Source organism: Uloborus diversus, chromosome 7 (assembly GCF_026930045.1).
Source record: "Uloborus diversus isolate 005 chromosome 7, Udiv.v.3.1, whole genome shotgun sequence".
Taxonomy (NCBI): domain Eukaryota; kingdom Metazoa; phylum Arthropoda; class Arachnida; order Araneae; family Uloboridae; genus Uloborus; species Uloborus diversus.
The window spans coordinates 135,282,776-135,571,133 of NC_072737.1; the positions used below are offsets into that span (position 1 = coordinate 135,282,776).

General features: G+C 32.3%; 1 protein-coding gene across 1 annotated transcript; it reads left to right on the top strand.

Annotated features, from left to right (window-relative positions):
- Window positions 1-2,205: 2,205 nt before the first annotated feature.
- LOC129225751 (synaptogenesis protein syg-1-like) lies at window positions 2,206-243,141 on the top strand. Its single transcript, XM_054860249.1, has 12 exons — window positions 2,206-2,333; window positions 107,811-108,119; window positions 127,577-127,915; window positions 142,812-143,069; window positions 157,918-158,020; window positions 193,783-193,967; window positions 223,506-223,696; window positions 225,492-225,627; window positions 231,170-231,283; window positions 234,964-234,994; window positions 237,516-237,651; window positions 240,622-243,141. Exons 1-12 carry the CDS (start codon window positions 2,279-2,281, stop codon window positions 240,844-240,846), a joined length of 2,082 nt encoding a protein of 693 aa, XP_054716224.1. The 5' UTR covers window positions 2,206-2,278; the 3' UTR covers window positions 240,847-243,141.
- The last annotated feature ends 45,217 nt before the right edge of the window (window positions 243,142-288,358 follow it).

Genomic DNA, 288,358 nt, shown 5'->3' on the forward strand with positions numbered 1-288,358 from the left:
ATTTTCTTTTTAATTAGCATTGCTAGGGTAAAAATAAGGAACCTCTTAGCGCATTTTGTACTTTATATTAAAGTTCGTCCCTTCAACATTTCGTTTCTATATATAATTAAAAATTTAGAAAAATTGTTAATGAAACATAAAAATATCTGAATGAAATCTGCGATATGAAATAAAGTTTTTGAAATAATTTTTGTTTAGATATATTATAATTTTTATCATATTTTTAAAAGAAAACATAAAAATTAAGAAGCATATTTTTAATAATATTGCAATGAAATTCTAAAATGCTTAATCTAAATTAAACAACTTTAATTTTTGCAACATAGTGGAAGAAAAATGTTTGACAGACAACCGTGTCTATACGTCACCATTTGCACCCTGCAGATATTGCTTAGAGAACTTGTGCTTAACCTACGTAAATACTTAGGCATTTTTATAACAGAAAAAGTTATATAAACCACTAAAATATAGTATACAAAACGAGAGATAAAACAGCCGAGTATTAATGTTCTTCAGCAATACATAAGCTTTTACAAGATTGGTATTCTTTTCATACAAGTCAAACGAAAATAAAAGTAATAAAATAACAAGGAAAAAGAAGGAAAACGAAAAGGAAAAACAATATTACTTAATGCCTCATAAAAACATATGCACGTGTTAGAATAATAGTAGTGCAAGTCAAAAGTTTCGCAATTTCAGTTAGACATGGATTTGGGTTCTTCTTTAGTTTCTCCATTATGTGTACAATATATATATATATATATATATATATATATATATATATATATATATATATATATATATATACATATATTTTCAAACACCTCATTTTTAGGCGTCATGTTTTGATTTTGGCGTTTTTTGCTTTTAATTTTAAGCATTTAAAAGATTGATATAGGCCCTTTCCGAGAAATCTGAAACATAAATAAAGTTTGATTTAAATATTCTTATTTTCTACCAACAAATTTTACTGGACAGTTCTTGGCGTACAAGAAGAATATTCTCTCTTTCATGTGGTTATTCTCAGGGTATTTCTAATCACATGAGCGGCTAACTGCTGAGACTTGAACATTTCTATCTAAAAAACAAATAATTCTGAAACATTTGTAAACATAATTTATAGTTTTTAAATACAGAAATTCTACATGTTATTTTATTTGATTATTTTTACAGGAAATTGAAAACATAGATTATTGGGAATAACATTTACTATATAACAAACACATTTTATTCGTAGAACTAACATTGACGTCGATGTGATATTGCGAACTGTGATTTATTTTTCTTCCTTGACAGAGACATCATTTGGAATTCTACTCTCTTTTATACTACCCAAAGTCAAGCTGTTGTGCCAAATGGCACTTAATATACTGATGCTTTACTTTCTAAACCATGCTTTTCGCTCAACTACACATTAAACTAGAACTTTTTTCAAATACTTTTCGCCAACCATGGCAGATTCTATTAACTATGAAAATTATGTGACAGACGCGAATTTATCTATACTATCAACAAGTGCTATGTTTATGACATCCATTTAATTATCATTAGTTTTGGATTTGTGGCCTGTGTAAAAAAAATCTAATTAATTTTTCTAAATTAATTTTTGGCCACAGGGGAACAGTATGTTGGTAATTTGTGATTATTTTTGGTTTCAAAATTAAAATTTTACATTTAAATTCGAGAAGAGTAGGATGTATACTAGAATCAAATGAAATCATTTGTCTGAAAATGTTTAAATGCATTTCATATTTATTTAAATCATAATACTTTTGTACAGTGTCTATATTCTTTATTGATTAAAGTCTCATTTAGGCATGCTAATCCTTATACATTATTTCGAGAAAAACTATACGGCCAAACCAAGAATATTAAAAAACAGAAAGAATGAAAGAATGAAGAAAATGTTCGAAGCTTGTTCTTCAGTTTAAGCATTGAATTATTTTCTTTTTCACATCAATACAAGTTATGCTATTATTGTTTTTATTTTTCTCAAATAAATTATGTATTTGGATATTCTTACTGAAATCAGAAATCGTAACACAAAAAAAAAAAAAAAAAAGAAAAACTCGAACTTCCATCAATGAATTCCTGCGCATGCTGCGAGGGCATTTTCCGGTAAATGTCCTCCTCTCTGTCTGCCACGAGAGGGCACTAGCTACTCCAGTTTTTACCTCCAGGAGTCGTTCAATTCAAATGGCGATCCGTTCCTGTACAGTGCGGATGTTCCAAAACTTTGGCTTCGACGGATTAACAGTGCGCTAGTACTCTGCCAGCCATGGACTTTTCTTTGTTCTTGATCTTTTGGATAACAAGTGCCTATTGCGCCGAAGGTGAGTCTCTCATAAAATTTTCTCTCCTCGTTTATCTGGGAAAAACTTTCTTTTAGAGTTTGTTAGATAATGTTTTAGAGAATGTTAAATGGTCATTTTGGCGTAAAAGTTTTTAACTTAGTTAAAGTGATGTTGGTGTTGAGTTTTGAAAGACAAAACCAAGTTCAATTAGGTATATTTTCGTTGTTATATGTGGTAGTTTAGGAGATATAAGAAGTAAAGAAATGATGATAAAAATAACAAATGCATATTGATAATTAAATTAAATTTTGTTTGATATGAAAAAAAAGATACAATGCGTTGAAAATACCTTATGACCACAATACATCCATATTTTTCTATTAGTCTTGTGGGTAATTGATGTATAATAGTTAATTACAACCAGAATAGTAAAATGTATATTATTTCATTAATACCTGCAGGTTTGAATTAGGTTTGGAATGCTATTTTCTTTTTTCTCAAAACACGTTCTGATAAAGACTAATAAAATTTCTTTTATTTTTTTTAAAAATTAATACTAAGGCAAAAGAATAACTTTTGTTACTGAAGGATGATAATAAATATTGAGTTTCCGATTATTTTAATTAAGCAAACAAGTAAATAATTATACTGAACGTTTTCTTCGCTGTCCTAAAAAAACGCAGTTTTATCTCATTTCACAAGCTTTTATCTTTCATTGATGTTGGTCGGTAATAACTAAAAGTTCTAATTTTGCTTTGTTACTTTTTTCTACTCCCTATCCTCTTCCTTTATACGGTATCCTTAATTATCTCTTCTAGTGTAAAAATTCTAGTAAAACATCAATATAGTTTTTATCTTTACACTTCATTGATAAAATCTCGTGATATAGCTGAGAAAAGTGCAGCTGTGCTTTTAATTTCCAAGATATTTCGTCGGATGGATATGAATATATTTTTTTATACAACTTGCTAGTAATTTCAAAAGAAAAAAAAATGTTTGCTAGGAACTTTTCAATTTTTGTTATTTTTTTATTGAAGAATTTATGAACGTAGTGGAAAATCTATGATTTCGATCACTTGGTAGATTTTAGTTCTGCTTCTAGAAAATATTTCGCTCGTTTTTATTTGCAATTCCGCTTTTTTTTTTTTAAATTATTTACGCGAACGCGTTCAGTTGTTTACTCTGATCCTTTTTATCATTATTCTTCAATTTTTTTATCAATGTTTTTGGGTTGTTTTAGCCAAATTTTTTAAGTTCATCAACAGAGCGTTGAATCGATGTCAAATCAAACCATATGGAGTTCTTGAATCACTGTCGTAAATAATATTTTCGATTTTACATCCGACTTGATTAATTTCTTATACTTCTCTCTTGTACTGATTTTCTCGGACGATTTTGATTAAGTTGTTTTAACTAATTTTTAACTTCTTTTAGTTTGAAAATTTTCTACTTCGTATTAAAAAATATAAGTTTTTTAAGCAACAAAAACTATTATTCATATTTTGGGAAAGAGATGCATTGGTTCACACACTCATTACTTATTACATTCTTCCTCGTGCGTATTCCACTTATTTGTTCTGAGTTTTTAACTACTTAAAATGCACAGTTTGAATTGTTTGTTAGGATCTCATGTATTGTAACAGACTTGAATGATCGAATTCACGTACATGAAGTATGAACAATTTCAATTACGTATTTTATTTAAGCTTGAAATTTTCGTTTTATTATTTTGCTTTTAAAAACTATTAACGTTTTAAGCCATAAAAAATATTATCTTGATTTTGGACAGGCACTCGTTCATATGCTCATAATTTTGTGAAGTTGGTCTTGGACATATTTTACTTGCTCGTTTTGAGTTTAAAATTAATCTCAATGGACAATTTTAGTTATTGTTAAGTTCTTACACATTATAATGCGCGGTTTGTTGAAATCTGCGTATAAATGTATGAAATAATTTCCTTTGAGTATAATTTATTTACTTAGTTTTCATAATGCATAGCTAAACTTTTAAATGTTTCAGCAATAAAAACGAATATTACACTTTTGATTGGATACTATTCCAAGCAGTAAATTGATCTCTCACATGTTCAGATTTTGGTATATTTTTCCGCGTGCGTATTTATTTGTAAGTTTTGGATTTGGAAGTTCAATGGCGCATTTTGATTACATTTTTAACGGAGGATTGGCATATACATATATAGCGTATAACTAATTGCGATACTGAAAGTGTCCTAGGGACTGCTTCATGTAATAACAATTAATATTGTGAAAACTCGAAGCGATTAGATGCATTTAATCAACTTATCAAATTTTTTGACATTGTGTTTTAGAAAAAAAGTCATGAAACGTCATATTTAGATCCTTTGTTTACAAAAGTAAATAATGAAACAATAAATAAAATTGTAAGATCGAACAATATTTATTACTTAACTAATGTATTATTTGAATAATGGTTTATTTATTTATTTCGGGTAAAATGTAACTTTTTTGCAAAAAAATGACTTATTATAGTTGACACTTACAGAATAAAGAATAATACAAGCACCTGAAAGTATGGCATATGTTAACATCACTTGTTCAAATATTTTCCTTTTAAACTTTTTTTGTTTGTTATTGAGAGACAGGCACGGAGATCCTGTGTTCTCCACTTCTGCCTCTGACTTTCCATTTCTCCTGTCAGTGCATTTCGTGAACAAGAAAACAGCTTTCAGTGTAAAAGAAATGCGCAGATAACTCAGTTTACAACTTAAGTTTTGGTATATGTGTGAAATACGCGCACTTTTTCTGCGTGTTAAAACTTTAAAATACCCTAAAGATATATATACGCCTTGATATATTTGATTATTTGAGAAGAAAAACGTAGTTCGACTAAAACTATTTGAAAGGTTTTCTTTTATTAAAAAAAAAAAAAAAAAAACCTTACTATGTGAAAGAGTGTAGGATTACAATATTAAAAATTTACCATTTATTACGCGATTGTTCGTAAAAATAACGTCAGTTGAACCGAATAGTATGCTTTTTATTTCTTTATTCATTATATTATTATTTGTATGATCATTATTTTATTCATTATTTACATTTTGATCAATTAAATTTTTTTTCTTCGCTACACCACAGCTGACGTTCGCTCTTTTTATTCGGTTTGTCTTGGCAGATAGCGAGTAGCATTATTAATCATTATTGCTTAAGAAATAGCTTTCAGAATTTTTAGAACCCGCATTTTACGAAAGAAGATCGTGAAAGGTAAACTATTGATGGTAAAAAAATTTACATCTCTGGTAATAAATATTATCAGCGACTGTTCTCGCATTCAAAAACATAATATTTATTTGTTTATTTTTCTTTTCTGGAGTATTTTTCTGATGGGATATTTATCATACTTTTTTGTATTTCTGTAAAACTTACGACTAATATTTAACTTTACACTTTTGTACGGCAGTTATGAGTTATTATTTTTGGAATGATATATACACTGAAAAAATGCTTACATCAAAGATATTACAATTCTGTTCATTAAGAATATGTTTCCTGTCATTTGCTTTAAAATAAAATTAGTTATTATTGCACATTGTTAAACATTAAATTTATAGTCACAATTGCGCACATTTTATCTATGTTTCCTATATAGTTAATTTATTTTATGATGAGTGCTTCTTATGTTCTGAAAACAAATTTTAAATAATTGTGGAGTTACTAGTTTTATTTTCGTAGATTATTTAGTACGAATTAAACATCTGAATCAAGATCTCTTGTTACTATTAGATCTCTTGAAAAATTGTTACTATTAGAAGGATACAGTAATCAATTCATGAGGAAAAAAAGTTTTGAAAAAATATTTCGAAACCTGAATGTATCATTTTGCTTCATTTTTTTTAAAAATCTATCTTTAAAAAAAAAAATAAAATAAATAAAAAAAAATAAATAAATAAAAAAAAAAAAACATTTTTTTTTTCATTTTGTTTGTTACTTTATTTGTGAAATAATTATTTTTGAAGATAAAAATAGTTTAAGAGATAAAGATTTTTATATATTTCATGAGAATAAGTAGAAAGAAAGAAAAATACTTCACAATATTCATAGCTTTCATGGTCTTTAGAAATTCATGTAATGAAAATGCGTCTCAAAAAAATCTTATTTTTTTTAGTTTTGATATGTTTTTTCACTTATGTTTAACTCAATTATTGCAACCACACTGTGAAAGCGATTCAGAAACATTTCTGGAAAATAATATGCTGATGTGCTCAATTTTTGTCCGTAACGCATACTGCAAAATCCAGGAACATATTTCCGTGAAAAGTCAGTAACATTTTTGAAATTTTCTGAAGAATTGAAAAATATCCCCTATCAAAGCCAGTCATGTCTCGAAAACCTTTAGAAACATTAAGTACGTTTAAAATGTAATTGATAGAAACCTTCCTGATTTACCAAGAAAGCTCCAGAAGCAATAGAGACCCCATGGCTAAAGCTATGCGAGAATTGCAAGTAGGCACCAAGCATTTCCCTTGCAAAAATGTAACCAGTCACGAATTCGCTCCCATCGGGGGATTCGTCAACCTGGACTGACCGTAATCGAACTGAAGCCGATTCACTTACTAAACACAGTTATTTAATCTTTAAACTGATAGCTAAAAATATTTTTCACAGCAGTGAAAAGATAGTAGATAGTACTAGTAGCCCTAGTAGGTGCTGCTTTGCAGTACCACTTAGAAAAAAAAAATAACAGCCAACCTAGGATTAGAGCTTTAAACGCGATTTACTCGACACATTAGTCCGCCTACATCTTTTTTAGTCTCACTGCCTCATATGATTTCCCGAATAAAGTTAACACGAAAATTCGTAAGTCAAAGGCACACAGTCTATTTCACCTTGTTAGTTATTATCCATGAGATCGTGCAGTTATTGACCATATTAACAAATATAAAGAAAAATAAACTTGAACAAAGTGACTAGAACGCTACTACAATTTTCCAGCATATCCCGACGTGCATAGGTTCCTTCGAACATACGGATAGCTAAACTATTCCTTTAGATTATACACGAGCTTTTTCGTGAAGCATGTGTAAACTTATGTATGTATTTAGCATAACTGAATAACGGTCGGCTGTAAAAGTTTAAAATTCCGAACACAAAATCATTATAGGATCCAGTTATGTGTCTCCCGTTTTATTGTACTTCGATGCCCCAAGAAAGAGGTCTTGAATTGTTTTAGTTTTTTAAATCGATGTTAATGTCAATTCAGACTTGGTATCATAGAAACTACCCCGTCCATATACTATTTTTATTATTTTTTTGGGTGAATGCTTCTACTAACCGTAGCAAATGGGTCAGTCCCTTAGACCTCTTAAATTTTGGCACAGTACAAAAAGGGATGGAAAGTCTCTAGTACTCTGCTAAAGAGGTACAGATTCAAATACTTTCGTATTCATGAGATTTACAAGGGCGTACTCCTGTAGTCCTCAGTATTTCGCGGTATCACGCTCCAAACCTGGCTCCCTCGGATTCCAAGTTCTTTTTTTAACTAGGTCTCTCACGGCGCTGTCAATGCAAACAGAAATACATTCAATCCCGCTTATTGGAATAATCTTTCGTGAAAAATTGCCTATTTCATTAAGGGGTCTCGACTGTAATGTCCGAAATTGGTGACTAACAGGGCTGTTGAGTCACAGGAAAAATGACAAGCTGCAACTCCGACTTTTGAGATTTTATAACGTTTGAGTTTCAAGAAAATGTGCTGTTTTTGTTGCTGTGCCAAGAAATTATTAATCGCAATTCAACTAAATCACGCAAAATTGGATTGATGGTTGATTTTTTTAAACACTTGCCCCTGAAAGATGCTGCCCTTGCAATTTTTTTAATCTAGCTTTTGACTGCAGAGTTCTTAGCATTTTAGCATTGAAGTCAAAATGTGTAATAACTGTATAGGAACCAATAACAAAATCGTTTCCCCGGTTTTTGTTTTGCGAAATAAAATGCGGAATTTAAATGGGATTTTTTGAACGAATATCCAAAATTGAACATTTAAAAAAAATTGTTGATAAAAGTAATGTACTTTTGTCCATTCAAAATAAATTCACTTAAATTAAAAATCCGAAAAAGGGTTTCTGATCGAAAAATGTCTTTTTTTTAAGCATGATCGATGCAAAATGTTGTTGTAACTTTTTTTGAGTCCAAAACAATTTCGTGACACGCTTCACTTAATGTGAGAAATACGAGGAAGATCACTTAAAAGTAACGATGTACGAAATTCAAAACAATATGTGTGTGTGTGTGTGTGGTTCTTTTTAGCCTCCTTTCCCAGTAAAAGTCAGAAAAAGAAGAAAAAAGCATGAAAGAAGGCTTAATGCATCTTACAAAATATCGCGAAAAACAAAAAAAAAAGTCAAAAATAAATAAAATAAATATAGAAAAATTAAAAATTGGGGGTATTGAGATAGGGGGAAATGTGAATGGTCCGATTCGAGCAAACTTTTTTTGTTCGAAAGATCTCGGCGAGGACACCTCATTCCCATATTTCACATTTTGATTTGAACTATTTTTTGTTCAATTTTGAATAGTTCAAAAAAACTTAACATTAGCGCCTACGGGGAAATTCAAGACAATTCCGAACTGTGAGGCGAATTTGCTTCAAACAAACTTTGTAGGAAAAGGCTTTTGATGAAAAACTTGTATAGAAAATATCTTATTGATTTTAACAATGTTCCGCTCAATTTTGAACAGTTCAAATCCCTTAACATTAGCGCTTACGGGGAAACTGAAAGTCAAAAGTCAATGTAGATTCCGTACTTGAAGGCGGATTTACTTCAAACAAATTTTGTTGGAAATAGCTCTTGACGCCAAACTCCAGTCTTCGACTCCGAGAATTTAGGGGCAACTGACTCTGACTCGAACTCCGACTACTGTTCCCGACAATTAATCGGACTCCGACTCCCCGATTTCGACTCAGACTTCGTAGCTTTGACAAAAATTTATACACGGAGGACAAATGACTGACTCCGATTCTTGGATATTCGACTCCGACTCCTTTATCTCAAAATGAGATTGATTCCGACTCCGACTCCACAGCTATGGTTTTAACTGTGAAATACTTATTGTTGATATGACTTGTTTTTATTCTCACGATAAAGTTATAATTTAGGTATTCAATTTTTGGTGAATAAACTCGAAGTCATATATGTTTCTACATAAAGATATGCGCAGACGATTTTTTTTTTTTTTTGACAATGAAAATTAGTTCTTTAACTTGACATTTATTGTTTTATTTATTTGGTAAGTGCATTAATTCATTTAAAAAATTATTTTCGGCAACAGGGGAAAACGAAACTTTTTTTTTTTTTTGATATGATGTATTTATTTTAATGAGCTTATTAATTTTAATTATTATTTTTTCGTTTTGAAAGCTGTTAAAGAATTTTTTTAATGGAAAAAAGTGTATTAGCTGCTTTGTTTCAAAGGTGCTGTTATTTTATTTGCTCTTTTTTTATTTAAGATGAGTGAGGAATATATTATTCCTAGAAATCAGCTTAAGATATTAAAAAAATATGTTTGAAACAATTTGCGATTTTAGCTATTTTTGAGAATATTGATCAGGTACTAGAAAGTAGAATGGGTATACGGGAAAGTAGGCTCGTTTAGTTCTGGACGGAACTTCTTGTTTCTTTTTTCTTTTTTTTTCTTTCCTACACGTTTTTGTAATACATATTCTGTATTTAGTCTTTGACTTTACGTTTAAATTTCTTGCTTATTCTAACTATAATAAATGATTGTTCATTTATAAAATAAACAGAAGTTTTAAAAGTTACAATTTTTTTACAACCTTTAACAAGTCGTTGTAATTACAAAACTGATATAGCATCAACGATTTACGTACCAATTTAAAAATAAACAACACCCATTTAATAATAAATTGCGCTGGAGACATTATTATTTTTTATATATTTGAAAAAAATATAAAAAAATAAATTCAAAAAAATACAGAATAATTAATTTAGTTATTTATCTTGTCTTAGTATTACATGTATTTTACTAGCTCTAGGTCCCCAATGCGACTCATTCATGCTTGGCATGTTTGAGCAATAACATAAGTGCGCAAGACGGTCTTTCATTTAGATTACAACCAAGAATCAATTAGCTAAACACCTTGTGAACAGGTAGTGAGAATCATCGATATTTTACCGTTATGTTAAAGTATCTTTCGCGAAAATTACTGTTGGTCACAATTACATCGAATCCGGTACAACCCTAATAGCGGAAAGGCAATTTATCTCGCTTTTAGTAAAAATCTACGGAGAGCAGCAATCATATACAACAGCAAGAAAAAAGAAGATATTCCTATTACGAGCATAATCAATGCCATCTACCATGAGATTAGTAGTTCTAACGTAGATTAAGACCAAAATCCATGGAGAGTTTTAAAAACAGTCATTTTCTTTGAACTTATTTCTACTCTGAAGAATTTCGAGGCATTTCAGACTAAACGTTAAATAGAGATATGACCACGCCCTGTAATATTCAAAATCGACACTGTTTCGCTTTTGTTTTCCGCTAATTGGCTAGTTATTGTGTGGTAAAATGTGTTGCTTTCTCAATGTTTTACAGGATACATGGTTTAGATTTTTACATCGTAGATGTACCTTTCGCAGAGAAAACTTTTACTACTTGTCAAACTCTGAAAAAGTTTTACAACTTAACAAAGTGTGTACAGCTGAACAAAGTATAAATTTTAACGTTTTTGCTTTTACGACTTGACAAAGTTTTTGGCGGTGGGTTATGCTAATTCATTTGATTTGTACAATTTAAAAAAAAAATCTCATAATATTGCTTGAGAATCCTCAGAATCTGAGAATGGGGTTGTTTCCTTCAGTCAAAATTACTACTTTTAGTCAATGAAATTGAGAAAATAAGCAAAAATAATAACATGGACCCAGAAAATACTTTCATTTTCCCAAGAGTTATTTTTTTAATTAATTTTTTTTAATGTCCGATTTTTCAAACGAGGCGTAGTCTTGATGACGTCACAAATGATGCATTTTGTCGTATCTTTCTACAGCGTTTCCACGTCATGATAATCAAGAAGTGAATTAAACATTGAGCTCTACGCTTGCTATCAACCATATCGTTGCCAATGCACGTGAGTAAAGATGCAAATTAAATATTTTGCTCTGTGAATGGCAACATTGAATGGCATTTCATCATTTGTGATGTCATCGGCAGAAATATAAACAATGAAAGCGCACCAATTTAAGTATTTTTTAAAAAATATTAAAATTAAGCAAATTATTTTAAAAAATATTCAGATCCTACGTTTTTAAACATGCTCTTTCAGAAAAAAATACTTTTAAATTTTTGGAAACTACCCCATTCTGCGTAACAAAAATAAACAAGAGTGTATCTATTAAAGTACATTGTAAATCTATGACATTGTGTTGCGAAACTTTAAGATCTCGAAACTCCTCGTAACGCGATAAAAAGAGAAACATTTGAAACAAAAGAAAAAAAAAAGTCATTTTGTCTTGCGTAGTCTTCCTAACCAATTTCGCTCAATCTCCGGTTTTCTCTATGTTGTGAAGCACGATCGCTGAGCCCTGATCGCTGATGATGTCTGTCCATTGCTTCATTGTTGAAAAACGATCAAGTTGGGCTTGATAGGTTACAGATTCCAAATAAGTGCAGCATCAAGCAATTATGCCCCACAATTAGACTCAATGTCACCACAAATGTAGGTCAAGGCTAATGAGGGTCATTAATTTAACTATTCTTTAGCTACTCTTTTGGGAGTTTTTATTCATTAGATCTTGGAAGCAGGTTTAGGCAGTAGTTTACGTAGTCAGACATTTAACATTTGAGAGAGAAATCTCACCCTCTGATTATCTGTTAAATTAGGCTTGCACCAAAAGTAAAGTTTCCCTTAAACTTGTTCATATAGAAATCAAAGTGCAGTTTAAAGGTTTCAAACATACGAGCATCTCAAGGTTTTGACCGAATCATACATTTTATCACAAAATACCAAAACAAAATATTACTCTCCCATTTTTTACAGAAATAACGTAAAAAATGCTTAATACAAAATCAAGAAAATTTTCTTATAGCAGATTTTTCTCATTTGTGACAATGTCTAAATGGTATTGATTTGACTTACCACATTGTATTATCACGAAATGAATGTATGATTCAAACGAAAACACATTCTGATGCCTCTAACGCATTGATTTTCTTCCTCAATAATGAGCAAATTAATGTCTTTAATCGATAATTATTTAATTGCGTCTCCGAATTCTTAAGCGATTACACGTTATTAGATGATAATTATTATCCAACCAGCAATTACATCCAAAGCAAATGATTTTTTCAATAAAAAGTGCGTACGTCTGGTATAGATTTTTTCACTTTTACTTCCATGCAATTCCAAAATACAAAAACACATTCTGTAGAAATATGGAACTTTTTACTGATCATTAGCCGCTACTTAAATAGCTAATTGCTGTGTGAAGCGTAATCTAATCTCTTTAAGCCTGAAATTGGAAGGGAAAAACTGCAAATTTATTTTTAAGAAAATGTACCTTTGCCATTTAAGAGCAACTAATTTAAGAAACTCGAAAGAGTAATTGTTACAGAAAATTAAAAGAATCTCCTTTCTTATCAGAAGTATGAGTTTTCGGAAAAAAATATATCTCGTGAGATAATTAAACGCAGACCTTGTTAGCTTTTAACTAGTTCTTATAAATGCTCTGTTCGGTTGCGTGAGAGCATCTTTTAAAATAAAATGAACGTAATAAATGAGAGTCATTTGTATCTTGGGAAGCGACGTTCATTGACTTAAATTTATTTTCAAGTAGAGAACACGACTTTTGTTATAAGTGAAGATAAAAGAGAAATATATTTCAAAAGTTTATAACAACTTGGATTTTTTCTTCCTTTGAGTATTAATGTTTCAAACTTATTCCCTAGATTTATTACATAAAGCGTGAACAGAATTTAACATTTAAGAAGAAAATGAGTATTTTTATTGTTATGTATACCAAAAAAATTTTTTTATTTCCGTATATTTTTTATTAAATGCCTTATTAATAATTTTTCAATCATAGTTTCATCAAAACATTAATTTCAGCTCCAAAAAAAAAAAAAAAAAAATGCAAAGACCTGATTATAAATGTTTAAGCAATATTTATACCTTTTTTATGCATTAAAGGAAATATATAAAGAATCTCTCTTAGATAGGAATGTACCATTCTTGTTAACTGTACAAAAATTAATCAAGCAGTTACGAAAATACTTTGACATTAATCGATGTATTCATCTTCATTTAACTTTTAAAAATGAGTTTAGCAAGTCACATTTTATCAAACGCTTTTGAAAGTTAATCAAATGAGGTGGAGTATTTTAGTCTTTTAAAAATGTATCTTCTGCAGAATTCAAGTAATATTTTGCGTAAAATTAGTAAAAAAATATTACACGAAAGTGTTAAATTTTTATCGGCGCATTCTTTGCTAATATAGCGCAGAGAACCAACGTAGATTTTAATACCTTTCATACGTACCGTGGAAATTTTTAAAGCAAGTTCTATTATCTGAATCTCCATGCTGCTTTGTTTATTTTCTGATAAATATTATAATGGATGAAAAAATCTATATAAAAACTTTTGTTACTTTATTTATTAATTAATTATTATTACTTCCTTTTTCATTGTAAAGGAACTATAGTATACGCGAAACAATTTCTTTCAAAATTTGCCCTTAATTTACATTTTGTTCACCTCCGAATGAATGTTGAATTTTTTTTTTTTTCGAACCGACCACATGTGCATTATACCTAAGAACGTATGGACACCCGAAATATCTATTTTGACAATCTTCGAGTTAACTATAGGGAGTGTTCTCGAGACGTTCGTATGTACGTATGTATGTATGAGCGTATGTATCTCGCTTGAGTCAAAAACTTGGCGACAAATTTGGTAGTTTTTTTTAAAATCTGTTTTAAATTCGGCCATTATTGGAGATATTAAGAGAGTTAACCAATTAATCACATTAAAATTGCCGATGATGGGGAAATAAATCTGTGTAAAACTTTTTTCTTTTGCTTCGGTTCGCAACAAACTAGGGGTGAAAATATTTACAGTGTTTGCTTGCTTATTCCAAGGCACTACTATCATTAACATGGCGTAAAAGGAAGTCATGTGATGCACACATCAGCTCGATTTGTATATATTTACATCCATAACTTTAGAATCTTTTACATTCAAACAGATATTTTTTACCCAGAAATCCGCGTTGAAACTGTGTCCGCAAAAATATATACTCTTTTATGCAGAATTGTATTCATTGTTTGATGAAGGGTTCATTTTCATCAATAGGACTATCACTTGCATATCCTATGTTTATTCGACTTCAAGAACGGGCCACTTTTTCAATAGGTATTAATACTCTTTTCTATTGATTTTTGTATATTTTTTATATTGATCCTGCTCTTCTGCAGTTTTTCAATTTATGTGCCCTCGCTTCTGTTAAACTCATGTGAAATACTGTAACTTGGTAGAATTTTTACACTCAAACTTTAGTATTTAGAAAAAAAAACAATAAAGCCTCGGAACGCAGTCACATATCTTAACCATCGCTAATTTTCAATTCATAATACTGTAAATAAACTTGAATAATTGATTTATCTCAATTAAAAGAAAATATGCGAGGCATATCACCATTCGATCATTCGATTAAAACCAACATCACCTGACCCCCCCCCCCTCCCCAGATTTGATTCAAAAGGGTAGGAAAACGTGTTGACAGGAAATAAAAACTATATTATTGTGGACATTCTAGAGGGTATATATTTCCTTTAATTATCTGCATTGGGAACAAAAGAAAATAAGCAACATCGCATACTAAACGACATCTATTTTTCGTTTTTTGAAGTCCTCATTCCCCATAGTAACCAAGGATTTCTTTATTTATGCCCTTGTGTAAAAGCAAAAGATGTATTGCTCCATCTATTCCAATACCGCAAAAGTAAAGTGGAAAAGAAATAGTGTATCATGCGTAGCGAAATTTTTAACTTCTGTAAACAACTTAAAACGGAAATGTATAGTTTTTAAATGAAATATTTATGACTTTTCTTCATAAAAAAGAAAAAGGCTGTATAAATCAAATATTTATATAACTCTACTGTTAATAATCTAAGGCAGTAGTTAGATCATTTTCCTATTTAAATGTTTACAACAAATTACATTCTATTACTTAGTTTTTAACCCCCGACATATGCGGCACTCTAGAACCTAAACGGATGGACCGATTTTGACAAAAAAAAAAAAAAAAAAAGAAAAAAAGAAATGTTGAAAGGAGAATTGTTTGAGAGTGTTCTTAGCTAGGTTGCGTCTTCGAAAGAGATTAATTAATGAGGATATTAATAAAAAAACTCTTAAATTTTTTAGCGATTTTTGCTGCGAAAACATGTTTAAAAAAAATTAAATATTTATTACCAAAATAAAGAGTTTTTTTTCTGCATCTGATAGAATGTGTTTGGAACTTCCATTTTATATGGAATTCGAATACAGTAAAGCCCCTCTAATGCGGACACTAACGGGACAAATGTTTTTGTCCACAATAGAGGACTGTCCGCAGGTAAGGGGTTTAATGATGTTATTTGCATTGGAACAGGGGAATTGAAAATTATCCGCATAAGAGGGGCGTCCGCACTTGAGGGGTGTCCGTTAGGAGGGGTTTTACTGTAATAACTTTTTTTTAAAGCTGATCATTAATACGGCTAAGTCTTTTTTCGCACGATTGGTAACCGAATTCATTGCTGGCCGATAAGGAAATTAAACGCAATGATTTAAATTTTTTATCTGTTGCCAGTTTCTATTTCTTAACATATTAAATAGTACTTGTAATTGGTTTTTAATAGTCTAAGGCTTTTGAAAGCATTTTCAATTTTCCCTTTTGGTTCTGCATTTGCTATTCAGCATCGGGTTTATTAAATTTTTAATCTTAGTTACTCCTTATGAAGAACTTAATTTTCTCGCAGATAATAATGCTTAATTTTAGCACAATGCATTTTCAAACTAAAACAGATATCATAGGTAACTGAGAGATACAATCATTAAATCAATTTTAATACATTTGTCTGTAGATTAGCTACGAAAGCGCCGAATGAAAACAAAAACTAAATCTTATCATTTAATTATACATTTAAAGCATTAGTTCAAACTTCTACAAGAAATTTCGGTCCTTGATTAATGACCATCACATGTAGAGGATTAACGCAATTTGTTCAAACTTGTTTTAAAAAAATCTAAACATTTTTATGTTAGACACAGTTCCTCTTTTGGATTTAGCGAAAAAAGAAATGTACGTTAGAGGATAAAAAGCTTAAGTTCGAGATCTAAGAGATTTTTAAAGAAAAAAATTAAATGGTTATCCAGATAAGCTTTACTATTTTTTTTACTTCGTAAGAGATGCGTTGCCTGTTTCTATATTATGTATCAACTAAAAAAAATATAAAATATTCTTTAGGAATTGATATTTGATATCAGTTGAACTAACGTGTCGTTTTCAGAAAATTATTTCTTTTCGTAGAAAGCTGAGTTTATGAAAAATTCATGTCACTATAGTATTAAGTTGATCAATTTTCTTTAACCAAAATCATTACGTTTTGGATTTTCTTTTCCATTTTTTTTCCAAAGTTAGATATTTTGTGAAGGTAATCAATGGTATTCACAAACGTTATCTTTTGCCTGAGCAGATGTGTTGCGAAACTTTTATCTCAATATGCGGGATTAATTGGAATGCGGAAAGAGAAATCTTTCCACAATGTTCATATTAATTGGTGCATAAATTATTTAAAATTGTGCCATATTCCTCTAGGCAATTTTTAGAATCAATAAGAATGTATAATTAGGAGTTTCAAAATATTTCTAAAACATTTTCCGACGTTTAGCTGAACTGTCGTTTTTAAAAAACGTTTTTCGCAACTTGCTGCAGCATTAAACCTAATGTAGGCCGAAATTAAGAACTGGATTGCTTTACATTTATTTTGAAATTTTAATATGACATTTAATTTTACTGGACTAAAACACTGCGTGTGGGAAGTAAAATTTGGGTTATCTTTGGCTAGAGCATACATCATGAATTAAACAAGTTAAAATTCTGCTTAAACGCTGATAATATTTCATTGCAAAAGATCAGGCTGCATTACGTCTAGAGTTTTTGAATATCTAATAATATGAAACTCTTGCATGACATATATATTACTGCTATCTACGGTATATGTCTTCTTTCTCTGGATGCTGTTTTTTTTCTCTTGATTCCTTCGTAAGTTGATTGAAAAAAAAAAAAAACTTTTTATCATTACTCTTAAGACATATCTTTATCAGGTAACAATATTACTTTAAATGGCAAAGACAGGGGTGCGACAAGTAGCAAACTAAGTATTTAATACTTTGATGAAGAAGACATTTTTGTGTAAAACATCATAATACACGGAGCGTAAAAAAGGTGGTAGGTATAAGTTATGTTTTCGTGTTTCCTTTTTTTCCACACTGCAAAAAAAAAGCTGTTGTTTTTACAGTAAAATACTGGCAGCTCGCATTCCAAAGAAAAACTGCAAAAATTACAATTCTAAACTGTAAAATTTGCAGTAATATACTGTTTTATAACAGACTTTTACTGTGAAATTTACAGCAAAAAACTGTAAAATTAGCAGTAATATACTGCTTTTTAATAGAACTGCCCTGTAAAACTTACAGTATCTAACTGTAAAATTAGCAGTAATATACTGTCTTTTAATGGAATTGCCCTGTTAAATTAACAATGATTAACTGCAAAATTAGCAGTAAAATACTGTTTTTTAATGGAACTGCCCTGTAAAGCTTACAGTATCTAACTGTAAAATTAGCAGTAAAATACTGTTTTAGGAATGACTTAACCTGTAAATTTAACAGAGATAATACGTAAAATTAACAGTAATATACTGTTTTTTAACGGAATTGCCCAGCAAAATTAACAGTATGAAACTGTAAAGTTAGCAGTATTATGCTGCGGAATCAGCTAAATTGCGCCATAAAAGCAGCAGTAGTATACGGTTTAAAAAATGATTTGTACAGTAAAATTAACAGCAGTAAACCATAAAATAAATAGTTATCAATTTTTATGCAAAAGGTTTTTTTCACCCTATCATTGTTTCTTTTAATAGTCGAAATCACTGCTTTTACAGCTGAAGAACAATTTAGAAAAGTAAAGCAATTGATTTTGTATGTAAGTTGTAGAAATCAGCCTACATACGAAATCGGTTCCTTTTCTAAAGTTTTTCAACAAAAAAAAAATAATGTTTTAGGCTATGAAAAGCGACAAGTAAAGAAATATAAAAGCCTTTTACATAAAAATAATTAACTGCTGTTAAATATATGTTTCATTGATATTTTCCTTGCACACAAAACAAATACCTGTTAAAGAAGAAAAAGTGGCGCATTTTCATTTATACAAAAACTTTTAGCTCTATTGCAAACTTAAAAATTTACAAATAGAAGGAAATTGCAAAATATGGTCTGAAGCTTTATTTTCAGAACAGTTATAGCGTTTTCATAAAACAAACCTTTTTGATCCATGAAGGTATTAAAAATTAGAAAGTTTTTTATACATAACTGAAAATACTACATCGTATCTTCACTAAAAGTACTTTTTTCACTTCCAGCATTAAGTTGCTGAAATGTGCAGCATAACGTGGGAAATGTTTTGCTGTATGCAATCCATTAAACTTTTAAGCTTATTTTAACTTTATACATGCAATTCAGTGCATTTATTTTTCTTTTTCTGGTAAAACAGAATATTTTTATGGTTTTCTTTTTTTAATGTTATAAGTTGCATATGGACCTACTGTATTTCAGAAATACTAGTAACAAATCAACTTCTTTTCACACCCTATGTGCAGTATTGAGACTGCACAGAATGGTTTTTATTGTAAACTGATTATTATAGATTAGATAATACTTTATCCTATTAGCCTTTTAAAATTTTCATAGATGAAAACAAATATATGACGGTTCAAAATTCCAAAGCAGAACAAAACAGAAACAATTTTTCACTTAGTATAATAAAATCTGTCAGGTTTATCACTACTAGTATTAAGTTAAAAATTGGTTTTACTACTCCAAAAATTATATAACTTTATATTCTGTTATAATGTTTTCATTAGACAAAACGAAACATTCACACCAATAAAAATTGCCAAATTATTTTATTTCGTATACATCACCTTTGAATATCGATTAGTAGTTTTTACAGTGAAATTGCAGAAATTCATTTAAAATCGAATGCTAATTTTTTCAAGGTCAGCGTTTTTACATCACAAACTTGCTTCTTCTTTGTGACACCTTAGCCGACTTCGGTGCCATCATTAGAACTTATATTATGAAAGCATCTGTCAAAATAAAAAATTGTTAGAATCTCATAAAACTTGTAGACATCAAAAAACATACATGGAAAAATCAAATTACGTAGGTATAAAAATACGCCCTAAAATGATTAAAATTATGACTCTGAATGATCTGAAATTGCCTTGGGAGTTGCTTTTATTTTGAAACCTCTCAACATATACCTAAATTGTAATTGAACCTTTTATTTCAGGAACCAGTTAAGCGCTTATGCTGTTTTAAGGAGAGAAAATTTTTTTTGGCAGCAATTTGCAAGCTAAGCATTTGTAACGGTGATTATTAATGTCTAATTAAAGTAGACTTAATCTGGATACTTTACATAAGAACTCAAAAAAGAAAGAAAATAATATCTTACATTTTTTTCTTCCATACAAAGAAACGCACTTGTACTGGTTTCTGAAGTACAATTTAAACAAAAATCCTTTTAATTTTCGGCATTTTTGAAGGATTTTTAATTACATATGAGACTGTTGATTAAGAATAATGTTTTTTTTTTTTTTTTTTGATCGGCTAACTGAAGTGATCGGGAGAGTAACTCCTTCTATAAGTGAAGAATTAAAAAAAAAAGCAGCGGAAAGTTTTCCGAAATGGGACTAACAACTTGGCCTAAAGAAAAAATTAAAATGTTTTAAGGACGATACAACTTGAAACTAGTCTCTTCTTATAAGCTCCAGATTATCAAATTGCAATATGTTTACTTCAAAACGAAAATAAGGATAAGGTAGAGAAATATTTTTTTAGAAAATGGAGCAAGGTCGAAGTTTAGGACAACCAATTGGGAAATATTGGGGTATTCATTCAAAACAATGAATACTGTATCTAGCCTCTTTTAGTCCCCCCCCCCCCCCAAGTTGCTACAGTAGCATTGAAAACCGTAGATGTTTTTACTTTCTTTCTTTTTTTTTTTTTTTTTTGTAACCCATATTCCGTTCCAACACTTGTTAACAGCTCGAGGTATGTTCAACTGATACCAGCTTCATTTTCTTTTTCTTTGACAGCTGCCCATTATTAGAAATTTAATTATATAAAAGAAATTTAATAGCATTTTAATCCATAATTGTGTTATTATATTGTTAAAATTTAATTTTTTGGAGATTTTTCCTTAAGTTCAAAGAAATCACATTGAAGAGTCATTTGAGTTGAAATAAAATAATATCGTAAGAACATTCTATCTCATATATGTCTTAATATTTAAGCATAATTTATGATGTTTCATGTATATTCTATGTCTTTCAAAATGGGGAAGCCCCCCGCCCCGACACCCGTTTTGAACAACTATCGATGTCCCCATTTAAGCCACCAGCGGCTTTTTTTTAAGTGGCACTTTTTTTGCGATGATTTAGGCAATTTATCTTTAAGTTTTTCGGAATGTACCTGAAATCTGGAAGAAACAATTCTATATTCCCAAAATCAAAATGGCTTAGTTAAAGTAAATTCAGCAAAAAATGAAAATTCGGTCAGAAAAGTTTAAAGTTTTCAACAAAATAATAAATAGTCAAACATGTCAAAATAGAGTAAATCTGGTAGGGTCAGTTCTAATGATTAAGGAATTGCAAGTCCACATTTGGCCCACCGTCCTTGTTATAAACAATGCTATCCTTCTTGAAAATGCTTTGCCGGAAGATCGCACCACTTTTAACTGTAGATTTAAACATGTTCACATTTGCAAGTTTGAATATGCGGAGAAAGTTTCATACGCTGTAATACATCGTACTTTTAACATTCTGTTTTGGTTCCTTCGATTTTAATAACATGTAAAAACAAAGAATCAGTGTTCCAAAATTTACTGGAAAATTAAAAAAAAATAATAATGAAAGAAATTTACGTCTAATTTAGCTCTAGCAACAGAAATTTCTATATTCCGGTGATTCTTGAAGTGATAATATTCAATTACCCGTAAAATATAATATTGAATTACAAATTTAAAAAATTCAGAATTAAATAAATTGTATGACCGATCACATTTTAATCAAAACAAAATAAAATTGAGTTTAACTTCTTCCAAAAGATAGTTCTTGATTGTAACATAGAACCTGACAACGGGCCACAAAAATCAGCTTCAGGTGTCCAATATGGCACGCAGACCGTCGAATAGGCTTACGTGGCTAAGAACGCTTTAAAACTCAAAAGCATTGGTAATTACAAATTACATCCGAAAACACAAAAATATAAATGAAAAGAGATACTTATAAACTTCCGTTGCCGGCATTCATGTCACTAAGTGAATTATCGCACATCGTTCAGACTAGAGGCTTATTTGAAATTCCAAGCGGAGCACAACCGCGAACTGTTATCTTGATAAAATGAGACAACCATTATTTCATTCAGTTCTGGTCACAAGTTACGTAGTTCTTTACATTTGCATACCACTAAAAATAAAGAAATGATTTTGCATTAGTGAATAAATTTAAATGAAGTAAATTCAGGCGGCGCGGCTAGAATGAAATTCATAGTTTAAATTTTTCCGAAATACCTAACCGCAACCATATCACCAGGCACAAATTCAAAATGAAATCAACTACAATTGTTTTTCCTTCGCGCGCTGGAGGGACAGTAACAAAATATTCGCTAGCAAATTTCCCCCTTCTTGGCACGCCAGCACACCGAAAAAAGGAAATACATTAAGACATGAATAAAAAATTAAAAAATATTATAGTCCATCCGTTTGTGTGCACAAATTATAGCTTAAACATAATGGAATAATTGAGACATTTCAAAAAAAAAAAAAAAAAAACTCTAGAAAAATATGTCATTGCAATTTAAGCTTTACGTAAATTTTCAATACAAAAAGGTTTTGTGAAACAATCAGCTAAATTATTTTTAGTTTCTCAACAAAATTTATTCCAAATTCATTTTTATCAATCAAATTCCGTAGGAAATGGTCCCTACATCAATCTGCTTAGTTCTGCAATTTTTTCTTGCAGAACTAGAAAAATCGATCGCAACTAGATTAATAGCACTCTATACTGTGACAATCAGTCTAAAATACTGAATTCTTTTCGTGGCATTTAAAATTCTTTTTATTCTCATAACTTCCTTAGATTGTTCACTAACTGAAATATACTCTGCTTCTATCGTTGAGAGTGCTACGTATTTTTGTTTGAATGTACACCATATTATTCGTACCCTATCCAAGAACATTACAAGTGCCCCCCCCCCATTATATTCCAGTCGTCTTGATTTGAGGCGTAATCTGTATCAGAATAAAAATGATTTATTCAGTTTACAGACAAAATTTAGATTTCAGGGACCGACAAACCCTTCAGGTTGCCTCACAAATCTCTTCTTTTAAATCCGCATATAGATACGCATTGCAGACATCTGCTCGGAAATGGACCCAATGTAACTTATACACAAAAATTGAAAAGAAAGCCTCAACCAAAGGAAAGGAAATTACTGAAGAGAACACTTGCGAAAAGTATCCCCCCCCCCCCCCCCCCCCAATAGCTGGTTGTTACCTAAAATTACCAGTCTGGCCTTGAAGCGAAATATTTCGTTCTGCTCATCTGTTCTGTTGCGTTTTGCCAATCTTCCCTTTCTGGCATTCTCAAACTTGGTTTCAAATTCGAAGGAATTACATCTTCGGAAATGTTAGTTTCTAGTTTACTTGAATTATCCCCCCTATCTTCATCAGAATCTAATACTTTTCTTGAATTATCATCAGAAATGAAATCAAAATATTTTGGGTCATATTCAATGTTATTTTCAGAACAATTAACCTCGGTTTCACGATTCGGACTTTAGAATCGTCGTGTCAATATATGCTTTGCCTTGGTATTTCTTCAACCAATTTAATTCTCATAACATGCTATTTCATGATTTTCAGGATATTCTTCTTCTACTTCAGATTTACTCAGAAGTGAAATAAAACGGTATACCTCTGTTTCCCGTTCCTATTTTTTTCCTGCCCAGAATTTATTTTCATCGAATTTAACATTCAGCATTTCTGTCACTTCACTATTTTCGGGATCCCAAATTCTATAACCTTTCATATAAAACGCATATCCTACCATGACTCCCTGTTTAGCTTTCATATCCAATTTGCTTATTTTCTGTTTTCGAAGTGCAATATACGAAATACAGCCAAAAAACACGGGAGTGTTTAATAGATGGCTTTCTTCCCTCAAATAGTTTAAAAAAGGTTTTGGTTCTTCCTTTTAAAACCGCTCTAGTCCGTAAGTAGTGGAAGCACATAGCTGATTCGGCTCAAAACTGCTGAGGCAAACCCGATTCATTTAAAAGTGTTCTAATTCCATTCAATTATGTTTAGTTATAATGTTCTATGACGCTACTTTGTTAAATGGAGGATTTGTTGGTTTTTTTGATTCTTATGCTTTGGTCGCTAATTTAAATTTCAAACCGGGTGTTCAGAAGTTTCTTTTTGAAATCGAATCTTTCCCGTAATTTTCTCTGTTCTCTTTTGAAACCTGACAAAGTATTCGAAAACCTCACTTTTTTGAAAAATCGTCTATTATTGTAAAAATAATCCGCCCCCCCCCCTAAAGAACTCAACTGCTAAGGAACCCATCGCATTTAAATGCAAAAGATCTTACCCTGCTTTGGCTTGAATCTCCGTTACAGGTTTAAACGAAATTCTGCAATTTTTCTTTTTACGGGGATAACAATCTGACATATTTTTACTTTTTATATCCATTGAAAGACAGTGAAGTACAGAATCACATTTTTCAATATTTATAATATAGTTTTTGTCTTCATCATAAACGCATTGATACCAAACTTTAAGACTCAAAGGGTTCTTAAAGTTAAAACATAAGGAAACTGACGATTTCAAGGTTAAAAGAGTTTCAAATTCTACTGTAGTTCTAGGTATCTACTTTTCTAAATGAGCATGTCCTTCAAGGCGAAGAAAATATGACAAATCTCAATTTGTCGAACGGAACTTACATATTTGCCGATTAATAAAATACTGGTGCATGCACAAATTAAGTACGCACAATTAAGTACAATATCTAATGAAATTTGGACATTCGAGAATTCAAAAATTTGAATCGTTACAATTATGTCCCCAAATTTTCCGAATCGGCAGACAAAGTGTTCCCAATATGACAGTTTTGGGGAGGTCATAGTGACTTCCCGTGACCTTCCATCGAGTGCCATTGAATATGGTTTCTAAAATTATTTTTAAGTTCACAAGTTTCAATGCTATTAGTGCATTTTTCCAGAAGTAAAACTTTAATTTCTTACTGACGCAAATATAAAACTTTTAAAACACAAGGGTTTCGTGTTTGTATCTAAAGATGCTTATTTTTATTTATTTTTTTATTTTTTTGGAGTGCTTCATTGATGATTTTTTTTAATTATAATTATTTTAGTTTTGTTAGATAAGTATGAAAGCTGGCTCCAGATTTCAGAGAATTTTGAGTCTTTCAGAGTGGCAAATTCTTCAACAAAAATATCATTAAACTTGATACTGTTTGCATGTCTCTCGGTCACATTGTTATTTTATTTATTTACATTGCTATAACGTAAAGTTTATCAATAAAATGGTTAAATGCAAACTGTTAAAGAATTTAAAACTGAACATAAGAAAGAAAAAAAAAACCAGAAGGAAGAAGTCAATCGCGATTCGCTAAAAATTTACTAGAAGACATAAGAATTTAAATTTTAAGTACTCACATGCTATGTAACACAAAATATTATCGTAAACAAAATCTAATGTTCTAATAACTTTAAAAACGATAAAGAAAGGAACTGATTTATTTTTAAATCAAATTTGAGCTTCAGAAAATGTTTAAAAACTATCATACGGGCAGTAAAATATTCAGAATCACAACAACTACTCGGATTTTTGCTATAAAGCAATCGCTACAACTTAGCAACTAAAAGAAATTGCATAGTCAACGTCAATGAATATTGGAATACGAATTATGATTTCAAAATAAATACTGTATTTTAACTTACATTATCGATGATAAAAAAAACCACATTTTGAGAAAAGGGAATGAATAATATTACTAGCACTTACCTTTAACTTGGATTACAGCTGAGCAGTCCTGTCTCAGCACACCCGAAAAATAACTAACATGGCTGTCGATACTTTGAATTCATTAGTTTCTCTTCCCGTATGAAAAGAAACACCTTTTGCGCAACGTTTTGCGCAATCTAAAACAGTTTTACAGTTTTTTTCTGTTATTTAGAAGAGCAGTATTAAACTGTAGGAAAAAGCAGTATATTACTGTAAGAACAACAATTATTTTTTGCAGTGCATTTATTGTATCTATCTGACCGTATTTTTGTTCAAACATGTTTTTTTCGCTTGAAATGAATCGCGAAAAATATAGCATGAAAAAAACATTAAGTTCCAATATTTTTTGGTGTTTGTGGGAAATCAGAAACGTGATTCTTCAAATAATTCAGGAAACTACCATTTTCCGGCATACGGCAGCATAATCTTAAATAGCTTTACATTGTAGGTAGAGCATTTAATTTCAAAGTTAGGTGCAAATGGACTTAAAGTGATTAAAAAAATATATTGCAAACTATATCCGTCAGTTGCTAACATTTGAGACTTCGAAATAATTTATAGATGTGAAGAGTTAAGGGGTTACATTACCTCAAAAATTAACAAACGGTCAAAAAAAACGTTTAATTGTTTATTTAGAAGTCAAACATAATTTCACACACACAGAAAGAAACCACATTGCGCCAGCTCAATTATTTAAACGGTGTATGTTCTAATTTAAAAGCAAAACTTTAAAGTGTCTTTTTAGCTGAGCACTTTTTTTATTTGCTTGTTTTTGTGTTTCCATGTCACTGAAATGGCAAAGGATTTTTCTTCTACTAAAGATATAGCCTTAAAAAAAATTTTTTTTCACTCAAAATATTATATTTAAGAAAACTATACATTAAATAAGCCTTTTATAAATTTCCAAAATTTTTAAATTGTATCAAATTAAATTTAAAAAGAATTTTTTTTTTACGAAACAGATCAGAGAATATTTTTAGCCATTATACAGGGTGCCCACAAATAACTGACGGTTCAAAAAAGTTTTATTACTATAATACAAGTTTTTCTATAATCTCTATATATATATATATATATAAATAAATGTTTGTCTGTATGTCATCCATGAACTCAAAAACTACCCGGCAGATTTGGCTGAAATTTTACCGGTTGGTATTTTTGGTACTGGGAATGTTTATAGACCAGTTCGAAAAAAATCCGATCGATAGTTCCTTTTTTATTCCAATTTAAGTCACAATCCATTGGATAAATACGAATAAAATTATCGGCAGCAGAAATTAATTCGCGTGAAAGATCTCATTGATAAAAAGTTAGCTGTTGCCATTTTTCTTGAGTTTGAACAAATAAATTCTTTCTTTATTGTTTTATGGCTTTTCATGCAACGGGGGGGATTTAAAACTTTTTCTATTTGATATTTTTAGCGATTAGTTGATCTTGCAAACTGCGTGAGTACAAAATTTGAGTATAGTCACGGCTTCACTTGATACCTGGGCCGATTATTATGAAAATTGCTATATATATATGTATTTTTCCACGGAGAAAGTGCATAATATGCTCATTGAAGCCACTCGCCACCAGGTGGCACTGCAGAGTATTCAAGAGAGTCACAACTGACTACAACTGTATTTATGTCGAGGTCTGCATACTAGTGCCTTGCCTCCATTATTTTATATACCGATAGATGGCAGCACCATCACCGGATCGAACAGTTAATGAGAATTTAGAACTAGTCCAAGAGCTAATAGCTACCAGGTACTAGCACCCCCAGAGGTATCGTTTCACTTGGAGGACATTGAGACCACGAGCATATTTAGCGTCGCCCAGTCCCCTTTAATGACGACGGTGGGTCTTCGACCAGCGGGGATCGAACCCGAGCCCCTCCGGCCCCGAGTCCAATGCCCTACCGATCAGGCTACCACGGCCCCCACTGCAGAGTAGCAACTTCTGCCCCGTTCAACTGATTGTCATGAAAATCAGTATAATGATGTATTTTTTTTGTTGGCGTAGCAACGCGCGTCGGGTACAGCTAGTTTTAAAAAAAAAAAATGTTAACTGAATGTTACATCATTGTTGATCAATGTTTAAGTAATGGTTTCCATTCCCACGCATGTAACTGCAACCACAGATTACAATCCTTTTGCAGCGGCATGCACTACAGTGAATGGAATTTCATTCCTTATCTTTAGCAGTAAGTTTTTTAATTTAATTGTGGACATTGGTTTTAGGTTTTTCAATTTATTCCCCATCTATCCCCCTATGTCCAGTGGATTCAGATCAGGACTGAATGCAGGCCATTTTTCTGTGGAAATAAAGGATGGACAATTCTGTTTGCACCACTGTTGAACAATTTTTGCGTTGTGGGCGGGTGTCGAATCTTGCTGAAATATGAATGAATCCTTTTTAAATAATTTTTGTACTTCTTTAGTGATGTGAGATTTCAATATTTTTTATAAATAATATTTTTTTGTCAATTTTCACCTTTTTTTCAATAATAAGGGGCAGGTTTCCTCTCTTGCTTATAGCACCCCAAACCATTACTGAAAATGATTTTTGGAACCTGTGAACAATTATTTTAGTCTAACTGATATTCTGCATTAATGCTGCATAAATCCTGTTATTTTGCCATTTATGAACTGTTTGTTGCAAAAATAATTTCTCATCCGAAAAAAATATTTCATTAGAAGCACGTCTTTTCAGCAGCTTTTTGCACTTTCTTATTCATTCAACTTTATTTTTCTCCGTAAATCCATGGACTGTAATTTTCTTGTGAGCTTTTAATTTTAAATCATGTTTTATGATGATTCCAGCCATATTTTTTGATAAATTTTGGTCCCGTGAAAATTTTCTGGCAGATTGGGCAGGATTTCTTCAAATTTTTTCAGGGACACATTTTATTATTATTATTATTATTATTATTATTTTTTGTTCGTACATTGCGTTTTCTACCACTACTATGCCCAACTCATACGTTACCTGTTTCTTTAAAGTTCTTTCAATTAATGTTTTTGACACATTTAAATATTTCAACTTTTTAAAAATTTCACAATTTCACTTACCTTTTAAATGCAGTTCCAGAATTAAATGTCGTTTAGCAACCATCTTGATAATGCAAAGAATAAAATGGATTTTAATTCAAAAAATCGTCTGCGCTATCTCTGATAAAATTAAACTAAAACTATTAAGTGTTGTCAACACTAAAGAGCATAAATAACGAATAAATACCTTTGTGCTGAAGATCCAAAAAATCAGTAATCCAACGTCTGCGCTTTATGACGTTGGATTACTCATTTTTTGGACTAAAGAGCATCTTGAATACAAATTATGCACAAATGAATTTTGCCGTCAGTTATTTGTGGGAATCCTGTAGAAGCAAATGAATACACAATTTTAGGAGGTAATTATTGAGATCGTTTATAAAAAAAAATAAATAATAATTGATTTGAATTTTTGGCAGCTTGAATTCAAATTATGTTTTTCGCAATCACGAGCGTGTGTGTGTATGCATGCGCGTGTGTGTTTATGTAGGCGTACGTGTGTGGGTACGTGCGTGTGTGTGTATGTAAGCATGTGTGTGCATGTTGTGTACGCAGTGCTGTGTGTGTACGGGTGTGTGTGTAGGCGTTCGTGTGTTTGTGTGTATGTATGCATGTGTGTGCATGTTGTGTATGCAGTGTTATGTGTAGGCGTTCGTGTGTGTATGTGTGTGTAGGTGTGTGCGCGTGTGTGTAACCGTGTGTGTGTAGGATATGGACGCAACCTGGAGATGGTTTTCGCTATAGGAGCAGCATCGTGAGGAGCCGGTCGACGGTGGTGCTGCCAGAGGGTGCTGGTGGGAAAATAAAATGATAGCACGCCAAAACAGTTAAATGAGAACAATAAGCAATCGTGATTGCTCAAAAAAAATTAAAAAGGTGCAAAACTAAGCTTTAGGGCTTTCAAAAAACTGAAATTTTCTTACATTTAAATTTAAAAACAAAAGTGAGCATTAATTTTAATCTTTGAAAATATATTATTTATTAGAAAATAAGTATCCATGCAAAGGTTTCAAAGAAATATATGTTTCATTAAAAGTTATTAAAAAAAAATGTTACAAAGGTAATGTGACACCTTAAAAAAAAAGTATGATTTCATTGCGATAATTTTTATTTTCATCGTTTTTAAAATACCGAATCATTGAACGGAATTTCAACATTCTAAGCATTTCTTAAATTCCCCACAAAATATTTATAAAAACAGCTTAATATACTACAATCGTTTTAAAAAAGCCATTGTAGCCGTTTTATTCTTGGAATATCACAAAAAATATATATAATTTTAAAATAACAACAAAAATGGGGCCCTTAGGTCACGCATATTTTTCATCGCACTGAAACGTACCATTCTTTACTAAAAGGTAGGGGTTGAAAACGATGTGGTAGAGCAGTTACGAGCCTATCTACGCGATACGAAAATTTCTCAATTGTTCCCATGACGTTTAAACTTCCCGTCATAGTTCGAACAATTGTGGAACTGTGTCGGCGGCTATTCCGGAAGCACCCTTTCCGCTTTTATTGAATCTCCTTTTTTTCGGAGGTGGAATGTGACTGACCTTTTTACAATTCGCTTTTATTTTTTTACTTTTCCTTCACATATTAGGGCCTTCGTTTTCATTTTTGCAAGGAATTTATAACGCGGAAGGAGTTTCGTTTCGTTTCGTTTCAGTTGACTATGGAATGTGACTAAATTGATGTAAAATAGATGAAAGATAATCATAGTACTTATATTGCTACTTTTCAGCTTTTATGGTTATAAGTTTTTCTTGGAATATCTTGCAATTTATTTTAGTAGGTTCATAAATATAAATTACTGGGTGTTCTCCGTTTGAACCTGCAACACCTCTATTTTCGCAACCGTTAGTCTAAGATGCATACTTCCAATGGCAAAAATGTTCAAAATCACATGCAGAGTTAAGATATTGAAAGTTTGAAAAGAAAATAAAAATGAATCAAAAAATACAAAATTTAACTTTTTATACGGGCTTTAGGTCCCCTAAATTATATTTAGAGAAATGATCTCCATTGAAAACTATTACTAACATAAAAAATTTGACATTTCTGCTACCAAAACTGAAGGAGATATTCCAGTTCAAAGTTTTAAGGGAGTATACAGATGATAAGATTGGAACTCATCACTTTTTCAGAAAAATGACAGGTGGTCGAAGTAATAAAAAAAGCAAGGTATTTATATTTTTTATTGGTATTCAAATATTCATGCAACTGTTATGCCGTGATACGCAAAAACACACTGCAAAACCTCGAAGAATTTGATGAACCACACTTTGCACAGATACAATTTTAAACACTTGTTAACTGCTATATTTTCCCCCGAAAGGTGCTATTGACGGCGAGTGTAGAGTGGCGTAAGTCACAAAACTCTGCGTTTTGTACTTGGTGAATATTGGTCGAACTAATTTCAAACTTTTTGTGTTGGAATTGCTTTTCAATGGAAATTAAGTATAAGTTAGGGGACCTGCGGCGCGTATAAAAAATTAAATTTTGTATTGTTTTATCCATTTTTAATTTTTGCATCAAATTTTTAATATTTTAACTCTGCATCTGATTTTGAATATTTTTGCAATTGGATGTATGCATCTATATTTAACAGTTGTGAAAATAGGGGTCATGCAGGTTAAAACGGAGCACCCTGTACATGCAACATGATTATACTTTATTTAAAGCTTTCATTTTTGTGCAAAACTCAGTTGATTTTAGAATGATTAAATAGAAATAAATAAATTCAAACGTAATTTCTTAAATAAGTTTATGTTTGCACTAAAAATTTAGCATTGAATGGTAAATATATATCGTTATATATATTTTTTCGATTTGTTTTAGTTGAATTTGTTGCATGAATATCAATATGATTGCATGCGCTAAGGGATTGCAATACCGGACCAAAATTACGATACCGGTATTCGATATTTTTTAAAACGTGCTACCGGAATAATTATATTGATTTCGGTATTAGAAATTTTTCAAAAAATGATCAAAATTATATTGTTTCATTCTCATATTTCATTATTTAGTGCAAAAATTGTATTACTTATTAAAACGTATAGTGAACAAATATACACTGAAGGAATAAAGAGGAAGAAACATAACGTATTTTTTTAATTATCTCTAAGCCTGGAACTTATTTTAGTACATAAATTTCCTGAAGTTGAAAATGCACTTTCTGAATTCACGCAGGTCCGTGGTACTGTTAACAATGCTCGATATACTTACTCTAATTGCTCCAAATTCCTTCATCTTCAAATAATTCAGTTTCTTGCGTCTTACTTTTTTTATCATCTTGTGTGTGTGCATGTGTGTGATTGTGTGTTGTTTGTTCTTGTAATTATTGTTATTATTATTGTTTTAATTAATAGCTAGCTAAAATTTGTCTTCGATAGACAATGTTTTTCCAATATTAACATTATCTTCATTGATTTTCTCTTAATCAGGATAGGTTCGTGTTTACTCTTTATAAGCGCTTTTTTTTTTTTTTTTTTATTAGTTATCTTTTTTTTTTTTTTTTTTCAAAATCCTTTATTATTTTTATCATACAAATGCATGAAAATATGTTCCGGTAGCTTATGCCTTACTTCTATGCAAAATTTCAAGTCAAAATTTAGTACAATTGAGACACATATAGTACAGTAAAATCTGTGAAGTTCATCCCCCTTGTAAGTTGACCACCTCTCTATGTTGACCGCTCTATTCAGGCAAGGAATTAACCCTTATCATATAAATAAACCTCTGTAAGTAGACCACCTGTTTATGTTGATCACTTAAGTAGTGCATCGCAGGTGGTCAACTTACACAGGTTTCACTGTATATGTATTTTAAAATATAAAGTATTACTGCAATTGATGGTTGGAATAAATTTTTCATGCGGCAAATACATTTTAAATTACACTTGAAATTAACATTTACAAAGGGGAAAACATCATGTGCATAAGGGCACGAGAACGCGATTCATCTCACTATGTAGTAATGAAAATATCATTTTGCAATCTTTCACTTCCTTTATTTAAGAATATTCTACTGGTTCGTGCTTTTATAGGCATATTTTTATATCTATAGATGTGGATTTTGCTACTGTTTCATGGGAAAAAATGTACATCTTTACTAATAATAAAGCTGAAAGTATCTCTGTGTGGATATCTGTCAGGATATCTGTGACGCGCATAGCGCCTAGACTGTTCGGCCGATTTTTATGAAGTTTGGCACAAATTAAGTTTGTAGCATAAGGATGTGCACCTCGAAGCGATTTTCAAAAATTCTATTTTGTTCTATTTCTATTCCAATTTTAAGAACATTTTCTCGAGCAAAATTATCATAAGATAGACGAGTAAATTACCAAGTTATCATGCCGTGCAACAGTAACATGGGCAAGCCAATTGGCGAGAAATTCACTATACATTATTTGTAAATATACAGGCGAACCAAAATAAATTTTAATTTTCTACTACGGGCAAAGCCGTGCGGGTACCACTAGTTTAAAATAAAAGTAGACATCTAATAAATTAAACTGAAAACTCTTTAATCAAAACTATTTCTTGCTTTCAACTAATACCAAAATACCGGTATATTACTTCAGCAAATACCGTTATTGCTAAATTGCAAAATAGCGCGAAATACCGGTATTCGGTATATGTGTATACCGGTTTTGCCGTCACTACTTGCGTTATTTATTTTTCTAATTGAATGAAACCAGTTTTCAAACATTATTTTAGATAAATTCGTTAATTAAAACTTGAAAATAATTCCATTTTTTTAATGTATTTTATCCCTAAGTTAACATCTTTTTGCATCGCGAAATGTGTTTCCTGTAATTCTGTGACATGTGTAACACACGTCTGCAAATTAGTACTTTATTTAGGTTTTGAAATTGTATACTGGTTTAAACTCTTCTTCCTCCAAACAAAAATATAAAACTTTAAGTTGCGTATCTGCGTATTTTTGTGTTTATCCGCGGGTGAACGGGGAGAGGGGCTTTTTGCTAAGTTGACTTTATCGAGAGTGTTCTTAGTCAATAACCAATATAACGCTGATCCATGAAGGCCGTTGTTATAATCAATGTCACTAATCGAATTGTGTTTTGGAACCATGCAGATAATATTCATTTGGGCGATTCTCGACAAAATGTCCCGTGTGAAAACAAAGTTTTTAATTTTATTTAAGCAAATATTAATTAAATATGGGATTAACTGTTATGCTTTGCTAGTATATTAAAGCACGTATTATTCCCCACCAGCATTATTTTTTAAGGCTTTGGTTTGGTGGAAATAATAAAAAACTCCCGTTACGCATGGGACATTTTGTCGAAAATCGCCTATTTGGTATTAAGAATCGTTGTAAGTTTTGGAATCAAATAATCAGAGTTGTGTTGGAAAGAAAAGATAAACACTTCATAGTTATAAAATAAGAATACTATATGATAATAATAATAATAACAGCGCTTCTTGATTTCAAATATTCGTTCAATTTCCGTCTTTTTCTATTCTAACTCGAAACGAGCTGATGTGTGCATCAAATGACTTCATTTTACTCCAATTTAATGTCATTTCCCCATTACTGGCAATTTTAATGTGATTCAATAGTTACTCTCTAAATATCACCAACAGTGGCTAAATTGAAACAGATCTAAAAAAATTTGCCAAATTTGGCGCCAAGTTGGCGACAAACTTGGCGACCAAAAGACTGGCGATATATGTGTCTGCCAAATTGTAACACCACTTGAGTTTACATCGAAAGTAACAATGATTTCCCACAAAAAGGTGCAAAACACCCCTTTAGAACACCCGAATGCAACCAAAAAGGGAGGTGCACATCTAGATCCCACTAGGAGTCTACGTACCAAATTTCAACTTTCTAGGACTTGCCAATCTTGAGTTATGCGACATACATACGCACATACATACATACGTACATACAGACATCACGAGAAAATTCGTTGTAATTAACTTGGGAATCGTCATTATGGATATTTCGCGTGTCTATATGTTCTTAGGCACTTATTCATGTTTGGTTGGGTTGAAAAAAAAAACTCATCATTCATTCAGGGGTGAGCAAAATGGAAAATAAGGCCGATTTTTGAGTGAATTTTTTTTCTCGAATACAATACTTCCTTTTATGTAAAAGGAAGTAAAAAATTACATATATTTACATTTTACGTGTGTACTTGCTCGCCACATCTTGACTAAGAGGTATGGCCTTTGCAAAAAAAAAAGAGTTATAAGTATAAATAATAAATAAAATTTAGGGACCGTTATTTTTAGTTACGAGTTGCTTGAGTCGGGTGGCTTGATATTTTAAATTTGATATTATCTCTTGTGTAAAATAATCATTATTTATTTTGCAGAAGTTCGTATTTCTACGACAATATTTGTGACTGTTACGCGCTCTAATATTGAATTTAAACAGGTATTAGCGTATATATTAGGATCGCAGTTTACGGTCAAATGTCAGAACGTAGATAGTTAAATATAGTTTACTTGTTCATAATTTGAAGTTTTACGTCTGCGAAATGCATTTTAAACGAAAATGTTCATTTACAACCCTTTTTGTTACGTAGACGGACGTTTCATGTTTGCCCGCTGTGATTTTACAGTAACGTATATAATCCTACATTGTGTAACATTAGTTTTATCGTTTTAATACCATTCATTTCTCTGAAAAATATTTCAGTTATGAATGTAAATACATTTTTTTAGTCGTGTACGTGATAGTGCAATTTTCACTTCATTTCTCTATTCGCTGTGATTAGTGCCCAAAAAGATTTTTTTTAATTTTAAATTTGTGTTGCAACGAATATAAGTCTGTTCATTGGGTCATATCTGTGACATGATTCTTCGAAAATCAATTTGAATGATCAAGACACAATATTGAAAAATGCGTATAAAGTTTATTGATAGAGTGAAGTTGAATATCCAAGTGCTTCTCTTTACACTGAAGGCTAATGGCGTAGTAATGATATACATTCGTGCTTGGTGAAAGCATTTTTTTTAATGACTTGACTTGGTATATTTATTTAGTTAATATTTTAGCATTTTTATGAAAACTTCATTGTTCTTTAAACAAGTTGGCGGATTATTTTATGTTTCAACACATTTTTAATCTTCTTTAATATCTAATTTTGTTTATTTCTTATTTTTTTCAAAAAAAAAATAAGTATATAAATAAATAAATAAACAAATAAAAGTGCAAGTGATGTCTCAAATAAATACTTTCCATGTAACTTTGACTAAGCAAGGAGTCAAATGCTGCAGTTGTCTTGCAATATCAAAATGTTATCAACTAAGAGATTGTAAGTACCAATTTCGATAAATTCCCTTAATCGCTTGTTTTTCTTTATTTTTCACTCTTGCCGGCAATTAAACTACATTTTCTCTTTCCTTTTATTCTTAATTTACTATGCTTAAAATATTTAATTAATTAATTTAGCCGGAATCAACATATCTTACGAATATTCTTCGTTATGCGTATGGCCGATCTGTTTCAGTAAAATATTTTTTAGATCTCACTGCCTTTTGCATGGTCCAATTCCGTTCTGCTAATGAAAGGACGTTTCAAAAAGAATCATCCAGTAGTGCAATACATACTCATTAAAAGCATCACGTCGTATTCGTTAAGGTGCACAAACATTTCTTCTGATACAGATACGTGATGACTCAGCCCAAAAATTGGGGATGTTTAATTACGAAACAATTTAAGGATTTGTTTTCTCGTAAGAAAGGAAAGTTCTTGAGCGAGATCCTTAGAATTAAAAGTTAAATATCTCTTTGCGCACTAGCGCTCTTTTTGTAGTCCCAAATTCTAGTTAAAATACGAAAAAAGTTCAACTGCAATTTTTATGGTTTCAAATCTACCAGATTGTTTCTTATAATTTCACAAGTAAAATTGGAAAGTTGCAAAACATCTTTGTAAAAAAGGAATCCTGATAAGGACTAGATGTGATAAAAGATAAGAACGTTGAAAATTGTTCTTGTATAGGGTAAATAGGGTCATATTTCGTACCCGTGTCTATTTTGTTCCCCTGAGTTTGACACTAGGTGTCGCGACAGGTAATATGTTTTCTGGTTGCGGATAAGAAAACTATTTATTTGTGGAAGTTTCATGAGTTTTGTCCGCTGCATTGCAGTTTGGAAGCACTAGTTTTCGCAAAATGCGCTATCGTAATACTATTTGTAAATGCTCTTTTTGATGTATTATAATGTGTTTATTTGGTTGTATTTGACATATTTATTTAGGGTAAGATACGAGGGCGAGTCAAATGAAAGTGAGCCAACCTACCCTGCGCAATAATGGCTCAGTCCATCAACCGCGACGCATGCGCGCAGCACACAGGCAACCCTCATTTACAAAAGTGATACGTAAGTGTGAGGATAATAGTTCTTTAATGTTCCCATAATCCGGGTTGAAATCGGTTCGTGACATAATGGACGCTCCAAGAGATGAACAGCGTGGTGTGGTCAGGTTTTTGACTGCTGAAGGTGTTTCCCAACACGAAATTAGTCGCCGTATGGCTGCCGTGTACGGTGAACATTGCATTTCATTGGCCACTGTGAAGCGTTGGTGCAAACGGTTCAAAGAAGGACGTGAAAGTTGCAAAGACGATCCAAGACCGGGCCAAAGCCATCGTGCAATCACCCCCAACACAATTGCACAGGTTGATGAGCTGATTAGACAACAACGGAGGATAAGCATCGATGAACTGGCAGAGCATGTGAACATCAGTCACGGTTCGGTTCACACCATAATTCATGACCATCTCGGTTATCGGCTCTTGTGTGCTGAATGGATGCCCAAGATTTTGAACGACCGCCAGAAGACAGAGAGGTTCGGCGCTGCCTTGACTCATCTGATCCGGTATCACAATGAGGGTAACGACTTCTTGACTGCAATTGTGACAGGGAACGAATCATGGTGCCACCACTACGAGCCTGAAACACGCCGGCAGAGCTTACAGTGGAAACATTTGAATTCGCCACCCCCAAAGAAAGCAAAGGCCGTCATCTCCGCAGGTAAGGTGCTGTTGACTTTTTTTTTCGATCGTCAGGGGCCATTACTGATCGAATTTGCTAAACCTAGAGAGACTATCAATAGTGCCCGATATTGCGAAACGCTGGATCGCCTGCGTGTCTCTATCAAGAGCAAACGACCCGGAAGATTGACGAATGGGGTCATCTTGCTGCATGACAATGCCCGTCCCCACGTCGCTGATGTGGTTAAGACAAAACTGGCGAAGTTCAAGTGGGAAACGCTGCATCATCCGCCCTACAGCCCCGACCTGTCGCCTTGCGACTTTCACATTTTCGGGCAATTGAAAAAACACCTAAAGGGAACCAGATTCGTGTCGGACGATGCCGTGAAGGAGTCAGTTTCAGAATTTTTGAAGCAGCAACCCAAGGAGTTTTATGAGAATGGAATCACGCGACTCGTTAGTCAATGGGACAAATGTTTAAATGCCCATGGTGATTACTTTTAAATAAAGTACTCCTTTTGTCATATATTCGCATTGGCTCACTTTCATTTGACTCGCCCTCGTATAAACTGAATCATCTGAGCATTTGGCTATGTAAGGTTTACTTTACGTAAAGCAAGAAGCCGGCGCATTGGCAAATGTTCCTATTGTCATCCCTAACGAGATTCGAGTAAAATAAGTTTATGCACAGAATTTTATGTGCCAAAAGCGCTTTTATGAAGACATAAGATAGGTATGTTGCCCTCAGTGCACTTTGTGGCCATCACAAAATGTGCTCTGTGGCTAAGAACAAAAATGATAATTTGTAACGCATGTTTTGAACGCTTAAAATTCAATTTCAAACTTTTAAGCCAAATATTTTGCATAAAAATAAACAATTTGCGTTGTTTTTCTCTTCTGCAATTCTCAATCGTATTGATTATTATTGCTTGGTTTTTAACAAAGCATTGCTTCTATTAGGAGGTGTATTGAAGGGGGAGGAGATAGAATAAAAAGTTTCAGTTTTACAAGGTAAAAGTATACTTTTTAAACTTTTTTTAAACGGAAAACAAATTGTGTTTCATGTATTTAAGCTTAAATTCCATGAAGTGGTGTTATATGTATATATTTTTCGATTAATTGATAGTAACATATGATACTCAGAGAGCAACAAGCTGAGAGAGGACGAATTATGGTGAATTTACACTATACGTTCATTGCGTTGTCTATTTTTTTTTTCATTGCTTTTGAAAAAAAAGCATTTCTTTTTTCAAGCAAAAAAAAAAAAGAAAAAAAAAACATTCTAAGACTTATGCTTAAAAAATTCTTCTTAAATTGACACTTTATTATAAAAGGATTTAATATCGGTTTTTATTAGTAGAGAAGACCGACTAGTGGTTGAACACTACCCAGTGAATGAATAAAAATATTAAAAAAAAAAAAAAAAGCTTCCAAAAGATTTTTTAAAAAACAATTGCTTTCTGTATTGATATTCTAAGCTGTCTGACACCTGATTGGTTAGTTTGCTCAGATATTTTTTTCCTTAAAAAAATATATATAGTATAGTCACGGTTGTGCATTACTCTTTTTCTCTGCCAAAATTATAAGGCTGGTTTCGTGCATGATACTGTTTTATTAACAAATAATTGTATTTATAAATTTTATTATTTAATTCTGCAAAAGATACATTAAATTGATAGGTAGATAAACAGATAATAGAGAGATACATGAATAGACGAATTGAGATATATGGATGGATAGATATATAGAAAGATAGATACATAGTAAATCGAGATATAGATAGATATGGATAGGTAGATAGATAGATTGATCTCAAAGAAACTTCGTTTATTTTTAAAGCAAAATTTATCATATTCATTCACTTTGCCAATTTGTGTTCACTTACTGGTTCGAGGGGCTCATTCACTGCGTCATTGTATCATTTTTTCTTTAAACACCTTAAAAAGATGGAAGCGGTACCGTTTAAGTTTCTGCAATTTTTTTTGATAATTACATAGATTAATTAAAATGTTTCAACTGTGACGATATGAATAGTATGGTATGAAAATTTACAAGGATTTTTTTTTTACTGAAATTGTGCTTAAGTGTTCATTCACTGGTCGGTCTACCCCAACCCACAAAAAGATACAAAAAAATAGTACGGCATGCTTTTACTATTTATAATTAAATCTAAACTTTCCAGTCCATTGATGGAAATAAAAGCATTAAAGCACTAATTAATTGCTGTAGAATAATTAAATGAGTGAGTGAAAAAGTCAAAAAAAAAATCCAAAACATTCTTTTGTATATCATTTTAATAAAAAATGTTTATGTATTGTTTCCGAATGACTTCCAGAATGCATTTAATTAGATTTTGTGAAAGAAAATTGAAGTTTTTTTCTATTTTTTTTTTAAGTTAATTATTTTATAATTTTCCTTTCATGCAAACCTTATTAAATCTAACTATATTGTTCTCCTCTAGTGAAGATACAATCGGATAAAACGTATTAAAAAAAAAAAAAGAAAACCCTTGAAAACTTTTTAAAACGTTAAAAAGGTGGAAAAAAAGAAAGAAAGGCTGAGAATTCTCTTCGTTCTGGGTGAATAATATATTAACAAAAGTGAAAATAAAGAGATTAATTACGGCTCCAATGATAAAATTACGTTTTATTGATTCGGAATTGAATTACATTCAGTAGTTTAATTAAAAAGAATAGAACTCGTGCTTGGCTTCATGAAAAATGCAAATTCAAGAAGTAAAAACTTATCATTGACGTAATTAAACTTCCATCCTCATAGTTCCTACGAATACTTGTTTTGAAGCTAGGATATATTCTATTTGTTGATTGGTTATAAATTGAGATTATTATTTTTATTGGTAAATTTCATTTTTGACGTTTCGATTATATTTGGTAAAAAATGTATATAATGATTGAGGAAGCGAGAAGCAAAGAGATGTAAGCAGATGTTATAAATATATGCCTAAAATGCATTTAGAGATGCTTTATGTTCAGATCCCTCCCCCCTCTCCTAGGTAGACTTTGTAAAAAAATATTTTCAAAAAGTTTTCTCTTTCTTAGAATATGGAAATTAGGAAACCCATTCTTTAATAAATACATTTTTGATTGCGAAAAATGGAGGCCGTATTTGGAATCAATGCACCAAATAGAATTAAAGTTCGCCATTACCGTATTAACATTTTTTTCAGTCTTTCAAAAAGTTAAATCACTTCAACTTAAATAATATCCACTCGGAACAATAAATGCATGTATTTTCAAATGACGGGTTTTAGCAATTTTTCTCTAAAGAAAATTTCCCTCCAGTATTTATTGCGATAAAAATTTTAAGAAAGCATTTATATTTATTTCAATGTTCTTCATGATTATAAATTTAACTAAGAATCGCAGTTAAAATGACAAATGCTATTGTTTATTTAAAGTTGTTGTGCATGTGTTTAACCATGTGAAAGAAGTGAAATAAATATATATGTGTTACACTAAATGGTTTTGTGAAACTAAAATTTTTGATACGCATAGGAAAAGAGTACTTTTGTGGAAATAATGTGTTCTTAAAATGACGCCCTTTTGGAATGTTGCCAAATGAGCAAAAAAAGAGAGGATAAGAATTTCGCCCTTTGAATTTGTTTGGTAAGGATCGAATATTTTAAGCGGGCAGTATCCATGGAATAATCTTCTGTTTACTTGTAACTTTATTTATTTCTGCATTTAAAAAACGTGGACATAGATTTTAAATTTGGTTAAGAAAGTTAAAATGTAAAAAATCGTTTTTTTTTTAAACCGTGATTGATATCTTGCCCAAACCCTGCGAACGGATGTGTCGTTTTTACGTACATCCTCATAGATATATAATAGTGAATTCACTGACCGAGTAAACAACATAATGACACCAACATAAAACTCGCGCCATGGCATGGTAATTTGATAATATTTTTTGGTAATGTTTGAAATCCAGGGTACTGCTTTGTTTTTGACCAGGCTGAACTGGATCCGGTAACTTAACTGTTATACTGGTAAGACTCATTTTAGGAGAATGAAGAATGGAAAAAAGTGGTTAACAATGAACGCCATCCACAAGAGTTTTGCTATTTTTGCATTGTGTTGACACTTAAAAATAATTTTGTTTTATGTTTTGCTTATTTTCTTCGCACTTTTCAACTCATTATTTTTAATTTTCTGGCATTCGTAAAAAAAAACTCAAAACCCATTTGAAATGTGATCTTTTTATCATAGTGAACCAACGCTCGAGCAAGTTTGAGGATAACGATGATCAAAAAAACCATTTGAAGTCAAATTACACGTTAAATTATTTAATGCGTTTCTTACGCTGAATACAGATAATTACACAACTCCTGACAGATTCGATGCGAACAGTTCCAGAGAAACTTACCCCCTACTGCCAGACAGCAGCAGTCGACTCTCAACTTCTCACACGATGCCCACACTCCCTCTCCCACTTCTCACCCTTTGGCTAATGTCTTCGTGACTATAGTAGCGGTAAATCGGTAAGAAATAACACTAAATTAGTAAATGTATACCGTTCTATAACTTAGTGCGTAATAAAATGCTTTAAAGAAAAGCATCAAATGGAAAACATGATAAGAAGGGGCCGACCGGCAAAGTTAAGAGAACTGTTCAGAGAGTTCAAATTAGAAAATGTATGAAAAATCCGCATTTGAGTTCTGTAAAAGTTTCTGCAGAATTTAAGGAAAAATTTTGCGTTTTAATATCACCTGAAACTGTTCTCCGAGTTCTGTAAGGAGTTGGATTAAATAAGAGCTCTCTCCCCAGAAAATGTTTTGTTTGTGCGAAAATGTTTTGTTAGTGCAAAACTATTTTGTTGGTACTGAGACTTTCCCATTAAAATTAATTACAAAGAAGCCCGAAACGTTTTGTAATGACGTATTATACGCTGATGAATGGAAGTTCAACTTTTTTGTTCCTCTGTTGCATTATCATAATTAAAAGAAAGAATCATGAATTTAATCCTAGTTGGAGCTGTCAATAATGGTGGTGAAGGTGTTCTCGTGTGAGAGTTCATATCATCATCAAAAATTTTTATTTTGTAATTCATTAATTAAATAATTAATCACGTTTTAAATGTTTTAAATGGCAATTTTGCACTATCAGCCCAAAATTTGGTTATTGGAAATAATTTTGTTCTTATTAAAATAACGATAAGAAACACATGACTCACTGAACCCTGACGTCTGGTGCCTCTAAAACTATCTACAAGTTTTGAAAGTTTCTCTATTATCACCAGATTTAAACCCAATGGGACACATTTGGAGAAAACTGAAGGTTAGATAACGAAAATACAAATACAATATTTATAATATATTACAATTTAAAGCCTAAGTTTACAATTCTAGACAAACTGCAAAAATTACGTCAAAATGCAACATCTGTGCAAATGGATAAAGCAATTCATGATCAGTAATATTTGCATTAGGTTTCATCTTGAATCAGTTCAGGAAATTGTAGCAGAAACATTTGTACTTAATAATGTTTTTAAAGGTGTCGCAATAGATCTCTAAATATATTTGTCCGTAAATGTAATCGAGAGGTAGCTTATGTATTTTACTTTGCAGATACAATAGGAGTGAATTGAAAAAAAATGTTAAAAAATAAACTCTAGGCATTTATCAAAAAAAAAAAAAAAAGTCAAACAAATTTTATCTACGTAAATTGTTTGCAAGAAATTGTTGCGAAAACGTTTTGTACGTGCAAAAAGCTGGAAGAAAAGGTTTCCAATACTTCTTTGAAACAAAGCATAAGTACGTAAGGTGACAAATTGTTTTTAATTACTAAACTTCAGCAAATTTTCAAACAATGTTGTTGTTTTTTTTATTTTATTTTTTAAACACTGTTGCGTGGTATTGAATTTTTCTTTAAAACGTTTTTTTAGATCGAGTAGCGGTTCACATATTTTTGAAATATTAAAAAAAAAACATTTTATCGTATTCATCCCTGAATGCTTTTACACTTGAGCTTAACCGAATTAAAAATAAATTTAAAAAATGCGGAATAACATTATCGCTTTTTTCGTGCACTACTAAACACCTCCGGAGATGAATGAATAAAATAAAAATAACATTATCTCTCTTTTCGTGTAATACGAAAAAAAAAAAAAAGCCTCGGAGATAAATATGATATCTCAGATACAGGACGCCGTTAGATTTTTTCGACTACTGAGGAAATTTTTATAGATGATAATCTTAAAAGTGCATTTTATGAATAAAAAATGCGCATTCACTTTACCGAAGGTTTTTCTATAAAAATGATGTAAACGGCTCTAAAATATGCTTATTTACCAATAGATTGCAGTTGAGTCGACGTTTTTTCAAAAGTCAGGGTGAAATTAATATTTAATCACATATAAGATGAATAGAATTAAAATGTTTCGCAAGTATCAAATGTGATGAAACATATTTTATTTTAGCTTGGTGGAGGATAAAAATATTACGTGAATGTAAGATTACAGTAATGGTGGCGGGGGGGAATGAGGGAAGGTTTTTTCTCATGTGAGAGAGGTTAAAGTTACATGTAGGTTTAAGGGTTGTTTCTCTTGATTGTTTAATTTAAAGTTTCCCCCATGAAGAAAAATCAGTGATGAGATTGATAATGTTAGGGAAATCACAACCAATACAGTAAACTAATGATTTTCCGTAATCGGATTACCCACAAGTCGGTTAACAATCAGGAATATGTATTTTTGTAGCAAAAAGAAAACACCAATTGCTTTTTTTTTTCTGTGTGGAAAAATTACAAATTTTAACTCTGCATTATTATTTTTATTAACTCATTTATTTATTTATTTTGCTTTCTTCATCGTACATACACTTGCACTTTATCGATGTTAAGTTCTGTAGGGTGAAAATAGAACTCAATTTTACTGCACTGTATATATTTTCACTGTTTGAAGAGAGTATTATGTTATACAGTTACGTTTTTGAGGAAGTTCAAGTGTGTTCTCCGGTATTTCCCAAAATTTAAGGACACTACTTTCTACGACAGAAATAGTGTTTTGAAACTGAAACAGCAAAACGTTTTCAATTTGCTAAACTACAAATTCATTTATTTTGATGGAACAACTTGACAACTTGAAAATTTTAATCTACGCTCAACGTACGGAACGATTCCCTCTACGTTCTTTTAGAAAAATTAAAAACAAATAGTTCGTTCTAACGTAAACGATCCCAGTCGTTGCTTAGAAGATTGAGAACATTTAGTTCTAAATACATTACGATGGACGGATATATTTAAATTAAAGCTTTCCGAAAGACGTATATCTCACGACGATGACAAACAGAAAAACTAAAACTCTTCTGTCCCTTCAATAAACGAGGCCGTCTGGAAATACTTAATTCCAGCGACATCAATTACCTTCGAAGAAAATTTTCCAGCATAATTATCGCTCCGAAAATCTTAAGCTCGCAGAAGCAGATGCAAGGAAATACAATGGCCACTTTAGCAACATTTGCGAGATGCAATTAATTCTCTGGAGATTTCTCTCGATGGGGTGCATGTCTCGTGGATGGCAATTTAATTCCAATTTGTCCATTCCTTAACACTGTGCCGATGCGAGTTGTCAAGAGAATAGAGTTATTATGGCAGTAACGTAATTGGTACATGTTAGCTTTACTTGATATCACCGGATTTTAAGACGGAGGCTGCGAGTGCTGCGTTAAGCAATTTTCGATGACAGTATTGCAGGCAATTATAAAGCATTATGCTCATATGAGGGATGAAATCTCATCAAACGCATCGCGGATTCTTAAACTTGAAATTCTATACTTCTTTGCCATGAATTTTGTAATTACTTTCAAAGTGGAGTATCTTATATATGGATGGTCTAATACCAGAGTGAACTATGGGATTTTTTAAAAGTCCGATTTTAACATGTAAATATAATGCAAATGTTGCTTTTTGTCTCAAACTTATTAAATGTAAACATTCCACGTATTACTTGGCATGTTTATGAAATACCTAATTTGTAAAATGTAAGTATATTTTATGTTCTTTCTCTATATTAATCTAACTTTACTTTGAATATTCCTATTGAAAAATAAACATTTTGATTGATGGTTCACTCTGGCCATCCATATTTATTAGTGCTTACGACCAAACGGCACGACCTTGAGGATCACGGATTTGGACAAAATTCTAGCAATAGATCCATTCCGACTAGATATGAGTGCAGGTAAAGCGGTTTGACTGAAGAGGCCCTAGTTTCTCTGCAATGAGGGTCCAAATTTGCCAATTTGGTCCCAGAAATGCAATGGCGTTTCCATTGGAATTTCAGAATTCGACACTATGTTCGATCTCCCAACACACCTTTGGCATCTTTTGTTGGTAAATTGAGGATCAGGGAGAATACGTATTTATTTATGGGCATTATCTAGTAATCGCCAGTAATGGACATTATCTAGTAACGTCTATTGATCGCCAAGTTTTGTCGCCAATTTGGCGACAAATTTGGAGTTTTTTTTTTTAAATCTGGTTTCAATTTGGCTACTGTTGGTGATATTTAGAGAGTAAACTATTGAATCACATTAAAATTACCAATAATGGGAAAATGACATTAATTTGGAGTAAAAGGAAGTCATGTGAGTTACACATCAAATCGTTTTTTTTTTAACTTCTCAGGGTAAAAAACTAATTTTCTATCCATATTCAACTATAAAACAGAAAGTCAAAGTGTTTGTAAAAAGGGTTATTTAATTTCAACACAAAGATTACACAATGTAATTAAAAATTTCATCTTCTAATCCTCCACTACTTTCCCACCATTGAGAACAGAAACGAAAAATCCAAATATTAGAAATTCAAACCTTACAGCATAAGTCCACAGCAAGGACGAGTGCTATCGTGTTATTTATTAATGAAGAACTTTCTTCAAAAGGAAATTGTGAATTCTTCTGAATCACTTTAATTTAGTTTCATGTTCACAATTAGTTTTGGTCCCGAGGCTTAATTTTTTTCCACAAATTAATGAATTCTTGTCGCGACCTGCATACTTTCGTAATTATTTTTCTAATTAGTTGAGGAAAATATTTTTCTTTCCAAAGCAGGTAAACCGCGAAGCTTAATGCGATTCTCATTAAAAATGTATATTTTTCTTTGAATAATCTGCACCTAATAATCTAGCTGTTAGCTTATATTTTTAGAATTGAAAGTTGCAGCTAGAGGTTGTAATAGATATAACTGGACTACAAAATTAATGAATAGTTTGCGAGATAAGAGATGAAAAACGTTTCATAAACTTATTGTAGGGACTCGGCAGTTTGAACTCTTCAAGTATAATATGAATCCGCTAATGTATTTAATAATAGTTTTTATTGTATCTTCAACAGAATATATTTGAAAAAAAGAAAAAGCAACAAAAGGAAAGGAAAGGAAACAGAAAAATAACAGAGGAAAAGAATCACCTGCCGTATGTACATGCACATTTGGCTGTGGATTTATTAAATGAAAACGAGCTAATGTGTGCATCACATGACTTCTTTCTACTCCAATTTTAATGTTGTTTTCTCATTATTGGCAATTTTAATTTGATTCAATCGTTTACTCTCTAAATATCAATACCTGTGGCCAAATTGAAACCAGATTTCAAAAAAAAAAAAAAAAACCCGCCAAATTTGTCGTCAAGTTGGCAACAAAACTTGGCGACCAAAAGAATGGCGATATATATCGCCAAGTGTCCACTAAATTATAACACCACTTGATACATACATCGAAATTAACAATGATTTCTCCCCAGAAAGAGGTAAAAGACCCCTTTAGAAACACTCGAATACAACCAAAAGGGGAGGTGCACATTAAACCCCACTAGGAGTCTACGTACCAAATTTCAATTGTCTAGGACATTTTCTAAGACGTAGGGTTTAGTTATGCGACATACACACGCATATTCGCACATGCGCACATCCGCACATCCGCACATACATAAATACGTACATACGGACGTCACGAGAAAAGTTGTAATTAACTCGGGGAATGTCAGAATGGATTAGGCCGAATTTTGAGGGAAATTTTTTTCGCGAATACAATACTTCCTTTTTTGTAAAAGGAAGTAAAAATAGAGAAAAATAACACGAAAGAGGAAAAAAAAAGAATATAATAGATAAAACATTTTACCTACACTGTACAAAAAAAATGTATGTTTTATGGCAACTTTTTCATTGTTTTATTTTTAAAGCCGCTGCGGTAACGTCATCTCAAAGCACTTCGTACTGTGATATCGTATTTTTTTTTAAATCACGTGAGGCATGTAACCGATAAGAAGTTCATGAACAAAATTCTTCAAAACGAAATGACTACACTTTCGTGAGTAAATACTGATGGCGTTACCTGCGATCGAGTGTCCAGCGACTGAGGTGACATCCAGTGGCAGTGATAGACACGAATGACCACGCGGTCTGAACATTTGATATGCTTGAGATTGTGAGTTCGACTCCAACCTAAGCTTGGGATTAATATGGAAACATTCCAGTCTAGCAGAGTTGATCGTGTTCGATTTGATCAAATTCCATCCATGCATAGCGCAGTCAGAAATTTCCTTTACTCTACTTGGAAAGACATTATTCGCTACATTACTGGTATTCGTTTGAATCCAACACAGTTGCACCGTATGTACCGCTAACTTGCTTTTTTTAGGGGGGTTGCAAATATTATCAATAAAGTTCATATAGTTCATATTTTATACTACAACGGAGTTAAGGGGATTGTCTTTTTTCCTCGGTTCGTGTACAGCAGTGCGCTGGACTACTCACTGTACCGTCAGAAGCAATGCCTTGTAAAGTTTACAACAAAAGTTTCTGACAAACTTTGTAAAAAAACGATTTTTTTTTATTTACTGTGTTGCTTAATAAATATATTTATCCTTTTACTTGAAATAAACTTTTATTATGTTAAGATTGTGCATTAATACCATTAATTGTAAGTCATACGATTATGTCTTAAATACGTGATGCCACATTTAAAAAGAAACCAGAAAGTTAAAAAAAGAGGCAATTTATAACTATTTGTTACTTTTGTTAACATTTTTTTTTAATTTCATTTTCAATCTGGAGCTTGTGGATGGAAAATATTCTTAGAATAAGTAATATTTTTTCAACGCCACAAAGTGTTTTGCATCATTATAAATGCACTGAAATACGAAGAAATGTTATTTAAATCGAATAAGTAAACACATTTTTATCCTCGCAAATTAGTTTTTGATTTAAATTTCTGTTTAGAATTCATTCTTTTAAATAAATAAAATTCTATTAACACTGCAATAAATACGCATTTTCGAGTCATTAACTTCTCCAAATGCATTAAAATTAAAGTTAATGCGGAAAAACCAAATTTTTATTAGGAAAGAGATAGTTTCATTTGTTATGAATCTAATTTAATTAAGCATTCTTAAGTCGTTCTTTTTATTTCATTAATAATATCCCACCATATCGTCTTTTATGATTTTCAAAGCTGTTTTTGCTACACTTTTGTACTTGTAAAATATATTTCAAATTTTATAAACAAAATCAGCAATTTTGCTGAGTTTAATTACAGTTTTAGAAATGTATTGCTTTATCTATAAAGCCGTCCTTAATTGCTTATGTTTATCTCTGCAAAAATTTTCCGAAAAACGTATTTGAGTAAAACTATATGCAAAAGAAAGACAATTATGCGTAATGTATTCGTACTTGGAGTTTTACGCTTTGTTTCTTAAATTTTATATGTTTTAACATCAGAAACCGTTGTGTCACTTCATGTAAAGTACCGAATATCAAAAGAAACAAAAAACGTATAACTTTTATGCCGCACCCGCATCACGTCAATCCAACGTTATACAGTAAAACCTGTCTACAACGACAGTTGGGAGATTAAAAAATCGTAATAGACAGGTTATCGTTATAGACAGTATCGTTATGCACAGGTTTCACTGTACTACTAAAGCAATAAAGTGGGCAGTTAACAGTACCAAGAGTTACTCTTTGCATTGTGGATACTCATTATTTTTTCTATTATTTTATACTATATAAATAAATAAATATGTATATATGTATATACACACATATAAATATATATATATATATATATATATATATATATATATATATATATATATATATATATATATATATATATATATTTCACTATCTTGTAGAACTTAAAACTGCTAACTAAATTTATTCTGAGTTATTTAATAGTCAAAATGAAAACAAGTTACACAGTGAACACTAAATTTGAAGAACAGCAATTTATGACCTCTTATTTATTTATTTATTTATTTATTTATTTTTGATAATAATCCTAAATCGAAGAAATATTTATTTTGCATCTACCCACTACTAATGGAAACCGCAGGTTTCAGTTACATTTCTAGAAATTCAAGCGATATTTAAATTCCTTCGTCCAAGTTCGTTCAATTTTGAAATGGAAATTATTAATAGAATAATAAACTTTTCCGCAAAATTTCATTTATCTCCGACTCTGAAACTGTCTAAAATGTATTTGAATTAATAACTTCTATTTGACAGTGCATAGTCTGCATTCCATAATTACATCAGATTACAATATGCTAATCCAAAGATACTAATAATGCGAAGTTCTCCTAGCTTCAGATAGCAGTGCAAATGTTCACTTAATTTTCCGTGTGGTTGTAATCAGCATTTCAAGCTATTTATAATAAAGGAATAATGATGATATTTAAGTGTTTAGCATAACAAGTTCACTACTCTAAGCAGGTGTTAATGCCAAATATCTTTGTGTAAACTATCACAAAACAATGTTTTGGAAACTGTTTATAATGTATACACACGTTCAGTTCTCATAATGTTAAGCTGGAACTTCTATGCAGTATAATCAATCGTAACACAGAGAAGCTGTTCGTGCAATTGTTTGACATGCAACAACAAATTCTTTTGAGACAATTATTTAAAATATCTAGAAAAATCTCCCGTCGAAGTATGACGGGTGAAAATTACTTTCACATTTGAACAAAGCAGTTGCCTGGTTGGTGATATTTTCACAGTTGAAGTTTTAACCCTTACTCCAGTGGCTTAACCCAGTAACGCCCATGAACGCCAGTAGACGGCGTTCATTGCAGACCACTTAGACCAAGTAGAATCCCTTTTATCTCCTATTCTAATAAAGTGAAAAAAAAGCTGTTACGCACAGTGTTGTTTTGCAATATACAGAGATAAAAAGCTAAAGTTCCGAAAAACCATGTCGATATTGATAAAGCTAAGTACCTACATATCATTCATGCAATTTGAATTCATTCTACAGCTTACAGACCTTATTACTTATTAATGTTTTAGAAAGTCAGAACCATTCTCACTATGTCTCAAATTTCATTTTATCACTTTTCCCTTTGTAAAAAGAAACATTGATATCACTTAGCTCAAATCTGTCGACACAGCTTACATAACTCTGTATCATTTTCGTCAATTCAATTTTCATCAAGGAACAGGTACTCAGGAAACTATCATTCAAGCAGGGCGTGGTCCACCCTCAACCTACAAGCAAGTGGATCCCAGCGAGCTTACACATTACTCTTTCAGCTTGAATCTGGCAACTAAATCGGGAGATGAGACATGCAGTCTCATGGGGAAAATGTGTTATTCGGGTTCGTGAAAGTGCAACATATTAATATGCGGTGTATCCTAGTTTTCAAATTTATAACACTTATTTTTCAAGTAATTTGTCATATCCTTATTTGTATTAACGTACCCTACGTCACAAAAAATGTATAGTACACCGAGAAAGAAACAAGCTACCATCACGAAACTTAACATGTGTGTGGTCTATGAGAAAAATAAGCAAATGATTACAAATTCGGAACAAAAGATCGTTTTATCAAGAAGTTATTACACGACAAAGGTTACAACACTGTAAGAAGTAGAACCTTATTTGGCAGCAGTGTAAGTGGCTTACTCAGCTTTCAGCAATCCTAATGCAGGGATACTTTAGGCAACTATTAAATTCCTTAAAGCATCTTGATGTATCTGCGATATAGTAAATGCAATCTTCAAGGTTCTATACCATGAATTCTACAAGTGGTTAGCGATATCGTAGGGGAAATTCTACTTAGTACTACGTTTGAAACAAAATGAGAGAATATTGACTTGTTTTAAATCGGTCACTTTTTTCCCCCAATTTGTATGTATATGAAAAAAAATAATAACTTTGACGCAATTGAATCGATTATTGCAGAAAGGGCATAGGTCACATTTTTTTTTTCAAAATTGAGTTAGCATTGGTTTTTCAAAGTGTGGGTGTAGGGGCATGGTATGGGTGTAGGGGCATGGTACGTAGAGACATCAACCAGTGTAGCAGGGAAGTCAATTCTTCTACAACAAAGCACTTTATTTAGGGGTCAAATTTTTCGTTCAGTGCAGAAAGGGCGTAAGTCCCGGACTTATGCCCCATAATGTCAGTAATGGTAGGTTCGTCAGTTTGGGTGGGGGGGGGGGGGGGGTAGGGGGAGATTCGAAATCACGAAATTCGAATGATATTTGCTAATTTATCAGGGGTTTCAATAACATCACTCTAGGAACTGCGAAAAAACTGTTTGCTTTCAGTGAGATGTACGCTGGTCAAAATAAGAACAACACTGCAGGAGACTTTTTCTAGAAATAACACTAAAGAAATTTAACAAGATTGCTGATGACATTCCTCTGCGAGGACATTCGTTTGTCCTTTGCGACCGGGATCTTGGGACTTTAAAGCGAATGTTCAACAGATATGACAGATTATAACCATGTGAAATCCAATCTCTTATAAGCGAAGTCCTGAAATTACATCAAGATTCAGCATCAAATCTGTTGAAAACAATGAAATCTGTAACTGATTAAACAGGTGCCCTTAATTTTTTAAGAAGACTTATCTCCTAAATTGAGATTTTGTTTAAGGATTCTACTGGGTGACAACTGTTTTCAATTATCAACATTCATGATTCTTAAACATTCGCTAGAACATTAAAGGAACGGTTTCAGGTCAGCTATTTTATAGACGGTTTTCAAGAGAATATTGCAAAGTAACGCTTGTCGGCTGAACTACCTTTGCCAGTATTGAGTATAAAGGGAAATTTTTAATTTTCTGAAAAAAAAAAAAAAAAAACAACAACTATCAAGATGATTAGTCAGTGCAATTTTGAACATAGTCATACTAATATGTACTTCGAATTTGGTACTCAACTAAACTAAAGAAAGATAGAAAAAAAGATTTTTCATGAAGGATGTATTTGATGAATATAATTTTATACACATGTAAAACTTTTGCTTTTTACCTCAGTTTTTTAGTTTTCGAATTTTTCTTTTCATTTTTTCACGCCAGACTTTATTATTTCACTAAAACAAGACGAGAGAAAGATTAAAATACACCATGTGTTTTCTTAAGATAATGAATTTATGGATACGGACTTCACTAATCATTTTTGTCACTTTGTTATTTTATTTTTCATTATCATAAATTAGTTTGAAGCAAAGCTGATTCACTTGATTTACATTTCATTATGTTCACAACTGTCTTTCAGGATATTTATTACTAAAACGGCATGAGTCCAAATTAAAAAAAAAAAAAAATCAGTGACGAAATGAAGCGTAATTTAAGGTCAGGTAGTGGTCCTATTTGTGAATAGATTAGTCATAAAATTTTTTGTAGAATTTAGTTCATTTCTGAATGAAATAATCACTTTTCATTGATTCCTAAAAGGTTTGCATTAGGTGGACTTATGCCCTTGCTGAAATAATGGATTCAATTATAAAGCTTTTAATTAATCACTTAAAACTAACGTACATTAAAGAACAGATTTAGCCGTTTTCTATGGAACACATCTACTGTTTGTTGGGTTTGTTTTCGTTGTTCGTGTACAACTTGACCTTGAAAGTTGCACTTTTTCCCATTTTCAAAATTGTTAATACTATATTTAGCTGTAAGGCCCGATAGCAAGCAAAGTTGGTACTCAGGCTACTTTTAACCATCCAAACTCACTTATGTAGTAACAACTTAGGGATTAAATTTATAAATTCAGAGAGTACGTTCCTTTTTATTTGGTATACTAGTGATACCCGCACGGCTTTGCCCGTAATAGAAAAATCAAAAGGTCTTTTGGTTCGCCTGTATATTTACAAATAATGTATGGTGAGTTTTCTCGCCAGTTGGCTTGTACCCATCTTACAGTTCCACGTTATGATGATTTCGCATCTCGCCAATTGGAGTGTGCCCATGTTACGGTTCCACGTTATGATAATTTCGTAATTTACTCATCCATCTTATGATATTTTTTTCTTAAAATTGAAATAGAAAAAGAACCACATCGAATTTTCGAAAAATCGCTTCGAGGTGCACACCCTTATGCTACATACTAACTTAGTGCCAAATTTCATGAAAATTAGCCGAACGGTTAAGGCGCTATGCGCGTCACAGACATCCTACAAACATCCAGACATCCTCCGGACAGAGAGACTTTCAGCTTTATTATTAGTAAAGATGATCCCTCATCGAAAACTCATTTACGCAGGTTAAAGAAGAGTTTAGTTCATGTCGATTTACATTTTTATTTCCTTCCTAGGGCGTGAAATAGCTAAATAGTTTAGTGTTTAGTTTCTATTTTACTTTCAAGATTGCATCGTTTAACAGAAATTAAATTTATTTTAAATTATTTATCTACATAACAATAATGATTTTTTATAGATTGCTCTTTAATTGAAGCATTTGTATTTTAAAGCATGGAAATGTAAATTGTTTAGTAAAACCTGAAAAATTGATTAACGAAAAATAAAAGAAAACTTTCCCTTTAGTGTAAAATTTTATTTTACTAACATTATCAAATGAATGTTATCTGTTTTTATTATTATCTTTTATTTCTAATTTCTTGAAAAAAAAAAGGTCTTCGTTCTAATATTCTCGATTTCTTTTAACTGAAAAATATTTTTTGCTTTGACTTTTGGCTAAAAAGATATGAAACTCGGTAGTAAGCAATAATATTACTTGCATAATGTTTTTCTTTTTAAACCTCCTTGCAGTTATGACGAGATATCTCGTCCATTTAACATGTAGTTCTGGGATTGTCCAACTGCAAGGGAGTTAATAATAAAGACAGTGCAAAAATAAAATTAAACAAAATACAATAATACAGACCCTCTTTGATTCAATGAAATACAAAATACATAATTCATTGATTATTTTCCCCTGTTTGCGTTAAAAAATCAAAACGTCTTTTGAATGCTTTGAACAGCTATCATCTTTTATTGTATCCGCTTAAAAAGATAATTATCAAGATTCAGAAATACAGAACACTGATATATTACCCAAGTCGTCTTGCGTTTGAAGGCCCTCTTTATAAAACATACTTACCATAATAAGAAATTTCAACTAGAAACAGGGTTTTTGTCATAGTGTCAGTGGCCACGCCCATTTTCTGAAGCACATTTAATATGATGAAGACATCTTTCAGAGAAATATATCTCATTAGATTTCTAGGGCATCAGGATTGACGCAGTAAAACAATGCTACTGCTATAAAAAAAAAATTATTTTAGGAATACTTTTCGCTGATTTTGCATTTTTTATGCGTCAATGTTTAACTTGAAGAAAAAAAAATCCGATCATAAACTTACGGCAATTTTAAATTACGAGGGCTGTTCAATAAGTAATAAGACTGAATTTATAAAAGATACACAATAACTTTGATCGTCATAATTTATATGGCTTTTTAAAGAGTAACTTCTGTGGGACTAAATGCATTTATCCCAACGTTCAGTCCACTTTTTAAAAAATTGTGAACGTTAGGTTTGTGAGAGCTTTTTCAAAACCGCCTCCGCAGATTTTAGAACAGCTTTGTTGCTTTCAAAATGTTTGTATCGTAATGGTTTCTTAGGTTGAGGAAATAGCCAGAAATCACTGGCGTAAAATAATCACTGCATAAAATACTTCTCATATCAAAGATCTCGAATGCTGATTTTTTCAAACGAAAACAAACTTTAATCGCATAACTTTGTTCCAACGACGCTTCCATTTTGACAACTGGCTGCATCTCGTAGGCGCCCGCCAACAGATTTCAATTCAATCACGTGATACTCAGGAACATGAATCTGTACGTGCTAACTATGGGTAGTTTTTGATAATACAGGCAACAGACATTTTTCATGCCACAGAAATTAACATTATGATGAGTGGTTTCGTGGCAATTAGTCTTATTACTTATTGAACGGCCTACGTACAATTATTTTATTCTTAAAACAATAACATATTTAGCATATAAAATTCTTCATGTTGTTACGTCATGTGTAATTCATAAAAACTAAATAAAGACTAGACTCCTTTTGTTCAAAATGTCTCGAGAAGAGAACCTTAGCCCTACATTTATTTTTTTAGGTTGAAGTAGTTTTTAGTTTGACATCAATCCCTAGCTTTATCTTTTGTGTGAGACACATAGCATTAAACCACCAAAATTAAAAACTGCGATTTAATGATTCTTCTACATGATATTTTATCACATTAAGATGAAATAAGATAAACTGAAATATAATTTCCAAAAAAAAACCTCAAATAGCTGCATAAACGGACACAATTGCTTGTCGTTAAATATCTAATTTTAAATACATGAGACTCTCCTGGAAATCATTTATCAGTAGGCTGATCTAAAATTACAGATAATAAAAAACAGTAAAAATTACGTAGTTAGTAAAATAGAAGATTACAGAGATTTAAAAATAAAACTGAGAAAAAAAAAACATTTTTTTGTGAAAATACAAATAATTTCTACGAAGTACTGCAAAGTTGAAGTAGTTTTTAGTTTAACATCAATCCCCAGGTTTATCTCTTGTGTGAGGCACATAGCGTTATACCACCAAAATTAAAAACCGTAATTTAATGATTCTGTTACATGATGTTTTATCACCTTATGATGAAATAAGATAAACTAAAATATGATTTCCAGAAAAAGAAAATTCAAATAGCTGCATAAACGGTCACAACTGCGCACCGTTAAATATCTGATTTAAAATACATGAGACTCTACTGGAAATCATTTATCAGTAGGCTGATGTAAAAATACAGATAATAAAAAACATTAAATCCTACGTAGACATTAAAAAAGGAGATTACAGAGATTTAAAAACAAAACTGAAAAAAAGCAGCATTTTTTTTTTGTGGAAACACAAATAATTTACACGAAGTGCTGCAAATTTGCAGAAATACAAGAATCAAGACTCTGTAAGTTTACCGAAAACAAAGAGGGATTCATGGCTGTGTGATATGACATGATCAATAGAGCTGACATTCTGTATATGTAAGGAATTCAAACACGCAAGGTCGTTACGTTAGAAGGATCCATCCTGTAGCCGAATCTTGTACAACATTACGAGCAGGAACCAACCAGCTCTCTTATCAGTTATTAGAGGCCCGAATTTTACCTTTGTGGTGCTCATCAGTCTAGGAAAGTTGAAAGACAGCTAAACGTGATAGACTTCTCAGATGAGCTAAGATTATCGTCACACTGGTTGCTAAATGTGTTTAGAATTTTTAAAAAATGCACAAAAACTTTTTTTTTCTTTTGTGTATGAAACAATTTTGTTTTTTAATAATCTTAAATACTTTCTCGTATAATTTAACAAAAATAGTTATTTTTTTTCCCTTTATGTTAAACAGGAATAATTTACATTATGAAAAACAAAATTTTGAAGCTGTTATCAAGAAACTCGATACTTTCTTTTAAACAATATTGTTGCTCTTTTTCTGTATTTTTACATAATGAAAAAAATAAAAGTTTTTTGTACATAGAATAGTTTTATAAAACATTTCATTAATAGCGTTTGAAGGAAAACTAGCATAATTTTACAATGTTTTACTGCATATTTACAGAAATAATTTACTGTGTGAATGATCTCCAAATAAAGAATAAACCTCGAGAAAAAGTAAAATTTTTTAAAGAAGAAATTACAATTTAAAACGATACATAAGTCACAGATTTTGCTGTCAATTTTTTATGTAGTTTTTAATCAAACCTTCTAAATTGGGATTCCTAAAAAAAAGGCTAATTTAAAAATGGATTGGGCAATTCAAACCGATACTACTCGCACTGGATAAAGGGGGAAAGATAGCTAAAGTTAAAAAAAAATGTGAACATGAATTTAAGTTAAGTCCCCTGAGTCACGATCACTAGATAAGGTGCGTGATGCGTGCAATGAAAGAAATGAGAATGCATTGTCTTTTTGTGTGTTAACGACATTCCGGTGTCGATAAAACCTCCAGTGCCTCCCAATTGGGATTTCATCCATTCAGATCGAATCAAAGTAACCAAAGGTTTCTTTCTGCTATATGGAAGCAAAAAATACAGTGCATTTACATTGCAATTATAAGTCAAGTTTCTCTCGTTTAGTCCTATGAAAAACTCGTTCAAGTAAACGTTGTCATTGAAACTTGGTACTTAAGTTGCATAGGCAGAAAGGAATATCAATTTGTGCTACGAAAATACCGCTTTTTAATGGCCAGTTGAAAGTTTCCGGACTTTTTTATTTATTCTGATTTTCAAAAAAAGTGATTTAATTGGTAAAGACATTTGTGATGTTGCTGTTGATCATACTATAACGTACTCAGAACATGTTGAGAAGCATGTATTATGAGAGTTTTTTTTTTTTTTAAAGAATTCAATGATATTCCCTAGCAATATTGACTCCAAGAATAGCTAAAGTAATGGTATTCCATAATACCCGAAGGGTCCATGACGACTTAACAGTACATCGTCGAACGTGTATTAGAATGTAATTCATGTCAATGAGAATATAAAGGAAGTTCAGTTGCTCAGTGGCAACGCTTCGCGCTTCCACGTCGCAGACCCGGGTTCGGTTCCCGGGTTGGGTGACCCCATAGTGTTGACCGTTTTCCTCTAGAAGGCACTTCGCCCCGCCTTCTCGAACGCAAAGTTCCATTTTACGCGGAGGTAATAGGTAAATATATCCCCGCGCTTGTAAATGAGACAACCAGACAACCTTAATTTTGGCGTGCATTTTAATGTGCAAAAAAAAAAAAAGTCAGTGTCCTTAACATCAATTGCTTCACTTGCCTGTTGCTACTTTTGTTATCCTTACATTTTAAAAACTGCTGCTTTAACGACAAAATGCTATGATTCAAAAATGCCTTCCGCTAAAAGCAAAATAGAATCATCGGATGTTACGTGAGAAGGCGGAGTCAAGAGCCTTCTCGTGGCAAACGGCACAATAAACCAGGACATCGGCCTCGCATCCCAGAGTCCTAGGTTAGGAAAACTGAGGTAGGCACAGTAAGACTTAGCACTATGAGCTTTTGCGCCCTAGGTTCGTTTTTTTTTTTGGGGGGGGGGGTTAGAGAGTTCAAAACTTGTTACAAATTTAACAAATATTATAGGGAACAACTTTTTGGTCACTGCGATAAAAGATGCATCATTATTCTTAATACATTTTTTAAAGTTCCTACACCCTTCATAAAACTATTTGAGTAGAAATTGGTTTTCTTTCTTTGATAAAACACTGCATTCAACATTAGCTTTAAAATGCTTAAAAGAGAGGAATTTCTTGTCCTAGTAATAGCAATTGGAGCGTATTCAATTTAACACAAAACAAAAAAAGTCACTAAATTTGATTCTTAGTGACATGATGACATTTTGAGCAAGAATTAATTCCACATAATACTGCTTTGAACCATAAACCATTATCTTTTATTGCTGTTGTTCTCTTAGACATAATATATAGTTTGACCTCTTTTATTTTAGCTGGCATTCACTCCGTTTACGAATTATCAGAAGTGAGAAAAGGTTTTGCTTTTTTGTTCGGTTTCTTAATCCATTTATTACGCCATGAGTGAAATAAAAAGAAACTGGCTGCCACCTCGAAGAAACTAATAATCGTTTTTGGCAGAAGATGTAATGCTCATGGTGGGGTCCCAAATGTCCATTTATCAGCTGGGGTGAGAGACAAAATATTTTATCTCACATGCAGCTTACGGTCACAGTATGGTGGAACTGACCTTTCATAAAAATTGTTTGTGCAATGAGATCAGGAGAGTTTTAATTCGTTTTGTGTTTTTTCTTTTTCCTTGTTTTACGTCAAAATTAACGCTATACTGAGCGTTTTACTATTTCCATCCGCACACAAAAAATTAGGAAGGAAAAGTAAAAGTATCCGAAAGAAAAAAAAAAAGCTTTAGTTGAAACATAAACGTGTATGTTTTAGTTTTGGCACTTCAAATGTAATGCATTTTAAAATAAACATGTACTACGAAAAAAATCATCAAAAATTGAAATTAAAAGTTAGAAAAAAAAACTGTTTATCTAGTGGAATCGGAATTTGTCTAACTTTCATTTCCTTATGATATTTTTTTTATGTCTTTCTTTTACGCTTTCTCTCTATCCCTCTCTACGTGTGTATGTCTCCTTTTTTCCTGATTTACTTTTTAAAGACTGAAAATCTTTTAACTTTAAAATCGTATGATGAATACATAGTCAAAAGGGATTTTAGAACTAAAAAAAATATGACTTAATTAAATAATATTCTCTGAAAAAAAGATTTTGTAGCAGAATAAATATTGAAAAACATTTTTTTTTTTAAATTTGAGTATGGAAATTCACGACGTACGTATAGCATTTTGATTTAGTTTAATGTTCAAATACATGCTTTAAAATCATAAAATATGCCACAGAAAAAAATATTCAAAAAGCAGAAGAAAATACGCTTTTTGATTTTCGTTTTTGTTGTTCTAATTTGGTATAGGAATATTGGAGAAATTCAATTTGTGTTGGGATAAATTACATTTTTTTTCAAAATGAATAAATCAGAAATTTTATTCGAAACTTACATTACATGCAAGTAGAACAATATATTGTAAAAGAAGTTTGCTTTGCCTTGTACTAAGGTGAAAAGTGACGTTTGAATGTTTTTAATGATTTTTTTTTAAAAATTTGTATTTGTTTCCTAAATATATTTTCTTTCAAAAATAAATCATAAAACGAGTTTTTAACTGACAAAATGAAACACTAAATGAAACAATTAATGAATGAATGCAACTATCCTGCTTCATATAAGCTGGGAACAAATTGTTTCGTTTTCCGCACACGCAACTTTACACATGCTAAAACTGAATTATGCACTGTTTCTTAAATAAAAAGCTGGTCTTCAGAACTGATTTAAGTTATTGATACTTTTAAGATCATTGTAGATCTTCAAAGTTAAGACAAATGTCTTTTAAAAATTTCAAAAAAAAAATGAAACGACTGGAATTTTCGTCAATATTAATGGCTTTGTCAAAGCTAAAGGCAATTCATAAAAGTAATAAAGTAATTAGCTTGCTTTTATAGAAGTAGAACACGTTTTTATTATTATTATTTTTTTTAGTCCTATTGCATCAAACAATTATCGAGGCGTTTTTTAACCAAAAAGAGCGACGGAAACAAAAGACATTATCCGATTGGGAAAAAAAAGAAAAACATTTTTTTTTTTCTAATTTAACTCCTTTACCAATTTTAACTTTTCCGTCATGTAGCATAAAGAACAGCATTGAAACAAAACATTTATAAAACCAAAAAAAACCACGAAATTCTAAATTTTTTTTTGAATTTTTAGGTTTGTTGTGCGATCGAAAGATATTCAATTTTAATTAATTAATTAATTTATTTTTTATTTTATTTTATTTTATTTATTTATTTATTTATTCATTTTTTTTTTTTTGAACTTTGTGTTTAAAGTACTTATCGAAACTTTTCTGCGCTAAAGCGACTCGAAGAAAAAAAAAAACTTTTTCATTGCAGGCAATGTTACTTATCGCCAAGTGTCTTTTCTAGCCTTTTTTCTTGCTTTGTACGTTATATATGTATCACGGCGTAAAATAATTCCAGTTTTAATAAAATTTAAGTAAGTTAATAAAAACATTCAGTATAAAAACCTGAGAATTAAATTTAGAGGCATGTTTCAGGATTACAATCATTTTATTTCCTTTTTTTAATTGCAGGATATGTGAGCTTGTGGATTTTTTTTTTTAATTTTTTGATTTATAAAGGCAAAAAAGTCATGAAACAAATATAATCTAGTTTGAAAGTTCGTGGCGCATCAATACATATTAATTTATAAGGTTTTTTATAACACATTTATTTACGCCCAAAAGTGAACTTTTATTTCTTATTTTACACTTATTGTTTTGAATTATTTCACTATTTATTTCAAGTACTTTCATACTTTTACAATATTTTTTGTGATATCGTTACTACATTATACCTTTTAACGAAGTTTATATGATTAGGATTGAGCATAAGAGTTCCTAAACATTACGTTTATCCCGATATCCTCAAACCATGAGCAATCGTACAACAAAGGATTTACCAAATGCATAAATCATATTTCGTTGGAGCTTATGCTTCATCGATATCTAAATTAAGGACAGTTTATAACAGTCTGTCGAAGTTTCGACATTCGCATACACTAAATATCTTAATCTCGCCCTAACATCGAGGTAATGTGACGAGAATGGTTCTGCATGATAGATAACTTGCAATTCTATACTATGTTATTCATTCCGATTCTGAACAAGTATTTGACAATATAGTTAGGCATCCAAAATGGGCCGTCTTTTTAGCATTCTTTGACAGCGTTAGGAGTTTTAGAAACCATTTTTGTGCAATTGTCGCTTTTGTAAGTTTTTCCTGAGATTTTGTACAGCGATTTATTAACTGTCGTCGGGTTAAACTTGAAGCAATGAGTACATATTTTATAATCAAGTCAGCGCCACATGAGTATTTCTTGACACATTTTTTTTTTTTTTTTAGTGATCGCATAGGAGCTTTGGTTCTGTCATCTATATAGATATTTTTTTCCTGTTTTGCAGTTAGTTTCATTATTTTTTACTCTATTTTTAGTTGGCATTCTTAATTGAAATGATAGAACGCTATTGTTAATATTTTGTTGATGTCTTGACCTTTTAAAATCTTTACTAGTAATAAAGCTTAAAGTCTCGCTGTCTGGATATCAGGATCTCTGTCTGGATCTCTGTGACGCGCACATCGCCTAAACCGTTCGGCCGAAGTTTCATGAAATTTGGTACAAAGTTCGTTTGTTGCATAGGGGTGTGCACCTTGAAGCAATTTCTCAAAAATTTGATTTTGTTTCTTTTATATTCTAATTTTAAGAACATTTTACAGAGCAAAATATCACAACATGGAAGATAAAATTACAAAATTATCATAACGTGGAATCGTAAAATGGGTGGTGAGCAAATGAACATTGCCAATTGGCGAGGAATTCATCGTCCAAAATTTGTAAATATACTGGCAAACGCAATTACCTTTTAATTTTCAATTACGGGCAAAGCTGTGCTGGTACCACTAGTAATAAATAAAGCTCACCATAGTATTTTATATTAGACTATTCATTTCAAATTGGGAATCCTAAGTATATATTTCCTTATCGGATACGATATTTTTTTCTTTAATAAGCTTAAGTAACAGCTAATATTATGCCACCCCTACAGTCTACAGAAGTGTATAAATCGTTGCAAAATGTTTTATAACCCTTTTTTTATTTTATTGGAAGGTAGGTTGGAAGTGGGAAACTGTTTAAAATGGTTTGCATTTAAGAAAAATTACTCCTAACGCTCATGCATCAATTGTTACACATGTTTTTTATGCTACTAAAAACATCGGTTATTTCAGTGCGTAAAAGCAAGGAGTATGGAGTTCACATTAGATTTTCTAAAGAATACTAAATACTATCATTTGACTCCGCAGTCATCACATTTTTTTAAAAACTGTTACAAAATATCAAATATTCTGCTTTATATTCTTTATCAGTATGTAGGGGAAACCCGGGCAATGTGAATACCTTAAGCTTTCCTTAATTATATTCGTTCAGTTATTAGTGGGGAAATTGAAACAAATGTTTATAATCAATCTTCATTTAATGAAGTTACATAATGAAATAACAGTTTTCTTTATTATTAATTTAACAATTTGATATAAGACCAGTTTTCAACAATGACATGAATATCCGCTTTGCCTAGCACCCTGGGTTAAGTGAATTTGGTACTAAGGCAAAGCGAACAAGTACATTATTTGTTATGGAATTAAACATCAAAACTAAAATAATCATCGAAAATTAAAGGAGCATATTCAAAAAACATTTCTTTGCTACAATACTAATTATTGTAGCAAACTACAAGTACAATACTATTTTCTATAGTTATTACAAAGAAATCGAACTTAAAAATAAGAAAAACGTTAAAAATTAAAGGAACATATTAAAAAACATTTTTGCTACAATTATAATTACTATAGTATTTCCAAACAAAGAAATTGAACTTAAAAATTAAACAAACATCGAAAGTTCAACGAACATATAAAAAACATTTTTGCTACAAGACTAATTATTGCAGTTATTATCATAACAAACAAACAAAAAAAAAAGTAAAATAATCAACATTTAAAATAATTGGAGCATATTAAGGGAAACATATTTCTGCTACAAAAGGGAAGTTTTCGATTTTTCAATTTTATTTTTATATGATAGAGTAACATGTATGAACATCATAGGTGAAACAATTTTTGCGATACGATAAGTAGTTTTTTTTAAATTAATTTTTAAAGTTCAAGCGCCTGTGACGTCAGATGGCATAGGAAGTGACGTCCGATAGGAGAGAAACGCTAGCAAACCGGTTCCCATGTCATGGGAGAAATCGAAGAACGTGCATTCGACTTCGAAGATGAAACGTAAAAGGCTTATCTCCTCGCGTTTCTGGAACATTAAACCTCTCATCCTCTCGGAAATATTCGAATATCACCATTGATATTATTTGAGGAAGATTATTTAGATTGTGCTTTAACGAATCCGGCCTCCATAGTGTGTTCAAAAGGATTATTGAATTTCTAAAAAATAAAAATATCAGCGCGCTCAAAATGTCCCTAGCGAAAACAAGGGATCTTCGGCGGAAGGCTGCCCATTCGCGCCCTGTGACGTAGGCTCGTGACGTTTCAGAAGAGCGCACTTTTGCGCGTGGATTTTTAAAAATTCATTAAAAATCAACCACGGTGTTTTAAAATTCGGCGATGGTGAATTTTTTAGTTTTGAGGGTCAATTAACAATATGCAATAGCCAAAATATGAACATTTAATAGGTTGCAACTTCCCTATACTAATCATTGTAGATATCACAAACAAAATCATCACCGTTTTTGAATGCTGAAGACTCTTCATAACACAACTGAGTACAAATACGACACTGTATCCAGTTTTCCGTTTTCTGATTATCTTTTTCAATGTACATTTCATCACAGAAAATGCACCTTACATCATCACATTTCTCGATTTCCTTCTTCTTATATTTCTCTTTTGCAGACTTATGTTTTGTAGAGAAGATTTTTGATGTAACCTTCTTTTTGCCTGTAGTCTTTGACAGTCTTCTGAGAAGCTTTAGTCGAAGCATCATCTAGTGACTTCACGACAGTCTTTCTTGTTTTTTTTTTTTCAAATTTTTGTTTCTTATCTTCCTTTATTGGAATACTTGTCAGGAGTGTAGATATTTGTATCTTCCGTTTGCGTGTTGCTATTGGTTTAGCAGGATGAGGAATAGGCCGTAGGTAAAAACTGAAGGTCTCTTGTAGTTCTTAGAATATCCAGGTTTGGGTGAAGCGGCGGGAACATCATTGCCTTGAACTTTTTTTTTTTTTGTAGTTTCAGATTCCATCGGAGTAATGGCCGGTCTTCAATGGTAATATTGTCTTGAGAACTTAAAATGGAAGGACTTCCTGGTTTGGATGAAGTGACTAGTCATCCCCGGGTAAAGTGAATACGGTATCCACTTTGCTCAATCCACTTTGCCCTTCAGGTACATTTTTAGGTTCATCCCTGATTGCTAAAAAACCAAAGCATCTAAACTCGTCATCTACGGATAATTGAAAGCTACATAGTCACGCATCAAATTCTACTCATAACAAAGAACATGTCACAAATAGTAGTCTAGTTATGAACGAAACACTTACATCTGTAAACTCATATTGTTTTCCCAAAAACACTCTGTCCTCTCACTGGAGCGGCGCGACACGAACTCGTCTAGATGTGATTGCCGCGCACGGAGCGCCAACAGGTGACCTTTGCTATGACAACGCTGCTGCCGGCCAAGTGCCTTCTCCTAGAAAACGGACAATAATCATAACTAGTTGTGATTTGGTACATTTGTCAGTCAAATATAAAGCACTAAATGAACAAACTAATTGAAAAGCTAACTGTCATTATGAAAATAAATAAAATAAAGTTATACTCATTGAACTTAAATTAAAAGTCTAAGCCAGCACATTTGTTCATAAAACATAAAGAAATAATTGAAGGGCTCGGGGCAAGAACGTGATAAGCCGCATTTTTGAAAAAAATGAGTTTTTTGTTGTAAATGATGCTTTTTGATAATTGAATAAACATGACAATGGATTATGTCATTGTCAGAAATATGTATCTGGTTTTAGTATTGCAGAATATGGAATGTATGATATCTTAAAAAATATTTGTAGAATTTTTTAAAAGTTGGAAATTGGCCTACCGGCCCCGGATTTTTCTAGCCCCGTTCTTGCCCCCAGCCCTTTAATTGATTTAATTAATAGACTAGCTAATTGCCTCATAAAAACACTTTTTTAAAGTTATACGTATCCTATTTAAATTTAAAACCTGAGTCCGTACATTTACCAACAAAGTATATAGAAAACGGGTATATCTGGTTTGGCCTACCCAATTTGTAAGAAAGCACTTTTTTTTATTTCAAAAATTAAAACATTAAATTAAAAAAGAAAACGAAAAAGCTAAATGACCATCGTAGCTGAGAGGTGGATGGTGTCAGAATAACGTAATATTTTTGTCACTTAAAAAAAAATAATAATGATAAATAAATAAGTTGGTCTTCGACTAATCATAATTTGCATACCTTTAGGTTTTTTAAAAAGAAATTCACCATTTTTTTTTTATTTCTTGCATTTTAAGTCTGGTTACGACATGCCGCTTCACCGCTGCTTCTAACTTGAAATAATTGAAACTCGGGGGTATACGAGTAAACACGACATACGCATGAATCGGCGACATGCAAATGCCAAACCGCTTTGGGCCGCCCATCCTCCTTCTTTTCGGCAGTTCAGATTACGTTTAGACATTTTTCAACACCGCGCTAGGCACTAGCGCAGCCCAAATTTACCATTTTCGTAGTTAGGGTTTGGTCATAACAGTTCTTACTTGGATAAAATCTATCATATTAGAGCTTGAAATACATGTTAAACCAAAAAGTTTTGGGAGATAATCTTAAAAACAACTTTTACGGCGCCCCTGAAAATAGTTTGTTTTATAGAAAACCTTTTAAGGTTTTTATATTAGCGCATCATGCCTGTCTATAGCTAATGTCATACCAATGAGAAAAATAGCTTTATAAGACAAAAGCTTTTGATCAAATCAAAATAAATTACAGTTGTAAACACTTTAAAATTCAAGAAACTTGTGTGTTAAATATTATCGTAAAATGGAGTGTTTACAATACAGAAAAAAAATTACAGAAAATTGTCCCGAAAAAAAAAAAAAAGATTACTGCTCAAATTGATACATCACGTGACTCAAAGTGTGAAAAACATACCACTGTATTTCCCCTCGCTCGGTGTGTCCCAACAACGGTGTATCCAAGCAGAGCCGCCTGCATATACGGAAATCTGGAGTTAAAACCGGCTGTTCGCACATTGCGTTTTTTTAATTCTCGTTTATTCTAACGTAAAATTTTACAGTAAAAGTTTCTGGCAACATGGATGTCAGTATCTATTACCGTAAAACTTCAGGATTTTTTTAAACAGTGAACTCCCGACATTCCCACTTAAACAAAATGGCAATGATTAAATGAATGAAGATAGCGGTTTCCATTTTAACTTATCATTTAGATATTCCTATTTATTTCTTCAGCCTCCCCTCCAACGACATCAAATCTTTCAAGGACTAAAACAAGAACATCAAAATCTGACTTGTAGAAACCTAATATTTAGATCAACACTACTTACGTGCGTAGACGAGTGACCAGACCGGTTTTGTTCCAAAAGATTGGCCTCTTCTATGCGTTTGAGGTGGAACCTAGTTTGATCTCTGTTTCAGTTAATCTGCTTTTCTCTACGATATGTTTAATCCACATGCAATAAAAAACGATCCTTTTTCGGCATTTACGTATTTTTACATGCATTGATATCGTTTTTAGCTGTAGTTTAAACGTAAGGGAGTGCTATTGTTTTTTTAACCTCTTGCTTACACTAGTATCGGTTTTTACTTTTGTTTTTGCGAATTATATGTGGATTTTCTTATTGGCGGTTACCATGCCACCCTATTTATTGCACGGGTAATAGAGAAGTTATTGTATGTATAAATCTTAAACATATTTTTAAAAAAATGGTTTGTGCAAGAATTTATAATGCCAAATATTCAAAATAAAAAAACAAAAACAAATTTCTTATGACTTTTCCTCTATGCCTTCAAAAGTATATACTACTTGACTTCACAAATTATTTATTCCAAGTTTTGTGCGTACAAGTTTAAAGAAAACAACAAATTAAATTGTACGTTTTGAACTAACTAAGTGAGAATATCTTATTAGTTACTTATGCTAATGATTAGTTTTGAAATAATTTCAAGCGAAATTTTAGTTCGTATTTGTTTTTGCAGATTTTTCTAGGGTTTGTTAATAATTCGTGCTGAGATATTTTTTTCATTAAAAAAAATGTTTTTACAGTGACATATTTAAAAAAATCCTTGTATTCCACAACGAATTAGCAGATTATTTTCTATTATTCTTTTTTTCCACAATGAATACAAAAATAAAAATTTCTGCATATATGATACAAAGGTTTCAACAACCGTCAAAAGAGAGCAGATAATGGGACAATAAAATCACGCACGCGATGTCGTATATTTGAGAAAGGTCGTCGACTTGAAGTATGGGCGTGATTATCATTGATACTCATAAATATATTTTATTCTCGTATAGCTAATCAGCAGTCGAATTTTTTACTTAGTGCAGGTTGTTAACGTCTTGCAGCCGTGGGCAGGTAAGGGACAATAACTGCAATTTTTTCATTTTCCGATTTTTTGCATTTCAGTCATCTATTGCATGTTAGCTTTATGACATAAACTTGATTTTTTGGTTCCATCTGGGAAAAATAATTAAATAAAAAAATAATAACGCGAAAAAAGCGTTTGAATCCAACACTTCCCTAATGTTAGTGTGTTCTGTTATATTTAAAGTTAGTTTCAGGTAATTAGTGAGTATGTGTATGTGAGTATATATAGTAATGAGTATAAACTATTTTTTACCTCCTTTTTTAAAAAGTTGAGAAATGGTGTAAATCTTGTGAAAAGTATGCCAAAAAGACAATTGCTCATCAAGAACAAGGGAATGCATACTAAATATTAGATAATTATTTCACTGTTCGTCAATGTGTCTATAGTTATGTAATCATTAAAGAATTTGCTTTTAAAACAGTTTTAGTCTAATAATTTGGCCAGCATTGTAAATTTTTAGTAAGGAGAGTGTGATTATTCCGTGTTCAGCAGTCACAAATAAATGTGTTTTTTAAATGTTTTATGAGCAATGTACGTAACTGTTACATATCTAAATAATCTTTTTCCCCTTTCTCTTTATGTATATTTTAAAATGTCCTTCATTTTGAGAATCGGTTGCTTTTATACCAATATAGTTAAAAACTTAAAAGCGATAAACTAAAGCTGAAATCATTATTGAACTAAGAGGCCATACATTAGTTTTAGAGAATTCACAGATCTAAGACCCCAGAGAAATCCACCACTTAAAAAAAACATTTAAATATCCATGACAATATAAAGTTATAAATTTAAAACTTGCCAAAAAACAGTAAAAGCTCAAAAAAAAAAAAAAAAAAAAAAAAAAACAAGGAGGTGTAAAATTAAAACAGAACTAACACAATAACCTATGCAATATTTTTCTACTTTTACCAAGTTAGAAGGTAAACAAATCATCAAACGCCATCAAACCGGTTTAGTTAATATCCCTGAGTGTGATGTCTCAAAGTTTACCACTCAAAAATGCTTCTGAAACCATTGCCTATTTTAAAGAAAAGTGACCTAGTTTACTCCCCTCCCCCATATAAATAAATAACACACTTTTTTTCTACATTATGAGCATACTTAATTAAATCTGAATCATAAATATATGGGTCATTCTTCAAAGAGTGTAACTTTTCAGTCATACGACTTTTACAGTAAAAATTTTAAGTATCAATTCATTTAACAATGCTTTTTAATTTCCTCAAAAATATATCTATTTAAACCTGTCAAAAATCTTTTAATATAATTTTTATTTTAGTATATTTTTGGTTCACAACATGTGAATTCTCACCTCCGTGGCATGTCACACACCTTGGGTGACTGTTTATGTAGCTTAATAACTTGTTTAATTAAAAGTATATACTTATTTATTCATTATTAATTTCACAAGTCTCTCAAATGCTAATTTTTTAAGCATACTTAATTTTTTAATATTGTGTTTTAGTTCCTTTTAGTAGGATAAGGAGTCATGTCATAAAATATGTTCTCACCTTCGTTACCTAAACACAAAATGCCATTCCTCATTAACACATGACAGCGTCAAATAATGGCGTCACATAATGGCGTCAAATTTTATTTTCCATGATACAAGGGAGCCTCCTTATTTATTTTAAGCCATAGGTAAAGCTGTGAGATTTTTGTTGAAAAACGCGTAGATGGATTTTGCTTTAAAAACTTAGTATGGCTGTTCTGACTTCTCACCTCTGTAAACTTGAATTTCAGGGATATAAATTAATGAAAAAAAAAGGAACATGTGTTAATATGCTTAACATGGACAGATTGTAGCAAGGAAGAAAAAAAAATCCCCTGCAAATATATGTATTAGGCCTATATTAAAGGAAAATTTCTCTCTTCCGTGACAGACCTTATCAATGTCAATATCTCTGAGCTGAAAATAAATCATAGAGGGGAAATACATCAATCTTAGGCATTCTATCAAAGTAATAAATTGCCACTACATTCTCAAATTTACTTAATACTAATTTTAAACACACATTTTAACTAAAAGGATAACTACTAATTAAACCTTACTTTAATTAAGAGAGCTTATTATTAGACTGCCACTAATCATTAAAATAGCTCATTGTTTGCACAATTAACAAAATTACTACTTTTATGTTAAATTGACCTCAATTTTTTAACATTAAAAGTTTTCTTTATTTATTTTTTAATTTCCGTGAACAAGGCTTTTTTTTATTATTTTTATTTACGAGTAAAATAATTGGAACTTACTGGGCCATTGTTTATGGTCGCTTCTAGTAGTTAACCCTTCCATGTAAGAATGAAAAATGAAGAAAACAGAAAGTTTCGAAATTGAAAAATATTTGCTTTCAAAAGATACTTTTTTCTGGAGAATGACCCATATATGTGAATCTGACTTGAATGAATAAAAAACAATACCGGAAGATTCTTTACTGATGTTCTGCAATGTAATTCGTATGCAACATTCAAAGCATTCAATATTTTTTTAAAATTTAAAGCATAAAATTGTTTTGGACATGGGGGGCCCATAGAAGTGCAGCCGATACTCTGGTTCTAATCCGCAATATAAGTAAATAAATTTAAAGAGAAAGATTGTTCTGATGCGTTTTAATTTTTGTATGAGTCTTCCTCGTTGCTACTAAATTTCCACTTTGGAACTTTTCACCTATCCAGCCTCTCAGAAGATTTTAACGGTTCATGTAATGCATCTACCGCTCCAAGTCAAAATAACGGTTATGAATGTCTCAAAAACTGAAAATAATTGGGTGGGGGGACGTCTTTCCCCCTAAAAAAGTGGGTAAAAGAAGAAATCGGTGGTCATCTTTGTATTAAGGGGATCTTTTAACACAAGAATCAGTAAAAATGTTGTCAGAAGCATTTTGAGAGCGGTTTTTTGTTTGCCGTGCTGTGACAGAAAAGTACCCAAAAAATCTATGATATGTGTTTTGAGTTTCTTAAACAAGTATTTAAAAAAAAGCCACTTTTTAGACAGAGCAAAAAATTCTCATTTGAAAGGTAAATCGCGCTCAAAAAGACAACAATTTACTACGCATAAAAAAGTAAGCAAAGTGTCTTCAATAGAAGATCTCCGGATTCTTTCAATTAGGCTATTTATTCTCAGGTACATGCAGGAAACTCCTTTAACTTAACCGTATCCAGCAGAAATAATACTTTACCCCCAGCGTTAATTAACTTTTATCATTAATCACTTTAACAACATGTTTCGATGAATAACTGAGATGCAAGTAATTATGCTAAGTATGGGCAGTTCTGGATCCGCAGTCAGTTTCAAAGCGATTTATTTGAGAGCTAATGGGCAAAATCCGGGAAAGATATGGGAGAGTTATTATCTCCGTCAGTAAATTAGAAGTTGAGAAACACTTGTTAATATTTTTAGTTGAAATTATATGCAATGACACGACGATAAGTGAGAAATGACTAGAATGTTCCAGGATAAGATATGATGTAGCTTTTTTTTTTTGTTATCCTATTAAACTCATTAAACAGCTGAGTATGATCTATAGTTGGAGTTGTAATGACTTTATTTAACTTAATATTGCAGGATAATGAATTCCTTGCTAAAAATCGAAAAATGAAGAATTTTGCTTTTTCCATTTGGATTCTGATACTTAAGTATCAGTTTACTATTACCACCCAAATTTTTAACTTATCCACCTCAAAGACTCAAACCTCAACTTTGTGTGTTTAAAGTCTTAATACCAATCCTAGTCAGTTAATATCACATCATTCTGTACATCTAGTTTGAAATAAATGTGTTTTTGTTATAACTTTGTACAACAAAAGTAGAATTCTGACAATAACATTTGTTAGAATTTAATTCGAAAAAAAAAGTTTTCAAAAAAATCTAAAACTATGAATTTGCCTCAAAAAAAAGTCAAATTCTGTCAATTTTAAAAAATAAATAATTCCCAAATCAGAAAACAACAAGAATTGAAAAACAATAAAGAAAACGTAAACAGGTGGCAATCGAAAGCGCATGCTAAAACTTGTTTTTTAAATTTTTTACGCATAATATTTTTGTCTTCGACTGTCCGTTATTAAAGTTATAAAAATGACAGAACTGTTCGGAAGATGTCTTTTTTTTTCGTAATTTGATTATGCCGAACAACTTAGCAATTATTGTTTTCCGTATCTTGTACCGTTTCCGAGAAAAGAACACTAACTTCGAGTTTGGGCGGCAGATAACGCTGCAAGTGGCTTCATTGTATGGTGCATGGCAACTTTATTCGACATAAACTCCCCTTTTATGAATGTAGCCCTTGCCGTTCAGAAATTATCAGGATAACGACGGCTCCCCTGTATGCCCCAATATTGTTCTTAAAGTGTTAAAATATGTGATTAGCTAAAATTCTAAAAACGATAATGTTAAAGAATTTTTCAGTGTACATTGGATGTAAATGAAGTAAGAAGTAATCTCTTTTTTCATGTTTTGTGGCTGCCATTACGGAGAAAAAAAATAGCAAATCTTTCTCTAAGAAAAATATTTGCTATTATTTTAAATAATTCATCCAAGCTTCTTAAGCAAATATTTAGGTTAAGTAAACAAAACCATATTTGCAAATATTCAGCGGTTTAAACTGTCTACAAGTAATTGTATATATTGTACTGTTTTATTAAACATGTTAGGGTGACAGATTTTAATAACTTTCATCACAATCTGTTATAAACACAAAGAACAAATATTGCCAGCAAAATCTACATAAAATTACGCGCCATTGCTTCTCATTCAAGTGCTATTGTCCGTGGAAAACGAAGAACACTTCTGCAAGCGCTGGCATTTTCGCTCCTAAAACCACTTTAATAGCAGGCGGCTTATTTTAATATTGACTTCCGTTCTTCTTTTGTTTTAACTCAAATATGCGCAGGTTTCTGCTAGAGCGAAATTAATTAAGTGTTGTTTGAAGTGTTCTAGTGGTGTTTTTTTTTCTTTCCAAGTCTTCTTTTCTTTCACATATTGCCCCGAGGTATTTTCTGATCCATGTTTTTCGTCGGTCGTGTTATTGGAATTTTGGCTTTTAGTATTACAGCAAGGAATTATCGATTGGAATCTTCATTCTTTCTTAGAGTGAATAAGGCAGTTAAATTAGGCTATCGAGTTTTTATCATTCCTTGTCACTCAAGTTCCTTATTTTGATTTCGTGATTCAGAAAATTTTTCATCGATAAATTTATAAATTTGAGGGAGGATGAAAGATGTTTGGTGAAATAACACTCTTCAGTTTTTTGTTTCTTTGAAGAGGTATTTCAAAAGGTAAAAGTTCTTTAAATTTAGTGGAAACGCTTTTAATCTCAAAGCATTGATCACCTGCGCTGTCGTTTTTTGAAGTTTAAGAACTATATAGCAAACCAATGCAGTTTTGCTCTAAGAAGTGGGTACGTAGACGTTTATATTTTACAACATGACTCACATTCATTTAAATATAAAATTTTATTTTTTTACGATAAAAAGGGTCAATGAAAATAGTCGGCTGTGAGCTTACATGCTTTGTTATTGTACCAAGCAATTATCGGTTGAAATCATCATTCTTTTTTAAAGTCAAAGAGGCAGTAAAATTTAGCTAATAAATGTTTATCTTGTCACTGAAGTTCGTTATCTTTATTTCCTAATACACAAAATTTTTCATCCATTATTTGATAAAATTGCGGAAAATTAACGATCTGGGGTGAAATAACGTTCTTCATTTTTTTTCTTAATGATATATAGGTAAAAATTCTTTAAATTTGGTGGAAATTAATTAAATTTTGAAGATTTGACTGTCTTTGATTTTGTGTTTTCAAGCTTTAACAAATATATAGTGTAAATAAACAAACGCATGTACCAAGTCATCTTGTGTGCACATTTTTACATTTTTATTTTATGGAAGACATAAAAATTTTCTCTTAAAGGAACAATATTTGACAACTTTAACGATATAAAAAGAGAAAAAAAAAATGTATGTCTCACAAATTAAACATTCCGCAATCAAGGATTGCAGCAAGGTTTTGAAACATGCCATTTTTATTTATGTATTTAATTAGGGCATAGGCATGGCAAAGGTGGCACTGATTAAGAATTAGCGGATTTTATGATTATATGGTCAGGTTTATTCGACTGTTGCTTTTTTTTAATATTAAATAAACTTGTTATCAAAAGCAATTATTTTCGAAAGTCAAACTTTTTTTCTAACACATTTTCTAAATTGTAACTTGTGAGCTACCTTTGGAAAAGAGATTTAAATGCGGGATACGTGGTGAAATCGCTTTTGAAACGTAACAAAATGAATGCTGTACTGCGAATACTTTTACTTCTGAAAAGCAATCAACTGTTCAATCAGGAAAAAAAAAATAATTTACAAATTATTCTTCTTGGAGAAAAAATTAAAAAAAAAAAAAACGGTTTTTCGATTTAATGCTTTACTTGATCTGGGACATTTTTCCCCAAAATTATAGCAAATTAGTGTGTTATGTTACTAAAAATCTAATAGAGTGAAGTACCAAAAGTTACTTTAGGGTAATTCCTTAACTAACCAACGGATTAAACTCCTGTGTAATTATTTTTTATTATTACACCCTCACTTTGTCCTCTTGGGCATCTTTTAGTGCAAAAAAGTGGTTAAAATAGTGGACATTAATTTTCTGCCGATTTCTACCAAAAATTACGATGTAAAGAAAAACAAAAAGAATGGCATTTTTTGGCATTTGATTTAAAAAGGTTCTTTGAGAACTCTAATATTCACAATGATCGTTCCAATATTTGCCAGATTTATTTGATTTAACAGTATCAGAATGTTGCAACAAAAAAAAAAAAAAGACTGTTAACGTTAATTGTGGTCATATTGTTTTGAACGACTCTGAGGGATCAGGCTATTAGCCTTGACAAAAAGAATAGATTCACCGCTTGAATACCGGTATTTTATAACAGTAATGACCGACAGGCTTATATGCCCCACAACTAATCAGTAATGATAAGAAATACAAGGGACGCGACATCTATCCCCGGGTGCGGCAATTTTTCCGGATTCACCCCTAGGTGATCATGGAGAGTTTTCGCACAATTCACCAGAATAGTAAAAACACTCTAGTTATCACTGTTTTGCTAAACTATTCATGTAAACAGCTGTATAATCATTTGTTTATTATGTGTTATTCTCTGCTTTTTCGTTGTTACACACTAGTGTGACGCAACAGTTGAATGAGTGATGGAAAAAAAGTTGTATTTCGAAAACAACAACGTTTTCCTACAGCCAAAAAGCGAATCTGCTTAGAGCAATATATTAAACACGCCGCGGAGAGCAACAAATGGTGTTTGTTCATTTTATTACCTACTCATTTCCTATTGCAAGGAAGCATCGAAGCAGATTTGCAAAACGCAACGTTCTTCTATACATTTTAAAAGCTTTATTTACAAAGCAAATACCAATTAGCGAATTCTCTGACCTTGTAAATGAACCAAAAACACAAATGATTCATTTTCTAGACTATATTCATGATTTATAAACTGAAAACAAGATGTTAAAAACCAACATACATCGTTTTTCCCGACATCCATTCAATTGTAACAGAACAAATACAGAGTCTTCAAAAAAATCTGCCTTAAAGGATTTTTGGGAATGCACGGTTAAAAAAGATTGCTTTAACTAATAACTAGGCAATTAAATTGTTAACAACAGCAATTACGCGTGAAACAAAATCATGTAAGGTTTTTATATACAAGCATTAATATAGCAGGGTTCAAGATTTAAATTCATTAATAATGTGGAAAATTCGAAATTTTTATAAAGGAAGCATAAACTATAATTTATGAAGAAAAAAATAACATAAAGAAAAAAATAAGGAACGTCAGAAAACTTACAGAGCTGGATTAAGTTACTTTGTAACAAGTTTAACTTAAAATTAGCCCTCTTTAGTTTTAAAGTTTCTGTTTATAACTAATCGAAGTTCTCATCTTCCATAATCGTTATTCTGCTCTTCTGCAATGCAGCAAGCCAAAATAGTGACCATTAGTGTGTATTAGTAACTACCAAAAATTTGACTAAAAACATTTTCCTTGTAATTAACCTTTGGAAGACAATAAATATTACAAATCTATTCCGAAAAATAACACACAATAGCATACACAAATACCTTACGCTATAAATATAATACTTTAAAACAGTTGTGTAATGGTTTGTTTAAAAATATATCAATAAAATTAAAGGGGAAAAAACGGTTAAAGTCTTTTCTTTTTATTTTATTTTATTTTTTTTTTACGAAAATGATTAGGGTACTTCAAAATCAGCTTTTTCCCATAATAAAACAAAAAACATTAAAAAAGACTAACATTAGCAAAGAATAAAAGAAACTCTTCTTTTATCGAATGTCCCCACCAATTTTCATTACTTTCAAGAAGTACAATCAAAATTTATTCTTATTATTACATCTCAAAATAACACGAAAGCATAAAACGCTCTCACAATACAACTAATAAACCAGCCCCCTACGTCAATTCTTTCAGATAATTATCCATTACTGAAACTGCATTCCAACCAGCACACACGCACAATTTGAATTCTCATTCGAAAAAACCGTGTAATGGCTTCACTGGTTACTTTAATATTGGCTTTCCTGTTTCAGCCTTTGTTATGGAGCAAATATGAGCATTTTCTTTCTGACCGACATTAATTAAGTGTTGTTTGAGGTACTCCCGTTGGTTTTTTCATCCTTTTAACTGTTCTTCTTACTGTTCTATCCTTGCTCGCAGCTATTTTCTGATCCTCGTACAGCTATAAGGCTATTATTGGATTTTTTTCCGTAAGATTTATCGGGTGCAATATTGATCCAAAACTTTATACATGAAGCGAATTAGGTTATTAAATTAGGCTTTCGAAGTCTTGGTTTTTCCATTTTCTGGATCAACATTACATTCTTCTGCGATTTAAAATAATTTTATCTTTTCTTTCTTTTCTTTTCCTTTTTTTTTTCAGAGAACGTAGTTAAGATAATGGGAAACGATGATTATCTTTAAGGAAAGAATAATATATGCATTGAAAACCAAATTCATCAGAGTCATTTCTTTCGAATAATTCAATTTCCCAAAGAATTTTATGTTTGGATGTCTTTTGTTTTTTGAAATTGTTGGCTGCACTGGTTCTAAGTCGAGGGATCTATTTTTTTTATTGTACATACATGTATCCGTTGTATATTAAGTCAAAGGAAAAATAAGTACAAATATAAAATAAAACGGAGAAAAAAAAAACCTCAGCAACCAGCCGTTTCTTGGCTAAAGAAAAGAGCCTCTTCACCAGTTCATAAAAAATAAGGTTCAAGATAACCTGAACTCAGGTCACGTGAATAAAATAAAACAAGACAACAAACCATAATAAAATATATGCTCCTAGGGAAATTGTGTTATTTCCTTAGTCTCTTTATCATAAAAGTAAAATAAACATGAAAGAAAACTAATCTTAAAAATATCACTAAAGCCAAAAACAAAAGCCAAAAATGAACATTACAACTAATTAATCACCAAGAAACTGAAAATTAAACAGTAGGTTTTTGAAATAGGGAAATTGTGTCTGTCTGCGCCCACCTCCTACAAACTCCCCTTTACTTGTGAAGAGTCCTGTACGGACAAACGGTGTATTTTGTTTGAAAGATCTCGGCGTGAACACCTCATTACTAGATTTTACTTTTTGACTTGAACAGTTTCGTTAAATTTTGAACATTTAAAAAACTTAAAATTAATGCCTACGAGAAAATTTAAGAATGCATCAATAAATCCCAGACATCACACAAATTTCGTTCAAACCAACTTTGTTGGATAAGCTTTCAATACAGAACATATATAAAAGAGATATTTTTGATTTGAACAATTTTGAGGTCAAGATTGAAAAGTTAATTAAAACTGAGCAATAGTAACGCCACCAACGAGGAAATTTATAGCAAATTTAAATCCCGAGCTAAAAAGGAGATTGAATGCAAACAAACTTTGTTGGGAAAAGCGTTTGAACGAGAACATGTATATAAAATATATTTTTGATTTAGATAACTCTTTAATAAGTTTTAAACAGTGCAAAAAACCTTGGCATTAGACCCTCGAACTATATTTTTTTTGTTCACTTAAAAATATGTTAGCAGGATACTTAAAAACGGGCTACTACTTCATTTGTCGGTTATTATCTTTTTTACTTATTTATTTCTTCGGATCAGAGCGACATATTATGATTTTAGAAATCAACTGTTAAAAAGGTACCTACATAAGAGAAAGCAAGTGCAACCTTTTTTACCCAGTTTTAAAACAAGTATACTACAGAACTACTGCAAATGTAAATTTATGTAATGTAAGTAAAATAATAAAGTCATGTCATTATTATATCACAATAGGGGAGACTGGGGATACTTGATCCCCACTTTGGTTTTCAATTTTTTTCTCTGATGCGAATTATCAGTTTAAAAAAATAAATAAAGTATGTGAACAACGGTAATTTTTTCCTCTATCTGACAGTATTTTTTTAGTTGAAATGAAACATATAGTGTTTTTTTGTAAAATACTTTTTTTCAAAAATTTCATAAAGAGATCATGCTTTCCCACATCAAGAGATACTTGATCCTACTAGAAAATACAGACTTTTCATTAGATCTGCAATTTATTTATGGATTTTAGTTTTCTACATAATGTTTCTAAGAAAAAACACAATTTCTATTTTTTTAAAATTAGATTCTAATAATGTCAACCAGGCTTGGAGTAATCGCCGATTACGTAATCGTAATCTGAGTAATCGATTACATTTTTGTGTAATCGTAATCATAATCGTAATCTGTTGATGGGATACTACCGTAATCGTAATCGAAATCATAATAAGGTTTTCATGCGTAATCGTAACTGTAATCTAAGTAAAATAATTCGTAATTTCCCCTTGAAATCGTGTAATCTTGACTTTCTAAAAGAGAAAACGTTTAAGCCTCCCTTTTATTAATGGATGGAAAGATAACATAGTTCAATAGTAACATTGTAAACAACTTCTTTCTTTAAACGACTATTCAGTGCTCGTCCAACCACTCGTCCCTGTTTGCAAACGAGAGTCATAAATCGAGCCCCATCTTAAGTGTTTAGTACAATTAGTACCCTGTGGGCGCTTTTGCATTTCAGGGCTTCTTGGGAACGTCTTCCCAAATCCTTACAATTGGTTATTCATCAGTTTCCCTTTCATCTGTCAATGTTAGTCAATCAAGCGAAGCACATTGCCGCCTCAAAATCGTATTTTAGCAGAAAAGTACAATGATATCAAAAGTACAACTAAGTTTTGCGCAACAAAAAGCTTTTGGTTTTTTTATACTTTCATGAGAAAGTAGTGAATGATTGAAAAAAGATTTTGTCAAAAAGATTTTGTCATCCTCGCATAGGTTTATCTTAAATGTATGTTTATATGCTTACGACTGATATTATCTCTAATTAATGAGTATGTATGAAAGTAAAAAGTTTGCATTGACAGATTTTATAAAATTGGTTTTCGTTTTATTGTAACAAGGCCATTAACACAAATTTTGAACTTTAATTATCTTTTAAGCTACATTTTTAAAGTGAGAAAAATTGCATTCACTGTTGCATTAAAACTGTGATGTATAAATATCATTATAAAATACTCATTTATGCGAAAAAAAAAACCTGTATGACAAAAATGTGGAAATCATAGCAAAACATGTTATGTCCAATCTTATTTTTTTATGAGTGTTAAGTTGAAACCTTTTAGCGCTTCTAAAAGTGCAATTTATATAGTACGTGAGTGATTTAAAAATGAAATCAAAGCATATGCATATAGCTTATAAAATGATCATAAAATTGATCCTGTAGAGTTGTAGGGGTCTAACACTCATAAATATCCTTTTGCTAAAAATAATACTAACCAAGTATTTTTTCACCTCTGCGTCATCTGCTCTAGTTCAACGATTGTTTAGCATTGCTGGAAATTGATGACTTCTCAAAGAATGAGAGAGAGAGAAAAAAAGCAGACAACTTTGGAGTAATAATTACACTTAAATGCATTTAATTCCTTTAAAAAAAATTTCAATTGTTTAGTTCCGTATTTTTTAGTTACACTTTCTGCGTATTTTATTACATTGCAGTTTTTCTGCATAAAGACCCATACGAGGTTCTTTTTTTTTAATAGCTGCACGTTAAATTTACTGATAATATACTAAATAATTGAGAATACAATGCTGAAATATACCACGCAATTTTCAGAAATAATAAGCTATAAAATGTTGAGCAGTTTAGCAGTAAGTCATTGCCCTTAAGCCAGGGCTAAGGCAGAACTACTGCAATGGCAAAATAATAACGAACAGCTGAGTCAAAAACAATATGCACTGTGTATCCATTTGAATTAGAGTGTGCCTCAGTGTTGCCAGATTGGGGGAAATTTCCCCATTTTGGGGAAATCTGGTGCTCTCTCGGCAAATTTTGGGGAAATGGGTTTTGAGTGGAATTCTTTGGGGAAAAATTTTTTTCTTGGGGAAAATCTAGGGAAAAAAATTTTGTATTTAAATTTGCGTCTTGACATCTGGTAGTTACATTGTTTGTATCAAACAGCGTTGATTTAGCTTTGCTCAACTTTATGGAATTCGCATTTCGCATTATGTGGAATAGTATGCTACGGAACTCACATCAATAGTTCTGCGTGAGTAACTGGTTGATACGTGAAACAGGAAAAATAAGTGTGATGAAGAATTTTCTTGGAAAAATATATACAAAAATCAGTTTCAATGTACATACAGAAGCAGAGTAGTAAATGCGAGTAGAAAAGAATATTTGGTAATTTCTTATCTCTCGGTCAGGTGCTTGTATTTATGACTAGTGGCACCCCCACGGCTTTGCCCGTAGTAGAAAATTAAAAAGTATTTTGGTTCCCCTGTATGTTTACAAATAATACATGATGAATTTCTCGCCAATTGCCTTGCCAATGCTACGGTTCCACATTATGAAAACTTGGTAATTTAGTCGTCCATCTTACGATAATTTTGCTCGTTAAAATGTTCTTTTAAAATTGAAATTGAAAAAGAACAAAATCGAATTTTCGAAAAATCGCTTAAAGGTTCACACTTCCATGCTACTAACTAATTCTTTGCCAAATTTCATGAAAATCGGTCGAGCGGTCTATTTGCTATGCGCTTCACAGAGATCCTGACAGAGATACTTTCAGTTATACTATTAGTAAAGATAAAGATAAAGAAGACAAAAAAAAAAAAAAAAGCAAAAATGAGAAGAAAAAAAGTTGGGGAATTTTATAAGAAAATTTGGATATTTCGGGGGAAAAAAAATTTTAAGCGACAAAATTATCAGAGGAAGTCGTTTCATTTCATGAAAATATTAGTGGAAAAATAATTTTTGAATTTGGGGAATTTTGATAGAAAACATTGCTTTTTGGGGAAAAGTTGGAAGGGAATTGGGGAAATCTGGATTTGACCATCTGGTGTGCCTATACCTGTACAGTCATTGTAGCATTGTGTAATGTACGCAATTTGAATTTTCTAGATTTTTTTTTTTATCTTTCATATATTGCTCTTTCCCTGCAACAGCGCAATAATACAAAATAAATAATCTTTAAGTTAATACTACACGGTAGTTGCAATTATCTCTTTAATATTAAATCAAAAATCATAACTTTCAACTATCACGTTGTTGATGCAAATGAGTGATATACATACATTATAATATAAGTCTGTAATCGTAATCAAAATCATAATCGGCATATTATAATCGTAATCGATTACATTTTCTACATAATCGGAAAGTTGCTGTAATCGTAATAACGTTTTGCCAGAGAATTATAATCGTAATCGTAATTGTAATCCCCCTTTTATTGTTCCCGTAATCATAATCGTAATCGATTACATTCCCTCGTAATTGACTACAAGCCTGATGTCAACACAAAATAACATAGTTTCAAATTTCACTAGACATTTGTAAAAAATGTAGTACACCACTTTCATGAACTTATTAGTTTTTGAATCAGTTATTTATTATCCAATGTAGTTGTGAACAAAAAATACTATATTTTATAAATAAAACTAACATTTTTTAAAGTAGCGTAATGAAGCTAAAATTACAACAAATAAAAAAAAATAGGATGACAAGCACGAAAATCACCTTATTTGCTTCTTGTATTGCAATAATAAAATTAAGAGTTTCATCATTTGAATTAATTTTTAAAAAAAGGAAAAAAAATGTAGGTATCAGTGTACTCATAAAAAAAGAAAGCCTAGTTTATATGTTTTCAAAACCTGAAAAGTCAAATGCAAACAATTCGTTTATTGTAGTTCTTTGAGCTCCGCTCAACCCAACTGGATAACTGCAGCTTAACACATTCTGTCAATTTTTCAGGAAGAATAAATTGTTTAAACATATTACCCTTTCGCTTAAGAAAACTTATTTCAAACTCTAGAAATCTAACTTTGCATTCTGTCAGCTAATGGGTCAACATAATGGGCAATTCACTTTTTTGTTGTAAATCTAACTACTGTAAAATCACTTATTTTTTCTTTCAAACAGAGACTTGATATCTAGTTCAACTTTTTCAAGCTCATTTGGCTGATCAGAACATGATTTATTAGTAGAGTTAGTTTATGTTTATATGTTTGAGGTGTTATGTGGGTTACAAGTGCGAACTGATATTTCAATTGTTTAGAATATTTGCAGTAGTGATTGTTTAAATCTATCACTCAAACTATGATAAATTTCACTATGTTAACATGGTTTTGAATGTTTAAAGATAATGTCGACTAAGTAAACAACATTTATATTGTTTTCATTGTGTTTATATTGCCATATGGATACTTAATCCCTGGGATCATGTATCCCTCTAAACGAAGGGATCAACTATCTCTAATATGCGATTTTTACAAACATACTTCTTCTGTTATTAACACTCAGTAGCAATTTACTAAAAATATCTCTCAACTATTAAAGACTGTCCATACTTGAACATTACACTCCGGATTTTTTTAAGTTGTATTTAACGGATAATGTAAACTTCAGAATGCTTTCCTAAAAAAAGTTTCTCTTGAAACAATCAGACGATTATTTCTTGAGCTAAAACAAAATGGCTGAAAAAATAAATGTTGACAGTTTTTATGTACAAGTATAACTTTAATATAATTGTCAGGTTTCAAATCTCTACTTAATGATTTTGGTGCATTTTTGGCTATGGGATCATGTATCCCTAGAGATCAAGTATTCCCTAGTCTCCCCTACGTAAGTTATAATTACAGTAATGTGTTACTAGTAAGATAAGTTCGATAAAAAAGACCAACTTAGATCTTAGGGCTTCATATCTCGCTCATTTATTGGCTTCAATTTTTCAACATTCATTATGTGACATAAAAAAAAATAATTCGTTATAAATAAATTTTTAAGTTTAAATATTGTTTGTGAGCAGTTTTACAAAAAATGGCAGATTTGCTTTAATAAGAACAGGAGCCCTTTAAAGTCAAATCTTGAAAGAATGCCAAAAAAAAAAAAAAATAATAATAATAAACGAAAAAAAAGAAAAATTCTTTATTGTCAATACAAAAATGTAGTAAACAGCATTTGATAAACGTAAAAACATTGTCAAAAACCCATTTTTACTTGCATCGAATAGAGAAAAATTAATCATCAAGTACGTTACTTTCTGTTTTTTGGTCACTCCTGCGCAGAGTTCATGAATAAACGAAATTTACTGTAAAATAAGGTTAGGTAACTTTGACACGACTCTTTTGTAGTAACGGTTATTACATTTTTCCCAATTGATAAAAAAAAGATGCCTGTTGATGACTCTTTATATTTAAGCTTTCTAATGACGATAAAATCGCGATCGAAACAAATGTGGCTTTCCGACATAGAAAAAGGTTTATGATCTAAAAGGTTATTAGTCTACACGGCCTTATTGAACGCAATTACCTTACCTCAATCTGTAGGTAGGTTCTTAAGGATATGAAAAATTAATATTTACCAGGTGCCCAAGAATATAGGTAAGGCTGATTAAAAGCCGAAATGGACCACATACTGCCGTATCACCACTAGAAAATCACACCCCTTTGTCACATAAGTCAAAAACGTTGTTTGTGCTAAGCTGAAGAAACATTAGCTACAACTCCGATGTAAAGTGAGAAAGATACGTGCCTGAGTGCGTACATCATCATTCACATATGGAGCAATGTGCGTAAATTACATTTTTTTCACAATCTGTATTTAAATTACATGTGACCAATCTGAATTTTTCCCAATTTTATTTTTATTTAATGTTCTGAATTAACCGCGCAGCGACTCACTTCAACCTTAGGGCAGGAATTAGCAAATGAAGGGAGCAAGTTCAATCATTTGCTTAGCAAAAGCTTGGGCAAAGACCTCAAGTCACGTGACTCACCAACGACAAATAATTGAAACGTTTTGCGTAAAACTAGCAAAGAAAACCTGATTTCTTAAAATGCTATGCTTTGAAATATATCACGTGACTTGGGGGTCTTTCCCTCACGAATGAAAGTCTTCAATCCACTCTTCTCAATGGTATCAACATTGCTCTGACTTTGATGAAGCTTTTATCCATTTCGATTAGTCTTTATAAAATACTATGGCAGTGCGTGCTCGAAGAAAATATGATAATTGCATTTGTATTTTGTATGTAATTGAAATAATTATAAAAAGTTGTGTATTATCTTGTAGTAAAATAAAAACAATACGCATTCTAAGAAAGACCAAAATACTTATGCTTTAGCCTTTCGAACTACTTAATTCTAACTCTAGATACACAACATTCGAGTTTTATTGGATCTCTTTATTAACTATAATGCAATAAATATTCTACTTATATCACATCATATAAAATGTTAGAACAAACATTTGACCATATTTACCAAGTAAATTATTTATGTTGCGTAATTCATGATGCAATTAATGTACAAAAATGAATAAATGCATAGAATCTTTCTAGCTCTGTAAGAGCAATTACGACAAAATAAACCGCCTTAGTATATATTTATATTAAAATTTCATGCATCTGTTATAAATAGTTTTACGAAAGTTCCATTAAGCCGAACTATATTATATCTTGCTCCAAAAGAAATGTATATCACTTAATTAAAATACTATTTATCATATCAGCTTAATTTATTTGTAAAATAAAATTTATTTGTAAAATAAATGCGCTTTCCTTGTCGCTAAAATGTACCACCATATTTATTGTATTGTAAAAGGTCAGGTAATTTCCATAACTTCTTAGAAAACATATATTAAGGAAATTGTTTGAATAAAATATTTCCTGATCACGAGTCCTTTTAATTCCTCCTACTTAAGTATCCTTCTAAAAATTCCTTCCAAATTATGTTGGGCATATTTTACATGGATGAAAACGCAATACAACAACGAATTTACATTGTGCTTTCAAGAAAGTTAATTTTTCCAACGTACAGCCTCAGCTGCTTCTTGCTTCTATCGAGTATATATATATGTATTTATATTCCTCCCGCGTGTCTACTTAAACATACAAATTGTTATCCGCATTAATTTTAATAGGCTCGTGTAATACACATTTATCCATGTTCTCTTCCCGAAAACTACTTGCAGAAGGGGAAAAGAATAAAATGTTTCGTGCTTACTTTAATTCTGTTATACCACACTTCAACATGTGGCCAGGATGTAAGAAGACAAAACACTTAACACGTTTCATGTGGAGCTCTGAACAATTAAGATTTCAAGTATTTTTGGCGCAACGAAACCCTAATTAATTTAATGAATATTTAGCATTCCCTGTTGGGTTGAAGATATTACTTCAATATTTCCCTTTGTGGAATTTAATATCTTTTTGGACGCGCTCGCTTTAATTACAAATTATTCAACAGAGATTTTGATGTAACAGTAAGGGATCGTGGTTTCAAGGTATGTTACACATTGTTGCACGTTTCAGCAGTTTTATTTTTGAATATTTTAGTGGTGCACGAATTGCTTGAGGCTACAGATGCGGAGCTGAAGCATGCAGTACTTTTCCGTAACTATCTTTAAATTATTTATATTTTTAATTGCACATTTTAAGTATACGTACTATACTGCCGTGGGCAGGTAAATAGCAAAAAATACAATTTTTTTAATTTTTAAATTTTCATGTTTTGCATTTTTTGTCATCTATTCAAAGTTGGCTTTGTTGCACAAGCTTACTTGTTAGGTTTCAACTGAAAAATAGTGCGAAAAAAAATCTAACTCTACATTTCCGTATTGTTAGTATTGAATCCAAAACGCATTTTTTCATTTATCTCAAAAATTCATTTCTGCAGATTTTGACCACGACAGTATATGCATTTTAAAGTAAAACATCAAATTGTAAATCAAGTTGTAAATAAATTGATTTGTATTACACTTCTTATTGTATCCGAAGTAACACAAATTTGATGTAAATTACTTTCAAACCTCCTTATAAAATTTTTCTGCTTTTAAATTAAAACCGGCTAAGTGATTTAAACTGTGCTTTTTCACCCAACAAAAATAACGTTTAAAGGGTGATTCCCTGAAATAACTCTTCCAATTTTAATATTGCTTTTATCTATTAAAAAAAGTTCAATTTTGTTGTTACCGTTTTAAATATACATATATTGCAATTTATAATGCTTTGAGCAAAAATTGTGCCATCATAAGAATTTTCCTAAGTATGTTATAACGAACTATAGTGTTAAGTGGAGTGAGCATTTCACTCAATATATATATACTATTTTAAACATAGCTCCCAATATAAATTTTAAAAACTAAATTTCCCATAAGGGAAATAAATGCAAATATGTTTCTGGAACACTTTAAGTAGCACATTATTAATCTCTCTTTAACTGAATTTAACTGAGTTAATAACTTCCGTGCAGTATATTAAAGTTTGAATTCTTTGTTTTTTTTTATATGAAACAAATAGTGTTATTTTTTCTTTAGAGTCAGCCAAAACCAAAAAGTAATAAATACAAAATGAATATTAAAAATCAAGCACGTCAGAATAGCAAATTTCACGTAACACAAATGATGCGGTGCGAAAATGTGGCGAAATGTTAAGTTTTAATAATCAGACAGTAAATCAGTATCTCTAATTAAGGTTCCCACTATAAAAAAGTGTCCAGTAAGTTGATTCTTAAATATTATATGAAACTCCATAAAGAAAATTTAAAGCAAAATTTAACAGTAAAAAAATCAGAAAGAAAAAAATAGCTACATGATCCAAAATACAATCAACTCTCGATAACTCGAGGTCCGAAGGGACCGACTAAACGTCCGGTTATTGGCAGTTTGAGTTATAGGAAGATTCTACAACAGTCTCAAAAACTTGGAACCCGAAGAAATCTTCTAGACAAAGTAATATTCGAGTATTTAACTTTGACTGTAACTAAATTAAGAAAAAGAAGCAATTTAAAAAATGAACAAAGGGAGAAAAACATCACAACAAAGCTTAAAGGAGAAAAAAAAAGTTTTCACATTTTATTTTTTGCATATTTATTTCTTTTTCATTTTGCAACGAAACATAAAAATTTGCGAGGCAAAGTAAAAAATAATTATAATAACTGTATCTTAAAACTTACCACTGCAACAAGTACTGGTTCTATCAGGGTCCATCTGTATACCAATTTTTGGTGCACTTCTTACGTTCTCAATTAAGAAAATGCAATCAAGCGTAACGCAAAGGCTATTCGATAGCTCCAACATCCTTTAAGCAATTAGCATGAAAACAAAATCAGTACCAGTTCTTTTAGGGGTTCAGTCGTATAAGTTTCAGTAGGAACCCTATCGTTAAAATAATACACCAGTCACGTTACTTTATTTATTAGAAAAAACTTTAAATAATTATGTAAAAACTACTGATTTTATAGCCGATTCTATTTAATGATGGAGCGTGGTCAAACGATGATACGGGACCTTAGTTAAGGTATTTTTACTCCATTAAAAATTATTAAATCCAGAAAAAAGGATATAGATGGAAAGAAAAAAGCAAAGCACGTTTTGAATTGAAAACAATACCATATTTCGAGGCAATTAAACCTTACAAACAATTAATCCGAATTTAAATTATGAGACAGATTTAAAATCATGTTCCTTTGACGCAAAAAAAATAGTTCTTTCTTATTAGTACAAGCTACTACATTTAAATTATTTTAAAACTTTTAAAGCTCATACAGAACACGAAAGAATTAAAGGATGCTTAGTGTACATCAATCAAAATAAAAATAAAAATGAGCATTTGGCCCTGTAGCCTTAAAATCATCCCACATTAAATCCTTTAAGCCTGGCTGCGTCTAAGTGCTCGGCGTAAGGAAAGATTAGGAATTCAAGTGACGAGTTAGAGAGAAAAATCCTGGATTTAAAAGGATTAAATCTCATTCCCCTTCGCCCTATAGGAAGAACGGGAATAAAACCCATTTGCGGAGCGTTGGGAGAAATTTTGATCAGAAGCTGTCCAAATGACGTCACCTTGTACGGTCATTCAACTTTGAGAAGTCAGAAGGAAACCAATACAGTGACAACATTTAAAAATGCAATTGCGTGAAAAACATCACAGAAGGAGTTTTTTTTCTTTAAATTCTCCTGAACAAGAAAAATATCCGCATGCTGACGGTAAACACTGATGTATCAGAATTCTTCTATTATTTCCTATGACGGAAAGTTATGAATGGTGTAACAAAGTAAAATTAATTCCAAAAATACAAACTTTAATCTGAAAAATTTAATTAAAATTCCAGACATTTTATAAAATATAGTAATTTTTATAACTCACTGGTGAAATCACTTAATTTGCGAAACACAGAAATAGTAAAAAGCAAATGTATAATTTACCAGTTAATTTATTTAAATATATTTCTAGGATATTTAAAGTCATAAGAAGTCATAATTTGCATAAAAACACAAATCTTTCAAAGTAAAAAAAAATCGCCGTTCGTTTGAAAATGAATCAAATTGTATTTGTGAGAAAAAAAATTAAGTTGAAAAATACATAGAAAATTCTGTTATAGAAATATAGAGAATAATGATATTTTAATCTCAATTGACAAATTATAGGGCTAGGGTACAATAGTGGGGAATTGAGGATATAATGGATTTATATCTAGAGGTAACTAGATACTCATTATGCAACTGCATGGTAACAATAGTATTTACCTACATGTTCGATCACTGTTTTATTAAAATTTTATTTTGAAATTTGACACTTAATTTTTTCTTTTAAAATTAATGTAAAATAAAACAATCCATTCAGCATAGGATATATCTTATTTGCAAGTAAAATAATGCACTTAATAAACATGCCATTAGTTAAACCATTAAAACGTTCAACCGTCGGTAAAAAGGAATAAAAGAAGAAGTTAATCTACATTAAATTGCAAAATAATTCATCAAATAAATTAAACAATGCATAAAACATAAAACATCGTGTAATTAGAAGATTATAAATGTTTCATTAGAATTTAAAACGAAAGTAAATCTAGCAAAAATTCAAGCGTAAAGTTCAAAAGAAAACGAGCTCCAATCGTCAGTAATCCTCCATTCCATTCCTTTAACAATAATACGAATACTATACACCGTTGATGACTCCCAGACGACAACACATGCCTATAGACATATATAATAATATAAATTTGATATATTAAATTTAAAGTAATTTAATTCAATTTCCTTTTAACATAAAAAAAACCTCTTCCAGTGCAAAATTACATATAGAGCCGGAATTGGAGATCACGTTATTTTGATAAGCAACATTAAATTTCAGAAATATATTATCAATAACATTTTGTGTTGCTTCATATCTTATCGATAACTACTGGAGTGCAAGTAAATTTAAACCCTGGAGCATTTCCTTTTATTATTCCTAAAAATATATCGCGTTCCAACCCAGTACATTCTTTTATTATCATATGAGAGTGTTCAACTAAAATTTTGTTTGATTCGAAAGTGTCTAAAATAACAGTTATAGTTAAACAATCCGCGTTCATATGTAGTAATATTTATTCTAACTTATGGTTAATAGGTATATTGAATTTATGAGTTTATTTTAATAAGTACTAGACAAGGTATGTTTTACTTGCATCGTGGGTGTAATATTTAATTAATTTCGTAATTTTGATTTGTTTATTATTTTCTTTTTTGGAACTCTATTGAAGACACTTAAAATAAAATTTCATAAATTTGTTGATTTTTTTGTAGTATTTGCATTAAAGGAATTACGCACCGTGTTTACGCTTTGGTTTAGCTGTAAAAGTTGCTAATTGTTTTCTATTTTGTTAAGAATTGTGTTGACTGGTGTTTCTTCTGATCTAATGACATTTTATTATTATTTATTTATTTATTTATTTATTTTCGTTGTTTAAAAATTGAAAAAAAAAATAGTTTGCTGTTATTTACCCCAAAACGAAGAAACAAACTCAAACATTTCTTTCAACTTTTGGCGTTCAAAAGCTGTTCTAAGGCAAGGTATTCTCCCTTCTTGATACGCTAAGAAACAATTAACCGATTCCAGGTGAATTGTACTAGGTACAAATTTACCTGTCCTCTTAAAGACAACTCTTCTTCACAAAGCAATAATAATGATTGTATAGATATTTTCTTTTTTTTATTAAATTTTGCAATAACTATTCATAATTTTCCATTTTCAACCAAATGCATATTTATTTATTCATAAAGATTGCAATATTTGATTAACATTTAAATACTATTTTAAGTAAGTTATGATAAAACATTTAACGTATGCAGCAATCCTTTAACGTGAGTTTTATCCCCTCACCAAAACACAAAACCCTCACAAATTCACTTTTTTTTTCTTGCATTTTAACTCATCCGTGGGCCAAAAGATGTTGAGAAATGCCAATCTAGGCGACTAAATAGAACTTAACAAGGATTTGCCATGCAATGGGATAATCGTCAAAAAAAAAAGCACTTGAATGAACATAATAAAATAGGCTACAATAAAATAAAACAATAAAACTGATAGTTATTAAGTATGAACAATAAAATCACCCATGCCTATTCAAACAACAACGTTGTATAGGTATTAATAGATCACAATTTTTATCACAAGTAATCACAATTTTTCAATTAATCACAATTTAATAGTAATATCAATTATTCAATATTGATTTAGTAATCACAATTTGAGGTCGTGCTTCCTAATTGAAAACAGAATTGATCAAGACGCAAGGTGATGCGATCTCTCAATGCGGAGGTCCAATCTTAATGCTTGATTGGAAAGGCTCAGTCAGTGCTTCGCTCCGCTATTTTATTTGCGAACTACTTTTGAATTACAAGTGGCAAATTCAAATTTGGATGTGTGCCCTTTTGATATAAAAGTGAATGAGTGAATACCGGTATATAAGAGATAAGTTCCACTTTGTTGTAAAAGACTTGGCGAGAAACAATGGGATGGATATACACAGTTGCGGTGGTAAAACCAATGTTTACGCCTTTTCTAACAGTAGATATAAACCACATCGAGAAGAAAAAAATTCATGGGTCGATAAAGCTTATACTAGAGACTCTGAAAATGAAAAAAAAAAAGTTTTTTTCCAAAAGGATATAATCCGTTCAGAAAGTAAACTCCTCAATTTTTGTTCCGCCTCTTTGATATGTGACTTAATTGCCTTATTGTTAGACTTACATTTCAATAAAGGTTACGGGGAGTAAATTTATCTTAAAGCATGAAATATTGCCCTGACACGTTCTGTATATCCCTTGAACGAGTTCAAGCAACGGATTTCAGTCCGATAAGAGCGTATTTTAAACTTAAATGTTTAGTTTGAGTGCACGCCTCTTGGAAACTTTTTTACGCAAAAATATCTTTTGCATTTTTGAATTATTTAATCTTTTAAAAACTTATCATTTATTTACTTGTGCTCTTTTAACTGTGATACTGCTTTCGGCTCTCCCGGAATCTTTGCATTTTAAAATTTTACTCTAAAGCAAGCTTAGTTGTTCGAACTAATGTTGATAAATTATTTTCTTACGCATTTATTATTATCACATTTACTTACATATTGCGTTTTTTAGTGTGCCTAAATTCGAAGAAAGTGTAGGTTTTAAAATCTGCAGCGGGGAGATCATTTTAAATGTATTACTCTTGCCTCGGGAGAACTGCCCAGTTTTAACAAACATTATGCCTTTAAACATGTAGTCATTTTCCGGTAATAATACCATTAGTATGATGGAGACGTTACTTCTAGCCCCCCTCCCCCCAAAAAAAGATAGTGAACCATTTATTCTGCCAAAGTCACACTGGATTTTTCTTTCTATATACACATACAGTGAAAATATATCCGAAAATTTACCATTCAAATAGGATAAAATACTAAAATGTACGCAATATTTCTCTTTAAAAAAAAGAAATATTATTTTGAGCTTCCGATTAAAAGTAGTAAGAAAATTCAATTCCGTCATATAAAAGACTAACTAATCAAAAAAAAAAAAAAAAAGCGCCGTTGTCGCTAAGTGGAATACGCTTCTTGTACTTTTCAGACAAAAAGCAATTTCGAACAAAATTTCTTCGACGTAAATTTATGATTTATACCATTTTCTTTTTTAGTCTATTTTTCCGTACAAGTAAGGGGGGAAAAGCACGCATGAAGGCTTAATGCATCTTATAAATGCCGATAAATACAAAAAAAGAAAATAAATGAATGAAGTAATAAAAAACATCTTGAAATTTGAAAACTGGAAAGTAAGGTTTCGAGAGAAAAGGAAAATGTGTATCTTTCAACTTAATAATTTTTGTGAAAAAACAGCAATTCATTTTTTTTAATTTGAACAGTTATTCGTTTAATTTTGAACAGTTCAAAAAGCTTATTACCAGCATTTATGAGGATTTATTTTAATTTGAAAATTGTTAAAGTTTTTTTTGTCGGAAAACTAATGCATTCCTCTTTTTTGCACTGCTTAAAAGGTGCTGCTACTTCTTAGCTACTTTACTTTATTTTTTACTCATTTTTTTTCATCAGTAAGATAAATATATTATACATTTGGAATTTAGCTTTAAACGTTAGAAAGGTATGTTTGACATAATTTGCTATCTTTGTTAAATGAAGATACAATTAGGCAAATCCTAGAAAACTGATATTCGTATCCAGGAAAATAGGTTTGTTTAGTTTCGGACGAAAATTATTGATTTAGTTTATAGTTGAGGCGGCGATAAGCAAAGGACGTAAAAAAATTCGTTAATATTTCGAATATAACACGTGCTGCGTTCCAATTTATATACAGGATTCATTAAAATTCTTTTTCGAAACAAGCTGTGTAGCAACATCTTCTAGAACTATTGTCATCTTTTCTCCTCTTGCAGATTTCTTTTATTTGTATTCTATTTTTGTTTTCTCCTTTGGCATTTACTTCCGTTTGTTTCCAGTTTAGCCAAAAGAATTTAAAGAATCGTAAACAAGATGATTAAACCACATGTAATTAAACATGTTTATGTGCAAATGCGAGCATTTTTATGTTCAAGACAGAAATCCAAACAACAAAAACAGACATTTATTGAAAAATGTCGCTGCTCATTAAATCTCTTCAAGTTGCATCTGTGAAATAAATGTTCAAATGATTACGGTTTTTTTTTTATTATTTTAGTTAGCTTTTTTTTTTTTTTTTTTTTTTTGTCTATTAACAGCAATTTTTTCTATTAGTAGTTTTTATTTCATTTCGTCGATAAAACAACATTAACAACTGGTTAAACTTTTACAGACGTTAGTTAAAAGAAAATAATAAGCAGTTTAGATGAATACGCCTAAAGTAATGAGAATATTTTCAGGCACAACAAAATAGTGACCAAAAATAACTTTAGCTTTTACAGCAATGTTTGAGAAATGTTTATATTTTCGCACAATATGACACCAAAAGATACTTTCAGTAAAACTAAGGGAAGTGGAACGACTGTAAGAAATAACGAATCTCAAATTAAGCAAAAAAAAAAAATGGCGCAAGAAACCTTTTTAAAACGTGGATAATGATAATAGCACATCTTTTATTTCAACAAAACTGAAATATTATGCATTTTTTGCTCGTCCAGCTGTGTAAATGACGCAAGATAACTAAAAAAATAATAAAAGCTAAGAATTTTAGGCAGAAAAACAAAATGTTATTAAGACCCAGTTTCTCTAACGGGCCATTAGTTCATCCGTGCAAGAAATTTAATGTGCAAAGTAAAAGTTATATTTGCAGTGATACTCGAAAATGTTAGATCCAAAAGAAAAAAACTATTTTTTTTTCTTTCTGGTATTAAATGAAGTTGTTACATCAAACTTAATTATTGTCTACAGTCAAAGAAAAGTGTAAATCATTAGTAACATTTTTTTTTTCATTATTTTCTTTTAATCGTAAAAAAATTCATCCTTAGGAAATGGATCAAAATTGCTATTCCTTTATTTTAAACCATTCATTGAATAGTAATCGATAAATATACACACATAGGTTTAAAGTGGAGCAAAGCTAAAAACATCAAACTACGTCAAAAATGATAAAATTGGAATTTTCTTTTGAGAATTGCAGTATATTATAAAATAATAATGTCTTTTGCAATAACACTTGAAATAAAATGTTATGTTTTACTTTTGGTAGTAAATTTATGCCTCCTAATACACGTGAAATCTTTTCACTTTGTCTCTTGTATGAAGCAAAGTGAAAAAATATTTTCTTAACGAAATATTTTTATTTAATCATTTAAAAAAAATTTTCATCAAATGAAGGAATACTAAGCGAATGAGTGAATGAATAAAGAAACAAAAAGCGAATAAAAAAATTATATACTTAAATAAGGGATGTACAAAACAGTGAATGAAGAAGAAAACACATCATTGATAGAATAAATAAGTGAAGATATAAATAATGGAATTTATATTAATTAAATAATCATTGGATACGAAAGTGATATTTTTATTAAATGGTTTAATAAAAAATGAACTATTTCACTTCACCCCACGAACACTTGACAAATTGTATTAACACTTTAAACAAAACATGCGTCAATTTTTATTCCAAATTCTCCATTTTTGTACCAGAAATATGTTAAAAGCAGAAAAAAGAATCGAATTTCAAAAAAAAAAAAAAATCCGTTTGAGTGTTTATTTTATAAACTTAAACTACCATTACCTACAACTTTAAATGTCCTTCTCATTTAAAAATCAACAGCACTTTAAAACCTTAAAAAACTACACGCTAAGTTTGTTGATGTATGTGCATCAATTAGAACAACTGAATCAACTCAACCCAATTCGGCAATAGGTCTAAGATACAAAAACACTGACTGAAGTCATTGTCTTAGTTTCCATGTAATTATTTGCACAAAAAATTGCAAGTTTTTTTAATAAATATAAAATGTTTATTTCAGGTTACTTTTAGCTTTTTTAAGCATACTAATTCAAAAGATACGGTGTTGACTTATCAAAAAATTTGTATTTTATTGCACGTTTTTTAACGGATTTTATTTCGTATGGCGATGAAATGTGGGCTTAATAAAGCAATAATTTGCAAGAGTTGGCGGTTTTTCCAAAATTTTGGCTGGGAGGTTTAGTTAATTTGTGCGAGGGCACTTTAATTTCTTAATTACCACTCGGTTGCTGTGAAAATATTTCAAAGAACTAAACATATGGACAAATATACTGTCTAATTATAAAATAAAAAAATGCACGGATTTTTTTTTATGTAGAATAATTTTGTTGAACTCATGTTTAAGTCAGCTTAGTGTTTTAAAATCATTTATATATTTCGAACATATCATACGCAGTTTCCTGCCAACAGAGACTAAGCACCCCTCCGATGCTTTCAGAACAATCCAAGCATAATTGGATGAAGGTAATAGAGATTTCTTGCTTGTCTTGATAAGAAATTATATTTGTGCAAATATACCTCATAAAGCAGTTTTCTTTTTGCAAACACATCTTGATTGGATTACCCCTGAAAAAAAGCGGGCTTGCTAGAAGAAGTCGGAAATATAGCAAAAGAGGATTTATTTACTATAGATCCATTTTGACTTGGTTGGTTTAGGTTATTTTCTTTATTGTTCAATCACGATTGCTAATTGTTTTCATTTGACCGTTCTTGATGTTTGGTTCCTTTTTCAACCCCACCGTTCTCCTGGTAGCCGCTGCTCCTGGTCGGTGGCGTCCATGCCCTACACACACGCACGCTCATACACACACACACACACACACACACACACACATACGCCGACGTGCATACGCACATGTCTGTGCACACACACAGGTCTAGGCACACACACAAGCTTACACATACACAACTATGCACACGTAACCGTCGAAGAGGAGGGACAGGAACCGTTTCAAGAAACAAGCGAGTGGGGTAGTAACCAATGTGTATGGTCCTGTCACAACTCGTGATTACAAAAAACATAATTTGAATTTAAAATTTCAGAATTCAAATTAATTTTGAAATTTGAATTCATTAAAAAATTATCTTCGCGGCCAATTCTACATTTCTCGAATGGACCCCTTTAGTCACATGGTGATCTGCATCGCTTCAACTGCCGTGAGAAATCATTAAGTCACAAATCTTGCAATACCTTTTTGTTTTATTATTTTTCTCTCTTTAAATTAAGATATTACATTATCAACTTGCAATTACATATTACATGTTGCATTTAATACTAAAAAAAGGAAGCGGCGTTTAAAATCAGTGAAACGTCAAGCCATAAGGTATAACTCATTTAATAAGGCATTTAACAAGGAAATATATCAAGTACAGAAGAACAAGTTTTTAAGGTATTACAAAGATGCAAGAAAGGAAAATAATGAGATATTTCTTATGTTTAAAGTGCAGAAACATAATAATATTTTTCTTACTCTCTTTTCTATTTTTTACATACTTTTGAGGTTAAAAAAATGACTACTACACAACTATCATTGCGTATCGGGACAGGTTATTGTCTTGTGGATTGTTTTAAAGCGAAAAACAAGTGCTACAAAATTTACTTGCACTCCTTTTCTTCGAGCATAGTCTCTTCAATTTACAAAATCTGATTCAACACTTTTATCTTAAGCTTTACAATTTGAATACATTGAAGATGGCAGTAATTTAATTAATTGCGATTATGTAAATCAAGAGCAAATGTTACCTTCCATTGTGCGGATCTTTTAAAAGCATTGAATCTGTGACCTACATGAGACCTTGACTGCATTTTTTTGAATTTCTTATTAGTAGTCTAATTTATATCAGCAGTACATTTTATTGGCATAACGATGCAAAAATGTATATTACGCACGATGCGTGTAGCTAAATGGTGCACTATTTAAATTACTTACGCATGTGTCTAACATTTTATAATACTACTTCCCCTCTTTTTTTTTTATTTCTTCAATTGTTTTTGGCTTGGAAAGTCAACTGATATATACTAAGAATAGTTTGATAAATCTTGCTTTTTGCTCTCCTGAGTTTTATAATACAATAGAGTCTCGTTTATTTGTCCCTCCATTATCCGGATCTCCTGGCAATCCGGAGCAAATTTGTACCCTCTAAAAATCCATGTTCAATTTTTATTATGATAGCAAGAGCTCAAGTACACTTAAACATTCACTTTTTATTTTAAACTAGTGATAAACCTTAATATTGTCATGCTTTTTCAGAGCACATGAGTGTTTGAATCAGACTGTAAGTCAGTTTTTTGTTAAGAAATGTGATTAAAACGAACTGATGTGTGCATCATATGACTTCCTTTTACTCCAATTCAATGTCATTTCCCCATTATTGGCAATTTTAATGTGATTCAATTGTTTACTCTCTAAACGTCACCAACAGTGGCCAAATTGAAACCAAATTTAAAATTTAAAAAAAATGCCAAATTTGTCCCCAAGTTGGCGACAAAATATGGCGACCAAAAGACTGGCGATATATCGCCAAGTGTCCGACAAATTATAACACCACTTGAGTTTGCATCGAAATTAACAATGATTTCCCCGAAAAAAGGGGCAAAAGACCCCATTAGGAACATCCGAATGCAACCAAAAGGAAAGGTGCACATCTAGGCTCCAACTAGGAGTCGACGTACCAAATTTCAACTTTCTAGGACAAACCGTTTTTGAGTTAATCGAGATACATACACACATACACACACGCACATACGCACATACATACGTACATAAGGCGTCACGAGAAAATTCGTTGTAATTTACTCGGGGGTCGTCAAAATGGATATTTCGGGTGTCTGTAGGCTCCATTGCATATGCACGTGTGTTCGGGTCGAAAAAAAAAAACTCATGCGGGGGTGAGAAAAATGGAAATTAAGGCCGATTTTTGAGTGAAAATTTTTTCTCGAATACAATACTGCCTTTTTTGTAAAAGGAAGTAAAAAATATTTTTACTGTCTTAAAATCAAGTTAACAGTATTTTGTTACAATATATATTTTTTATTGCAATGTATTATGATTCTGCTTAGTGAAGGATTTGTTTTGCTTATTACTAGAAGTGGGCACTATCGTCCTTTTTAATTATCCGTTCATTAGAGGAACGTTCATTCTTTTGATCCGTTTAAAAAGCTCGTTCATTTGAACAAGTTCGTTCATTTTAAAAAGTGTCAAGTGATCTCTATGTTCGACATACTCATGTACATTCGAAACGTTTTATTAGATGAATGATATTTTTGAAGAAAAAATACCTAAAATTATCTAAATGCAAGAAAGTATGTCAATGGAAAATTAATCAAAAAATATTTCATTTGTGGTCAAATGTAGCACGTTAAGATAAGTATAATTAGGCTACTTTTTCGTCATTGTTTGGGAGCAGCAAACCTTAAAAGAAGCCTCACAGTTTTCGGAACGCGTCGTGAGTCAACAAGTAAACAAGGCGAAAGCATTTCTCAATATATTCAATAGCAAATGTTGAAGTGAATACAGAAATAATGTTCTTTAAAACCTTTCAGAATACGATTTGAAAAAAGACAAGATGATATTGATGTGGAAAGGATTAACGTAGTTACAGCTAATTTACTGTAAACTGGTTTCAACACAAAGTTTTTTTTTTAATCTTTTTTTTTTAACAAAAACTGGTGCACGTTGTCGAAACTGTCCCTTTTTTTTATCCCTAAACAAACGTCTGTCAACCATTACATCTACCCAAAAGATAAAGGTGCGTTCCTTGAAATATTTTTTCCAACTACAGCACCGTATAAATACATATGGTATTACGAACAGATCATGTATAGCGAAAAAATTAACAACAAATGTGTCGGTTGCTCAGCCAAAGTACGCAAGAAAAAAAACCAGCAGAAAAAAAACGCAACACATTTTAAGAAGGGGGGGGGGATTAGGACACAAACCCAGAAATGGTCAAGAAATCGTAGAATTTTAACTTTAAGGTCTATGTTTTTTTCTGAAAGCGATCAAAACCTACGTATTGTCAGAAAATACATAAGAATTCTATGTAGTGTTTTCTGCAAGAGTTTAAAACCTACGTGTTGCCAGAATATAATTAATATGACGATATCACAAAACATAATACGTAATTATTGCGTAGGCAATGTTTTAATTTTAGTAAATCAACATCTTAATTTTAAGTCAAGGCCACCACACTAGTATTTGTTCATTCCTCAGTACCTGAATTATTTTTATTGACGAATAAAAACACATGTTACGCCTCACGTCCTAGAAACATTTTTGAAATTAGAGCACTGAAAAGAGAAAAAAATCTAACTCTTATCTTATCCAGTACATGTTTTTCAATAATATACCTACATATGTAGGTTAATTACCACGTAATTAGGGAAATATGTTCATCGATTTTTGCAGGGAAATATTTGCTTCTTTTTAGTAAGGTAGATGTATTCTTCCGGACATTTTTGACACTATTAACGTGCTGAAGCATACGCCAGGCTGAAACACTAACAAAAATTAAGGATTTTGAGCTATTTTTTTATAATACATTTCAATTTAAAACTTGAAATAGAACAGTGCTTATAAATATAGAGTAACTTTCACGATTAATTTACATAATATTTATTTCATTATTACTTTTCAAATGCCGTAACATAAAGTTATTTTTAAATATCTGGTTTGATTAAAAATGTAGAACTTTATTTATGAGTGATTAGTTTACAAACATGCATTTCACGTGTATCTCTGTAATGTATAATGCAATTTTCTGTAGGAAGTATTCAGTAGTACGTGCCGTTAGAACACAACGAACTTTTTACTTTCTTCTTGTCGCCACTTTTTCTTCTGCCTTTTACTTCAAAACACACACACACACACACGCATAGTATTATTCACTAATGTCCCCAATGTATAGCTTACTGTTTTTTCAATTTGATTCAATATTCGGATTAAGTTGAAATTTATTTACATACATCAAACAAGTAACGAGTTCGTAAGTGGTAAAAAAAAAAGTATTGATGAAAGGACTTACATATCAAATAATTAAAATATGTTTCAGTAAGAAAAGTATTCTTAAGGTATTTGGAAATTTTTGAATTTCTTCTGTCTCAGACTGATTAAGATCCTCAGACATGAAGATCATTGATTTTACGTCTCTCTTTTTTCGTTTTGTAAATGATAAACGTATTTTTCCCAGCATAGTTTCACAAAAGAATACATAAAAGACAACATCTATAGAAGGACTGTTCCTGTCGATATTAATATGGTTCGAATTGTTATTCTATGCCAAACGCGTTATTTTTAGAAAGTAAAACTATTACTTACATTCCTTTGAAACATATTTGCATTCCAGTAAAGTCCTGATTTAGTTATTGAATGACAGGGCCTCATAATTGTTCGGGTGATTGCACATGCGTAAATGACAAATTTTCTCTGTCTCTTTTTCTTCAGAGACTTCACTTTGCATGATTAGATACCAGACTGTCTCACTTTCTGACGCAGAATCTTTCCTTTTTGTTACTGTCTCTCCCTTTTCTCTTTTTTATTTGTGATTCATTACTATCCCAATGATTCGAATATAATACTTCATGTCAATCACATGCGTCATTAACTTCCATTAGACTAGAGGGTGCCGGTTTTTCCCGCCATATATCCATCAACCAATGAGTGAGGATGATCGATTCTGCTTCTGCTTCGCTTGCCAATTTCGGGGATGCGAAACTGTTAATGTTGTTTTAAAATTCTTGTTGAATCTCTGGTTCTGGATTTTGCAATGTTAAATAACGCAGAAGCATTAGATGCTTCAGCTTTTTTTTTCGGGGTGGGGAGGGAGGAGGGAAATAACTTCATCCGCTTACTGTTAGTACTGCTATATGTCTTGCATACCATATCAGACGTTAAATATGGATAGAAAGGAGCAGAAATGATTTCTTTATTTGCACAAATTAAGATATTTGAAACTGATTTTTTATTTTCCTATCAACAGTTTTCAGAGAAGAAATCTATTATAATTATGTAAATATGAATGACGCAAAGACATGGTTAAAAATATATATGTCATTCATCAGATTTTTTCCAAAGAATAACGCATTGTAAACTACATAAAAGTCTATTAAATAGCAAAGAAAACTTAGATGTTGCAGCTACTTATTTTCGTGGGGAAAAAATAGTTTCATCCGCTTAGGATTAGTACTGCTTTGAACCTTGCATACCATAGCAGACGTAAAATAAGGATAGAAAAAAGCAGAAATGATTTCTTTATTTGCACAAATTAAGATCGTTGAAACAGATTTTTTATTTATTTATTTATTTTTTGTATCAACAGTTTTGAGGGAAAAAAATCTATAATAATTATGTAAATGCGAATGAAGCAAAGACATAGGTAAAACATTGTATGTAATTTTTCAGATTTTTCCCAAAGAATAACGCATTATAAATTACATAAAAGTCTAATAAATAAGAAAGAAGCATTAGATGTTACAGCTACTTATTTTCGTGGGGAAAAAATAGTTTAATCCGCTTAGGATTAGTACTGTTATGTGTCTTGCATACCATCCATTGTAGACGTAAAATAAAGATATAAAGAAGTATATATATATATATATATATATATATATATATATATATATAAAATAATAATAAAAGTGAAAAAAATTGAAAAGACCACACCAAGAGCCCATAGATGCGCAACGCAGCAAAACTAAAAAGCCAAGTAAGCCATATATATATATATATATATATATATATATATATATATATATATATATATATATATATATATATATATATATATATATATATATATATATATATATATATATATATATATATACATGGTGGTCCCGAATTCATGGTACAAACTTTAATGGTAGGTACAGGACATTGTAACAAGGATTTATTGCATAGGAATGTATAGTCGCAAGTGACGCGGTAAGGCGTAAACAGGGGAAATAAAAGGAAAGAGAAATGGAGTGATCGGTTGGTATCACTGCCGGTAGAGGGCAGTAGATCTCTAGTCGCCGTTGAACGTGATGCATCGCAGTAGGGAAAAGCGGAAGCGCCATTCACAATTGTACTGCCGTAGACGATGGGTGACTTTACGTATGTAGAAAAAGCAGACATGCATTACATGTACGGCCGTGCAAATGGTAACGCCAGAGCTGCGTTACGAATGTATCGCGTGGAGTATCATAATCGACGAATGCCGGATCATAGAATTTTTCAACGGTTACATCGTCAACTTTGTGAAACAGGTGCGTTCGACGTCAACAGACATGACGCTGGTCGATTAAGAGCTGTACGCACTCCAAGGCTGGAAGAAAGCATCTTGAACATTGTGGCTGATAGACCTGAGTCAAGCACAAGAACTGTTGCGCGTGACGTAGGTGTGAGTCATCAGACTGTTGCAGAGTGTTAAAGGAAAATCGCTTACACCCCTTCCATTTTCAGAAAGTACAAGCATTGAATCCGGCAGATTTTCCTCTTCGCGTGAACTTCTACCAGTGGGTGTTGCAGCAATGTGCGTTGCAGCCGGATTTCGTAGGTCATGTGCTATTTACAGATGAAACCACATTTTCACGCGAGGGTGTCTTTAATGCGCACAATTCCCATGTGTGGGCAACCGATAATCCACATGCAACGCGTCCACATGCGTTTCAACAACGTTTCAGTATTAATGTGTGGGCTGGTATTGTGAACGACTTTTTGATTCGCCCATACTTACTACCCACGCGACTCAGTGGCGGAAGTTATATTATTTTTCTGCAAGAAGTGTTACCACAACTGCTGCATGATGTTCCGATCGCCATTCGTAACCGCATGTGGTTTCAGCACGATGGGGCGCCAGCACACTTCAGCATTGATGTACGGAATTACCTGAATGCCACGTTTGGTGCTAGATGGTTTGGAGATACTCCAGTTGACTCAGATGAGGATCTCGTCGCTCGCATATCTGTAGCTGCTGCAGGTGTGCGTGAAATACCAGGCATCTTTGAACGTGTACGCCAATCGCTGCACCGACGCTGTCAAGCATGTATCGCTAATGGTGGACGCAATATTGAACACTGACTGTAAACATGACATTTGTCAACAACGATTTCAATAAAATCTTTGTTTTTCCTTTCGGCCGTTATTTCCCCTGTTTACGTCTAACCACGTCACTTGCGACTATACATTCCTATACAATAAATCCTTGTTACAATGTCCTGTACCTACCATTAAAGTTTGTACCATGAATTCGGGACCACCCTGTATATATATATATATATATATATATATATATATATATATATATATATATATATATATATATATATACATATAAAAAAATTTATAATGTTTCTGTAAACGCATTTTTTGCAAAAACATGATCTAAAAATAAATATACTAAACTCCAGATTTTGTTTTTCAAAGAATTACTTAAACTACAGATGCTATAGTGTAAAATAATGTTGAAGCGTTAGGTTATGCACAAAGAGAGAAGTTGTTTATTTTAGAGAAGAAAAAAAAGGTTCGTCCGCTTATATAGGGAATTAGTACTGCTATGGTCTCGCATATCGTAACAAACGTAAAATTAAGAGAGAATGAAATAGAAATGCTTTTTCTTTATTTGCGTTGGAATAAATTAAGAAAGTTGAAACTATTTTTTCCGGATTATAATTTTTAAGGGAAGAAATCTATTATACTTATGTAAATGTGAATAAAATAGAAAGGAGTAAAAAATATACTTACAATAATTTCGATTTACTTACAAAGCGCATTGTAAATTACTTAAATATCTGTTAAATAACGCAGAAACGTTAGATATTTCTGCAGTTTATTTTTGGGGTGAAAAATAAATGTTTTCAGAAATTCTTGTTGCTATTTGCCTTGCATACCCAAAGATACTTAAAATTAAGAGAGAAGTAGGGACACTTTCTTTATTCGCATTTGGATAAATTAAAAAAGTTAAAATTATTTTTTTTCGCATTTAAAATATTTTAAATCAAGAAATCTATAAAATTTTTGAAAACGCTTACTATGCAAAAACAAGAGCTAAAATTAAATAGGCAAAGTACAAGTTTCTTTTTCGAGCAATCACGATTGCTAATTGTTTTTATTTGACCGTCCTTGATGTTTGGTTCCTTTTTCAACCCCACCGTCATCTGCAGGCGCGACTCCCCCCGGTAGCCGCTGCTCCTATTCGGTGGCGTCCATGTCCTACACACACGCACGCTCATACACACTCATACACATCCACAAACGCCCCTTTACACACATACACACACGACAACATGCATACACACAGGTCTACGACACACACAAGCCTACACACGCACAACTATGCACACGTAACCGCCCAAGAGAAGCGACAGGAACCGTTTCTAGAAACAAGCTAGTGGGGTAGTAACCAATGTGTAGGGTCCTGTCGCAACTCGTGATTGCGAAAAACATAATTTGAATTCAAAATTTCAGAATTCAAATTAATTTTGAAAATTCGAAAGGTTTTTTTTTTTTTTTTTTTTATATATATATTTCATTTCATTTCATTCATTTTTTTTTTTGGTCTTTCTATTTTATTGGAAAGTACCACAGATCCCTGTTTCGAATAATACTCAAGCCCTATAGTATATATATTTCTGTTTTTGCAATGAATTATGCTTTCTAAATTGTCGATGTTGCAGTGCCAAACGGTGCTGAAGCATTAGATAATGCCCGAAGAGAGAACTTGTTTATATAACGATGGGAAAGAGAATTTCTTCCGATTAGGGAATTAGTGCTGCAATGTGTCTTGCATACCGTAACAGGAGTAAAATTAAGAAAGAAAGAGGAAGGAATGATTTTTATTTATTCGCAGTTGAATAAATGGGGATACTTGAAGTTAATTGTTTCCCAATTAAAATGGAAGAAATGTATTATAATATTTACGTAAAATGCACGTGACGTAAGAATGAATAAGCTATAATGACGCTAAGAATGTAGATGTGAAATTCTTGATGCTATATAAGGATATATTCATCATACAACTAATGTTAGATACATTTTACGTCATAGATTTCGTGAGTGTTTGGTGGAAATCAGGGCCGAATTTCTCAAAAGGCAGAGTAGGCAGCAGCCTAGGGTGGCGAATTTTGCTTTAACCGCTCTTTTTTTTAATTACTATTTTTGAAAGGGAAATAATAGTATTCTTCCATTTTTCATGACGACATCCTTTTCTTCTAATTCAATAGGTAGTATTATGTGAGATTAGTATGAAACAAGAAGTGAATAGGAAAAACGAGGCCTCGATTGAAAAAAAAGTTTTTCTTGGGTGATTGACGTTTATTTTCACCTTTACATTTTTAATAGAGTTAAAAATTGTTTTCTGTTAATATAAAGTTTCGGAGATAAATGAAAATGAGTAACGTGTAAAAACTGCTGAATGGTTTTAAATAAAGGAAGCATGCTAAATTAAAAATCAAAGAACAAAAAAGAGAGAAAAATTATTTAAAAAAAAACTTTTAATCTATATTTTAGAATTTTACACTTTTCAAAATAAAACTTCAGAACTCGTTGGAATGTAATCCAGTTACAATTTACAGAGAACCATCGAAAACTGAGGAGTAGCAAAAAAGTCATATGATTGAGCGCAATGGCAGATTATTCAAATCGTAGATTCGTAGATGAAAAAAACGTAATGGGATAAAACTGATATTATAACTAAAGATTACAGCTATGATAAAACGGTTAACGCATAGAACCATGTTCACAAAGTTCAATGATCAGCAAAGATTCAACTATATAGGTAATGCATAACTAAACTAGAGATTTGATTTCAAACCACGGTTTTGATCAAAATAGCACTAGAACGTTCTTTTGAAAATAAAAAATAATAACAGAGTTTATCCGGAAGATAGTCTTTTTTTTTAGTTAAATCATTCTTTATTGAGCAAAAGTTGACGAATAAAGAAGCAACTCAAAGAAAAGAAGTTACTTTATTATTCGTCGTATTTATTCTGCAAATAAAGATGCTGTTGTAAGTGCTGCGCGTTCGAGATAGATCCCGGTTACTGTGTATCTACACATCTTTTATCATTATGTTTTTCTTTTATAGGTCCCACTCATGATGATATAATTTTCCAACAATTCATTTGCATTTCACTATAAGCAAATGTTTTGAAACTTTAAAGAATAAAAGAGAAACAGTTTGATGAAACTATAGGGGTACGAGAAAATGAGTCATGATATCTTAACAGATTTATTCTTGCAAACAAATGTACATTCGGAAAATATGTATTATTTAAGTTTATCTTATGTGAATCCTGGTTATCGGGTACAAAGAAACAAAAAAACATCATTTCCTTTATATATATACTAGAAAATCGCCGTCTAGGTGGTATGACGGGTGAAAATTGCTTCTACATTTAAACGAAGCAATTGCCTGTTTGGTGACATTTTTTGATCGTTGACATTTTAAACCCTACTCCAACTGGATTAAACCTAAAATCCAGTAGATAGCGTTCATTGTTGATGACATCAGCGTTACTTAATCATTCGTTATTATATATATATATATATATACATATACATATATATATATATATATATATATATATATATATATATATATATATATATATATATATATATATATATATATATATATATATATATATATATATATATATATATATATATATATATATAAAGATGTAGATAACAGCTTCAGTTTTCTGCAACCTGAAACCATTTTTTTTTTGTTCATTTCAGGAGCATTGTTTCTTCAAGTCTTCGATACCCTCCCACAAGACAGAGAGGTAAATCCAGGCGAGCTCATCGTCATCCCTTGTAAGGTCAGGAATCGAAAAGGGGAGTGCGCGTGGTTAAAAGATGGCGTCGTCGTGGGAAAAATCCCAGGAAAATACACATTCAATCGTGAGCCAGACGATGGCGATTGTGGCATCACAATCACGAACACTCAGCTTGAAGACGACGATGGCCTGTGGCAGTGCCAGGTGACACAAGCTTCTCTTCAAGAACTTACACTTACTTCTCCGGAAGTAAAACTTACTGTCCGAGGTGAGCTTTTCAATGTGCACCAGGATTTGTTGCTTGCAAAATTTTAATTTCATCATTTATCTTTGTGTATGTGAGTGTTTTGTTTCTACATGTGTTCACTGGAACGATCGACTGGGTGTAAACAAAGGAATGCGCCATTTGGCAGCGTTAATCACCGTGGTTGGCATGGAGAAGAATAAAATCGTGCCATTTAGTTGCCGATTGCGTTCGAATATATAGTTTTTTTCATTTCAGAGAAAATACCCTAAAGTTGGTTTTCTGGCAACCTATGGCAACCTATTTGTTTATATGTGGTGTATCTTTTCCGAGAACGAAGTAAAGGTGCTTTATATTATACGCACGGATGTCATATCCGTAATAATATATTGAGCATTTTAAATGCCTTAATGATACAATAAAAAAATCCTCAGAAATTTTTTTGGGGGAGATATATAGGTATCGTGTAATAACTATCTATTTTATAGTATTGGTTTTAAACAATTTTTTTTAAATGTATACTGATGAGTGTCATCTACGCTGAATATCTTTTCAAAAATCATAACCAGCTGCACATAGAATTAATATATAAAAATTTATTAAAGGTAATGAAAGAAACGTTTTTACGAAAATCCAATTCATGACGAAAATGCTTAATTAAGTCAAATTCAGAAAAATTAACGAATCGTATTCTAGCAAATGTAAGCTCAATACATCAAGTGCTAGAAAACACGAATAAATTTTGTAACACTTGTACTTCCTAAAGGAAATTTAAATATAAACCTAAACTGCGGAAGTTTTTCTTTCTTTTTTTTTTTTTTTTTTTGGAAAGATATCAAGTTCTAACCCGTTGAATGTTACATTTTGTATCACAGTTTTATTTTATTATTTTTCTACTCTTGTAAAGCTTTTGCTTTTGAAGAAAAATACATTCAATAGCTTTCAAAACATATTTAGTTTTACGTTAAACATGGTAGATAAAGTATGTTTCATGATCTATATTAAATTTATATATAATCCAAAGTTTTTATTTTGAGATACCTTAGTCTTCCTGTATTTTTTGCTAAGAGCTCGAATTTTCTTAGAAGTTATGGTGAAGGAATGTGATGGATGTTTTGATGGACGAAAGAAATGATTTTTCTTGGTTCTCTAGGGATTGAAATAGGAAGAAATTTAAAATGAATCTTTCATAAGATCATTTTTTTACGAAAGATTTTGCTCACACTTATGTACATAAAAAAATAATGAATCGAATTAAAAACATTTTCCGGAAAAATATGTTGTAAACGATTTTGCATTTTGGCGAATTTGTTTTAAATATATAAAATGTTTTACAAAAAATAAAAGTTAGTTATGTTTTGTTATTTGTATTTTTTTTAAGTTTCAGCTAGTTTAGCCTATGCCAGATATTTTTTATTAATACTGCGCTTACAATAATTAACTGCAGATAAGTAGTTATAATTTTTTTGAATATTAAAAAGTAATAATTCTCCTCCTATTTTAAAATGCATTTATGCTTTTCCGATTTTGTTGTAAAAAAGGTTTTAAAATGCTTGGATTCTTGTTTTCTCTCTTTTCTGCAGTGAAATACATTTTGCACTTTTTCAGTAAAATTTAGAGCTTACTGCTGTTTAAAAAACGTGTATCTCACATTCACTGGTTAAGTTAGAAGTTTAATTCAATTGCTCAGCTTAAAATCAAAGCAAAACATAAAGCTATGTGTTTGAAAGTCCTTTGCCAAGACTAGAAAGTTACCCTTAATATACCCCAAATTAAAGTTTTAAGAACTTATAGAATGAGTTTTTTTCTTTAGTTATACAACTGTTTATGTTTATCTCTGAAGATTTTAATCTTAATGCTTCCGAAATGCATAATATTGTTTCTGTTACATTTGCACTTTTAAAGTAATTCTTCGATAAATTTAAAGCTTAATGTGTCGTAAATAAATATTATCTTAAATAAAAAACATAATATACATTTTTTTTCAAAGATATTTCCCCCTTTTTTAGAATAAATTCTTTTACGTATATTGTCCTTTTATTTATTTTTTTTTCGAGAGGGTGGGGGAGGTTCTGTTTTAGATTTCGTTTGGTATGATATTAGCACGAGAAAAGAAAGGAGTTTGATATTCGTGTGACAAGATGTGATGATGGCTTCAAAATACTAAACAAAGGGTGTCGTACTATCGCCTTGGAAAAGAAGCATATTGGAAAATATGGAATGTAATTTTCAAAGACAACGTATGAAAATAGATTTTCCTCCTCCATAATTTTGATATAAATACTTAAACTTTAATAGCAATGTGTATTATATGATAAAAATAAATATTTTTGCATCGTACAAACTAGTAATTTAAATTTTATGCCGCTTTAGAAAGCATTTCTTCTTAAAATGTTACTTTTTAAACACAATATTCCATATGCTCATAAAAGAGGTTAACTTTTTAGATGTAAAAAATATGAATAATTCAATTTATAACTTTATTTTGTCAAAAAATTTGATTTTTCTATTTTTTTCAAGTTTTTGCAAACATGTTTGCTGAAAACAGCATAACATCGGGGCTTGAACAATCCCTACACTAAAGAATGAAGTATGTGCCGCTTAAAAAATGGGGCATAAAAGTAAAAGCTCTAGTAATAGTATAAAGTTACGCTTAAAATTAAAAAAAGAAGTATGGACGTTAATACGTCTGGTATTGTCGTTGCTTCTTTTTTTCTATTCGATTCTTTATTTATTCATTTTTTGTCCTTTTAATACAGAAGATTAAGATAACTAAAAATATATATATATATTTTATTTTACCTGTTTGTTTCAGTCAGATTTTTTAAAAATACTTATAAAAGCTTTTACTAATCTGTGACACAAGCATTTTACCCTCCACTAAACCATATGAGCCATTGTACTTTTTAAACCTATTTTGCAGTGTTTATTTTAGCATTGTAAAAGTTTCTTGATTATGTTATCGAATCTTACTACTATTATATATGCGAAAGTTTGTCTGTTTGGATGTATGGATGTATGGATGTATGGATGGATGTTTGTTACTCTTTCACGCAAAAGCTCCTGAATGGATTTTGATGAAACTTTACAATAATATAGCTTATGCATCAGAATAACACATAGGGTAGTTTTCGTCCCATTATGGGGAGCAAAACCCCCTTAGGGGGGCAATAAAACACAATTTTCGTATAAATTCTCTAATATGGGGATGAAAAAATACTTGCACATATTAATATTATATGTCCATCGAAAGCTCTGATTTTTCTGCGGAAGATGGCACCTGTTCGAAATTTCTAAGTAGAATAAAAAACGAGTTATGAGCTTTTTAGTTCCATGTTCGAAGGCTTTCCTTAACTCAATACAATATTTAGTGTATAATCTCAACTCCCTGTCTATAGCGACTATTGTATTGTTGACTATCTTTGCTTTTCGTGACGGTTCAAGGCTTTTCTCAAGTCAAATCTTGAAGTAAGATTTTTGCACAAGATTGGCAAATAACACAAGGATTTGGCTGATTTTTTTTTTCCATTTTAATGCAACTTTGAGGCAATTAATGTTTTTTTTTTATTTATTTATTTGTATTGACTGGGTATTTAATCAATCAGCTGGAATCTAGCCAAACGTTTTTTGTGGAATCATTTCAATAGCTAAGGCATTTGGCATTTTTTTCAACTGTCGCTGATTTTGAAGCTAAAGATTACGCAATACTGTGTTTCTCGGTTTTCACCATGTAACCAAATGTCGCCATTTCTTTAATATTTCTTTTTTTAAATTTGTTAACACGTAAAATAACTCGCCAACTAATTCGCAAATTCATAATCAGCGCTAAAACTTCCATTACTTTGTCTTTGCACACAATTTCAAACAATTGCCAAATTTTTACTGTTTATTGGAAACATTTCGGGTAGCATCATTGTTGACCCTATTTTGGGACGATTTCTACGAAAATGTTCTTAAAATTGGAATAGAAAAAAGAACAAAATCGAATTTTCGAAAAATCGCTTCAAAGTTCACACCCCCATGCTAAAAACTAACTTTTTGCCGAATTTCATAAAAATCGAGCTAACGGTCTAGGCGCTATGCGCGTCACAGACATCCCGACAGATATCCGGACAGATGTCTGAACAGAGATCCAGACATTCAGCGTTATTATTAGCAAAGAAAAGATGATAAAAAACCAGTTATAAGCTTTATAGTTCCGTGTTCGAAGGCTTTCATCAATCCAATTCAGTGTTTAGTGTATCATCTCAACTCCCATTCTATAGCTTATTGCGTATACCATTTTTGTTTTTGTCTGATTGTTCAAGGCTTTTCTCAAGTCAAATTATAAATGAACGTTTTACCACGAGATGGCCAAACTATAATTGGATTGGCAAACTCCAAATTTAAAATTGATTTTTAATAGCCAGATACAACGTAACACTTCTCAGGAGAATAAGACCGTTTTATTTTTGTCCTATTAGGGTGCGGCTGTAATTTTAATTAAATAGGCAGGTATTGCAGTTTTTAATTATAAAAGCGCTCAGAATTATGCCGCGAAAGCGTAACTCTAATCTTTCGCAAAGCTCTAATAAAGCTGGGGCTATTAAAGTAGCTAGGATTATCGAGACGAATCCAGAAGCCGAGCTACGAAGACTTGAACAAGCGGAGCGTCAAGAAGCTCACAGAGCTGCTGAGACACTGAAAGAGTCTCAAGCTCGGTGTAGACAGCATGCTGTATATTTGGCTTCTCAACGGGCTGCTGAAACACCAGAGCAGTCCCAAGATCGGCGTCGACAGCATGCTGAATATCTGGCATACCAGCGGGCTGCTGAAACACCATAGCAGTCCCAAGATCGGTGTCGACAGCATGCTGAGCATCTGGCATCCCTACGGGCTTCTGAGACACCGGAGCAGTCCCAAGATCGGCGTCGACAGCATGCTGAATATCTGGCATCCCAACGGGCTGCTGAAACACCAGAGCAGTCCCAAGATCGGCATCGACAGCGTGCTGAGCATCTGGCATTCCTACGGGCTTCTGAGACACCAGAGCAGTCCCAAGATCGGCGTCGACAGCATGCTGAATATCTGGCATCCCAACGGGCTGCTGAAACACCAGAGCAGTCCCAAGATCGGCGTCGACAGCATGCTGAATATCTGGCATCCCAACGGGCTGATGAGACACCAGAGCAGTCCCAAGATCGGCGTCGACAGCGTGCTGAACATCTGGCATCCTTACGGGCTTCTGAGACACCCGAACAATCGCAAGCTCGGCGTCTTCAGCAGGCGATTTACAGGACGTCTCAAAGAGCTACAGAAACCGTTGAAGCAGCTGAATCTCGCAGACGCGCTGTTGCCGAAAGGGCACTACAGCGACGTCTAATATTCACGAGAAACATGTGGGGCGCATTCGATAAAGCTGCATTTGAGTACGACGAGACTCTTGATTACGAAAACCACAAGCTTATAAAAATAGAAGCGATGAATAAAGAATGCAGATTTTGCGGTGCTCTTAAATGGAGTGAGGAAGCTACAGGTATGTGTTGTTCGGGAGGAAAAGTAGCCCTTCCTTCAATAGACGAACCAGTTGAACCTCTTAAAGAACTTTTTTTAATGAAACAGATGAGTCTCGCCGTTTTCTAAAAAACATTAGCAGATACAATGCATGTTTCCATATGACATCTTTTGGGGCTGATAACATTGTTTCGATGCCAGGATTTTGCCCGACTTTCACAATCCAAGGCCAAGTTTACCACACAATTGACTCTTTGCTTCCTGCTACCAATACGCAACCAAAATTTTTGCAAGTTTATTTCATGGGCGATGAGGAAGCACAAGTTAATAGGCGTTCTGAGTACATACAAGGTGTGGAAAGAAACAGTTCAAAAAATACAACAAGTTCTACATGATCACAACATTTTAGTGCATGAATTTCAAATGGCTAAAGATAGAGTGACTAGCGGTAATTTCAAGGTTGTGATACACCCAGATCGTGTACCACGTGGTGAACACGAAAGACGGTTCAATGCCCCGACCACAAATGAAATAGCTGCCGTAGTAGTTAGTAGTGAACAAACTGCGTCTCGGGACATCGTCATTCAAGCTCATGATGGCGGGCTAACTAGAGTTCCAGACACTCATAGATTTTATGATGCTCTGGAGTACCCGATAATTTTTTGGAGAGGACAAGAGGGATACAGTTTTGATATTCCTCAGACAAACCCAGTTACAAAACAACCCATATCAAACAAAAAAGTGTCCTGCAAAGACTTTTATGCGTATCAGATGATGATATGCCGCAATAATTTTAATTTATTGCTTCGATGTAGACTTCTCCTTCATCAGTTTTTGGTGGACATGTACGTAAAAATGGAGAGCGAGCGCTTAAGGTTTATTGCCTTGAACCAAACGAAACTGCCAGCAGAAAATTATATACATTTACAAGACGCGATAAGGAATGATGCGAATTTAGATCCAAATAACTTGGGTCAAATAGTAATTCTCCCGTCATCATTTGTAAATAGCCCGAGATATCTTCATGAATACACGCAGGATGCGTTCACATACGTGCGTAACTACGGGAGGCCTGATCTGTTTATTACAATGACATGTAATCCTGCCTGTCCAGAAATCACTAGAGAGCTCATTTCAGGTCAAAATTCATCGGACAGACATGACTTAACAGCCAGAGTATTTAAAATAAAAGTTCAGAAATTAATTGCTCTACTTACAAAAGGTAAAATTATTGGTGACATGAAGTGCTTCATGTACACGATCGAGTGGCAAAAGAGAGGTTTGCCTCACGTGCACTTACTGCTGCGGTTGGTGGAAAAATTACGCCCCAACCAAATCGACGAGGTCATAAGTGCGGAGATACCAAACCCAGAAACTGATCGAAAGCTCTATGATACTGTGACTAAAAATATGATTCACGGTCCCTGTGGTGCGCTAAATCTGTCATCACCATGTATGAAGGAAGGAAAATGTACCAAAAAGTATCCAAAGCCACTTTTAAAAGATACTCAAACCAACGACAAAGGATATCCTTTGTACAGACGTAGAGCACCAGAAGATGGCGGCCGTACTATAACTCGAAACACCCGATGTGGAATACAGGAAATATTGGTTGACAATAGCTGGATTGTTCAATATTCTCCTCTTCTCTCTAAAAGTTTTAATTGTCATATAAATGTAGAGTTCTGCAATACGGTACAGGCGATAAAATATATTTGCAAATATATAAACAAAGGGAGCGATCAGGCTATTTGTAACATCCGACAGCAAGGAAATGTCAATATTGACACGAGAGATGAGGTGCAAACATTTCGAGCCGGTCGTTATGTGAGTAGCAACGAAGCAGCATGGCGGATTTTGGGTTTGCCTCTGCATGAGAGACACCCAACAGTCACTCATCTTGCGGTACATCTGCCCAATGGCGAGCGGATTTACTTCACAGAAAGCAACTTAAGGGAGAGAATGGCTGCACCACCTAAGACGACGTTAACAGCATTTTTCCTGCTTTGCCAAAATGACACATTTGCAAAAACATTACTTTATGCTGACGTACCCCGCTACTATACATGGAACGTGTCCTTGAAAGAATGGAAACGTCGTTTAAAAGGAACACTAGTCGACGGCTGGCCAGGTGTGAAGGCAGGAGATGCTCTTGGGCGCATTTACACAGTGCATGTTAGTAACTTCGAATGCTACTGTTTGCGGATGCTGCTGAATGTAATACAGGGTCCCACTAACTTCTCGGATCTAAAAACAGTTAACGGCCAAGAACTTGAAACTTTCCGACAAGCTTGTGAGAAGTTGGGGTTGTTGGAAGATGATAACCAGTGGGATGCCACAATGGAAGAGGCCGTGCTGTTTCGCTCTCCTTCGCAAATAAGACAACTATTTGCAATATTGATATGCACTTGCGGTTTATCCAATCCTCTTCAACTATGGGATAAGTATAAAAATGCGTTATCAGAAGATATCTTGCACAGATTTGAAAGGATGGATGAAGTCAACAATGATCTATGTTGGAATGAAGCACTAAAACTTATAGAGGACAAAATAATAACGATTTGCGGAAAGAAATTGTCAGACTTCGGTATGCCCACTCCACAGCGTCGAGGAGAGCTTTCGACCGATTTGATCAAAGAGCTAAGCTACGATACCGCTTTATTAAATGCTCAGGTCAGCGAAACTGAGCCACGCCTGCTACCCGAGCAAAAAGGCATTTATAACAAAATATTTCAACGAGTTGCGCTTGGTGAAGGCGGCCTTTTTTTCCTTGATGCCCCAGGCGGTACAGGCAAAACTTTTTTGCTTAACTTGCTTCTAGCAAAAATTCGTAAGGACCGTAATGTTGCATTAGCTGTCACTTCCTCTGGGATAGCGGCAACATTACTGAGCGGTGGACGGACGGCACACTCTGTTTTTAAATTACCTCTTAATCTGGCAAGCGAAGAAACCCCAACGTGCAATATCAGTAAGAACAGTGACCGCGGCGTCCTCTTGCAACAATGTAAGCTGATAGTGTGGGACGAGTGCACTATGTCACATAAACGCGCCATCGAGGCGCTTGACCGCTGTCTACAAGACATCCGAAGCAATCGAAAGTTGATGGGTGGTGTGGTAGTGTTACTGGCAGGGGATTTTAGACAGACTTTACCTGTGATTGAGAGAGGCACTGCAGCAGACGAAATTAACGCATGTCTAAAAGCTTCATATCTGTGGACCAAAGTTGAAAAACTTTATCTTACCACTAACATGCGAGTCCAGTTATTCAGTGATGTCGAATCGGGAGCATATGCTCAGAAACTCCTAGAAATTGGTGAAGGTCACCTAGACACCGACCAAGAAGGCATGGTTCTTTTCTCACAGCAATTTTGTCATGTTGTAGAGACGGAAGACGAACTCATTGATCAAGTTTTTCCAAATCTGGAACAATATCTTCCCGATGAAAGATGGTTGTGTGAAAGAACCATACTGGCACCAAAAAATGAAACTGTTGCGAAAATAAATAAAAAAATCATGGACAAAATAACCAGCGAAACATCAGTGTATAACTCCATCGACGCAGTCATGTCATCCGATGACACTACGAACTATCCTGTGGAGTTCCTAAATTCTTTGGAGGTATCCGGAGTGCCGTCACATAAATTAGAACTAAAGATAGGTGTACCCGTTTTGTTAATGCGTAACTTGGACGCGCCAAGACTATGCAACGGTACTCGGTTGCGAGTCACCGAACTAGGAAGGCATATTGTGAAAGCCACAATCTTAACTGGAGAAGCCAAGGGAGACAATGTTCTTATACCACGCATCCCAGTCATACCCAATAACTTACCATTTCATTTTAAACGCCTGCAGTTCCCATTAAAAGTTGCATTTTCAATGACTATCAACAAATCGCAGGGTCAAACCTTAAAGGTAGCTGGCTTACATTTGGGCACGCCATGTTTTTCCCACGGTCAGCTCTACGTGGCTTGCTCACGCGTTTCTAAATCGCAAAATTTGCATGTTTATGCTGAACGGAAAAAGTCATTTAACATAGTTTATAGGAGTATTTTGCAGTAGCTATCTATAACTTATGCATTACCATCTCTCATCACATATATCCGTACATCTACTGTGTTTACTCTTATTGTGTTTATATATGTACAGTATGTTTTACTAATATTTTTAGGGAATAAATCTCAGTTTACTGATATTTTTTTTAATTCATTGCTGTTTTTATTCGTAACTTCTTTCGAATTGGATAGTTTTGAGTTATCTTAATAATCTTACTACTATTATATATGCGAAAGTTTGTCTGTATGGATGTATGGATGTATGAATGTTTGTTACTCTTTCACTCAAAAACTACTGAACGGATTCTTATGAAACTTTACAATAATATAGCTTATGCATCAGAATAACACATGGGATAGTTTTCGTCCCGTTATGGGGGGCAAAACCCCCTTAGGGGGGCAATAAAATAAAATTTTCGTATAAATCTTATTACTATTATATATGCGAAAGTTTGTCTGTATGGATGTATGGATGTATGTTACTCTTTCACGCAAAAACTGCTGAACGGATTTTGATAAAACTTTACAATAATATAGCTTATGCATCAGAATAACACATAGGGTAGTTTTCGTCGCGTTATGGGGGGCAAGACCCCCTTAGGGGGGCAATAAAACACAATTTTTTTTATAAATTCTCTAATATTGGGATGAAAATATACTTGCACATATTTTCATTATATGTCCATCGAAAGCTCTGATTTTTCTGCTGAAGATGGCACCTGTTCGAAATTTCTAAGTAGAATAAAAAACGAGTTATGAACTTTTTAGTTCCATGTTCGAAGGCTTTCCTCAACTTAATACCATATTTAGTGTATCATCTTAACTCCCTGTCGATAGCGACAATTGTATTGTTGACTATCTTTGCTTTTCGTGACTGTTCAAGGTTTTTCTCAAGTCAAATCTTGAAGTAAGATTTTTGCACAAGATTGGCAAATAATACATGATTTGGCTGATCATTTTCCACTTAAACGTAACTTTATTGTAATTAATGGTTTTTATTAATATTTATGCTGATTGAACACTTACTCATTATCCAATCAACCAGCAGATCGCCAAAATTTTTGCAGAAAGATTTCCGTAGCTGATGCATTTGGCAGTTTTTTCAACGTCGCTGTTTTTGAAGCCAAAGACTACGTCATAATGTTTCTCCGCTTTCACCATGTAAACAAAATATCGCCAATCAAAGAATTTTCAAAAGACTTTTTTTTACTGTGTTAAATAATCCAGCAACTAAATTAGGCAAATCCATAAACAGCACAAAAACTTCCATTAATTTTCCTTTTTGCACAATTTCAAACAATCACCAGATTTTACTACTTATTTTGGAAACATTTCGGATGAAACTGTTTACGGCCATTTTATGGTGACCAAAAGTATCTCAGCATCTGGTGACGATATCTCTGTAATGAAAGTTAATATCATATCGTTTTACGAAGTAAAAAAAGAAGGGGGGAGCATCATCGAAGGTACCCCAAAAGGACTCTCGCAAATTCGGTAAAATCGCACGAAGAACCCACAATGATTGAAATTTCCCAAAATAACTAAAGCAAGTACAAGGGGATTATGAGCGCGGCTACATTTTTTTTAAAAAACTTCGTACTTCAATAGCCATGCAGAGAAGGTTTTAGACTCCATGTTAAAAAAAAAGTATCAACAGATTAATCTTTTTAAACATGAGATGATTAATTTCATGTTTTGGAAATTTGTGTATGTTTAAATATAGTGCTTTCGTTTCTAAATCAATACTATTTTGTTCTTTATACCTTATGGCTATTTTAGTTTTATGGGTAAGGAAAAAACTCGATTTTTAATCACGTCAAAAAGATGTGTTTTAAATTCTTTCACTTAAAACAGAAAACAAAAGCAAATAACGATTTTTTCTCATATTTATTACTGACCCAGGCAACGCCGGGTATTTTTGCTAGTATATATATATATATATATATATATATATATATATATATTATATATATATATATATATATATATATATATATATATATATATATATATATATATATATATATATATATATATATATATATATATATATATATATATATATATATATATATATATATATATATATAAAACCGTCATCGCGCCAAAAAGGTGAAACGTTTAATTTATTCACAATGATTCTCAGTATCTCGCTGTAGGCAAGAGTACAATAGATTAAATGTCTCACAATCCTTGTCCTCCAATATGTCTTGTGCAAGGTATTTAGGTTCGCTATCGTAATCTAAGTTGATTCTAATTATTTATTTAAACCATCAATGTATTAATTTTGTGCCGTTAATTAATACTGAGCTATCAACATTCAGTTTGATGTTCCCTTATTTCAAATCATAATTTAACAATTAGTACCATCAGTTATCAGTATGAAATTTCAATAACATTAAAATGTTTAAATCGGAAAATTCATTAATTTTCAAAGAATTAGACATTTGTGCAGGTCTTGTTTTCCAAAACAAAGAACTGAAAAAACAAAACAGCAACACCAAGTTTTAATTCTATTATATAGTAACTCCATCTGATAATAAAAATAAAACTACTTTATATCCAATTTATTGTTGAATAAGTGAAGATATATTTATGAAAAGTTGTTAATTATGCGTCGAGGTAAGCGGATGTCAAACTTAATACTGATACAGTAAAACCTGTGAAGTTGACCACCCTTGTAAATTGATCACCTGTCTAAGTTGACCGCTTTTTTCAGGCATGGAATTAGCCCTTTTCATATAAATCAACCTTTGTAAGTTGACCGCCTGCTTAAGTTGACCACTAAAGTGGTGCACCGCAAGTGGTCAACTTACAGAGGTTTCACTGTAGTGCCAAATTAATCAACGGCACCAAATTCATTGCAAATTCTACAAATTTCGTTAATATGAATACTTCACAGCTAAAATAGTTTTTAAATTGTTTAAGTAATCCACATAGATAAATACTTAGGCATTAGACATCATTAAACGTTTACTACAGAGATTAATGCCTAAATTTAACTTAAACATCGTAAATAGATGAAATACAAGGTGTAATTCAGAAGTTTCAAGACTGATTTTTTTTTTCCGAGAAGGGTGCGGATGGGCTGGGGAAGTACTGGGGTGTGTCAGTGAACGAAAGAAAGCTGCGGCAATTGATTTGAGAACACTGGAGAGTGCGCATCGCTCGGTGCGAGAGTGAGTGTCAGTAACTTCGGTCGAAAAGTGGGAGATACGAAAAAAGATTTTCAAACTGGAGTGCTCCGCCGCTAGAGGGATTGAGTCTGCCGCGTCCGCCTAGCAATCAAGGGCGATCGGATTCCCCTCCACGACAACGTGCCCGCTCACACGTCGCTCACTGCCGACGAAGTTCTGGTCAAGTTTAACGTGACAACACTGGCGCAGCCATGCTACTGCCCTGACTTGGTTTCAAGTGACTTTTTCACCTTCCCCTAATCAAGACAGTTCTAAAAAGGAAGCGATTCTACTCCATCGCCGAAAAAAAAACAGTCCAGCAGGCTTCGACGAGAGCCCATGATAGCATGTTTCCCAAGCACTTCCAGAAGGGCAATAAAAGACGCGCTGGTAGTGCTGTGTTGATGGGGAAGGGTCATATTTTGAAGAATTTTAGTGCGCTGTACTTATATGTCCAATAAATTTCTAGTTCTGAGATCAGTCCTGAATCTTCTGAATCATACCCAGTATACAAGAAGAAATAGTTATATATTTATTGTATTTTATATCGGACCCTTCTATTTCGTAATAACATACTTCAATGCTTAGCATTAGTTCCTGTCTAAAAATTATAAGACTTACATTAAAAGTAAATTTTTTGAAGATTGAATACACTGCATCTGTTTTCAAAATTTAGAGGTTCAATAATTTCAGTCAACCTTTTAGATAACTAGATAATTTCAACGCCAATTTCTTGATTGTAGGAACGCAAACGTAATTTTCAACAGATTAATATTTAAAATAATGAAACAAACATGCTTCAAAAGATCCCTTTTATGTTTTTCGAAAAAAAAAACCGCACACACACACACACACACACACACCTCCGTGTGTGTGTGTGTGTGTATCAATTAATTCACCTTCTTTACAGACCGTAGAGGTATTCACAAGCTTCAAATGGCAACTTCCTATTACTTACTTGGGAACATGTACACTATCATTGAAGATTTCTCATATTGCACGTAAAAGAGCTGCGTATCAAATTCTCTAAGGTTAGAAAAGGAATATCCGGTTATGGAAGACGTGATGTGATTTTGGATGCAAGATAAGAGTACTTCTTTTGGGAAGCAATGCCAAGAAAACGGAAACTTTGCAAATCGGAACGATTCTAGTTTAGTGATATGTTATACTGCAAATTCAGCTTTTACGTAAGATATAAGATAAACCGCTACATTCAAAGATAGAAACATATGACGTACTTCGGCTACATATAAGATAAGAACTATGGAATTTTTCTTCTATTTTCTCTGAATTAAGTGCTTGTTATCAGAAGATTATGAGATACACTACTAATGATGCATTTACAAAATAGTTTTGTGATTATTTTAGTTCTAATCCCTATTAGAACGTTCATTTGAATTATTACATATTTTAAATGAATATTATATTCGGTTTTTAAAATTTGAGCTTTCAATGGTATTTATTGCGAGTTATTCAACTAAACTTCCAAAATAATTCTTAAATAAAAGAGTTAATTTTGACTACATATAAACTATGAACTATGGAGTTTTTCTGCTATTTTCCCCGAGCAAACTCTCACCAAAAGATTAAGAGACACACTACAATTGATGCATTGATAAAACATCTGTGATTATTTTAATTATAAAACCTAACATAGTTATCATCTGAACTACAACGTGTTTTAAATGAATATTATATTTGTTTTTCAAAATATGACCTTTTAGTGATATTTATAGTTAATTCTTTAAAGTTTGCAGAAGTCGATACAAATTTATAATAAGCTAATTTTGGGGGATAAACTGGATAAGCTACTGCATTTAAATTAATATATTAGATACTAGCAAAAATACCCGGCGTTGCCTGGGTCAGTAATAAATATGAGAAAAAATCGTTATTTGCTTTTGTTTTCTGTTTTAAGTGAAAGAATTTAAAACACATCTTTTTGACGTGATTAAAAATCGAGTTTTTTCCTTACCCATAAAACTAAAATAGCCATAAGGTATAAAGAACAAAATAGTATTGATTTAGAAACGAAAGCACTATATTTAAGCATACACAAATTTCCAAAACATGAAATTAATCTTCTCATGTTTAAAAAGATTAATCTGTTGATACTTTTTTTTTAACATGGAGTCTAAAACCTTCTCTGCATGGCTATTGAAGTACGAAGTTTTTTAAAAAAAATGTAGCCGCGCTCATAATCCCCTTGTACTTGCTTTAGTTATTTTGAGAAATTTCAATCATTGTGGGCTCTTGGTGCGATTTTACCGAATTTGCGAGAGTCGTTTTGGGGCACCTTCGATGATGCTCCCTCCTTCTTTTTTTACTTTGTAAAACGATATGATATTAACTTTCATTACAGAGATATCGTCACCAGATGCTGAGATACTTTTGGTCACCATAAAATGGCGGTAAACAGTTTCATCCGAAATGTTCCAAAAATAAGTAGTAAAATCTGGTGATTGTTTGAAATTGCGCAAAAAGGAAAATTAATGGAAGTTTTTGTGCTGTTTATGGATTTGCCTAATTTAGTTGCTGGATTATTTAACACAGTAAAAAAAAGTCTTTTGAAAATTCTTTGATTGGCGATATTTTGTTTACATGGTAAAAGCGGAGAAACATTATGACGTAGTCTTCGGCTTCAAAAACAGCGACGTTGAAAAAACTGCCAAATGCATCAGCTACGGAAATCTTTCTGCAAAAATTTTGGCGATCTGCTGGTTGATTGGATAATGAGTAAGTGTTCAATCAGCATAAATATTAATAAAAACCATTAATTACATTAAAGTTCCGTTTAAGTGGAAAATGATCAGCCAAATCATGTATTATTTGCCAATCTTGTGCAAAAATCTTACTTCAAGATTTGACTTGAGAAAAGCCTTGAACAGTCACGAAAAGCAAAGATAGTCAACAATACAACAATTGTCGCTATCGACAGGGAGTTGAGATTATACACTAAATACTGTATTAAGTTGAGGAAAGCCTTCGAACATGGAACTAAAAAGCTCATAACTCGTTTTTTATTCTAGTTAGAAATTTCGAACAGGTGCCATCTTCAGCAGAAAAATCAGAGCTTTCGATGGACATATAATGTAAATATGTGCAAGTATATTTTCATCCCAATATTAGAGAATTTATTTAAAAAATTGTGTTTTATTGCCCCCCTAAGGGGGTTTTGCTCCCCATAACGCGACGAAAACTACCCTATGTGTTATTCTGATGCATAAGCTATATTATTGTAAAGTTTCATAAGAATCCGTTCAGTAGTTTTTGAGTGAAAGAGTAACAAACATCCATACATCCATACATCCATACAGACAAACTTTCGCATATATATAATAGTAGTAAGATTAGTAAGATAACTCAAAACTATCCAATTCGAAAGAAGTTACAAATAAAAACAGCAATGAATAAAAAAAATATCAGTAAACTGAGATTTATTCCCTAAAAATATTAGTAAAACATACTGTACATATATAAACACAATAAGAGTAAACACAGTAGATGTACGGATATATGTGATGAGATATGGTAATGCATAAGTTATAGATAGCTACTGCAAAATACTCCTATAAACTATGTTAAATGACTTTTTCCGTTCAGCATAAACATGCAAATTTTGCGATTTAGAAACGCGTGAGCAAGCCACGTAGAGCTGACCGTGGGAAAAACATGGCGTGCCCAAATGTAAGCCAGCTACCTTTAAGGTTTGACCCTGCGATTTGTTGATAGTCATTGAAAATGCAACTTTTAATGGGAACTGCAGGCGTTTAAAATGAAATGGTAAGTTATTGGGTATGATTGGGATGCGTGGTATAAGAACATTGTCTCCCTTGGCTTCTCCAGTTAAGATTGTGGCTTTCACAATATGCCTTCCTAGTTCGGTGACTCGCAACCGAGTACCGTTGCATAGTCTTGGCGCGTCCAAGTTACGCATTAACAAAACGGGTACAATTATCTTTAGTTCTAATTTATGTGACGGCACCCCGGATACCTCCAAAGAATTTAGGAACTCCACAGGATAGTTCGTAGTGTCATCGGAAGACATGACTGCGTCGATGGAGTTATACACTGATGTTTCGCTGGTTATTTTGTCCATGATTTTTTTATTTATTTTCGCAACAGTTTCATTTTTTGGTGCCAGTATGGTTCTTTCACACAACCATCTTTCTTCGTTAAGATATTGTTCCAGATTTGGAAAAACTTGATCAATGAGTTCGTCTTCCGTCTCTACAACATGACAAAATTGCTGTGAGAAAAGAACCATGCCTTCTTGGTCGGTGTCTAGGTGACCTTCACCAATTTCTAGGAATTTCTGAGCATATGCTCCCGACTCGACATCACTGAATAACTGGACTCGCATGTTAGTGGTAAGATAAAGTTTTTCAACTTTGGTCCACAGATATGAAGCTTTTAGACATGCGTTAATTTCGTCTGCTGCAGTGCCTCTCTCAATCACAGGTAAAGTCTGTCTAAAATCCCCTGCCAGTAACACTACCACACCACCCATCAACTTTCGATTGCTTCGGATGTCTTGTAGACAGCGGTCAAGCGCCTCGATGGCGCGTTTATGTGACATAGTGCACTCGTCCCACACTATCAGCTTACATTGTTGCAAGAGGGCGCCGCGGTCACTGTTCTTACTGATATTGCACGTTGGGGTTTCTTCGCTTGCCAGATTAAGAGGTAATTTAAAAACAGAGTGTGCCGTCCGTCCACCGCTCAGTAATGTTGCCGCTATCCCAGAGGAAGTGACAGCTAATGCAACATTACGGTCCTTACGAATTTTTGCTAGAAGCAAGTTAAGCAAAAAAGTTTTGCCTGTACCGCCTGGGGCATCAAGGAAAAAAAGGCCGCCTTCACCAAGCGCAACTCGTTGAAATATTTTGTTATAAATGCCTTTTTGCTCGGGTAGCAGGCGTGGCTCAGTTTCGCTGACCTGAGCATTTAATAAAGCGGTATCGTAGCTTAGCTCTTTGATCAAATCGGTCGAAAGCTCTCCTCGACGCTGTGGAGTGGGCATACCGAAGTCTGACAATTTCTTTCCGCAAAAGAGATTTTTATTAAAATTATGCTAAATTTTTAAAATATGATTCCTTTTTATTTTTTTTTCACTTCTTTCAAATTTGTTAAAAAAATATTCTGTGACAAAATTTGCAGACATAGATATTTAAGAACAAGCTTTTTTTATATATATATATAATTTTGCCATGTTCAAACTTAGAGCAGGAGTTAGAAAGTGGAGGGGGAGTTCAACCGTCGGCATAGGAAACGCTGATCCCATGATCAACCAAAGGTCCCATGTCACATGGTTCAGCTACGACGAATGGAATACACGTTTACGTGAAACGAGTGAAATAAACATGATTTCTTCCAATAATTTACTTTGAAATCTACCACGTGACTGCAGGTCCTTGCTTTAAAATTTGAAAGTTTCTGTCTCTCTATCGTTTGTTCCTTCTCAATGTGTTTAACACTAGACAGACTGAAATGTTATACTGTATACCCAGAAAAACTGCAGGCTCCAGTGTGGCCCCTATTTTTTTTTTTTTTTTGGTAAATTCTTATAAAAAATCTTAATGAGTGAGTCCACTTGCCCGATGCAAATTCTTATATTACTAAATAAAAACTTAATATGTTATTATTTTCAGCTTTTCTGTCTTTATTTGGCAAGAGGTAGAACTAGTTAATCTTTCCAAGAGCAATGTCTACGATTTGGCTGGTAAGCAATCGGTATTGTTTATAGCATTTGGATATCCAACCGGTTATATGAAGAGAAAGTTACAGGTTAAACTAGAATGAGAGAATAGTGTAAGTTTATGCAACAACAATTAGGTGAAAAGAAAAAAGTACCTTTTTTTATTGTAAACTTGCCTTGTAGCCGCTGTAGCGCCTTCCATCTTTCCAGGTATATGGATCAATATTTACAGTACTATGAGGCGCATCATAAATGATTAAATAATAATTCTAATAGTGACATATAATGCAAAGTCAGAACGTTCCATTATGCTACATCAGATGTTATTCGAGTTATTGAACAAAAAACAACGCGAGGGGCCACACAGGCCGCTCCGTCTTTCTAGTGTTAACCAGTAACAAAGATTTAATCTAAGGTCCATGTATTTGATCGGGAGTCGAATAGTGTGGTGAATAAGGGCGAAAATTATATCTAAGTTGAATACAATGAAATCCTGTTACAACGAACTTCAAGGGACCACAAACTTTATTCGTTGTAACGAAATTTCGTTGCAATGGAATTAAAGTAATGTAATGACAATTAAAACGGACTGAAAATCTATTTCTTTGAGTTGGGTATTTCGTTTTATTTGTCTACGTTGCAACTGGATTTCATTGGATTTGTAGGGACTGCGAGCTGGCTTCAAGGGACCACAAAATTTATTCGTTGCAATGGAATTAAAGTAATGTTATTTCAATCAAAATGAAACTGAAAATTATTTTGTTAAATTGAGTATTTTGTTTCATTTGTCAACGTTGTAACTGGATTTCACTGGATTTATAGGGACCACATGCTGTCTTCAAGAGACCACAAACTTTATTCGTTGTAACGGAAACTTTGTTGCAATGGAATTAAAGTAATGTAATGGTAATCAAAATGATACTGAAAATATGTTAAGTTAAATTGGGTATTTCGTGGGTTTTTTTTTTTTTTTTTGTCTACGTTGTAATTGGATTTCACTGAATTTGTAAAACAAATTTTTTTACTTCAGAGTACTTAACAAGTTATATTTCTTTGTTGCAGAAGCTCCTTATCCCCCCATAATCGAAGACACTTCCATTCGAATAGTGCAAGGAGACCCCTTCACAGCGAGAGCAAACGAGCCCAAACGTCTTCATTGTCTTGCACGTAAAGGCAATCCCCCTGCCACAATTAAATGGTTTCTGAACGATGTTGAGCTAATAACAAACGTAAATCAATCTAATATGCGTGATGTGGAGAAGCGGAAGACGTGGCAAGCTGTTAGTGCCCTTGATATGACCTTCACCAAAGAAGACAATCACAAAGAACTCAAATGCGTAGCTATCCATGACGCTTATGACACTAAAGCAAAAGACATTACGGTGATTCTGGAAATACTATGTAAGTATTTTAATTCATATTGTGCTCTTTTACTAATAAACGCGTTTATCAAAACAATATTTGAGTGTACTGCAATAAATTAAAAACAATATGTATGGTTAGTATTATTTAATTGATATTGTGGCTAGGCAACGAAATTTTACTATAAAGCAATCACGATTGCTTATTGCTTTCACTTGGCCGTAAATGGTGTCCTATCTTTTTTGAAGTCCACCGGCCTCCACGCGGGTGCTCCTCCTGATGCATCTTAGGTTTAGGCAATAAAACACGACACGAAAATTTCATAAGAGGAACTAATGTTTCAATCACTATTTAGGGACTGTATTCCCTTCCCGTAAGGGGGGAAAATTGAAAAAGAAAAAAAAGTCGGAGTCGGATGTTTCAAAAGCAGGAGTTAGAGTCGACCATTTTCCCTCCAACTCCGCAGCCGTGATAAACCAAACTAAATTTTCAAAACGATGTCCAGATGATACATGGATCCTTATTTATTTTTAGAAAATACAAATTTTCATATAGGTTAAATACTTTTGAAATCGTGCCCATTTCAAATCAAGTATTTTGCTGTCCCCCCCCCCCCAAATAGCGGATTTTGTGCAGAATTTTAATAGGATGTAACTGTTCATATGCCTCTTAGTTGTAACTACTGTGCTTAAAAAAAAAAAAAAATCGCTGATGGTCATGTGACAGGCCCTGCCTGATTTGAAAGGAATGACTCTTACGTAAAGGTAAAAGAGTTCAGGAAAAAAACAAGACACGATAACTCAGAAAAATGATTTGTTTATTGTAAAAATCTCGTTTGAATTGCTTTGGAACTTGATAACTAGATTAAATTGTTTTACTTTAGACATTAGAGAGAGAGAAAGAGAGAGAAATTGCTTGATGGATAGATAGTTTTTTACTATATAGTACTATGTATTAATTATTTAGCTCCTTTACTTTCTGTAAGATATTTGTGAAGTTTCATGCAATAGATAGGATTCATACTATTTTGCGTATGAAAAAATGTTGTGTAGATCATAAAGCCATTTGTGCACTCAAAGTATGAAAAACCGGGGTTTTTTTCTTTCAGTTAAGATTAAAATTTTAAAAGAAACATTGAAAGCTAACAGCGTTGAAGTTTGATTAAAAGCATGACCTTTACTAAATATTTTTTAGCATAAAATGCATTAGCATATTAAGACTACGTACTGGGCGCTCTTTTTTTTTAATGCTCTGGATTTAATTAAATTACTGGGAAGTAGGAACGTTTTTTAATAGACATAATGAAAATCTCGTAAAAAGCGAGTAGTGTCTTTTTTTTCGATGAAAGAGTAAGAAAATTTTATAAGCACTCATTTCGTAGGTGACATGAGTTTTTTTTCCCGAAAAAAATACATACTAAAGTAAAAATGTTAGGCGCTTAATGAAAAAAAAGTAAATATTTTGCAGGAGTTATTTCTTTTTGTTTCTCAAATATTTTTAACCCCAACAAAAAAGAACAAAAAAAAAAAAAAAAAATATTTCAAAATTAAAATCTTGGATATTTATATTCCTTTCTACTTTTTTTCTTGTTCTTTTTATTTGTGAATATAAGTTTTTGGTTTTGCGATATTGCGCTATTTTTAACAGCTTTAAAAATTGTTGCAGAATGTTTTGCAGTCCATAATATATACAATTTAATTGCAATCAAAATTACAATAAAATAAATATTTTTCCTTAAGCTTTACTTAAGGAAACATTCTACTAATTACGTTTGCAGATATCAACGAGTTACGTTAAAAAAAAGGGGGAACTGATGCAAAAGAAAAGAAGTAAAAATACAAAACTAGAGAGGGTAAGAAAATTATCTACGTAGTGGTTTCACTGCTTCTGTTGTATGTCTTGCAGAAATTTCTTAAATCGGAAGAAATAATGTCATTTCTTCAAAAACCGCTGTTGGTACCACTTGTACTACTTTTGTTGATCCAGCTATTATTTTTCGTGTAATCGCAGAATTTTGTAATGGGAGGAAACTAGGTTTAAAAATGTACTTTGGATGGTACTTTGATTGCACAATTTATGTTTTTGAATAAATAAATCACCTATTTCTCCTCACCCCTTGGCTTTTTCCATCTTGCATTCAACTGTGTTTTCTATTATTTACATTAATACTGTGTTATTCTTTTAAAGTTTTATTTTTCGATTGATATTAATGTTGGAAGTGTCAATTTTGAAGCGGAATACTAAAGAGCCTCTCAAAATAATGAGAAGAGACGAAATTATGAATTTAAGTCAATTTCTATTAGATATGAGCCCAGGCAAAGCGGCTTGACTTTGTTTGCATAAGTCTTGTTCAGCTGTAATAAAGTTGCAAAGTTGCAAGTTTAACTCTAGAAATACAATGAGTTTTCCTTTGGAATTAAAATTTATTGCTTCTTTTTTAATAACTACTAAATATTACATCCAATAAAATTTTGTTCCATTTGTTAATTTTCAACTTATTTTAACTTCAACATATTTAAAATTATTTTTTAAATATATCACTTCGCCTTCAAGGTCGTGCTGTTTGGTAGTTGGAAAGTACTGTACAGTATCAACGGCTAAGGTACATTGAGGATTCAAACTAAGTTAAATACGTAGTACGCCAAAAAAAATGGTTCTTTTGATGTTAAAAGTCAAATTACTACACACTTTAGACATCCCTCAGGATTTTAAACATCGTAAAAAGGAAATTGAAACCATATTTTTGCGCAATTTTTACATGATTCTGATTTTTGTGGGGGTGGGGGGGGGAGGGTGAATTTAGGACGTCTTATGGCCGGTCCTTATGTGCCTACTGGTAAATCAGGTCCTAATGCAGTTTTAGTTTCAATAGCATTCAATTGTGTAGTTAGTTAGCTTTCAAAATTCCTCCATTGTTATCCAATGCTCCTCAACTTAGGTTGAACCACGCTGATACAGTGACGCAAAACGCAACCGATTAAAAATGTTCTTTAGCCTTTTTTACCGGTAACTTTCAGAATTTGTTTAATGTTATATACTATTCAAACAGTCATAGTACATCAAAAAGTTTTTTAGCCTTGCAGAGGCTGTTAATAAATCATTATATCATTTTTGTTTTAAATTTAAAAGTTGAATTTAACTACTTGTGTTTCACAAAGTATGCCACGAGGCTTACAGAAGTAAGTTGAAAAACAAAAACAGAAGTTAAAACCAAAAGAGCTTAAAAATTTAAACTGTAAAAAAAACAAAATTAGAAAAGATGACACAAGTCTCGAATCTTTTAACAAGATCCGAGACAGCCAAGTCTTTTATGTCTGTAAACTATTCGATGTAGTCTCCAAATTTAAAAATTGAGCATTCTAAAGTGCATTTAAATTTATGTTTTTTTCACTTGTGTGAAATCATTTATATTTGAAAATTTAAAAAATAAAGTAGCAAATTTTGCAAAAAAGCCTTAATTTAAACGTTTCATTTAAACACATTTTTACATTTAGGTTTCATTTAAAGAAAAAAAAAATTCAATGCATCCATAAGTTTTCTTCTTTAAAATGCATTGATTTCACTAAATATTAGATTTGGGAAGAAGGAAAATAGTTTAAACTGTGTCATTCCCCGTGTCAAATCATTACACGGTTTAGGATGGTTCGTCACAGATCTGAATATAACTTGGTACATGAAAAGATTCAACCTAATTATGAATGAAAATGCTAAAAAAGAAATTTTCTTTCACCTCATTCAAAAGTTATTAATTATTAATTATTCAAATTTTCATTAAAAAACGCTACACTTTGAGACGGTTTATCCTCTTTTTCTCAAAAACTAGGAAAGATACAAGCTTAAAATGGGTCTTGTTTTAAAGCTCTAGTAATCTGCTTTAATTTGATGTGCAACTTGATAAAATTATTTTAAAATCTAATTTAATTGCATCTTAAAATTTAAATTTTTCAAAAATGGATATTTTTTTAATTTTTAAAATTTACAATAGAGTCATTCCACGTCAATTGACCCACTCGACCATCTCCGATTTGGATGAAATTTTATAGAGACGTAGAGATGCCATGGAAACTAACCTATGCAAATTTTTAGCTTCCTGGATCCAAATCCTGAGGATCTAGAATCTTTGAAAAATGTGATCGATTAGCTTTTTGTGCCGAATTGCCAAATTTACACCAAGTTTGCAGAAAATTTTATTACACTGGAAGCCTGAAATTTTAGGCGCTTAAAGTATGTTTGGCCGTTAGTATGTTCCAGTATTTTTGTGAATTTGAGCTCTTTAGATTTTGTGCAGCATGCGCGTGAACTTGTGAAAAAGCGCGATGGGAAAAGTTTTTCCTGGATTTTAAGTTGTCATAAAATTTGAAAAAAAAAATTAATAATAATTCAAAAGCTTGTACTGCGTGATTCAATTGTAAAAATGTTTGTTTTTAATGGGTAACAGTTACAGACCTTAAATATCTAATTTCTAAAAGATAGTGTGATTCAAAGTGGCTATCAAAACCGTTCAAGTGAAAAATAGCCTATTTTCAAAGCGCTATAGCTCAAGTTTGTCACCTCGCATCTTCTTTTCGTTTATACCATGAGAAAGAACACATATTTTCCTTCCAAAATAAGTTTTTTTTTGATGGTGTTCTTTTGAATAAGGATAAAAAAACGAGCCTGAAACTATATCTGTCGTAACGAATTGCCATGTTCAATCTCTACGGGTCATTTTATAACACTGGAAGCCTGAAATTTTAGGAGCTTAAAGTACTTTTGGTTCTCAATACGTTCTACTATTTTTGAATTTGAGTTCATTAACTTTTGTGTAGCACGTATCGCCGTGACAACCGACTTACAGGGATTTTGCAACTGTTATAAGTCAGAAATAGTTTTTTATTAATCATTTTAAAAATTCTTTTGTAAATTGAATATGTTAGAATCAGGAAAGCATTTTGTTCAGAAAGCAGACTGATACATCAGACAGAACAAGATAATTTTCTTTTTTTTTAATCATATTTCATTTGAAAAATATCTTTCTAAATGATTAATAAAAAACTATTTCTGACTTATAACAAATGCATAATCCCTATAAGTCGGCTGTCCACGACATTCACCACTCTTTATTGTAGAACGAGATTTTCTCGCTAACGACAAATAGTATTTCAGGCTCATTTGTTCCCGCTTGTCTGAAAGAACACCATCGGAAAGAAAGCCTATTTTTATAGGAAAAAATATGTTCTTTCTCATTGTACCAACGAAAGGAAGATGCAAGGTGACAAACTTGAGCTACAGGGCATTAAAAACAGGCTGTTCTTCATGTGAACTATTTTGATAGCCACTTTGGATGCCAGTATCTTTTAGGAAATCAATATTTACGCTCTGCAACTATAACCCATTAGAAACATGATTATCGACAATGGAATTGCAAAGTTCAAGAATTTGAATCATTTTTGTTCAGAATTTATGACATTCTAAAATCCAGAAAAAAGGTTTCTCTGCTGCGACTTTGCATACGTGCAACACAAAAGATAATGAACTCAAATTCAAAAATACTAGAACGTATTGAGAGCCAAAAGTACTTTAAGTTCCTAAAATTTCAGGCTTCCAGTGTTATAGAATGACCCGTAATCAGAGATTGAACATGGCAATTCGTTACGACATAGTTTCAAGCTTGTTTTTTTATCCTTATTCGAAAGAACACCATCGAAAAAAAAACTTATTTTGAAAGAAAAAAATGTGTTTTTTCTCATGGTATAAAAGAAAAGAAGATGCGAGGTGACAAACTTGAGCTATAGCGCTTTGCAAATGGGCTATTTTTCACTTGAACGGTTTTGATAGCCACTTTGAATCACATTATCTTTTAGAAAATAGATATTTAAGCGCTATAACTGTAACCCATTAAAAATAAACATTGTTACAATTGAATCACGCAATACGAGCTTTTGATTTATTTATTTTTTTTTTATTTATTTATTTTTTTTTTTTTTTTCAGATTTTATGAAAACCTAAAATCCAGGAAAAACTTTTCCCATCGCGCTTTTTCACAAGTTCACGCGCATGCTGCACAAAATCTAACGAGCTCAAATTCACAAAAATACTTGAATATACTAACAGTCAAATATACTTTAAGCACCTAAAATTTCAGGCTTCCAGTGTTATAAAATGTCCTGTAAACTTGGTGTAAACTTGGCAATTTTTTCACAAAAAGCTAATCCGCCACCTTGGATCACATTTTTCGGAGATCCTAGATTCTCAGGATTTGGATCTAGGAAGCTGAAAATTTGCATAGATTAGTTTCAAAGGCATTTCTACGCCTACATAAAATTTTATCCAAATCGGAGATGGTCGAGTGGGGACCCCTAGGTCACTTGACATGGAATGACTCAATATTACTTTGTTATCCTCTAACATCTCAGCAAGTTTCATATTGGGATCTTGTTGGTATCATATGATACAGAAAGGACAAGTTTCACATATTTATCCAAATATCCACATTTTGGACAAATGGCTTTCTGATAGATCGATCAAATATTATTCTAAGTTATAAAAATCAACCCAGCAAACTATAAATATACTGCTAATATTAATTTAAAACCTTCTAGTGACTTACACTTATATAAAAATTGAATGAAATATAATAATTTAAAAAATAAATAAATAAATATATAAAAAAAGATCATAGTAACTCATTTTTCAGAAAAAGAGAACATCAGCATTGTCCTACGTTTACCGGAGTTTTTAGTCTCGTAGCTGCAAAATCTTTACCATTTTGTTCTTTCTTCAGCTGTAGAGTATAGTATGTCCCTCTTGCTGGTGTGATGGGATTTACTTTGCAAAACATAACTCCGCCACGATTTTTTATCATATACAGAAATGACATATCCATTTAGATCTTTCATAGTTAAAATAACCCTTTCTCCAGTTGAGATGACAGAATATTCGGTTGAAGATGGAAAAATTAAAATGCTTCGGGAATGCTCATCCTTGCTTCACAGCAGGAGGCTATAAAAGCATGAAGTTTTTGGGTACCTGGTATTGGCACTGCTGGCTGGTAGCAATGAGATAGCTGTTCTGCATTTTCAATATATTCATCTTGGGTAGCGGAACTAAGTCCATGGTCATTGAAAGGCCCGAGATTTTGCCCTTTGGAACAGTTGCTTCGGTTTCCTAATTTGGTTTTGTATGGCATTTAAAGACTTGCCCTTGTTGCTTCTCCTTTGAGTGTACCACCTAAACCATCACATGGGCCTTTACCGTGAGCAGTGGCAGAAAAATGCCACTCAGCCTTAATACCAAAATCTCTTTTATGGCAGCATAGATTTTAAAAGTTTTTGTTTTTGTGCTGTGCAGCTGATATATCGGAGAAATTAAAAAAAATTTTTAAACCATTCTCCAATGTTGATTTAAAAAAAAATATTAGCTTTTCTTCAACAGCTCTTGTGTTATGATCAGGACATTCCGAGATTATTATGAAGCTATAGTGTTGAATTTCGTATTCATTTTTGAAGTATACAAAAAAGGATGAATTATGTCTTGATTTCTGTTCCAGTTATAAGACTGTTCTTCATCTGTAAAACAAAGCTATAGTTTTTGGAAAAGTCACAAACTACTGACACCTCAAACGAACACAAGGGGTCCTGGAACAAACCATTGGATGGATTAAACCATCCCATTCTCAATAGCTGCTCCCCCAGCCTGTTTCAATTTATAGGGGTGTCCCCCCCTAAGAGCAAGCCCCCCCCCCCCGAACAGCTACTGCGCAGTTTGCGCAAACGACCTCCCCCCCCTCCCCCTAGGTTGGCATTCCTGCATTTCGTCAGCAAAGGAGCTGAAATGGGTGTAGCTAACTGTTTGAGTCCCCCCTTTTGCTTTTTTCTTTCTTCCGTTTTTTAAATTTTCTTTCTTTTTTTTCGAATAAAATGAGATTTAGATAATTAATACTTTTATTAATTAGTTATTTCTCAGGAACAAATCAGACTAAGAAGAAACTTCACTTCTAGAAATAAATTTTGCATGAAACAGTAAACATGTATGAAGCGGATTTAATTATAATATTCTAACACTTTGAATTAGTTTAGCTTCTTTTTTGGATACAAAACATTAACTATTTAGCACAATAACCCATATTTTCTCAGATATGTGAAACTTGTCTTCCCTTTATCAGCTGATCCCAATAAGATCCCAAACTTGGTAAGATGTGAGAGGATAACGCAGAGTAATTTCGTATTTTTTTTTTTTTCAAAATTTTAAAATTGTCCGTTTTTGAGAAATTTAAATTTTAAAATTAAATTGAAAGAAATTTTTAAGTAAATAATTTTTTGATTTCATCAAGTGGCACATCAAGTTAAAGCAGATTACAAGAGCTTTAAAACAAGACCAATTTTAAGCATGTATCTTTTATAGTTTCTGAGAAAATGAGGATTAACTGTCTCAAGATGTAAAATTTTTGATGAAAGTTTAAATAATTGATAATTAATAACTTTTGAATGAAGCAAAAGAAATTTCTTTTTTCAGCATTTTCATTCATAACTAGGTTAAATCTCTTCATTTACCAAGTTTTATCCAAATCTGAGATGGTCCGTCGTAAAATTGTTCCAAATTGTGTTGATTTGACGTGGAATGATCACAGGGTTTTACTAATATAACAAAATTCCTTCTGCTTAAAACTTCAATCTTCCCCACTAATTCGCATCCTCAGATGCATATTATAATGAACGTGAAAATACCTTCCCTATTCAGGACAGCGAGGAAAAAAAACTGAAAAAAAAAAGTACCGTCAATTTACAGTTATTTTTTCACCCCGTTTAATAGAATCCTACAATGAGTAACGATGTATCAAAGGGAAGATGAGAATAGAAGGAAAAAAAAAAAAAAAAACCCTTATAAAATCATTCAAAATATTTCACTATCATTGGTCGAAGTAGACAGAGCATACCTCTTCAAAAGTATGCAATCACCGAGATTCATATCATCAAAAAGTGATAAAGAAAATAAAAATCTTAATACAGTCGGACCCCGATTTAACGAACCTCTTTTTAACGAATTTCCCGATTTAACGAATTTTTCTTTTTCCCCGTCTAAGATGAAGGCAACAACCCCCATTTACCGAATAATAAACCCCGAATTAACAAATTATTTTAATAGCAGATTTCTTTCTTTTTTTTGTTAGTTTGAATTAGAAAATATTGAATTGTTTTCCAAACGCTAAATCCTTATTGTCCGAAATAATAAAAGACTTTTTTTGGAATCAATCAGCAATTTTTGACGGGCGAGGGGGCAACCAACGAATATTGATAATGACGCAGAAAAGCGATAGTGTGATACTCATTAAAACTTACTTTTTCAAATGCTTTACATAGCATAGAAACTAAAAACATATCTCATGCAGTAGGCTGCAAATGACGCAGTATTTTCTTCTCTCCATCAAGTCAACGAGAACTATTTCGAGACAAGTACCAAGGAGAATGTCAAACATCAACTATCATTACCTGCTGTTAGTAGTTTAAAATTTCAAATTAACTAATGTGGAATAAGTCGTGAAATGCTGAATAAAATGTTTCTATTTCAGTTTCACTTTTTAATTATGGATATTTTTGCGCAACTGCTTATTAGGGATTTTAGATAAGGTGATTGCAGTTTTTTAATTTTTTTTCACACCCCGATTTCACGTATAAAAGTTTCGGTCCCGATGAATTCGTTAAATCGCGGTCCGACTGTGATACAGTCAAGTTCTTTTACTCTCATTAATTGTGGAAGAAATAGGATACCATTTCTATAGGTAAACGCAATAATAAATATTTTAATCCTCAAAAAAAAAAAAAAAAAAAAAAAAAAAAAAATCTAAAAGAAAAACCAAATAGGTATGCAATTATAAATCCGCACTTAAATTTTCAAACAAATGAAAAATAAAAACAGATCGTCATAAAAAAATTAAGTTCTTTACATTTCGTCGTTGGTCATTGCAGACAGAACACTACACTTATTTATACATGGAATTAATATTTGATAATTCAAAAAAAAAAAAAAAAAGAAGGAAAGAAAGAAAGAAAAACCCAAATCATTATACACCTTTTAGTCATTCTTGTTAGTCGTGGTGGACAGATCATATAACTTATATAGGAATGAGATTATTAATATTTAAAACTCCCAAAAATAAAATATAACATAAACTAGTATGTTGTGGCCATCACGAAACTTTCTTCTATATTTTTCTTTTTTTGAGCAATCACGATTGCTTATTGCTTTCATTTGACCGTTTTTGACGTTCCTTTGATTTTTCCCACCGCCACCCTCTGCACCATCACCGTGGACAGGCGGGCTCCTCACGATGCAGCACCTATAGCGAAAGCCGTCTTCAGGTTGCATCCATGTCCTACACACACGCGCATACATACACAACTACACACACACGCACACATACACACACACAAACACATACACATACACACATACATCTACACACACATACACCTACCCATACTTACACAAACACACACGCATACATACACACACATACACACAACTACCCACACATTCCTGCCTGCACACAGACACAAACACAAATGCCTACACACATACACATACCCCCCACACACACATACACATACCCCCCCACACTTATGCCAGCACACAGACACAAACACACATACCCGTACACACAAACACCCCCCCCACACACACACACAAACACACATGCCTACATACACACACTCGTGATTGCGAAAAACATAATTTGAATTCAAGATGTCAAAATTCAAATTAATTTTTTTTTATTTTTTTCTGATCCCTCCCCATGCTTGACGAGGAAGCAATATTCCCAACAAAAACAAAATTACACATGCAAAAACTTGACGACTATCCCAATGTCTGAATTATTGCAAAAGCAAAGCAAAGAGCGAAAATTGAAAGTTTTTTTAAAAGCCTTGCTTGAATTAATTACAAATATTTTATTTGTTAACAAACATAAGATGGCAACAGTTAAAAATTTTAAATCATTGAGATAATATTTCCTATCATTTCCATACAATTAAAAACACGAGAAATACGCAGACGACAATCTATTACGATTTATCTTTCTTATTGTTGCATTAATAAAAATATTTTTATTCGCAAAAAAAAAAAAAAAAAAAAAAAAAAATCAACACCTCTTGGAGCGATCGGCGTCAAAATTGAACCAAAGCCTGTTTACACATGGATTCACATATATTCCAAATTTCAACCAGAACGTAGCAGTACTTCTTGAGATAGGACACTCAAAATGGAAAAAAAGAACGGGTGATTGCGCTACCCCCCTTTTTAGCTGTTGACACAAAAATAAAATCAGTTCTTATACCCACTAAGGGCTACTTGCCGATAAATTTTTCTTTCATTCCGTTCATTATTTCTTGAGATACAGCAGTCACAATTGACGACAAAAAACGTTCTATAGCTCAACCCCCGTTTGCGTTATTGACACCAAAATTGAATCAGCACCTGTTCCTGTTAATACCAACATATGGACCAAATTTTGTTTGATTCCGCCAGTTACTTCCTGAGTAATAGCAAGCACGCGTAACTCGAAAAACGTCCCATTGCTCCACCCCCCTTGGAGGAATTCGCGCCAAAAACTAATGGGCACAAGTTCACATAGGGGCACATATGTGTACCGAATTTCGTTCGATTTCATGCGGTAGTTTTTGTTGTAGAGCGGCCACAAAAAACTGGTCACACACAGACGTGACACACATACACACACACACACACACACACACATACAGACAGACAGACATTTTCCAAAAATGGTCGAAATGGACTCAGCACACCTCAAAACGTTCGAATCCGTCAAAATTCGAAATTCGAAAATTTGCACGAATCCAATACTTTCTTCTATATATTAGATATAGAAGAAAGTAAAAAACATGTGAAGGTTTGTACCATGCATTGTGAACATCGTATTCATGCAATTCTCACTTATTATTTATTTATTTACACTTAAAATTCATTTAGGAAACAAAATAATAGGCACTAAAGTTTTTTCTGAAAAATATATATTCACTTCCCTTAAAAATTACTTAAAGAGAAAGAAAACATTTAATTTAAACTGTATTTGAGTTTCATTAATATACCAAAATTGAAAGGACGAGGAAAACGCTCAAGAAATTCCTCTTTATACCGTTCTAAATAACTTCAATCTTCCATTATTCACCTACTAAATCGTATCCGCAGATGGATAATAGAAAGTGAAAATACCTTGCCTATTCAGGGCAGCGAGAAAAAACTGTACAAAAAAGCGCCGCCTATTTTTATGCATTTCCCCGTTTAATAGACTCCTACAATGAGTAACGATATCACAAAAGAGAAGATGAGAAGGGGTGGAAAAAGAAAAACCAAATCATCATAAATCATTCAAGCTCTTTCACTCTCGTTGGTCGTGGTAGACAGAGCATAAAATTCCCAGTGGGTGATCCTTTCACGGTAACCGCGGTCAACCACAGCAGGGGTGGCTATTTCAGCATACCCCCTGGTATATACGCCTTCATCAAGGGATTGGGGAAAAAATCCATGTATATATCAATTTTGGGTACAAAAAAATATCAAAAGTTCAGATCCCTAGTGGTGTCTTATTTTGCATTTTTCGTTTTTTATGTCGGTTCTTTAGAAAGTTAATTTTCTGTTTTCTTTGTATCGTTGCGGTTTTCTGTTTTTGGTTTATTTTGTTATTGGCCTTATTCTTTTGTGAGTTATTTGCGAAGTATGCTTCTTTATTAGCTACTTTCAGCGCTATATAAAGGGATAATTTTATTTACCTTTAATTTTTTGAAATGATTAATAACGTTAACGCTTTGAGCGTTATTTCTTTATCGCTACTTTTATTTTTGTCTGGAAATTTGAAATATTTATTTAGTACTTTGAGCATGGTTTCTAGTTCTGAATTAAATTTGTTTCGAAGTTTTAATGTACTAATTTTAGTATATTAAAAAAGCTAACAATAATAAACTTACATTTTAATTTAATTGAATTAAATATTATTATTATTATCATCATCATCACCACCAACATCATCATCATTAGCAGTATTATTATTATTATTATTAATATTATTATCATTTTCATTGTTATTTCAGTGCTTCATGGTGGAATGATATAATGTAATGAAATATTTTTTTGCTTTGGTTGGTGTTTCATCTTTTTTTTTTTTTTTAAATTAAATGTCAGCCTGAAAATAAATTGCATCCCTGTAGATTGGAAAATACATATGCTGTAAAGAGTGAATTATGGACAATATAAGTACATATAATGTCAAGTTTTAAGCAATTTTATCACACTTGTCGTTTGCGATTACTATTAATTACTATTACCAAATAATCAGGGTCATATTGTGACATCATGAGTCTGGGGCAGACATTTCATTGCCCCCGACCCCCTTATGCACCATTTTGATAAGCAAAAAATGAAAGAATCACGAAATCAATAATGAGAAAGTTCTGAAAATATGCTTAAAAATTATATGCTCACTTTCTGACGTGGAAAGTAAAGCGCCTTATCTGAAAATTTTGCACTTATTTACTTTTTGTTTACACTTTTTTTCATCTATTGCACTTTAAAATTTTTATACAAGATTGCTTGTTTGGTTACTGCTGAAAATAAGGGACATAAAAGACGCTAAATTCCATTACTTTACTCTTGTTAGTGAGGAATCCGAAAAACGTTTCTTCAAATATCTCCATAACTCATATCTGCAGACACTGCCCGACAGAAAAACAATCTTTCATTTTTCTTGTCAAATATGGACTGTTTAAAAAAAAAAAAGTGTTCACCAGAAAAAGCAATCTTTCTATGAGGAACACATCATATTTTTCAGCTTCCTAAATTTTTTACTGCTAATCAGGGGAAGCAAAATATGCAAGTAATAGGTTTGGAACCCCAAACAGGGGACCTTTCGACACAGGGGCCCTGAGCATTTGCTCTGCTTGCTCTTGTATTCAAGCCCTGCGTACAATAGATTTGTATTATTCATATTTTTCTTATATGCAGGTATTTGAGATGTCATATATATTATTTCTCAAAGGTGTTGTTTTGTGGAAAAAATGTAGCTTTCTTAACATCTCATCAAACTTTATAAGTGAGGCATTATTTTAAAAATCGTTTCTCACACTTTTGGCGAAAAACAAATAAGCAATTCACATTTTGTCTGCTTTTTGTTTTTAAGTTGATTTACTTTGATTTTTATTTTAAGAATTTCAACAGAATCTTAGAAAAAAAAAACTAGCCTTAAAATTAAAAAAGAAATAAATCCGGAAGGTAAAATGTATATCATTAGCACGAACTCTCCCTATGTTTAAATGTACGCTTATTAAAAAAAAAAAAAAAAAACCTTTAAAATAAGATAGAAACTAAATGCGAAATTTGTGCTGTTAGCACGAACTCTCTTTATGTTTAAATGTATGCTTAAAAAACCCTTTACAATTAGAAAAAAAAAACTAAATGCAAAATGAGTATCATCAGCATGAACTATGTTTAAATGTATACTTATTTTTTTTTTTAGAAAAAAAAAAAAAACAGTCCTTAAAATTAGAGGGAAAAAAACTGCACGCGAAATATGTACCATCAGCACAAACTCTCCCTATGTCTAAATGTATTATTAATTTTAAAAAAAACAACCCTTAAAATTTAAAATAAACCAAATGCCAAATGTGTGTCATCAGCACGAACTACCCCCATGTTTAACTGTATGCTTACGAAATAACATGCAATCAAAATTACTTCTTTAGTTAACTTGTATCAAATGCATACAAACACAGTTTGCAATAGAAAAAAAAAGATATTTATTATAAATAGGGAAAAGGAAATGCATTGAAAAAAGATGAAGAGTCGCTCTTTATTCCTTCATTTTTACACATGAAACATGTATTTTGAATTAGAAAAATTGCATGTAATAAATAAAAGCAAATTCTATACTTTTGCTTTTCTTGTGCAGATCCACCAGAGATAAGTCTTGAGGGAAAACCTAAGGAAGAAATTGTCGAAGGGATGTCTCTAATACTGAAGTGCCGCGCTGACGCCAACCCAAAAGCCAACATTATCTGGAGGAAATCTGAGCATTCCGGTATCTACGACATCAAAGACCAGATCGATTTTAAATCCATACGAAGGACAGACTCCGGTGTCTACAGCTGTTCTGCTAAAAACGATATTGGACAGAGTGAAGAGATGGAAATCACCGTTGATGTAAAATGTGAGTTATTTTTCTGAATAAAAACAAGCTTTCATTCAATTTATTAGGTCCCGAAAATTTTATATAAGGTTTGTCCCAGATAGTTTTGTACATGTTTTGATGGTGGGTAACACAAAACAAATTGCAGGTGATAAGACAAATTCTTTGTGCATTTATTAGGTTATATTTTTTATTCTATTAGAGAAAAAGTTCGAAATTTTAATAAACACTAGCTGCAATGCCCGACATTGCCCGGTCTACCATCAAAATAAAAATTTGTCAAGTGACTTATGCTCAACAATCAGCATTAAATAAAATAAATAAAAAACATCATGCAAAATTTCCCTTCTAAACAGTATTAAGATACTTTTAAGAAATTAAAATAGAAAAGATGGTTTTAAAAAGTGCAACCAAGGAAACATACAATTGAATAAGTTTAAGAAATTAAAGTGTGAAAAAAACATTGAATTCAAAAAGCGTAACCATGGAAACGCGAAAATTAAATGGTTAATAACTTGAATGGAAATGAAATTTTCGGAACTTGATTTAAAAATCCCTGTAACTTTTTTTCCTTTAGATTTAGAAGCTTACTTTTTCGATCAAAGTTAGAGTTCGATCTGGAGAACAAAATGTCGCTTTTTCCAATAGTGTCAAAAAGAAAACTGCGAGTCAATTCCTTCACTCTTTATTGATTTATTTAATAAAGGAAAGTAGTGCCAAAATTACAGCTAAGCCTAAAAAAATTCGAGCTAAAAAAGCAAATAACTCCCGCCGTAATAAAGTTAGAGCATTGGAACAAATTGCGTAGAACGCGGAACATTATACTCTTTCTAACGATATATAATATTAATGTGTGCAAAAAAATTTTCACCCCCATATTCGAAAATTTTATGTGAAAATTGGGCTTAAATTCGAATAAAAGAAGAACTACTCTTCGAATGTCTTTCGAACTGGTCTACAAACCTTTCCGGTGTTAAAAAAGATACTGTGAAAATTTCAACGTAATCGGCCTGATACTTCTCGAGTTTTGCGCGTTTAAACAAACAGACGCTTTTTGGAGACTTCTTTTATACACTGTAAAAGATTTTTGAAACTTTACTGGTTATTTCCGTGGAAAGTTTCCGAATTTCAAAGGTTTTCACCTATTTCCCCATAAAATTCAGTATCTTCGCCAAAAAATTTCCTGAATTGCTAAAAATTACAAATGCAGACTTTTCACTGGTGTGAAAACTATATTTTGCTACCAGTTTAAAGATTGACTGAGAGAGTTTATTAAATGTATCGGCATTAGCTTGATTACGTCCTGTCCAAGGTGACTAAATGCCAAATGGGAACAAATAAGTTGCTGGATAGTTGCAGTCTTGCGAAGCAAGAATCGCAGGCGAAGGACCCGGCCTGGCTTCCACCTGCAAGTCTCGCGCAGCTACGGTTGCTCTAATTCCGCAGGAGCTTTCTTGGTAAATTAGGAAATTTCTAGTCAATTGCATGAAACCTACTTAATCTATCTAGTTGGTTCCCGAGACATGATTTGCTTTAATAGGGAATATTTTGAAATAATGCAAAAAGTTTCAAGGATAAATTCAGAAATGTTACTGACTTATGTGGGAAAACCTTCCTGGTTTTTGCAAGATATGTTACTGGTTGAAATTGGGCAGATCAGCTACCTGTTATTTTCCAGGAATGTTTCTAAATCGTTTTTACAGTGTACTATGTAGGGATTTTAGAGAAGATAGTTGCGCTTTTTTGCTTGATAGTACTCATCAATGTTTGTACAGTTAGTTTCAAACTATTTTCCTCCATTGCATCCGTAACTTCTTGATCACGAAGTTTTGAGTTTTTCTATTTGTCAAAATTATTTTAAGAATACAGACACTCTAAACGGCATGTCAGACGATAACTCTTATGCGTTTTACTCAAAACGTAAAAAAGTAAATTTACATTACATTATTTTGCCTCTCGGTACCTCATATTATAATTAGTTTACAGGAAGTAATAAATATAGTCAATTTAAAAAAATGAAGCTTTTCTGAACCCGTTACTTTCAAGTAATGTAAACTTAAATTCTCCAAGAATCCAAATCCCCATTTTAAATTAAGCAAATACAAAACTTGAATGCAAGAAATATCTTTGCAAAATAAAGAAAATGTCTTTACGTCAATTATTCGCATACTTTGTATTATTTTGGTTTATTTCATTCAGTTCGTTTTTAATCCAATGCCAGAATTTTGGATTAATCAATACCTTCAATATTGAGCATTTCAATGGGTACAATGCAGATGTACGATTCTGCATTTAAAAACGAGCCTTTGGTATGCCGAGTAAATACTATTAACAATACAAGTAAATAAAAATAATAGATGAAGTAAAATAACATGCCATGATAATACTAATATTAATGATGTAAAATAATGGAATGTGGCGCAAAGTAAAAAAAAATAAATGACTGAACTTTTTCAAAATGAAAACAATTACAAATTTGTTTTGAAAATTACAATACATAAAGACAGAATCTTGTATTTTATAATAAAACTTGCATTGAAACAGTATTTTTTACTTTTGGCAATCAATTTAATCCTTCAAAAAAGAAAAAAAACGGAAAATGCTCTTTTTTTTTCTCATGGGGAAATGTGATAAATAAAAATTTTTCTAGTGAAATAGTTTCTTTCTGAAAATAAAAATTATTTTTGATAAATTTAATCAATAAATAATATATTGAACGAATAAATGAAAAGGTAATTAAAGAATAAATGAATTATTTAATTAATTGATGTCTGAAGAAAAATAAATGATTGACGAAAAGAGTGAATGAATAGCAAAATAAGTGAATGAATGAGCAAATAAGTGAATGAATGAGCAAATAAGTGAATTACTAAACGAAGGATTGTAAGTGACTTAATTAACAAAAGAGTACGGAAGCGACTCGGTAAGTTATTGTGTGAGTAAACGAAATTAACTATTATAATTTGCCCCATCGATTTTGCCCCGCAGGTACGCGATGACTAATTGTAAAAAATATTTAAAATAGGAATAAGCTTAGGGGAAACTGTTGTACCTTGAACCATTTCTAAAACTTTTTGGTTATAAAAAAATAATGCGTGATTTTTATCGTTTTTATTTATTAAAACTTAACTTCAAGCCATTTTGCATAAGTAGAAAAATATTTCGGATTGTAAAGAAATATTTTTCTATTTTTGTATATTTTTTACAAATTTTATGTAACTGGGTCCATGGTACATGATGCTCGTATACCTTGAGATAGACCTCTTGTACTTGCTTAACTGCAGAACTTACGTTGTATTCAAGTTTACTCGACCCACTTTCATTCAACTTTCTTAAATGCCTAGTAATGGTTGACCTGCTCACTTAAAATACTTTTTCGGCCTCTCTAAAAGTCATTTTTTTGTCAGGATCATTACCTCTTACTGCTTCAATAGCATTTTGAAATGCCTCAACATCTACTGGATCCCTCTTGATTCCAGTTTTACTTCGAGGCATGATGAAATCATGCCTAAAAAAAGAAAGCAACCACTACAACCTATTGTACCTTGATCCAGTGATTCAAAGTACAGGATGGGGCTTGGTTTCAAGGTACACGAAGGTGCATGTTTATACAAAAGTGGCTACTCTAACCTAACAGCTACTTAAAAAGTAAAGACTAGATCGAGAGATAGGCAATAGATAGGATGGTCAATCAGTTGGGCAACACTAGTCTTTAAAAGTTCAATTTTATTTAAGTAACACTGGAATTATTTACTTTTGTTTGCATAAACCATAAAACAATCACTGTCCACATAAAAGCTGGAGTTTCAACCGGCCGGTGGTGAGACTGTAATGGGTGACATAGTACCGTGATTCCTCACTAGGTAAATGCGATAGCTGATTAGAGTGCGTGGCGTAAGGTACACCATGGTCAAGGTACAACAGGCTCCCCTATACTACACCGAACATTAGAAGGCTTCAATTAATATTAAAAATGTTAATTACAAGAAGATTGCTAATCAATAATACCAAAGAAAAATCTTACAACAAAATATTACAACATGAATATCCATTTTTGAAAATTGCCTGTAATATCATATGCTTTAATCTGTAGTGGTATTTTTTTCCTTACTGGGATATACTACATGGACTACTAAATAGTTAAAATATTACTAGATAGGTGGCTTTAAAAGCAGAGTAAATATTTGACCATCTCACATTGCCCCACATCCCCCTACAATTTATACGAAGTGAAAACTACAGCTAATTTAAATTAATGTTACTGAAATAATAATAAATATATCTCGTCGTGATAAACCTTCAAGAAACCAGATCCACATTTGAAAAAGGCAAATGCAAATCTTGAATCTAATAAATATCCTTACAAAATAAAGAAAATGTCTTTACGTCAGCCATTCATATATTTTATGTCCTCTCGGTCTATTTCATTCAGTCCCCTTTTGCTCCAATGCCAGAATTTCGGATTCACCAAATAATCAATACCTTCCATGGGTACAATCTACAAGTACGACTCCGCACTGAATCCTGAAGCGGAGATCACATAAACCCATCTTCTGCATCCACTTGACGCACAGAAGTTGATTCGAAAAGCGAGCCTTTGATATGCAAATCGTCTGCAGTTCGAGGCGCCGCGGTAATCGGCAAAATACCTGAAGATAGAGTACGGCGAAAGCTGGATTAAGCGAACACATTTTGGACTGCACGAACAGTTGTAATGGGAATCGGATTGGGAGATTGAGAAGTATTGCGATCTTGTGGTAATTGGGACAAAACAAAGAACTTTATACCATTTTTTTTCGTATTTTTTTCTCGTTACAGAAACATTATCAGCGAAAAGAACATTCAGTTTAGATCAATGATATTAGAAATGTATTGATTTTCATGTATATTATTCTTTCTTATGATGAAACAAGTTGACACTTTGCAGTTCTTGACGAGATATCTCTTCCATTTAACATGTAATTCTGGGACCCACTTTGCAGTTCTTGACGAGACATCTCGTCCATTTAAATGTAATTCTGGGTTTAGCCAACCGCAAGGGAGTTAAATAATGGTCCTGCAGCAATGATGATGTTTCCTTAAGTCGAAAGTACTACTTTCAATCACTGATATTTGTAGAATAAGCAAAAAAAAAAAAAAAAAAAACATGGACACAGAAAATATTTTATTTTTCCAACATTCAATTTTGAATTATTATTATTATTTTAAATGTCTGATTTTTAAACCAAAACGTTTCATGGTGTGACGCCGCAAATGATGATAACCATCTTAAATCGAAGCGCGTGATTGTCTTTTCTGGCAAGATATCGCCTTTTAAGTATTTTTTTTTCACCTGAAGTAATTTATTAGTGGAACGAGAATCGTTATTTAAATAAAATATTCATTTAGAGAAGTTTAGCAGTGTCCTGAAACTTTCTGGTAACCCTAGCGATTTGTTCACTTGGGACGTCAATAGCGAAAATGAAAACAATGGCTGCATGCCATTTAAGTTTTTTTTTTTTTTTTTTAAAGAGAAAATAAGTCAAAATAAAGACAAAAAAGTAACTTACCTCATGCGTTTGATCATGCTCTCTCAATTTTTTTTTTCTTGAAAAAGGGAAGCAACCGAATCCAACCAACCCCCCCCCCCCCAAAAAAAAAAAAAAACTGAAACGAATTTTAAGTTTTCAGGTTTTTGTGTCGACAAATTTATTCAACACTGAATGACCTTTGAAATGTATATGGGTGATTCTCCAAAAACGTGACATTTTCCAATCACATTAAAAAAAAAAAAAAAAAAATCTGAAAAAAATTATACTTATAAAGTATAGAAGAATATATATATAGAGAATATATATAGAGAAAAATAGAGGAAACTCACTTTAACTATGTTTCACCCTCAAAAGAGAGTTAACATTTTCATACAGCAAGAGAATGACAAGCAGCACCGGGAGAGTTACAAAATAAATTTCTTTATAGATTATCTAAAATGTAACTATAATAATAAATAAATAACTAAAGCCTAAATCAAAAAGTATGGCTGTTAAATTACATAACAAAATTGATGTAAAACCTCCCTTAATGGACACCCCCAGTTTCTTCGTGTACAAGTTCCATATAGGTTTTCCATATTATTCACTCTGAATAGCTTACATTCCGAAAAATGGACATTCATTTCAACGAAAAAAATCGATTGCTACATTAAAACCTTCTAGTATGATAAAATTTACAAAAAGAAAAGTTACCTTCTCATTACCTGCGTATTGTTTTATAGTTCAGGAAATACAAACATAAAAAACAAAAAGGGAATCAGCAATATTAATAACATATATTTTACTTTTAATTTAAAGTAGCTATGAAATTTATAGCAACATCACTAACCCATTCGAGCAACATTTAGATAAACAAATAACTAAAAAATAAATCTTTTTTGGAACGATTCCTCTGAACAGCAACAAAATAAATAAATAAATAAGTAAAATAAAATATAATTAAAATAAATTAATAGAATTATTCCACTGATACATTTTTCATTTATCGTTTGCCGAATTTAAATAATCTATGGGATGTGTTGCCAGTGCTTGAGAAATAATTCTAGGAGAGTTTTTTTTAGGACAGGAGTATGACATTTTCCATACAATTTGCCTGTTGCGTAAGCCCAGGATTATAATTAAGGTAAATAATGTCACTTTTTCGATTCTAACCTCTTAATTCAACTACACACTATGAGTGAATTTTTTTTTCTTTTTAAATTTAACACAGAATTTTTTTTTTTTTTTTGTCCAGGAGAATGACAGCAAAAATGTAACGTACCCATTTTTGAACTTCAAAGTTTTCGTAAGAACATCAGACAAACCATATGAAGTTGATACTCAAGGAATCCAACAAAATGGTGATAATAAACAGTGTTGTAGCACAGCATATCAAAAATTCCTTTTTTTTAATCTATAATAATTGCACTCCTTACTAGGATAGAAGAATGACATGAAACCTGGGGACAAAGTTTAAACGATGTACCTTGATGATTTAAATAATTTAATTTATATGCCATTTTACACCTTTAAGAATGCTTAATTTTTCACTACAAATTGAATTTGTGGAATGTTGATATAATTTTTTCAAATAATTTGTCCATTTGAAAAACTGAAACTTTTTTCTGGTTATTTACAAAAATTTGCAGAAAAAAACTAAATGAGTTATTGTTTTAATAAGAGTGGAATAACATCAGATAATTTATTTCTAACTATTAAAAAAAAATGAAAACACTTTTGGAGTTAAACAATTTTTGTGTTAGGCTACTGGGACATACTTTTGTTAGGATTTTGTAGAATCAATCATATACGTAGCGAAAAAAAATCAATTTTCATTTTTAAGAATCATTTTCAAGTCCGGTGACTTAGGGAGCCATTTTTAAAGGGCTAAATCTCCTTTCCTAGACGGTCTATAGTCCGAACACGAAAAGTTGAGCTTTGCTCCGCCCCGTTTGGAATTATTGTCCATTTACGTGAAGGGGTGATATGTAGAGAAAAGTTGGAGCGGAATTTGCAAGAGCGTCATTGGTTCTATAGATTGAATACGTCACCTTGGAATTTAAGAAATTAGCCAAAGAGCTACAAAATTTTAATTTTGTGAGGTCAGGGCAGTTGTCTCATTGAACAGGTGACATCCTACCTAAGTGAGTGGGTTTTGGTTTTACTTCTTCCAGCATCCAATGGTCAGAGATAACAATGCCACCGATAATTAATTTCAATTGAAAATTGCTGCAACTTAAATCTTTCAGGTCTCAATAACCACATAAAAAAATATACTGGGAGAAATTTTTTTTTCATATCACCAAAAAATTGCTAAACTCCAAAATATGGCACGCGTCCTTTCTTCCCTTGCTACCTATTCTAAAGGAATATACCAGTTTTCTCAAATGATTGACAAGGGCCATTTGTTCGCGGTTGGACTATACCAAAATATGAGTGAGTGATCTGTTTAACATCTTACACTGCTCGAGGTAAAGTATCAAATTAAGTATACAACTCGTTCATTCATTTAAATTCCCCCCACATAGTTGTATGTTTAATGTTCCCAAATCGGTAAAAGTATGAAACCTCACCATTCACTTTGAACCATATGTATTATAGATATCTATATATGACGAAAAGAAGGAAACATAATTTTCAAGTTAGGAAAGAGAAGATAAAGAGCTTCATAAATAGAAAAAGAAAAATTAAATTCGGCAATTTCTTTCGGATAAAACGTTTATCTAGAGAGGAAATGACTTTACTGGGACTTACTTTAACGAGAAAAAACATTTCCTGTAAGACATTTTTGTTTCATTTCTTCTCATCAAAACTGTCATTCTCGTATGTTGACTCTTTTCTTTAATATATCCCGAGGCATTTGTACATGTTCCATTTTAAACGATGTTTTTATTTACGGTTCAGTTGTAAGTTTTCTTGGAAAAAATGTTTCGGAACTCGTTTTCTTTTTCTGGAGAACGTAATGATTACTATGAAAAAAAAACTGTTTTTTTTTTTTTTTTTTTTTTTTTTTTTTTTTGGAGAATGACACATTACGTTGCAAAATATTTTAGAACTGTGTCACAATGTTGTAATATCACGGCTCACTTACAGTGAAATTACTTAAAACAAAAAGAAGTCTTGGGTAAAAGAATGAAACTTTCGACATTCGGTTTTCCACTTAAAAACGAAAAACTTAAACGCTTAAAAAATAAGAAAAAAAAATTATTTACAGCCTACGTTTTAAATTTTAAAATCCCAATTTATTAATTCAAGGTATGTAAAATTTCCATTTAATTTGGGAAGTGTGGATCATTTCAAAAGGAAACAGTTTCATTTTATCTCAGCTATCTTGCTTAATGTTTCGATACATAATATAGAGCAACAAAATAAACTAATAACTAAAAACTTTTTGATAACCGATCATTTTGTGCACTTCTAAAGCAAGTACTATAGTCTTCTAAAACATGTATATTTATCTGCTTATTTGCCTTACTGTTTGTGTGCCACCCAATTACTTCCTAGGACATTTCACTAGTTGGAGTAAAGATGTGACAAGTTTAGTAATAACACTTCTACGAGTAGAGGTCAATTTATGAGTTTTTGTCTAACATACGTTTGCTTCACGCGAAGTGTGACGGGTTGGATCATAGTACATAGTTTTTGCACTGCCCGATTAGAGTATTGGTTTGCTCTAGGCCAAGCATTTTCTTGAGAACCACTTTGTCAAACCTTAAAAAGACAATCACTCACGGAGAACGAGAAGTCATATCTTAGGGATCTTGAGGTGCTCAACCTCTCAACCAAAATATTTGTTGATCTGATGAGCGTCCCACACCTTAAGAACAGAGAAGAAAAGGGAAATAACAAAAATAAATTTTTTTATTTTCGTTCATTTTCTCAATCGGCTACAACAATATTAGTCATTTTTAGTTCAAAAATCGGGCGAAGATTTGGCCTGTTCGGTAATCAGGTTCTGAATAATTGCAGAATAAATTAGCAATAAAAATTTCATGTTTACTCTGCATTTTGACGTATAGCTTAATTTAAACACGTTTCACGAATATTTCACTAACAAGCTATAGTTTAGAAATTTGAGCTCCCGGGCACTAAACTAATTCAAAGCAACTTTCGAATTCAGCACACTAGATGCATTTGTAATCAGTTCCAGTTTTCCCGAAACCAAAAAATGACTGTTGCCCTGACTCCTGCAAAAGACATAGAAACCGCATTGAAATTACCAACTTTCATGTTTTCTGTGTATTAAGTAAGAGCGTTAAGAAAATTGAATAGATCTTATTGGTTAGAGTCATAAAAAAAGACAAGGGGAAAAAATAGCATGCAACCTGTATTACAGTTATAATGAGTTACACTCTCCCAAGATTCACGTTTTGGGCAGATAGTTAGTCCAAAACGAAAATAGTTTCCGCATTCCATTTTCTAATGCTATTTCACAATTTAAGTTTCTGATATTAACTACTAATAAGTGTTAAAAAAACTTTCAATTAACAAATTTCAATTAGAAATTGAAATGCTACTCAGAGAGCATGCAACGACCTTAAGAGCAATGTCCAGCACTAAGAATATTTCTTCTCCTTTTATTTTTTGCTCTAAAATTAATTACTTAAAAGTCGACAGTCAACACTTTCTTCCATTGGTAGTCTCCACGTTTCACCGAAATCTATAGTCAACGAAAACATCGAAAGGTTTTTGCAACTTCCTTAGGTCTATTTTCCCGAGTTATGAGCCCACGTAAAGTGATTTGACCACATAGGTCTTCGTACATTTGCAACGGGGGCCCAAATAAACTAGTTTGGCTTAAGAAACGAAATAACGTTTTTAATGAAATAAACTGTTTCTTCCTATGTTTTTTCAACCACAAGTAAACATTAAACTAAACAAAGTTCTGTTTTTCCCCCAATTTATAAGTATTATTTTTTTACTTTAGAGAAGATAAAAAATAATGTTTTAAGTTTTTACAGGTATTATTTTCGTACACTTCCCCTAGCTTCAAGGATCAAAATTTGTTACATTACACTAAACATTTAAAAAGAAAATTCTTCAATGTTGACAGTATGTATATTTTTTATATAAGTTTGCTAGAGTAAATGTTAAAAAGCAATTAATTTTGCGGTAGTAAATTACTGCTAGTTTTTTTTTTTTTTTTTTCATGAAACTGATTTACATGCTTCGACTTTAAAGTTAAAATTATATCCAGTTGAAAGGAAGGAAGAAATTAATCAAAAACAGCATTTCATGTTATTTATTCAACAGTAAAATGATGTCAAAAAATTAATTCCAACTTTAGATCTTTATTGCCCGGCAATTGGGCCTATGTTGACCTCTTTATTTGGACTCATATCTAGTGGGAATTTACCAGAATTTTGGTCAGATCCGTGTCCCTCAAGGTCGTGATTCTGTTTTGTAGTTAGTTGAAAATTTTTATTTTTCATTTAGCCGTTTTTTTAGCATTTAATTTCATTTCATACGAAAAGAAACTGAAATTATTTAACTTACATTATGTTCCATTGCGTGCAGTTTAACAAATATTTTCAGTTATACTTTCAGTCTTGACAAGAAAAAATAAACAAAGAAAAAAAAAGAATATGACAATAATTTTTACCTTATTTCTAGTTTTGTTACAGATTTATATTTAAAAAAAATACATTTATTGTGGTTTAGCATAAACTTATTGAACGCCGATTCTAAATAAAGATGGTAGCCCTTAGAGTAACATTCCGGTTTGGTACTTCGAAAGAAGAATTCTTCGACAGATATTCAAACCTATTTTTCACAATGTGTTTACCGAATGAAATTTCCGAGAACTGAAATATCGGAATGCGGCACGCGCCTAACATTCGAGACACAAAGGCATTCCCAAGAAGACCCAGAAAATTAATCCCGGCCAAGGATTCTTTGACTCCAAGTACGTTTCCAGTCCAATCTTTTCAACGATGATCGCATAAACCCTTCTTCTTTAACGTATTTGGGGAAGAGAAGTTGACTCTGAAAGCGAATCTTTGATATGCAAATTTCTAGATTTCCAGGGCGAATGGACCAATCACGAAAGGCCAAGGAATAAAATACAACTAGAGAAAACTTTTGTGAAAGAATTCAAAAGCGGAATAAATAATAATAAAAATAATGTATGGAAAAAAGGAAAAGTTTAGAGGGCTGGAGTTGGGACTTAACTCGGACAAAGGCTGCTGTCCCAAAAGAAATCGGCTTCGGCTTTCAACTTCATTTCGATCAAAAACGTCATTCGCACATGCTTTTGACTGACTGACCCTTTTATTTATCAATGGTTTGTTTGTTCTGTATCAACTGATATTTTCAGCTGAAACTGACACAAACGCTACTAAAAATATTCTTTTGAAACTTTTGAACAATGCAGCCAGCAATTCAGATTTATCAATTCTAGAGTGGTATTAAAACGTCTCTCTTTTTCTCGAAACACTTATGTATAGAATTAAAAGTTTCGTCAGGGACCTTTCTTCTTCCTTCATTCAACATTGGAATTTAAATAATCTTAGGTCCCTTTAGCTAACATTTTTATCTAAAAATATTCTTAAATTTAATAATATAAAATATGAAAAGGAAAGGTTTGTAGACCGATTTTGGGTAGTCTAACCAACAAATGACCACTTAAGTGCAGTTGAATTTTAAGAAATTCGTGACATCGTAAAACGAAGTAACACTTGAGAAATAACTTCAGAACATATTTATTTCTGTATGCAGTTATTGACAATAAGAGAAAAATTAAAATAATTTGCTATTTACAATTTTTCTTTTTATCAGATCATTGTGCAAGACTTATCTAATGAAATTATTGGACATTACCATAAAATGAACTTTATTTACTTTGCTAAATTAAAATAACAATAATAACGTTGCATAATGTTTCATAGTATATAATATTTTAATTTGAATTTACTTTAATGAAAAAATACTTAACTTTAGAAAAAATATCTTTTTTTTTGCTACAATATGCATAAATCTACCGATAGTATAGTCTGCAGTATAAAGAAAAAAATAACTTGCAGCAAGCCCAATATCCTCAAGTGGCGTGTGCACTTGGTGAACGCCATTATTTATTTATTTATTTATTTATTTATTTATTTATTTATTTATTTATATAAATTATAAGAGGAAACATGTAGATATAATCCATATTCCTAACATTAATGTTCATAATTTGATAATATCAGTGTCAATTTACAATATTTGAAAAAAAGAAAAAGTAGAAAACTTGAGAAGAAAGTAGGTCGTCAAATTTAGTCTTGACACAAGAGAGTGTCCGCAGACAATTTTTTAGTTACCCGTTAGCTTTTAGTTGTTAATTGAGTTTACATATATGTAGAAGAATTTGGGGCACAAAGAAATGAATAAGCTATGTGAAAAGGAAAAATATCTTCACAGTTTTCAGTGTCACCTATCTATCAATATTTTAACTTTTTTCTTAAGCCTACTATAAATAATTCCAGGTAAAAACTAAATTGCTCTAAGGATCAAGGTATATAATGAAACAACTAATTTTCCTGCTTTGATGCACCTCATGACATAATCAACATTTTGTGGTTCATGTCAAATAACTTCTGTTATTGTAAAATGATAAAATCTTTTTTATTAACATGGAAAGCATTGAGATCTACTGATGACAATTACAGCACATTTTTGATTAATATTAGGCATGTTTAGATTTTAAGTGTTTAATACGATTTGTCAAGTGCACGTGGGACAAAGTGAGATAGTGCTATTCGTTTACTTATTCATTTATTTATTAAAACACTTGCGCATTAATTCACAAAATGATTCTACAATCACTCAATTATTTATTTAATCATTCATTTATTTTTTTGTTCATTTACTATTTTATTTATTCATTTACTTTTTCTCATATATTAATTAAAAATTGTTTTCCACTTCATTATTTGCTCCCTTATTTAATTTAGTTGTTCATTTGTTTATTCATTTTAGGAAAAAAGTTTTCAACAACTAAATAGGAAAAATTATTATTTTTCACCTTGCCTTATCCATACAGGAGGTTAAGTGAAATTTTCCCACTTTTTGTTTTTGAATGTACAATATAATTCTAAGTTGAGCGTATGTATGACCGTGTTACTTCTCCCGAATGGCAGTGAACTGACCATTGAAACAGGTATTGATCGATTCGTTTTTCTCCCGTTTTTATATTTTACTTTTTAGCATAATCCTCCAATAATAATTAGCAGAGATATCAATCAAAAACTATTAGTTATGATACTTAGATTTCGACATGAAATCCCTAATTTTTGAAGTCTTTCCTCCATTCAAATTATTATTCAGTGCTTCAACTCAACTTTCCGGAACAATGCTTTTATTAAAATTTGTAGCATGAAGAAAATCATTGAGAAGAAACATCTGTTTCCAGTGCTTTTCTCGAATATGAACAAATAAAATTCTGGATTTTGTTCTAAAGCTTTTTCTGTAATCGGGAAATATAAAGCGTTTCCTTTTTTTTTTATTTTTCCGCAATCTGCCGCAGAATTTTAATGTTTTTTTTTCTTCAAGCCTGATTGTCGAAACCGCGTCACCTGACATTTTTTTTTTTTTTTTTTTTTTTTTGACCTGGACCGTGCAAAGCCGAGCGACGCAACTAGTTTATTCGTAAAATGCACGGTTCATTATTTAATTCACTGAAATTTTCAAATCAAATTTATTATTTGCTTATATTGAAAAGCGTATGTTATCTTAATTATTTCCTTTCAATCCCAATCCCCTAAATAATAGATTTCTGCATTTCAATGTTTCAAACTTAGTATGCTATCAGGTTTACAGATAATTTTACTGGTTTTTTTTATTTTTTATTTTAAGTTTATAAACTGAATGATTTAATCTATTTCAAAAGTTAAATGCATAAACATTTTTGTATATATTTTTTAATCTTGGAGATGTATTTTGAAGTAAGATTTTTAATGACGTGAATGGACCAGTGAATAATAAGGAACCTAGCGCTGCCTTAATAATTGTAGCAAAATTGGATATTTTTCTTTGTCAATTACTCGTATCTTTGTAGTTATCGCCTATTACGTAGTTCAAAAGGATAAAAACAAACAAGCAAATGCTTTAATGAGAGAGAATTTATCGCGCAGGAAGTAACCTGACATTCTTAAAATGTTCGACATTCTATGTATTATTTTTGGTTCTGTGCTCATTAAATTAACTTTCAACCGCTGATTTCTATTTCCCATTTTTTAAAAATGCTTTTCCACTTTTGATATTTATCCTTTCATGAAATTGAAAACAATCAGTCCTAGGCATATCTTCTAATATTTTTTTCGTATGAGCTTTTTAATTTTTTTTCATTTATTCGTTATTTAACTATATATTTGTGTTTTCAGACAAGCCAAAAATTACTGGACTTAATCCATCATCTAGAACAACAGTCAGTTTATATCAAGGAACTCGTTTAGTTTGTGAAGCAGAAGGAAATCCTCCACCTAGGTGAGTGTTGTTTACATTCTGTTTAAAAAACTATTATTTCTTGAAAATCATTCTTAATATAGCGATGACTTGCTGCACTTTAAGTGCTGAGTTTTGATATCTTTGCAATGGATAGTTTAAAAGTTTAGGTGAGCGAGAGAATCTACGAGGGCTGTTCAATAAGTAATAAGACTAAATTTGTAAAAAATACGGAATGACTTCAATCGTCATAATGTACATGGTTTTTTTAAGAATAAATTTTGCGGTACTAAAAATGCATTTGTCCCGATCTTCTGTTCACTTCTGAAAAACTTGTGAAAATTAAGTTTGTCAGAGCTCTTTCAAAACCGCTTCCGCTGACTTTAGACATGCTTTGTTGCTTTCAAAATGTTTCCCTCACAATGGTTTATTTAGTTGAAGAATAAGCCAGAAATCACTGATGTAAAATAATTACGTGATTCTTCTTGATGATAATAACAGCGGTGTTAATCATAGTTTCTGTGATGGACGTTGAAAGTTGTCCCTCACGTTCAATGTCTTCCACATTTTGCCTGCCTTCCTTAAAACCTAACCGGCCGGCTAAAAGTACCAACTCTAAGCATTGCTCCGTGGTTGAAAACTTCACGTATCATATCAAAGATCTCCGATGTTGATTTTTGCAGACGAAAACAAACTTTAATCGTATAACTCTGCTCCAACGACGCTTTCATCTTGACAACTGGCTGCGTCTTGTAAGCGCCCGCCAACGGGCTTCAATTCAATCACGTGATACTCAGGAACATGTTTCTGTATGCAGCAACTTATCGGTAGCTTTTGTTAATACAAACAACAGACATTATTCGTGCCACAGAAATTAACATTCCAATGAGTGGTTTCGCGCAGCAAAATTAGTCTTATTACTTACTGAACAGCGACGTATATTTGTTATTGAACATTTAGGAATTCTTATCTAAAGAATATAACAAATCATTTGTGAAACTTGTAAATTTGATTTAATAGTTTTAATACTGTCTAACTACTAATCACATTTTTATTGATTCCTCTTTCATTTTGGTGTAATATAGTATCGACGGTTTGTGCGTATGTAATATATAGAGTAAGTAATACCACTCTGTTTAACCAAACCCTTCTTTATACTAAAAGCCTAACACATTTGCCTCAAAAAATGTACTGCCCTCAAACGCCCACTCTGACTTCCGGTATACCTTTCAACACTACCTGGCGCGAAACAGGGATACCGCTGATATGGCGATAGATCCAACAAATCAAATCAAACTGTTAATTGGTTATTTTCAAAATTTAAACTTTGAAATTAACCAATTGTGTTATTCGCTATTATATTCTAATGCCTTCCGATCGGTGGCAGTGGCAGGGGTACCAAAATTGAATTATCCACGTTCCCCCGATTTGGGATCACTTTTGCTCTATGTTAAACGCGAAAAAGCGACAGACATTAAGTATTAAAGGGCGTTGATTTAACAAAAAAAAAAAAAAGAGTAGACAAATGATTCTATAAAAAAGCGTTCAAATCATAATGATAAAAAATAATAATAATAAATAAAAAGAAATAAAAAAAATAAAAAAAACTTACACTTACAAAACAAGAATAAAATAAAATAACTGCCATTCCATCTGGTGTTTTGCAACTGTAATTCTGTCCGCTATGTTAAAAAAAATATCACTAATTTAAACGTAACACAGGGGTCAATGTGTAACATCATAACATTCAAAAAGAATAGTATAGCATAACATTCAAATGTAACATATAGCATTTAAAGTAACTATCAGAAAAAAAAAAATACTCACCTTGCTGGATGACTTTAAAATACAAGGCAGTTAAATAATCATGAAAGTTGTGCTACGTAATCTTCTTGAAAACATTATCAGATTCTATTTAGTTGTTAATTCATTTTCGAAATAGCAAATACAATGCGACAATGCAAAATATAGAAAATGTTGAGACATTAATACAAAACAATTTTTTTCATGATCATGCATACTGTTTCATTTCATTCTTATTGATAACAAGATCAGGAACACTTAACATTCTCCTGAATGTTCCACAAAAAACAAAAATTTGATCCTTTTTTAAATTACTTATGTACGAACAATTGCGTAGCACAAAATTAATGTGATAACAGATAAAAAATATGATTAATTGGCGGCAGTTTTAAGAATTTGTTTAAAAGAATCCAGTTTCAAACATAATTTGTACCATTTTCACGGAAATAACCCGTTCATTTAACCTTCAAAAAACATGTGATGTTAAGCCCAACGGATACAACCAGAATTGTAAACTTGAAATAAGATAACTAGAATAACACCGATCAAATATATATAAGGCAGGAAATGTGTATAGTGAAAAAAGATATGAAATGGTTTCCAGATCGTAATGAGAAAATATGGCTTAATCTTTTTTGACGGGAAAATTGTTCCATTATTTTCAAGATCTTTTCTAATTTCATAATATATAGGTAATTCGACAAAAAAATCCAATTTAGAGATTTTATTTTTCTGCTAATACTTTTATTCTTTATGTTTGAGAGGTTTTTTTTTTACTTGTCATTGCCTCAAAATAAGGGAGTTAAAATAGCGATAGTAAAACGTATAAAGTTTACCCCTATGAGGACCGTAAACTATGCGATAGAGCAGGGAAATTTAAGACGTATTACAAAACGAGCTGATGTGTGCATCACTTGACTTCCTTTTACTCCAATTTAATGTAATTTTCCCATTATTGGCAATTTTAATGTGATTCAATAATTTACTCTCTAAATATCACTACCAGTGGTCAAATTGAAATCAAATTTTAAAAATCGCCAAATTTTTCGCCAAGTTGGCGAAAAAACTTAAGACCAAAAGACTGTCGATATATCGCCAAGTGTCCGCCAAATTATAACACCACTTGAGTATCCATCGAAATTAACAATGATTTCCTCCCAAAAAGGGGCAAAAGATCCCTTTAGAAACACCCGAATGCAACTAAAACAGGAGGTGCACAACTAGACCCCACTAGGAGCCTACGTACCAAATTTCAAATTTCTAGGACATACCGTTCTTAAGTTATGCGACATACATACGCACATACGACATTCGACATCCGCACATACGCACAGATACACATACGTACATACGGACGTCACGAGAAAAGTCGTTGTAATTAACTCGGGGTATGTCAAAATGGATATTTCGGGTGTATACACGTTCTTAGGCACTTATCCGTGTGTGGTCGGGTTGAGAAAAAAACTCAACATTAATTCGAGGGTGAGCAAAATAGAAATTAAGGCCGAATTTTGAGTGAAATTTTTTTCGCGAATACAATACTTCCTTTTTTGTAAAAGAAAGTAAAAAAGGAAGTACAACTCTTAACATCCAAATTGCTGATTATTCGAATTACTTTCTGAATTAGTATTCGTAAAAGAATGATTCTGTCTACGCGCTGATGCCTCTAAAAAACTGGTCAAACATTTTACCATGACACAGATATTCAGGAAGCAATGACTTTCATTTAAAGTATGGTGTGAACACACTGTACTAATTCTGTAAGTACGCTTAACAAGTAAAACGTTGCCTTTCGTGTGATTAACTTAAAGCACCTTTTCTTTGAAGATAGTTCTTATTCCCCATTTTCAACACACCTTCAATAATTAATTAAGGAAGAAATTTTTTTTTCAGACAAAATCAACTATCTCAATTCTTGATTGTTCAGAAGGGTTCTGTCCCAATTAATTCGAATAATTGGAGCTATACTGAGTATTTTTGTACGTTACCTTATCACTATGTATGCTAATAAGGTTGTGAAGTCTCAGTATCATGAAAAAATGTGTGATTTGCATTTTATTTGTATTCGAACATTAATAAAAATAAGGTTGAAGCTTATGTGACGCATGAAGCATTCAAGTTTTTGTTAAATTTTAAATTTTTACTTAAATATTAAGAGGATTAAATCCATTGTGACTTGATTCACTTATGCATCGAAAGCCTCTCTTATGAGTGTAATATTTCGGTGGCAAAATCTACTTTTTAAAATGAGGCGTTCACAGCTAAAGTGGATTAAATACATTTCGACTTCATCCACTTAATCACCGAAAGCATCATTTATAAACGTATCATTTCAGTGTCAAAATCTTCTTTTTAAAACGAGGCGTTCAGGATCAAGTCAAAATGGATTTGATCCACTTTAGCTCTGCCTCATGTATCTCCTAATACCTTTAAATCGTTAGTAATTGCCCTAACAATGTCCCTGCATTTGTGTGTGAAAATAAAAAGGATATTGATATGCCTGGTTCAAACGATAATTCTATTTAAGAAATTTGCTTCTTTGGTTCAGCGAAAAACTAATACAATAACTTCCAGGATTATTAATTAAAAAGATTTGTACCAAATATGCTTTGAGACATTTGGAACAAACAAGCAGTAATCAGTTCTTCTTTGAAGGAGACCAAAAAAAAAGTTCAATAGATAAATAAAGACACACGCACACAAAGTTATCGGATCGGAATTAATCCCTCAGGCGTTGGACCATATTGTGAGACATATTGAGACATCTAGCAGCCTCAGTTTGTGAGGACCCCATTTATATCCATCCAACTATCTGCCAACTTAATGAATCAAGTAAATAACTTCTCGACTCGCTCGACTCTTGCTACTGGAGCGTTGATTATATGAGTTAAATATTTTGATTATATTGACTGCAGTTGTTAGCAGTCAACGACAATGCCAACAATGCTTATAGAAGCAGAGCTAAACTTAAAATTTACCCAGTTATGGGAGTCTAACTATTACACAAGTTTTCTCGCTCTTACATTGAGCACTCAATCATTGTAAAAATGTTTTCACTTTTGCTGAAGACTTTACAAACATTGTAACTGTGCCATTGATATAAACTATAAATTTTGTTCGAATTAATATAACTGATTTTTTTAGCATTGAGTTTTGAAAAGTATATAATATCAGAGTATTTAAATTTTTTAATTCCCATGTATTTTAGGAATTGAGAAAAGCTATTTTTTTTTTAATTCTAGAAATGAATAATAAACTGACTTTTCAACAATTTTGCTTTTTTTCGGTTTTATTGTAATTTAAGAGAAAAACAAGTTTTGTAATAAATGAAAATAATTTTGTAATTTATTACCCTTAAATAAAAATCATTTCCTTAAGTACCAGTAACATACATGAAATACACCACCAGCTTAGTCATTTCGTGCTTATTACGACTCGTCAGCTCCTAATAGAAAGTGACTGAGCTTTAGGTGTAAAACCTCTTAAGGAAGCCAAGAGTGCCAAACAAACTGGTAGCTAATATAGTATTAGTACCATAGTGTATTCCATGTATTTCTGCCTTAGTCCTGGCTATAGGGTGGTAACATACTGAAAATACCAGTAACATGTTTAACTTTACTTTTCTTCATTTGGTCAGTTTTGTTTCTTCATACAGGTAAATATTTCACTGAAAATAAAAATTTAATTTATTGTGTATTCGTCTGTACAACTTTTTTTAAAGTTATACTTCCCCGCTTGTTGAATGTAAAAAGTTTTTTTTTCTCTAAGTATATTTTATGAATTATTGAATCGTATGCATAATCGCTCATGTAATCGCTACTAAGATGTTCTGCTATACGCTAAAGGGTGAAATTTTCAATAGTTGGGGAAAAAGTTATCTTAATTCATTGGCGTTTTCGGCACCAATGACTGCGCGAGGAATGTTTTCATTTGCATGCGTACACAAACAATAAGGAAAAATTAATTTCCGTAGGGTTACCACAAAATAACAGGGTTATCAAAATAACGGACGCAAAAATTTAATGACCTGACCAATTTCCTACTTATCAAAATATCCCTGCAAAAACAAAATCAAAGAGCGTAAATTGAAAATTATTTTAAGTTTTTTTTTTTAATTTTTACGAAGATTCTGAGTAAGTTCACATGTTTCCAAAATTTAATCTAAAAGGTTGCATTATTTACTGAGATAAAGCACTCGCAATGAACAAAAAAAAAAAAAAAAAAAAAAAAACGTTCAACTGTACCACGCCCTTATAAGCTATTGCCGCCAAATCTGCTTTTGTGCCCTCTAAGGTTTACCAGCCGAAAGAATTTTGCTTGACTCCGTTCATTACTTCTCCAGATATATCTGTCACAAGTAACGAGAGAAAAAAAATCGATCGCTCAAACCCCGTTTAAGTTAATGGCACCAAAATTGAATCAACACCTGTACCTTCTAGGGTCGTCATATGAGGCAGTGAGATGCAAAGCGATGTAAATGAACATTTTCAAGTTTTGAGTAAAACAATTTTAAAGTTTCGGTCCTTGGTAGGCTTTCATTACAAACTTTTTTTAGATTATGCTAGTATACCAGCAACTACCAGAGCTACTAGTACTATATTTTTCCCCAAAATAGAGGAGAGGTTTACCTACCATTTGTACTGGTTATCTCCCAATTTCAAATTTTGCCGCTTACATCCCTTTGCTTCTCACTGCCTCATATTGTTTATATCATCTCGGGTTTGACTGTCTGACAAATATCGCAAAAAGTTCTAAAAATACCGAATTAAAAGTAGCAGGAAATTGTTGTATACTAGTGCGCGTTATAATATTTGTATCGAATATAGCTACGAATAAAAATAAAATATATTTCTAAATACTAAGTGTTCGTGTTTCACCGAATGGCACTCTGTAGGGTGGAATATTTACTATATTTTTTTATACTAAATCTCCGCTATTTTTCTCAAATACCTCACTTTCAAAGTTAACATAAACAAATCCTTATTGCTTAAAGAAGAGTGAGGTCTGAAAGATTTCATTTTCAGTCATTCTATCTATTCACTTTAAAAGAATCATTAGCTGCTGGGAAAAGTTATGAAAAGACTAGAAAAAGGAATCCTTCCATTCAGAAAGTCCAATCAAGAAAAGTGCTCCATTTTATCTACCTCATATTCCATTTTTGCACCTCCATTCTTTATAAGGAGTAAACAAACCAAGAAATCCACTCTATTTTACCCAACGCTGAAAATACTTTTTTTTTTCTCTTGGTGTTGCTTTTCGTAACCGAGTCGTTTTTCTCAGCTGGCGTAGTAAATAGAACGTCGACTCACATTGCTGATGCATTTTATCTTAGTTTCTTATTTCTGTTTTCGACGAGTTCTGAAAGATGACGTTTATATCTTTGTATCTGGAGAAAAGTAAACGAATTTCTAATCGATTTATTTCTATCTTGTACCCAAAGGCAAACATGTAAAATTGAAATGGATACCTTCATTAGATAGGTTTCATTTTTATTCCTTACTGTACAATTCTCGCTAGACGCAACATCATTTTTCTAGAGAAAGGGAATATTTTTTGAGACATACGTTGCTACATCGTAAAAGAGTTCAAATATGGATAAAAAATCAGAATATTATCACCCCCCCCCCGAAAAAAAATATTTTTAACGAAAAAAGAGTTCTGAAGAGGAAGAAGGAACACCTTAAATAAGGAACAAAATTTTTTAACAATATTTTGGTTTTAATCTTGTTAAAAAAATCCTCACATGCTAATCCGGTATTAATTTTACAAATCAATGTTTCAAGTGACAAAGTAATCATCCTAAATAACCCTTCATACTATCCAACCACGGATTGCATGGAATTTTCAAACGTCCAGATAAGACGAATCTATGTGAATATGGGAGAAAAGTAAAAATTTGATGCACGTATTCCGCTCATTTGAATGAGACTGCTTCTGCAAAAGCTGAAATCGGTAAAAAATCAGATTTGTCCATTTACGGCTGTAAAATGGATGTTTGTCTTTCCATACAATCCGTGGTCAGACAGTAGTTAATTATTTTTAGACATTTTTGGTCATCAGTAATCAATTATATGTTTCACCGGGACGTGAGGTAAACTGACCAGGACACCGGGTTTTTTTCTGAAAATCGGGACGTCTGGCAAACTTCTTATAATGCAAATTTATAAGGTGCTGGGCCTCCGCGAGCAGCATTGTTCACCGGCCTCCTCAATCGGGACCTTCTCCTAAGCAGTGGTCCCTGGTTCCCTGGAATCGATTTTGCTTTTGCAAGATCCTCTCGACTTCACAAAACCCTTTTTAGATGAAAACAGCATGAAGCATCCAGTCCTAAGCATTCAGTCCTTGGCATTGATTTGTATTTTGACATCTTGAATTAAAATTATGGTTTTTGCAAATGTAATGGCAATATGAGCCATTTTTTTGAAACAAAGCTAAACGAAGAAACCCAACGAGTTTGACGGGGTGTTTCCATCAGTCTAAACTACTACTTTTAGCCACTGAAGTTGATAGAATGAGCAAAAAAAAAAAAAAAAAAATGGAGCGAGGAAAATCTTTTATTTTCAAAACGATTAATTTTTAATTATTATTATTATTATTATTTTAAATGTCCGATTCTTGAAATAAGACGTGGTCTTTCTGACGCCTCAAGTGATGAACTTTGGCGCATCTCCGATGGCGAGCTGAATGTTTACTCTTGCTGTCGCCGCGTTTCCAGGTTATGATAATTCTAAAGCGAATTAAATATTGCACTCTACGCGTACTATCAACCCTATCGTTGCCAGTACATGTGTGTAAAGAAGCGAATTAACTGCTGCGCTCTGCGCCAATGCATCCGTGAAAAGCATTTCATCACTTGTGATGTCATGCGCAGAAGCGTAAGAAAGGAATTCGAATCTGCGCATTGATTAAAATTTTTTTTTTAAAAATATTAAACATTGTGTAATAATTTTTAAAAAATAGGTCAAATCCTATGTTTTTAAACAATGCTATTGCAAGAAAAAATATTTTTAAATCTTCGGAAACGACCTCATTCGTGATAGAGAAAAAAAAATTGAATTTAAGATGTCAAACTTCAATTATGCCAGGGTCTGGCTGTCGGATACTGTTGTTTGAATGCTGTTTCTGTCTAATAAACATGTAAAGTCGAGAGTTTTTCTTTTCAAATGGGACTAAATTTTTCTACTTCATTTGCAGGATAACGTCCGTAGTCACCAGACTTTTTGACTCTCAGTCAAACACTCAAGCCACAGATTGAGGCTATTTTATTAATTGATTGATTGAGGTTTCAATCGTCGGTTTGGCTGTCGAACCGAAGATCGAATCATCTACTGATCGAGTGATCGAATCATCATGTCGAACCAAAGATCGAATCATCTCACATATTCCGGTGTACACTAGAACACCGGAATATGTATTTCCACAGGAACTGGAGTCCATTTTGAGCTACTGGCGGTTTCAAATAAAATAATTATTTCTTGTTTTTTTTTTGGCCTGAAGATAGCCTATTAAAAATTGTTTGCTTACTTTTGTGAACATAAAAGTTCATCATTGATTTAGTTTCCTTTAATCCTATTTTAACTAAAATTTAGAATAATAAAAAAGTGCTGTCGTCATTTACAATGCATACAATACACACCCAAACATGTTTTTATGTGGTGGATAGGGACTTCATAAAAAAAAAATCGCACTAAAAAATGTCGTTCGAAACATTACGCTTAGCTACAAAAAGTTATTTTCCCAACAGTTTTTTATTTATTTATTTTAATGCGGTGGATAGTAGGGGCCGCATAAAAAACGTCTGACGTAGAAAAGAATTCAAAAACTTACGAAATAAGTAGGAATTGCTTCTGCAAACGTAATCAAAATAAACCAAATGACAAAATTTTTGCCGAAACGTCAGAAAAAATTTCCCGAATAAGGAAAATTTTGGGAGGTCACAGTGATCTCCCATCGGGGTGCCCCTGTCGTCACTTGAAGGTACTACTTCGCATTCGTTTTATGAATAATTTCGTCTATTGAGTCCCAATCTAGGGGCCGTGGTAGCCCGATCGGTAGAGTGTCGGATTCGGGGCCGGAGGGTCCTGGATTCGAACCTCGATGGTCAAAGACCCACCGTCGTCATTAAAGGGGACTGGGCGACGTTACATATGCTCGTGGTCTCAATGTCCTCCAAGTGAAACGATACCTCTGGGGGTGCTAGTACTAGGCAGCTATTAGCTCCTGGACTAGTTCTAAATTCTCATCAACTGTTCGATCCGGTGATGGTGCTGCCATCTATCGGTATATAAAATAATGGAGGCAAGGCACTTAGTACGCAGTCCTCGACATAAATACACTTGTAGTCAGTTGTGACTCTGAATAGGAATAGGAGTCCCAATCTGTTTGAAATGTTCATATGCCGCACAAAAAAAAAAATTACAAAAAAAAGCATGAAAACAGGTTTGAGTTTAGGGTAGACCGGGGCACGTTTACACAGTGCGCATTTTCAAAACGAATTTTAACTGGAGAGCCAACAGTCATAACCGATTGATACTGTTCCCTAGCAAAAATTCTCACAAGTTTTTGAGCGAGTCTAGCTTCGGTCCAGCATGCAGAAAGAATAATCTGTTTTTTACCAAGTTAAGTAAATTTTGTGTTAAACGTTTTGAAGCTCATTCTGAATAAATAATGCTCAGTTGAGAAAGAACAAATATTGTAAAATTATCCTTTTTTGATAATTGTATTTGTATGAACTGAAATGTTCTTAATTTATGTTGCATGTAAAAAATAAATCCAAACTTGGTGACGTGTCAAGTTTACGCGTTGACGTCGGAACACCTTTCGCACGTTCTTACTGTGTCTTACTGAAACGTGCCTCTGACACTTTTTTTGCTCCAAACTGTCTCAAACCTTTTTAGTATTTTCCGGCTATTTAGTTTTGAAAATTACCATTTAATTTTTAATTGAGTTACGCATTCGTATCTAATTGCTTACAATCATATAGTGCTGTCTTCATACCCCTTTAGCTTTAACTTTATACATTACTAGCAGACCCCGCATGGCGATGCTCGTGCTCCCTGTTTTTATGCGAAGTTGGCCGCCGACGGCTGCTGTTTGAAAAAATTTGGCAGCGGTATTAATTACTCTACATCTATTGTTTTCGCAATTTCTATATCTATTTCCAGTTGTGTTTTGTGTCATTCACCTTTTTACGCCAAAATTGCAAACAAAGATCATTCAAAAAACGACGCTTTATTCGTTTCATAAAATAGCGCAAAAAAAAGCTCTCTCCTTGTTCCCCGAAGTTTGCAAACAGTAGCGTTTGCAAAAAAAAAAAAAAAGAAACACCTCAATATTTTAATTAAATTAAGTAGGTAAATATGTAACGTAAAATAGATGCAGCGAAACGCCCAGCAGAAGCGACCACCCTACATTAACTCACCCAATTAGCGAGCAAAACGAACTCTGGCCGATAAGCAATTGCGATTAAAAAGGACGGTACATGTAGGACAAAAAGGAAATCCCGTACCCTCGCAAGAAAAATTTAACCATTAAAAAGGTATCGTTTGAGAAAAGGAAAAAACCCTCTAGAATACCTCCCTCCCCTCACGTTTGATGGCAAATAACACGTAATCATCTTTTTTAACTAAAAAGCGTGAACACCCTTTAAAAACGAAAAAGGCAATCCTTTGCAATCTAAAATATTTTGTGAAGTAAACGAATAATCAACAATTCCTCTGTGTATCGCCAAATTCGCCAAGCGACTTTCAAATGAAAAAGAAAATCAATTAACATTCGCACAAAAAAAAAAAAAATTGAATTCTGAAATTTTGAATTCAAATTATGTTTTTCGCAATCACGAACTGAGACGGGACCCTATTTATTGGAGTTATTGTTTCTAGGAACAGTTCCTGTCCCCCCCCCCCCTTAAGCCTGCCTCTCCTCCTGGGCGGTTGCGTGTGCATAGTTGTGTGTGTAAGTGTGTAGGCTTGTGTGTGTGCGTAGACCTGTGTGTATGCACGTAGGCGTGTGTGTGTATGTGTGTGAGTGTGCGTGTGTGTAGGACATGGACGCCTCCGAGCAGGAGAAGCGGATAGCTCAGGACCGGAGCAGCCGCGCCGCGCCGCCTGCAGAGGACGGTGGGCGGTGGAGCTGCAGAGGCTTCTGGTCCAAGCTGAAAAAGGCACGTACCTCAAAAACAGTCAAATGAGAACAATAAGCAATCGTGATTGCTCAAAAAAAAAAAAAAAAAAAACGACACAACGAAAAGTTTAGTTGAAATTAAGGCATGACGTCACAGAATGAAGAACCGTTTATTTCCCTGCCGAAGTACGGCAGATGATAAAATGTGTCACTTTAAATTAAAAAAATTGTAAAAAAAAAAGCTATTGCATATTTTTGAAAAAAAAAAATCTGAAGAGGGTGAAACGTTTTGCTCACTACATGCTAAATTTTCAGAAAGAAATCTCTCATACTTTTTGTGAGATGGGTTTAAAGAATTAAAACCTGAAAAATGCGAAAAATAAAGGTTTTTTCAAAATTTCATAAAATGTTTAAGAAAAAAAGCTACCGCTTATGTTTGATTTTTTTTCTGCAGAATGAGAAATGTTTTTACTACTACATTCTAAATTTTCAGAAAGAAATCTCTCATACTTTTGGCGGGATGGGTTTAGAAAAAAGTTAAACCCGGGGAAAAAAATGCAAAATAAAGGTTTTTTTCAAAAGTTTATAAAAATTTCAAAAATCGATCAATCTTCAAATTTTTTTCAGTCGTCATATTTGAAATTAAATTCCCTACACTATGGTTTAAAAAATATTTTCCCGGTGCGATTGCTTGGGAGTCTGTGCCGAATTGAACAGGGCTAAAAATCACATAAAACATTTAATTAAGCAAACAATAATTAGAAATTAAGAATTTTGGGTTCGAGGTGCTAATTTTTTTTTTATCTGTCCCTATTTTTTTTAACCTTTTCTCCATTTCTTAATCTCATCAAAGATCATTAAAAAAACCCAGCGCTTTTAACTATAGAAAAGCTATTGTTTGAGAAAAGAAGAAAAAAAAGCACTAGAATTGAAAAAAACCTCTCCCCCCTCCCTTCTGATATCAAATAATCAGTAATCTTATTTTTTAACTAAAATGCGTGAACACCCTTTAAAAACCTAAATGCAATCCTTTGCAATCTAAAATATTTTGCCAAAATAAACAAATAATCCGCAACTCCATTGTTTATCGCCAAATTCGCCAGTCTTCTTTCAAATTAAAAAGAAAATCAAATAACATTCGCGCAATGAATTTAACAAAAATGACAACAGCGCAGTAACCAAATCAAGAATCCACCGGTTCTACCATTCGAACGCAGCCGTATACCGAAGATGACGTCACTGCAGAAACAAAAATCAAGTTTAGCCTTGAAAATTGGCTCAATTAGAATCGCTTTTTTCACCCGTTGAGAGAAATGGAACAAACATCAACTTGTTCGGAAAGGAAAGCTCTTTCCAACGACATATAATGTTTGGGGGGGGGGGGATTTTTTTACCCCTTAATTAGGCAAAAAAACGTGAAATTTTAGCTTAATTCGCAACTCCAGAGGTCGAATACGCTACCCTTCGGTGATTAACAATACTACCGGAAAAGGTAAAACATTCCATTTCACGTGTTTTCTTTCGGGTAAATTACAGGTTTCAGACATTTTTGCTGTAATGTAATTTCAGATGAGTAGAAAAGAAAGCTTTCCACAAATGAAAAATTACTGTCATTCACTAAGCGTCAAAGCAAGTAATAAGTTACGGCATTTGTTAGTTTTACCTTTTTCATCCGCCATTAGACAGTGGCTGCAGCGCACTCTATAGTTTATTGCAGTTGCGAATTAGGTAATTATGAAAAACTAATTAGAAATTTAGAATATCGGGTTCGAGATGCACACCCCCGGGGTACGATCGAATCTTGTGCGAAGTTTCAGGGCTGTAGGTGCTATGCGATCTTCTAGCCATCGAGTACAAACAAAGAAAGAAAGACCGTCACCTTTATATATTTAGATTCAGTCTGCAATAAATTTGCTTTATTTTAACGACGGTAAGACATTATGTTCAAAACACTAACAGAACCACGTTAGGTGTCAAAATAAATATGCGTAAACGTGCCCCGTGTAAGGGGTACGTTTACGCAGCCGACTTGGACTCAAAAATATTTTTTTTTTCATGGATAAAAACATTGCCTGAGCAACAACTGAATATACCAATTATGACTTCCGTAACTGCTTCACAAAACCGAAATGTCTAAAATTAAAACACAAAAATTAGAAAATCATTGAAAAAAAATCCTCGTAAACGTGCTCCGGTCTAACCTACTACAATATGGTTTCCAGTGCATGTTTATTATTTAAACGAAGATACGATTCTGTCATTCTAGACACTTTGATAAGAAAAAGCAATGACAAAATTTCATAAACGGTGAAGCATCAAGCTCTAGTTCGTTGTTTGCTTCTCAGTATGAACCAGCATAGGGCATGATTTTACTGGTAGGTACAGCAATTCAATCGAACCTGTCCTTGTACTTGAACTCCATGAAAGGACTTCGGTTCCCCAGTGATCCATAGGCATGTTTCAATCTTGGTAAAAATAAATGTCTACTAAAAAGCTCGCCACATGAGTAAAAGCAACTTATTTGCCACAAATCTAAATTGAAGAAGGTCTCCACTTTCCGCTTCTCATGTTTAGTCAAACGTATATTTAGCACAAGATGACCGGTTATTAAGAGAGGTAACTGACATTTCAAAAAATGTCCTTATTCGGCAAACTTTTTCTCACGATTCGGCAGAATTTGGAGCTCCATTCGGAAAATTGAAAATTTTCACCCCCTCCCAAAAAATTAAGTGGCTATATTACGTAAATGGTTAATGAGCCGCAGTACAAAAAATGCTATCTGCAAACAATCTGAGGTTCAAGACAAGGCTACATTCTGGGATGTTCCCATACGGTATGCTTCATATACGCCATAAACTCTCAAAAATTATTTAGAATTGTAGCGTATACTCTCAAGCTTCAAACATTTTCATTTATGACTCATTTTCTATCATTGTATTTTTAAATTTTCTTAAAACATAAGTTGATGCTAACCACATTTTACCACTAGTACCTTTATTTCTTTATATTTCTTAGCACTTAATAAATTAACGCATTTTGAACGCCTTATGATCGCATACACATCTTGTGCATAATGGATTACTGGGCGTATACCCTCAGAAAAATTGATGGGTACATCACTGGTTATACTTGCTGTTCAATTATTGAAACAAAATCAGTAGGTTATCGCCTTGCATCCTAACTAACTATTAGGAGAATGAATGCACTTACTGCCACAATAAAACATATTCACTTCTTTAAAAGAACATTTTTATAAGAGCACTATCATTTAAAGAATATATTAAAAAAATGTGATAGGTTCATTTCCAAAACGCATTTTAAAAGAAGATTCAATTTAGTAGAAAGTTCAAAAACGTAAATAAGATTTTATTTCTAAAAAACACGGCGCACTGAAAAGGGGCAAAATAAATAAATTTGAAAGATGTAAAATATTTAGCTTCAAGGCATCAAAGAACTGATAATGCAGTTACCATTCTGCGTAAAAGTGACGATAAAATCTGCTTGATCATACTTATCTAAACGTAGTTTTAAAAGAAGTATATAAGTAAAATATTATTCGAAAGAGCCTTTTCTGTTTTCCTTATCATTTTTTAACTCTGATAAAAAGGTAAATTTGGGGCAAAACTTTTATGGTCGAAGTTTATGACTAATAACACTTTACACGGTTCAGTTGTAAAACAAATTACTTATAGCCAATAAAAATACCAGAGAAAGCCAGACTTTTATGGAAAAATTTTCTTTCTTATTGGATTTTTTAAAAGTCTTTAACCGTAACGTAGTTTGGCTCTAAGCAATAGCAAAATATTTTAAAATCCAATTTTAGAAATTTACTTTTCAAAGAAAAATGTGGGGAAAAGATTTGCTGTTTCTCTTTATTTATTGACTGAAAGAATGAAACCACATGATTATGGTATTAGCTATTAATCTTGAAATACTGTTTTAATATTGTAAGATGTTGATATTTGTAATGACATTAACAATTAAGCCGACTAATAAGAGTTTATTTAAGCTCCATTTCCCTTAAACCAACATTTACTGTCAGACACATCTTCAGCTATAAACAATGCTATATATGACTTTTTTATGCACTGAAGATACTGAAACTTTAAACCAGGTAATAGAGGAGAGTGTTGTAACTTAGGACGCTTTTCATATTTTAATTTTTAATGTCAAATATTTGAATTAAATTTAAAAGTCGCACTAAAATACCTCAACATACTTCTATGCAATATATTTTTTTTTAGTTCAGACAGTTTGAAAATAAAATGTTGCCAGCCATTTTTAAAGTAAAAGCTCCAAGCTGTTCCAAGGTACAACATCCTATTGTACCATAGGACACATCCTGTGTACTATGGGAAAATCTTTATAATTTACGAAACAACCATATACTTAAGCCAATTCAGCACCAAAAACAACAACAACAATAAAAAATCATAGTAGTGAATTATACCATGAATATTTAATAATAAATTATGAATTATTATCTAGCATTAAATGTGTTTAAAAAAATACAATAGATTAGAACATTGTTCCATGTTCCTAAACGTATCTATATTAATAACCATGTATATGTTGTATTTTGGAACGTGTTCTAAGGTACAAAATGTTTGACTGTCCCAAAGTACTATTACCACGTGGTTTAACCCGTAACAGACGAGGTGAAAAAGTACACTTAACATGGGACTTTAGGTCTCAGAGACCCCTCTATGTACAATTTTTTTTTAAATCGTGTAATTAAGATGCATTCCTGTAATTTCCCTTAGATGTTCTTTGAACTTTTATTGGCATGTGGAAAGAAACATTTTTGAATTTTGAATCGAAATATACCTTTTTCGATGATATTTTGCTAGAGTCTTAAGATTTTATTTTAATTCTTAACTTCTACTTTAATTTAAAGAGGGCGCAGTTTTTGTTTTGTTTCATGGAAGGATAATAAAAATGGCAGTTTTAGCTGGAAAACTCAATAATGTTGTGTGGCTTGTTTTTACACATATAAATTACGGTTAGTTTTTCTGTATGTGGAAATTTTTCCTCTGGCGCAACGTACATAAAAATGAATCTATTTTTTTTTTAATGATTTCATTTTAGTTCTTTAACATATAAAGAACATTTTAGCACCAGAAAATTGACTATATCACGTTACGGGAAAATTTTGACAGCCCTTTAACTATTAGTATTTCGAGTCGTATTTCGAAGAATAATTCAGTCTCCATTATCCCTAGAACATCATTACGTAACCTGTGTAATCATTTCAAACAAATCTCAACCTATCTAGAATATTTTGTATCTCTTCCGCAATGAAATTTAAACCAGATGCACTTGCCTAAAGATACTGATAAGCAGGGGGGGGGGTGTTCAAGGTCACAAAACAAAAAGCTATAGGGATAAACCATTCAATCGGACTGAAAATGAAATACGGGTGATCGGATGAACTTTTGAGCGGTTTGTGAGACCGCATCTCCCCCTGCTAAGGTTTAATAAAAACAAAAATAATGGTCAATCTAGATACACTATCATTATTTTCTCATGAGCAAATTATTTAAAGTACTTCTCTTTTATGACAAAACTAGTGGTACCCGCACGACTTTGCCCGTAGTAAAAAATCAAAAGGTCTTTTGGTTCGCCTGTATATTTACAAATAATAGATGGTGAATTTCTCGCCAATTGGCTTGCCCATGTTACGGTTCCACGTTATGATAACTTGGTAATTTAGTCGTCCATATTATGATAATTCTTCTCGAGAAAATGTTCTTAAAATTGGAATAGAAAAAGAACAAAATCGAATTTTCGAAAAAACGCTTTGAGGTGCACACCCCCATGCTACAAACTAACTTTGTGCCAAATTTCATGAAAATTGGTCGAACGGTCTAGGTGCTATGCGCGTCACAGACATCCAGACAGACAGACACAGATCCAGACAGAGAAACTTTAAGCTTTATTATTAGTAAAGATAAAATTCTGTTGATTAAATTTACAAATACAAATGCAGAAAATGAAATAAAAATGAAGACAATAGTTACTTTTGTGTCATAAAATTTTCTTTCTCTCTCAAAATCGTCAATTTTACGCATTTGATGCTGATTTTTACTATGGCAGCATTTAGAGGTGGAGGTTACTGTTAGAGGTTACAAAAACGTGGCTGCTAAAAATAGATTCTTTGAAATAAGCAGTGTCCCAAGGTATAAACGTCCCAATGTACAACACTACCCCCTGTAACAGACTGCAGTTTCAGCATTGAACGCAAAGTGTGCAACGTTTTCTATTTCACTCATCTTATTGTGAAACCTTAGGTTGCAAGGTATAAACTGGTTGTAAGTATGAAGCTGGCGAATGCGAAATATTTTAAGGGGGGAAGACGAAAATTCCATAAACATAAAGTTTGATCTTCTGATCTTCGAGCTGTCTCTATTAGCAGTTTTGAAACTAGTAGTTTCTTTTTCCAAAGATTGCCTGAAAGCAGAAATGAAGACATAGATTGAATCCTCTAATTTTCGGGTGATTAGATTTTAATCCATCATGGACGGCAAAAAAGAGCTTCAAAGAAAGTTACCTTGCTATGTTAAGTATCGTAAAGCTTGTGGACAGTTTTTTTTTCTATGTCCTTAAGACAGCCAATGATATACTTAGAGTTAAAGTTAATTCTGTCCAAACATGGAACAGATATACACGTTTGAGTACTAACGCTGAACAAGAGTGAGCTTTCTAATCCAAGGGATGTCAGTAAGATATCCTATAGTTACTTTGTGGTGACGATTTGTAGACTTGCTACATGAGTCTTTCATCCGTGTGTCACAAAGCATGGGTTACTGATTGATTTGGCTTATTAAGAAGGCTGAATTGAGTGAAGATCTTTTTCTGGTTTCAGCTTTTAATTGAAATTTCAAACGTTGATAGTAAAATAGTCGAATTTTTCTTATTCATAACATGTCAAAGATTTAATAATTTGCTGCGACATCGTCAATAGATCTTTAACCCATATTTCACTATCGTCCTATATATAGGACAGCTCAGTTTTTTTGCGATACTATAAGTACTTTCACATATTTTAACTTATGTTTGTTACTGTTATAAACGTTACACTTGATTCGTGCTAAGTACAAAAATTGAGAATTCTACTTTGAGGATTTTATTTTATTTTGTTTTTTTGAATTTAGCGATTTCTTGCTGTTTTATTATGCGAAATTTAATTTTTAATCAAATCCATTTTATAAAAAATATGCCAAAATTCTGTCCACAATATATTACTTTTAATCGTATCCGTTAACGCTAAAGAAAATTTGCAGAGAAAAAAACTACATTTAAATAGGTTTTATGGAAGTTTTTTCAGCCGTCCTGTAAATAGGACGATAGTAAAATCCCCTACTGTGCGCTCCCAATGAACAGATCTGAACTCTCACAGAATAGATGGGCCCAGAAGTCAATACTATCCAGTTTTGTTGTAACAAAGTGAGCAGGAACTGGTTTCTCTGGTGGTTGTGGGGGAATGCTTTTGTTGGTTAATTTACCATGAGCATTTTATCACGTGGTGACGCTATCTTCTGCACTGGGTTAAAATATTCGCTCAGTTATTGTTGTTCGAAGTGTGAGAGCTGATGTCAAAAACAAGTAGAGATGAGTACTCTTAGTAGATCAAGTAGGAAATTCTTAACAACGGAAGAAGCTGTGGAATATTTAATGTCATTAGATGATGAAGCAGATGAGAGTGATCCTGAAATGATAATAGTGCCACCTGATCCAGACACAGTCACTGATGATGAAGAAATTGATGAAACCTCTATTACTGCACATGGTCACGCTATTTTTGATGAGAAACTTCAAGAGGAAACTGCTGGAACAATTGAAATTTTAAAAGGAATAAATAGCAATGAAGAAATAAATGTATCACAACCAAAATGGACTAATCGTGTACCAAAGTTTTCATCACATCCTGAAAAGTTTTCTAATGAAAACCATCAGAAGATATTGGACATAATTTCAGAAAAATCACCCGTGGAGCTTTTCGAGGTTTTGGCTAAAAATATGATTTTGAAAGCAGTAGAAGAAAGCAACAAATATGCTGGACAAAAAAATAACCATGATTTTTGTTTGAAAACGGACGAATTCAAGCAATTTTTAGGCATACTTTTCTACAGTGGTTATCACATTCTACCAAGAGAAAAAATGTACTGGGAAAATGCTCCTGATACAGGAACAACTCTGGTTAGCCAAGCAATGTCAAGAAAGCGTTTTTCTGATATCAAGCGATATTTACATTTCAACGACAATGCAACTATTGATTTAGATCGATATTATAAAGTTCGTCCTCTCTATGATTTTTTGAATGAAGCTTTGCAACAGTTAGGCGTATTTTCGGAGCATTTAAGTATTGATGAAAGGATGGTTCGTTATTTTGGAAGACATGGATGCAAAATGTATATGAAAGGGAAACCTGTGAAATTTGGTTACAAGCTCTGGATACTTTCATCTTTTGATGGTTATCCTTTTCATATTATACCATATCAAGGGGCACGAAAAGAGAACCCTATTTCTGAACATGGTTCCACTAGTTGTAACGAAACTAAAATGATGAAAAAGGGACAGAAGTTGTTATCAGAAACAGTTGTTGATGAGTTGCTATCCATTATTGAAACTCCAGCAAAGCATAAAATTTATATGGATAATTTTTTTTCATCTTATAATCTTTTCTCTGATTTGAGAAGCAAGCAATTCTTTGCTACAGGAACAGTAAGGGAAAACAGAATGGGAAAATGTCCTTTAAAGTCCTCTAAAATCCTGGGAAATATGGATCGCGGAACATCCGACAGGAAATTTGACGTGAATAATGAGATTGCAGCTGTTCGATGGAACGATAATAGAGTAGTATCACTCATCACAAATTTTGAAGACACGAGGTGTTTTAAAAAAGTTGAAAGAAGAATGAAGGGTGGAAAACAAAAAGTAGACATCCCATCTTGTGTTGTTTCATATAACAAGTATAAAAATGGTGTTGACTTGTTCGACAATCATATGGAAACATATTACTCTTCCATACAAGGTAAAAAGTGGTATTGGCCTTTAGTTATAAATGCCTTTGAAACTGCACTGGTTGCTGCTTGGAAAATATCGAAACTCTTTTCTACAGAACAATCTTTGGAACTTCTTGAATTTCGTAGAAATGTCACTATTGCTTACCTGGGTTTATGTGTACTACGAAATGTTGCAGGAAGACGACTGGGTGTTCAGCAAAAAAGCGCAGCTTTTTTGAAGTTGCAGAGTGATCATATTTTAGTTAAAAACCCGAATCGAAAACAGCGTCGATGTCAGCTGAAAAATTGCACTAAAAAACCCGTGACTATTTGCAAAAAATGTAATTTGGGACTTTGCATGGAATGTTTTCTTCCGTTTCACGCACACAAGGATGCTTGACTGGAAAACCTTACACAGTAGCGGATTGTACCATCGTCCTATATATAGGACAGTTTGTTAAACTGAAACTAATAAAGTTTTGGTAAGTTTTAAAATTTTATATTTCTTCTTGAGCTCTTATTAGTCTGTAATAGCAATTTTTCGGAAAAATATTAATTATTTTTTAATGTGGTACAATATGGGTTAAGATGTAGTTAAAGTTATTTAATTATATTTCTTTTTTTTAAATAATTTTTGAGCAATGCATCCCACGAAACATAAATTCTTAAAACTTTCGATTGATATTTAATGCATTAAAACCGTTACCATTATTATCTAAACTTCACCACTCAAAACTCTGTAAAGACATGGAGACTGTTAGTAAGATTAACTGCCCGTCAAGTTGCCGTCTATTTTCTTTACATCATCCTAGCTAAAAAAATAGAATATGCACCGCATCTACAAAATATAAGAAAAAACTTGTTTAACACAAGTAACAAAATCTACTTTGTTATCCCTCCACAAAAAACACACTCCAAAAATTCCAAAACGTGTCTCGAAAAGTTCTTCTGGTTTTGGATTACGGTTCTTTTAAATCTACGAATAAACATTCCCTACAACTTCTGCATGTGAACTTTAAACGTTTCGTATCACATATCTTTAAAATTCACCAGCAGCCCTACCGGAAATGCGATAAGGGAATATGAATCTTGCATTTCTTTCAGACTTTCGGTTCGGACTTCTCAAAAGCCCTTGCAGCGCCTGCGCGGAGCGTCTGTTTTTGTCTCTGCCAAACTTGATAATCGGCGCTGCTTTAGGAAAGAAAGCGATTTAAAATGAGATAAAATCGCTGAAGTAAACAAAGCAAATACGAAACTTTCGTTTCTTACATTTTTTTATGAAGAGATTTAGCGTCAAAATTCATCTCACAAAGAAAAAAAAAGTTTCCTTCTCAAAAACTAATGCAAAATATACGAATCCAAACACTTTCAAATAGGAGACGAAATATAAGAGAAAATTTTATATTCCACAGAAATATTTATTTCGTATTTTCTTTTCTGGAGAAAAGTTTATTATTTATTTTTGAAAATATATGGAACCATTTATTTAAGGCATTATATATTTATTTATTTATTTCTATTCCAAACCGTCAAACTTTGTGAGCGATGAAGAAAAATGATGAAATGTTTTCTGACACGCTAAAAGCATATTCATCGCAGCGTTCTCCACATTTCTTTGCTCTTCCACTCTTAAAAAATAAGCGGTTATTTTTCAAACATTTTCCTTTCTTTTTTCTTGGAGCAATGAAGAATAATCGTTCCATCTTTGCCAAAATCTATTTTTTATGACCTGGAATTCAAGGATTAAATTGTCTTAAGTCTTGGATTAATAAAATATAATAGTTAAGTTTAATGCAGGAAAAATTATTCCTTTGAATAATTAATTAATGTTTTGTACAGTGGTTTCTTTTTTCATGGCTTAAATTATTTAATTAATGGTGCAGAATGCTTAGGGCTTAAGTACTTAATATATATGTTTCATGAAAAATGTATAAATATTCGACACAACTTAATTCTTAAACTTCTTTCTTCTTTTAAACAAACAAAGAAAAAAAAACCGAATTAGCTTTATTGATAAGATCATTTAAAAATATAAGCTCGGCAACTTGTAATCACGCACATGCACAAATAAGTTTTTTTTTTTTTTTTTTTTTTTTTTTTTGCATTCTTATTTATTTATTTATCTTCTTACTTCTTTTTGAAACTGAAAAAAGTATTGTGATCATGAAATTTCACTTAAATTTCAACCTTCGTTTCCATTTCATTTATCACCAAATGAATGTTAGAAGTGCTTTGGGGTAATTTGCACTGCAGTACGTGTACAGCAGGGTGGATCGAAAAAAACGAAATTCTGAATCTTAATTTGGAATACCTGCCAAAAGCTGTGCACGTGTAAGCACAACACACATGTAAAATATTATTAAGTTTGAACAACTCTTTGAGGGTCCTACCAAGGCTTGAATTTCTCCAAAAATAGAAAAAAAGGTCAATTTTCCAATTTTTTTATGAAAATACTAGTATTTAAATTTTTTTATGATGCGGTTAAAATGCTTCCTTTGAACACTCTTTTCATGTATCTTCACAGTTATTTACAGTCTTTGCACCATTAAGTTCGCACAAAAGCCGTTAAGTTTCGCGAATTTAACCAAAAACTGACTTTTTTAAGCTTTTTTGCACATTGCAATATTTCTTCTTTTAAAGTCCAGTTTTCTTTTTTACAACGCCTATACAGAATGCAGTTTTAAACGGAAGTGAAGTTAAACTTTATTGCATTAACAGCCCAGCATCCACTAAAAACAGGTGGCTGCATTTCAAGTTCCATTCTACCTTTTCCATCTGCCGAGCCACATGTAAATTTATTATTCATTTTATATTAGAAGTAAACTATCAAAATGATTTAGTTGTATATACTAAAAAAACATAGAGAGAAGTGCATTGGTTACAAAGAATGTATATTTAGTCACACACAGTCGCTCTGACACGTAAGCATCAATATTACACAAAATAAGGGACTTGAAAAGTATCAGTTAGTTAAAGCCACAGAAAATAGTCAGTTTGTCACATCCATTCATGAAACTCTTTGAAGTCATTTTTTGATTCAAAGGATGACATGATACTTTGAGATTTGATTTTTGCTCTTATGAAGCCATCTCTTGCCGATTGACTAATCACAAACAAAGAAGCTTCTGTCACCATATTAGCACAGCGTTCCACCACCTGAGTGTGACAGGGGAACTAAACAAACGCAAAATTGGCGTTGGCGTTTTCAATCTATTGTTGAAGACTTTCATTAGATATGCCAGCTAAAATAGGAGAAGGGGTGGCAGTTATTGCACATTCTTGCCGGTCGATAACATCAGAGTAGTCTGATGCATTAAAGTTAATCCTAGAATTATAGAATTCTCTTATTTCTTCATGAACAGAAGCCACTTGTCTGGCGTTCAAAATCTTCGCAAAGTACTTCGTTGATCAGTGATCACTGTTAAGAAAATATTTTCCGGGTGGCAAAAATAGGCATTTCGTTGAATGACAGGATCAATATTTTTTTTTCAGATTTTCACTTACGTAATGAGATGCTGTATGATGCTGTAATAACACTGATGAGGAACAGCAAAGTTTTGTTTCAATTCCAGAAGAAGAAAAATTTGCAACGACTATACTCCCGCCAACAGAGTCATCAACATTTTTTGGTGTTGATGTCACTTCAAAAGTGGAACAAATGAGGCTTTCTCTGCCAACGCTATCAAGAGTGTGCTATCAGTACGGCATTTCTGAAAGATGTGCGATGTGCTGCAGCAATTGCTTCAGAAACATTACAAGATTTTGCTAGTGTGTCAAATAATTATCGCTCTAAAGTTGTTGATAGCAATAAAATTCGAAGACAGCGACAGATTTGTCACAGGTGTCACAGACGAAGTACGTGCTTCTGTTCAAAACTGCAAATTAGAAGTGAAAGGGTTTGAAAAGTACATTTTTTGATAGCCGAAAAGACAAAACTATGACAAAAAGAAATAGTTGGAGTCAGATGCCATAGAAGAACCATAAGTGAGGAATCCATGGTTTAAAACTCCAATTCTCTTTATTTGTTTCATGTAACGCCAACTTCTGGAACGGGAAAACATGTCGCGACAACAATGTAATTTTTGAACTGAAAATTTGTTAAAACTTTGTGGATATTTTAGCTTTTGGCTATGATGGCACGGCCACGAATACCAGAAAAAATAACGGTGCAATTGCGGTCATAGAGAATAAAATTGGACATCATGTCCCATGGTTAATCTGCGAACTGCATACGAGCAGCCTTTGCGTCACCTGTTCACATTACTTGATAGTGAAACTGCTGGTCCATGTACATTTTCGCAGGACCAATAGGTAAATTGTTAGATAGGTGCGACAATTTACCACTTGTCCAGTTTGTAGGACTTACGCTCCTTGTCGTAAGTGCTGGGCTGTTAATATAATAAAGTATGATTTCATTTCCAATTAAAACTGCGTTCTGCAGTCATTGCAAAACAAATTTGAACTTTAAAGGAGAAAATATTGCAATGTGCAAAAAGGCTTGAAAAAAGTCAGTTTTTGGAAATTTAATGAAATTTTACGAACTTGTGGGCGAACTTAATACTGCAAAGAATGTAAATAATTTTGAAGATACATGGAAAGCGTATTAAATGGAAACATTTTAATGGTATTAGAACAAAAATTTTGAACCTCATTATTTTTATAAAAATTTTGGAAAATTGACCTTTTTTCCTATTTTTAAAGAAATTCAAGCCTTGGTAGGACCCTCAAGGAGTTGTTCAAACTTGATAATATTTTGCATGTGTATTGTTCTTACACATGCACAGCTTTTGGTGGGTATTCCAAATTAAGATTCGAAATTTCATTTTTTTCAATCCACCTTAGTGCACAGTGTAAAATCTTTTGCCTAATCTTACTCCAAAAAATCGGTGGCAGCTTAGCTGCCTCCACCGCTCTGGAGTAACTTAACTGATGTAACTGGTGTAAAGTTACACATCGCTTGTAGAAAGTTACACCATGGTAAAGTAACTAAAGTGTTACGTCTCACTTATTTCTGTGTAAAGTTACACCAGTATTTTCTGTATGCTTGCAGAGAAATTGCTTGAAAGATTACACATTAGCAAAAACTGAGCTTTCGTCTGACTTTATTGAACGATTTATCAAATTCATGTTTTTTAACAAATTATTCATTTATTTTAATACACAAACACAAGACATTTTTATAGCACTAAGAGAGGAAATGACCTGAGTGGTGTCCAAACACAGAACGCGAATCTCCTAGACTCGCAAAGCAAGAGCTTTTACCGCTCAGCTTTTAACTTTTGTTACTAAGAGTTGATCAAGTTAATCGTTAACTTGGCGACAAATTTTTCGTTTTCACTATAGAGCCAAATAAATTATAAACGAGGCATTGAGAAGCAAATGAATGTAGGTAACACATTTAAAATTTCAAATAAATCACGCTTTAAATTCAAATCCAATTTAGGCTTTCATTTAAAAAAAATCTAAATCATGCTCTACAGGTGCACCTACTTGGGCTGCTAGTACTATATCTTGTCCCAAGACAGAGGAGAGATCCACCTATCGTTTGTACTACTTATCACCATATTTTTAATTTTGTAACTTACAATTCTTTGCTTCTCACTGCCTCAAATGGTGATAATGAGAGTAATACAAATTTGTTCTGTGTAGGTGCAGTTACAAGTGCCCTGATTAGATACGTGTAGAGCTCATTCTTAAACTCCACATTCTTAATGTTCGCATTTCATCATTCGGTAAAATTGAAATTTTGTTCGGAAAATTGAGAATTTTCTTTCTCTCAAAACTTAGTTCGAGGTGTTCCTGCCTTCAATTAAAAAAATATATTTTTGATGTTCCCAAAGTACAGTATTTAATAATCAAATTTCAATTTTTTAGATTTTTTGAACTGTTTCAAATTTGTTTCGAAATAATCAAAGCTATAAAAAAAGGTCCAAATTATAAGCAGAGTGAAATTATGAAGCAAATAAAAACTAGTATGTTGTGGCCATCACGAAACTTTCTTCTATATCATTCTTATAATTTTTATAGTTCCCCATGCTTGACGAAGAAGCAATATTCCCAACAAAAACGAAATTACACACTCCAAAACTTGACGACCATCCGAATACCCGATTTATCTCAAAAGCAAAGAATGAAAATTGAAAAAAGCCTTGCTTAAAATGATTACAAACTTTTATTTGTTAACAAACACAAGATGTCAACAGTTAAAAAGTTTAAATCATCGCTATATTCTGGGCATTTTCCAACAATTAAAATCACTCTAAATACGCAGACGACAGTTTATTACGATTTATCTTTCTTATTTTTGTAATTATAAAACTTTTTGTATTCACACAAATAAATAAATAAAAGCAATTGGCGCCAAAATTGAACCAAGGCCTGTTTACATATGGATTCACATTTATTCCAAATTTCATCCAGAACATAGCATTACTTCTTGAGATATGGCACTCACAACGGAAAAGAAAGAACATTCGATTGCGCCACCCCCTTTTCAGCTGTTGACGCCAGAATAGAATCAGCTCTTACACCCTCTAAGAGCTATTTGTCGATAAATTTTTGTTTGATTCCAACCATCATTTCGTGAGATACAACAGTCACAATTGACGACAAAAAACGTTCTATAGATCGACCCCCGTTTGAGTTATTAACACGAAAATTGAATCAACACCTGTACTTGTTAGGGGCAACATATGGATCAAATTTTGTTTGATACCGATAGCCACTTCTTGGGGAATAGCAGGCACATGTAACTCAAGAAACGTCCCATTGCTCCACCCCCCTTGGGGGAATTCGCGCCAAAAACCAATGGACACAAGTTCACATAGGGGCACATATGTGTACCAAATTTCGTTCGATTTCGTGCCGTAGTTTTTGCTGTAGAGCAGCCAATAAAAACTGATCACACACATATGTGACACACACACAGACAGCCATTTTCCAAAAATGGTCGAAATGGACTTAGCACACCTCAAAACGTTCGAATCCGTCAAAATTCGAAATTCGAAAATTTGCATGAATCTAATACTTTCTTCTATATATTAGATATAGAGGAAAGTAAAAAAGAAAAAATCAATCGGAGCTCTAAAATGTTACAAAGCATGAACACGGGGTTAGGGAGTAGATACAGTTTACTCCTTCCCATCTGATGCATAGTCCAGGTTGTGTGCAAAAAAAAAAAAAAAAAACTCGCAAATACTTTTTTAAAACTTGCTAAACACGGTAAGCATGTTTGCAAATGGACAATTTACGTTTTTATTTATTTTAATTTTTTCGTTTGATTTTATATTGTACACAAAATCAAACAAAATTACTACAATGTAGGACTCTAGAGCCGCTATATAGACAGGTCGACGCATCAGCTTAAGTTTAGCCATTTTGGATCGGATTTTTCATTGTTGCACTTCTTGGGTTACCACAGCCAAGTTTCGGATTTCGCCAAATTTGCAGAAAATAATATTTTATTTTATAAACAATTCACGTGCCACTAATAATTGCTTACAGTGAACAATCACCAACGCGATAACTCGCCAGAAAAGACAACCACTCAAACACGCGCTCCGATCCAAAAAGGCTGATCTTAAGCTGATGCGTCGGCTCGTCGCATCGGCGGCCGATGCTAACTTAGAGTAAACATCGGCCCATCGGCCTTAAAAAACATCGAAAAGTCAATGGAAATGGCCGATGTTTTCGAGAAAAAAAAAACCCCTTCGCTGTTTTACTTTTTAATGCAAAGTAAAAGGGGTAAGTCATGTAAAATTTTGTACTTAAATTTCAATATGAATTCTATTTTAGTCACCCCTGAAATAATTTTCAATACTGCATTCAGGTACAAACACGTTAATTATTGCGTTGTTTTTTTTGCGACTGGATGTACAGTGGCTCCCAAAAGTGTTCGTACACATTGAAATTTTTTAGTAAAATCTAAATAACGTAAAACTGAATTCGAATATGAAGTCCAATAGTTTTTCACATCATTCCTATGTCATTCTAAATAAAGCCCTGCAGTTTTTTCAAAATATTAACGGATCTTCTTTTTGAAATGGGTCAAAAAACGAAGAGACAGAGAAATAATACGCCACAAAAGTCTTCGTACACTCAAATATTTTCGAATAAATTCATGATTAAAGTTTATTATATGTGGTTTCTTTATTATTTTTGTATTGTATTGACCCTTAAAAGTCATTTGGCTTAAATTTTTTGTTTGTTTATTCCTTAATATTGTGCTTATTACTTTAAAATGGCTGGTATTCGTAAAAAACCGCAAACACCATATGAAATCTGAATTTTTTCCTCACTGTATTGGTAAATTGGTTTGAAATGTCTCTAAATCAGTTAATTTATTCCATTCTATAGTAAAGTGCTTGATAAAATGCTTTAAAGAAAAGAATCGGACCGAAAACAAGGTAAGAAAAGGTCAACTGGCGAAGTTGACAAAGCGTGATCGAAGATTTACTGTTAAAAAATCTATGAAAAATACACATTTGATTGCTGTAAAGGTTTCTGCAGAGTTAAAAGAAAATTTTTAAACTTAATTTTTACCTAATATTGTTCGCCAAGTTTTCTGATTAGCTGGATTAAATGGGACCTCTTCCCGCAGAAATTTTCTTGGTCCAGCGAAAAACAGAAAGCTTTCGCTTTTCGTCGCAAAATCAATGATAAATAAGCTCAAAACGTTATGGAATTACGTTTTACTTACAGATAGAAATGAAGTTAAGATTTTTGGTTAAATTGTTGTATAATTGTAGATAGAAGAAAAAATTAGGAACGTAATCTTAACAACTTAGTTGGAGCAGTTAACCAGGACGGTGAAGGTGTTTTTGTGTGAGGGTGCATATCAGCACCACGAATTTTGAACTCTTAGCCAAAAATTTGGCTGTCGGAAACAACTTTTGCCTTTTTATCAAGATAACGATAAGAAGCACACAGTTTTCAACGTTTGCGTCTAGTGCCTCAATAGTCCTAAAGTTTAGAAAATACCCCTTCAATCTCCAGATTTGAATTTAATGTACAATATTTAGAGATATTTGGATGCTAGATTACGAAAATACGGCTTTGAAACGAAAATAGAGCTAGAAACAGTAAGACTCTCGAAGTGTGGTTGAACACTTACTCAGAAATTACGGATTACGCAAAAAAAAAAGAAAGAAAAAAGAATGAAAGTTATTCCCAGACCTTTAAAAGGTGTTGTTGATACTGCATGACATTCTATTAAGTAATAACTTAATAAAAGATTAGATTATTCAATAATATGTAGACTTTTTTTAAAGTGTACGAAGACTTTTGTGAGATAAAATTTCCGGCACTTTTTGGTTTTTGATTTTTAAAAAATTAAATTTTAATATTTTTTTTAAAAAAATGCATGTAGTTTTGTTGAAAATTGATCATAGATCTTATAATTAAATACCTATTCCGAAATATTAATTCTAACCAATGAATAGAGTCCTATTTCATTGAAAGTCGTAGGTGTACGAACACTTTTGGGAGCCACTGTACATATGTATCTCTACTTACATAAGTCATAACTCAAAAATGGTAAGCCGTAGAAGGTTAAAATTTCGTATGTGGCATCTGCGTACGTTCAAGTTGTGCACTTACTTCTCTTTTTGTTTTCCATCGGGTGTTTTAAAAGGCTTATATTCTCATTTTTGTGTGGCTATTAATTACTTATTTCAATGCAAAAATAATATAGCGTCTTAGACTTACGATCATTTGATGATATATAGCCGAATTGGAGACCAACTTGAAAACAAATATGAGGTGGCGAAACAAGTTTTTTTCACATTTTGTGAGATTACCGTTGAACCGACGGTAATTTTAAAATTTTCGATATTTGTAGTATGAATCACAGTAATGCATTCTTTTCTGTATCGCTTCAGCGGAGTTTCAAGTTTGAAGATCGGCGAAATGTATTTTGTGGCCCTCTTTCTCTATCTAGGAACTTGTAAAACATTTATTTTAAACATTTTTGTATATCCTACGGGCCCCTATGGTCATGGGGCCTCTCGCGCAATTGCAACATTTGCAAAATTTTAAATCCGCCACTTAAAAGCTTTTTTTTTTTTTTTTTCAAGCTTTATCTATTGTTTAGGTAGAAAGTAGATGGTGGGTTTAAAATCTTTCCTTTTTTTTCTTATTTTTTTCAAAATCTGCCACAAAATTTTACAGATTAAAAAAAAAATAATAAATTCAATCATGATTGTTGAACACGCGTCACTTGCCCTAATTTGAATTTTCGAAGTAGGCCGCGCAAAGCCGGGCGACGCAGCTAGTAAGCTTATAGTATTTGATTCAAAATTGTTGATAAAATACTTTTTTTACTTCAGTGCAACTTTTCACTGCTCCAATTGCGTATATGCTCTTTTCATTTTCAACTCCGCTTAGAAAAAGCATAAATGAATAAGTTATTTTTTTAAGAACAAAACTGGTAAAATGTGTTTATTAATAATTATATTTTTTTGGAGTTATAGAATTGATATGGATCATACATTCACTACATGATTCTTGGGAAGAAAAAATTGGTACAGAAATTTAAGTTCTGAATTTTCATCAGTTATCAAATATTTCTTTTGGTTATATCAGAAAAATTAATCATCGTAAAATATTTTGTGTATTTTGAAAACATTATCAGAAAATAAATCCGATAAAAAAAATGTCAAAAAGAAGTGTTGGAAGAAGTTTAAGAAATTTCAAAGAATTGGAAAAGAGGGGAAACTTTCGATAAAGAAAAACAATAATTTCGGAGCAAAAAACTAATCCTAAGTCTCTTATAAAAATACAAAAAAAAATTCCGATGATGCAGCTAAGGCATCTTACAGAAGAAAAATAATAATAAAAAAACAATACCATTTGCATGAGGGAAAAAAAAAAGATTGAAGTAAAAGTTTAATTTTATTTTTTTCTTTGAAGTATGTCGCTAACAAAATTTTAATCAAGATCTGTCGTTTTTCTTAATGTATTTTGTTTTCTCTGTTTACAATCACATACACTTCCATGTAATGATTATTTAATTACTATTGTGAGGTAAAATAAGAAGATAGTACGTGTATTCATTGCTTAAAATATAGATTACGTTTGTAATTTGTAGAAAATGTATAAAGAAAATATGCAAAAATATTTTAAAGTTTTTCCTTTATGCACATTTTAATCTCTATTTTTTGCCAAATAGTGTAATCCCCTTTCATATGAGGTTTTGCATACACTGTTAAAAATTGAGGAAACTTTTATGATAAATCTTACTGAAAAATGTATTGTTTACAATACAGAAAAAATACAGCAAATTGTACCAAAGAAAATAAACGATGCAGCGACAATTGATACACCACGTGACTTACAGTGCAAAGCATATAAACCGTATTTCTCTTACTCGATGCGTGACTACTCGTATGGAGGACATCCAAGCCGCCTGCCGTTTGGAAGGTCCCGAAAACGAACCTGCAGTTCGAATTTTGAATTTTTTAAACTCTCGTTTATTAATTCTACTGTAAAATTTTACAGTAAAATTGGATTTTACGGAAATAGTTACTGGCAACATGAATGCCGGTAACTTTTACCGTAAAATTTCAGGAACTTTTTTTACAGTGTAGTATGTCGCCTTATTGTACCCCGGCATTACATCCTTTTTTACGTGTTATCTTTAGGATGCGTATGTCAATGACACTGAATTTTAACACCCAGTTTACCACCCTATAGAAACACCTGAGCTGTCAAGAGGCGAAATTATACAACAGCCGTTTTTGCTTCTAATTTACAAAATGCTATTATTTAAACAGGAATTCTTTTCTTATAAATTAAAAATATAAATGATGTTTTTTGGCCGAAAATGTTTCTTTTCTCCAAAATTTACACAATTGACAAGTTATGTCGGAAGATACTATAGAAGGCTGGATTACCATTACACTCAAATCTGTTTTTGTGTGGGGATTTTTTTCCCGTTTTTTTTTTCTGTTTTTTTTTTCGTGCGTTATATTAAAATTTCAATCAAATTGATACGTAATTTACGAAGTTCTTTTTAAAACGTGTCGGGGTTGTATCTTCAAGTGACAAAAAGGATTTTGAACCAGTTTACCACACGAAAATTCGCGTGTTATCAGATAACAAAGGATAATGATTGCACGTTTTACAAAGTTTCATACGCTTAAAATCTGTACCTCAGAGTCCAAAAAATGTGATTTTCAGTTTACTAGTGCATTGCATGTAGAAGTCTACCTCGCATCGAGCCATGTAAACGTAATTCTAAAAAAAAAAAATCATTTTCAATTTTTTACCAGGATTAATAGAGCTCGCAGTTCATCCTTTGCATGCGCCAGAAAAAAGTTTTTCTTCTTTCCTGTAAAATTATCATAATGTGACTTACGTCCTTCTAACTCTGAGATACAGAAATAATATCATACGTATTTAATCCTCTATTCGAAAGAATTTCATAATTTATTTTGAAGGAAAATAAGATGAATAAATAAAATACTCTTGAAAACAATGTCAAGTAAAGCTAGGTCTTATCAAGAGGCTGATGGCGTAAGTTCGAGCTGTGACCATTAGAAGTAATGCAAATCAGAGTTAGTATTAAGCGTCATAATACCAAATAGCGATACCACATCGAAAGAATACACATATTTTATTCTTGGAAATAGAGTATGTAATTCCTTTGCATAATGAGAAAGTGTCCTTCTGTATCAAACGTAGCAATCATCAGTGTTAACTTGATACGTTTGTCGCTTCCCTTTTATTTTCTTTTTTTGTTAAACTATCATCGATAATGCTGTCAAGGAGGATCAGTCGCAGAATGTTCCATCGTGATCGATGATGTTTTTTTTTTTAGATGGAGGGAAGTGACAAGAATCTTGGGTGAGGATAATCTTTAGCAATTGTCCATGCACCTCAGAAACTTTTGAAAACATGTGATCGCAATAAATCTTTTTGCACTATAAATCAGTTCTAATGTATTGGAGAAATTTTAGAGTCGAGTTTAAAATGAGCATTAATCATTTAGGTTCAAAAGAAAGGGGAATCTACTTTAGCTTTAACTGAACTGCAATCACATTATTTTTAAAAAAAATCTCCTAAAAAATTTTTAACTAATTTTTATTTGTACGTACTTGATACAATCATTAATAAAATTTAAAATAAATAAAGTATAATGGTATATTTTCGGTTCGCTAAACAGAGTTTACTTGCTCTGCGTCGATTCTGATCTTTACGCATGCGCTTTGAATTCTGTTGAAACCATAGCGCAAAGTTGCTCAAACAATTGTAGTTTTTGAAACAATAAAGTTACACACTTCAGAATTCGTGTAACATTGCACCCATTAATACTGGCAATCTGACACAATTTTTTTTTTTTCAGTGTGCTTAATGAGAAAAATATTCGAGTGTGATACAATTCTTGGAGGGATTGGCGTTAGAAACTAACCAGTTCCAATTGTTACTAATTTTTAGGTACTTTTCTAAGAAATGAATCATACCACTTTTTCATTAGATACGGCTGTCCATTCGAAGGAAAAGTGTTGATCGAGCAATGTCATCTAGAACGTGTGGCGTGAAAAAAAATCTACTCAAGTTCAAATTAGAGACTTTTCATGCACCGAATTACTTTCTATTTCTTGTCATACTTTTTTAAGGTTAAAATTAAATAATTTCTTCAACGAAGTTAAAATATAGAAAAAAGTAACAAATGGTTTTAAAAAAACACGACAGTTGTGCGAAAACACAGTGAAGTACGGCCCTTTTCTTGCATGATATCATTACTAATACTGCCGTGCTAAGCACAAGTTCATATCTGCACTTTCTATCAAAATTAAGTTACCCTCATCAGGTGGTTCTTTGTCCCACATTTCACCTACATACACTGCTATATGGTCGTTTGTCAGTGGGAAATATTTTTTTTTAAAAATTAGAAAAAGTTGAATCTGAATCAAATACTCGTACATGGAGACAAAAACACTAAATTGCACTAAACACGGCAGAATACCATTCAGTCACGTTTAAGGTTTCCATTGATTATCCCAAATTCGTTGATCATTTAAAGTGTCCTACACTTATTCTGGATGAGATGCCTAAATGTGAAAATATCGGATCCCTATAAAAATTTTAAAGTACAAATCACGTGCTTATTAAATGATATCACTATGCAGATTAGTTTATAATTGGAGCAAACCTTACTTGGCAGCATTGTAAAGGTTACACAGATCCTAATCATACACAGCAGTACGACGCTGCAAGGTACGGTTTGCCCCAACTGTAGGTTTTATTCTTTCAAAATGTTTAAAGAACAGTAATGTTTTTTTTTATTTTTTTAATGCTAATTTAATCTCTCCTCACAATAATTACTGATGAAAATTGTGTTTTTGTTTGGAAATTTCGAACAATAATTACCTAAAGTAACTTTTTCACAGCTTAACAATGATGCAAAATCTTAAACTATTAGAAAAAAAATTCGACCCTTGTTTAAAGCATCTTAAAAATATAAGAATAACTCTACTTTTGAAAGATCTTTACCTATGACTTCTTTCAAAAAATGGAGACATTTTGTACTAGCTCTTAAATTGAAATAGTAATGTGTTGGATTTCAATGATGGAAAGACATATATATATATATATATATATATATATATATATATATATATATATATATATATATATATATATGATGTAATATTGTCTCAGTTATTTCAATTTTGTATTATAAAACAGCTGTGTAGCTGTGATTCATCGAAACCGATTTCTGCTGTGATTCTGCTAAACAGAGTGTGTTATACAGGGGTCATAAACAGGGTGTTCATGGCGAATTATTTTTTAATCCTCAATTTAAAAAGACTAAAATAATATTTCAGATGAGGAAAACCTTTATAAAATTTATTCTTTACTTTATATTTTTAGGTACTCATGGCTCCAAAGAATTAGTGGTGATCCTGTTGTGTGGCAAGAAAGGACGAATAATGCGACGTTTTTCATACAAAATGTTACTTACAGTTTTCAAGGAATATATTTGTGCCAAGCTTCCAATACAATTAATGGAGTACTAAATACCTTAAAATCAGAGGAAATATTCTTGGATGTTACTGGTAAGTTATTGTATTGATTTTTATCGGAAGAAAATAAAATAAATAATACCTATAGATTAAAAATAAAAGCAATGTGAATGAAGTTGTGAAGCTTTTCTTCATATGAGGCAGTGAGAAGCAAAGGGATGTAAGTGGCAAAATTAAAAATTTGGAGATAACCCGTACAAATAGTAGGTAAACCCCTCCTCAGTCTTGGAATGAGATACATTACTACTAGCCCTGGTAGACGTGCTGTTATACAGAGTGATATAGAAAAACTTTTCAATGAAAGTCTGTGTAGGACTTTATTTACTATAAGCCCGTTTTGCTCAAAACTTTAAAATGTCCACTTACATCCCTTTGCTTCTCACTGCCCCATATACATTGCAGAATTCCTCTTAAGGATGTGGTTATCTAACAGCTAGTTTTGTAGGGTCAGAAGTCAACCGCAGAGAAGAATTGTTTGACAGCAGTTTACTATTTTTTAGGCAATTTTTCACAAAACGCTAAATTGAACTTGTAGACCGCCTTAAAATCTGGCGGGAGAAATTTTATATTATATTTTTGGAAAAAAAAACATTGTTACGTGATCAAAATCAATACTAAAAAATACATAATTAGAACACACACATTGTAATAACTAAAAAACGATACGGGATTGCAGATTTTGATTCCTCATGCGAAAGTACTACGGGATAAGTAAAAGTAACAAGTACTTGCAGACTTGTTACTATGTTAGCGGACGATTGTAATGTACTTGCAAAAATATGGGAGCTAAGAATTTTTTGGATGTGCTTTCATTTTACCAACGCTTTTTTTTTCTTCTTTTCTTTTTAAATTTTATTCATTTATTTATTTATTTTATTTTTGTTTTTTGTTAAATTGAGCATTTAAAATATTTATACTACTACTAGTACCACTTGGAAGTAATTAAGAGTATGACATAAAGGGCATACGAATCAGAAACAGAGTTTTTAAAGTCAGAAAGAAAAAGGGGAAGGGTTTAATAATTACTGTTATTAGTGATAAGAACCAAAACATTAGAAAAGCGAAAACAAATAAAAGTTTATTGAACAATATTTTGCTATAAACGAGTAAGATTTGCAAGCCAAAAAAGAAGCTTATTAATACTTCAGCCCTAGTAATACTTACACCAGTAGAAAAGGTTGAAAAATCAAAACTTACCAAATATTTTATTTTTTAAATTAAAAAGAATATATATATATATATATATATATATATATATATATATATATATATATATATATATATATATATATATATATATATATATATATATATATATATATATATATATATATATAAGAACAAAAAGTAATAGTACAAATTGTTCGGCTGATTCATGTGTATTCATCCGCTTCATCCATTTCCAAGTCACCCCATTTGTACAAGCAAATACACATCCCGAAGAGACACAAAATGACGACAGAGAGTAAAACTGACCCCGCAACAAGAAAGCCAAAAAGCTCAGGATCTACAAAAAAATGTAGAAAAAAAAAGTCCGAGTATATTATTTTCAAATATGAGCTCAACTTATAATATATTCCAAACGTAAATTTGAAGTTACAGATGAAATGAAAGAAATTTTCCCTGATTCTAGAATAGTGGGGAAAAAATGCTATATCCCCTTCAGTCGGAATTTTGAAATAATTAAGCAAATATGTTTTTATGTACCTAACTGTTTTGCTGTTAAGACTGTGGCATTTCAGAGCAATGAAGAAACGAAAAAGCAGTCAACAATGAACGCTACCTACTGGAGTTAAGGGTTTATCCACTGGAGTTAGGGTTGCAATTTTAACTATCAAAATATCACCAAACAGGCAACTGCTTCGTTCAAATGTAGAAGCAATGTTCACCCGTCATACCTTGACGGCGATTTTCTAGTAAGATAATAAATTATGATATATGCATTTAAAATGATAAATATAATCATTATCATGAAAAATCTCAATAAGATTACATATTTTTAAAAATCAGAATCTAAAACTCGTCGATAGTCTATGATTGGAAAAATGAGGCAGTCACAACCCGTCAATCCCTATTTCTTTGTGTTTTTAATCTTAAAACGAACAATTCTAAATAATAATAAGCAAACTGTAAAGAGTCAACTTTAAAAAAATCAAGTAATTTAATCAATTATTAAACGACTAGCTGCGTTGTCCGGCTTTGTGCGGTCCGCCTTGAAAATAAAAATTGTGTCAAGTGACGTATACTCAACAATCAGGCTTGAATAAATAAACAAAAAAAAACATCATGTAAAATTTCCCTCCCAAACAATGCCGAGAGAGATTAAATTACTTTCAAAAAGTTAAATCGAGAAAGAAAGATTTAAAAAGCGTAAACATGGAAACACAAAATAAAATAAGTTTAAGGAATTAAAATGCGAAAGAAAATGGTTAACAATTTGAATGGAAATGAGATTTTTTGAACTTGATTTAAAAAGGCTTGTAACTTTTTTTCCTTTTGTGATGTAAGCTTATTTTTGGAACATAGGGCGAGATGGATCTGGAGTAAAAAATATCGCTTTTTCCAGTGGTGTCAAAAAGAAAACTGTGGAACAATTCCTTCACTTTTTATTGATAGATTGATTGAAGAAAGTATTGCCAAAATTTCAGCTAAGCCTAAAAAAATTCGAGTTAAAAACGCAAATAACTCCCACCGTAACTAAGTTAGAGTATCGAAACAAATTGAAATTGTAGAACGCGGAAAATTGTACCCTTTCCAACGATATGTAATATAATTATGTGCAAGTAATTGTTCACCCCCATATTTGGGAATTTATGTGAAAATTGGGCCTAAATAGAAATAAAAAAAGAACTACTTATCGATTTTTTTTCCGAACCGGTCTGCAAACCTTTCCGGTGCTATAAGAAAGATACTGTGAAAATTTCAGCGAATCCGCCCAGGTAGTTCTCGAGTTTTGCGCTTTCAAACAAACAGACGCTTTTTGGAGACTTCATTTTATACTATGTAGAGATTAGAAGCTGTTTAAAGTTCGTGTCCAGTATATTAGACATCATCACTAAAGGGGATATTTTAGACAACTTGCTGCGGAAATAAAGTTTTAAATTGAATTAGAAAATTTAGAAAATATCTCGTTCGCTACTTACGTTCCAAATGCATTCTACAGTTGTTTTCTAATTTATGCACTTGAATAGAAAGAGCTATAAAATATAATAAGGGGTTAAATGCAGAAGAGTTTTTTTGTATTAGAGTTACAAAATTAGAGATTTGTCATGCTAATGTGTGATAACTTTATTAGTATTCTCTTTTTCTTTCCTAAATTTTGTTTAACATAATAAAATTCTTGGAATACATTTAGTTGAGAGTTCTTTAAAATGTCTTTCTTTTAAGGAAATTATATTTTGTTTAACTTTAGAAATAGACAAATATTTTTATTACTAGCATCTACCGTTTAAAAATAGATATTAGATGTAACTGAAATGCACACAGAATAAAATAAACATTAATACAATTTGTCGCAAAAATTTACCTTTATTGTTAACCTGAAACCTGCATTTGTTTAAAAAAAATTAAGCCTTTTCATAATTAATTCTTTCTTGATATAAATGTATTAGGGGTATAATCATATTGTAGTACATTGGAGAAAATAATTTCCGATCACTGAAGTAACTGCTTCCATTTTGTCCCTCACAGTTTAATTTTACCTTTTCATTTAACTTTTTATGATACTTCATGACATATGTTATTATTTTATGTAGAGACGTACCGAGTAGCACTTCGGCCGAGTATTTCGCCTTTCACTACTCGGCCGAGTACCGAGTTACCGAGTACCGGGTGAAGAACCACTGACACATACATGATGAATTTTGAACTCAGTGGAATATTAGTATAGACCTCAATGTCCATATAATAGTTTTAAAACAAAATTCCAGCTGAAAATTAATTATGCATTATTTAAAAGATTTTGGTTGTGTCAAAAACTCTACAAAGAAGTTATTTTTTAAATTAAAAATAAACAAATAAATAAACGGTATGATTAATGAAGTTGGAATTAAAACATATTATATCAATTTATTTTAGTTCTAGCTCGGCAGACATACATAATTTTCAAAAGCAAATAAAACAACGTTAAAAGCACAAATGTGCAGGAACACTGCAGACGCATGTTTCGGTGTTACAAGGAACGTCTTTTTCAATGCATAAAATGTGAGTTAATGATTGCAAAGACAACAAAAAATCCGACTTTTGCCGAATATCTTTAAATCCATGATATCCCATTTTATGCATTGAAAAAAGCACTCCTTCTAACGCCAAAACACGTCTCTGCTGTGTTTCTGCACATGTGTGCTTTTGACGTTGTTTTATTCGCTTTTATTTTTTAAGAAAAGGTATTTTTATATTTCTTAAAAATAATTTTCGTTTGCATCAAAAATCTGTTTAATAATAATTAAATGCTGCCCGACTTTACTTTTTTTTGCCCCATTTTTAATAAATAAATTTTATTAACTTTGGGGACATTGAAATAAAGATTTACGTCATTAAAGCATACCAAACTTCATTATTCTCAAAATTTAAATTTGACTTCTAAATTTGAATTGTAAATGATTGCAGTATATTATATTGCTTGCCATTTTTTTATTAGTTTGTAACAATATTCAATTTTTTACAACTACTCGATATTGGCCGAGTACCGAGTACTGGGCAAATTGACCAAGTACCGAGTAGTTACCGAGTACTCGGTACGTCTCTAATTTTTTGAAGTATTTTATATTTTGTTCGGTGAATTAACTATTCGACTAATTAAAAATATCAATTTTTGTTCTACTTTAACGTCATATTTTGTTGAAAAACTCTGTAACTCAGAGCCAGAAGGAAGTATAAGTCACATTATGATAATTTTACAAGGGAGATGAAACACTTTTTTCTGCCGCATGCAAAGGATGGGACGCGCGCTCTTTTAACCCTGGTAAAAAATTGATTTTTTTTTTTTTTTTTGGAAGAATTACATTTACATAACTCGATGCGGAATAGGCTTCTCCAACAATGCGCTAATAAACAGAAAATCGCTATTTTTGGACTTTGTATGTGAATTTTTGTATGTAATTTTTGTATGTAACTTGGCAATCTGCCAAGCAAAGACTATTCCATCTGAATTAATCTATTAGGGGAGAAGGGAAAAAACGATGGGATTTTGATGCACACTTTATATAATGTAACTAGTGCCTTATTCCTTTTTTTTTTTTGCATTCTCTAAAATAAAATAAGGGAAAACAAAAATAGTTACCATGGAAACAACAAAAAGAAAAGAAAATATTTTCATTTCGTTTAGGAACGTAAAAGCAAAATCGTAAGATCAAAACTTTGTTGTGAATAAATAAATCAATTAATTTTTGCCGTGAGAATATAAATCGAATATACTTTAGATTTTTAAAATGTTGCTGTGAGCAAATTTTCACTTTTACAAAACTAACGTAAGTCTAAATTATATAGCGGCAAAAGTGCACATCTGTAGCAAATCAACTAACACCCCTATAAACTAATAAATACGTCCATTTCCGCCTATAAACCGGATATCAGCCTTTCCATGTAATCGATGGTCAAATAATACAGAATGAACAGTTAAATTTTGAATTTCATTAATATTGATTTTCGCAACGTTTGACGAGAAGATAAGTGCTTCCTTTCGACTAATTCAGTGAAAAACTTTGAAAACGTGCTAAGTGTTCAACGTAATAATGATTCCCACACATATCAACACAACGAAGATAGTTCCATGGCAAATAACCCGTTTCTGGCTTTTATGCTATAAAGTAATTAATTGAGAAAATACGAATAATTAGATTGTACAACATTTGAAAATCTTTTGAAACCACATATCGAGATGTTTCAAGCAAAGTAAAGTTGTTTAGTCAAATAATCCGAGCAAAAATACGAAAAACTATTCTCGTTTAGCTTTGAACTAACTTTTTGCTATCAGTAACTTATATTTGACCTACCTAATGAGAAGTATTAAGCTTCCAATTAAACCTTATCTTGAGTTTGTTTTAGTAGAGTCTTTTTTATTTTGCTTTTCGAGAAAGAGTCAGGTAAAGGATTAATGTATTGCATTTCTCGTCTAGACGCAATAGCTTCAGTCACATGCCTTTTATGTCCACTGAAAAAATGCAAACAGCATCCCAGGCAGCATACAGCTGAAAGACATACCACCAAGATGACAGTCAGAATAATTCCCATTCAACTTGGTTCTGTGAATAAACATAATAGTATAAGCACATGAAATACTTTTACATTTTACAATCATAAACGATTGATTAAATCAGTTTACGATAGTAAAATTAAATAAGACAATTTAATGAGATGAAAAGCACACACACACACACAGAAATAGCACAATCAAATGTAACAAACTTGAGGTTTACGGGTACAGTCACCCAATATAAAGGTACTTCCTAATATAATGTCCGGTTCACAGACCAGTCATTGGAGACTTAAGAGGTCTTTTAACGCGACGCAACAAATATCCATCATTCAAACACTTGTAACTAAATTTCTATATAAACTGTGTTTAAACTTTCAGTTTTGAATGAAAGCTGTAAATATCCAAAAATTACATGATACAACTTACAATTAAACAGCACAATTTCATGATCGAAGAAAATAATAGTGAAGTGTACTGCTGTTTCATGTTCCAAAAAGAGGACGCACTCTCTCTTACTTTGAAATGCATGTATAACCATAATGTTAATTTTAAAGTATTGCCTTATACTTTCCTCAAGGCATGAACCTCAATTTAATTTTTTTAAAAATATTTTATTATTTTTTTATTGAAATTTTTAAATAAAACTCAAAGTTTGCTAAAATTCTGGGATATTTACTTATTTTTTTTATTTTAATTTTATTTTATTTATTTATTTATTTATTTTTTGAAAAAATGAGCATGACTTTTAAGTTAAAATTTAGGTTCAGATTATAGAAATAAGCCAAACAAATATACAAAAAAAGTTGTGTAAACATATACGAAAAGCTTTTTAAAACTGTCGTGCAATGCAAAACGGAAAAAAAGACTTCTGAGAGAAAGAGGATAAAGCAGCTATTGTTGACACTAAGCTCACTTTTTTTTTCTTTTTTTTTGGGATAACTCAAAAAATTTTTAGCGTACGTTAAGGAAGTAGGTATCAAATTATTCAGAACTAAATTATGCATAACACATATTCTTTCCAGAAAATCGAAAATTTTGAAGGTTATCAGTCCTTATAGACCACACTTAAGCACAGTTTAATTTCAAAATCTAAGTTATTGCTAGCTCTTTCGTAACTGAAAGGTCCAGTTAAAAGAATGTAAGCTTTCAGTTCACACGTAGTCACCGAGGTATAAACACTTTGAGAAATGTTGATTACTTTTAACGATAATCCAGTCTTTTCGGTGTAAAATTGCTCTTTGAAATTAATCCTTACAAAATATTAATGCGAAAAAGGAGCCAAGATAGTTAGAAATGAGGTTTGGAGTGGAGGCGTCATCTACAAAAGAGTTCAGACATAGCGGGTACCAAGTTTCATAGCAGTTCCACATCATGTTCTTCAACTGATGTAGATTTTTTTTTACTTTCTTTTTGATGCCGGTTTTAATTTTGTGGCAAGTTATAGTCGTTAATAAACTATTTAAAAAAAATTTTTACTCCAATTATAACATAACTTACCAAGGTTTAATTTCACTATCAAAGAAAGTAAAAAAGTGTTAATTAAATAACATTGAACAGTCCATTAATCATAGTTAAATTTCTATAAGGAGCTGTTATGGAGTGAAACAGTGGTTTGGGGTGTCTGCCCCAAACTGACATCCTAGCTGGCACAAACAACAACAACTGTTATGGATACTTAATGCCCGTTAGATCTTATTTCTTTTGTCTATGATATCGCCTACCCTGATCGCCATTTTGACCGAATTTGGCTCTATTTATGTTTTGTTGGGATATCATTAATCTTTGAAAAGCTAAATGTAAGATTATGCTCCATGTAATCGTCTTTCTTATTTTTTTTTTCCAGCTTATACGTTACACTGGCATCGTTTCATTTGTAATTTCGAAGATATTTCGATAACTAAGGGCTTGGCACGATCGCCAATTTTAAACAAAAAACGCTTGCTTCTGCCACTATCAGCAAGGCCGAAGCTCTTAGAGTTTGGTGTCTACAAATTTGGAGACACTTGGTAAAACTGCTAAGATTCCCAGCTCGCAAAATTTTTTCGTAATTTCTATATTTTCAATTGAAATTGTTCTAACATAGATCGACAATGCCCTAAATTGGCAAAAATATTTCCCTATTGCTGAAATTATGGTTGCCATTTTGGTTCATCATGCTAAAATTTTACATTTTAATCGAACTCTAAAGATTTTAATGACTTAATAAATGTATTGGCTGATTTTTTTTTTAAATTTAAAGCCTAGTAAACTATAGGAGGCTCTGGAATCTCTGATTAAGGGGGTAAAAACTAACAAGTCTAGAAATTTTACAACCTGCTTTTTAACTTAGTAAAAAACATTAATTTTACTTTATGTTTACGGGTTTGTTTTTACTTTGTTGCAATTGCACTAACGTCAAACATGTCAGAAGCCTACCTTTAACCACTAAAGAGGAATTGAATGTTTTAAAACCTTGGCTAATTTCTTAAATAACTGCAAGTTGGCGAATTAAAACTCTAGATTTTCGAATTTTATTATTTGATGGATTACTTTTAATTTTAATGGAACTCGAAATATTGTTTTAAATCCCGTTTTGTTTCACATTTATCTATTTAGTTTTAAACTTCAATAACCTTGATTTGGCAACAATTGACAAACAATTTTGTTTTGATCTATTTGGCGAAACATTTTGAAATTGCACCGTGAAGTGCTCGCGCCGTGATGCTCATAAAATCTAGCGTTTTGGTATATTAATGCAGTTGGGGGTTATTTCGATAATTGGGAATCTGGCGCAGTCGTCTCATTTTTGGCGTAAATAATTTTATTTTGGTAACCCTGCTGATTTATAGTAACCCTATGTGAATAGATGTTTCTGGTTTCTTTGCTTAGATTTGCAAAGAAAAATACTTCTCGCGCAGGTGCAGTAGCCAAATATTGAAGCCAGAGAAGAAAGATCGCCAGATTATCAATTATCGAAATCTTCCCATGCCGTTTTTTACTGTTTAGATCTATCTTTATGTCAAACTTCAAATATGTGAGTCACTTGGAAGTGAATAAATATTTTAAAAAGTGAGTCAGCGCTAAAAATTAATTTTTACATCCTTAAATTTCCATAATTATAATAAGTATATTCGTGAAATTTAGTAATATTGATGTTGTATGAAGATTTATTAGAAACATGTTTATCAAGTAGTTTTTTTAAGATGTGAGGGATCGAAAGTACCTTGAAATGGTTCGCGTACGATACACACTGGCAGATGCGTCGTTTGTATGTTTTCTGATTTCTGAACTTGACTGACATACTGCCGTGTGCCTAAACGATTTCCTAGAGCCCCTACCAATTAACACGAAAATGTGGCTATAGTCGTATTTTTTACCCTGAAAAATGTTGGCTTTCTTTCACAAAATTCTTAAAGTGATATTGTGGTGAGTTTTCAAAAATTTTGAAGCCATAAACTATTTTATTGCTTCACTAAGAAGTAAAAATTCCGTCCAAAAATGTTCAATTCGCAATCATGATTCAGTAAATATCCAATGAAATTTCAGATAATCTTCCAAGTGACGGAAAAAAAAATCCGCCAAATAAATTCAAGAATATAATTTATCACCTGTCTCGGCAAGTGACTACGCTACTGCAACGAGCTTAGTATTTTATTTTATTTTATTTTTTTAATTATTTGTCATTGTGTAATCAAAATTTCTAAAATTAAACCATTTAGAGAGTTTTGTTACGCAATGAAAACTGTACAGGTTCATTATTAATCTCTCAAACATAGGCATAGATTATAAATTAACACGATGTTTTTGAAGTCTTACCAGTGGTTTCTCTTGGAAAAGCCAAACAGAATGTATCTGAATTCTTTAGCACACAACAAGAGTAAAATAGAGAAAACGGAACCCTTTTCTGTTGTTCGCTTACAACAAAATTAGCTTGATTTTAAAGCTCTTATGCAGTAATACTTTGAGGTGTAATGCACTACAAATATCAAAACCCTAATACTCAACTAAGACTGCCATTTTTATCAATATAAATATAAATTTATAAGTAACATACCTTGTGTTCGCATAGAGCAACTTGTCGACCGCGGTTAACAGGTAAATAACCAGGTGCGTTCTAATGGAGCTTCCAGTTGATGAAAACCAATGAAAATTAAGATCCCTATCATCCTAGAGCCGCTATATATATGATCGTTTAATTTATATAGCGGCTATAGCTATATATAGGGTGTTATAGCATTCTAGAGCCGCTATATAAATAAGACGTCGCATCAGCTTAAGTTTAGCCATTTTGGATCGGATTTTTTAATTGTTGCTGTACAAGGGTTACCATTCGCAACTCCAGCGCTCGAATACGCTACCTTGCGGTGATTTACAAAACTGCCGAAAAAACTAAAACATTGCCACATTGCGTTCCATTTGTGTCTGTTGACGTAAACAAAGACAGTTTGTTAGGAGTATTTATTAACGCATTCGATGTGTCTTAGATTGCTTTCAGCAACATAAATTGTTTCGTCCTTTAATGGTATTCTCGATCTTCTCAAAAAAATGTTAGCTTTCATTATTTTCCTCTAAAAAGTGTGATGATTGTCGTAAATGGCGAAAGCTTAAACACAAGAAAATTCTATGTTAACAAACTTCGTATTTGCTCTGTTCGATGCATTTTTCTTCCCTTTTTTTTTTTGAAAGAGGATAACGGTATACCAGGTAAGTTTTTTTTAAAGTGTTTTGTGCTAATTTGTAAGATTATGGTTTTTTTTTAATCTTAAGTTCGAAAGAAGGATTTGATAATATTAGCCGAAGAATTAGGGCTTTCATTCTCCGCCTGGTTTAAAAATAATTAATTTAACCAACTTAATTTTACTGCAGCATTTAGTTGGAATAGCAGTATGCAAAATATTTTCTTAAATCTATTATCGTAGAACGAAATGAAAAATTTTTAACGATGATAATTTTCCTCTCCAAAATAGTGGGATTCTAGTTTAGGGTTGTAGTTTTAGTATTGTGCGAGCAAAGAACATTTGGCGAGATTTCGCATGTCAGTTAAACCATATTTATTTTTTATTATAGGTGAATAAAATGGTAGAAAGATTTACAGAAAGATTAAAGAAATAATGTTAAATCAATTGAAAAAAAACTACCACCATATATCCGTGAGAATTTTGTTGATGATTTGCATGGCATGACATAATTAAATCACAACGTAGAAATTAGAAAAATACGACACAGAAAATTTAAAATTAACCGATTCGGCAAAGAAGTATCATCTTCTTTGAAAATAATTTGTAATGTCATATAATTAAATTATCTAGCATTAATTGTTATTCCTGTCAGACCACAATTATTAGTTTTATCAAGAATTGATAAATATTGAATTCAACATCGTGGAAATGGCTGCTTAGAACTACGAACTACGTAATTTGCATTAATTTTTAACGTTTAGTAATGCTTCTTGAATTCTCATTGCTTTCTACGTGGGCCAGAATATCCACAAGACTTTGGCAATTTATTGGAAATGAATAAAGCGAAAAAATCATGCATTACAGACAAAATTTACTAGGCTTATGAGCATTTTTTACGCTACGGCGTGCGTTTGTTTTACCTTTTTTATCCGCCATTAGACATGGCTGCAGTGCCCCCTATAGTTTGTTGGAGTTGCGAATAGCTAAGTTTCGGGCTAAACTAACCAAAAATAATACTTTATTCAATAAACAATTCACGTGTCACAAATCAACCGTTGACGTATTAAAGCAACCAACCGCATAAGTTGACCGGTTGCTATATGCAAACGTAGCCGTAGTTTTTTTTGAAATGTTTTTCGTAAAAGAAAACCAATACATTGGGTTCATATTATCCTTAAAATATTTGCTCTTTCGGAATTAATGCATCTTATATGGTTGTCAATTCACTAAATTTGTACAATTCGCAATCAAACATGCCCTCAGCAACAAGTTTTTTTTTCTTGCATAAATTATTATTTTTTAAAATCATATTACTCGTTTGTTGAGCAATGATGAATTGCGTATTTAGCTCATCTGAGCATTTTTGATGTTCTTAAAGGTCTTCAGATTACCATGACGGCGAAAATAGGTTTTTCGACGGTAACGGTCTGTTTATTGATTTTTTTAAATACTTATTTAAAGGCTAATTTTAGTTGACAAGGTTATGAAAGTTTGCGTTCCATCAAGGCTTAACTCAACAGATTGTACATTCAAAAACTTTTTTTTTTAAATGTAAACCACGTTTTTCTAAGAAAAACACATATATAGATGAACTTAATAGCATTATTTCATCTAATTACAAAAGTTCAAGATTACTAGCTCCCATCATTTAACACTGATAAGAAATAAAAGTACCGTAACGGTGTACGCAGTAAATATATCTTTATGATAAGTGTATGAATGCAAATTGATCATAATATCTATTTTTTATTACCGGAACCAAATAACAATTTCTTTCTTTATGGATATGCCTCGCATTACCTTATCTAGAATGTAACCATTCTTAATATGACGGGTACGAATTTCGTTACCATTTCCTTTCCAATCCATTCGCAGAAACATGAAATTCAAAAAGTAGCGTGCTATCGCAATTCGGGATTGCAAAAAAAAAAAACAAAATGTGAACTTACGGTGTAAAAATTCCAATTGAAAAGTATATATACAAGAAGTTACTTGGGGCTACGCACCCCACTGTTAAAACTGCTTGCTGTCATTCACCAACGCCCGGGAACTGCAAGTAGTACTATTCAGATAATTTCACGTTCTCGTTCAACACAAGCTAGAAAACTCAAAAGTTTACCAGGGACATTTTAAGAAGTATACTTAGTACACCAACATTTCCTGGGAATTAATTTTTTTAGACTTTATCAATCCCGTCGGTTACCGACAGAACGAAACGATAATTGCTCAAAATTTGGCTGAGTAAAATCGAATAGCCTTTCTTGGGTAAGTTGATTCGACGACATAGGTGTTTTCAGAATTTATGACTGACCACTAACTTACAGTAGTTGACTTGAAAAGGTTTAAGGATTTTTTAAAAGAAAGGATTGACTGAGATGCACGTCAAGAAAAAAATTATGATTTACAAAAATATTTTTAGCTTAAAGTGAGGTTTGCTCATTAAAAGCGATGTACGATCTCGTAGAATGTACATTATACCAGCCAAATATTTCTGATTTCCTCCTTACATCCGGGTTTTCGTTAAATCTGGAAGCTTGCTCTAAGCGAGTTCAACTGTATGTTTAGTAAATATCTTTGCGCATAATCATCATTTGAGGCAGTGAGAAGCAAAGGGATGTAAGTGGCAAAGAAAAAAAAATAATAATAAATCTAATTTGAATTCAGAAACTTTGAATTCAAATTATGTTTTTCGCAATCACGAGTTTCGACAAGACCCAACTCATTAGAATTATTGTTTCCAGAAATGCCCCCCCCCCCACAAGCATGTCCCTCCTCCTGGGTGGTTATGTGTGTATAGTTGTGTGTGTGCAGGCTTAAGTGTGTGCACGTAGGCCTGTGTATGTATGTAGGCGAGTGTGTATGAGCATGCGTGTGAAGGACATGGACGCCATCACCCAGCAGAAGTGGATTCCGGGGGACAGTGCTCAGGAACAGAGCAGCCGTGCCGCCGCCGCGCCGGTGGGCGGTGGTGCTGATGGTCCAAGCTGAAAAATAATCCCAACGTCAAGGACTGTCAAAGGAGAACAATAAGCAATCGTGATTGCTCAAAAAAAACGAGATAGCCAGTGCAAATAATGGGAGAGCCTCTTGTCTGTCCTGGGACAAAAGATAGTTCTAGTAGCCCTGGTAGGTGCTGCTGTACAGCTTAATTTTGAAGAAAAAATTAATAAAAGCTTACGTAGGACGTTATCTTTAAACGCGTTTTACATAAAACTTGAAGCTGCCCACTTGCATCCCGTTGCTTTTCACGGTTTCATTTGTTTTTTAACAGAACTCTACGAATTTTTCGTTTCAGCAGTAACTAAACCGGAAACTTTAATTCCTACAAACACCAAATCCAGAAAAATTTAGTTGACAAATAAATTGAAAATTACTTCTAAATAACCTTCTCTTCACACGTTATGAAATTTTTAGCTGCCACACCCTCATTACAAAAAGCTAAAATAGATTATGTCAAGGTTTTCCGGCACGAAGTCTTCAATTATTTATGAAGCAAAATATTTTGTATTTTAAACTAGAAAATCAAGGAGAGCATTTAATGTTGCACCAAAATGTGTCACAATGTGTCACGTACTCGTTCTTTGATGAACGTATAGTGGAATACTAATTTCTCTTAACGCGCTTATAATGTGCACTTGAAGCTAAATTTAGTCGGCTCTAAAGTGGCTTTTAATTACATGAAAAATGTCATGTTCATTTGCGGTGCATCAAAACAGTAATTAGCGACTTGCCAATTGCCATATCCTTTTATTCGTGTAAAAGAAACCGCACCCAGACACTAATAAAGCTTATTTCGAGGAGTGTCTTTTATTTATTTTTTAACACTGGGCATCTAAAGTTATGGTTTTACTTATTTTTAAGAGACACCTTCACTTCGCGGTGAGTACTAGTAGCTATCTTTTACAACTTGATTCATCTAATGCGTGTGAGTGCAGCTGTTGAGCACAAAGTTTAAACTTTCTAAAAAGAAAGAAAAAAATGTAAGCCATTTGACAGTATTCGAACTGAAAATGCGAAGAACAACAATATGTAAATTGCCTAGGTGGCGTAGTTTTCTACAATTATATGCATGGACTAAAGAGTTGGAAATTATTTCGATTAGTTCGATAGTCGCTGGAGAGATTGTGTGAATGATGTAATGCCGAACCAGATGAATAATTTAAGTTTATTGATTAGCTCAATAAGCTTACCTTTTAATTTACAATATAATCTACACCAATAAATGGCTTTTTATCTTAATATCTCTCCCTCTGCCACTCTGTTATCACCACCATTTTAACGACAGGTGGGGGAAAAGGAGGCACTTGCAAACAACTGGTTTCATTTTTTTATTTTTCAAACTATGCTGTCAATTTCCCAGAGGAAGTCACTCCCCAGAGAATGTCCCCAAAATTGATTAATCCTTTCTTAATGCCACATATTTTTTTTCAGATTTTTTTAAATATTATTTCTTAACTTTATGGTTTTCTTTAAAAAATATCAGTAATTGTTCACATGTGCTCTACACGGGGGTACATGTGACACAATCCTGGGGTACATAAGAACATGATTGAAAAATGCAGGACAAGCATCATATTTGAGCAAAACTCTTTTATTTAAAACATGAACGTGTACGTATATACCGATTTCATTGAATGGTTTGTAACCGATATTTTGGCAGGTTAATGTACAGAAAGTGTGTTATAACTATATCTGCTTACTGTTGCTCACATATTGTTCACATGTGCCGCTTATGGGGGCATGCGTAAACAATGAAAAATATTTTTCTAAATCTTCCATAAAGTAATTTTTTTTATTATTTTTTTCATCTCAAAAAAGGTCCATGACGTGACGAAAATACCTTTAGACCATGGGGACATTTTTGCTCTAAAAAATTATTTTTATTTTTGGAAAAATAAAGAAATCAAGTAAAAAAAGTTCACACTTGACCCCTTTTCCTATACATTTGACAAAATCAAATTTGAAAACCATAACAACCACCAAATCAAATCTCTGAAAATATCAGGTGACTTGAATCCAATAATTGTTTTCTAATAAAACACTGAAAGTGAAGAAAATACATCAAATAATAACTTAGAAGGTACAGCACAAGCAAAACTCATCAGTGTAAGACTTTTCAACACATTTAGGAGGAAAGAGAAAATGATACTCCGCTGATGGCGCAACATGTCGTCACTGCGAGTTCCAATGGTAACAACTAGAGCCGCTATATATAGAGGCCGATGCATCAGTTTAAGTTTAGCCATTTTGGTTCGAATTTTTCATTGTTGCGGAGCTAGGTTTACCACAGCAAAGTTTTGTGTTTCGCCAAATTGGACAAAAATAATATTTTATCTAATAAATTATTCACGATCAGCTAACAATCGCTAACAGTGAACAATCACCAAACGCGATGACTCGCCAGAAAAGGCAACCACTCAAACACGCACTCCGATCCAAAATGGTTGATCTTAAGCTGATGTGCCGGGTCGTATTTATAGTGGCCTTAGCAACAACAACTGAGCGAACTGCGACGCATCACAGGAATTACACTGTAATGTGACTGTGTACTCACTACAACAATTAACTTAAGGGGGTCCGGGACACATTTTGAAATTTTTTTTATTATGTACTTTAGAGTTTTGAAATTTTTTGAACTGATTCATCATTTATTTAATAAACAAAATCATAACATAAATATGAAAAAAAAATATTTTTTTCTTTAAATTTAATTAGTTTTTTTCAAAAAAGTGGGGTTGCTTTAAATTGCTATAACTCAAAATATTGTTGGTCAATTTTCAATTTTTTTTCAAAAAAGTATGCACATATATCTAAGCTTTAATTTTTATTCGGCGATTTTAAAAATATTGATTCAATAAAAAATAAAAAATATTTGAAGAAAAATTTCGAAAAATTCGAAGATACGTTTTTTTAAAAAAATCATAATTTTTGAAGTAAACGTTTTTTTCAAATTCGCCGAATAAAAGTTAAAGTAAATTGCTTGAAAAAGATATGCTCCAAGTTTCATTACTTTATCTCTATCGGTTCCTGACTTATAAGAGTTTGAATGCAAGAAATCGGGAAAAATTGCATCATGGAGAAAAACGCGTTTAAAGTTTTAAACTTATGTACACATTCGTTAGATGCATGCAACAAAAATAACTATAACTTTCGTTATATTTAAGGTAGAAACAAGATTCAAACGTCCTCTTAAGCAGAAAAAAACGGAGCAATTTTTCAAATTATAAAAAAAAAATTGCAAAATTTGAGGATTTTGTGTCCCGGACCCCCTTAAGGTAAGCTATCCCTGTGACAGTCTGAAGAAGTACTGTGACGTAATTTTCTGACGTCTTCGTGAATTGACATTCGTATGTTGCTTCGAACTGTCGGTGACTTTACAGCGACGATGTGCAGCCGCTACGTGACAGTCAAACAGCTTTCCCGTACGGGTCACAGTTTATTCACTGTCGTGATACTGTCACAGTTTGGCTATTGTGACTGTCATTTGTAAGTTGCTGAAACCTCTTGGTGACTTTAAAGTGACGATTTGTGACTTATACGTGTCCGTCACTCAGCATTCACGTATAAACCACATTTTAGTCACCACGGTGGTACTGTCACAATTTTGTTGTTGTGTGTTTTAACGTTGAATATATTCATCTTTCAACATCTGTTTCGCCTCATATGCATTTATGCTTTCCTGGTATATTTTAACACTACTTTAATGTAATTTAATTAACTGAGAAACTCAGAACTTCAACTATTTTAATTAAAACAGTGTCAGCTTTTGTTAGAGAATAAATTGTGGATTTCTTAATTTGACTACGACTACTTTGACTTTTGGACTTGAAAAGACAACTATAAACATTGTGATAAATTTAATCGAGTTGCTCCTACGAAACAGACATAAAACAGAATCACGGTGGAAGATTTTATGGATGATCCAATCGGTTAAAGTAATAAAAGAATTTACTGAAATCTGCACAAGTTTTATCACAGCCACTGTGGTCATACACCTCTTTTTTTACTCTTCTCGACTTTAGCTGATCTTTGAAATCCACACCGGAAGACATCGTTAAGACCGGAAGAAACCGAAATTAGTTTACAAAGGAAATGGAAGGAGTAAATACTCTTTGTGTGATTTCTGTGATCAATACGCTTGTTTTCGTTTTGAGATTTTTCTTTCATCTCTGACCTAAAAGATTTACCCAATGGCTATTTTCTGATTGCTATTATTTATCTCCCTCCTTTTGTGGAGAAGGAGGAAAAATAAGTAACTTTTTAATGATACAAGACAATCAGTTGGTTTAGGGATTTCAGATGCTTTCAGCACAGGCATTTGAGAGACTTTCTCTTAATTTAAAATAGTTTTTTTTGGGGAGGGGAGGAGGGGGTTGTAAGATAAGTAAATCATCTTCGCGTCCACAAGCTGTGTAGAAAACAGGAAAACATTACTTGATGAATGTACAAAATAATTATAAAATTACGTTATTTGTAAATATGCTTCAAAAGTTCTGTAAGATATTTCAATTTTTTACTTTTTATGTACGCATAATTTTTGATCCAAAATGTTTTTGAAGTTCGTATATTTTTGCATCAAGTCATATTCTTCTGTATTGGATTGATACATCGAGACACTGTTGTAGATTTTTAAAAATGTTGGTTGTTGGTTTATAACACGAAAATAGTCGCGTAAAAACCATTACATCAACAGGTAGGTGATGCAGTTAAATATTGGAATAACAATGATTGTTACAACTGTTGCTGTTGTTGGCTTGTCTATGTGTGTTATAGTCTAAATTAGACCGAAGGTGGTCCTAAAAACCATGGCGATATCTTTAGCAGCTGTAGCTTCAAATGTTTTTAGCACTAGAGTTAAAAATAAGTCCGGCTATACTAAAATAAAAAGAGCAGTTCTTTTACATTGCACATAGGCTTGCACTTCATTCTTGTGCCTTACTTTCTCAGCACCAAAAAAATTTCTAAATAACTCCAAGCTTAATATCAACGTAAGTCTAATTTAGTACTCATGATAAGATTTCAAAATATTCATGGATTGTGAAAGCCCGCAGCTTATAAAAATTAAAAAAATTGTCAGAGACATTTTTGTTTTTTAGCAGAAAAGAAATAGTAATGAATTCGTCACAGTCTACCTTAACAAAAACCCCTTACTACCCTAAACTACCTTATAAAAAGGGGGAAGAGCAAAACACAACAAAATTTTACTCTCCTTGTCCAAAACTTGTCATTTTTTCATTTAATAGGGAGTTCATCAATGCTAGAAAACTATTACATACCTGATAAAGTCCTGAACGAGGCGAACAACGACATTTCTTAAGCACTTCTTATCATTTTAGCACCCGCGATCCAGTTTGAAATCTTTTTTTTTTTTTTAAATTCCATCGTAAAATAACAACATACATAATAATGTGTTAGGAATATTTTATCGCTAAATTTACACTACAACCTTAACAAAAAAGAATCTGCAGTAACATCATGGAAATTCGTTTTTAAACTAAATAGTTAATTCCAATGCTTTATTAAAATGTAATGAAAATATCTGTAACTCAGAGCCAGACTGACGAAAGTGCAAAAATTGCGAATTTCTGTTTATTAGTGCAGTCTATGTAGAAACCTATTTTGTGCGAGCCATGTGAACGTAAATCTTTTTAAAAAATAATTTTCAATTTTTTACCAGGGTTAAAGGAGCGCTCGTCTCATACTTTGCTTGAGCTAGGAAGAAACTTTCCCTTACCCCTGTAAAAGTACTATAAGGTGACTTACGTCTTTCTGCCCCTGAGGTACAGATATGTTGTATCAATTCCAGTTTAGCTCGTTTTTCTCGCATACACAATTCCGTTCTGCTTGTATTATTCGTCGTACATAAATGCAATGCTTATACCAAAACAAAAGTTTCTACTATAAATGACAAATCTGAGAATACGAAGTTTTTATCTAATATTTTCAAACTCTTTTTTCTTACAACATGAGTAAAAAAAAATGCTGTAAGGGCAGTTCCATTTCTACGAGAAAAAAAAAATCTTATTTTTTTAAAAAAAGAAGCAAATGTAACTAATGACACACATCGATATTTAGCTATATACACTGCTCGACATTGAAAATGCAACACCAAGAAGGAGTGTTCCGAAAATTATGCAAATTTTAGAGTAGACGTACATTACTGAGTTTTGTAAATGATGTGAAATGCGCAGCTCCCCGACGCACGTGAAGTAAGATATAAGGAAAGGAACTTGCAGAATGGGCAATATTCGTGTCGTTATTTATGACTGGAGAATTATCGAAGAAATTTTGTTTTTGTCTTGGAGGATACGTGTAATAGGAGAGAATGCCAGGCTGACGTCAACGAAGGCACTTCCACCAGATAGACGATTTTACGAGGGGTATGGTGACGGGACTGAGAAGGGGAGGTTGGTCCGTACGTCAAATCGCAGCTGATACCCACATGGATGCGAGCACTGTGCATCGGTTGTGCCGAAGATGGTTGGAACAACGAAATGTGGTAAGATTGAGGAGTGCAGGGGCAGTCAGCGTGACGTCAGAACGCGTGGATCGACGCATCCACCGACAAGCTGTAGCAGACCCACAAGTCACTTGTTCCTCGATTCTGCTGCAGATGCAAGATACTCTGAATGTTCCCGTGTCAACCAGAACCATTTCCTGTCGTTTGGTCTGCAATCACAGCGTCCACTAAGAAAACTGCCATTGACGCCACAACAAAGACAGCAACGTTTAGTATGGTGCCGGACTAGAGCGATGTAGTTGACAGAATGGCGAAATGTCGTGTTCTCAGATGAATCCCGCTTCTTTTTATCCAGTGATAGTCGCCGCATACGTGTGTGGCGTCGACGTGGAGACAGATCCAATCCGACAGTAATTGTGGAACGTCCCACCACCACGTGGCATAATGGTTTGGGGCGCAATTGCGTACAATTCCATATCACCTCTAGTTCGTATTCAGGGCACTATGACGGCCCAACGATACTTGGATAATGTACTGCGGCCGGTGGCAATCCCTTAAATTCAATGGCTACCTAATGCAATTTTTCAGCAGGATAACGCCCGACCACACAGTGCTCACATCTGCCAACAGGCTCTCCATGGCACACAGCTGCTTCCCTGGCCACTATACTCTCCTGACCTGTCACCAATCGAACATATGTGGGATGTGATTGGACGTCGTTTGCAGACTCTGTCCCTGCCTCGTTCAGAAGACGAACTGTGGCAAATGGTTGAAAGGAAATGGAGAGCCATCCCTCTGGACACCATCCGCACCCTTATTGACTCTATGCCTAGACGTGTTTCTTCGTATATCGCTGTCCGCGGTGATCCTACATCCTTACAAAGCCGACGCCGTTCTCGCTCTGTATTCTACCTATCATTTTGAAATTTAGATCATTTATTATTCCTTGCTGTCTCTGTCTTTTTTTTTCTGACCACTCCTTCTTGATGCTGCATTTTCAATGTCGAGCAGTGTAAGTTGGTAATAATCTTATAATGGAAATATGGTCATTAACCATCAGATATTTTTATTATTTTAATTTTAGATTGGCCGTCATTCGTTAATTGAAACTTTGTCTAAAACCATGAAGTAGATAAATATATACAAAATTTATTCATAATAGAAATGGAGAGGGGGAAACACTATAGCCTACTACAATATCCATAACCCTATGAAATTTGTGAGGAAGAAAAGAGTAATCCGTTGTAATTTAATAACTGAACAAACTTTCAAAACTTTCAACCTTAAAAAAGCTGACAAACAGACTGTTTTGAAACTTGAGATTAAATATGCGATACAAAGTAGTTTTACACTTCATAATCCGTTACAGTTCGTATTCCCTCGGATAAGCCTTATAACCAGCCTTAAAACGCTTACAGATGTTCTTCAAAGGTGACAATTTCTAAATCTAGCATAAACTTAAGGGTAAGAATAAGGGAGGGTCGCATTCAAAAGGCCTTAATCTTTGTCAGCAATCTTTAATTACAGTTTTCGGCAGACCCCGCCGCACAAAGAGGTATGGCGTTTGAAAATTAGATCGTTATTTAGTTTTAATTAAAACTCGCTGTCTCCACGCTTAAAACTTCTTAATTAGCACTTAATCACGAGGCCGACCCCGAAGATTATTCTAGCCCGGCAGAGGTGTGGAGGGGACATAAAATTTTGCGTTTGCGCAGTGAATGTATCTGTCATTAAAACTTTTAAAGTGCAGAGGAGATCTGGCAGCAAAGTGTCATAAAATTTTTCGTTGCAATCAATTAACCGGTCTGGGAAAAGCAATCGCGAGCTCTGCATTATTTTTGGGCCTCCGTCTGCGATTTTATAGCTTTCCTGAGTGTAGTTTATGCGTTTCGATATTTCAGTTTTAAATTAGCATTTGCAATGAGTTCGAGAAATTCCGCATTTCTGCGCTTGTTTGGTTGATTCTTTTGTGTGGAATTGCAACGATATCTTGTGCGTTCGGATCATTATGAAAAGTTTTGGAAGCGGGGGAACTCGTGGTGACAGAGAAAAATATTTTTGTCAAATATTTAAAAAATAAATTATGTTTATGAAGAAATAAAATAGCAAATTGGTTACAGTTTCATGTTTTTCGGCTAGCTTAACAAGTTCCGATTCACACGCAGTGAGACGCTAATTCTTTAGTGGAATATGTGTTGCTTTATAAATTTATAGATTTAGATGTGCATATCACACACAAGCAAGGAAAGTGACAGAATGAAAAAGCAGCATTGGAGAATGCCAAAGTTTAACGCATTACTAGTTTTAGTCGATTTAATCTCAAATCTGTTGCTTTATAAATTTATAGATTTAGATGTGCATATCACACACAAGCAAGGAAAGTGACACAACTCAACAAGCAGCATTGGAGAATGCCAAAGTTTAAAGTATTAGGGGGAGGTCGTTTAGTATCGAACAGCGGGTAGTATCGGACAAGGCTGCTTCTTAATTCTGCCGCCAGGGGCAGCACGTACTGGGTCAACATAGTGTGCCGTATTGGGGAAGAAAGTCACAGACGTCATATTGGTTCAAATCAACCCTTCGTTCTGGTGTGCAAAGCTAGCTGTTTGTTTGTTGAGAGAATTGCAGTGCACGAACTTAACTTCTGGGGCATATATTTACACATAGAGTAAGTTATTTTGTTTCATTGTTATACCTTTAGACTGATAGTATATTAATCTAAGTATTATGGGCTATAAAAGTGTCTAGCTTAAGTAATAACCTAGTGGTGGTTAAACAAATGTAGCTTTACAGTCTGGTTGTATCGGACAAACCAATTTCGGGTTGTATCGGACAAAGTTACTGGCACCAAAATAAAATACTGACGGTGTTTTTCTTTGTCCAACAGGTTGAAATGGAAAAATCACGACATAAATGGGATGAAATAAATATGAAAGAAGCCATTGAAAAAGTTGGACTTAATAAAATGACAATTAGCCAACCATAGGCTATATTTTTCAACTTTTATAAACAATTATCACTTATTTTCAATATTAGACATGTATACTATTCTAAGTAACCAACTACTTTGTTCGTTTCATTTTTTTTGCACATTAAAATGCTATTTCTGAACTATTTGTTTTTATTTCAACATTTTAATGTTTTGTCCGATACAACCCTCCAAAATTTAAAATTGGCCAAAAATAGAGTTTGACAAAAATTTGTTTAAAAAATAAGAATCCTTGTTTTTTTAACCAAAGTTTACAATTTATGTTAGGTAATTTAGTACAGCATAACTTAGTGTAAAAACTAATTCCTTACAAATAAAACAAAAAGTGTTATGATTGAAATGACTTAGGTGTCCGATACTACCCGACCTTCCCCTTCTGGTTTTTGTCGATTAAATCTCAAATCTTGCAATACGCGCCAAAATGTTTTAATGTGTTGTTTACTAGATATTTTTTGTTGTCTAAACTAATGATTGATACCTTAAGTTTAAAAATGTTTCTTCTAAATTAAGAAAACCAAATGATAAGTCACTATTGATTTTATTGATTCTACGCCATTAGTTATGTAAGCTAACTTTCTGCGGGTTTTGCGCCAAGAAAATGCATTAAGTTCAGATTTTAAATCAATGGCTAAAATGTTTTCACCAAATTTTGAGTTGTGTCGTTTCCCTTGCCAGGGTGCGATAGATATGCAATAAGCAAAGTTTTTAAACTTTTGAACGTTATATGGATGTAAAAAATAATAATAAAAAATAAAATTAAAATGTTTTTAGATTCTAAAGACATTTTCTATAAGCTTGGTTTGCCTAAAAAGTATGAAATAAAAAAAGTATATGATTTCGTGATTAAAATCGTGATCTCAAAAATTAAAGTTGATCTTAATAACATTATATTGGTTAATTTTAGATGAGTAAAACAATTTTAATTAAAAATTAAGAGAACAAGAAATTTTTGCTGTATAATAAACGCTATTCATACAGAGCTGTATACCGCCTATTTCTTCTCTCAAGCTTTCAATTTTAATTTTATTGGTTGCTTTAGAATTAACATGAACATAAATATATTAAGATCAACTTAAATTTTTGAGCGTTTATACTGCCTATTTCTTTCCTCAACTTTTTAGTTCTAATTTTATTGGCTGCTCTAGAATCAACCTAAACATAAAGATATTTAGATCAACTTCAGTTTTTGAATGTTGCAATCAAGAAAACGTACTTATTTTATTAATACTTTTTAGTACGAACCAAGCGCATAGAAATAGTCTTTAGAACTAAAAAAAAATATTTTATTTGAAACTTTTTATGTTTTAAAATTTATTTGAACAGTGCCTTTCTATATGTAAAACATATTTACTTATTACTAGTCCGTCTTTGGAAGAAAAACCGGTTTTTGAGTTTCGTTTTAATATTAATGTATTGCAAAAACAGATAGTTTATATCTTTGGTTTTAATTAGCTTAATTTACTAATAATCTTTTTTCAATATTGCTGATTTGTATTTTTGAACTTAAAAGCACTTTTAAACAAGTAGAGTAAAAAAAAACTGTTAAGCGTGGGAAGCTTCATATAGCTTATAAATAGACAGCACCCAACGGTTTTTTACTTTAAAGTTAATTGCTTGGTTAATTCATTTTATCATTATTAGCATACAAAGAGATTATAATTTTATTTTTAGTTCATTATGCTACAAAAGCGTGGTTTTTTTTTTAGTTTTGTAATTTTTTACGTTTTTGGAAACAATTAAAAACTGGAAACAAAGCGCATAGACAAATAAGAAGAGACTGTTGCAAAATGCAGTGAGTATGACGGATCAAGTAAACCGATAACTATTTTTTAATAAAAATATGTAAAGTTGGTACTTGTACTATTAGCTACCTGCAAGATAAAAATCTAATGTTGATGTCGCAGTCAATGAATTACGGGTAGTTGGTTTCATACTCAACGCATGAAGGTTAAAACAGAAATAATGCTACGGCTGGGAATAAATTAAAATAAACAACTGGAGTTGCACTGTCATAAAAAAATAACTGAGCAATTAATTTTTCAGGTATTCGAAATCTTCATAAATTTGTGGGAATACGAGCCCAGTGGTAGATAATATTTTATTACTTTGGTTTCTGTCCCAATTGCCAAATTTTGGGAAAATATTCTTTCATGTTAGCAGTACTGGCAATTTTAAACAGAAAATAATGCCAAGAAAATACTGTACTTTTGAGCACACAGTTCTACACCCACCTGCTAGAGAATAATGTTATATTAACTGGTGAACGAGCGCAGCGAGCTCTGATTGCGGATCCATCCGAATAGAACTGTTCGCAGTTCCCGGGGTTTAGTGGCCGCAGTAGTGCTCTTAGAACACTATTTTTCCTAACATAACTCAATGAAGAAGAAAATTATAGGAAATATTTATAACATCCTCTCAACTACTCAAACTGACCCTCACAAATATTTAGAAAAAAGGAACACAAAGAAAATTTTATTTTTTTAGTTCAAATATTTAATAGAATGTAAAAATAAAGTGAAAAATGTATTACTTGATTGGCTCACTTGTTCAACGACTGACCATCTGCCTAACTTATAGTAAAAGGTTGTTCTATGTTTTTCTGAAAAGCTAAAATTTCTTTTTGACCTGTTGCCGGCACTGTAAACTTCAAAAAATGTTGTATACTTTTCTCACATATATGAGTATATAAAATCCAAACCATAATATATAATTCCTTCAATGAGTTGATTGTTGGCTGTCAGTATCACATCTGATTGTTTCATCAAAGAATAAAGGTATAGCCCTTCAGGGCTCTTGCGCCATTAAAACCAAAGAATAAAGTTTCATTTAGTCCTACTTTTAGCAGTTATGTATCACCGTAACTGACTCTAGAGTTTTAACTTCAGTGAGTAAAAATTAAAATAAGTAAATAAAAAAATCTTTCTAGCTTCTAAGAAATGAAAAAGTTTATTACTCTACATTTCATAACTTATTTCTGCATTTATTTGCATTCATATTTTGAATTTTTATACTTGAAACGAATAAAAAATTTTAATGTAAAACTATTTTGATTTTAGTAACAAATTTTATCTCGTAAGTATCATTTCACGAGATAAAATTTATTATTTAGATCAAAATATTTTTCCCGTCTAAGTATAATTATAAAAAAAGAAAAAAAAAATCAAAGTTTTCTACGAATATATTCTTTTTTATTGTCCTCAAAACTTTAAATATTGCAGAAATATTGTACTTAAATGAATAGTGAGTTGCTAACTAAAAAAATTATGGGGATTTCAGCTCTTTCAATTGAATTTGAAGCAACACATTAATGACCTGAAAAATTAATTATACCCTAAAACAAAATACGCTTAAAATTAAACACGTATTACGCCCCTTTGATTAAAAATTATGTTAACATCATTTCATTCATCGAATTATACTAAATAAACAAAAAAGTAATATCTGCCACTTAACTCTCAAAATACTACTATCCATACACTTAATTCGTACCTTGATGCCATATAATCTTTCGTGCGAAACAAATTGCAGTGGAACTTCATGCAGGGAGACTCCTAAACAAAATTTAGGCTTTTAAGGACTTAATTTATCCGTCATTGGGAGGATACCATGTGTTTCCGGTTGACGGAATAAAAAAAAAAAAAACGCAGGCTGAGACAACGAACCGTGCACTCACCTAATTGGCTCATCAACCGGTAGAATGCCTCTGGAAATTTGAATAATTTCATTTCACAACTGAATAAATTTTAGAAAAATGCGGTTCGATTGAAAGTTTTAAGTATTACTGCAATTATTCATTCATTGCATAAAACTATTCTTACATGTATGGCTAATCTCATGTAGTTAGTTGGTGAATTCCAGGAAAAAGGAGACATGACACTTGAATTTAAAAATTAATATTCTGGCACTTGCCATATACCATTCTCTTCAAAAATACAAATAGTTTGATGACTTTCAGAAAATCAAGTGCAAAATTAAGTTTTCTCTTGATGTTTTTACACAGTGAAAAATCTCTGTTTTATTACATACTGTGATTTGAATAAACGTATTATCAGCAAATAGTATTTAGGTTAACTTTTATCGTTTGAATGTCTAGTCAAACCTTTTGGTAAGTAATCTCAAATTTCTTTTGTTTCAACCTTGAAATAGGTCCATTACTGAGGTGACACTTTGATGTCCTTCCGTTACCGAAATACTACATCTCAATTACTTCACCAAGAACCTATGGGGATAGAAACTAATGTTTTTTTTTATGCAAAGCAGAATTTTGTCCCTTGTCAATGAGGCATAGTTAAAATTTTAATAAATTTTTAATTTATATGGTTTTTAATGGTAACGGAAGGTTAAAAAAATACGGTAACGGAAGGATATTTATCTATAAGCTGGTACAAGGTAATATTTAAGAATGCTACTAGAAAAAAAACTTTTGTTTAATGTTAGTAGTCACATTTAAAACATATATAAATATTATTTGAACACAAAATGTAAGTTTTTTTAAAAAATAAACTTTTATTTAAATTAAAAAAAAGTTTGGTGATTTTATCTCTATTCTTCTATTGTATGTGATGTAAAAATTCCTAAGCATGTAAAAATCATTTTGGTATGCCATGTTTGTGATATGACAAGCCAATTCAAGCAGAAACTCTTGCTTACAAACTTTGAATTTATATTGGAACAATGCAATATTGAAACTGCTTTCAGACTTGTCGCCACAAGTCACAGGAAAAGACTGTTGTGAGCATTGGTTTAACTGTTAAACGTACTACGAAGAGATCAGTAAATTCAAAGATCAACAATCACAAAGATGGAGCGATATTCATTCTCATCCTGACATAATATGCACTATTTGAACCCAGTTACAAGTTGTGTTATTGAATATAGTAAGTACTTCAATAAATCTACTTCAGCAAATCGAAGAAGATTTCACTTCAAAGTCAACAGACTGAAGAAAGTTATAAATAATGTTTAAAATAAAGATACAGATGAATCAAAAGCACCAAATAATGAGAATATGCGAAAAGATTCATAACATTTGGACAAGTTTTGTTAGATGGATGGAAGGTAAAAAAACAAACAAAGAGCAATACTGGACATATACTTTATATAGAAAATGAAGAAAGAGAAGTATCATGTTTAAAAATACGTAATAATGTGGGAATGATCTTTGCATTCCTGAAAAAGAAGATAATTGTTCTATAGATTCTGATAACATTATTAAGTATTTAAAGAATTCAGAATTGTCACAGAGGGTTCAGGCATTAGATATAATTGTTTCAGAGTGCTGTAATAGCTGAATAAATGTTTTTTAGTTGAAATTTACCAAGTTTAATTGCTTTGGATTTCTTGTCCTTCCGTTACTGTCCTTTCCGTTACCCTTAACAAATGCATAATTTATATGCTTAATTTTTTTTTAAACTAGAGGTGAAATTGTAATGATTAAACACTCCCGTATGTGTTCTAACTTTTAAACAATTTTTCCTTTTATAGTTTAGCTGAGTTTTTGGGGAGAACATGATAGCGTGAAAATCGTGTCGCAAAAAGTCCATCCGTTACTGTTTCTTAAATTTGATTTAAAAAAAAAAAAGTAACTAACGAAAAATTCTTGACTTTGGCATTTTTAGCAATTAACTATGATGTGTATAAAAGTCTATGCATCAGTTTTTGAAAAAATATGTATTTTGATATGCTCACAGGCAGAAATTCATCGATTTTTTTTTAAAAAAAACCGCTGGGATTTACCAGTTTTTATGATGTAATATATTTTAGCAAAAAGAAATTCGATATTTTCCTTTTCATACCGGTTTTATGTTTTATGAAACATATATACGTCTCCATAATTATTTTAGGGGACGATATGAAATCTAAGGCATTTTTGTTTAAAGCATTATCGCGATTTTTAAATAATGATATAAAGAGTTAGAAGGTTTTCTTATAAACCCTGATCATCATTTTTACTCTTGGATTTTAACTAAACCGCAAAAAAAAACTCTCAATAAAAGCAAAAATAAAAAGGAAAAAAAAAAACTTTTTTGAGATCTAAGATTAGGATATACATTTGTGATTTATTTCAGGCTTTTTCCTCAGCTGTCCGATTTTTTCAACAAACAAATGTTCTCATGTTAAAAAGGTTGACCTTTTTTTTTTGATTTCATACTTCTAGTCCTACGCTCCTTTTGCTGAGATTAATATTCACTTAAACTGTACTTCTTGTAATGCCTTTGTTCTAATATTTAACTGTATGCTTTTAATTTAGCAACATTTTATATTTTAGGACCACCTCAGATTTTAGCGGATGCTTTTCCAGTTACTTCCCACATGGTTGTCGACAAGGATGAGAATGCAGTAATTGTGGTACAGTTTTGTGCAGACCCTAGGCCAAGAAAGACATTTTGGGAATGGGACATGCTCCGGTTAGAAACCAATTCAGAAACTGGACGACACAAAGCACTTGACATTCACCCCGTAAGGAAACATGTTTTGTTATATTTTTCTGTTAACCATATATACCATTTCTCAACTGTAGCATCATTAGCAATATAAAATTCAACAAAAAAATAACGAAAATTTGAAAAAATCGCAAAATACCCTGGGGCCTCATCGAGGGTTACTCCCCAAGGGTAGGAAATAATCCACTGATGAGGCTGATGGGGTCCTAGGGTATTTTGGGGATTTTTTTCCAATTTTCGTTCTTTTTTGTTCAATTTTATATTGCTAATAAATTTATCATCTACCAGTATCAAAGTGCTGCCTATGGCGCGTATTAAACTGAGTCGTGATATTCAATTTGATTTAATTGTACAGGTTACAAATACAGTTTACGACAATGGTTGTGTATATATATGTTTATTTGTGGTGGGGGACACAATCAGCCGTTTAACAATTTATCATACTGAGTTGGTAATGAGCATCGAGCGAATAATATTAAAGCCATGGGTTTGGTCCCCAATGGGCCAGAAAATGTTGCTTTTAGATTATTTGCTTTTATCCGTAAGATTCTGATCCGAATTGTCATAAACATTTTATTCTAAACTCTTCGCAAGATTCGGAACCAGAATTATGTTTCATTAATATCTGAAAGAAAAAAAAAAACATTTATTTTATTTTGCTAAAATGGCAATATAAATTTAAAAATATACTGTTTTTTAAAGATAAAAGTTTTATGTTGTCTAGTATTTTTTATTACTTAGATATTCTTAGTGTGTGTAAAAATTTGATGGTTCTGGTCTTCTTTAGCACTAAATTAAAAAAAAAATATGTTATTGAAATCGCATTTAAAATATATATTTAAGGTAAAACACCAGTAGTGGCTAGTGCATAATTAATGGCCCCTTCAAGTTTTATGTTTCAAAAACTTGAAGGTTATTATGTTTTATTGGGAGATTTCCCAATAGATTCAAAAAAGCATCAAACGTGCAGGAACAATTACCTCCTGCACGTTTGAATCTATTAAAAAACCTGTAATCCTGTTTTTAAAATATAAACCTTGAAGTGGCCACAACAGAAGCATGCCCACTACTGGTGTAATATTACCTTACCACTACAGGTGTAATATTCCTGAGGTACCTTTTATAAAACTATTTTTAAACCAAAAATAAGTGCACCTTATTTGATATATTTTAGTCATAGTTTTTATTTAAAGCATAATAAGTTTTACATAAAACGGAGATTTTGTTTAAGTTTATTATTACACACAATTTTGAGTTGGTGGAAATTTTGCTGGAGTAAAATAAAAAGTTATTCGCGACTAAACGCTTAAACATATCTGTCTCAAAGTGTTTGTTTCTTTATATTTAGTTCAAACACTAAGCTCCTATGCTTAAATTAAAACAAGTTAAGAACTTTAAAGATATCATTAAACGAAAAACAGGAAAATTATCAACATACAAAAATTACGAGAAACAACAACAGGTTAAACGTTAAAAAAAAAAAAAAAAAAAAAAAAAAAACTCAACCATTACCGTTTGCCAAAATGAATTAGTTTTTATCAAAGCATTTTATTGAACTTTTTTTTTTTTTTTTTCAGTTTTGCTACCAATATCGAAAAAAAGTTCTGCAAAATTAGGAGAAATAGTAATTTTTTTTCCGAACACGCTAAGCTGGGTAGCTGTTCTCTCGAAGAAGAACTAAACAAATACAAAATATGGAGCTTTTTTTTCTTTTGTAGATATGTATTAAACTTGAATAACTAACTACAAATGCATAAAGAATTATATATTATTTGATTAATACCTGTCTCCATTCATCTTTCCCGTCCCAGATTCAAACCAAAGACGACTGTTATGAAGCTCGCCTAACAATTTTGAACGTTGAAGGAGGAGATTCTAAAACGTATTCTTTGGTTATTGACAATGAAAAAGGTCGTGAAGCGTTTGCTGTAACCTTAGAAGTTAGAGGTTAGTAACTGTTTAAAAATTCTTGTGTGTTCTGTTGTAAAAATTATTTTTTGACAATAATTTTTTTTTGTGAAATTAATCCACACCATTATTATTTAATTAGTGTAACTAATGTATTTAGTAAAACGATTTTACGTTCTACAGCTTGAATATGCCACATTGAAAATTAAAGAAATTAATCAAAGAGAAAAAACTTTCTAATTTCGTTGGGACGAGGCAATTTCACCATTGGACAGATCAAATCTGACGTATTGAGATTGCAAATTATGAAACTGTTAATAAAAAGGCAGAGTTTTTTTTCCCAAGTTGTCACAGTCAAGGCTCAGCTAGATTCAAAAATTCAACAATTAATGGTCTATCTGTGACATTTTGCAAGAAAAAGGAAATTAAAAGGCAGTTCAGTAGATAGTGTCATCGATAGGGGTTTCATATAACATTCGAATAAATTTGAATGATTTTATCACATCTTATTGTATTTTTCAGGTAGCTGGGGCTCTTCGGTAGGAGTTTTTCAATTTGTGATTGTCATTTTGAATACCTTTTTTGGTAATATCTATAGCAAATTAGAATCAGACGTGAATTTTGATTATTGGTATAGAACGCATCTCTTATTTTAGTACAATGCAATATAAATCGCTGAATAAATGTTCAGTTTACTAATTGCAGCATTAATGACAGCAAAATTATGCTATTTATGCATAGTCCACTTTATCATTGAGACTTATATTCTTTGATTTAAAAGTGATCAAGGGTTAGCCCGCATATGATGTCACGATTTTAGGTAAAATGGGGGAGGGGATACCCTGGGGTAGCATTGCAATATTGTGAGTGAGGCTACAGCGACTTCTGGTGTGTCTAATTTTAGCTAAATTTAACGACTTTTTTTTTTAAACCTCGAACAACTTTAAGACCTTATATCTGAATAACCTAGGGACGGCTAAATAATTTTTGCATCAAAAAGCATGTTTCACAATGCTCTATCAATTGTTAACCCTAAACCACCCTAACGTATGATATCCTGGTAAAGCACGAAAAAGCATTAGGTTTTTTACAAAAGTAGTAGCGTTCGAGAAAAAAAACCTGAACAGAAGCATAATCCTTAAGTGTTTAACAATAATTTCATAGACTAGCAGTTGGAATTAGATTCCAGATTGAAAAAGTGATTGAAAATTTACATAAATGACGATGTCAACCTAATTTAAACCAAACACCAACCGAATTTTAAGGAACAAGTTACGATCTTTCGCTCACTCCAAAATTATCTGTAATAAATAAGAAAAATAAAATTAGAATTTCTTTACTCAAAAAAAAAAAAAAAAAAAATCCAAACAAGCACTCCTCTTTCCTTTTTTCATTGAAAGCTGTTATTATGAGACGCACGTCCAAATTAAGCGTGCTTAAATTTAAGGTGACATGTAATGAAGACGAAAATTAGATTCTGCGCATGTTCTGTGCAACTGAGCAAACATTCATATAATCAAAATTTCATGACTCCCTTTTAAACACAAAAATCGATTTAGTAAGAAATTGATTAAGAGTTCATAACTCATTGACGATAAGCGAGTTTTAATACCTCACACGCTTAACATCTTTTATTTAAAAATGCCTCGACTAACTTTTAATTATAAAGCTCAAAACAAGCACCTTGGTGCACGTAAAGTTCCATATTTTAAAAACTTTCGAGTTCCAAAAAAAAAAGCATTAAATTCGTTACTTTAAAAAAAATCTTTGGATTTCATCTTATATAATTAAAAACTAAGCGTATCTATCTATCTATGTATGTTCAAGTAACTTCTCCCGAATGAAAATGAACTGACCATCGAGCCAGGTATCGATGGATTCGTAATCTTCCCGTCTTCATGTTTGGCTATTTAACATAATCCTCCGATAATAATTTGCGGAGATATCTATTAAAAACTATTTTATTAACAATCTTAGGTTTCAAAATAAAATCCCCATTTTTCGAAGGCTTTCCTCCATTTAAATCATTATTCAGTGATTCATCTCAACTTTCTGTAACAATGCTTTTATTAAAATTTGTAGTTGTAGCGTGAAGAAAATCGTTAAATGAAAGATCTGTTGACATTTTCTTTCTCGACTATAAATAAATAAAATTTTGTTTTTTGTTTTGAGGCTTTTCCTGCAATCGGGGGATTTAAAACGTTTACTTTTTAGTTATTTTCCCGCAATCTGCCGCAAAATTTTACAAGCGTAAATTGCAAGCGTAAAACGCGTCGCGTGCAAAGCCGGGCGACGCAGCTAGTATTATCTTAAGCTTTTTTTTTTTTTTCAAAACTGATTTCATTGATATTTTTCAGTAAATCATAATGTTATGCATGTGTAATTAGTTGTTATGTACTGTAGCTGTTCCGCGCTTGCTTAAAAAATACATAATGATTCAAATAAGTTTTACATTTTCAGCAATAATCCAAAGTGTATTTGCTTCTAATAAGAAAGCAATTAAGAGTTTTGAAATAATTAAAAGTTCGTACATTAGTTTCAAAACTATACATTGAGGCATTGAAGAGATGTATCGTTTTTCTCCTGAAATGTAACCTGTTACGGTTACTTTTGAATGCATGTTTTATGGAACATTGATTGAAGAGGTTTTGTTCTTGTATGTAACAAAAAACCCTTTTACGAACGAAGAATTTTTCGCAACATGTTTGGGTGTAAAAATCAAGTCAGAGAAAGGAGTTCTCCGTTCTTGAATTGAAGTTCTATCACGTGAAGCGAACAGATAAGCAAATAGAAAGCATGTTAATGATAAATGTTTCCATAAAAATTAGAACCAAATGTTTATTTTTTTCGGAAACCATTTTTTCCCAGCAATGAATTTCGCAAAGGGTAAAAACATCGCTTTGACGCACAGAATTAGCAGATTACCGCATACATGTGTTTCGACGATTCAGGGAACCTCTTTTTCAATGCAAATAGTGAGCTTTTGGATGAAAAGACACTTGTCTCTTTCCCTTTTTTATTTATTCCCGTTATATATTACTATCATATTTAGTAGACATATGTAACTGCATTTTCAATTCAATATGAAGGAAGCGCTTGTTAAATAGAGGCGTCCGTTAATTTGTTCTGTGTTGTATCGAAATCGTGTTATTAATTAAACTTAATTAAAAATATGTGATTTGATTAAAAATAACGTTTTAACTTCATTTTAAACCTAATTAATCATGTATGAAGTAAAAATCATGTCAATACGTATCGCGTTGTATCTAGACCGTGTTTCGGGTTAGATAGGAAATGTGTTATACGAGACTTAGAAATAATGCGGATCAAGGGTTGTGTATCGTGTTATACCGAAACCAAGTTTTATAAAAACGAAGTAAAAACTTATTTGCGTTATTATCAAACATTAACAGCATGTATTGAACGAAAATGAAATTTAATCTTTTTCAAACATAGCTTTTGTGTTACATCGAAACCATAAAGTATTAAATTCAAGTTTCATACCGTGTAATATCGAAACCGTGTTGTACAAGTACCATGTTATACGAGGTACGCCTGTATATGTTACGAGAGCTGCTGAGTTGATCGTAGGGTGAAGGTAGACGACGAATTTGGAGAAAATAAGATACAAGCGTTAAAATACGTTTTTAATGAAGTTTTGCAGAAAGGCAAAATAACTGTTCTCTCCTTGCCATCATACTACGAGTAATTAATGTGCACAAGAAATGAATTTGAACGATCTTCAGTTCGTATTATCGTATTAACTCCATCAATCCTCATATATATATATATATATATATATATATATATATATATATATATATATATATATATATATATATATATATATATAGTAGCAAATTCACTGATCGAGTAACGCTCCTGACGTCCTCAATAATGAAGCTCGCTCCACAGCATGATAATTTGATAATACTTTTTTGGTGATTTTTGACCCCCCCCCATGCAGGGAAATGCTTTATTTTAACAAAGCTGAACTGGATCCGGTAACTTAACTGTTTTACTGGTAAGGCTAAAATTTTAAAAGAATGGTGAAACGAAAAAGTGGTTAACAACTAATCTGATCTACAGGATTTATGGTTAATTCATTGGAGTTAGGGTTGAAGTTTTAACTATCAGAGCACCATCAAACAGCTAATTGCTTCGTTCAAATGTAGAAGCAGTTTTCACGCACCATACTTAGACAAACGATTTTCTTTTTCTCAAAATAAAATGCTGCCCATTTTTCCTTTCAGTTAGGTAATTGTCAATACACAAACACGCTTGCGCGTGTACATAGATGTGCACAAATTGATCAAATCACAAAAATCTTTAAGTTGACAGTTCTAGCCATATGTTGAGAAGCCAATGGTACCCCTGTGGACGATACTCGTGCCTGTAACTGCACCGGTCATCATGGTTTGGGGTGGTATGCTGTTTGGTCACATGACGCCAAGGTAAAGCTTGACCACGGAGAGATGATGGATAATGTAAAAGTGGAAGCATCATTTGTATCATTTGTAATACACTGTTCAAAGTTCGGGAAACTTTTATGGACAATATTTCTGTAAAATGGAGCATTTACAGTACAAAAAAAAAAAAAAAAAAAAAAACAAAAAAAAAACCGTAAGTTATACCGAAAAAAAAAAAAAACGTTTGCAGTGCCTATTGTTATACCACGTGACTTACAGTGCGAAGCACAAAATACCGTAATTCCTGTGACACACATTCCCCAATACACTCACTGAGAGCATGCGTCATCAGATTGAGGCATGTACAAAGTCCCGAGTAGAACGCATTATATACTGAATAAATTGGTTAACATTTTATCATTTCTGTCTGTTTTTTACTCATTTGTATATTTATAACACCACAATTGCACTCTAAATTTTCATGAAGTTACGCATTTCTTTCTTAATGTTGCTATTTCGCTTTTAGGGAGCGTATAAAAATGTTACGCGTAATTAGAGGTATAAAAAAAATTATATGTCATTAAGTTATTCTTGAGCATGCGGAATGGGTGGAATATTTTCGAAAAATGAATTGAAAACTATGTTTTTTTTCAAAATATTATTGTAATATACAGGGTGTCCGAAACGTCCTTGACACATTTAAAAAAATCATAGAAAACCAACAAACTGTCGTATGAATTTGCGATTTTCACCATAATACTTCACAGGTTCAACAGTTTTTGACATCGAAAAATAAATAAATAAAAATAAAAAATGGAAAAAAGGAGAAGAAAAAAGGCTTTTCGCAACCAGAGTGTCAGTATGCATGTAGCTATGTAGCTATGCAGGTTGCAGCTATGCTTGTAATTCTTCGCTTAGTAATTATCATTATTTTTTGCGTTTTCCAAAGTCAACGAAAACGATTTAAAAGTAACTTTTAAATGTGTCAAGAACTTTTCGGGCACCCTGTACTTGCAAATGCTGAAAAATATATGAAAACGAAGTTATGCCTTGAAATACTTCGTACTCTCTTACTCATCCCTTTCCAAATTACTGTACAATTTTGTGTCAAAATTATATACTTACAAGCAAGAGTGATTTTCAAAACTGCAATGTATTTTTTTTTCTTACAGAACCGTTTGTTCTTACCATGTTAATCGGAGGTGCAGTGATTATTGTTTTAGTTTTGCTGTGTCTTATTGCCTTGATGATATGCTTATTCAAAAAAGAAAAATGCTGTTTTAATCGTAAGTTATTTATTTATATGTGATTTTTTTATACTTTAAAATATTTCAATAAAAAAAATATATTTAAAAAAAACATAACAATATTGGATCGGACTTATTATATAAAATAAACTTAGAGTAAAATATTTTAATCAAAATAATAAATTCTTACTTTCTTTTCTGTAAAAATGTATTCTAAAATTATAGCTGCTTCCAAAATAAATGATTTTTTTTCTTTTTTTCATACTACACAAACCTTTTACTCTTTTTCTCATGAACAAAGAATTCGCCTCTATTCTAAAAACACAAAAGTCGTATCTGCATCTAAGTTGAAAATGAGAAATTACAGTTTAAAGTTGTGCGCTTCCATGTATTTGATAGAGATGCAACGTTTTCATTTTTTTTTAAAATTATTTCCCATCACAAATGACCATAAAACATTGTATTTAGGTAAAATATGTGACAAAGAATTACTTGGGACGACAGAAGGTACGATTTTCGTGCTTACCACGGCAGTACAAGGTGCGGAGAAAGTTCCCACAATTTTATTAGTAGTTTCAATAGGCTCTAACTAACACATAATTCAACAAATCAACAAGTTAAAGCAATAAAAGCTCTTGATTGAAACAATAATAATAACATTAAACAAAAAAAAAATATAACAATTGTTCAAAATTGCCTGCTTGGGCTTCAATACATTTACGGAGCCGCAGTCTGAAATTGCCGACGATGCTCGCGCACGCATCCACCGTTATCTCATTCCAGGCATTTTGCAGTAGTTGGACGACCACTCCGTGGACGGTCGGCAGTCCCGTCTCCTTGTAGCGTTTCACACAGCGTCATATACTGTTTTACTCTTGAATACAGTCGTTCTAATAATATCGGCTGTTTTCATTCCCTTTTTTCATTCCCTCCTTGTGTAATTCAACGACAGTAACACGCACATTTTCACGATTCATAGCTTACTAACTCAATGAACTAACAAAGAACGAATGATTAAACCTCAAATACTTTTAATGCCAATAAAGAATATGTGCCAAAAAAATCGCCAACAAACGATTTTAACGCGAAAAAAACGTTTTAAACAAAATTGTGGGAACTTTCTCCGCATATTACTCTTGTATTCACCAGACAATTTAACTGTCGGTTAGATATCTGAACTACTGATTAAAATCATTAACCAAACATAGACACTCGGTTATACAGTCAAACTGTCGGACGAAGTGATCTGAAACCAATAAAGACTTTAGTCGACGGTTCGGGTTTTTGACGGGGGATTTAATCGAATGTTGAATATGATCATCTTCACTTGATGAAGTCTTCGACGAGTGGTTTGGTTGCTTGGCCGAGGGTCGAATTACTAGAAAAATAGCACCACACAATGGTGATGTAATGCAATGTATACAATGGTTAACGTAAACAGGGTGTAATATGAAATTAATAACCCCCTTTTGTTTCTGATGTTTTGTTAATCGCAGCTGGTTCCGACTGGTGAGAAAAAATAGTGGGGGACCTGCCCTTACAATGGCAACTGAACTCAGCTCAGAACTACCAGCCAGAGCTTCAGAAACGATAACGCACTAAACCTTATTTTCACTTTGTAACACGGGTTTAAATGTTTTCTACAGACTCCTGTGATTTCCTTTATTATCTTTTTTTCAAACCGGGACGCACAAAAAAATATAAAAAAATCAGTTGGGGACGTTTGATGGGCTTGGGAATGACAGTGGCCTTGCTATGAATCATAGTTTTGGTTTTTCCGTTAACACATTTCACTTCAGCTTTGCACAGACTGCATTTGCATATCTTCGGTTAATATCCTATATACAACAAATGTTAAAATGTTCATACGAGGGGTTTGTCTAACGCTTATACACCGGTCGAATTTTAAAATACCACGCATGCGCTGCACGTTGTCGTCAGTCCTGGCCTGAATGGAGCTCATCGGCGACGTCTTTCCAGCCCTCCTTGAAGAACTAGTGCCATTTTTCAACCCGCTATGTTACACTCGCTATGATAGCATTTGGCACGTTTCCGTAACATTTTCCGCGAGCACAATGCAAAATTTGCAAAGCGTATCGTCATTTGAGTGATTCCGAAACCACATCCTCTGTTACAAAGTGGAAAATAAGTTTTCGTGCAGAACGATTTCCTGAACCTCTGGCAAGTACTAGAGAACTAAGCTAGGAAGCATTTTTTAAGGTCAGCGCCCCCCCCCCCCCTCCAAGACTTTGTTCACCAGTTAAAGCACGCTGCGATGAACAAAAAAGGACGTCGAAAAAAAATACATGCTCATTGCCTTAATAACGCGTCCTTTATGTAGTCAACTTATTTATCACAGAATTAAATTTAAGCAGCTGATTGTATAAATTCTAGAGTAGCGATAAAAATGCCGTCTAAATATTATGACTAATAACTGCCGTCCAAATTTACAAAACTTATAGTTTTATTTCCATTAAATATCAATCATATTGCTAGTTCGCCAACACAAATTTTATAGATTGTTTTTCATTAACGTCGATGTCAATGATGTCATTATTCTTGTTACTATTATTGTTTTCTATTTTCTTCGGAAACAAATATAATTTCCTAGCGTAAAGTAAAAAAATAAAATAAAAGATTTTTGAATTAAATGTAGCATTTTGTAAGAAACGTTACCCGTGTCCCATATTTTCCTTTTCAGGCTGAATACCTTAATGCCAGGTTTTTATTTATTTATTTATTTATTAATTTATTTATTTATTTATTTATTTATTTATTTTTTTTTTTTTTGTATTAGAAGGGAAAATGTCTATGTTTACTTTATGCTAACTTTCCTTTAGGAATTAAGCAAAAAAAAAGCACAAACATCATTTCCTCCTGATAAAAAAATTGAATGACAGTCTTAAATCATATCTATAATTTTTATTCAAGAGGTATAAGTTTTTAGTTTACTTTAGCCAACGTAGAGATTTCATTTTTTCCTTTGGCCTGGTTATCCTAAAATGCATGAAATTTGCATAAAATACTATCCCGTGGCAGAGCTGGAATTTATTTTGCCGTTTTTGTGTGTTTGGTAGTTTTGTCAAATTTTACATTTTTTAAATCAAAACTGGCATTTTCGGTTTAATTTTATTTATTTAATTATTTTAACCCTATTTTTTACAGCAAATTTTCCTTTATGAAGTTAAAATTCTAATTTAAAACGAAGAGCATTGATTTTGTCATTTTATATTTTATTCGAAATGTTTGAAAATGTCTTTTTTTTTTATGACTGTGAGTTAGTAAAGGGAAATCGTAAAATTGAGTTATAAATTCATTTAGAATTTCTTTTATAAAACTAAAACTCCATATTTTCACTACTACTTCAAAAACAAAGTATAAAGTCGTCATATGTATAATAGCCAATATTCGAGTAACGCTCTGACGTCACCAACAATGAAATTCGCGCTTTGTTTTGATAAGGCAAAATTAGATGCAATAAAAGTAACTGTTTTGCTAGTCAAACATTAAATAAAGATAAAAGGCATTCCGTTTTCAACTGAAGTCATTATGCCAAAACAAGATTTCTTTCGTCGTGAAACACAATGATAAATTAATTTTTCTCAATTAATCTTAGTCAAAGCATTTTATATACACTTCTCCACAGGTGTTTAGAAATATATTCATCTACTTTTTTTTTTTTTTTTTATTATGTATACTAACAGTTTTTTTTTCCCCAGATGCAAATGGTTTCAAACCTGCATCAGAAAGGTAAGTTTCTCCTTAGACTTTTATACAACGCAAATTTAAGTTACTTATATAATACAAGCACGCATCACATTTATATTAAAACTGAAAGTTTTTTTATGGTTTCAGTGAAGGAGGATAGAGTTTAATTATTTTCCGGTGAAAAAAAAAGTTACTATCCTTAGTTTTTTCTTCACTTTCTTTTGATGCATTGCTCGGTTAAGCGCATATATCTAAAAATTCTAAATAGTGGAAACCGTATAGTTATCGGCTATTTAAGTGACCTCATAACTTTATGGTTGAGATTTAAAAAAAATAAAAATAATTAGTTTCATAAAAATTCCGATTAATTCTGTTGACAGTATTATCGCATTTATGTACTCATATTGACCTTTGTTTTCCGTACATGCATTCATAATACAGTCAACATGAGAAACAAATATCAAATGCACAGTAATTGGCCACCTTCTAAGTGTTATTGACCATGGACCGTTCAGCTATTATCCATAATAAAAATATATAGTAAAACAAACATGAGCAAAATAACTAGATTGCTATTTTAGTTTTCCGAGACATAATAGAGTATAGTTGTGTACATCCCATTTTATTTGCATTCCGAGGCCCCAAAAGGGGTCTTGACGCGATGTTAGGAAAACCGACGTAAATGTCCATTTCAACGTGGCACCACAGAGATCCTGAGCTTACTAATTGAACTGGTTTATCTGGTTCAAATCTTACGACAAATCATGGCAAGTGGCACGGTACTTTATACCTCCACTGTTATGCATAGTACTGAAGAGGAGAAGAAGTCCCTAGTACTCTGTACCCTGCATCAGAGGTAACTGCTAGCGACCGACTCCAGGACGTTGACTTCGACCCTCGGATTTTACCTGCACGTACTCCGCTGTACTCAGTAGACATTTGTTGGCCTCAGAAGAAAGGACCCGAAAGCTTTTGCTCTCCAGTGTTTTTGCCTTTGTCGAAAACTTAATCATATGTCTCCAAGTTGATTGGAAATCGCGAGCAAAAAATAAGATGCCAATTGGAGATACTTTTTGACAATTTTTAGGGGAATTCCAATGGAACCAAAGATAGAAAATTATAAGGGACGAAATTCTGTATTTTTTCGAAATTATTATCACTGTTATTTTGCACGCCAGAATTTTTATCTTATACGAAGATATTATCACATTGCACGTCAAATTCGATCATTACGCATTCTGTCTGTGTTGTTTGTAGGATTTTAACATTACTTTCTTTTCCAATTTTAATATAAAAAACATAGTCTTAAGTAGTTTAAACGTAGACAAAATAATAATCCTGCAGGCTGTAAAAGAAGAGCTTTCATAAAGTAAACATTGCCGATTATTACATTTTCTAAGAACTATTATTTAATGTTATTTTAATACAAACACGACCAGACATTATTAGCCATTTGAAAGAATTTTGTATTATTTATTCGATCATACCTTGCTTCAATATTTTACGAGTTTTGTTTGCATGTGGCATATATGAATTTAAAAAATCATGATGGGACAAAAAATGGAAAAGGAACAAATTTTAAAATCGGGTAATTAGTATTTTATTTAATGGCAGGTTTATAAATGGATATTTTGAAGTGTCAAATTGTAATATCGTCAAATTCCGGAAATAGCGCTGTAATTTCCCTTTTCCGAAGTGAAATTGCAGTTAAATAATTTGCTGGATTAGCATTTGCTGTAGTAAATGGCGATTTGATGAATGTTAAAAACTATTTAAAAATGTTGTGTATTACTCATACAATGTAACTTTGCTTAAGCAATTCCTTTTTTTTTTTGTATTAAAAGCATCAGGCGCGATTTTAAACCCATCAGTTTTTTTTTTTTTTTTTGGACTTCGTGAAAGAGAGGGAAAATAGTAGATTTATTATTTTTAAATGTTTTAATTTTATATACCGTAAAAAAAGACAAAATATTGTACTTTGTATTAGATACGTTTCAACGCCCCCCCCCCCCCCCGCCCAGAAAAAAATCTTTGTTTCTACAACTGCTGGAAAACAAATTAAGTATTTTTAAGCAAATTATTATTGTAAACAAATGCCACATATTTTAGTTCATGTGTTATATATTTTGTGTGCAAGCAATAACTTCAAAAATAATAACTTCATCACGTAAGACACAGCACTCTATTTCTGCCTCAACCAAATAAATGATCATACTATTAAACAATTGATAGCGCTAAATAGAAATGCAGTCAATCCAATTTTCTTTTCCAGACATTTCACTTAAAATAAAGAGCTCGAAACATAAAATTAATATTTTGCAGTTTTGTATTTCCAGCTGTTGGTTGTTAACTGCATGTCGTATTTTCAGACCTCATAGTTTATGAATTGCAAATGCTTATGTAAAGCTTAAAAATATCAAGTGTACCTATAAATGTGCATGGCATCGTATACTTGCTTTATAAAATGCTGAATATACATTTTAAATAATACCTTTAATTAATTAATTTTGTGTAATTTTCAGCTTTTAGAATTACTTATACAAAAAAGTATTTACTTTTGTAGCATTGTAGAAAATGGATGTCCAGAAAATGACAGAACAGACCTCACGTCAGCAAAAACAATTCCATATTCTACGAATACAACAAAGGCAAAAATAGCAACAATAGGAGAAGATCCTTTCTATAAGGATGGTAAAAAGGTACACTGTTTATTGTCAGCTTTATAAAATTGTAAAGGGTTGTAATTTCAATCACATTATTAACGTATATTCATAATTATGTGCTTTATTAATATTTAGCTGATTTAAATAATTCATTACTATTTACGACATCGCGGTATTAGTGTAAATTCCTAATATTTGAAAATTGAAATATTTAGCTCCCCAGAGTCCTGATTCAAAATATTAATTCTTTGAGTTCGACCGAAATTCATTCATGTAGTTTAAACAAAATGACATTAGGTTTATTCATTCAAGTAGGTGCAAAGCAAACTTGGCGAGCATTTTAAAGGCTGCATAGAGCTTAATCACACCATTATGTAAGCTGCCTGGTAAACCTTGCCCTAACCTAAGTTTAATAGGTGTAGCAGTTGATTACTTCGATACGTTTCTTTGTTTTAAACATTCCATTATACTGTGCATGCATGATTACTTGTATCTTGTTTTTACGAAGTCCAAATTTTCCCTTTATTTATTACCTAAATATTTATAAAAATTAAAAAAAAACATTTGAAGTTATCATACATTGTTTTACATTGGCTGTTGAAATTGGCTTATTCATTTATAGGATAAATTTCATATCTTGATTAAACGCTCTTCCGCTTTAGTCCAAATTTACAGTTACTACCATTAGTAGTGTCAGTATGCTACCATTTTTATATTTTTTTCCAATTTGAAGTATTTATGCCTTGTTTTTTTATTTTTTCCCCTACAAAACGAAGCATTCTACTTTCTCCAAATGTGTATCAATCTACTTGCAGTACTAAGTTGATGATAGAAACTGTAAAAAGTATATACCATTGCTCTGGAATTCGGCAATCCACTTAAAAGAAATTAGAAAATTAACAAAATTTTTATTACCTTCAGTAAAAATAAGGGAACACATTTAATTGTAGCACTTATCTAGACTTGTGAGTTTTACTTAACACTAAAAAAGTTTTCTTTCAAAGGATTGAAATATGAAAAAATGCACTTCTAAAACTTTCATGAATATTTCTAATGACACATTTACATGCTAATATCTAATGCTGATATGAAAATGACATCTAAAAACAATTAACTGCACTTTAAAAACAAAAGTTATAATTAGTTCGTTTAAAAATTACTACGTATTCATTCAGCTATATTTTGTGCACTTTGAACTAGTACCAGATAATATGCAAACCCTGTCACGCATCTTTGCAAGCTTATGCTTCTGTGTGAAGTGTTAATGTTTTAGGATATGGAAAATATTTAATATGCACATTTTATAACATTTCTTCTAACTGTAATTTCGATGTAAAAAAAGGGTAAAGCTTGTTTTCAACATTAAATTGAGAAGTGAAAGATAATTCAATGTACGCTTCGCAATTTATTGAGAAATTAATATTGTTACCTCAATAAGATTTCCCAGTTAGGCCGCAATGCTTACTTTTGTTTGCTTGTGCTTTATAGGGCGGAGTAAAATTCGTCGCAGGTGCGAATGGTGTCCGGTCAAATCCGGATCCTCGCGCATCCGGTAACGTCAGGACGAGTATTCTCGACGTCGAGCTTTGAAAATAGGAGGGAATCAAAAGACAGGTGGGAGGTGTTTTTTGTATTTAAGCTTTGCTTTAGCTTAGTTACTCCCACCTTTGTCTTCAGCTTTGGAGAGGATAAGAGAAAAATGATTTAAGCTCTTAGTTTTAGTAAAGCTAAAGTTTAGTTAAAGAAAAGCTATCCTAAAATGCTGTAGTAAAGGACAAGGCTTATGGATTATTTTAACAATTTGTAACTTTTCGAAACAATGTGTTTTTTCGAATACCTTTAGAATATAGTTTTTGTCTTGGTATTCCAATTTCTTCAATGTGAATATGAAAATGCAGCTGCTTGCATTTCGTAGCTCTTTTGCAGTAAACAAACTGCGATGATAATAACAATAAGTTATTTGGAGGCATTAGAAAACTTATATGAATAAAGAATAGGAACTTCAAATACGAATTGGGATAAAAAAAGACCTTGTGAATAGCGTATAGTACTTTGAAAACAATACTTCCCCGCGCAGTTAGATTTATGCATAGATTAAATAGTATTCTTCACTTTTTTGTTTTATTTTGATATTCGTTTGTTTTCTAAAACTATAATACTGCTTATAATTATTATGCTTTAAAAAATCCACATGCTATCTGTAGCAGCACAGCCACCAAAAACCTTGCAATATCCGTTTCTATTATCATAATTCAAATCCTGTTTCATAACTGAAATATTTCTATTTTCTTCTCTACATAAAAATGTATTTACTTAAACGATTTGCAGCCCGTGCAGACCACATATGGTCAGACATTTGAAAAAACCTTTTTTCGGATATCTTTTCATTAATATACTGCATTTAGAAAAGGGAATTGACGCAATTGCAAAACACGTGTATGCGATGTTTTGTAAATTAAGGACCGTTAAATAATTGTCTAGGACCGTTATGGGACAAATGCATTCTCTCAGTTCAATCTTGTTTTATATATTATCGAATGCAGATATTTTATATAAATTCTAGTATTGTTATATTATTGGGCAATCAGAATTTAAATATTTGCAAAAAAAAAAAAAATGCTTATAAAATTTAATGTAATTTAAAAAAAAAAGCTCCGCTAACTTTGGTTTCCTGTTGCAAAGATTATGCTTCGCAAAGAATTAGGGTTGCATACTTACTTTTTACAGCATTTTTGTCTCCGTCTTTTATTCAAATCAATGTGTTTAATATTGATGCAGATTGTAAAGTGATAAGAAAATCAGTAATGAATGGAAACGCATGGATGGAATTGTCCTAATTGCATAAATCAACACAATTTCATCATGAATCTATTACTTAAAAGCAACTTTGTTAAAATATTTTTTAGTTAGTCAGATCAAACGTTACAATTCGCATAATGCTTTGAAATATTAATGTTTATTTTCTAAAGATTTTAACGTGTCCACTAACATGTTCTTTATGTGCAGGCAGATAGGAATGATAACAGGGATGGCTTAAGTTTTGGAAGCATAGATTCAAGCGTCCTTGAACCAGATCGCAGCCAGATGATTTCCACCGCTGCGTCAACCACAAACAGCCGAATAAGAGTGCACCCACAAACCACGGGTAATCACGACAGCAGCAGCAGCGTCAGAACCAGCTCGCACCGACAAGGGTACCAAAACCCTGCCGCGGAACAGGTCTACATCTAAACTCAACTCACTTCCCGAATCGGAATGAAACTACCATGTTCTAGTGTTTCGCTGTTGCCATTTTGTTCGTTTGTGAAACAAAACCTAAACGGAATTACGTTGCGAATTCGTGATGTGCTTCGTGTGATGTGATGTGTAACATCCGGCAAGAGCTAATAACGTCCTGGATGTAACATCCTCTTCTTTGTGTTTCGGTTTCCCTCGGGATTGTATATAATTCCAAAAAGAAGAAAAAACAAATTGAGGCGAATGATTTCGCCGGCAAAGATTTCCAATGAATCTATTATGATATTATTCATGCAAATGTGACCTCTGAAGACTATTATGACACCGGGTATGGAAAAGACAAATCAGTACCACGTATTTCTATAGCCGCCAACACGGTCGCATGTCCATGTGATTAAAGAACAGCAAGCAACCAAATTAAAAATGGATTGCGTCAAATCTAGTGAATAAGAACCTTGACTTTTTTTAAGGACGAAAAAAAATGTAATATTTATTGGTTAAACATTTATAGAATAACATGTGATTTGTTAAAAAAAGATTTAGTAAAATATTTATAATTTGCAAAACTTGACATTTTAATGCACTGCTTCCTTCCCATTTAGAACTATTGTTAGTAAAACGGTTGTAAAAGAGCTACAAAAACCAAACAGAAGTGGATTCGTGTAAAAGATATGTGTAGGGTAAATTTGTTGTAATATCTGTATTGAGCTATTTTTCATTTTTAAATTATAGAATTACTGGAAATTTTATTATATTGTTGGATTAAAACATGTTGATTGCTTACATTAGCCAATTTTAACTTTTATATTTAGTAAGAAGATCTTTTTTCTCGAAGTAGATTTATTTTTTCACATAAAATTGTTTTTAAAGACAGAAAATTGGACATTTTGCATTTTTATAAGAATTTCATTATATATATTCTTAATTGCATTCACTACTGTGATGCTGCAATTTATTCGAGTTTCTCATTCCTTGATCAAAAATACATTATTTGCTTCCTTTGTACGCTTTTATTTTCATTGTTGGCGTCAAAAATAAATAAATAAATAAATAAACTACATTAAAGAATGAACAGATAAATAAATAAAATGAAAAAATAATACAATAATATAAAAATTAAATTAATAGATAAAATAAAATAATATAGAAAATAAATAAATAAATGAAATCAAATAGGATTCGTTATTAAATAAGCATAATATATAATGTCAGATTTTGTAGAGTTCTGGTAATGTATACATAAAACATGAATTTTCATGTCCTCGGAGCTGTTTCCAATCTAAAGAAAAACATTATCTCTGATATCATTGCAAAAATGCTCCAAAACATTATTATTTTAATGTTTTCACGAACTTTAATGGAAAATTTGTAAAAAATACCGAAAATTTAATAATGTATTTCGTGTGTCAAAAGTAATCACAGTATGCAAATAATTCCATCAAAATATCCATTGGCAATTCTGGAAAAGATACAACTAAATTTTTATGTAATAAATGTATATTAATTAACGTAAAAATATCAATTATTTTGTCCAAAAAACATATAAAAAATACTACAAATGCTCTGTAAAAATTTTAATTGTAAACATCGATACTTCAATTGCATTTACTCGGACTACTTAAATTTAATGAATACTATTATAAAACAAGTTCTTTTTAAAAGTACAATATATAGTTTATCTATTTCCTTATTTCAAGAACATTTATGCGGATAAGTTCAGAAACATCATCTATTATATTCACAGAAAGGAGCAAATTGAGGTCAATCAACAAGATTAATATATTATCTATATATATTTATATGAGATCCTCAAATAATAACAGTAAAAGATTTTTCTTTTTGCTCAAAGACAGCATATCAAAACACTTACAATAAATTTACATTTATTGTGTAATTTTTCTGAATTTAACTATTAATTGGAGTGAAAACACTGTTTAAAAACATTCTGTTGACATAAAAAATAAGAATTTATATTTTGGGTTTATACATTTTTTATAATATTTTCATGAATGAAAAAATACATCTCTATGATGAAGAGTTTGATACACAATTCTCAATTTCCTTTGTTGAAAACAATTATAGCATGTTCAAAAGAGAAAATAGTATTATAGATATGTGAAAGCAGAATGCAGATTAGCAGTGAGGCAGGAAATTATATTTATGTAAAAGGAAATCCTTCGCGAAACAAACACCCTGGATATTGACCAGTTACGTGACCGTCACAGTAATTATTTGATGTTACCAAGGGCATAAATTTGTATTTATGAAAGTTTGTAATAAATCAGTGAGAAGATGTGTCATGTTTTGATTTCTCTTCTTAAAATTTATGTGCTATGAAACATTACAGTAGAAACTCCTAATAAGGTACTCTAAGGGGACAGGGCTTTTTGTCCCTTAAAATGTGTCCCTTGTTCGGAGGTATATGAATTGATGCATTGCGTGTACTTAACCCGCAACAGGGAGGTGAGGTCTCACAAACCGCTCAAAAGTTTATCCCACCACCCCTACTTCATTTTTAGTCCGATTGAATGGTTTTGCCCAATAGCTTTTTGTTTTGTGACCTTGAACACCTAATTGCTTATCAGTATCTTTTGGCACGTGCATTTGGTTTAACTTTCATTGCATTCTTTAGGAGCGGTCTGTGATAAAGCCCTCGATCCGTCTCGGATCGAGGGCTTTAGTCTGTGAGACTTCACCTCCCCTTCAGTGGTACAATTTTCGGTAGTAGTAGACACGACTTTAAAAGTTTGTACCGCGAATCTGGATTTATTTATTTGATCCGCGTTACGCAGAAGAGATGCAAACTGTTTGAAATAACGTTGCTATTCGTTTTAAGGGTTCTTAAAAGGTACGCAATGAGTGTTAAAGGGAAATAATAGCTTAATTATTTATGGAAAGACGACGAGATATACTAATAGTTTAGGTGCTGTCAAAATTTCCCAGTAAGGTGATATAATCACTTTTTCAGTGTTAAAATGTTCTTTATGTATTTAATAACTAAAATGAAACCATTAATAAATTACAGATTCATTTTTATTGCGAGTAGTACGTTATTTACTGCAGCAAGTGATTTTTCTCGAAAACACTAAAGACTCCAGCAAAATGTCTTCGGAAAAGGTATATTTCAATTTAACATTAAAAAATATTTTTTCCCCCCGGCTGATAAAAGTTCAAAGAAAATCTTAGGCAAATTACAGAAATGTATCTCAATTACACGGTTTTCAAGATTATTTTAAAAAGAGCGGTTTCTGAAGCCTCATGTCCCCTGTTACGTCCTACTTTTTCACCTACCCTATTACGAATTAACTTAGTTTATATCATATTAAACCTAAAGTATTAAAATTTAAAAATAAATATTGAAAATATTTCAAAAAAATGCTGAGTAAAATTCAAAATTTTTCAAATTGAGAAAAATATTTTGCTTTACACAAATTTTAAATTGTTAAATTTTTTCGTTAAAATTTAATTAAAAAAAGTAGAATATAAGCCTTGTACTTTGTAGAATTTTTTTCAAATGCATAATTAGTTACATGGATTTGCTTCATGAAACGTAACTGAATACGCAATACGATATAAATAAGTGCGATTACAATTAAAGTTTTCCATAAAAAGTTTGTCATAAACGGTGCACTATCCGTCGGAACTAAACCTAAACCGATAAATTTCGGAGAGGGAAAAGTATAGTTGTAAATCTCAGCATGACTTTTAAAACACATATTTGTTTCTTTCCATGTTAATGTCAACACTAAATTTTACTATTTAATGTTGAGATAAAAAAAGAAACTTGAATTTCAATAAATTCAATATTTCTTAGGCATTTGAACATTAATAATTGTATTTTTTTTCTTTTTCTGTTACTGCCACTTAAACATAGTGTCCCTTAATCAAAGTTAAATTCATGGAGGTCTCCATTCAAAGGAACTGGAATCAGAAAAAGCGTTCCTTAAGTAGAGGTGTCTCTAAAGAAGGTTTTACTGAACATATTTTTGTTTAAAGCTAATAGGTACTATAAGCCAGGTTTTGCTTTCTCTTTTGGATTGCTGTTCCACGCCAGAAGAGATTACAACTACTGCACGCTATATCCCAAATAGACTTTTCAACCTGCATACTAAATGCACCACCATCTATATAGGCCAGAAGTTCCCAACCTGTGGGTCGCGACATTATCCTATCATATCATTGTATAATTGAAAAATTGAAAACATAGGAGAAAAATAGCATCATTTTGGAGTAGCCTCAATACTTGAGCTCAATGAAAAATCCAGGAGAAGGGCTATGGAGCTACAGCAACTCCTCCCCCCTCTCTCATTCCAGAGTACCTGATCCCCTAACTTCCTCAACATTATCTTAAGTTTTGGTTTAAGGATTTCAATATGTACAAATTTCCACGAAAAGATTCCCGAATTCACTCCCTCTAACATCATTCAAAATCGTCTACAATTTCGTTTTTGGAACTTCAATTTCAAAAAATTTCTTTGAAAGATTTTCTAAACCCCAACCCTTATCCTGAAAGATGCACTGTAGTTGCGTTTTTAAGACTTAATTTTTGAAGTATTCCGGAGGAAGAGTCTGGAACCTCATTCCGACCCTTAACTTCATAAAAAACAGCCAAGAAATCGGCTTTTCGGATTTAAATTTCGAACAAAAATCCAAAGAGAGTGTCCGCTATTCCCCTTCACATAAATAAAGGTTATACAAAATTTCGTTTTTAGGGCTTAAATTTCAAAAAAAAAAGGATGAGAGTCCCTGAAAATATCCACATTTCTCGTAAAAGACAACTCGTGTAGTTCTCCCCAGGTGGGAAACAAATAAGTGGATTGGCAACCGTTAGGTATCGTGGGCACACTGTTATGCCAAACCCAACTCAGAGTCTTGTAACCACGACAATTACAAGATCTCTTAGTTAATATTTCAAAAAAAAAAAACTCTAGGTGTGAAAATCAAGTACCGGGGGGATTCAGACATGAACCACAGCATTTTACGAACTACGCACATTAGTAACAACTAAAATTAGTCGGCACAAAATAAATTCTACAGGTCATAAAGTCAAATATCTCACCCCTTCTCGGTTTTGCGTCACGCAGGCAAAAATAATCCATTGGGCAGCAAAAAGTTTCAGCACACCGGATAGAAGAGTAAGTAACGAAGTTTATTTGCACGCAGTTCACATAGGTACACGTTCGGCACATTCGCTGTAAATCACATTGTTGGCAATCACAATCGGGAATCATCACCCGATAAATCGAACGGTATGACGAAAACATTGGCGAACACAAAGACAGGCAACCTATATAATGCCATCAGTCGAAAAATACAGAACACGCAGTCGTCACACACTCTCTAAGGCTACCACAGCGTTCAAAGTTTACAGCCAAATTCGAAAATCAGGTATCGCTTCGCCGGCGGCGGGAACAATATCTCCGCAAAGTGTTTAAACACAAACGCAAGGCTCACATATTTTCAGCATGGGGAAATTACATCGAATGACGCTCAAAAGTCAAGAACATACGCGGCTCTCAACAGGTCTGTTACTCTTAAAAAAAAAAAACAACCCGTTAACCGAAAAAATTGGCTACACGAATCCGAAGGCTTAAAAAAAAAAAAAAAAAAATCGCACCATATTCGGAAGCGAATGAAAAAATTACGCTGAATATTCTGGCACCTGATGACGTCATCACTTGCGTTTAGCCTCACACAGAGCTGGTGAGAAAAAAATTTCGAAAATATATGAAAAGAAAGAATTTTAATGTGGATTACACCACAATAACCTACTATCATGTTTTTTGGACTTGAATTTCGAAAAGTTTCCTTCGGAATACCCGAAATTTTCTCTTCTCCCACATTATTAAAACTGGTATAAATTTTCATTTTTTGGAACTTCAATTCAGGAAAAATTCTGGGAGAGGGGAGCTTCCGAATCCAAACATTTTTTCTAAAGTTTACAAATATGGCCTATTATTGCATTTTTAGAATATAAAATTCAAAAATTTTTCCAGAGAACGATCTCCCGAACATCTTCTCTTTCCTAAACTTTATAAAAGATATCAACTGAACTAATTTAGGATACATCATTTTAATTTTTGAAAATTAGAGAGCATCTTTGATCCATCTCTCCCATCATTAAAAGTAGTTTAAAACTTCATTTTTAGGCCTTCAACTTCAAGAAATTTAAAAGACCATCTTCGAGCTTGAACCATTCATAAAAAACCTTGAACCTTTCCTCCTCCGAATATCACCAGAGATCGTTTAACTACAATTTTAGAACTAAATTCCGAGGAAGGACAACGCAAATGTTGCACATACGACTGTAGATTCTTATTGTTAATTTTCTTTCTCCGCTTATATAATGCCATTTTCTTAATTTGATTACTCATATATATGCTAATAATGACACCTCCCCCTCCTTACCTTCAAGCATAAATCTGGACTCTCTCTCTCTGTCTCTTGCTCCATAGACGCACTCCTCCCAATTTTTTGATCTCGCGACTCAGGTCCGGATCCACGTACTCGCAGACCCTGCAGGGGGGAGGGGGGTACTGTACTAAAGAAACCCGTGACTCTCAGTAGCGTAGAAATCCACTAAGCAGTTTAAGGACCTGCTGATTTTTTGTTGAGGGGCCCAAAATTTATAGACGCAAGAATTTTGAAAGTACAGAAATATATGCTTAACATTATTGAGATTATTATTATTATTATTATTATTTTTTTTTTTGTAATTATTGTAGAATTAAAAAAAAACATAAGGCTTAAATTAAAAAAAAAAAAAAAAAAAACTTAAACTTTTAATAAAATATCTCAAGCACTTTCAGCTATTATGTAAAATTAGCACTCTCGTACCCGGCATTGCTTGGGTAGTGGAGTAAAATTAGCACTCTCGTACCCGGCATTGCTTGGGTAGTGGAATTAGCAGCAGATAACAGTGCTTGACGCACCTAGTTAAAAAAATCCCCTAAAAATAATTACTTATTACTTATATTTTTTCTAATTTTGGGAGGGCCCTGGGGCCCTTGAACTTCTTATATATGGACTTTAAAATATCAAATAAAAAATTATTACAAGAAGCTGCTAACAGATACATTTCCATTATTCTATGGAGAATATCATTCTGATAAGTATATAGATGTTTCGTCATTTTATTCATGCTTTTCAATTTAAGTTTTTGTTATCGTAGGAAAGAAAGAAATTTAAATATATATTTTGGCTTACATTCAAAGTTAAACTCTGTTGTGAAAGTAGCCCCGTTCTGCAAAATACGCACCGAAAGTGCAAAAACTGCATTGATTGTAGGTTAGAAGCTCTTTTCGCAGATCTTTCGTGACATAGAATCATAAAGGAAAAAGGGGTGCAACTCGAAGCAATGATTAGCTCTGAAAGTCTCAAGAAAACCCATTCAGCTCTCCACATATTTTTGCGTTAATCTATGGCCCTAGCTTTTAAATTACACTAACTGCGTACTGGTACTTTCATCAAAGTATTTTCGGCGTCTTTTTATGAGCAGAAACATTAAAGAACGATTAACATTATCTTCATGAACTTTCTGCGTTTGAATATATATATATATATATATATATATATATATATATATATATATATATATATATATATATATATATATATATCTTTTCTTTCATCAATAATCACAATAAACCGTATACTTCTGCAAGGCGGCATGTTACGATCTCACTTTCAGCACAGCCGCTTAAAAATATAATTTGAATATGTGCTTGAATTTGGTCATGAATATTGCGATATTTGTTGTTGTTACATTTAGTATTTTATCCCTAATGTGTTAGTTCTGTAATCTTTCAATATCTAAACTCTGTATCTTATTTCAAACATTTTTGCAACTGGGATTATTTATCAAGGACTAACAGTTGAAAGAATATAGTTGTTGCAATTTAAACAGGGCAAATTGTATATATAAGTCGGAATTAGAGGCCAAAATGTAAATTGGAAATTTTCGGTACAAAAAGACAACTTTTGAGACCCCAGGCGTTTTGAAATTAGATAATTATTTTTCATCCCCCCCTCACTCTTCTCTGTGTGTGCATAACTTCGAAATTATTTAGCTACTAACTGCGTTAGCCGGCATTGCACGGTCTAACTCGAAAATAAAAGTTGTGTCAAATGACCAATGTTCAAAAATCAGGGTTAAAAAACACACACAAAAAAATAGTGTTCAATTTCTTGTCAATAAGGAGGAAAAAAAACGATTTTTAGACTCGAAGTTTAATTTTTTTCTTTACAATTCCCCAAATTCAGTCATTGGTATTAATATGCGTAAGCAGTCCGTTTAACGGGTTTTCTGATTAAAACTTCCAATTAGTAGTGCCCATCGCCCCCCCCCCCCAATAGGGGGCGAAAACACTATGTGATTTCCTGAGCATTAAAAAACCATTGTACCAAGTTTGGCAAAGATCCGAGAAAAGCTGTTGGGATGAACCCTCCAGGGGGAGGAAGTCGCCCCTTCCATTAGAAAGCGAAAATACCCTAGGACAATTCCTGAGCATCAAAGTACATCTGTGCCAAATTCGGCAAAGGTTCAACGAAACTGGATTTGTATTGAAAACGTACTTATTCACAAAAAAACCTCAAAAAAGGAAATGCATAAGTAAATAAATAAATCGAAATATTAAAGTTTTTACATTATTCTACTAAACTCATAGCTTCATGTCTCTAAATATTTATTAAAGAGCGCTAAAATGAATCAAAGTCAATAACTTTAATAATAATTCTTAGAAAACCAATACATTCATAGTTTACTATTTTACAACAACTACACATGCCCCGCAAGAAGAAATGAACTTAACTATTCAGGAAAATGTGTGATAAAATATTATCTGAGAGCAACATCAGTTCCGCTTCCCCATTAATGGAAGTTCTTGTTTTATTAACTTTAGTTTTCTTCCGAAATGGCCGTTTTATTGGCAGACGATGATAGCACAAATTCAGAGCCTCGCACTTCCAAAGTCAATCAAGAAAGGAACTCAAACACATTTATCATCGCTTTTTAACAAATTGCGTTTTCGTTATTATGCACTCGAATGGAAGTATCTCACGTACTTTTGCTCTCTTTTGGATCTGGTCTGGACGGAAAAAAATCAAATGCGAATATCAAAAAAGTTTTATTCCCTGGTATTTTAACATTTTTTATTCAACAGCAATACTTTCATCGTATGTAAAATTATTTTGCTCCAGTTATTTTGTTTTTTACGTGCAGTTTGATGAGGTACAGGAAAAATTCAAAAAATATCTACTTTTTAATATAATACCGAAACTTTGTACAAATATCCCGAAAATTTACAGATGAAACAAAGGACAAATAAAAAAATTTAAAAACTTAGCATAATGTTCTTCAATTAAATATAATATTAGTGTATAAATGCAACGTACAGACATGTGGTTTTTATATTCTACGAGTTTGTGTAACGTGTGATAAATAAATTTACCATTGTTTATTTGAATCATAATATCGTCTATCTCTTCCACTGAGTTCTTCACATTAAACTGGTAGTAAGACAACTGCGAATTTTCTCTCTTAAGACTCGCAGCCAGTATGTAACATTTTTTAAATATATTACCACATATGACAGAAAAGAAGTAAACAATTTCTTGAAAAGTGATATAATGTAGTATTATGGATTTCCTTTTTCAAAGACCCCTCCCTATTTTTTCCCTCATAATATTACAACAATGGTACATAACAAAAGCTAATTAATGTAAACTAATATAGTATCTAATTAAGCAATTAAATGAATAACTTGTAAATAAAAGTTCAGATTAAAAATATTTATTTTGTGTGTATATAACCTGTTTTAATTGGCGTTTAATAAGTTAGTTTTTGTTTAAAACCTAATCAAAGTATGTATAGTATTCATTGTACGAGAATCTTAATGGATGAGTAGAAGGTATTTCAAAATGTTGTAATCAAATAGCAGACATTTCCGTATTAAATATCAACAAAGCAAATGCAGACTTTTTTCGGCGCCATTCGCAAGTTACACCAACCTTTGGTATTCAAATGTGGCCGGCGCTTAGTAATCTTTAATTTGCCGATTCCTCATGCCTACAATACAGTACAACTTTCTTCAGCTTTGGAAAGAAATTAACATTTCTACTTACCATGACTCTGAAAATTTTCAGAAAGATCCTTATTCAGACATAGATTGCGCTTACAAAGGAAATGCAATGTTGGGAGTAGGGGTTTTCGATATCAACTAACCTGTTAATTGACTGTTTGATATGCAGGGAAATGCTTTATTTTAACTGGATCCGTTAATTTAACTTTTTTACCAGTAAGACTGTCATTTTAGGAGAATGAAGACTCGAAAAAGTGATCAACAATTAACGCCATTTACTAGAGCTTAGGGTTATTTCACTGGAGTGAAGGTTACAATTTCAACTATCAAAATATCCCCAAACAGCAATTTTTTCGTTCAAATGTAAAAGCAATTTTCACCCGTCATACCTTAACGAGCAATTTTCCAGTCATTTAATAATTTATTAAATTACTTGATTTTTTTTTGTGGATGAATTTTCAGTCTTCTTATCATTTTCTATGCAAGAATTTTTCATTTTGGGTTCGGCGAACCCCCAAAAAGGGATTGAGAGTTTAGGATTGGCACGTTTTTGTTTGGAGAGCGTTTTAAAATGAAGTTTGTATAATGTTTCATGGGTTTTCTTTGAATTTTTTTCTAAAAGATACTCTTGAATAAAGTTCTTTGTCTACCAAATAACAAAAAAGGCTAGACTGTTCCATTATTCCGATTGAAGAGGCTAAAGTATCCACGTTCAGGCGTCTGCTTGGTAAATGTGAAGGACTACATGTGGTATACTAGACTGCTCAGATACCACATTCTGAGATTGCAGTTTAGTTCTCAGTATAACAGTCAGGAATAGTAAATAACCAAGCAGGAGACAGATGACATCTCATTGAAGCTGAGAGTGCCAACAAACTGGTAGATGAAAAGAATATATTTTTCAGTTAGTTACCGCTCCTAAACCAGGGCTAAGGCCAGAACTGCATGCAATATATCAGTAAGCCCTGTTATTACATCCTGATACTGCAGTTTCGTTCTTATTAGAACTCCTCAGTCTGGAATAGTGAATAACCGAGCTGGAGTCAGATGTCATCTCATTAAAGCTGAGAATACAACAAAGTGGTAGATAAAGTGAATTTTTCTTAACAGCGAGTGTCCGTAACATGGTGCGGTTCGACTCTTGAATTTAAGTCAAAGCTTTGGTACTTAGCTGTAAGTTACCACCCCTAAGCCAGAGCTAAGGCGTTCATAGTGTTCTAACAAATAAATATTGTCATTAGCCCTTTTTTTGTCTTCAATCTAAATAAAGTTTTACCTGAGGATCCAAATAATGGATGACTAAGATATTTCTAAAAGCTAAATGCATCTACTTCAGCTTTTACTTCTGAAATAAAGTGCATCTTCACAGTTCTACAAACAATAGCCTTATAAATAGATCTTCTACAGTGACTCAAAGAGTGCAGTGAAAGCTAGCATTAGTAATAATGGTCACTTTTTAAATATTCAATCGTAGATACAATGGCATTGCTAAAGCAAAATCATTTTGAAGTAGGTACTTGTTTAGCGCTACGTTGCCTGTGTCGGCATTACAGGAAACGAGACTACCAATGTATCTGTTATACACTCACTGGCCAATGAATTAGAAACCTTTGAGAGAAACTTCTCGCCTTACTCGCACTGTGCAAAATTCTGGAGGGAGTATCATAATATGGAGCATGTTCTGCTGGCATTGAAGTGGTGCCCTGCTGTTCCTCGAGGGTAAACAAACAGTTATGTGATACTTAAATATACTGGCAGATAAAGTGTACATTGCAATGTTGAATTTTCATCTTGCTGGCGACTACTGCTTCATGGACGATGTGCCAGAAGTGTTGAAAGTTCATTCGCTGAGAGTCAGTCTGACTTCCAACACCTTCCAGGGACACTGCGATCTTAACCCCATAGAAAATGTGTGGGATATGGAGAAAAGAATGCATCCAACAGCACTCTTCTCTTCCATCTAATTTACAAGATCTAAAAAGCTGAATAGCCATTGCATGGTGTTCTCTGAATATAAATGCACTCTAGAAGCTTCTAGACTCGATGCCCAAACGAATCAGATCAGTTCTCCGTGCAAAAGGGGGTACAATAAAATATTGATTTTGGGTTTATAATCCATTGGCCCATGAGCGTCATTACAAATGCCCAGAAAGGAGATCTTATTACTTTTGACAGCATCGGAAATTCCACTATTGAATGTTTTTTTACATAAATTGATAGTAGGCATGGAACGCAGAAAATTAAAATAAATCTCACTTCATCCAGCCTACGATTAAAGATGTCTATTCAACCCACGAGGCAAGTACCAAAAGGATAGAAAAAAATATATATTGGTCAACCAAAGATCTACAAATAAACATCATTCTGCTCCTATATGCATCACATGTCATGTCAATAAGGGCTATTCATATCCTTAATACATATCCAAATTTCTATCATACTTAATTTTACAATCATGTTGAATCAAATTTTAAAGAATTTTTTTTAGAGTAAAACCCCGTAAGTAAACTAAAGTCGTATGGTTTTGTAATTTTTTAAATCGATATTATTATTATTGTTATTATTTTGTATTTTTCTTTTAATTAAAAAGTTCACATTTATTATTCATATAGCAATGATACATTTTTTTTCGAAAAAAAAATCTACACGTTTTATATACTTCTTTATTTTAACATGTTTTATTACTAAATCCAATTTTCTTACGAATTTGTTCAATAGGCATTGTAAAAAGTAGTAAGACTCTTGCGTCATAAAATCCCTCATAACAAACAAGTTATAGCATTGAGTATATCTCATAAACAAGTCCTACGACTTTGAAAATTCTTGCAAATACGTCTGGAGGGAAATCAAGAACAGACTAGAAATTTTTCGTTTACTTATTGGTTTCCCGCTGAGATTTCTCATTAAGATTCGTATTACAGAAAAGTGGCTAATCTTAAGATTTTTTTCCCCTGTTCTTGATGCAGCAATTTTAAGTATAACTTTTTCCCAATAGCTACGCATAGACAATTTTTGTAACTTTATGCTCAATACAGTTGCATAAGAGGGACATTTGTACTCTTATATTTACATTTTATATCCTAAATTTTAGACTTCAGTTTTTATTTGCGACATAATCAAATTTAAGACACCATTATGTATATAATATGCACTTTTAACTTTCTAAAACACAGTTTATTACTAGAAAAAAATGATTGATACGTGTTGCGGAATCTTTATTGACAATCAAACCAAAATTCAGATGCGCTTAAAGAGTAATTGATCCCGAAAAAATTGCTTCAGTCATAAGAAAGAGAGATTTTTCAAAACGTGGAACATGTTGAATTGGCGGGAAAAATACCATTATTGAAATAGCTTTTGCCTTTTTTTTTTTTTTTTTTGTCGTACTTTACATTTTCATGGAGATTTTTATGTTAGGGGACGACATGTGTTTTTTTCTTGGTTCATTTTATTATTTTTTTGGAACTTAATAATTTGAAGGTAACTTTTTATATTTTTAATGGTTTGTTTTGTTTAGAACTGAAGCACTAAATTCTAAATCTTAATAATTGTTTTTATAACGTACGACAAGTAGATAAGCACTTTGGCTTAACCAGAGTTTCCCAAACTGTGGTCCGCGATGTTATCCAGCTAAAACGTCAAATATAATTGAGATTGAAGAATGAGTAACGATATTTTAATTAAAAAAGAAAGCAAATTTATGAGGAATAAAAAAGTTCCTGCTTAAGTACATGTAGGACGCAACAGCCCCCCCCCCCAGAACTCTTGGAAGTAGTTTTGTGAACATGATGAAATTCATATTGTTACAAAACTATGATAAGTAAAATGCAATTGAGTTACATTTTTACAGTTGGGATATTATACTTCAAATAAAACATTTGCTCCAAAATTTTCAAGACTAAATTTACTAGTCAACATTCACCTTTTCAAGTCAAGGCTGAAATAGATCAAATGCTATAGTTTGCAGTCGATTTTCCGAAACATAGTTAATAATTAAACTCCTAATGCGCCATAAAAATACAACTCATATGAAAAATTAACACACATAAACTACGCTAACAGTGTTTGTTCACTAACTTCATAAGTTCATTTTTACTAGCAAACTTTTAGAAATTTTGCCCTGTCATTTTTATTTAGGGCTGGGCGACATACCGATATACCGTAATGTATCGATATATATTTATTACCGCGGTAACGATATTAAGATTCAAATCTGTCCGATATATCGTCTGACCGGACTTAACTAAGAACTAATTGAAATTATGACTTAAGAATGCATATTTATTCATAACTCTTTGTGCTTAATAAGTGGATCATACCTGCTAACTCTTCCAGATTTCCCAGAAGTTTTACAGATTTTCGTGTCTTTTATCCTTGTTATGATTACGAGCAAAATTTTCCAGTATTTTCGTGCTGTGCAGAACGAAAAAATAGTATCTCGCCAGTTTTGGCGCTAAGAACGTACCGATACAGCATCGCGCCGTGTCTAAAGGCAGGGGTGTCGTAAGAGAGTTCACTTGCATCATTCAGATAAAATCCAAGAGGCGCTTGATCCATTGAATGAATATTATTCCGGAAGCTTATCCAGTTCTTGCTAGAGCACGGAGATCTGAGAACTTCAAAAAATTACGTAAGTTTCCGTATTTGAGAAGTCAAGCCGTTAGCATGACTTTTAATCTCTCTTTTTTCGCGCTTTTGGTTTCAAGGAAATACCGATTGTGTTTTTGAGTGTTGACGTTGAAGGGTTATCGGAACTAGCGGGGTTATATATTTTTCGTTCAAGATCCGATGTTTCATTTGATATGACTTATCAAGCATAGGTTGCGGAATTGGTTTAGCATATGTTAGGATTTCCGGTTCTCTGCGAAACATCGATTGTCGTAGAAAACCGAGAATAAACTTGCATTTCTGAACTTGTACGTTTTTTTGCAAATTATGTAAAGGAAAAAATTTTTAATGTGCAGATGGTTTAAACATGGGTTACTCCTCCCCTTTCGAAAAATTACATGCCACCTTCCTCATCCCCTAAAAATGTTATTTCCCAATAATGAGATCCGTTTAACAAATACGTGAAAATTTTCTCCCTTTGTAAAATTTCAACAATTTGGTCATGTGCCCTTCACCACATGAGCGGGGGGAGAGTCATTTAGCGAATATTATTGAAAAAAATGCAGAAATATTACTTACCGAGGGCTTTTATCAATTGCAGATCTTGATATGCATAGATATATGTCCAAGTGCCCCCCCCCCAAAGATGACCTTCTCAATCAAAATGACCCCCCCCCCCCCGAAAATAAACATGACCTCTAATTAAAAAGAATAAAATCCGTTCAAAAAACCATCATTAATTATTTCAGTGGTAAAGTCTGTCTCATGCCCCCCTCCCCCACAAGGAAGGGCACTTCTACTTCAGCTGGTATTATTAGAATAAATTACTGAAATAGTTAATATTTTGCATTTTAAATGTCCTATGGCTTCCCTCTATTGTAGATTTCAATAGACAAATAATAGAGTTAGAGAAGCACATCCCCCCAACTGCAATGACACACCTCAGTTGTACTGAGCGCCTCCCCCCACCCCCCAGAAAAAAAGGGCTCCCCTAGTGAAGAGTCTGAAATACTTTGAAAATAACTCCTCTGATAGTTTCAGTGGTATTGTCAGAATCATGCCCCCCTCCCTTCAAATGGGCACCCCAGCTTTATCATTAGAATAAATTGCTGGAATATTTACATTTCAAGATTTTCGTAGGTCTTTTTCAAATACAGATATTAATATATAGATCATAATGCTAGGGGGGCTGCCAATGCTAGGGGGCTGCTAAATGGACTGCCGATCCCCAATAAGTGCGATGGTTCTCCTCATTTTTAATTTTACCGACCCCCCCCTCCCAGAAAAAAAAAACAAGAGTCCCTACTTTAAAATAAGTTCCCTGATAATTTCAATGGCATAGTCCAACTTCAAGTCCCCCCCCCCCCACCGAATGGGTACTCTGCTCTAGGCATTAATATTCGTCTAAATTGCGGGAACATTTGCTTATCAAGATGTTTGATGACTTTTCTGCATTGCAGATCTTATGATTTATGTGATGTAGCTGGGGTGCCAATTTCCTTCCCCAAGTGCGGTGGCTCCCCTCAATTTTATTACCCCCCAAAACAAAAGAAAAACATCACCATCTTTTTTAATGGGTTAAAATCCTTCTGTAAAAAATTTAATGGCATTGTCTGCGCCATGACCTCCCTCCTCCCTGCAAGGCCTCTTTGCAATTCTCCTCCCCCTCAAATTTATCGCGCTTCTCCCAAAACGCAACTTTTTATTGAAGAGACTAAACTCCTTTAAAAATAACTTCTCTGATAATTTCAATTGTATACTCAGCATCAAGACCCCCCCCCCCCCCCCTCCAATGCGCAAGCCTGCTTTAGCTATTATTATTCGAATAAACCGATGGAATATTTTCTTTTCTTTTCAAACACATGAGAATCCTTGCTATAGCTATATTATTAGAATAAATTGCTAAAATTTTTATTTACTAAGATGACCTATGGCTTTTCTCTGTTTCAGATACTTATGTAATATGTTTTACAGCCCCCCCCCCCCATAAAAATATTGAATTTACCGACCTAAATGTAGAAAATATTGGTATTTTCAGAGCAATATATTGCGGTATTAAAATTCTGATATTACCCAGCCCTATTTTTATTCCTAATTGAATTTCAAATAAAATTTTACTTCCACAACTAAAAATAATAATGCCAGAAGTAAAACCAAAAAAGAGCTCCGACAGAACAATAAATTAAAAGGGAAAAAAAAGCGTAAAAAAAATAAATTTCACTTTGTCAATTTTCTTTTGTTTTTTGTTTTGCGTGCGCTCGCGCCGGGTGGGGGGGGGGGGGGTCCGCGGAGTTCGTAATTTTTTCGTAAGAAGTCCGCGGAGGTCTGAAGTTTGGGAACCTCTGGCTTATATAGTTTGGCTTAAAATTTTGAAAACGCACGAAATATTGTATGCTACGTCAATTCCTCGTTACCAACTTTCTTAAGACGCGGATTTTTTTTTTCTTTTTAGAGCATTTAATACAGAGCAGTGTCACTCTTCTGTGAAAAATTGATTTGTATTGTTCCCCCATAGTATTTTTATTATTACTCAATTCCCGAGACGGGAAATGATATCAGAAAATGCTTCATACGAGGCTGAATTGTCACTTAGGATTAAAGTGCCTTCATTCCATTGTAACATTACACAGCTGCATTACACATGCGTGGCGTAATACAAATCCTACGTCAGTGTGGAATTAGGAGATTTATGATTCCAGTAACATATAAATGAATGTATTACTGCTTACGTAATGAGATTAAATTTATCCAATTAAGTAAACGTAATTATTTAAGAGAAACAGAGAGGCTGTTACGATTTAATAATTATTTAAAGCCGTTCCTAGCAGCTCAGTAGTATGATGATCATTCACTATTTACTTTGCATTTCAAACAGTGCCAGATGCTAATTAATCATTCTTATGAATTACAATATTTTAGTCTCGCACTTCATAAATCTGTGAAATGATAAACATAAGTTTGAAAAGTTGAATTTGTTCATTCTCGTGCGCTAGTTCTACGAAATGTAATAGGACCGTCGCTCTTCACTATGCAAAAACACATAGATGTGTGCTAATATCAATGTTTGTTTGTTCGATAATGTACCTGCGTGTTGGCTACTCCTCATGCAAACATTATTGTGGTGAGGGCCTGATTTAAATGTAAGCCCGTGCTTAGGGCACCCCCTAGCGTGGGGTGGGAGGAGGCAAAAATAACAAACTTTTTTTTACATACGTAAAAGTTTGCAATTGTTTTTAACTTTTAAATTGTTCTAAATAATTTTATTTCAATGTAAGTTTTAAAAATTTAGTTGTTATTGCTGACTCTGTTTTAATAAGGTTGATGAGTTCAGTACAAAACTAAGTCTTCACCATAGAGTGAGATAATTATAAGAAGTAAACCGCTCGCGCATGTCGTTCCTTCTAGTACGGAGCATGCATATCATCTGTACTACATAAGCAGAGGCAAACATAAGCAGTTCGTAAGGAATTTATTTTATTTTTTTGTATTTATACAATATTTCAAGAAATTGGAATACTTTATAATCGTTTATTTACATCACATTCAAGTTATAAATATATTGATAAAGAAATTAAATAACTTGAGAACTTCTTTTTAATACTGGATGACTAATCATGGTAGCCATTAAAATGCCGCAGTTGTCACAGGGAAGGGAATCAATTCTCAAAAAAAAAAAAAAGGAAAGAAAGAAAGAAAAAGAAAAAACTGGTGCAAACTGCACCATTGATTTGGGGCGTGGGTTGCGAAGTGTCTTTTTTCTTGGATGGTACACCATTACTTTTAGGGGATTGGAACCTCTGCAATGACGAAAACACGTGCGATTGAACACGTTCCTCGATTCTGTAATTCAATGGAACCTTAAAGGTTTGTTGTTATTAGTCTTAAAATATTTTAATCGGGCCCTGATTGTGGTGGACCCGGAGTATACTACAAAATCAAATCATCTGCAATATGCAAGAGAATTACATTGCATTATCATCAGAATGATCATCAGTCTATTCTTTTTCTCAGTCATCAGCAGGGTGATGTGAAATTGCAAATAATTAATTTTTATAATTCTGGTATGTTTTAGAAAGTTTTAATTTTTGTTTAGTGGTGTCTGGGTTAGATACGATGATTTAACTCCCCCTTCTAGAGGACATTAAGAACGTACAATACACTAAGAGTTTAAAAAACGAACTTCAGAAAACTAAAAAACCGAACAATTACGGTGAGTTCCTTCTGTGAAAGCACAGAGACTAAAAAGACTGCAAATTTACAGATTAAAAAAAGACTGAAGAAATTTAGTGCACACACTTCCAGTTTGCTTCACAAGTTGTTAGATACAGTAATGACATCAAATGCAGAATTGTGAGTAGGTACAGTTAAGAAATACAAAATAATACATTTATCAAAAAAAAAAAAAAAATAATAATAATAATAATAAATAAATAAATAAATAAATAAATAATCAGTTTGACACACTGAAGTTTCCACCAAACCCCTATTGCAAAACGATAAAAATAATTTAATTTATTTATAAATTTAGCCATATAAAAAAGGTGTGTTTATGATTCGGGAGAACCTAATCCGACAGCATTGTGAACGCCATTCAGGTCCTAATCAAAGCACTGTGACACTGCCAGGTTAGGTTTTCCCTAACTATACACGTTTAATGGAAACGTAAGAGAATATGAAACAGAGTGGCAACGCTTTTTAATCGACTTCAAAAAAGGTAGTTATGATTTCATCTTGCTTTTTTTTTGTGCATGTTTTCGTATTTCTCCAAGAATACTGGACCGATTTGAAAAACTCTTTGTTCGGAAGGTTATACTTTCCAGATGGTTCCATGTTAATTTTGTCTGGATCTGATGAGGGGTCCCAGAGAAATCTAATAAACTTAAAATTTTATACGTTGTGGCTACGTAGACCAGCTTTCGTCAGCTGCACGTCACTGGTCATGTGTTTTGGCGTGATTTTTTTCGGCGGAGGAATCTTGTCTTGAACAATATTTGATTTTCATGCATCGGGATGCTTGATTTTCACGGCTACGCCTGTTAGTTTTAATTATAATCTTACTAATGTGTTTATTACTCATGTAGCAAATGAGTAAATTAAATGCATTTTGCTACGAAAATAGTTGAATTAATTAGTTTAATACAATTTTTTTTTTTTGCTAATCAATAACTTCATTTAGTCATTAAAGTTTTTTTTTTAATATTTCAGTTTTGAAATATATTTAGTGTTCAATTCAAGGGGAATTGAAGAAGGGGGGAGATTTTTATATGTATACGACACGAGTGTGTTTCAGCTCCAGCTGCCTTTCCATGAAATCCCAAATGATAGGATTTAAATCCAATGAATTTGGTGACAGGGCTTAAATTAGAATCCTTCATCGTCATGCTGCTGGAACCACTCCAGCACAATTCTAGTCTCGTGACATGGGTCATTGTCCTAATGGAAAATGCCATTTCCAGTAGGAAAGACCGACTCCATATACATGTGCACCTCATCTGCCACGATGTTCAGATAATCCACAGCCTTCATAGTATGTTCTACCACAACTAAGGATCCCAGAGCCTGCAGGGAAAGTCCCCCAAACCATAATAACGCCACTACCAGGCCACCAGCCCAGTTATGACCAACGGTACAAGACGGGAGCGACTGTTCGCATGTAAGACGGCGAACCCTGATACGACTATCCATGTGATGAACGAGAAATCGCGATTCGTCGAACCAGACAACTCTCTTCCACTCATCCAGTGACCAGTCTCGGTGTTCTCGGGCCCACTGTAGGCGTAGTTGGCAATGACGATTGGTCAATTGAGGCTCACGAGTGGGACGTCTGGAGCACAGTCCCATATCCAACAGTGTCCGCTGAGCCATGTGTTTGGAAACACTTCCACCACACCTGCACTGTATTGAGCTGTCAGTTGATTAAATGCCTGCCTCTGATTTTGCTTTACCAAGCGGCCTAGTCTCCGACGTACCTTGTCTTTGATGACGCGTGGCCGTCCAACATACGCCTACTGTTAGTTTTACCGTCCTTTTTCCACTTTGCATAAGTACTAACAACGACAGATCGTGAACTTGCAGTTTCTGACATACTCGTTTTGAGTCTTCGGGCCATCACAACCTGCCCTCTATCAAATTCGCTGAGATCGTTTCCTTTTCCCATAATTCTCAAAAGAAAGTGCTTGAATGAAGCCTGGTCTTCTCCAGCATCAGTAATATACCAGCCCCATTTCATCATGTGGTGTCCACGTTATTCAAACGAATTATTTGAAAACGTTAAGGGTGGTGATAATGTTTTGGCTCTTCAGTGTATGTTTCACTGTTTAGCTATAAAAGGAGACTACAAGTTCTATTTTGAAAAGAACAGAATATATACAACCTTATAAAAACGGCAGATGTCTGCACTTTCTGTAAGGTTGCGTAAAATGATTTCCGCAATTTACACTGTACATTTTAATAAAAAAATATACTCTGATCTGAACTGTTTAAAATTCTTACCAATACATTTTCTTAGAATTACTAATTATTTGCTCGCATTGCATATGCCATATGTCTGTTCTTAATCAATAAGAAAAGTTATTTTTATTTTCAGCCTTCCTAGAACAAAATATTTAGCTGTCTGGGGTAAATTGGTACTGAAGCATTTACGCGTTAATTTGCAAAACACTATTCAGAACTAACGCCGCAATGATTCATTTCCTCCGAAAGTCAGATTTCATCTCAGATTAATAGAAGCCATCGTCATGTACAGATTAATATCACTAATGAAGGTCTTGTCTGAAATCCAAGTCTTTTAATGCATTTTTATCTTACAATAAAGCATGCATGCACTAAGGCTTGATAAACAACGAAGTTTTCCTTCCATAAATACATCTGCGATAACTGTTGTTGTTGGAAATAACTTATTTCTCAGATAGTTAACGAGTTCTTATATCTAAGCCTATCTTTTAATGCTCTGTTCGGCGGAAACAAATTCGTAAAGGATAATTCTCTCAAAAACACAACAGATGCAGAACTTCACTTTGACGGTAAACACTTGGGAAAAACATTGATGATAGCATGCACTACGTTCCATAATCACTGATATCGTGATCTAAAGTCATAAAGGAAAAGAAATAATGGTAGAAGAATGATTTACTCTCCAAGTTTTGAAGAAAAAGTATTGTTCTTTCTATGAATATATTTACTTTATTTTAACGTGTAAATTTTGAAAACGCTGCGCCGTAGGCTACTGCGGTTTTATGTAGTTTTTTTTTGAGCAATCGCGATTGCTAATTGTTTTCATTTGACCGTCCTTGATGTACGGTTTTTTTCAACCCCACCGCCCTATGCAGGCGCGACTCCTCCCGGTAACCGCTGCTCCTGGTCGGTGGCGTCCATGTCCTACACACACTCACACACATACACACACGCGTCTTTACTTACATACACACACGCCAACGTGCACACACACAAGCCTACTTATACACAACTATACACACGTAACCGCCCAAGAGGAGGGACAGGATTTGTTTCTAGAAACAAGCGAGTGGGGTAATAACCAATGTGTAGAGCCCTGTCGCAACTCGTGATTGCGAAAAACATAATTTGAATTCTAAATTTCAGAATTCAAATTAATTTTAAGTTTTTTTTTTTTTTTAAATATATTTAGCAGAAAACTCAAACGAAATTTGGCACACGTTAGAGTTTACATATTTCACAATAAATATAAAAGAGTTTATTTGAATCAAAAATCATTGTGACACACATTATTGGTACTAATCATTCAAACAAATGTTCCTGGTCAAACTGAGACGAACATCAATAAGTTCCGCACATAACTAAACGAGCCTACTTCTCCACATACCAACATCGACTTTCTAGCATCTGATTCATATCTCTTAAATAAGTAAGACTGCAATTATGTCAAAAAAATATTTTAAACATTTTAAGCTGATTTACAAAAACAAAATATATCTTTCTCATCTAATGAAATATATACAAAATAAAGAAAATAACGAACAAATAAAGTAGTAGCACCTTTTAAACAATGCAACTAATATTCGTATATCTTTTTCAATAAAAAAATTTTTAAATCGTTTTCAGAAAAAAGAAAAAGAATAAAATAAGTGAAAATAAAAACGTACAGAAATAAATGACTTTTATATAAAAAAAGGTTATTTCCTTTATTTTTTTTTAATTGGATAAATATTAAGCGTCTCGGATTTTATTGTACCACGTTGCAAAACATTTAACAAAAAAAGGAAATAACACATTGTATACATTTTTGAAAATAATTTAACAAATAATGTAATAAATATATAAATAAATCATATAATAATTGAAACTAAATAAATAATAATAACTTCCTCCCAAAAAAAGTTGTCAGAACAAATCGTTCTTTCAGTTAAAAAATAAAGCACTCCGACTTTCCTTTTGCTTTCCGTTACCAAAAAGAAAATAAATAACCTGATACATTAGAATGAAAATAAAAAGAGCTGGAGTCTTCTGAATTTGATGGTTTTGATTTTGGGGTAAACGAGTTGGAGTCAGAAGTCGAAGGTTTTAAAATTCCAAGAACCGGAGCCGGTCATATTCAGTCCGAGTCTATTTCTGCTAAGGCTGCGAAGTCAGTCTTAGTCGTGAAATTGGAGTCGGACTGATTTTGGGGAACATAAGTAATAGTCGAAAGCATTAACCTTCTAGGAGTTTCCGCAGATTTGGTATGGTATATAAACGAAATGAATTCATTTTACTATGATTCAGTCAAATTTATCAATGACACTCACCAATGTATACCAAGTCTACAAAAAATGGTATTTCGTTTTTTTTTTTAATTTTTTTTTCCGACTTCACTCAAAAACTAAAATTAACAACACATTCAAAATCTGCAAAACTTTTTGCATACTTTGGTAGTTTCTGCCAAAAGAGCCAATGAAAAAAATGAGTTGTTCAAAAACTACTTTTAATACAGCTATTTTTTTTTTTTTTTGAAAAATAGATAAAAATCAATTATTTTTCTCCCTTCCAATTTTTCGAAATTGAACTTCCAAAAACGCAATTGTAGACAACATTGAAGATTTTTGCAAAAAGGGAGTTCTGGAGTAGTTCCCCTAGTATTTTTTTTTCAAAATTTTAGTCCTAAAAACCTAAGCAGTATTCTACGATAAAAAGAGAAGTTTTTCAAAGGTTATTTAAATTTAAATTTTTCGTAAGTCATGTTTGAAAAACCTAATTTTTGATAATATTTAAGGATGGAGGTTCGGAGGCCCTTGCCCGAATATTTTCTGAAATTGAAGTTTAAAAACGTGATTGTAAAACCATATTTAGTAACAATAGCGCCGGCAATCTTTCGACATTGAAGCTCTAAAATTGCAATTTTGAGTGATTTTCGAAAGCAGTTTCAAGCGATGTTGTTTCGTATTCGGAGCTCTCGCAAAATTGAAGATCTGGAAAGTAAATTTGAGATGCTCCGTAATGCTTTTTCCTGGAATGGAGGGGGGAGATTCGGAAGAGTGGCATTTTGAAAACTTTCTTATTTTCAGGCGAACTTGAAAAAAGAAAAATAATAAGGAAAAAAGAAAAGAAATAGGACGGTGGGGAAGCAGCTGACCAATTAGTTGAAGCAATTGAGAATTTTGAACTCCAAGATTTCTTTTTGAAAGAAATTCAAATTTTACCCCAACATCATTATTTTTCCTTTTTTTTAAAAAAAAAAGTCCCTTTGTTTTCCAAAGACGCGTTTTCCCTCCTTCAATAGTAAATATTTTCGTAAAACATTCATCTAAGCATTCTGGAGGAAGAGAGGGAGGGGGCACGGGGTGGTGCAACCAGAGTTGTGCCCTGTGGACCCCTACCCTCCTCTGGTTGCGTCACGGAATAGGAGGGTACTTATTATATTTCTAAATTGAAGGATGTGATATTGTAGAGAATATTGAACCTTAAAATCTGAAACTGAAACTTGGCGGTAAAACGAATAATTCTAAAAAACGAAATTATTAAAAAGGCATTGAATTTAATATCCAAAACAAACACATTGTCCAAAGCTCTTTCTTTAATTTAACACACAAATAGCTGAAGGAAACGGGGGTGGAGGAATTGAGTAATTATGGTCAAGTCGTTACTTTTCGGAACTAAAAGGTAAATCTAAATTATTGTCGACAAAATATGCATATTACGCACAAGTAAATAATATGCAAATGTGCTTTCCTTATTTTTTTATGTATGTTGACATGATGCAGTGAAATGACCACGAACAATAGTTAAAAATCACAAAAAGACACATTGCACGTAATATAACATATTCATCGCAAGAACCAAAAGGGGAATAGCAAGTTTCTAGCGGTGCTTCGTATGTTCAACCTTGTGAAAATATAGACATACCGAAATAACATTCATGGCTCCACATATGAAACAGTGAGAAGGAAAGCGATGTCAGTGGCAAAATTAAAAATTTGGAGATAACCAGTACACATGGTAGGTGAACCTCTTCTCTGTCTTGGGGTAAGAGTTGGTACAAGTAGTCCTGGTAGTTGCTGCTATACAGCATGATTTAGAAAAAAAATCAATAAAAGCCTACCTAGGACGTTATCTTTAAACGCGTTTTACTTAAAACTTAAAAATGTCCACTTACATTCCTTTGCTCCTTCTCACTGCCGCATATGAAGAAAATTGCTATTGTATGCATCAATTAGCATCATGTATTTTCAGTGTAAAAGATTGTACTTTTGAATAGCATATTTAGACACAACAAGGCAATCATTTTTCCTTATAGATAGGCATCAAGTCGGATTGCTTGTTTCAATGAGCAATATAATTTCACCGCTACTTTTAGAGATATATTTTTCTTTCTTTTCTTTCTTTAAACCAAAAAAAAAAAAAGAAAAGTTTTTTTTTTTGGTTTGAGATTCCTCCCCCCCCCCCCCGTTTGTAGCATTTTTGATTGGTAGAGCTCGGCGCCTTTTTGACTCTGGTGCCATCGTGCCCCGCACGACCTTTCACATAGGGTCGGCGCGGCCCTGGCCGGGGCAAGTTTACGCATTGGGTACATATACGCAGTGCCTTTTTTTCAAAACAAGTTATAAATGGAGAGCCAACAGTCATACCAGATTAATGCTACTCCCTAGCAAATATTCTCATACTTTTTTGAGCATCAGTCGAGCTTCAGTTTAGCATGCAGATAGAAAAATATGTTTTCTACCAAGACGAGTAAAATTTGTGTTGAACGTTTTGAAGCTTAATGTGAATAAGTAATACAAATAAAAATATACAAAAACAAATAAATATATAAAAAATAGCAAAATTTCATCATTTTTTTGAGAATTGTTTTATTTGGACAGAAAAGTTATTAAATTTTGTTGCAAATCAAAAATAAATCCAAACTTGCCGACGGGGCACGTTTATGCATTTTCATCGGGGCACATTTATGTATGTACTTACCCCGTGTTCGGGGCAAGTTTACGATTTGGACTTGGACTCAAAAAACATTTTTTTGCGGTTAAAAACACAAGGTGATCAACCACTGAAAATACAAATTTTGACTTCATTAGTTGCTTTATAAAACCACAGTGTCAAAAACTTCCTAGGTTCAAACATAAAAAATAGAAAATTCGTTGAAAAAAATCCTCGTAAATGTGTCCCCGTCAACCCTTTAGTAATTTATTAAGCCTCACGAGGCGGCACGTTTTATTTTTCAGAATACAGTTTCGCATGCAACTGCTGGTAATGCACGGAATCTTTATCAACTTTCATAAGAAATTTTACAGATGCCACGAATTAAACCAAGCAGAAAAAAAATACAAATATAAACGCAATTACTTTTTATCGTTTTCCCCAAAATATTCCAAACCAAAAACCAAACTATGCTTTGTTTTTCCTCATAGAAAAAATAATTTCTTATTCACTGAAGAAAAGATAACTGCTTATTCCATAAAATTCCCAGAAAAAAAATATTTAATTTTTCTTCGCGCAGTTATTATCGCTCCACTTTTCCGTAGTAATATACATTTCTCAAATTTTGAGTCATTATCATTTACCGTGATGTCATTTCATTTTGGTGGACGAGGGGAAAAGCGAAAATAAAGACTCAATGCGTATGATAAATTTCCGTTCATCTGCCTAATTGAGCTTCTGACGTGCTTCCTTGTTGCTGAATTTAATTATGAGAAACTCTTACAGATTATTTTCCCCATTAATTTTGCTAAAAAGGGCTTATTTTTTCATTGCAGCGAAGGGATTACAATGTTTGTTAAGAAAAATGGCTTCTAATAAATAAGGTCTGTTAATATACTTGCAAAACATTTGACAGAAAAAAGTGCTAATCACCAGGAAGATTTAGATTCTAGTTCCTTAATTTGCTCTGATGAAATGTCTGATTTTTGTTTAGTTGAAAACAATGTATATATATGTAAAGACAATGTATATATACATTACAGATTTATCTTTACCAATTGATTATTATTGCAATTTGCTGTTTCATTGCATTTGAGTTATATATATTTCGAGCAAACCAGTTAGTAGTTTTCCATTTGCTTCAATGTTACTCAAAGAAAAATGATTCATTTAAGTTATAGACAGTTCTTACTTGCGTATATGTTATACATACATTAAAGTCTTTTCAGATGGCATTTGTTGCAAAGTTTGGATCTAAATAAATGGAACACATGATGCCGTTTTCCTTTCGATGATTATAAACAAAGTCCAAGCAAATACTGATCATCCCAAAACAAGGACAGAACTACAGTCACCGAATCTGTTACTGAACAGCTCAGTAACAGATCCAGTGTGTAGTCTTGCCCTTCTTTTGGGCTGATCAGTCGAGAATAGCCATTTCAGAACTGCAGGCAAAAAAACTCATACAGAAGTTGAATACATCTACACATTTGTAGTTAAAAATATTTTCACACATCAGTGAGAAGCTCACAAACATGTAGGAGTATCGCTTGCTTAAAAAAGTGTCAGCATTTTAAGAAGTTAGTTACAAGGCGAGATAACAATACTGTGAATTAGGCGATTCGAACTCGATTACTCAAAATGGCTATAGAGCAAGTTTTTCACGGATAGAATTTTAGAGCGAACAGGAATTCCTCCTCATTAGAACGAACATTTTTGGGAGATAATCATTGGACTTAAGTATCAGCTTTTTTATTGGGTATCTTTACTAATAATAAAGCTGAAAATCTGTCTCTGGATGTCTGGATGTGTGTATGTCTGGGGCTCTGGATCTCTGTACGTCTGGTACGCGCGTAGCGCCTAGACCGTCCTGCCAATTTACATGAAATTTGGCACAGAATTAGTTCGTAGCATAGAGTTGAGCATCTCAAAGCGATTTTTTGAAAATTTGATTTTGTTCTTTTTCTATTCGAATTTTAAGATCATTTTTCCGGGCAAAATTATCATGAAATGGACGAGTAAATTACCAAGTTATAATAACGTGAAACCGCAACATATGCGAGCAAATGAACATAGCAAATTGGAGAGAACTTCATCATCCATTATTTGTAAACATACAGGCAAACCAATTGACCTTTTAAATTTTTTTACTACTGGCAAAGCCGTGCGGGTACTGCTAGTACTTAATATATGATTCGTGTATGGACTTCATCCCTTTAACATCATTAAACTACAGAAGTTCCCTCATCGTACCAAAGCTTGACCACGCAGAGAAGGCAGATGAAGCTTTATGTGTATCATTTGTAACAGGTTGTTTGTTGTTATTTTGTAATAGATTGGATGAACGAGAAACACGCCTTTTACTTAGCACTCTGCGCTTTTGGCTACTTCTGCCTGTTACAAATTGTACAAATCACGTTTCTGCTACAAGGTCATCATCTACCATCTGTTCGTGGTCAAGCTTTAATCTGAACATCACTTTGTTAGTGTAAAGAGTAAAACCTGTCTACAACGATAATGTTGTGGCCTAAAAAATAATTGTTATAGACAGGTTATCGTTATAGAAAATTTTGATTATTCATGCTGAAATTTTGCTGGGACCAAATGAAATATTGTTACAGACAGGTTTATTGTTATAGACAGCATCGTTATACACAGGTTTCACTGTAAAAATAACCATTCGCTAATCTCCATTCCAAATGTAAAATTTAATTTAACATAGAGGCACTTAAGCTCACTGCGTCAACTTAAGCAAGGAAAGTAAAATTTCTTACGATTAAAGAAAAAGTGCGGTACTTCGATACGCAGCATATATTCGATACTGATATCGATTTGAACGGCATCAACCATTATCATCTTCATCTTTTAGTTATATGAACTATATGTCTTTCTTTCTCTGATTCATCATTGGTGTTGTGCGTCATAAAAGTAATCGTTTTCAATAACGCCGGACTTGAAAAAAAAAAAAATAATTCATAAAGTAATTTGAATTTTGTCATCTGGAATTCAAATTATGTTTTTCGAAATCACGTGTGTGTGTGTAGGTGTGTGTGTGGTTGTGTGTATGTGTGTGTAGATTTGCGTGTGTGCATATGTGTGTGTTGGTGTGTATGTGTGTGCGTGTGTGTATGTAGGATATGGACGCAACCTGGAGACGGTTTTCGCTAGAGGAGCAGCATCGTGAGGCCGGTCGACGGTGGTGCTGCAGAAGGAGGCGGGGAGAAAGTAAAATCATAGGAAACAGTCAAATGAAATCAATAAGCAATTGTGATTGCTCAAAAAAAAAAAAAAAGAAAAAAAAAAAAAAAACTTCTATTTCGGTTCTTTTTGAAAAAAAAAAAAAAAAACGCTGATATGTACTTAAGGAATGGTTTAAAGCAAATTATGATACATAATAATATTTTACATATTAATATATATTAAAATTAAAAGCTCAAGTTTAAAGTTCCGAGAATAAATTGAAAATATATTCCTAAAAATGTCTCCTTTGGCCAAACTCATTTGTGATTAAATAAATCAAAACTACCTAGTCTATTACTGAAAACAATTAAAATTTTGTTACAATGAAACCTTGTGTATAAGGATACTGTCCATAACACTTTTTTTCCCCAGCAAAATGTCAGCATGAACAATCAAACTGTCTATAACGATAACCTGTCTATTACGATATTTTTTTAGGTCCCAACGATATCGTTGTAGACAGGTTTTACTGTATAAGATATTTATTACGTATTTTGCAAAAAAATAATTTTAAATCATTCATTAATTTTCAGTCTAAAATTATAAACCCATTTCAAAAGCATTCAGAGAAGCAAGATAGTTTTTTATCGTGGTTAAAATATACTTGGTGTAACTCTCGTTTTCTTCTACGAATGAATCGTTTCTGCAACCTATTTGGAGCAGAAACGGGAAACGGTTGAAATTTTATTTCCATTTCAGAAGCGAGCAATCTCAATAGGGCACCGAAATGCGTGATAAAAGATTATCTAGAAGTAACACGCATTCCGTCACATCATTAATCGAATAAGTTTCATAGTTTATTGCCGCGAGGTTCTTTCGGAATGGCCTTTTACTCTGCTTGTAACTACATAAAATCTTGGTTGAAGCATTTGCCAAAAGTAACCGCCCTCTCCTAAGCAAATATGGGGAGGAGCTTTCTGTTCTTAACGAGTTTTTCTTTGTCTGAAGTTTTTTGCTTTTTCATTCAAAGAGTACTACATTGAAGTCACTTATATTAATTTCTCGTTGATGTTGTAAAGGAAACAAACGGGATTCAAGTCTTAAATGGTAAGCAATTGAAACAAAGTCGAAATACAGTATAACTTCGATTTAACAGTTTTCTGATTTAACGATTTCCCCAATTTAATGATACATTTCACTGTTCCGAATTGTTTGCATTTAATGTATATGTTCTTCGATTTAAACATATGCTTGATTTAAATCGAAGTTATACAGTATTTACTAAAACATACTGCATGTGGATATTTTGTGTAAAACAAGACTTTTTTTCAAAGGCAAAAACAAAGTCTTTTTATTATTACGAAATGTATAATAATGCATGTTATAATTTATAAAAATTTATTGGTGTAATCTTATTGTAATATTATTGTAAGCAATGTAATATTTCATATTATATACGTAAGCATTTGAAAAGTTTGCAAACATAACAATTTAATCACAACGGTAGAAACGACGCCATTAGGTAGGGAACATGCAAAATTACTTTAACACATTGAAGCTCAAGCTTTTTTGCAACTAAAAAGGAGTTATTTTTGCAGAAAAACACGTGGAAACAAATTACATTATATTTTTAAAAGTTTTAACACTATTTCTAGTAAATATTTTCTTCACATTAAAATTCATTCGTAGAGTATATTGTTAATAGTAAAACGATTTTAAATACACAAGGTGTCCGAAAAATCCAATAAACATTTTAAAAATTTATAGAAAAGCAATTAATTGCCGTATTAATATGCGGTTTGCGTCATAATACTTCGATGTTAGCTAAAAGTAATCGCTGTGTCGCCGTAATAAGAATTTGTTTTTCTTACTGTGTTGATACAGTCATCAATGTAAATAACTTACATAATTATACTTTTTTTTCTTTACTTTCTCCCCCTTTTTTATGATGTCATAAAAAATGTTTGAATTTAAGAAGCATTATGATCTAAACCGCATATTGATACGACAAATTTTGAAATGTGTCAGGGACTTTTTAGACACACTGCATTATGATTTAAATACATGTTATTACAATTTAAAAATAAATTTATTTTATGATAAAATTTAATATAATTTGTTTATTCTTTCAACATTTCTTATATTTTTGCATTGCATATCAACATCATTAAATCCAACCATCATAACGTAATTCTCTTGAATCAGTCTGACAAGCACAATAGTATTTACATTGCATTTAGCAGTACATTAGCTACCAGTTTGTTTTGCTCTCTTGGCTCCCTTAAGAGGTTTTTCGCCTCCAGCTCGTTTAATTCCTATTGCAGGCAGATGAGTGTTAAAAAGCACGAAACTGCAGTCCTCGGATGGAATGACTGAGCTGGCGGTGTATTGTATGTATTTCTGCCTTAGCCCTGGCTTAGGGTGCTAACTTAGTGCAAAACAGTTGCATTTTTGGATATTTTAGTTGATCCCTCCCTCTGCATTTGAAAGTGCTTTAGAACTTTACAGAGAGTTTCTATGAAAGTATATTTTTCAAAACTTCCATAAAATAATTTAACTTGCTGGTGAATTCCAGCGGTAACGGAAGGACAGTTTGAAAAAAAAAAAAAGATGTATTTCTGACTGTGAGCATTTCAAAATATATATTTCTTGAAAAACTTATGCATAGATTTTTATACACATCATAGTAAGTTGCTAAAAAAGTTAAAGTCAGGAGTTTTTTGCCAGTAACCTTTTTTTTAAATGAAATTTAAAAAGCGGTAACGGAAGGACATTTTTGCAACATGATTTTCACGCAATCATGTTCTCCCCAAAAGTTCAACCAAAGTATAAAATGGAAAGTTCTACAAAAAATATAGAACACACGGGAGTGTTCAATCATTACAATTTCACCTCTATTTTTTAAAAATAATTATTTTAAGCACATAAATTATGTATTTGTTAAGGGTAACGAAGGGCAGCAACGGAAGGACAAAGAGTCGAAAAAAATTTAACTTGGTAAATTTCAATTTACAAACATTTATTCAGCTAATACAGCAGTTTAAAACCATGACATCTGATACCTGAGATATCTGTTACAATTTTGAATTCTTGAAATAGTCAAAAATATTATCAGAATTCATTGAACATTTATCCTCTTTGTCAGGGAGTACAAAGGTCATTCCCAAATTATTTTGCATTATCAAACAATATATTTTTTCTCCCTCATCTTCTATATAAAGTACCTGTCCAACATTGCCCTTTGTAAATTTCTTTCCCTTCCATTTAACTAACAAAAATTGTCCAAATGTTATGAATTATTTGGCATATTCTCATTACATGGTGCTTTTGATTCAGCTGTATCTTTTTTTTAGTATTATTTATAATTGTCAGTTTGTTGACTGTCAGTCTGAAGTGAAATTTCCTTCGATTTGTTGAAATTGACTTCGTTCGATAACATAACTTGTTACAGGAATCAAATAGTGCGTATTTTGTGCGTCAGGATGAGAATGAATATTACTCCATCTTTTTGAAAATTGCTCTTTGAATTCATTGATCTCTTCGCAGTGTATTTAACAGTTGAACTAATGCTCTCAACAATGCTTTCCTGTGACTTTTGTTAACAGATCTGAAAGCAGTTTCAGTATTGTATCTGTTCCAATATAAATATCAAGTTTGTAAGCAGTTGTTTCTGTTTAAATTGGCTTGTCATATCACAAATATGTCAAACCAAAATGATTGTCACATGCTTAGGAACTTTTTAGTGTAGTTTTCACGACTTTATCGCATACACAACGCAACATTTTGCGCATAAAATCACAAAACATTTTTCAAAGCAATTAAATTAAAGTTTTTTTTTTTAAATTAAAGCTCACATAATTTTTGTACAAATATTACTTATATATGTTTTAAATTTGACTTCTAACTTTAAACAATAGTTTGTTTTTAACTAACATTCTAAAATTTTACCCGGTATTAGCTTATAGATAAAAATCCTTCCATTGTGGTATTTTTTTGTCCTTCCGTTAGCATTAAAAACCACGTAAATTAAATCTATATTTAAATTCTAAATGAACCTCCTTGACTAGGAACATAATTCTGCTTTGAATAAAATTACATTAGCTTCTATACCCAATAGGTTTTTGGTGAACTAACTGAGATGTAGTATTTTGGTAACGGAAGGACATCAAACTGTCACCTTATTAATGGACCTATTTTACGTTTGAAAAAAAAAAGAAATTTTAACTTACGTACTAAAAAGTTTAACTGGACATTCAAAAGATATAAGTTAACCTAAACATTATATGCTGACATAAGTATATTGATATTACAGTACGTAATGAAAAAGAGATTTTTTGCTCTGTAAAAGCACAAAGAGAAAACTTGATTTTCTGAAAGTCATCAAATTAGTGGGAAAAAAACAGGTTAAGATTCAAGAAATTCATTCATTTTTGAAGAGGATGGTATATGGCAAGTGACAGAATATTAATTTTTAAAATGCAAGTGTCATGTCCCCTTTTTCATGGAATTCACCTGTTCATAATAAGGTGAAATTAGTATAGTTTCGTTGACCAAAACCCCACAGTAAATAATTTTAACTGAACTGGTAATAATAACTGCTCATTAGTTTCCTCCTTCTGCAAAATACGATTTGAGGAGGGGAATAAAAAAAATATTTCAGACTTTAACTTCTTTTTCTTGGCTTTCTATGATTATCAACTACCTCCAGCAGTTATTCTTCTCCAAAATGACAACATGTCACGAAAACATTCCTTTTATGACCTATAAAGTGGTTATTTTGGGATTAGCTCTTTAAGATACAATGCCACGTTTCGTACAACCGGTACTAAAAATACCTTAGAAACGTTTTCCACTAATTTATTGAAATTTTAATAAAGATGTGTTAAAATGCGTGATTATAAAATATAGCGCCAAAATTCTTTCGTATTTTAAAAACTTGACACCATATTTTGCGAGTGTATTGCTCATAGGTTTAATCACATTATATTCACAATAACTACATTTATTCCCTTTTAAATATTACTGTTTGTAAATTAAGAGGAAAAAAACATATAAATTACTTACAATACTGTTTTTTAATGCCTTTTGGTTCATATATGCAGTATGTTTTCTGTACAAAAATCTCACTGATTTGCAAAATTCTCACAAATGCAAAAGCTGCATTTTAACTCGAGTATTTTTGCTCAAAGCACCGTATAACATACAGATTACATGAACACCATAGATATATAGATATATAGATATACAGATAGAGAGAGAGAGAGAGAGAGAGAGAGAGATACTATATATACGCATGAAAGTTTTTTGGAGCGTAACTCTCCATTCGAATTACATTATTCCTTATTTTTTGTTTATCTAAATAACAGCGAATGCACTGATCGAGTAACGCTGACGTCATTAACAGTGAAACTCGACCAACAGCATGATAATTTGATAATATTTTTCGGTAATACTTGATTTCTACGGAAATGCTTTATTTTGACAAGCTTAACTGTATCCGGTGACGTAACCGTTTTACTGGTAAGACTCATTTTAAGAGTTTGGGGAAACACAAATATGGTCAACAATGAACACTATCTACTGGAGTTTAGGGTTAATTCACTGGAGTTAGAGTTAAAATTTCAACTATCACAATATCACCAAGCAGGCAATTGTTTCGTTCAAATGTAGAAGCAATTTTCTCCCGCCATACCTAGACGAGCGATTTTGTAGTGTAAGTTATAAAAGCTCGCGAACACATATCCTTCCAATAAAGAATTCTATTTTTACATTAATTAGAAAGTTCTTCAAACTTTTACTTTATTAATAAACTATAACATCGAGTACCTAATATCTTACCGAAACAGAAAAATCCAAATACTGAAGGAATCTTAACAAAACTGAGATTTTAATTAATTTGAAGATTTCCCCGGACATTTCATTCATTCATTATTTTTGTTTGCTTCGCGACGTCGAAAATAAATATTTAGATCTCGTTTTCAGACTCAGTAAGCTCCTTTTTTTTTGCTTCTCATCCTGTCGCCATGTAGAAAGCTTGGTGATAATATTTGCGTTAAGCTTTATTGCTAATTCTTGTGATTGTTTCGGATTCCCAGCAAGATAATTGCTTTTTCTGGAGCAAGTCAAATTATTTTGGCTAATTCTTAGTCCTAACATAAATAATCGTTAATGATTTATTGTTTAATATAAGAAACTTTTTTATGAAATGTCCTGCTGAAGTATTTTTCTTTAATTTATTTTGTCTTCCCTCTGTTAAGTAATTGGATGTCAATAAATAATAAACGTAGATAAAATCACAAAACAGATAAGAAAGTAAAACATACGCCTATTTAATTCCTTTCATTAGACTATCAAATTTACTTTCCCTTTTCCGTTGAAAGAAAATTGTACACGAAAAGAAAAAGCATAAGGAGACAAACTTTATTCGTTAAAAACATTTTCCAAAATCTTCTTAAATACGTATAGCTACAACAAAACAGTTATTCATAAATAAAAGAAATTTCTAATGTTTGTTAGTTAAAATATTAAAAACTTTATTAATGGACACAGGAAAAATGTAAACTTATTGAAAAGTTCTTCACGCAGGAAAGAATTTTTCAAAACGTCTCATTCTTTTCAACTCGTAACTTACCAAAACATTTGTAAGTATGTGTGTATGTAAGTCAGTGCATCGCATAGAGAAAAGAATGTTTAGCTTATTTCCATGATGTTTGACAGAAGATTCGTTGAAAGCATAGGTGTTCTTACCTCAAACCGGTTTTACTAAAATTATTTTTTCATTTATAGGTTATTGAGTTTATAAATTTTGTTTTTGATTTGTTACCATTTAAGTGTTTTTAATTTTGGCTTCGAATATTACGATTCTTAGCCCTTAACAAGGGAGGTGCGGTCTCACACACCGCTCAAAAGTTCATCCGATAACAACAATTTCATTTTCAGTCCGATCGAATTCTTTTTCCTAATAGCTGTTTGCTTTGTGACCTTGAACACCCCCTCTTGCTTATCAGTATCTTTAGGCAAGTGCATCTGGTTTAAATTTCATTGCATTCTTCAGGAGCGGTCTGTGAGACTGTACTTCCTCTTCAGTGTTCCTATTTTCGGCAGTAGTAGACAATAGGCTCTTAACGTTAGAGCTGCGGATATAGGTACCTTTATCTTACTCGTGTTATGAGGAAGAGATGCAAAATACTCTAAATAAGGTTAAGAGTTGTCTGAAATGTCACAAACGTTACGCAATGATGTTCTAGGGACAATAAAGGCTGAATTATTCCTCGAAATACGGCGCGAAATACTAATCGTTAAAGGGCTGTCAAAATTTTCCCATAAATTAAAATAATCAATTTTGTGGTACTAAAATGTTCAGTATATATTAAACAACCAAAAAGAAACCATTAATAAATAATAGATTCATTTTTATTACGAGTAATTATTTATTTACTTCAGCATATGATTTTCTCGAAAAATCTTAAGACTCTAGCAAAATTTCCTTGGAGAAGGTATATTTCGATTCAAGATTCAAAAATATTTTTTCCCTTGCTGATAAAAGTTCAAAGAACATCTGAGGGAAATTACAGGAATTTATCTTAATTACACGATTTTTAAGAATTTTTTAAATACAGCGGTCTCTGAGATCTCACTTCTCCGGTTACGTTAATTGAAAAATACGAATTAAATAAACAAAACGTTCGTTTTTGCAGAAACACATATCAACTGGCAAAATCATTTTACCGACTTAGCACATTCACATACTTTTTTATTTTCCTAAATTTCATTTAAGGGTGTACTACAGCTATTATATTTCTATTCCTTTTAAGTTGCTCATCACCCACATTCTGTTAAAATACATCCAAAATTTACATGCATTAAATATGCAAATTATTCATCATCCTTGGGGATTAATTAGTCTTTTGATTGAAAGTTTTAACATTTGTAAAGCTAATTGTTTATTCTGGGGTAAAATCTTCAGCATTTTATCAATGTCATCGGAAGACACTCGTAAAACTTTGTTGAGTTATGTCTCACACTTTTCACGCAACAAAATTTTAACTATGCCTCTGAGAATTCAGAAACTTTAAAATGTTTTGCTATCAAGAAGAGAAAGGTTCAATTAATGCCTGCCCATTCATAATTTATGTCACCCGAGAATTAATTGGATACAATGAGTACATTTACATTCAGTAATTATTTTAAAATGTATTTTTTTTTTTTTGGAAAATGCATTGCAATGTTTAAACATGACAATATCTTCTTTAAAATATTTGTCGATTGAATTTTATAGGAGTTCATTTTTAAAATGAGTTATGTATGTATGTTGCTAGTTGCTTATTATGTCAATCCGTTCAAAGAGACATATTTATAACACCTCTACAACTGTATTTTAGCAATTCTTGAAAAAAAAAATTTCTTGAAAAACAAGTTGAGTGTATTTTTACATTTTGTGTTAAATAAAATATTAGCACCATGTAAAGTTAAACGCAAGAACAATAGTTTTCTTTTAATATTACATTTTTTTTATTGTTGCTTTATCTTTAAAATGCCAACCATTGTGTTACATATCAAACTAGTACGATAGTAGAGATTTGGATATCAAAATTTCTGGAACTATTTTGAGTGCTGAGAAAAAGCAACAGATCAGCCCAGAATAAGGCACATAGTAGGGCATAAACTTTATTAAGTTATTTCAGAAGCAATGAAAGGAATTACTGCTTTAAATATTTACTTAAACAAATAATTACGAAATTAAAAATATTGCAGCAAACACTTGCATTTCATTCATTGAGTATTTGTACACAACGTGTAATATCATATTTGCATGGCATTCTACATCCATCTAGCTTGTGTGCGACTGTTAAATTATGCTCACATACAATATTGATGTATGCATAGTATTATCAACATTTTTTTGGGAGGGAGGGAGTAAATTTCCTCATGATCATCCTCTTGCATCCGCCCCTGGATTTGCGTTTCCCTTTTTGGTTATTTTACTCTGCACACCAATTGTACAAACATACATTTAAATCGGCAATATGAGAAGACAAAAAGCATTCCCTTACTTGAACAGCTGTTCAGGGTGTAATGCTAGTGGTGTAAATCAGTTTTTTATACCACCCATGGAATTAACATCAATAATTTTCTGCTAGGTGGAAGTTATTATAATTAGAAAAAAAATTCTTGCAAGCTCATGACTTTGTTTAAGTAAACTCTTGGCAAATGTAATATGAGAGGTGAAAGCTATTGAAAATTACTTTGAAGCAAATTATAAGATATTATCGCAAACGTACTAAAAATGCATATATTTAAATACAAATAATTCCCAAAAAGCAAAAGTTAACGTAGTCTTAATTGCTTGATGATATTAAAAAACAATAATAATTTAAAAAAAATTACTTGCATCCCTAAGTTTGACATTATAAAAATCTCAATTAAATAGAAAACAATCCATCTATTAAACGTGTCAATATTTTAAAAGAAAAAAAAAGAGATTAAATTAAAATTTAGAATTAGTGTGCTATTAACAGACTTTGCGGCTACGTATAAGATACATTTTCTGTTTTACGAAAAATAAGTAGTCGCTAATCGCGAATAAAAAAATTGGCATTATTGTTCATTACACTTAACTTAGAATTAACTGTTTCATTTTGACGTGTAATTGCAACAATGAAAGACAAACCACTCTTTCCTGTTACGCTTTCAGTACTAAACATGCATTATATATTCAATAAGACATCTCCCATGACTCTGCGATATTCACTAAGTTTAAGATTATTCTAATATCCATTAAAGTTCAAAATAATCCACCAATTATGTACCTCAAACTATTAACATTGTACTGTGAAATTAATAAACAATTAGCAAACATGCTTGCTACGCAACCGGAGTTTTTCTATTTTTGAAAAGGAAAAACGTAAACTAGTTGCCAAGCACAAACATACCCGTAGGGGAAGGTAGCCCAAAGCGTTTAGGTTTTCGAAGAACGCTCGAAAAGTCTAGTTTTCTGATTTTTATCGCAACAATTTCGGTTTTACTCTCTAGCAGGGTTTTTGAACTTCAAAATTGAAAGCGATTTTTGTATTATTTCAAACTAATATTTATTTATTATCAAACTTTAACAAACATTTGAAAAACCCGCTTTGCCCTACCAGGAAGCCTAAAGCGGGTAATCTTAACTAATTGTGACTTTTTTTTTGTGTATATTTGACAATAAAATATGAAGTTATATATAATGAAAATAATTGACAAGCTACCTGCCATTATAAAAAGAAAAATATTGAAAAGTTGTACGTATCCAATTTAAAGTCAGCACATTTGTTTATAAAACATAAAGAAATAACTGATTAAATTATTAGACTAATTAATTGCCTTCCTTAAAAATAACTCTTTAAAGTGATACTTATTCTATTGAAATAGAAATTCTAAGTGAGCACACGAGTCAAGAAATTATAAATAAATGTATGATTAAATCCTATACCCGCTTACTCCGAAGGCACGTTTTTTTTTTTTTTCAATAATTATAACCTGAAATTAAAAAAAAAACTTTTATGAATGACTATCGTAGTTTGTAGGTGGATGGTGTCAGAATAAAGTAATATTTTTGACAATTGGAAAATAAACTGGTCATTGACTAATCACAAGTTACAAAACTTTTTTTTTAAAGAAATGTATAATTTACTGTAAAAAAATTCCGAAACCTTACTGAGTATTTCCGTGTAACGTGTCGGGGTTTCTATGGTTTTTTTACACTTCTTGCAAAAATCAAGTATTATTGTCAAAAAATTTCCTGAATTGCTACAAGTTGCACGAATGCACACTTCTCACTGGTGTGAAAAATATTTTTAGCTCCCAGTTTAAAGCTTAACTGTGCGTATTTATAAAGTGAATCGGCTTCAGATTACTTACGGCCCGTCCATGCTGATAAAGCTCCCAAAGGGAGCGAATAAGTATGGACTATGCTGCTTTGCAAGAGTTGCAGGCGTGAAAAAGTCTCGATATCTGCTTGCAATTCTGGTTTATCCTTAGCCATGTTTTGCAATATTGCTTACAGAACTTTCTTAATTAATTAAGAAGGGGGCAAGCAATTATATTATACCTTCTAAAGTTTACTCTACAGTTCCAGAGACACAACTGGCTTCAAGCGGGAAGATTTCTGAATTTTTAAGGAGGTTTCCGAGATAATTTTAGGAAGGTTACTGAATATTAGCGGAAAACGTTCCTGGTTTTTGTGAGATATGTTACTGATAGAAATTGGGCACATCAGCTGCCCATTATTTTCCAGGAACGTTTCTGAATCGTTTTTACAGTGTTTTTTCAAAGTGGTTGCGCCATGCCGCTTTATTACTTCTTCACTGGCACTCAGAAGTGTTCATGTAAACACGACATACGTATGCATCGCTGCTTAAGCACAATGGGGGGGAGGCATAAGAAAGCCTACCCGTTTGGGCCACCCTCCCCTAATCCACTCTTACCTAATTTATTTACACTAAATAATAATTAGCATATGATCAATTATTTATTGTTGACTTGCTTAATAACTTCAACAATATATGAAAAAAGTTCAAAATGAAATGTAAAATTAAAACATGATTAGCAAACATGGCGGTGACGTAAGAGATAGTTTTTATTTTCTCCAAAGGAGAAATAAGACTGAGTAATGAGCGACAAAAGTTCCACTAAAACGTAAAAGCGAAGCATGACTAGCAAGCTACATGAAACGACGGCGACAAACGCGATACTTTTTTTTTTTTTACGTCAAAGAAAAAGGCAAATAGGTCACCAAGCTCAAATGTACCCCATATTCGCCAACTACCTAAATGTACACAGAAATTATCTTAAAATCAGTTGTTTTAACTATTGACTTGTTATTGCAACAATGTGTGCCGCAAGCACGCTGTTCTGCTATGCTTGAAACATCATGTAGGGTAGACCGGGGCACGTTAGCGCAGAGCCCTTTTTTCAAAACGAATTATAACTGGAGAGCCAACAGTCATAACATATTGATGCTGCTCCCTAGCAAATATCCTCACAAGTTTTTGAGCATCAGTCGAACTTCGGTCTAGCATGCAGAAAAAATAATCTGCTTCAACCAAGTTGAGTACATCTTGTGTGGAACGTTTTGGAGCTTATTGTGAATAAATAATACATATTTAAAAAATAACAAATATATTAAAATTAGCAGAATTTTATCCCTTTTTGAGAATTATATTTGTATGAACTGAAATGTTATAAACATTTTTTGTACGTTAAAAATAAATCCGAACTTGGCGAGGGCGCAAGTTTACGCGTTGAACTTCGGAGCACCTTTACGATCGTTTTTACTGTATCTAACTTCAACGTGCACTTGACACTTTTTTTTGCTCCAAACTGCCCAAAACATATTTAGCATTTTTCGGCTATTTAGTTTTGAAAATTACCATTTAATTTTTAATTAAGTTACACATTCGTATGTTATAGCTTACAATCATATATTGCTGTCTTCATGCCGCTTCAGCTTCAACTTTAAACACTATTCAGTCTGTAACAAATTTGCTTTATTTTAGCGATTGTAGGATATAATGTTCAAAACACCAACAGAACCACCTTAGGTGTCAAAATAAATATGCGTAAACGTGCCCCGTGCTTGGGGCAGAGTTTGCGCAACCGACGTTGAGTCCCAAGTATTTTTTTTTCCGGTAAAATACAAGCAGAGCAACAACTATATGTATTAATTTTGGCTCCATTAACTGCTTTATAAAACCGCAATGTCTAAAATTTCCTAAGTTAAAACATAAAAATTAGAAAATTCATTGAAAAATCCGCGTAAACGTGCCCTGGTTTACCCTATACAAATATTGATTATGACATCTCCCATGCTAAATTACAAGAATAACACATCTTGCAATGCCCTAGATATCTTCTAAACAATTTTAAATTATTACAAGATAGATTAAATGACCTGCCAATAAAAGTATAAAAGCTGAATTAGCAAACGTGGCAACGACGTAAATAATCCCCCTCCCCACCCTCTTGCAAAGGAAGAAAGCTGCAGTCACTAAACTCAACTATATTAACTGTTGTTCATTCGGCTAGCGACTGCACTTAGCAAACATGGCGGTGAAGAAAGCGATATTTTTCTGTTCTTGTCAAAGGAAAAGGTAAACAAGTCATTTAGCTCTAATATAATCACTCTCAACCAATTGCTATAAAGTGCACAGCATTTAGCTTTGAATTAATTGCTTATTTTTAATTTGTAATTGCAATATTGTGCCATGAAAATTCCAATTGAAGGTAAACTCGAAGCATAATTAGTTAACACGGCGATGACTAAAGTGATATTTCTTTCTGTTCTTGTCAAAGAAAATGTCAACAAGGTAAAATATTTCCAGTTTTATCCAATGGCTATAAAGTACACAGCACTTAGCATAGAATCACTTGTTTATTGCTGACTTGCAATTGCAACAATGTGCGACAATAGTTCCTCTAAACGTAAAATTGAAGCATGATTAGCAAACACGGTGGTAACGAAAGTGATTTTTTTGTCTGTTTTCGTCAAAGAAAAAAGTAAACAAGCCACAATGCTCAAATATACCCACTCCTAGCCAATTGCTACGAAGTACACAACACGTAGCTTAGAATCACTTGTTTATCACTTATTTATGTTGACTTGCAATTGCAACAATGAGCGACAATAGTTCCTTTAAACGTAAAATCGAAGCTTGATTAGCAAACACGGCGTTGAAGAAAGTGTTTTTTTTTCTGTTTTCGTCAAAGAAAAAAGTAAACAAGCCACAATGCTCAAATATACCCACTCCTAGCCAATTGCTACAAAGTACTACACTTAGCTTAGAATCAATTGTTTATTGTTGACATGTAATTGCAACAATGTGTGACAAAACACGCTGTTCTGCCACGCTTTCAACACCAAACATGAATTATATATTGAATGCGACGTCTCCCACGCTACATTCCAAGAATAACACTCCGCGCAATGCACTGACGTCCAGTGAACAAGGACTGAAGGAACAAAGGGGCTCACTCTACCCGTCTGCTAAGATTGATCCCGCTCTGATTTATTCTTCTGCTCAAGCTTCTCAAGCATAAAATTCGAAACATTTCAGATGATGTAGAAGCGAAGGGTAGCTTTGAAAGGCTTCATTCTTCATCAAGATTAAGTGGCTCTGCCAGGATTTGTTGCGCAAGCATACGATGTTTTCCATTACCGCTTCGCCTTGGAATTTTATAATACGTTGCACTATAGTAGTTTAGGTATTTTAAATACATTTCCGTTAGCAAAATTTCGGAAAGTACAAAGTTTTAGAACGATAAATGGTAAAAGTTTTTTTTTTTTTTTTTTTTTGCCACACAACTTTAAAAAAAAAAAGAGTGACTGGACTTGATTTGCAACTGCAAGTAGAGTATTTTAAATAACATTAAGACATATTACTTAATATAATGAGAACATTTGTTGAAATCGTATATCTCTTAGAAACATTTTAGATAATATTGTGTCATCAAGGCAATACCGATTGCTGCATTAAATTATGTAATGTAATATGGTATTAATTTAATTTAAAGAAATGTATTCAATGAAATGTTATACTGTTGGTAATAAGTAATATACCGTGAAATTAGAACCTTTAAAGGGTATAAGGTTTGGTTTTAAAAGCCTTTATAATCTTCCACATGTTTTTCTCAAATATTTCTGTCATTTTAAGATTCTGTTGATCTTATTTATTCTGTCTCCTCAAGGTTTTTTTTCTCATCTTTGATGAAGTGTGATTTTTTTGTTTTTTCAGATACTTTGACATATGCGTATTAACAATCTTGTATTGGGAATGAGTCAGACAGTTTCATAGTTAAAATAGGTGCAAAAATTATTGTCTTCATTTTTTTTTTTTTTTGGTTAAAATCAACCTACGAAAAAATAAACCCTAAACCCAGCAAAGAATTGAATTTTTAACTTCATTGTCCCTTTTGGTAACTTTAGGTTATTTCAATGGTTCAACTAATAACGATTAACGTAGCAAACTCGAGATTTTAAAATCATTTAAATAATTTTTTGAACAGTTAAAAGTATTTGTCTGACATAATTTTTTTTAATGTTATTTTTTTAAATCTAGATATAGTTTTTGTAAGTTAACTTGTGTTCCAGAGCAAAGAAAAAAATACTTTGTAACCTGCTAAAAATAATAATAAATTACTTAATAAAACTATTTAGTAAGTTTGATGGTATTGTCACCAAAAATCATCCTAAAAAGGAATGTATTTTTTTCAATCCTTCTAGGATCATCTCCAAAGAACAGAAAAAAGATAAACAGTAATTTTTTTTAGCAGTAACTTTTTTTTGTCTATACAAGTACAAAAAATGTAAGATACAAATGTGTTGAACTTAATAGTTTAGAAATAAAAATTAAGGAAAAAAAACAGAAACACATATATCTCTTGACGCGTCCTTATAGGATTAAATCTTTTAATACACACGCTCAATAGCAAAACACAGATACATCTTCCCGAAAATAAAATTATTATTATTATTTTTTTTTAGTAAAAATTGTCTGAGTATTAAAAAACTTAAAAGAATGTGTCACACGCTTGTCTCATATTGTTAATTTTTCTTTCTATTCTCTTCAGGAGTGTCTTAAATTCTGTGTCTAGACATATTTCCATATTTGACTGTTGTTCTTTTGAAGAACTGATACATCTTTCCAAAAACTTATTGCAAATCATTTTATCACTAGTTCATATTGATTAAGGGGTCTAAGGACCTTTAACCTTCAAAATTTTCGACTTTCTGGGGAAAATATATGTTATGCATATTTTAATTCTGAACAGTTTGATACCTTATTTATTATCATAAGCCAAAAACTTTTCAAGTTATTGTAAAAATGCGTAAACTTTCCCCATAGAGATTTATGTTAACAGCAGCTGCTTAAGCCTCTTTTTCTTAGGTGCCGGTTTCTTCGGTTTTCTCGTTTTGCGCGCATAATATCTCAGAAAGTTTCATATATATTTCCGTAAAACTTTTCATAATTGTTTGTCTGGTTTATATTTATGACCTAAACCTAAATTTGTTTAATTTTTTTAAAATTATTTATTTATTTTTTGAAATTTTACAGATCATAATCCAAAATTTCCAAAATTTTTTGCAAAAATATATATATATTTTAATATTACCTTTCATTTTTAGTTAAAATTTAGGTTCAGATCATAAATATATACCAGACAAACATGTATAAAAAGTTTTGTGGAATTATATAAGAAACTTTCTGAGATATCATGCGCGCAAAACGAGAAAACCGAAGAAACTGGTACCTGAGAAAAAGAGGCTTAAACAGCTGCTATTAACATTAGTCTCTACGGGGAAAGTTTACGCATTTTTACGATAACTTGAAAAGTTTTTGGCGTATGGTAAAAAATAAGGTATCAAACTGTTCAGAATCAAATTATGCATAACATATATTTTTTCCAGAAAATCGAAAATATTGAAGGTTAAGGGTCCTTAGACCCCTTAAAAAGAAAATTTGTCGTCGAAGACTGACATCTTACTAATGATTTTTGTAAATCATTTGAGTTAGAGAAAAGCTATGAGTAAAAAGTGCTGAAAATTTTAAAATTTTTCATTCAGTGTATGAAATTTATGCTAGTTTTTATGAATGATGTTGTTTTCCTTTTTTATTGTGCTAAATCCCGTGTTTTTTTCCTAAATCATATGTTCTGTATTTTTTTTCCTTGAGCATTTAATTTATGTACATAATTTCTAGTACTGGTGGATTATTTAAATTAATACGTTACCAAATGAAGAAATATGTTTAACTCCTTCTACTTTGTGCAACGATTTGATCCTTATTTTAAAATTTTAGGGTCAGGTGGGATAAAATGGGTATAAAATAGCCTACTTTTGGATTTTGACTCGACTATTTTTTGTCAAAATATTTTGTTTCTATTTTTTTTTTTTTTTTGTTTGTTTTATGTATACATTACATATGTTGAGAGTAGAAGTAAATGATTTTCACACATAATTTGATACAAATTTATTTTTGAGGAGTGTTTATGACTAAATGTTTTCTATACCCATTTTGCCCCACGCAGGTGAAAATGGGTATTCTGTGGGGTAAAATGGGTATTGAAGTCTAAGAAGTGATAAAAAAGCATACTCTTTGTTCAATACAGTGTGATAATATAGACTAAGAGTCAGTTAACAAAATTTTACAATTTAATCAAAAAAAAATAGTGCAAACAGTAAATTTGACAAAATATTAATGAGGTTTCTGTCAATGCATGATATCCATACTTGTCATTCTTTAAAAAAAAGTAATGGCCTCTATTGTTAAATTGTGGTTCATTAATTTTTTTTATTATTTGATGTTTTTCAATGAAATCCATGTCGTCTATATCAGGAAAAATAAAAATCCCCCATCTCGGATTTTTAAAAAATATTTCATCTCATAATATTTCCCTCAACAGCCATATATTTGCCAATAAATTCTTTCTTGCTTGTTTCCTTTAAGTATAATATTTATACCCAGGCACCTGTGATTAAACTTTGCTTCATAAGCATATTTATAGCAGTTTCTATTCCAGATACTTCCTCTGAATGGAAACTTTCTTTTTCCACTATTTTTTATTTTCTTGCTTTTTAATTCATTATTTTTTTCACTGTCAACTCTTAGCCTTCCTGAAACATCTTTGTCAGTACTTCCTGTATTTGCCAGCATACATTTAGGTTGTTTTAAATAACTCATGCAGGTAATTGTCAAATCTGAAGCTCTTGTTGAAATTGCAGACAATATTGCACTTTTCAAATCTTTATAAGGTGTTGAAATCGTGCTTTGTGACGTATAATTTTCGGATTAAAACGAGGATGTGTTCTGAGAATTTAAAGGTACATTGGAGAAATTGGTAGCATCTGCTTGCAATCAAATACAAATGTGACGAACAGCAACAGGCTGGGCCCAGCATATTCTGAGGATATTGTTATTTTGTGCGCAAGTGCACAAAAACTCTGAAATAAGCATACCGCTGGCTTCTTATTATTTGTTATGTGGAGCGAAGTTTATTTTATAAAGTCATGGCATTGCATACTTTTATGTTTCAATCATTTTAAATTAACCACAAATGAATTAATATTCATTTAAAGGAAAATATGCTGTTGTATCTTTTAAAACAATTTGCTGGAATGATAAGCCTAACCATATACCCATTTTACCCCATTTTCAAAATATGAGATTAAAAATAGAAAAAAAAAAAAATTTCCCCTGTAAGTTGAAGCAGCAACAATATGTCCAACTAAAGATATTATGACA

Coding starts and splice junctions, on each gene's coding strand:
- LOC129225751 (XM_054860249.1), top strand. CDS start 2,279: ATGGACTTTTCTTTGTTCTTGATCTTTTGGATAACAAGTGCCTATTGC. Junction 127,916..142,811: donor GGTGATTCTGGAAATACTAT/GTAAGTATTTTA, acceptor TTTCTTGTGCAG/ATCCACCAGAGATAAGTCTT. Junction 225,628..231,169: donor TGTAACCTTAGAAGTTAGAG/GTTAGTAACTGT, acceptor TTTTTCTTACAG/AACCGTTTGTTCTTACCATG.